Below are 270,286 nucleotides of genomic sequence, written 5' to 3' on the forward strand. Positions count from 1 at the left end.
ACATACACATTGTTTTCCTCTGTCTGTTCTGCCGTTGAGGACATTCTTGGATCATTCTTTGTCTGGTTCCTCTCCCTTGACCTTACCGCCGTAGGTGACCCTGCTGGGAGTACATGACTCCCAACAGCATCGCTCACAGGGTTCATTGGAACACACAAGCCCACTCACCACTACAAGGTAATGATCCAGGAGGGGTATCACTATTTACCCAATTACTGATTATAGCTAGATCACAGTGCCAAGTTGATTTACGTGAGCTATTGGGACACTATGAATTCTCTGCTGAACCACAATAACTGTTTAATACCGATGGGAGTATGCATCCATGTCAGCAAAAAAGCAAATTAATTGAAATTTTGAAGTAACTTCCACTACCAACACAAAGTACTAGCATAACTAGCAAAACACCTAAAATAGTTAGCATCACATCTGAAAGCATATTTTCTGTTGCAATTATTAATGGTTTGGCTGAGCTACAAGCTATAGAGGAATCAAACTATATTCAAACGTGAAGATCTGGCTGATGTAAAAAAATTCAGAGCAAGTATTGAGAGCATAATGAAATACACCTGGTGTTTGGCCCATAAAAACACAATTCTATTGAGAGTATGACATGGCAAAAGAGACTCCAGGGGATATCAGCCATCCAGTACAAAATCATGGACAGCACGAACATAGCAAATGTTACTATAAAGAAGCTACCAAAGTTGAGTTAACTTCGTACCTAACTCATAAGATGCTTCACCATACAAAAATGACTAGAAAGGACTTTGTAGCTGCATGGTGTACAGATGTGGCTGCCTCACATTGTTCTTAGGAGTTTCTTAGTAGTACCCAGAAAGAAGCAGATACCCAGATAATTCTACATGTCATCAATGCCGCAGAAAGGGGAGCTAAAAAATTTCCTATATTTGCACAGGCCACTGATGTTTTGGTTCTCCTCCTCCTGAGTCTTACTTTGTTCCTTCTTTAAAAAATGGTTATATCACTTGCAAATATATTTCAGTCACTAGGCCCTTTGAAGACTTCTCCATTGCCTGCACTTCACGCCTTGTCTGGATCTGATTGCACAGGTATTTTGTCAGGGAAAGGTACCCTTCTTGCTTTACACACTAGGAGCCCAAGCAGGGCTGGCTCTGAAGGGCAACCAGGTGGGGCCCTGGCTGAGAGCCTCTGGGGCTACAGGGCCCCTCTGCTCCCCTTCCACAATTTGCGGCAGGATTGCTGCTGCAGATCGCATGACGAGAGCTCCAGAGCCCCCGTCATTCCCTTGCTTCAACCTACCTTTCTTGGCTGTTGTGTGGTTGCGCGCGCAGCCCTGCCCTTAACCGACATGGTGGCCAAGTTTCCCTAAGGGGCTGAAGCCTCTGCTGCCATCTTGACTGATGGCACGCATGCGTGCTACGCATCTGCATCCCTGCCATGATCATTCTGCAATGGATCACCATTGGATCACCAGTAGTCTGCAGACCACAGTTTGAGAATCTTTGTCTTACACCGGCCTGGTTTATACATGATGCTAAGCCAAACCATTGCTAAGCTACACTCATTCCCCCACTCCTGTTGCTGCCGGGAGCTAAGACGTGATTTGGTTTAGCATGACATCTAAACCTGGGCTCACAGTTTGTCTCACTCCAAACAAACCACAAGCAGTAGCCAAGGTTTCTTCTTGGCTTACTACTCATGGTTTGTTTGAGGGAGACAAAGCATGAGACATAATGCTAACCCAAACCATGGCTTAGCTCTTGATAGTGTAACAGCAGAAGGAGCAAAGTGGGCATGACTTTCTAACTGTGCATCATGACACTTGTCCATTCATACTTAGCCATGGTTTGGCTTAGTTCTATGTAAAAACAAGGCCATCGTATATCTATGGGCAGGGCCTTTTAAGCTATTGAATAGCACAGGGGTGAGGAACAGGAGCCATCCAGTGGACCAGATCCTAAGATCCCCCACCCCCAGCAGACCATTTTGACAGGTGGACTGGATCCTGGCCATCTATTAATTGCCTGATGTCACTATGACATCAGGAACCCATTTTCCTTTGTAGCACAGCAACCAGCATGACAAAGGTCAATTTAAACCAAATGAGGATTGAATTTATCAGCCTATCAGCTGATAGGCAGTGGCTCCAAGCCCTGCTTTCTGCAGGGAATTCTTTATGGCAGTTGCTCCTTGTAGGCTTGCTCTTGATTGGCAGTAACAGTAAAGCTCTCTTGCCCATGAACAATTGGGAATGCATTTTAATGCTCCCAGTTGTGCATTGGCAGCTGCATACCTAGTATCACATATGATGGCAGGTGAGCGTAGTTTTGGTGAAATGGCCTCATGGGCCAAACTGGAATCTGTGCCAGGCCTAATTAGGGCCACAGGCCAGAGGTTCCCCACACCTGCTATAGTACTCTGTAACTAAGGCAGAAAATAGTAGTCGCAGTAATGTAAGTCAGTTTGATTTAATAACTTAAAACAAATTTTGGACCAGATTGTTAAGCTAGAATTGCTTATTATAGGTTGTATTCAATGTCCTAGTAGAGTTGACCCACTGAAATCCATGAACCAAAGTTAGTCATATGTATTCACTTCAGTGGGTCTACGCTGAGTAGGGCAAGCATGTACTATCACCCTATGTTTCTACATTTCCAGCCTTAGAGAGAAAAAGAGATCAGCCTTGCAGAGGAAGAGAGATTTTAAATGTCTGTGTTAATTCAGCCTAACATTATAAGCTATGCAAGCATGTTTTGTCCTAAAACTAACACCTAGACAAATAAACTGCACTACAGACGGGCAAAGCATTCTGCTACAGCTCTTAATATTAAATCTTTCAGGAAAAGGTGGGCTATTCTGGCAGCATTAGTTTTTTTCCAGGGGACAACCATCTAAAGAGGAAGTCAAAGATCCGGCCTCCAAATACAAACAAGGAAATCTTATAAACTGTTATGTACTCTCATTTGAACATGAGAGTATCTGGATTATGTTTTTTGTACAACCACAATTCATGAAAACCTTAATTTAAAACACACACACACATACATAACAGTTTTGGAACATTTTCTCAGTTAACAATAGGCAAAGACCTGGCCATCGGGGATTGGGGGAATGGAGTAATGTTCAGAATAAGCAAAATCTTCAGCACCATTTCATACAGAAGCAAACACAGGGTAGTCACCAAGGTACAATCCTCCATGAGATGAAGCCAATCACAGCTCTTTGATGAGTCTGCCAGGGGCGGCTGGTGGCCCCATGGCAGTGGAATCCACTGTGGTTTTAGTCCAAACTTTCAAGGAGCTAACAACAGACTAAAACCTGGCATGGATTCCACTGCCCCACTGACATGGAGCCACTACTGGAGTCTACCTGTATGTTACATGTGCTGCCCAATTTGTTTTTGTCACATTCACTCTTTGCATTAATAGATGTACACGTGAAAAAATCTAAGTGTACATCTATGCTATGTATGAACCAGCTCCATGGTTTCTGGGCTCCTCTGATAGTTTTTTCCTTAGAATAATTATATCCTACTCTCATCATATATGTAGGCTTGCCTGCTAATAATCTTTGGGCATGAAGATTGAAAGGGGCCTCCCTATGAACAGAATAACTGAATTCCAAGATATTTAATGTAATGTGTTGCTCTACTGTTTCAATATAGAGCAGCTGGTACTTAAAGCTGCCCACAACTGCTTTAAGCAGTTTGTTCAATTTCTAAGTTGTTCTAGCAGAAAATCTTTTTAAATCTTTAACCGAGATCAGCGTGTCTTGCTTTATATAACCATTGCTTCTTGACCTATTCTCAGAGGATAGGATGAACAATTGCTGCCAATCTTTTAAGGAATGCCTTATAGATGGACCCGTGGAGATGTAACCATACTAGGTGGATGAAATAAGTGAACCGTGCCATAGAGTGCAGGGAAGGTGCAGGCAATATTTATTCCTGAGACTAAAATTAGACTCAAAAAGAGGAAAGCAAAACCACTCCAGCTGAAAAGAGAAACAGATTTTGTGTCTCACTCATTTTCCAGTATACTAACATTTTCAAGTATACTAACAATCTCATTGAGCTCAATGCAATTACATCAAAGAACATAAGAGTCCTCCTGGTTCATACCAAAGGTCTATATAGTCCATCATTCTGTTTCCACAGAGGCAAACCAGAAGCCCATGGGATGCTCACAACATGAGCACTGTCCTGCCCATGATCCCCAGCAACTGGTGGTTGTTGTTATGTGCCTTCAAGTCGATTACGACTTATGGCGACCCTACAAATCAGTGACCTCCAATAGCATCTGTCATGAACCACCCTGTTAAGATCTTGTCAGTTCAGGTCTGTGGCTTCCTTTATGGAATCAATCCATCTCTTGTTTGGCCTTCCTCTTTTTCTACTCCCTTCTGTTTTTCCTAGCATGATAGTCTTTTCTAGTGAATCATGTCTTCTCATTATGTGTCCAAAGTATGATACCCTCAGTTTCATCACGTTAGCTTCTAGTGATAGTTCTGGTTTAATTTGTTCTAACACCCAATTATTGGTCTTTTTCGCAGTCCATGGTATGTGCAAAGCTGTCCTGCAACACCATGTTTCAAATGAGTTGATTTTTCTCTTATCCACTTTTTTCACTGTCCAACTTTCACATCCATACATAGAGATCGGGAATACCATGGTCTGAATGATCCTGACTTTAGTTCAATGATACATATTTGCATTTGAGGACCTTTCCTAGTTCTCTCACAGCTGCCCTCCCCAGTCCTAGCCTTATTCTGATTTCTTGACTATTGTCTCCATTTTGGTTAATGACTGTGCTGAGGTATTGATAATCCTTGACAAGTTCAATGTCCTCGTTGTCAACTTTAAAGTTACATAAATCTTCTGCTGTCATTACTTCAGTCTTGTTGATGTTCAGCTGTAGTCCTGCTTTTGTGCTTTCCTCTTTAACTTTCATCAGCATTTGTTTCAAATCATTGCTGGTTTCTGCTAGTAGTATGGTACCAGCAACTGGTACTCAGAGGCATATTTTCTCTGACAGTGGAGGTACAACAGTCAGCACAGCTAGTAGGTACTGATAGCCTTATTCTCCATGAATGTATCTAATCCCCCTTTAAAGCTGTCCAAGTTGGTGACCATCATTACATCTTGTAGTAGTGAATGTTGTGGTTAAACCATCTGCTTAATAAATTCATTATGAGGCAAGATGTTGGCACAAAAAGAGCCCAACCTGGTGATGCCTTCTATATTATATTTCAGCTGGTGCAAGTGAAAAGGGGAGGCCAGTTTCCAGCTTTCTTACATTACTTTGATATATTACTATACAAAACTTTACACATCCTTAGTACAAAAAAAAGAAGAAACCATGACTTCCTGGGAACTGTACCTTAGTAATTGTGGGCCCACCCATGTAGCTGGTCATGCTCTCGACCTTGTATTTGTCTCTGGAGGGGGTGGTAGTGCTCTGAAAATGGGGGCTATTTCTTCGAACCCCGTGTCATGGTCAGATCACTATCTGGTGAAAATGGACCTCTTATTGCCACACACCCTCTGCAGGGGACAGGGACCGATTTGGATGGTCCGACCCAGACGCCTGATGGAGCCAATTGGATTCCTGAATGCGCTGGGAGATTTGGAGCTGTCTGAAGGCCGCCCGGTCGAAACCTTGGTGACAGAGTGGAATAGGGAGCTCACCGGGGCAATAGACCAGGTGGCTCCAAAATGTCCTCTCGCCCTGAATAGAACTCAGACCGCACCATGGTATACACCACGGTTGCGGGGTTTGAGGCAGGAGGTGAGACGGCTAGAACGCCGGTGGCGGAAGTCTCGCTCCGAGGATGATCAGACACTGGTTAGAGCAGCAATAGCAGCCTACCAAGTGGCAACAAAGGCAGCAAAGAAGGGCTTCTTTGCTGCCTCTATTGCATCCGCAGAATGTTGTCCCAGGAGGTTGTTCCAAGTGGTCCGAAGCCTGGTCGGTCCAGCTGCCCAGGAACCCATGGAGCACTCTAAAGCCTCCTGTGACGCATTTGCAAAACATTTTGCTGATAAAATCGATCGCCTGAAGAGTCTAATTCCGCACGCCATGGACACAGGAAGCGGGCCAGAGGCGATCAGTTGCAATCCGGTCCGGTGGGATCGGTTTCAGCCTCTTCCCTCTGAGGAAGTGGACAAGGTGCTCTCTACTGTAAGACCGACCACTTGTTTGTTTGACCCTTGCCCCACGTGGCTCATTGTGGGCTGCAAAGAGAGACTGAGCGAAGGGATCATGGTGGTGGTAAATGCTTCCTTGGAAGAGGGTGCATTGCCATCCGCCCTCAAGGAGGCGGTGATAAAGCCCATCTTGAAAAAACCCCTCCTTGGATCCCCAAGATTTAAACAACTTTCGCCCAGTCTCCAATTTACCATTCTTGGGCAAGGTGATCAAACGTGTGGTGGCCAAACAGCTACAGACACACTTGGAGGAAACAGATTACTTAGATCCATTCCAATCGGGCTTCAGGACTGGATATGGAACTGAAACAGCCTTGGTCGCCCTGGTGGATGATTTAAGGAGGGCGTTGGATAGGGGAGAACACTCCTTCCTCATCCTCCTGGATCTCTCAGCGGCTTTTGATACCATTGACCACGGTATCCTCCTGGATCGCCTGGAGGGAATGGGAATTGGGGGCACTGTTTTACGGTGGTTCCGTTCCTATCTCTCTGACAGGTACCAGAGGGTTGCATTGGGAGAGGAGGTTTCAGAACCTTGGCCTCCCAATTGTGGTGTGCCACAGGGTTCTATCCTCTCTCCCATGCTGTTTAACATCTATGTAAAGCCGCTGGGAGCTATCATCAGGAGATTTGGGTTGCAGTGTCACCAATATGCGGATGACACTCAGCTCTATCTCTCATTTAAGTTCTCACCGGAGTTGGCTGTGGAGACTATTTCCAAGTGCCTGGAGTCTGTAAGTGAATGGATGGGAGGAAACAGGCTGAAACTGAACCCTGACAAGACCGAGGTACTGCTTGTGGGAGATAAGAGAAGGATAGGAGATACTGACCTGACACTGAACGGGGTTAGATTGCCCCTGAAGGACCAGGTTCTCAGCCTCGGGGTCATTCTTGACTCCCAGCTGTCCATGGAGGCTCAGGTGTCAGCGGTGAGCCGGGCAGCTTGGTATCAATTACGTCTGATACACAGGCTGCGACCCTACTTTCCGGTCCATCTGCTCCCACGGGTGGTGCATGCCCTGGTCTCCTCTCGCTTAGACTACTGTAATGCGCTCTACATGGGGCTACCCTTGAAGACAGTCTGGAAATTACAACTGGTACAGAATGTGGCGGCACGGTTGATTAAAAACAGCCACCGCCGGGATCATATCACCCCAGTGCTGGAAGATCTGCACTGGCTACCAGTTTTGTACCGAGCCCAATTCAAGGTGTTGGTGTTAACCTTTAAAGCCCTATACGGTGTCGGTCCAGTTTATCTAAAGGAATGCCTCCAGCATCACCAAATATGCCACCTGACGAGATCAGCCTCACAAGACCTTCTCTCGGTCCCACCAGTTAAGACAGCTAGGCTGGTGCGGACCAGACAGAGGGCATTCTCAGTTGTGGCCCCCACCCTCTGGAACTCTCTGCCATACGACCTTCGCCATGCCCCCTCCCTGGTAGGTTTCCGCCAAGGATTGAAAACTTGGTTGTTTCAGCGGGCATACAAGTCTCCTAGATAATTTTAGTTTACAGTGTATAGATGTAGGTTGGTGGATTATAATTGTTTTATATGTTAAAACTGTATTATATGTTGTATTTTTAATTATGTATGCCGCCTAGAGTGGCCGTTCATTCGGCCAGATAGGCGGCCTAAAAATAATTTTTTATTATTTTATTATTATTATTATTATTATATTTAAGAATAAGGCAAGGATTTCCTTCTCCCATAACATCCCTCTGAACTAAGCCACTTATCATACAAACAAACCACAGAAGAAGTAAAGACAAATGATTTCCAAGAATTATTTTTTTATGGCTCAGTTTAGACATCACACCAAACCGTGCTCAAAGAAGCTTAACCAAAATCAGAGATCATGACTATAAAGATGTTTGCAAACTATGGTTTTGTGTGATCACAATGCCTGAATTGAACTGACAAACCAGAGTGCAATGAATGTGACCCATATCTGCCTAACTTTTAGATTTGATTTGACCAACCTAACCTATAAGAACCCAATTTTTGTGAAGCCCCACAAAATCCACTTTCACTTAACTAGTCTATTTTGCTGGTATACCAGTATAATTTCCTTTGTGTGCTCCTGACTGACACAGCAGAGGAAGGGTATCACACTTTACCCCCGATCTCTTCTTGTCAGAGAGATATTTGTTGATTCTCCTTTCCTGTTGCTTAGAAGTTTCCCTGTCCTCTAGTGCATGACATACATACATGCTTTACCCTTGCAGAATGACTTCCTTCTCAGACAATTCCTTCCATGGACAGCTTCTCTGAGGATATGGTTCATGTTTCCGAAGTGCAGGGTAGTGCAGGGTCCATAATAAACACATCACGCCCCCTCACAGCCATGTCTCTTTCCTACTTTCCCTCGCCTCCCTTGATCTCCCTGTCGTCTCATAAGTCCACACTCTACTACAACAGATGTCCCAAGGAGCCAATCATCATGAAAGGGAGGGCTGTGTTAACTACCAAGAAGAGTCTTCTCATTGGCTGACTCACCTCCTTTCACTCTGATTGGCTCCAATCAGCATGAAAAGGCAAATACTCTTATTAGTGGTTAACTCACTCCCCTTTCATGCTGATTGGCTCATACATAGGGACCTGGCTGGGACCCTGCCCCCCCAAAAGTAAGGGATCTAGGACCCCCCCCTGCGACCTCAGACAACAACACCCCTGAGTTTGTGAATACCTTCTAATTGCCCATTAATATGACTTTTTCTCTTAAAGGAAATATCATGAAGTTTTCCAGTTTATGATAGTAGAATCTCCTAGCCATAGACCAGAGTGGGAAACCTGTGGGCCTCCCCCCAGATATTGCCGGATTACAACTCCCATCATGCCTGAACATTGACAGACTGGGCACATGTAAGCCAGGTGTTAGAATCCAACAATGTTGGGAAGGATACAGGTTCTCCACCTTTGCCATAAAGTAAGCATCTTTTAAATTCATGTTCTTTCTCACCATTTTCAAAAATCACCACTGGCTATTAGCATCCATCTATAGCTGGTACTGGCTAAAGGATCTCCAAGTGAGCAACTTGCTCCAACAAATTCTGGAGGATGAGCTGAGACCTTTATGAGTCCATCAACCCAGCCTATCCCTCCTAAGCTCCACCACCATGCCTGAAGACTGTGAATCCTTAAAGGATCAGCCTTCCTGCCTAAAGGTATTTGTTTCTCTTCCTTCCTTCTTCCATCTAGTCCTCTCCTGTGCCATTGGGCAGGTGCAGTGGAGTGGGAAGTACTTGACTTCTCAGATGAATCAGGCTCAGGAGAAGGCATCTGTGAGGGTCCTGCAGGCGGGAGCTTCTAGCTTCTGACCACTAGCTTCAAATTCAGTGTTAGGAACCTGGTCCAGTAGCCCTGGTCTTGGCCAGGTCATTTCCTTGGATTCTGAACCCAAGGCTGAAACAGTGACAATCACCAAAGGTGTTGGTTTAAAACTTCACAGCCCCATGCAGCTTCGAACCGAGGTACCTTAAGCCCAGTCTTCTTCCATACCCACCTGCTTGAGTGATAAGTGGGTGACAACAAGGGAGATGGCATTTTCATTAGTAGTGCCCTGATTGGGGAAGTCCCTCCCTTGCCTGGCGTCCACTTTGTTGTCATTTTGGCACCCAGCTAAGATGTTTTTTATTCCTGTAAATAGTTTGATTTAATTTTTAAGAAGATGTCACACACCTAGGAAGTTGGATTATACCAAGTCAGACCAACTGTCTGTCTAGCTCAGTATTGTCTACATTGACTGGCAGCAGCTCTCCAGGACTTCAGATAGGGGTCTCTCCCAGCTCTACCTGAAAATGCCAGGGAATTGAACCTGGGACCTTCTGCATGCCAAGCAGATGTGCTATGGCCCTTCTGCTCCACTCTTTAAGGCTGTAGTATCCAGTAGTGTAGTGGCAAATGCAGGGTCCCTTCAAGATAGTCACCCTTTTATTTATTTATTTATTTATTTATTTATTTATTTATTTGCGGCTGGACTGAGAATGAGAACCTTGTTAATGCCTTCTCCAACAACAACAGATGTTCCTAGGAGCCAGTTAGCATGAAAGGAGAGAGTATTAGCTACTGAAAAGAGTCTTCTCAGTGGCTGACTCACTTCCTTTCGCTCTGATTGGTTTAATCATCAGGAAAGGACAAGTAAGCATATTACAAGTCTCTTCTCAGTGGCTAACACACTCCCCGTTCATGCTAGTTGGTTCATAGGATGCTGAACACAACGGGACCTTGTTGGGACCCTGCTCCCAAAAACGTAAGGGGTCTAAGACCCCCTGAGACCCTAGATGACTACATGCCTGGTAGTATCAGTAGAAATGTGCACTCAGTCTCAATATACAGCTAATACTGCTAAACAAATCTTTCCAGGAGTTTGACCTATTGCTGAACTGATATTTCTCAGAAGACATTGTTCTGAAAATTCGTTCTTTTTCTGACTCCACTAGAATTGTTGTTGTTGTTATTGTTGTTGTTATTGTTATTGTTTTGTTTTTGCTATCTGCCTCTCACCTGGAATGCGGGTCCCAAGGTGGATTACATGCATTTAAAAATAAACAGCATGCATAAAACCATACAGAAATTTAAAAATACAAAACATTTTAAAAACCACACACAAATTCATAAAATCCTTAAAAACATCAATATAATGACATAAAGGGTAGAAATATAACCAAATGCTTGCATAAAAAAGTGTCTTCAGCAGCCAACTAAAAACAGGAAGAGAGGGTGCTGATTTTACCTCACAGAAAGGGCATTCCATAGTCTAGGGCAGCCTTTCCCAACCAGTGTGCCTCCAGATGTTGTTGGACCACAACTCCCATCAGCCTCAGCCAGCATTGTCAATGGTCAGGAAAGATGAGAATTGTGGTCCAACATCATCTGGAGGCACACTGGTTGAGAAAGGCTGGTCTAGGGGCCAAAATAGAGAAAGCTCTGTTGCAAGTATTCGCCAATTGGGCTTTGGATATAGTACGCACTTGCAACATGCCCTCTTCCCTGGCTCTTGTGCAATGAGCATGACTAATGAGGGGAAGGTGGGCAGACAGATACCTATGCCCCAACCAGATTAAGGATTGTTAGATTGTTGTCATGTTCTGAAATTCTGTCGAGGTTGTTCATCCCCAAACATCAACATTTTTAACCTAGTTTTGGCACCAGCTGACTACTGTTCTTAAAGGTGTATGACTCCTTGGTACTTCTTAGTGTGAAATGTCAGACACCCTTTCAAACTTACTTCATCTTTCATGTGTATACCAAGGATAACAGAGTTGCTGTGACTTCTCCACCATCAGCCAAACCCTGAACTCACTTGCAGCTCCTCCTGTCTTCTACTTCTGAAGCAAAGAACTTGGAACCTGGACTATGCCATCTTGTATGAACATATGAAGCTACTACCTTTCACACAAGGAATTGGTCTATCCAGCACAGTATTGTCTACTCTAACTGGCAGTGGATGTCCAGAGTCATAGGCAGAGCCTTCTGTGTACAAGAAGTGTATGCAACTACTGAGCTGTGGTCCTTTCCCCCATCAACTGTGAGGGTCCACAAAGGATTACCATACACAGACTTGCATATCTGTATTATTTATGTGTTGGATTTACTAACTTAAGAAGAGCCTTCTGGGTCAGGCCAAAGTCCCATCTCGTCCAGCATCATGTTCTCACAGTGGCCAACCAGATGCCCATGGGAAACAAGGTATAAATATAATTAATAAATGATTATGTGGAGGGTAAAATCCTGTAGGTGCCATTTTCTAAAAGCTGCATCGCTAAATGAGTCTGCTAAATATTTCCTCCTCCAATCCTGTCGAAGGTACATCACCCTGTGCCCAACCAAGAAATCTAACTGGATCATTCCTACCCATCTGCTAGCCTCTCCTTCTTCTGCTTCACTCCCTTGTTCCGTTCCTATATACACTCACTGAACTTTTCCTCCCCCCACTACTCTACTGTGACACATGCCTTAGTCCCATCCCTTTTGGATTACTGTAACATCCTCTACATGGGGCTGTCCTTGAAGAATATTCAGAAATGGTCTGAAGAGCCACAGGCAGATTGTTCACTGGGGCTAGTTACAGCAAGCACACGACTCCCTTGTTGCAACAGCTCAACTGGCTACCCATCTGTTTCCGAGCACAATTCAAAGTACTAGTTATTATCTACAAAGCCCTAAACGGCTCAGGTCCAGGCTATCTGAAGGACTGTATCTTCTCATATGAGCCTGTCCAAGCCCTGGGATCATCGGCGGGGTGTCTCTCAGTCCCGCCACCCTCACCGGCATGTCTGGTGGGAACACGGGAAAGAGCCTTCTCTGTGGCTGCAACTACTGAGCTCTGGAACTCCCTTCCCAGGGAGGTCAACCTGGTGTCTTTTCATCGGGAGGTGAAGACCTCTGACAGGCTTTTGGGAACTAACTGCAAGGGCTATTAAATAGGGTGCTGTTTTTACAGATTTGGATTTTGTGGGGAGTTTGTAATCACTATATTTTAATTGGTTTTAATTGTATAGTTAGTTTAATTACATTTTAATTAACTTCTATATGTTTTTTTATATGTTTTTAACTGTATTTTTTAAATTTTTGTAAGCTGCCTTGAGTCCCAGTTCTGGGGAAAATGGCAGGACAACAACAACAACATGTTCTTCCTCCAGTATTGGAATCAGTATGCCTCTGAATACCAGTAGCTGGGAACTGCAGAAGGAAAGAGTCCTGCTGTGCTCAGGTTCTGCTTGTGGGCTTCCCTTGGGCATCTGGTTGGCCACTGTGAGAACAGGATGCTGGACTAGATGGGCCACTGGCCTCTTCTTATGTTCTTATGCTTCTTCTGGGTGACGCTCTTGTTGTCCCATCAGTGTGTATGGCACTGCACAGACCACAATAGGAAAGGTCCTTATCAATGGGGGGGGGGGGGAAATGCAGTTCCCCTCTCCCATCGGCTGAGGCAGTTTACCTCAAGCCAACTACCTTTCTTCAGATTCCTCTTTTTCAGTCCATTTTCTACTCCTCATTATATCCCTTTAAGAGGATTATTACATTTTGGAGACAAACCCTCTGGGAAGATTTTATTTATTAACCAGTTTGAGCCACAACTAGCAGAAGAAGTAAGAGAGGGCAGCCGATAAGACAGTTAATGCAGTACGTCTAAAATAAAACAAATATTTAAGCTACTACATTGATACTAAATAAAAGAAGTCATGTTATACTGACTACTTCAGCATCTGTATTCACTGGTGCTTCTGAGAGAATATCACATTCTGCACCTTGCCAGGGGCTCTCTATTCCTTAGCTTCTCTACATCCAGAGATTTCTTCCAAGTTTTCACCCTATGCTTGTGCAAGGTTTTGTTACTAGCCAAACTATCAACTATCCTTTCCCTCACAGAAGCTGACTCCAAACTGTTTCATTCCCTGAAAAACTGAACATGCTCTGCCACCCTCATTTAGCCAATCAGTATCACACAGGTCTCAGTACCACTACCACAATACAATGTCTATCCTACAATACCATATCCATTACTGCCCTTTGCTGTGAAAAAACAATCAATTAGTTTAATGCCAAACTGATTCCTGACACATTTTGAACATGTAAGTTCTTTCAATGGGGAAAAATTAACAATTAATTAATCTTCTGAGAGCCAGTGTTGTGTAGTGGTTAGAGTGTTGGAGTACAACCAGGGAGACCAGGGTTCGAATCCCCATAAAGCCATGAAGCTCAGTAGGTGACCTAGGGCAAGTCACTGCCTCTCCGCCTCAGAGGAAGGCAATGGTAAACTCCCTCTGAATACCACTTACCATGAAAACCCTATTCATAGAGTTGTGATAGGTCGGGATTGACTTGAAAGCAGTCCATTTCCATTTTTTAAATCTTCTAGTCTGATTTGTTCCCTTCCAGATCACATTTGAGGTGAACGACACAGTGTTTTCTTCCAGTTTTAAGGAACACATGAGTGTGAAATGAAGCAGTTTGATCTTTCTTAAGGAATCTTAAGCCTTCTTGGTGGGTTTGTTTGCTTTATTTTCTTTAGCACTGGTGTATTCATGCTCTAATGTGTGAAGGTGAAAAAGGTTGAATGTAACTGCAGTTGCCAGGAGTTTAAGTGCAGCTATCTGCACAACCATAATGGTCATTTTCACAGATGGCATTGGCTGCTTGAGAGATGATTGGACTGCTGATTTGTGCCTTTCTTCTAGTTGTTTCAAGTTCTCAGCTGTTAGCGGCTGTAAAAGATAAAAACATTGATGACACCTGAATATTGGAATATATGTAATACTTAGGATCAGCAATGAAAAATCTATATTATTGTCTCAGCAAGCCTACCCAGGCATGTATTATGTATACTGTGGTTTCTCTTCAGATTGATTGTATTATGGATACTTGTTCCTAAATTCTATTAGTGTTATTTATATTTTTGATAGTTTTATCATGTCTCCTTATTTTTCAATTTGGTTGCTTTTATCAGGGTTTTTAATAAATATTTTACACTATTTTATGTAAACCACTTAGAATTGTGATTTTTTTTAAGTGGTCTATAAATTTTATTAAATAAATAGTAACAAAATGTCACAATGAAGCAAAACCGTGGAGAATGAAATCAAACAATTTTGTTTTATATAACAATACATTCTATATAGTGAAGTGTAGTTTTCTACCACTATGATTTATTGATCCTAATTCTTACATATATTACATTGTTTCTTACAGTACATTCTCCATTTTGAGGGGGGGTGCACCACATTCTAAATTTGGACCTGTACTTCACTTCCCTATTCAGAGAAATGATGCTGTTCCACATTTATATCAACCAATTTAACCAACCTCCTTTTTTTATAAGGGGGGGCAACTTGTCATGCACTTTTCCTTGGTGAGGTCTATATTTAATAATGATGGCAATAATGAACTTCTGGGAATTTCTATAGTACATTTTAGTATCATACTTCAATATCACTATTAAAAAAAGAAGTCCTGGTACAACTAAGATAATCATTTTTGCACGTGACTGTAGGCGTAAGGTTATACTATGAAAAAGGGAAAAGTTTAAATACTATCCATGACAAAGTGGGAATAAAAATGTATAAATATGAAGTAATGGCAAAACTTGTGAGTTATATGATGGTGAAAAAAGTGAGTCCAAAATTTAATAGATTTGTAGAGAATTGGAATATGTTTGTTGATTATTGCCATAAAGTGACACATATTTCAGGACTTATAAGGTTTTTATTTGAATACTAAAACAAGTGGTATGAATTATGAAAAAAATATTTATTAGGGCTATATGCAACTAAATAATTTTGCTAGCACAAGGATTAGTGCTAGCACAATTGGGTTTGCTTCTTCTCCTCCCCCCACACATGCCCTGTGCCATCCCCCAATCTGCTCCAGGAGTTCCCAGGATTCTTTGGGAAAAACCATGTGCCTTAAATGTATAATGTGAATGCGATTGCCTTATAGGAGATCATTAGTCCACCTGTCTCACTATTGTCTACACAGGCTGGCAGCAGCTCTCCTAGGTTTCAGACAGGAGTCTTTCCCAGGTCTACCTGGAATGCGAAGGATCGAGCCTGGAACCTTTTCCATGCAAGGCAACTGCACCACTACAGAGCTATTGCCCTTCCCTAGGATCCCCACAAAGGATTTTATTATACTGTAGCCCTTCACAATTATTAATGAAAATAGAAAGACGTAACTGACTACAAATTTCACTTAGCCTAAAACAGCATCTCCTTCGCCTACAGCAAGATTTGCCAAGTGGCATCAAAGCTTAAGCCCCATCTTCCTGGAGAAGTTGTCTTGTCAACACCTTCCCCTTCTTTTTCACAATGCTGCAGACAAGTTGCTTTGTCATTTAGCAAGCACTCAACATCTCTATGGCAACTGCTGTACAGCAACTGAGAAGGAATGCATTGGGAAAGAGTTTAATGTAATTTTAGCTCTTTCTAGTGATGAGCTGCATCAACTGGAAATGTAATTAATTTTAATCTATCATTAACATTTTTACATCCTGCCTCTCTTCTTAAAAACAACCTAAGGTGGGATGCATAATATTTAAAAAACATTACACAATTATAGGAAATATTTAGTATAACAAAGTAAATGAGCACACTTTTTCTGCAAGGAAGGGTAATGGGGTTTGTTTTTGACAGGCCCACCAGCAAGATCTCAAACATCACCGTGAGCTGAGCACTGTGAGCTCCTAATAAACACATTTTTGTAGGCAGTTTTGATGAATATACACATTTTTGCAAACAATTTATTGTCATATAATGCATTGTTGTATGTTATTTTCACTCATATAATCTTTTTTATTCGCACTTTCCCCTAACACAGGCATTTTGGTAAGCATTGCTTGGTCGGCGAACTGCATTGCAAAATTGTGTGAATTTCGAAGGATGGCTGTTTTTCAGTTCTCATATTGTTCCAGAAAGTGCAAATTTGATAGATTTCTCTTGAAATGCAAACTGAATAGAATTTTTCATCCATCGCTAGTCTAAGGTCACCTCCAGATGACCTGATCATTGAGCATTCATCCTAATTTGTTTGCAGGGAGTTAGATAACATGGCCTATCTATAGATCATTCATTCTGATTTGTTTATGGGGAGGTTTGATGACCTTGCATCAAGCAAATGTTATCCCACACTTTCCAGTGCATTTCCCCATCAATTTCCTTGGGACAGGAAGTCTGTTTTTTCTTTTTTTACTTACATTGTTTCTCACTGGACCTACTTTGAGTAGATCTAGCATTGAATACCACCCCATATGTTTTAAATGTTTGTTTAATGCACAGTGTGGATGTAGCCCTAGTTTCCTATATTCTTATGAATCAGAAAAGGATTCATATCAGTTTGGTAACAAGGAGATTAAAAAAGCAAAGGTGTTAGCTTGAGGAAGGGTCAGTTTCCAGTAACAGCCATACTTATAGAATGCAAACTGTATTGCTTTATTCAGGAATACACAGCCCCCCCCCACCAAAATGAATTAGCCATCAAACCAAGAGCTGGATATCTTGCTGTTGTAGAGGTTTATAAATCACTTCACTATTTCTTCAGCACCAAATTCCAAGGTCATCTATTTTCAGATTAGGATTCTGAACATAACTAAAGCTATTCTTTGCTACATCATGAACCTTATAAAATAACCTAACATAAAATGCATAATACCTAATATTTTGCCTTTCTTTATGCTGTCATTCAGATATGTTATACTTATCTAAAAAAATAACATCCCCATCCTTTCTAGAACCTTCAATTACAACCATTCAGTATTAGTCCCTGTATAAGATTTTTTTTTTAAATGAAAAATGGGTCACATGCCATTGCCCAGTATATTTATTTATTTAACATATTTCTATCCTGCCCTTCTACCCTACAGTAGGGCACTCGGGGCAGCTCACAATGGCATCATACCCAGGAAATAACACAAAAAACATTAAAACAGATTTTAAAAATACATAAAATATAGTTAACACTTCAAGGAGAGTGATATTATAAGGGAACTATAGAGGTAAAACTGAGAAAGGGAGAATAAATAAAATCAGTTTCAGGCTATACATGACATTAAAATTAGAAAATAAATAACACTGCAACAAAGAATGGCCTGAAGGAACAATTTTCTACTGCATTAGGATGCTAAAGTTAATTGTTCAGATTTTATAAGAAAGTAAACACATGCTGCCAACCTGGTGGACTCCTCTTCTCCCAGCTCAGTTTCCCCCAGGCAACCCATAAAAAGAATGCGTGAAACACATCTGAACAGCAGTGCGATTATTAGGGGTGTGCTGGCCAGAATTCTGTTTGCCCTTCCCTTGGTTGGAATAAACTCAAAAAGCAGCTTGATCTCCTCCGATTGCCAGAATTGCAAAAAAGTATATCACACAGCACACCTCCAGTCCAGATGAATTACTTTGTGTCAGTCCTAGCCTGAAAGGGTCATGCTATAATTGCAATGGAAGCACCAAAAATTGCTCTGACGAACTGAATTTTTTTAAAAAAAAATCTCTAGGGAAACATTCAGAAGACAGAAGTTTGGTGCAAAAATCGTCTGGACTTGTGGGGTGGACTGAATGAACAGCATACGTTGGCAAACCACGCTGCTGTTCTCAGTACACTATCTCTCAAGACATTGCGATCTGACCAGTGGAAAAACAGGATGTGGTTAACTTTATGGCTGTAAACGATACTGACATCTGTAGTGGTTAAATAACTGCCTGCATATTGCCACGTAGATAATGCTGTTGTACTATGTATGTACGTGATGTTATACAATAGTTAAAGGTCATAGGCTGTTTATGGAGAAAAAATAATCCACGCCTCCAGGCGGAGGTAAAATAAAAGCGGAGACCAGAATTACGAGGGGGGCTCCGAAATTGAACTCTGGTCTCACCGTGTCTCACTGTGTCGTGATATCTACATCTGGTGACCCCGACGTGATTCAGAAAAAACACCCTCGTACCCACTGGCAGGATCAGCCAACGGTGCACCTCAGCGTACAGCTCCCATTCGTGAGTATGGGGGGGGAATTGTCAGCTCAGCAGAAGGTTCATGCACAAGAGCTACAAAAAATTTTAAAACAGGATACCTCAGCTTTTGTAAGTCGTTCTCACATTGAATCATTGTTAAAAACAATTCAATGTCAATGTCCATGGTATCCAGAGCAAGGATCGCTACGTCAGTCAGATTGGATAAAGATAGGGAGAAAATTACATGAAGAACCAAGAGCACCTATTCACCATCTCTTATTATGGCAAAAGTGTGCTGAGGCCATTAGTCATTTAGGGATAAAAGAGACATCGCTGTTTGCCAATTCTGACCAGAAAACTCCTCTTTATCCCCAACTTTCTTTACCTACACCTGAAAAGGATATTGAGAAATTTGTAAATGCTCCTCCATATAGCCCTCCAGTCCAACAAGAACAGGTTACTGGGAAGGTTAAAGCAGCCATAGCTCAGGCTGCAGCCTCAGGATTATTATCTATGGAAGAAATGGGAGACTGGGAGGGTACAATTTCAGCTTTTCCCGTTACATATCAGCCAGATCCTAATAATGCTAATAATCGCATAGCAACTTGGACAGCTCTTCCGTTTTCTGTTATTAGAGAAATAAATAAGGCAGTAAGAGAATATGGGATTACGGCTAATTATGTACAAGGGATGTTGGAAGGAGTAGCTACTGGATATAACATGATCCCTCAAGATTGGAAGGATCTCTTTAGGATGATTTTGACTCCTTCGCAATATGTAGTTTGGGACCAAGAATTTAGACATGCTGCTATAGCAGCTGGGGATGCTAATATCATTCCCGAGCAAATTTATGGGTCAGGTAATTTTGCTACCATAGCACAACAAGGGGTATTGCCTGAAGCCGCATTTCATCGAACTGCTGAGTGTATACAGAAAGCATTTAAAAAGGTGCCTGCTGGGAAAGAACCCTTACGTTCTTTTACGAATGTACGGCAGCAAGCAACAGAGCCCTATTTTCAGTTTATTGACCGTTTGAAAGAGGCTCTGACACGGCAGGTTGATAACCCTCAGGCACAAGGGGAATTATTGTTAAAATTAGCTTACGAGAATTCTAACACAGACTGTAAAAAGATTTTGAAAAACATTATTCATAGACCGCAATATGAATTGGGAGACATGATTCAAGCTTGTGCAGAGGTAGGTACACATGTTCATGCCATGACATTGTTAGCTGGGGCATTAAGACAGGGTAACAAACCTACAGGCAATTGTTTTAATTGTCAAAAGCCTGGTCATTTCAGAAGGGAATGTCGGGCTCCTGGCGGAGGAGCATTTAAAGGTGGGGGCACTGTTACAAACCGGCCAAAGAAGATCTGTCCGAAATGTAAAAAGGGTTATCATTGGGCTAATCAGTGTCGTTCAGCTCCCACTACCAATACCAATGTGTCTTCCCGTCCTATTGAGGGAAACTGAACTTGGGGCAGGCTTCCAGCCCCGAATCTCAAGGAAGTGTACCCACCCCTGCTACTCAAGGAAGCGCTGGAATTGATTTAATACATGCAGAGTCAAAAGATGTTCCTTTGCCTGGAGCAGTTCTTTTAATGCCTACCACACTCACTGGCCCTTTACCAGAAGGCACCGTAGGCCTTGTACTACCGCGATCCTCTGCTTCCAAGAATAATATAATGGTGGTACCTGGTGTTATTGATTCTGATTATCAGGGAATTATTTATATTCAGTATTGGAGTCACCTTCCCCTTCAGTTGAAGAAGGGAGATTCTTTTGCGCAACTATTGTTATTGCCATATCGTCTTTTCACATCGAACACTTCCTCCCAAAAACGTACTGGTGGATTCGGATCTACAAGGACGAAATCGCCGAGTGTGAGTATTTCGGGTAATCCTTTCCATCCACAGGTAGCTGCAGTACTGGCAGAAGTGACCAGGGAGAAACCGGTTCGTAAGTATTGTTTAAACAATGTTATTTTTGAAGGTATTATAGATTCTGGGGCAGATGTCACAGTAATTGCTGAACATAACTGGCCATCCTCTTGGCCAGTAGAAGTGGCCCCTTCTGTGTGGGGAGTGGGCGGAGCTCAGGATTCAAAACGGAGTAAGGATTGGATACAAGTTGTTGCTCTTGATGGTGATCGTATAGCCCACATTCGCCCTTGTATTTTGGACATTTCAGTAAATCTGTGGGGAAGGGATTTACTGGAGCAATTCCAGACCACCATTGTTATTAATGATTAGCCAACAAAAGGCAGCTCTTCCTTTACAATGGAAGACAGACATACCCATTTGGGTAGAACAATGGCCCTTACCCAAAGAAAAATTAGAAGCTCTGCACCAACTGGTAAAGGAGCAACTGGAAGCTGATCATATAGCAGAAAGTAATAGCCCTTATAACACCCCAGTGTTTGTGATTAAAAAGAAATCTGGAAAGTGGAGGCTCTTCGTGCCCTCCTTTGCATACCCATAGAAAGTCATGCCCTTCATCATCAAAATGCTAAAGCACTCCAGAAGCAATTCCATCTTACTGCCCAGGAAGCCTCTGCCATTATTCAACAATGTCCCCAATGCACACAGTTAACTCTATCCCCAGAACCAGGAGTGAACCCACGAGGTCTCATAGTTAACCAGTTGTGGCAAATGGATGTTACACATTTTCCTACTTTCTCCCCATGGAAGTATTTGCATGTTACAGTAGATACATATTCCGGATACATATGGGTAACTCCTCAGAAAGGGGAAAAAACTAAGAATGTTATTAATCATGTCATTCGTTCTATTGCCATCATGGGCCAACCTCAGACGATAAAAACTGATAATGGCCCTGCATATGTTTCACAGCAATTTGCACAGTTTTGCACTAAGTGGTCCATTACACATTTGTTTGGTATTCCTTATAATTCTACAGGTCAAGCTGTCGTCGAACGTACCAATCGTACCCTTAAAGAGCATTTGCTTAAACAAAAACAAAAAGGAGGAGTACCACTGGGATTGGCCACCAAAGAGGAGTGGCTGGCACAAGTGTTGTTTACCATTAATCATTTAAATTTGTCTCAATCTCCCAATACTCATTTTTCCTTTTCTACTCGAGCGCAGCGGCATTTTCAGCAGTCGGAGTCTCTACCTGCCCCGCGGGTGCAGTTTCGGCAACTACCAAATCCAGAGTGGAAAGGCCCAGTTCCGCTTATAACGTGGGGTCGAGGTTACGCGGCTGTGTCTACGCCTGACGGTCCTGTGTGGGTACCTGCTAGGTGTATCCGGCCCTGGAAAGACGATGTCCTGGCACGATAATCTTAAGAATCCCATCCCTAATTTTTCTCTGCAACTTCAGGATACTGGGATGTCTTCCAGGAAGCGTGGTCGGAATGTTCCGCAACCTCCCGTGACTTGGGGCCAAATAAAGAACTTAGCAACACAAGCAGAAAAAGCAATGGAACAAGCCGGGGTGGACAAGACAACTGAGAATACCATTCTTGCTTTAATTGCGTCTTTAAATACAAATTCTATTTTTGTACTTTGCATTTGTTGGATTTTAGGAAGCGCCGGGGCTGACAGGTTGGGGCAGGAGTTGGGGATGCGGTTTCAACACAATATCTGGGTTCAGTTAGCAAGAATGACAAATGTGAGTGACTTTTGCATGACTGAACATGTACAGGAAATGGGTATGTTGGGAACATGTTTAATACCCGTATGCAAAGCACCTGGGGATATTGGGAACATTACAGGACTTGGGCGGTTCATGAATACTTCAGAGATTAAATATCATACTGTTTCGAATTGGGGAACTCCAACCTTCCAGCTGCCTGTTAATGCTTTTCAATTATTTACATCACATGTTGCAAATTCCATTAATAATACGTGTGCTCGGATGGCTAAGTCAGATTCTTAGATATGCTATTCTTTTACTCATTTTAAGTATAGGCTTATGCTGTTTTTTACAATACCTTTTCCAGACGTGTACACCTGTTGCTCCGCGACCATTACGTAGTAATTACTTTTTGCTAAAAAATAAAAAAGGGGGAGATGTGGGGTGGACTGAATGAACAGCATACGTTGGCAAACCACGCTGCTGTTCTCAGTACACTATCTCTCAAGACATTGCGATCTGACCAGTGGAAAAACAGGATGTGGTTAACTTTATGGCTGTAAACGATACTGACATCTGTAGTGGTTAAATAACTGCCTGCATATTGCCACGTAGATAATGCTGTTGTACTATGTATGTACGTGATGTTATACAATAGTTAAAGGTCATAGGCTGTTTATGGAGAAAAAATAATCCACGCCTCCAGGCGGAGGTAAAATAAAAGCGGAGACCAGAATTACGAGGGGGGCTCCGAAATTGAACTCTGGTCTCACCGTGTCTCACTGTGTCGTGATATCTACATGGACTCTCAGAAAGAAATGACTGAGTAAATGGTGTCAATGCAAAGTAAACTACTAGTGTATATCTTGGCCTACACCATGGGACTCAAACACCCTGGCCAGCAACGAGCAAATTTTAGTATCACACTTACTATTCCCTCTACCCATCTCTCTTGTTTCTGGGCTAGCCACAACCAGGCCAACCTGGTGATACTCAGGGAACAGGATTTGGCCTTGGGGCCTTCAGCTGTGAATCCCTCTTGTACACAGCTTCATACCAGTCTGATGTATTAGAATTTGTCTGTTTTTTTTCTCATATGCACAAGCTCCTCATACTTTTAAAATTCCCACAGGGATCAAATGATTGTCCATTGGTTTTTAAAGAAATCTGTCTCCTGCACTCCTCCCAGAACTGGCCTGTCATTAGGCAAAGTGAGGCTGCTCGGGTGGTAGATACTGGGGGTGCAAACGAGTTGCTTTATGATGGAGCTGCCTGCACCACTTGAATGAACCTGCTGCCCTCTAGTGTGGTGGAAGGTGCTGAACCATCACCAGGGTTGAAATAAGATTCAGCTGTCAGTCCAGTTGACTGTACATGGAATGTGGGGAGGCCCAGGAACATAGGACGCTGCCTTATACCAAGTCAGATCATTAGTTCATCTAGCTCAGTAGTGTCTACTCAGACTGGCAATGGCCCTCTGGGGTTTGAGACAGGGCATTTCCAGTCCTACCTGGAGATGCCAGGGAATGAACCTGGAACCTTCTGTATACAAAGCAGATGATCTATCACTGAGCTTCAGCCCTTCTTCCAAGGATCTTGATCTTCACTTCAGAAAGCAAAATGTCCAGGACTGGCCTTACCTCTCCCCCCCCCTTCATACCCACTCCTCAGGATTCCTACTCTTCCAGTATCATGTCCTGATTTCAGATCCACAAATATTCCATGCTTAGATCTAATATGTTTCCCTTTGTAAAGAGTTATCTACTATGTATTTTGTAAACTTGTCTTGTTTACTATACATTTGGACACCTCTTAAGATATCGTAACCAAATTTTGCATGATGGTTCCTGAATCAAGGAGCAGGTTTTTGTCTGTGTTTGGATACAACTGGACACTTTTTTGAATCAAGATAGTGGACTGAACCTTTCAAAACTGCACTGAATTTCTTCCTTTCTTAGAATTCCTAAGCAATGCCAAGCACAAGGCTCCTAGTTGTAATATAAAGAGAAAAGCATTTCACAGCAGAGCAACTAATCGATTATATTTGCACCATCTTATTATGTTTGTCTTTTCGGCTCCATCATCCCAACTGCATCTTTATTCTGAGCAGGCAAACAGGAGATTTAAAACCATTTTTTTTTTAAAAGCAAAACAAACTGTAGTGTGCTGTTGGTCTCCGGAATTCACCCGCTATAAAATTAGCCATGGCCCAGGGAGCAGCATCTCAGTGCTGGAATGTGTGTAGCTGCCTAGCAACAACAAAGAGCATCCAGTGTTAAACTCAAGCTGCTTATAAAGAGTCTGTCAAATATGGTAATCTCTTGTCAGGGAAGTGGAGGTGGTTTCAATTAATAAACAATCCCAGGCTTGTTGAAAACATAGCAGATCCAAGAATAGCATTCACAGAAAGGATCAAAAGTACTGTAAATAATTACCTCTAGAGTTCGTTGCACTGCAGGCCTCTTTCCAACAGCCTATGTCCTGACTGTATATAGTTCCTGTATTCCTCTGGGATACCTTTGCCATCATTAAGACAATTCTGACCTTAGCATCTAGCCTGTCTTAGCTCTGCAAGCAGCATTGGTAAGAAGCATCGACTGACAGTGTTCATCAGTTACTTTCAAAAGACTCAGCCACGGGGATCCTTTTGGTGCCAAGTGCTCATAACAGCATGACAAAGGGAGAATATAGACAACTGTTTACCAAATGATCCTGCTCTGGAATCTATCATCCAAAGAAAGTTCATTCTATTCATTGCAAATGTGGAATGTCCTCGCTGGACAGATCTGCCTTGTTGGTTTTGTCTGATTATTGTATAGTTCAATCTGTGAGGGCTACTGTAGCATAATGGCTGACTGAACCACAGGGGCCTTTGTTGTGCCAAGTGCACTAGAAATCCCCAGAGGATTTATTAATAATAAAAAAGCTACATGTTGTTATTGTTGTTCGAATTTATATCCTGCCCTTCCTCCCGAAGGAGCCCTGGACAGCAACCGCATCAACAAAACAAACACAAAAAGCATTCTAAAACATTAAAAACATTCTAAAAGCAGTTACAGCTAAAAATATTATTGTTCAAACAATAATATTTTGGTAGTATGAATATACTATTTTTGCCCAGATGCAAAATTATCTGTTGAAGCCTTTTTTATACTGACAGGCCTATGCAGTTGTCTAAAATTTTCTTGAGTAGCCAATCATTTTTATGATTGCTCTTTATTGCTTTAAAGGGTTTTTTAATGCTGCTATACACCACTCTGATGTTTTGCTAGAGGTAGTATATAAATACTTTTATCAGGAAATAAAAATTAAGTGTTTATGGAATGTTGTTTCATGGACCCCTTTTGGACAGTGTCTATGACATCAATGACGACAAATGGCACAACCTCTCCACCCCCACCCACTCTATGTTTACACCTTTTGGGGGACTTTTTAAAATGCTTCCAGTTTTTAATTTTTATTATTTAAAAGCCACGTTTTCTCTTATTTTCAGCAGGTTGCTTGCAACAATTATAGCATTTGTTCAACTGTATTTTATTAAAATAAATACACCCACTTGCTCAGGCAATAATTGTGTTGTTTTGCAAATCAAGTTACTGTGGAAATGAATGTCATTAATCCAAACTGCAAAACAGATGATCAATTTTCACTTGTTTGCTTTGGGACATTGAGGCAACCCGTAGCTATTGCTCCATACAGAGCAGACTCTTGCTACAATTTGGATGGTTTCAAATTGCTGCTGAGTAATTTTCATTCTCAAGAGAGAGGTGAGAATGCTACTTGAAGTGCGGCATGGAGATGAACATCAAGCCAAGCTACAGACTCTCTGTTTTGCTCTGTGATGTTGCTGTCTCATTTTTGTTCATCTGCTTCCCTGGTTAAGAGATCATATATTCTCCCCCTCCTAATGGAATCCCTATCAGTTGGTGTGTGATCGGCCTCACCCATTTGATTGTAATATTCATGCACACTACCCAGCGGAGCCAAGTAGTTAGAGTCAAGAGAGCCAGCCAGGAATCAAAAGATTTTCATTCATTCATTAGTTAATTTACACACCACGTTTATGGGGCCAAAAGGACCCAAAAGCAATGAACAAAAAAGTACAATAAATGCAAATTCAGTACAATAACGATCAAACAGGGAGACACAAAACAATGGATAAGTCAGCCCTAGAGGTGTTGCCTGTGTGGCCCCCTGTTAGCAAAGCAGACATATAAAGTCTTATTGGGAAGCTCACCCTGGGCAAACCTCCAGGTTGGGATATGCTACCAGCAGAAATTTTTCATATAGATCCAGGGTGGTGGCAGCAATTTCGGCAACACTATTTACAACAATTAATGCAACTGGAATATTGCCAGGGAGCTGGATGTCTAGTATTGTAGTCCCAATTTACAAGAAAGGCAATCAGGGGGATCCACAAAATTATCGCCCAATAAACTTATTGGATGTCCCTGCTAAAATATATGCACAACATCTTTTAGATAAATTAGAACTTTGGGGAGAAGAACAACATATTTTATCTCCAATGCAGGCTGGTTTTCATAAGGGTTATAGCACAATTGATCAGTGCTTTGTTTTGAACTATCTTATCCAAAAATATGTACATAATGCATCAAAGAAATTGTATGTCACATTGGTAGATTTATCATCTGCCTTTGACTTCATAGACAGACAGAGTTTATGGGCGAAATTAGATGCCAGCTCATTAGATAGACGCTTGTTATTCCTTATCCAACAGCTTTATTCTAATACTGACATTAAGATCCGAGTTGGTAGGGCAAGCTCTCTCTCGGATTCAACCCCCACATTAAGGGGTGTCAAACAAGGTTGTATTTTGGCACCACTTCTATTCAACCATTATATAAATGACATTACGCAGGAAACTCTTGATCCTTCTTTTTTCCTTCCTGCCACTGGGAAACAGAAGATCCCAGTACTGCTTTATGCAAATAATATGGCCATTATCTCTCTAACCCATGTAGGCCTGAGAAGATTGCTCACCAATTTTGGAACGTACTGTAAGCAAGAGGGACTACTTATTAATTATAATAAGACCAAAGCTGTGGTTTTTGCTAAGAGGCATGAGCAGCATAAATGGACTCTGGATGGACACTGTATAGAATAATGTCGCTCATTTAAATACCTAGGGCTCCAGTTCTCTGAAAACACCTTGTGGCGTACACACCTTGAGGCAATTATGACCTCAGCTGCTCGTTTACTGGGGCCTATAAAGAAGCTTTACTATACTGAGAGTTATCGTTCAGTAGAACCAACACTAAAAGTTTTTGTGGCCAAGATTGTGTCTCATCTTTTATATGGAGCAGCAATTTGGGGTGAATGGAATGGAAATTGTCATACAATAAAATACAATACAGTAATACCTCAGTTAACAAATCCTCCACAAAAGAAGCTCCTTTTAATCTTAGTCTTTTTTGGATAAGGGGGGCTGTGGGGGGAGGCGCACACTGTGACACAGCCAGAATGTGAATCCTTGTCTACTGGATTGGGGCTGCTGCAGGCAGCTCTCTCATGTATGGCTGGAATGGCACTCCTTGCCAGGTGGCTTAGGAGCCTCTGCAGTAAACAGTGCTTTGAGTGCCCGGAAGCACTGTTTACTGCAGACGTATCTGCTTGAGTGTAGGGGAGGGTGGCAGAGAGAGAGAGAGAGCACACAGGGTGGTGGTGGCTGCCCCTTGCTTGCCTGCTCAAGTGTACAGAGAGGAGAACTGTGCTCAAAGCTTTAGATTGCTATAGCAAGATGCTACATGATAAAAGAAAAAAGGCAAGGGAAGCATCCCTGGATGCATTTTGTAAGAAGCCTTCAAGTGGTCTGTATGCAAGGCTTATCTGACCTGGTTGTTTCATTTTAGACATGTTTATTGTTAGTTTTGAATGAAAAGTTTGTGGAATTGTGTTGAACTGCTCTTCTCTTTTGTGGTATAGGAAGCTATCCCTATTCTTTTCGTGTTGTTCTTACCTCTGGTACCAAAGTTTCTGTTAAAGAAGTAATGTCCAGGAATGCATGTACTTTGTTAACTGAGGTCTTACTGTATAAGAAGTAAAAGAAGCAATAAAAATACAATAAATAATCATACAGCATCTAGCACAGTGCATTCCAGTTGCTACAAGAGGCAGAAAAGTAATTAAGTGGTCCGTCAAGACCATCAGCAATTTTCAAGTGGTCTGTGAGGTAAACAAAAATTGGGAACCACAGAACTATGCCATAGCTCCCGGACATAGCTAGATATCACATTCCCACCTCTCCCAAAATAATGGTCATATGGTATTATAAGCAAAAACAAGATGACTACAATATGTTTTCATCAGAGGATCTATATACACCTATGATGAGACCAGGACTCGGCCACTGGGGGATTCACACATTCTCACGTGCCACATTTCTGTTCCCTTCCCTGTGTGTTAAAGGTAATGGACGGTATTCAACTAAAAAGTTGCACTAGCACAAGAGTTATCACTAGCACAACAGGATTCCCCGTTCCCAATTCTCATGCCATCCCCAAATCAGCTCTGAAGGGCATGGAGAACCCCTTAGAAAGATTTAGGGCAGTGGTTCCCAACCTTTATGAGTATGGGACCCCCTTTGTAAGCTCAAAAGATTTCATGACCCCACCGCCCCATGGTAATTGTAATTTTAGTCTCTATTAATTGAAATATTGGTGCGTGGCAAAATCATATCTCCAAATATTCATTTCCATTAAAAGTTTCCTGTGCACAGGGAGATGTTGCTTTCTTTTCTTAATGCAAAGCTCCAATCAAATTAAAATCCCCCTCCCCCCCACACACACAGTCTGAAGATGTGCAGTCCTGTCTCCCAATACCAGTGGGTTACAGTGCTGGACTAAGAACAAGGCTCAATCCCCACCCAGCCACGAAGCCCACTGGGTGACCTGGGACCAAACACAGTCTCTCAGCCTGACCTATCTCACAGGGTTGGTGTAAGGATAAAATGGAAAGGGGGAACCATGTGCACCACCTTGAGCAACTTGGAGGAAATGTGGGATATAAATGCAATAAGAATTAAATAAATACATTCCTGCTGCAGTACCAGGATCCCAGCCTCAGCCAACCTGCTGAGCTTTTTTTCCTTTTCTTTCTTTTTTACATAATAATCAAGAAGCAGCAATGTGTTGGGGATGAGGATGCTAGATTGTGCACTGCAGACAACAAGGTGCACAGATGGGGAAGGGGGATTAGTGCTTTTAGGCCTTGGGATAATAATCAGAACTGATGACTTGGTTAGCGTGCACTTGGGGAATGAGAGTGGAGCAGAAGACAGATCAGTGCATGCACACACACACAAATACACCTGCCCCTCCTGCAAGCATCTGCAGGCGTGCATGTATTCAGGCACGTGGGAGGGGGAAGCCCTCAACTGCTGCAGCGTCTGGGAGAGAGAGGTTGGGGGGGATGGAGTGTAGGTAGAAGAAAGGTGGGATGCTGGCACAAACACTTAGCCTCAGAAATGGAGGGTGAAGTCCTGTACTTCCTCACTGCTTCTTGGCTCTGTCTGGACTGAAGGCAGTTTCCCAGTAAGAATAATTTTTTAAAGGAGGCAGCAGCAAAGCAGGAGCCAAGAAAGGCAGGCAGGCCAGCTGCCAGGAAGGAAGGGGGAACCAGCCTTTCCTTGCAGTCTTGCTTCTTTTTGCTCCACAAAAAGTCCTCTCCTCTCATTCTGAGCAGGGGCATCGTCAGCAGTGGCAGTGTGAGGAGATAGGAGTTGGCGATAGTAAACCCCTCTTCTTCCTGATACCTCCACCCTCAGCCTCCTCCAGCATCTGCCACATGTTTTATAGGCAGACACCTGCCCTTGGCACACCTGAAAGATACTCTGCCACTCCCCTTTGGTATGGAGCAATGTGGAGGTGCCATCTGCAGCAGCAGTGGGGAGCAGACAGCATCCAGGGAGGGAATACTTTTTTAAAAAAATTCATTTCTTTACTGTTCGTGCCCCCCCCAGATTACTTCACAGACCCCAGGTTGGGAACCACTGATTTAGGGGAATGTGGGGGGAGGAGTGGGGGAGATTGTTCCATCAGTACAAGGATTTCTCCTTGCACAACAGAACAATCTGCTCAGCATAATGTTGAATACCACCCAGCACTTTGGTAGTGAAGGGAGAAGCACAGAGGCTTAAAACCCTCTCCTGACCTTGCCATATGTGTAGAGAGTGAAGTAGCCAAGTATCTTGCTAATATCCCCAAAGACTTGCATTTAACTAGAAAGCCTGCACACAGTTTTGTGACATTTTGGTTTGCCAAGTAAAGGTGTCCCAAAGTGGATTTCTGTAATTTAACTTTTAATTTTAGTTCCTGTATGGCCACAAAGGGAAAAAAACATATTGTAAACAGATCTCCTTGACAATATATAGCATTAAACTTTAACAAAGTCATACCTGATTTGTCAGCTGTTGCTGCAAACTGAGCCACTTTTGACATTATTGAGTTTCAGACATTCTGTTGAGAACTAAACCAGTAGGTAACTCTTATGATTTATGTTGCATGGAGGAGCAGTAAGTAATGCCAAAGATTTTCTACCTTACTTACTCTGCAATCCTGAGCTAAAAACTACTGAAAACTATCAGATACATGTGAAGAAATCACATATGAATTCCAAGAGTTGTAATGATTGATAAGAAATCTTTCCCAGTTCACTTAATCTCTATTATCATTTTTACAAATTATGCTTTTCGCACCATATCTCCCCTGCCCCACATGGTGGCCCTGATAATGTGTCACCCTATCATGATGTGGCTGGTGACTATGGCCCCATCTGCAGCAAACATTTTAAAGCAATATTATTCCACTTAAAACAGTCATGAACTGTAGTTTACTACGTATGCTGAGAGTTGTTAGGAGACCCCTCTTCCCAGGGAACTCTGGAAACTGTAGCTCTGTGAGGGGAATAGGGGTCTCTTAACAATTCTCAGCACCCTTAACAAATTACAGATACTGCTCTAAATGTATAGTGCAGTAAATGCATAGTGCAGAGAGGGCCTATCTGACAAACAGCATGAAACTCCCACATCTAAATTATTGTGCCTGCCCTCCCAATCGCCATGTTCTTCATTCCAACTGGGGAAAAGTTTTCTTGATTTCACCTACATGTCCCTCTGTGGCCCATGATGACTTTTTCAAGGTTGGGGGAAGGCCTTACCAATTTCTTAATTTATTACTGGCACTGGTCTCAAGTGAAACTGACTAGAAGGGTGTTCAAACAACATTTAGCACACACAGTGAACAGGAAGGGAAAAGTAAGATTGTAGCGGCTAGCCTGCCTACCAAATGCCCCCCTGTATGTATGTATGTATGTTATTTATTTATTTATATACCACCCCATAGCCGAAGCTCTCTGGGCAGTTTACAGCAATTAAAAACATTAAAAACAAATATATAAATTTTAAAACACAAAAAAAAATTTAAAAACACAATTTAAATTTTTTAAAAAACAATTTAAAAACAAATGCTAAAATGCCTGGGAGAAGAGTCTTGACCTGGCGCCGGAAAGATAACAGTGTTGGCGCCAGGCACACCTCAGTAGTCACATCAGTACGTATGAAGGGGTCTATACATACACATACATAGATATATGTATCTATGAATGCAGAAGGGCATTGTTGGCAGATGATGGCATATATCACATGGGAAGATGAGCCGGTAAATGGCCCCTGATGTTGTGAACAACATTATTAGGTCCTGGAACAGTGTTCCCAGGGTGCATTCTACACTCTGATGAATTGGACTGTAGTCCACAAATGTTTATGCCATAATAAATTTGTTAAAATTTAGGCTTCCACAAGAATGTTTCTTGGTTTGGCCACAAGAGAATAACACAGCCACGCCTCAGGAAATTCACCAAGCACAGCTTTCCTGTGACTCTTGATGTGAAAAAAGATGCACCTACTAAATTTTAGCCAGACATGTAAATTATGAAAGGCACAAAGCTTTTAAAAAAAGAAAGATGGCAACTCTATGTCCAAATTATCTCCATTGATACAAGGAAGCAACAGACCAACCAAGATGGTGGAAGCAAGCTCAGGACTGCTCAGGTTGGCTTTGTGCTGCCGGAAATTCAGGACCCTGGACAAGACCCAGAGTGCTGTGTCAATGTTCAAGAACAAGCATTGCAGGACCTAATAGCCAGCAGTTCTGCAACTAAGAGCAAAGCAGGGAAAGTCACTTCAGCAATGGCTTATTTCAGCAGCCTTTCTTTTGTATCTACCCCTTCATCCATGAGAAATAGATTCTAATGGTTCTTAAGATATTTCATAACACCCAGTCACATTTTCAGTATATTTTTCTCTGCCTATTTGATCGTCCTCCTCCCCTCCCCCAACTCCTGTATCCTGCTCAGGAGAAACTTCCTAAAACACAAACTTATAATTAACAGAATGCAACATAGAGCTTTGCCCTGGAGGATCCAGACTGAACCCACTTCCTTGTTGCTGTAGCCTGCTGGTTAAAGGCCCAGGGTTAATTGGCTCCTTCTACATCAGTGGTGGGGAAACTTGCCCTCCAGATGCTGCTGAACTACAACTCCCACCAGCCCCAACAAACACGTCCAATGACCAGGGATGATGGAATTCACTAACATTTTGAGGGCCAACGTTTCCCCACCCCTGTTCTGTGTGGTGGGGCTGTGGAGACTTGAACTGTAAACGTTCTGCAAGGCTTTCTTGATGCTCAGCGGAATCAGTAGGCCATTCCCCAGAATTCCTCAGCAAAGGTGCATCTTTGGAGTTTGGAGGGCTAAGTGCAGAATTTGGTGTTAATGGAAGTACTCAGGATAGGCCAGGGGGTGCATCAATTTCCTCCTTTGAGCTATTACTAATTGGAGACTCTCTGCTTTACATACACACACACACACTTTTTGCCAGTTCTTCATCTTTCTGCCTTTTGAAGATGTCACCCTGGAAGATTTTTTTAAAATAGGACATAGAATTTTAGAGTTGGAATGGATCGTGTAGGACATTTAGTGCAACCCCGTCAATGCATCTACAGCATTCCTGGCAGATGGCCATTCAACCTCTGCTTAAATATCTCCAGTAAACTGTTTTCATCCTTGAAAACCTTCTTTTACTCTAGGCCAGAGGTCAGGAACCCTCAGGCTTGGGGGCCTCTCTATCTGGTTCTTGGAACTCTCCTCAGGCTTCACCCATCTCCCCAGGATACACCCCTCACTGACCCTGCTTCACATTCTGTTTTTCCCTGGCTGGAATGTGTCTTTCAACTCTGAAAGTGCCTCTTGCTTGCATGGATGGAGGCTGGGCTAGGCAACCAAGAGGTCTTCGGTATCTTTAAAAGTTGTGCAGCGAGAAGGGAGAATTTCATCTTGTGTTTTTTCCCATTATAGTGTTGCAAGAAAACCTGCACTTGGCTGAATTCTCTCTTCTCTTAAAGATACAGAATCATTCTCAGGCCCTGAGCCTGGCAACCCTAGTATGTGTAGAAACTAGCCTGCCGTACAAAGGTAAAGTTTCCAGTTGTTGCTCTGCCCACCTCTGGCTTCACCCACTACTGGCACGTGGACCTCAGATGTGGACCTCAGGCTGAAAAAGGTTTATCATCCCAGTCTAGGCAGTGTTCACACAATTCTTTTAAAGCTAAAAAAAGGTGTTGTTGGGTGGGTGTGTTTTTTAAATAAAATTTCCAAAAAGAACCTCAAGCTTTTTTTTCCTCAGAGAGAAAATTTATCATAACAGATCTGCTGTGCAGACTCCTGCACTGATATTGCTTAAAGGCTTAACACATTATATAGAAAACATATACAATGCTATACTAAGGGCAGGGGGGAAAAAAACCTTAAAAGGATTTTAACATATGTTAAGGAAGATGTTAACAGCTGTGACTGGCAAAAGCAAAACTAATGAGTCAGGCAGCACAGCTTTCAGCATTAATTTCCTAATTAAATTAGCAGAAGAGTTGTTAATGAATTTGTTCCAGCTTCCCAGGAATTTACAGCTTAAGCTGTCAGCTCCATCAAGACTTACCACCCTTTCTTAGCCCTGCAAGACTTTCTTGCTCATGGAGTTCCAAGAGTCTTTCTGCACAAAGGGTATCCTAAGTGTACTTCATCTTTCCATATGCTTATAAATAGGGATGGGCAAATATGTCAATGTCAGTTTCTCTCAGTTTCTTATTTTTTTTCCAGTCTTAAATCCAGTTCTGATAATTTCAACATCAGTTGACAAATTTTCAAAAAAAAAGTCCACATAAAAATTCATCAGCATGTTAGTATGAATTCCTCCCAATATACACATTTTGTGTGCAATTTCCCCTAATATAATGAATTTTTGTATGTTATTTTCGGTAATATATGTATTTACATGCACACATTACCCTGGTATATGCAGTTTTATGTGCCTTACTTGGTGTTTTGCCAAAGTTTTTTTCCCTTTCCTGAGGCAAGGAAGTTCAAGATCTGAATGACCATGAAACACACTGGTGAGGAAGGAAAATTTAGTCTTCTATTGAAGCAAAAGCTATTGGTTGTGACAAACAGGCACTTACACTTAATGAGCACAGCTTTTATCTCATGTTCTCTGTTTTCCCTGCTGGAAGCCCCCAGACAACAGACAGGAGAGATCCCTTTGTGGCCCTGTTTGAATTTACATCGCACCACCCTTCCCTGAGCAGATTGAGGCCCTTTATTTATACCCAAAAAGACCCTCTGGTGGCACCTATACCTGGGAGATTTTTATCTTTCCCAGGGTTAGTGTCATTAGATCTCATACTTCTAAATTTTGTTTATCTTACAGTGGCCTAGAAGTGTGCTCGCAAGAGCTGAGAATGAAGCTGTGAAGACTTCCCCCACCCTCTCAGAGTGTGTGAAGGCTTCCTCTCTAATGAGCTCATTCCGGTTGTTTTGACTAATTAAACAGTCTTTCCCAGTCTCTGTTTTTAGGCAGAGCAAAAAGCTTCCATCCTAGCTTTTTATCCTAAACAGCTTCAGAAAGCCTGCAATATTTGAACAGCTTTCTGCTCTTAACAGAACTTTTCAGACTCCAGTACTATGCAAGCAGTTTGCAAAAGCAATAAGCACCCCATAAATCAGGGGTGTAAGACAAGAATTATGGGACAGGGGGAATGGGGCATGCCACACTAAGCCTCCTTGGTTACAACTAGATGTCTTGCAGATTTTATTTGCCCCTACACTTAGCTGCAGAACTACATTGCAAAATTCAGATGAGTGTGAATTTCAAAGGACAGCTGTGATTTAGTTCGAGTATTGTTTCAGACCCCCTCTAGGATGCACACCTTAACGTGGTGAGGGGGTTTGAGAGTGTTGAAGAAGCTGAGAGCAATGCCATCAAGAGTCTAGACCAAGAGGCTAGACTCCTAGCAGGGACACCCACGATGGAATGGTCAAAGCTGAAACACCAGACTAAGAGGCATCCAAACTCAGAGGAAGGCAATGGTAAACTATCTCTGAATATCTCTTACTACAAAAACCCTATGAACAGAGGATCCAAAATGCAACAGGAGATAGTGCTGGAAGATGAGACCCCCCAGGTCAGAAGGTACTCAATGAACTACTGGGGAAGAACAAAGGATAAGTACAAGTAGTGCTGTGACTAATGACGCAGCTGGGTCAAAGCCGAAAGGAAGCCCAGAGGCTGATGCACACAGATGCAAAAGGAGAGTCCAGAGTTGTACGACACACACAATAGGAACATGGAATGTGAGAAGCATGAACCAGGGAAAGTTAGAAATTGTCAAGCAAGAAATGGAATGCATCAACATTACAATACTTGGCGTGAGTGAATTAAAATGGACAGGAATGGGACATTTTCAATCAGGCAAATACAAAATATCTTATGCAGGAAATGAGAAATTAAGAAGAAATGGGGTTGCTTTAATCGTGAGAAGTGATGTAGCAAAAGCAATTAGGAGCTACGACACAAGGTCTGAGTGAGTTATACCAATGAGATTAAATGGGAAACCTATTAACATAACCATCATCCAAGTCTATGCTCCAACGGCAAATGCAGAAGAAGAGGAATTGGGGAGATTTTACGCAGACGTACAGGAAGAATTGATCACACACCAAAACAAGATGTTCTGATAATCATGGAGGACTGGAATGCAAAAGCAGGGAACAGAGAAGAACTAGGAATTGTGGGGAAATGGGGCTTAGGAGACAGAAATGAAGCAGGAGAAAGACTTATTGAATTCTGTGAAGCCAATGATTTGTGTCTCGCAAACACATTTTTTTAGCAACCGAAAAGATGACTGTACATGTGGACATCACCAAATGGTCAATATAGGAATCAAACTGATTACAGGCGGGCCCCGCTTATACAGCGGGTTCCTTTCCGGACCTCCACTGTAAAGCAGAAATCACCATAAAGAGGAACCCCATTCACTATAATGGGCCGTGTCACGCAAAAATGGTGCAAAATGTCGCAAAAGAGCAAAAAATACCTTTAAAATTGAAAATGAAAGCCGCCGCATCAGGGGAACGCCTTAAAGCAGAACACCGTAAAGCGGGGCCCTACTGTATATAATTGGTAGCAGAAGATGGAGAAGTTCCATACTTTCTGCAAAAACAAGACCAGGAGCAGACTACGGTACAGATCATCAGAGCTTGGAAAAGTTACTTTTTTGAACTACAACGCCCATCAGCCCAATCCAGTGGCCATGCTGGCTGGGGCTGATGGGAGTTGTAGTTCAAAAAAGTAACTTTTCCAAGCTCTGCAGATCATGAACTGGTCGTATCAAAAATCAGAGTAAAGCTAAAGAAGACCAACAAAGCAATCATCATGCCAAAATACAATTTAAATAACATCCCAGAAGCATATAAAGATCAAATAAGGAACAGGTTTGAGGCTTTAAACTTAGTTGACAGAGAACCAGACAAACTATGAAGTCAGAAACATTATCAGGGAAGAATGCAAAAAGACAATACCTCTAGTTAAAAAGAGAGAAAGACCTCAGTGGATGACTGAAGAAACTCTTAAATTTTAGAATGTGAGGTGAAAGTTGCTCTTAAAATACTTGGAAGAAACAAATCACCAGAAATAGATGGCATACCAATAGAGCAAAAGTGATTCTCTTAGTTGTACCAGGACTTCTTTTTTTAATAGTGATATTGATGGATGATACTAAAATGTGCTATAGAAATTCCCAGAAGTTCATTATTGCCATCATTATTAAATATAGACCTCACCAAGGAAAAGGCTGCCCCCCCTTATAAAAAAAGGAGGTTGGTTAAATTGGTTGATATAAATGTGGAACAGCATCATTTCTCTGAATAGGGAAGTGAGATGCAGGTCCAAATTTAGAATGTGGTGTGCGCCCCCCAAAATGGAGAATGTACTGTAACAAACAATGTAATATATGTAAGAATTAGGATCAATGAATCATAGTGGTATAAAACTACACTTCACTATATAGAATGTATTGTTATATAAAACAAAATTGTTTGACTTCATTCTCCACGGTTTTGCTTCATGGTGACATTTTGTTACTATTTATTTAGATGGCATACCAATAGAGTTGCTTCAAGCTACTGAGACTGAATTTGTCCAGATTTTGGCAAAAATCTGTCAAGAAATATGGAAAACTAAACAAGGGCCCACAGACTGGAAGCGTTCAGCGTTCAATATACATCCCAGTTCCAAAGAGAGGGGATCCCAGGGAATGCAGGAATTATCGAACTATTGCCTTAATATCTCATGCAAGTAAAGTAATGCTCAAGATTGTACAACAAAGGCTCTTACCATATATGGAGCAAGAAATGCCAGATGTCCAAGCTGGATTTAGAAAGGGAAGAGGCACCAGAGATCATATTGCAAACATACATTGGATAATGGAACGGAGCAAGGAATTTCAGAAGAAAATCACCCTGTGCTTTATAGATTACAGCAAAGCCTTTGACTGTGTAGATCATGAAAAACTATGGAACGCTTTAAAAGAAATGGGGGTGCCACAGCATCTGATTGTCCTGATGTGCTACCTATACTCTGGACAAGAGGCTACTGTAAGGACAGAATATGGAGAAACCAATTGGTTCCCAATCGGAAAGGGTGTGAGATGGGTGTATTTTATCACCCTATTTGTTTAATCTATACGCTGAACATATCATACGGAAAGCAGGATTGGACCAAGATGAAGGAGGTGTGAAAACTGGTGGGAGAAATATCAATAATTTAAGATATGCAGACGATACCATACTACTAGCAGAAACCAGTAATGATTTGAAACGAATGCTGTTGAAAGTTCAGGAGGAAAGCACAAAAGCAGGACTACAGCTGAACGTCAAAAAGACTTAAGTAATGACAACAGAAGATTTATGTAACTTTAAAGTTGACAATGAGGACATTGAACTTGTCAAGGATTATCAATACCTCGGCACAGTCATTAACCAAAGTGGAGACAATAGTCAAGAAAGCAGAAGGCGGCTAGGACTGGGGAGGGCTGCTATTAGAGAAGAAAAGGTCCTCACTTGCAAAGATGTATCACTGAACACTAAAGTCAGGATCATTCAGACCATGGTATTTCCTATTGCAATCCCTTATTGCCATATCTAGTTAGGTCCTCAGTTGTTCTGAATCATGGAGTTGTCTACAACTAGAGATAAGCAATGGCCCAAGCAACAGGCAGGTAAGTAGCCTTGCAGTTCCAGACAGACAGGAAAGCAAAGCAGGATCCACACTTTTAGGTGGATTTCAGGACAGCAGTTAGTGATCCTGCTGCTGAGGTAGAACATACAAGCTCTCTCAGCAGCCTCCTGGAGCAACTGACAGACCTTTACAACCTGGACTATTGACGAGAGGATCCACCACTTGAATGCTACGTGTGGACCCTTAAAGACCATTGCCTTCCTGTTTAGCTGCTGTCTAGAGGGGTTTTGAAGATATCTCCTCAGCACTTTCCCGATCCTCTGAGGACATCAGAGTCTTGTGGCATAGGTTTCTCTTTAGGGTTGGTGAGGTAGACATATGAGCTCCAGTGTCACAAATGGTACTTACTTCAACCACCACAATCACGTGCCATATTGCTGAGATCCAAAGGATCAGGGTGCCTGTCCTGTTGATTTCAATGGGATTTGGGTGCACTTGTGATGATGGTAGTGCTGGTGGTGGTGGTGGTGGTGGTGGTTTTAGAGATTTATAACCCACCTGTCAAAAAACATTTTTCCCCTGGCAGCATACAAAAAGTAATAATAGAAATCAATTAAAGTATTTGTCAACATTAAAATTAAAAAATAGATTACAATCAACAGAAAACAGAATAAACAAGTAGTAAAAAGAGCAATGAAAGCATTTCATCTGAACCAGCCAATTTATCATAAATTTTAAAAAGAGCCACAAGAGCAACATAATAAAACACTAACCTACCCCCTCAATTAAAAGCTGCTTGAAACAGAAACATTTTCAAGGCCAGCCTAAAAGTAGGTAAGAAAAGGGTAAACACATTGCCTGAAGGAGAGAATGAAATAACATTGGGGCCACCACTGAGAATTTCCCATCTCTTGTACCCACCAGCTAACCACCCTGCTGATGGACCATGAACAAAGGGCTTCTGCAGCTAATCTTAAAAGTCGGGCAAGTTCATATGGGTCTAGGGCAGGGATTGGCAACCTGTGGTCCTCCACAAGGATAGGCAAATACAACTTTCATCAGTCCCAGCCAGCATGGCCAATGATCAAGGATGATGGGAATTGTGGTCCAGCAACATCTGGAGGGCCTTGTGACTAACCCAAACAGTTTTAGGGCTTTCAAAGTTAAAACCAGCACTTTGAACTGGGTTGGAATTTCACTCTCCAGTCATATAGCCCTGTGGATTGTGCATTCATAGGTTTCCCCAGTTATCCGGGGGAGAAGACAACAGTGTTTCTGTCCCCACAAACACATGATATGCTGTATAATTGTCCTTTCACTGTTTTCAGATGTTATCAAAAGATTATTGTATTTATGCCTATATAAATGTTCTTCTGCCAGGAAAGATGACACTTTGAAGAGAAGTCACACTATTATATGAGTTAAAGGTGTTTCTTAGAATATCTGTCAAACCGGAAGTATAAAAATGAAGTGTCAGTATTTCTAGATCAGCCAACTAATACATGAAAGATTCGTTTAATGTTAGGTCTCTTCCCTCCCCCCTCCTTTTTTAAAGAGAGGGGAACCCTACATATAGTTGCTAGTACTGCCAGTTTGGTTTTAAATTATTCATAAGTTGGTGAAGTGAAAGAAAGGCTGAAGGTTGAAAAACAGAAGCTTCAAAGATGGAGGCCGGGGGAGGGGGAGCCCCATATTTAATTTATTTTAAATGACTTTCATCAATCTAGATTGAATATTCGGAGCCTTATAATGCAAAGAGCTGGTGAAATGGAAATCCTACAAGAGAAATTTCTCACATAGAATCCCAAACCTATCTGCACCTTGAAGCCTGACATGGACAGAGCATTAATTCAAAATTCAAACTCAGCAGCATCAAGGGGGATGAGAGGACAGGATTCATCATTAACTAGTTACACTATGTGCAGCTGGAAAACTCTCTTTTGGTATTATTTTTAGTAGTGCCTAATTAAGGCCATTTCCTCTGTGATATCACAAAGCATGGCCTCCTTATCTGTGTTCTCCAAGGAAGGTCTTCTTGGTGACCGCCAGCCACTTAGGGGACAGTTTGCTTAGGGGAGATCATGGATGGCTCATTAATATATGGAGAGTCAGTGCAATTTATGCAGCAAAAATGTAAAGGCACTCAGCAAAATATTAACTGGTTTCAAAATTCAGCTCATGTTCCTGACACTTTTCTAAGAACTGTGGCATGACACAGAGCAGTAGAGACTGGAAAAGCACCTTGGACAACTGCTTGAAAGTTCAGACTAAAACCCGGAGCAGATTCACTGCCCCACTGACATTGGAGCCACCAATCTCCACTGGCACAGAGATTGGTTTGAAAAGCATATGATGCAGTACCATCCCTCAAGCAAAGCCTGTTTAGAAATCTGAATGTCAGTAGCTCTCCAGAATCTCAGACAGAAGTTTTTCTCCCCATCACTTGCTACCTGATGCTTAACTGGAGATGTCAAGGAGGGGATTCCACCTGCACCTCTCTGCCACTGAACAGGCTAGAACCAGGGTGGACAGATGGCAGATCAGGATCTACTGGTATATCTCTGAGAGGGTTGCAGCAGATGTGCAGTGATTCTGGGTCCCAATTAGGGTTGCCAGGTTCCTGGCCTGATCCTGATCCTGTATCTTTAGGAGAAGAGAAAGTGCAGGTGTTCTTGCAACACTGTAATGAGAAAAACCACAGGGTAGAATTCTCCCTTCCCCATGCACAACTTTTAAAGATACAGAAGACCTCTTGGAGGCTGGGCCTGGCAGCTAAGAGGTCTTCTGTATCTTTAAAAGTTGTGCAGGGGGAAGGAAGAATTCCAAATTATGGTTTTTCTCATTACAGAGTTGCAAGAACACCTGCAGTTGGCTGACTTTCTCTTCTCCTAAAGATACAGGATCAGTCTCAGGCCAGGAACCTGGCAACCCTAGTCCCAATAGCAAAAACAAAAAGTATTTCACCCCTTCTAAACTATGCTGCTGAAATAAAGAAAACTGCCCTGGGGCAGGGAAGAGTGGATTATTGTGTGACATGATGGTGAGCTGGGCAATTGGTCAGAGGTACCTTGCTCCTTAATTCTAAGAGTATGTTGTCTCACAAACACACACACACACACAATTCTGCCTCTTGCTCCAGTTGGTGGATCTTGGGAATCTAGTAAAAAAAAAACATTGTAGATAAGAACATAAGATCCTGCTGGATCAGGCCAGTGGCCCATCTAGTCCAACATGTTCTCACAGTGGCCAGTCAGATGCCTATGGGAAGCCCAAAAGCAGGACCTGAGTGCAACAGCACTCTCCCTTCTCTCTCCTTCCATCAACTGGTATTCAGAAGCATACTGCCCCCAACAGTGGAGGCAGAATATAGCCATCCTGGCTAGTAGCCATTGATTAGCCATATCCTCCATGAATTTGTCTAATCCTCTTTGCTTAGATCCCATAAGCCTGGAGTTTGTCTGCGCCTGGTCTAAAACCTTTCCTCCTGACATCTATTTTCTGTGTGCAAGGAGGTTGGTTGGTTGGTTTTTGCATGGAGGAACATTCACTCATGTGCTTCCCCACCAGCAGCCTGCAGTGGTACAGCCCAAACACAGGCTTACAACCTCATCTGCTGTATTTGAAAACTAAGCCTTTGGCTCCCCAGCCCTGATATTTTTGCTCAGAAGTTTAAACCTCTTGGCTGTTGACCTATGGCAAATGCCTAATTCCTGCCCTTGGTGACTTCTGTGGTCCAAATCCTGTGACAAGTCACAGCTGTACAATCAAAGGCTGCCTGTGAACCAACATGGATGTGCAGGACACAAAAAAGGAGCCAATTAACTGCAAATCATTCAGAGTAAAATATAGCAGAGAATAAACCACACAGAGGGCATTTGTGTACATTGCTTTAAGCATGGAAGAGTTTTCCTTCACAAAGACATTTAACCATCCTATTGAAGGAGGACTGGAATGAAATGTTAACTGTCAAAACTGATTACTACATAGGGTTTTTGTTTTTTGGCAACAATCCTTCTAGCCATTTTTAGAGTTCTGGAGTTTTTCCTTCTTTCTGTTACTTTTTCCAGTGAAGTTGGCAGTAGTTTGTGCAAATTTGCTTTAATTTTATTTATTTAGCAAAATTTACAGGATATACCCCTTGATGGCAACAGAACCTCTAAGTACCTTCAAATGTGTGTTTGCACAAGATTACACAGGCCATTCCCATGTAAGTTACCATCAGCTGAAACTAGTGATGGATGAAATCTGTCAGTTGCAGCTCCACTTAGCTCAATGGTTCCCACCCTGAGGTCTGTGACTCCCAGAGGGGCTGGGAAGTCATCCTGGGGGGGCTGCAAAGAGCCAAGAGAGATTTTTTTTAAAAAAAAAGTCTTCCAGGTGGCTAAAGCAAACTGTGACAAGTGTGAGCAACTTCCACTTCTGGCTCCTCGCCCTGTCCCTCAAGGAGACCAGCTGCTGATTGCTCTTCCTGAGCTCCCAGCTCCTTAACCCCTTATGGAGAAGGGTGGCTCCAGCCTTTGCATGCTGAATGGACCGGTGGCTTCAGCACCAATAGGAGGAGAGCTTAGATGTGGCAGCGAACATGTACTGAGTGGGAGGGGTGTGGGGGAGGGGGGATCCTCTGGCCTTCTCATAACCCCTTCCCATAACCCACCAGACTCCTGCAATGTGAATGATGCAGTAAGAGGTATACAGCAGCAGCAGCACACTCGCCCATCCCCGTGCATTTTCCTGTAGCCCCATTACCAGGCTAAGGGGAAAGGGAGTGGTGATTGACAGGGGTGAGGGAGAGAAAAGAAGGGGAAGCCACTCTTCACCCCTTTGCCTCAGAAAGAGAGGGAGAGGGAGAGGCGGCGGTTGGGGAGGATTCCACCCTCGCACTCACCATCTACGTCCCTCTTCTGCCTCCCACAGGACACCCTCTCTTTGGTGTAAGGGGACAAGAGCGGGGAGTGAAGGAAAGAAGAGGAGTGGGACAATGTGCACTTGTTTTGAGGTCTCGCTGCCACCACAGGTCACTCCAAGAAGGGAAGCACCTAGAATGGACACACAGCCCACTTTACTCCAATGCTCCCTCCCCCTCCCTGCCCTCATGTCCCAAGTGTGTTCCCTCCCACATGCCTGCTCCTCTTCAATCTTCCAGCCACTACCGCCTCTTACTTGCTGCCCCCTTTTGACCCACCGAACCTCTCCCCCACGCACTTGACATGCCTTGCCTCCCTCTTACCCTGCCCCCTCCCTTCACATTACTTCTATCACTCTTATTTCTCCCTCTGCCCACTCACATTCACCCACCCCCACTCCTGCCACCCATGTTTGCTCCTATTTTGATTTTGCCTATAGATTTGAGTGAACCATCTGTTTAAATTTATTACAAATTTATTAGGCTTAAATTACCTGCCAGGCAGATTTCTCTCTCTCTCTCTCTCTTCTGCCTCTGTTTCTCTGCCTCCATGCAAATTGTGATGATGGCCACAGGAGCAACAGCAGGAGCAGCAACAATTAACCTGTGGGGATTATGAAATTTTTTGAGGTTACAGAGGGGGTCCCGTGTCCATAAAGGTTGGGAACCACTGACTGAGCTTCTTGTTTTTCCAATTTTAAATTTGGTTTGCCCTTTTTCTGCTTATGTTTGCAGATTTTTTTTAAAGCTCATATGAAAATTTGCATATATTTTGGGTGCATTTCTTCTAACATATTCATTTTTGCATGCAATTTTGCCTATACATTTTTTCAGTGAAATTTGCAATCCCCTAATAGAATGCATTTTTGTATATATATTCAATTATATACATATCTTTGCATGCTCTATTCACTAACATGTGCATTTTTGTATACATTCTTTAGTGGGAGAGCTACATCACAAAATTCAGAGAAGTGTGAACTTCAAGAGCTCTGTTTTGGTTTGCATATTGGTTCAGGATGCAAGAATGTTGAAGGTTCACCTTAAAATATGAACTAAAGAAATTTCTCCCCCATCCCTAGTTAAAACAGACACAATATTTTGTAATCACCCAGAACAATTAAAGCATTTTGCTGTATACTACAGGGGGAGGAACTTTCCAATCTATTTTGTCTATAGCTCTGCAAGATCCACAGCTCGTAAGAACACATGCTGGGAAAAGCTTTTTACCCTTTTATAGGGATGTTAGCCACAAATAGGAATCCTGACACATTTCACAATCCTAATAAGACTACGAAGATATGTATGACTACAGTCTCACACACACAAAAAGCAAAGTAAACTTTCACAAAATGAGGCTTTAATGTGAATTCATTCTCACTGATTTGGGTGTATTTTGTTGTTGTTTGCTTGATGGTGCAGGTCTATGTTTTTTGGTTGTAGTTGTGTGTGGCTCCCTCCCCATCTTGAGAATCTACAGTTCCTGAACGTCTCTAATGGGATTAACAAAAATTATGAGACAGCTTTCTTTCATATAAATCAGAGCCTCTGGCCATCTAGATGTTGCTGGACTACAACTCCCATCATCCCTGATTATTGGCCATGCTGGCTGAGGTTGATGGGCAGGGCTGGCCCCAGGCATGCCAGGGCCCTTGGGCACAAGCCTGCCCCGGGCCCCGGCACTCCCCTTCTGTTATTCATGGCAGGATTGCTGCCATGTATCACAGAGTGGCAGCTTCGGAGCCCCCGCCATTGCTTCGCTCAACCTGCCTTTCTCAGCTGTGTTGTGTGGCTGTGCGTGCAGGGCTGAAGACTCTGCTGCCATCTTGACTGATGGCATTTCAGCCCCTTAGGGAAACCTCAGCCGCCATCTTGGTTAAGGGCAGCGCTGCGCATGCTGCACATGCAGCTGCACAACACAGATGAGAAAGGTAGGTTGAGCAAGGCAATGGTGGGGGCTCTGAAGCTCCAGCCCTGCGATATGTGGCAGCGATTCTGCCACAAATTGCAGAAGGGGAATGGAGGGACCCCTCAGGGGCCTCTGCAGCCCCATGGGCCCTCAGCCAGGGCCCCACCTGGCCACCCTTTGGAGCCTGCCCTGTTAATGGGAGCTTGAGTCCAGCAACATCTAGCGGGCCACAGGTTCCCCATTCTTGATCTATTGTGTAGCCACCATTATGAGCTTCTCCTACTCAAGCAGTCCAAGCGTACTGGCCCACCAGTTATATCCCTATTCCACATGGCTAGGCTAAGCATCCAGGTTCTCTCTGAACCCTGTCATTTTTTCATTTGTCAGAATCCATGAGTCTGAAGTGAGGGTATGAATCTACTAGAGAGGACAAGCTATAGCCATTTGGAAGGAAACAGTATCCTGACACATATTTCATTTTGGGACACACACACACACATCCTTTATTTCATTCAGTGGAGGCTGCTTCATTAGGGCAAGTTGGGTACCACCCCATCAACCTCAGTTTGCCCTCAGCAAGCTCCCACCAACCTGCCTTCCTACTAACAAGCAGTCCAGGGGTGGAACTGGCTGCCAGCTTGCTCCTTCTTCTCAGTCTTAGTGTTGCCTTTGTAAAACTCAGCAGGGAGGAGGATGGTAACAAAACTAGAACTAGGCTCTGGCTCCACCTACTGTTGGCCTCCCTGCATTTCATTCCACCAGTCCCAGTGGGCAAGAGCCACCACTCCTTTTATCCCTACTCCCTGGACACATTCAAGTGTTTGGCAAATTGCAGATATATTGTTCATCCTTTATGTCAGCTATGGATTTCTGATTGGTGTCTTTTTTCTTTCTTTCTAAAAAGGGGTTATCAATGAGTAGAAAGTAAGAACTTGCAGCTGAAAAAATCTCTCTTGAAGACAAACATATGAGAACAATGTACTGACCACATTGTCACAGCTGCAAAGGGGATCTGATGATTTCCTGTAGCCATTGACCTACTGAACTTCCTTGACTGGCACAAGCCTGACACATCCTTCTTGGCAGCTGTCTAAAAATAACCCAAAACGCTTTTCCTCAACAGTTCCCCCTGTCACCTAACCACTTCCGTTCAATCTCTGGGAAAGCAGCTAAGAACCTCTGAGGTTGAATCAACCTGGATTGTTTTTTCCTTCCTCTTCCCACGAGAGAGAAAAAAGAGCAAGCCTTACTTAAGCACAGCATATCATTTACAAATTTGTCACAGCCAGCATGTTGCAGTAGTTAGAGTGTGGGTCTAGGTTCAAATACTCCCTCAGCCATGAAGCTTGCTGGGTTAATAAAGGTATTGCCCTAATAAGGGTTTTGGAATTTTTCCTATGGACTATCACAGAAACCTTTTACATTTTGTGAAAACAAAAAAGTGGCAGTGCTGTCTTTCTCTCAGAGCATCTTTAAACCACACTGACTTGCTTAAAGTTAACTGGCTTCCTCTGCTTTAAGAACATAAGAACATAAGAAGAGCCTGCTGGATCAGGCCAGTGGCCCATCTAGTCCAGCATCCTGTTCTCACAGTGGCCAACCAGGTGCCTGGGGGAAGCCCGCAAGCAGGACCCGAGTGCAAGAACACTCTCCCCTCCTGAGGCTTCCGGCAACTGGTTTTCAGAAGCATGCTGCCTCTGACTAGGGTGGCAGAGCACAGCCATCATGGCTAGTAGCCATTGATAGCCCTGTCCTCCATGAATTTGTCTAATCTTCTTTTAAAGCCATCCAAGCTGGTGGCCATTACTGCATCTTGTGGGAGCAAATTCCATAGTTTAACTATGCGCTGAGTAAAGAAGTACTTCCTTTTGTCTGTCCTGAATCTTCCAACATTCAGCTTCTTTGAATGTCCACGAGTTCTAGTATTATGAGAGAGAGAGAAGAACTTTTCTCTATCCACTTTCTCAATGCCATGCATAATTTTATACACTTCTATCATGTCTCCTCTGACCCGCCTTTTCTCTAAACTAAAAAGCCCCAAATGCTGCAACCTTTCCTCGTAAGGGAGTCGCTCCATCCCCTTGATCATTCTGGTTGCCCTCTTCTGAACCTTTTCCAACTCTATAATATCCTTTTTGAGATGAGGCGACCAGAACTGTACACAGTATTCCAAATGCGGCCGCACCATAGATTTATACAACGGCATTATGATATCGGCTGTTTTATTTTCAATACCTTTCCTAATTATCGCTAGCATGGAATTTGCCTTTTTCACAGCTGCTGCACACTGGGTCGACATTTTCATCGTGCTGTCCACTACAACCCCGAGGTCTCTCTCCTGGTCGGTCACCGCCAGTTCAGACCCCATGAGCGTTCTTTCTTTCTTTGAGAAACTTTAAAAACCGGGGGTGGATGAAACTACTCTATGAATCAGAAATTTCATTAACCTCCCTGTCCAGCTGCACCTTCTGTAGGCTCACTTCTACCACTTTAATTAAATGACTTTTTTCTTTTTTGCCTTTCCTAATGAAAAATTCTGCCATTCTGTGGCATTCCAATTAGGTCTGCCTCAATCATCAAATTGAATATACTAATAGGCAAAAAACTCCTGCGGTTTAAGAACATATCAAACTTTAAAAAGCAGGGAAATTGGGCAGCTATAGTGAATGCACCAGGGGAGCAGGAAACCTGACCTCCTCTCTGAGATATTGTACTGCCCTACAAATTTGGGAGGAAGGGTAGAGGTAGGGAGGAAGGGGGAGGGGAGGATATTGGGTAGGTGGGCACTGAGTGGAGGGAAAGCCCCTTTCCTTTCTGAAAGGAAAACATTGTTAACATTGTTAAAGTACCATTATTTTTCAGGGTTACCCACAACTTTTTATTCTACAGCAGACACATGTAGTCTCCCATCCAAATATAAACCAGCTGTCCTTGGCCACATGCACACCAGACATTTATTCCACTTTGAACAGTCATAGCTCCTCCCAAAGAATTCTGGGAAGTGTAGTTTGTGAAGGGTGCTGAGAGTTGTTAGGAGATGTCCTATTCCCCTCACAGAGCCACAATGGCCAGAATTCTCTGGGAAGAGGGGCTGACTGTTAAATCATTATGGCCACTGGAGCTCCATCGGGGAATAGTGGTCTCCTAACAACTCTCAGCACCTTTCACAAATTACACTTCCCAGGAATCTTTGGGGAAAGCCATGACTGTTTAAAGTGTAATAAAGTCTGTTGTGGGTGTGGCCCCCTGATTAGCCAAGCCAAACAGATGTTAGTCTGGCTTTTAGAACACCAACAGTTGGTTCTTACTGAGCCTGCCTGCACTATCATAGACTCCAATGTTAAATTTCTTAAATTAACTAAAACTCAGCCAGGCATTTTTTAAACTTTTTAACTGCAGAAGGTGAAGGTCGGAATGGGGCAAGGTCAGTAATAGGATTACAGGTACTCTGTGAACATGGCTGATTTTTAATTAATTTCAACAAATTATGAGACCACTGATCGAAAAAAGTCCAACAGGGGTTTGGATTTTTTCTCTCTCTTGTTTTATACTTTCAAATCTAGATTCTCTCTGAGTGTTTTGTGTGTCACCATGAAAATGTAGAAGGTTGTTAAGCAAACGTTTCTGAGTTCAGGACTATAAGTTTTGTAAGATTTTGTTTTGAAATGAGCTTATGGGAAGCAGCAGAATGGCATGAGGAGTAAGAGGAGAAAGAACTAAGAAAAGGGCAGACATAGGCTAAGGTTTTTGGTAAACTGGGAAACGTTTTGCCCCATATTTCATTTAATGTTTTTAAGCATATTTATTTAAACAGAGGCATAATTATTCAGTTTGTCTGTCCATCCATCTGTTCAACCAACATTTCTGAGATCAGATAAAATAGAGACAGGAAATTTTTCAGAATAGATTCGTACAAAACAGCTAGATGATATTTCAGTCTGATTTCAAATCAAAATGCATTAAAAGTGTTAATTATAATTTTTATAATTACAAATGCAAAATCATCCATTATGTTATCCTGCTTTAACTGCCATTACCACCAATACAGAAAGAACTAAGAAAACTCTTCAATGAACTTTTGTAATGACAAAATACTCCTACTCAAAAGCACTCTGTGCTCTTAAAACATGGCTTTACTTGCTTTAAGTTTTGAAAATTCAGTCCGTAGAATCATAGAACAATAGAATGGTAGAGTTGAAAAAGGCCTGAGAGCCAGCATGGAGTAGTGTTAGAGTTTTGGACTATGACCTGGGAGACGAGGGTTCAAATACCCACACAGCCATGAAGCTCACTGGGTGACCTTGAGCGAGTCACTGCCTCTCAGCTTCAGAGGAAGGCAATGGTAAACCACCTCTGAATACCGCTTACCATGAAAACCCTATTCATAAGGACGCCATAAGTCAGAATTGACTTCAGGCAGTCCATTTTCATATGGTCATCGAGTCCAACCTCCTGTTCAATGCTGGAATCCAACTTAAAGCGTATTTATTTAAACAGTACTTCCTTCAGATCCAGTCTTCCAGCTGTTTCATGTTCTATTGATATTGTGGCAAGTCCAACAAGTCTCTTTTGCACCATTGTTGAATGCAGATATGTTTTTGTCATTTTTAACTCTGAGAAGCCAAAGAAACTGGCAAACTTAAAAAAAAATCCATAGAACTATGAAAATGTTTGGAAAACTGTCTGTGAGTTTATTTTCACAAACTACATTACTTCTTCAGAATTAATCAAAGGCACACATTTACAGAGGAAATGACTTACAAGGTGGGTTAGTAGTTGAATTCTATATATGCCTTTAAAACAGTAAAAACAATAATTAATAACTATGTATGGAGTCTCCAACTTTTTGGGCCCATGGGCGCATTTGGAATGTTGAGAAAGCGCCATAGACACTGCCACAAAAAAGCTGCCATAGGCAAGGCAGGGCCAGTCACAAAATGGTTGCCATGGGGGTGTGAACAATCCTAATATTTACTACAGCAATCAAAACATTCATTTCACAGAAGGCCTAAAGACAAGTAACTTGCCCAAGAACTTTAGTAAAAGGCTGAGGTGGAGCATAAAGCCACTCCTTTGAATCCACAGTCTTCTGCTCCAACATAACACCCATTTCACAGAAGGAAAGTCATTTCCCCAAATCAAAAATACACCACCCATATCCACATGCACATTCTTTCCCTACCACACAGGCCTGGGTCCTCCATTTTTCTTCCTCCCACAATCCCTGGCCCAGATCCTCCATTTTCCCCTCCCCTACAGTAACGACCTTTCCTCCTTCTACAGAGGCACAGGCACAGCTGTTCACTTGCTATCTCCACTCCTCTTCTCTCCTTGGAATCCACATGCTCTCCTGCTGATAGTGTGCAGTTCAAACTGTTCTCTCTTCTCTCTGCTGCTCCAGCCCAATTAGAACTGATCTCTCAGTTTTAGTTAGTGTTCTCATTGGAGAAGAAAGAACAATTTTAACTAGTCTCTCTCGTCTCTGCTGTTGGAGTCCATTTCTGATTATGTGGTCAATTATAATGGTATCGGGCCTAAGAAAACTGTGTCAATGAGTTAAGAAAAGCTGGTGGCCATTATAATTTATAATGGTGAAGTGAGCAGAGACCCTGGAGAGCACTCTGGTAGGTCTCTGTGAGCATACTGGTGCCTTTAGGCTCTGCTTTGAGGACCCTGGGCCTGTAGTGTACGTTGGGGTCAGTGTGGTGTAGTGGATAAGAGTGCTGGATTGGGGAAATCCAGGTTCTAGTCCCTGCTCGGCCATGAAGATCACTGGGTGGCGCACTCCACACTGCAGCATTTTGTTTCAAGTTCCGCTCGTAGTTTTATAAATCACTGTCTATCATGTTGACTTAACCAGGGGGTCTGATCCACTCAAGGCCGATTCAAAGGTTACCAAGATAAAACAAGACCAAATTGTGTGAAAGAATAACATATAGTTTATTGATTATGCGGTTGGAATATAGGTGCAGATTATATACAATGAATGCAAATAACGCTTACAAACACCCTCAATTGGTACATCAGGATCTCCCCAGCTGGTGTTCCACCACTTCCCAGAATGCAACAGGGTGTCACTCCTAGGACCTGCAATCCCTTGGCAGGTGAGCACTCTTTTCCTCCTCTTAAGGTAAGAATAAAAGGAAGGTCACCTGCCTAGATTTTACAAAAATTGCTCTTCCTAATTGTAGAAGCCGTCATAAGAAACACAGGCTGGGAGACACTCCCCTCAGAAGAGGGAGGAAGCATTAACTTCAGTCTCTCATGGGAAAATAAAGAGCATCCTTATCTAAAGGATGAGGTAAGAGGAAGAAACTGTGCAGCTGTGAGCTTGTTTATATTTTGGATGCAGCTCACCTAGCACCAGCTCCATTAAGTGCAACATGCAGAAGCAATTGTGCAACATGCAGAAATCTAACTCTAACATGGCTACAAAGTAATACCCAATATATACATTTCTGTGCAGCTCAGACACTTTATAGGTCGCTAACATGTCCACACCTGACTCCTCATCGATCTTCCAGTGTCACACCTAATGCACTTGTCCACCCATAGCGGCCTTTTTTCTAAACTAAAAAGCCCCAAATATTTTGGCCTTCCTTCATAGGAGAAGTGTTCAGCTACGATTCCATCAGTTTACATCAGTATAAATCACTGTCTGACAAGGCCCATAGGATGAGATCAAAATAATCCATGAGTCTGCCTAAAATATCTCAGAAGACTTTGCTGTTGTTTGGTTTCAATGTCCAGCAACCTCATGCACTATGTTAGATGCACTGTGTTGGATTCCAGTGTGCAGGGAATCCCATAGCTCAGTTGAAGAACAGAAGCCCTTATATCAGCGATGGGAAATTTGTGACTCTCTAGTTTTTTTTAATTACAACATCCCACCATTAGTCATGCTGTCTGGGGCTGATAGGAGCTGAAATCCAGCAACATCCGGGGGGCCACAGGTTCCCCAGCTCTGCCTTATAAGTTGGGTGTTGTACCAGAGGTTCTCTGGACCTTGTGAGTAGCTTTTCAGGGGAGCCAACAAGAACTATGGTGGGAAGGAGGAGCTCCAAAACTCTTGGTGTGCATACAGAAACCATAAGATATCATGGGCTCAAGTTGTTCAGGGCTTTTTATGTCAACACAAGACCCTTGAGTGTAACCTGGTAGCATATGGGCAGCAAGGTCCCAGGCTATGGTCTGAAGGCACATGAGGTCACCACCATGCTGAAGCTAAGCAGGGGTGGATCTGGTCAGTGCCTGGATGGAAGAGCATCTGAGAACCACATGTATGCCTCCTTGAGTTCCTTGATGCAAGAAAGGCGGGATATAAACATAATAAATAAATAAATAAATAATAAGTGCAGATGTTTTAGCAGAGTTGTCACATTCTGTTGGCCATCTTCCCCCATCAGCAGTTTAACTGCTGCATTCTGCATCAGCCCACTGCAGGCTGGTGCTGGCCCTAATCCTGATACAGCCATAGCTGGCATATCAGACAAAGCTGTAGAAGGCATGCCTAGCCACAGAGGTCACTTGGGCTTCTAATGACAAATATGCATCCAGGGTTCAACCCTGTTCAGAAGAGGCAACTGGTCTATCTTCTAGACATAAGAACCACCTACCAATGGAGCCTCCACCTCCCCAAGGTTCAAACTCAGTTGATTGGTCCTCATCCAGTCCCACACTGTGTTGTTCTTTGTGTTCCAGCCTTAGAGGAAGATAAGAAGAAGCTATAACAATTACCATTGTTCATTTATTGTACTAAAAATTAACATGTATGAATGCAATTACAGGTTTTTAATTTTCATTAATTATTTTTAACTGGGGAAAAATAGAAGGATTAGTTTAACATTTTATATAGTCTTGGGTGATTGTTGGGGGTTTGGGCAACAGTTTTTAAAAAGTCTTTGCTTAGCAGTCAAGACTTCTGTTTGTCATCTTGAGTTATATAAGCACACTTTCCATGCTGGTGGGCTGTTAGCACTGAGCTACAGATAATCACTTTTACAGTGTCAAAAGAGTAAATCTGAACAGTGTGTAGGATGAAGTGCTATAGAAAGTACTGTACTGAATTTGATTGAACAGCTAACACAGCTGTGAGGGTACAAATCTATGTGAGCGTTAACAAAGCAAAAATGCTTCATGCATTTCTAAGATTGCCAATGAAATAGCCTGTAATTTCCTGCAGTGCATTAATGAAGAGAATTTGAAAATGGCATTTTTCCCCTTAATGTCTTGGGTCTGTATTAATAACAGCTATTGCCATTTGGTTACCATTAGACACTGAGGATGAAGGAAAAAACAACTTGTCAAGTTATCTTCCTCAATATAATGGAAGTATTGTGTAAGAGCTGAACATTTTGCCAAAACCACTCATCAACATTTAGTACCACATATTCAGAATAGCATAATTTGGCCATTCCTCAAGTTGAACATCTATTCTTTGCTTTGCTTTTCCCTGGCCTGGCAAATTATGGCGTTTAACTGCATTTTAAGGCCGTGTTTGCTTAATTAGTACTAATGAGACACTCAGCCTTTGCTCAAACAAGCAGTCCTTGCTTATTTTTGATGCTGATGTTTGTGGATGCACAAAGACTATCTACCTAGTACAGGAGTTCCCAAACTGTGGTCTGCCAGCTTCATTCAGGTGGTTCACAGCATGTCCGCATTAAATATTCACATTGATATTTAGTTGTAATTTTATTGCTTTATTTCTTATATTGTATTTTATTGTATTACAATTTGAATTCTGTGGAAAGCAAATTGAAATACAAGAAGCATTAAAAATACAATTAAAATTCATGCAGCATCTAGCACAGTGCATTACAATTGCTACAACAGGCAGAGATATCATTAAGTGATCCACTAAGGCCATCAAGGAAAAAAGTTTGGGAACCACTGACCTGGTATATTGTTGTCCCATGTACAGCAGCAGCCAGAAACACTGGTGGTCCCACCTTCCTTTGAACTGTAAGACTTCTCCCACTCCAATTATGATTAAAAGTAAGCATTCAGATTTTCTTTGTGAGGGGTAGGGAACCTCAAGCCTGTTGCGTGTGTGCGTGTGTAGATCATACAAGGATGGAATCCAAGAGCTGCATAGAACAGGAATAAGACAGGCCAGGCAAGTGTCTTGTAAGAGTCTTTACTAGGCAAAGACATTAGACACAGTTCTCTTCACAGACAGTTTCCCCCACACTGAGGTGTATGGGGTGTAGAAACCTCTAGCTTTTACTATACAGAGGTATTTAAAATTTATGGAGGAGAAGGCTATCATTAGGGCCAGCACCAGACTGTAGAAGGTCCTTGGGCACCAGACTGCAATGGGCCCTCGGCAGTGGCAGCACAGTGCACTGGCACTGTAATGCTGCAACATGGGAAGTGGTGCGACTGGGCACATTTTAAGCCCATGCTGGTGGGGGGAGGGGGTTTGCCTGGGAGGGGGGTTCCCACTCAACAATCCACACCATCATTGTGTTGTGGGGTGCATGGTCCATAACCCGATGCTAGCATGGATCATGGAATGGAATGGGAGCTACAACTACCCATCCCAGCAGCAGGGGCCCCTCTCAGGCACAGGGGCCCTTGGCCAGTGCCCAACCTGGCCGCCCTCTGGTGTCAGGCCTGCTAGCAATGATGGCTATACTCTGCCTCCATAATCAAAGGCAATATGTTTCTGAATACCAGTTGCTGGAAACTGCAGGAGGGGAAAGCACTCTTAGACTCAGGTCCAGCTTCCCATGGGCATCTGGTTGGCCACTGTGCGAACAGGATGCTGGAGTAGATGGGCCACTGTCCTGATCCAACAGGGCTCTTCTTATGCTGTTAAGGTAAGTCACACTTGTTGCTCCACCCACCTTTGCCTCTGGCTCCACCCACCACTGGCATGTAGATTGTCCATGAGGAAATGTGGCCCTTGGACTGAAAAAAATCCCCATTCCTGGTCTACGTCATGTAAGGTGCCTAAGATACCCCACCTGTCCTATTTGTTTGAAATTCCTATGCCACATTATTATACATTTTGTGGCATTTCATTTCATCTGCCATTTTACAAATCCTGATATTTTGGTTCCCAACATTATAGAAACATTCATTAAGACCACACACACTTATTGTTTTTAGGCTGCAATCCTAAATAAACTTACCCTTTGTGGGACTTACTTCTGAGTAGGAATGGAAGAATCCATGAATTTCAGTTATCTCAGTTTCTCATTTCAAATCACTCCCCTTTCATGCTGATTGGCTTGTAGGATGCTAGGGACATTGGGACCCTGCTCCCCAAAACGTAAAGAGTCTAAGACCCCCCCCGAGACCCTGCACAACTATACCCCTGTAGATAATATTAAGCTAGATGGACCAATGGTCTGGATTTGTATTAGACAGCTTCCTATTTTCCTAACTTTCTGGTGAGAAAATTGGCAATAGCATTTCAGAGGGGGAATGGGAGGGCTGGAATAATCCTCTCTCACTCCCCTCCCACAAACTGATTGGTGCAATTGCTGATGGCCTGATAGGGCTACACAAATACATCTTGTTGGATCAGGATAAAAGGATATAGGAAAAACTCTTAAGAAAAAAAGTCTCATCCTATGACAGAATCTATCTCATCCTATCTCTCATAATTGTCAAGAAGCACAACCTGTAGAAATACACCTCTTCAGCTTTGCTTAGAAATTACCTGGCAAATTCTTATTGGTAAAAAAGAAATGTATGGCTTGCAAAGCAAAGCACTTAATTAAGACACAGTGTTTCCACTTATGTATGCCAGGATGAGCTCATTACAATTAATGTCATTTTCAATTGTGTCCCTAAAAAAGGCAAAACAAAGCCAGCAGCAGCAGGCTTCTGCCACTGCTGCTCAGAGCAATGATAGCTGTTTCCATTAGAAACATCTGTGCAGCCTGCTAGCTGATGTAATATAAATCTCATGATAAGCTGCTGTTTCCCGTCATCTGAGTTAGAACCATAATGTGGCAGTGTTGATATACTGCTGCATGCAATAGAAGCTAGAGTGTTTGTGTGAAAAATACTCACTTTGGACTCATCCAGCTGCACAAAAACTTGCTTGAAAACATGCTGTAGAGAATTCTACCAAGCCCCTCAACAAGTTGTGTACAAAGGCGATGGCTCAGCGGTAGAGCACATGTTTTGCATGCAGAGGTTCCTATGTTCAATCCCTGACATCTCCAGTTAAGACTGGGAAAGACTCCAGTTTGAGACCTGCTCCCAATCAGGGTAGACAATACTGAGCTAGGTGGACCAATGATCTGACTTGGTATAAGGCAGCTTAAAGTACTGCCTCTATGCACTTATGGCTCATAGCTGGTAGACTGCTTATGTTTACCTATTCTCTATTTGTGTCTACTGTTCTTTTTGTCACGCATTTTGCATTCCCAGCCATATACAATATACCAGCAACCTATCAAATTAACATGCCTTTTTTAAAAAACTGGGCCACATTATGTAGGATGTTAGGTAAATATATTCAGAGGCACATGGACCTGGAAGAAAGAACACATTCCGCAGCAAATCAAGAGGATATTTGCTGGTGCTGATTTCCTTTATGTATTTCTAGTTTAGCTATTCAATGGTTCCTGGTTCTACAGCACATTTAGCTGATTCACAGTGCAGTCCTATAAATGCCAAACCCCATTGTTTGTTTGTTTGTTTACTATGCTTACAGGTAGGAATGGGTGAGAAATTCGATTCAGTTCGCATTTCAAGCTATATCTATCAAATTTGCACTTTCTGAAACAATATAAGAACTGAAGCACAGCCATCCTTCAAAATTTGCACTTATTCAAATTTTGAAATGTAGTTCACCAGCCAAACAATGTTTACAAAACTGCATATGTTAGGGGAAATTGTGCATAAAAATGAATATATAAGTGAAAATAACATGGAAAAATACATTAAGTAACAAGAAATAGCTTGCAGAAATGTGTACGTTAGTCAAAACTGCCTACAAAAATGTGTTTGTTAGGAGACATTTGCATCAAAGTATTGCAGAATTTTCTTGAGGATTTTTTAATTAAAAAATTGCAAATTGTTGCAGAAATGTGGAGAGATGAATTTCAGACTGGAAAAATGAGAAACTGAGAGACTGAAATTGACATATTCTTCCATCCCTACTTATAGGGCAGCTGGACATACTACAAAGAGCAGTGCAGGGGAGACCCTAGCCCAGTCTTTCCCAACCAGTGTGCCTCCAGATGTTGTTGGACCACAACTCCCATCAGCCTCAGCCAGCATTACCAATGGTCAGGAAAGATGGGAATTGTGGTCCAACAACATCTGGAGGCACACTGGTTGGGAAAGGCTGCCCTAGCTGCTCACCATCTTAATTTGCCCAGGGATATCCATATATTAAATTAGCACATGCATATTTTGTGTTCATTTGTTTCTGTGCCCTGAGTTCTTTAAGAACCTACCAACACCCCTGCATGCAAGCCCAGATGAGGGATAGTTGTGCTCAGGGCTTTTTTTTGTGACAGTATTCACTGGTACCAGCCCCTCTTTTTGTGCTGGTACCAATGGCACTTTTATCAAGATATGACTACTGGCACCTCATTTTTTACTAAAAAAGCACTAGTTGTGCTAATGGTGCATTTTTACTTCACAAAGGGAATCTTAGATAACAGAGAGAGAGAGAGAGAGAGAGAGAGGCTATGCAGTGTTCATAGTACATATGCAGTGGTTCCTGGGTCAACTGTTTAGTCTGAAAAAGGGACCCTGAAAATAGAAAGTTTGACAACTACTATGACACAATCTGCTGCCTTAATGTTGACGACAGAGCTAACTGAGCCTCAGTGTAAAATAAATACCTTGGACAGTTCCAATGAAGGAACAAATGGAAACTTCACACATGCTGAGGCTTCTAGACTGACACCTAGTTCTATCTCACTGATTTCAGTAGGGCTTGCTGAGTGTGCAAGGATCACAAACCAAATCAGTTAAAAATAAGTATATATATATATATATATATATATATATTTCTGGGACTTTTCTGCCAGCTGTAAAAGCTGCAATCTCATCAGGTCATTTCTTCATCCTATGTCCTCACATCAACCTTATGTTTTATAAATCCATACTGCGAATGAAACTGAAGAAGACATCTTAGAATAGCTTTGGTTGAAGTTCCAAGAGAGTCCTCTAGAAGAGACATCAGAGTTCTAATTCCACCTTATTCCAGCCAGTGATTCAATGACTGTGATTCAATGTTTGAGTTGATTGACAGTACTGTGGGTCAATAAGGGCTCCTCCAGATGACATTTGTCATGATTATTTGTGTGCAGGATGGTATTGGGGTGGTTATACTCAATCCCGCTTTCAGTACTGTTTGAAAGACTGCAAAGGGTTCAGGGAAGATCTACTCCTTTTTTCCAGTCAGTGCAGGTCCCATGGTTTCCTGCTGAATTCCTGCAACTTGTTATACCGCAAATGTTCTGAGTTTTGTTTTGTTGTCCTGCTTTTGTCAGGCTGTAATACAAGAGTGCCCCACCAGATGGCAATAATGCTGTAACATTGTGGAAATGTCTAATAAAGAGGAATTATGTGTGGATGGTCCAGCAAAAACTCACCACTAAAGAACAATTATTGCATCAACAACATGTTCTAGAATACATCTGGGGGGGGCATCAGTCTGAAGGGGCCCTGAGGCAATTCACTGTCAGTATTTTGTTCTCTTAGAGTGTTTGCCTTCAACGACCACTAAAAACACAACTGGATCATGTGGCAATGCTCTTTCCTCTCCCCCCCCCATATTCATGCCACCAACAGGAGTTCAACCAGTTAAACCATTTCTTATAGTCAGATCTGGGGATGCTTGAAGCCCCCACCCCAGTGACTGCCCACCATCTGATCCTCTAAATTAGAGCAGCCTGAAGACAGCCTAAAAAGCAAGACCCCAGGATGCCAGCCAGAATGGGTAAAGATTACAAAAATAATCACATATCTGTGTGAGAGAAGCAGGGAAAGCCTTTCTAAGGAGATGCAGGAATTAGGGGGAAATCTCAGTGACAGCTGGAACTGTCAATAGAAACAAGCAGCCATTTACATATAGACAAAATCCCCAAAGCCAGGCAAGTCAAAGAACTGAAGCTGCTGTAGCAGAACGTCATGAAATGTTGGTCTCAGTAGACTTCACAGAATTGTATGTTTAAAAATGGTGATGCGGATGCAAGTGGTTTATGCAGTGCTTACGCACTTGGGAGATGCTGCTGCCTCACAGCAACCTGACTACAGGGGACACTTCAAATATGAGCATCAGATAGAACAGCTATTGCACCCCAGACAACATGACTCAGATTTGTGATGTCACGCTGCACAGCTCCTGAGTTTTTGTTTTCTTTTTTTGGACAAAGCAAGCAACAGAACAGAATTTAATTCATTCTGCCCCTATATATCGCTTTGTACTTCAAAGTTCCCCTTTTTATGTAGAGTTCTGCTCCAAAAGGCAGGGGTGTCACTAGATTCTTAAAAGACCCGAGTTGCAGGTGCAGGACACACATTTACACACACACGCAAACCTGTTTAGGCCTCTGTGGTGTCAGAAGCAGTATGCCTCTGAATGCTAGTTTCTGACAGTGGCTCTCCAAGGTTTCAGGCAGGAGTCTCTCCCAGCCCTACTTGAAGATGTTGGGGATTGAACCTGGGGCCTTCTGCATACAAAGCAGATGCTCTGCCACTGAACTGTGGCCCTTTCCATAGGGCTATAACTATGGGAAGAATAACAGCCTTTCATTTCGTATTGATAAATAAAAAGCAGCCTTTCATTTTGTATTGATGAAACAAAGTATTACTGTTTTCTTTTACTATCTGTTTTGCCAAATGCCTAGCCCTGGGCTAGCAAGAGATAAGTTAGTTTGAAATTTCAAAAGACAATGAACACTTCTGGTGGTGAAGAAGTTAAATGGTTTATTAAGCAAGCTGTTCACGTGAAGCTGTTGTTTGCAAGCAATAAAACACTAAAACAAAACTAATGGCTAGCAGGTCTCTGCTTCCCCTCCTCCCCCCCCATGCTCTTACATTTCTCACTGGCTGGAAACCTCACAAACAGCCAGCTAGGATTCTTGCTGGAAATTCTGCTTGAAGCCTGGTCTTTCCTGATGTTGTCTTGAGGCTCTCGAAACCTGTTGCTGGATGTTGCTTTCAGGCTCTCGAGACCCCTGGAGGCTCTATTTTGATGGTACTTTTGAGGCTTAATCTCCCAAATCTAGAGGTCCTTTATTTATACCCAAAAGACCCTCTGGGAGGGTACATCTTATACCTATTAGATCATTATCTTCCCAGCACTTAGACTGCTGGCTTCTCACACAGGTGGCTTTTGCTTATCTTCCTCTGACCTTGTACTTACTACACCCTGAGCTGAGAATGCATCTGCATTCCCAACTTATCTCCATAACCATAGATGCTTTATTTTGACTATCAAGATTCTTGTTTACACAAACTGGGTGAGAACATTTGTAAACCAATTACGTTCACTGCCCCTTCTGAGCTTGGGAAAGCCATACACAAGCCCACCTGGAGAAGCAGGAGTGTGGGACAAGCTGGATTGTTTTGGTTCATTGAACAATATTTCTCAAGCTCTGCTTGTGAACATAGAGTGAAAACTTCTTCTCTCATCTTATTATCAACCATGTCAGAAAGCCTGTGCTTTAAGCTCTCCAGATTCCAATACTATGCAATTACAGTGTGCAAAGCAATAAGCACCCTAATAAATCAGAGGTATGAGGTATGAATTATGGGACAGGGCCATGCACCATCCTAAGTCTCCTTGATGTACATCTAGATTGTTCTGAAGATATATGGTGCTACACTATCTTTTACTGTTGTTTTTGACACTGCTTTTGGTATATGGATATAGTAGCATATGTTTACAACACTGTTTTGTAATAGTATTTGCAAATAATTTTTTTCAGACATTAGTTGGAAATTCAAATACTTAAATTAACCATGAATAACAAAAAAATGAGTATTAAACAATGTATACAGCAGTCTTACTTTCCGACAGCAGCATTAACTTTGCAATTTTTCAGACAGCAGTAGATATCTGGGAAAAAACATGAATGCTTTATCCAAACATACCTATGTTGATAAGAATATAGAACCAATTACTCAGCCTCCCTTTCGTCCCTTCTTGAACAGTATAACAGTGATCTTGCTTTGTCTTCAATTACAGTTATTCTCCCATTTTGTAATTTGACTGCAAGACAAGGGAAATGTTAGTATGAGTGATATCACATTGTTTAGAGACAGCATTTTTTTAAAAAAAATACATACAAGCAGCTCAAACAAATACATACAGGGTTTCCTCACACCCTTCTCTAGAAAGGATGCAGTTTGCAGTATTCCATCAATAGTACACGTCTGTGCCTTCTAGTGGTGCATCTCAGTTTGAGTGCCCACAGAGCAGGTTTGTTTCTTTTGGGCTGCTGCTCATACCTCCTGAATGCCCTGCAAGGTAATGTAGAAGTAAGATTACAGAGCCCATCATTTCTTAAATCATCATTGGTACATCAGACAATGCATGCATCACTTAACATGGGTGACAGAACACATGAAAATGGCATTATACAGCTTAAGTGAGCTTGTTCCTGGCATTTCCACCTCATGTTCCATGGCTTGAAGATGAACTGCTTCTTGAGCACCTGTGCCTGAACGTTCTGTTCCTGCCATTCCTCTTCCTCCTCTGCTTCTTCAGCAGAACTGTTTCTTCTGCTTATTTTTGCAACTGAATGTTTAAGAGATAGTACAGAGCTTGGACAAGTTACTTTTTTGAACTACAATTCCCATCAGCCCCAGCCAGCATGGCCACTGGATTGGGCTGATGGGAGTTGTAGTTCAAAAAAGTAACTTGTCCAAGCTCTGAGATAGTATTTTGTAGTTTAGTTATCTATCTGATCTATATTTGTTAAACTACATGTGTTAGACCAGCGTTCACCAACCTGCTGCCTTCCAGATGTTTTAGACTACAACTCCCATCAGCCCCAGCCAGCATGCTGGCTGGGGCTGATGGGAGTTGTAGTCCAAAACATCTGAGTTGAAATATTGATGGGAGTTATAGTCCAAAACACCTAGTTGCAATAGTGTAATTTTTTTAAGAAACAGTGTGCACGCTTCAAAGTTTCACAGAAATCTTCTATGACAGGACAGTTTTTAGAATGAGATTGCCAATGTGGTTTAGTGGTCTGAGTATTGGAGTAGGACCTAGGAGGCCAGGACTGAAATTCCCACTCAGCCAAATGAACCTCACTGTGTGATCTTGGGCCAGTTAGTATCTCTGTTCAAATTGCCATACAGGGTTCTGTTGTGGATGAAATGGGAAGGGAGAGAACCACGTAGGCCACTTTGAATATGTGGAGGAAACTTGGGATACAAATGATGTTAAAAAGTAAATAAGGATGATCAATTTATGCAGCAAAATTTTTGCAGTACTGCATTGCTGATCCTCATGGGCCCTTGCCAAGTTCTGGTTTTAATAGTTCAGGGTATTATTATTATTTTTTTTTTTGCAAGATGAAATGTGCATTTCTTGCTTCACAGCTGATACTGAGAAGGGATTTTTAATACATTTGTATGTGTAATTTTTTTAAAAAAAAACTATACAGAAACCTGTTGCTAACAGAATATCAGGCAGATTTAGACTGGCACTTTGTCAGTTCCTCTTGTACTACTTCTCATTAGGTTTACGCTTATGCACAGGGGCGTCACAACCGGGGTGCGGAGGGTGCGGATCGCACCCGGGTGACACCCTGAGGGGATGACACCCAGAGCTGCCCCACCCCACACCATTGGCTGGCAAAGGAGCCGAGAAGCACTCCGGGTCGGCGCAGCCAACTCCTCCTCGGAGGCGGGCGGGTGAGACCGACAGCAGGCACCCGCTTGCTGGTGGTGAAGCCAGGATGGGCCTTCCACCACCAGCCTGGAGCGAGTGGTGAGTGTGTGTGTGCGCACACACGCGCACGCAACAACAGCCACCCCCATCCATGCCCTGGGAGGGCGCGTGCCGGAGGTCCACACCCCCCCGCACTCCCACTAGTGACGCCGCTGCTTATGTATTCTTGACTGCTGAAGGAGATGGAGGGTGAGGTTTTTTATTTTTAATGACTAAGGCAAACAGTTTACTCTGGTTTATAAATTATCATGGGCATATTAAATTTGGGGTCATTGTGTCGCACTTACAAGCAGGTTTGCAGTCCTATCACCTTGGTTTTCCAGCACCGATCCATAGTTAGGGCAACCTTAGAAAGAGGTGCTGGCATGATTATGGTGGATTTCCAGAGAGGTTTTCTACTGCAGAAATGAAATCTGCCTTTATTCTTTTAAATATTGACTTTGTCTGAGCAACACTTCTATAGTATCCTACTGAAGACAACTTCCTAGCCCAACACAAAAATAGATCTATGTCAAAGCAGGGTGATGGATAGGGATGGATGACTTTGTCAATTTCAGTTCTCTATATTTCTTGTTTTTCCAATCATAAATTCAATTCTCAACATTTCAGCAGCACTTTGCAAAAAAAAAACCTCATGAAAATTCGCCTGCACTTTAGTGCAAATTTATCCTAATGAACATATTTTTGTGTGCAGTTTTAACTAATATACACATCTTTGCAAGCAATTTTCCATAATGTATTGCATTTTTGTATGTCATTTTCACTAATATATACATTTCATGCACATTTACCCCTTATGCAATATGTGCATTTTTTTGTACATATTGTGTGGGTGGAGAACTGCATTGCAAAATTCAAAGAAATGTGAATTTCAAAGTATAGCTGTGTTTCAGTTCACATACTGGTTTGAGAAGTGCAAATTTGGTAATTTCATGTTAAAATGCGAACAAAAAAATTTCTCCATCCCTAGCTGGTTATCAATCTTTGTATATCATACCAATAGTTCACAAGCCTCAGAAGGAGTTCTACTTATTCTGCTTGCCAATAGGTCCCATTTCAAGTAGCTATTTTATCTCAAGATGTGTTAAAGAAACTTTCTCAGGCTTCAGACAAAGTTGACTACTGCACGGGGCATAGAATTGGATATGCTGAGCCTATTGAGGCTTCCAGTCATCCCATCACACTGCTGCACTAGCACATAAGAGACAGGAAAATGAAATGCAGCTGGAAATGTATAGTTTGTGATGGCTACAAGTTGCCAAGCTAATGATTTGGTAACATGGCCTTCCAGGCCTCCCCATGTGGCCCACAAGGCTGTTTTGACATCAGGTGTGGGGTAGGTAAGGGTGAGGCTTCAAAGGAACAATTGGGAGCTTAAAGTGGGCTTCTAGGTGTTCCTTTGCTAGACCATGGGACCTTCCCTCATGCTCATCAGCTGATGGGTCATGGAAGCGTTTCTTGCTCAAAAAGGCGGAAGGGGATTCCTTTCAATAGAAACCGTTTCTCCATCCCAGCACTGCTTTTTGAAATAGCTTCACACTGCTTCTTTAAACCTCTGGAAATCAGAGGTTTAAAGGAGCAGTGCAAAGCTGCTTGCAGAGGATGTTCAAACAGCTCCATGCTGTGCTTTGAAGTCCCAACAAATGGGTGTCAAAGTGCAGCATCACCTGATGTCACTATGACATCAGGTGATTAACAGGTGTATGGCTAGGAGTGGGGAGATACTAATGTGACCTGCTGGCCGGAAAAAATTCCTCACTCCTGACCTAGAAGACCAGGGTTCAAATCTCCACTCAGCTATTAGCCATTCTTGCCAGCAAAATGAAACATGCAGCTCATACAGCAGCACTGGTAATGAGTACCTTCCCTCCCCTTTCCTCCCATTTTTATTAATATATTTTTCACACAAAACAAACTGTATAGAATCCTCTTGCTAATGGCAGAAAAGGAACATTTAAAGTGGCACATTATCACTGTTTTTGTTACTGCAGATCACAAGCTGGACATATTCTGAACTGCTGTAGTAGATGGAAGGAACAACTATTTGCAGCAGCCAACCTGGTATGCAATCTCGGCTCACTTATGAGGGCACAACCATTCCTTGGTGGCTTGGTGGAGTAAACAGCACTCCCTTTCAAGAATAAGCCATGTCAAAGTGTGCCATTGATAAAAATCGGATGCTCTTGCTGGTGCATTTGCACTTCACTGACCTCGTTGCCAATTCACCTCTCCCGCTCTACCTCCCAGTAAGCAGCAATGAAGCCACCAACTGGAGGTCAGATGAGTGCCATCGCCCCACCACACTGTCCACTACTGACAAAAAGAACACATGGTATGCTTTATTAACTGCTAACTAATACAGAAGAATATTAACGGAACACTTTTGTGTATGTTGAAAGTCAATTAATGGCATTTTCAGCAAGAAAATCAGTAACAGCAGTTCTAACTTCATCACCCTCTTCAGCATCTCTGTTTTCACAACAACAATACTCATTGGTGCAGCGTAGCATCACCAGAGATTCTGGAATAATATCTTGGTCCTCATGCAAAGCACATCCCTTGGCCCTGCAGATGTTGTGCAGAATAACAGACACTACCACAACCAAGACAAGTTTCTCCTCTGCAACAGGGAGCCTGGTAGTAAGACACTTCTACATCATCTTCTGTATACCATATGTTCTTTCAGCACCATTCCTGAATTTGTTAATAACATAGTTTTATATATAGTCTCTTTTTTTGTGTGGTCCAGGTTGCCTCATTAACTACTTGCACATGTATAAGCACTGTTTGCGAGTATCAGAAGAGGAATGTGAACAGCACCAATGGTAAATGCTCCATGACAGTGGAGAAATGAGGCCTCACTTACTGCGCTGCTGGTGGGTGAGGCCTAGTTGCAGCCGGGAGTGAAGCTGCTGCCTCCATATCTTGTGGGGGCAGAGTCGCGCGTCGCGGCTATTACGCACGCGTGACGCACAGAGTGAAGGGGTGGGGCTTGATGGGCCTATTTAAGCCCAGCCACCCCTTCCAACCTCCTTCTTGCTCAAGCGACGTCGAGAACGACGGGGGACCAGACGGAGCGAGGAGACGAGTGGCGGCGGCGGCGGCCATTTTGCGACTGCAGCGAGGGACAGGCAGTTTGGTGGAGGCTGCTACTTTACTGAGACAGCCATTTTGTATAGGCCGCATGGTCGACGCCATCTTAGGCGCGCGATTCACGGCGTCTTGCATTAATTTCAGGCCGATTTACATCCCCATACAATTAATTTTGGTTGCAGGCAAGGGTGTTTGCGCTCCATAGGAGCGCCTGCGGCCGAGGGGGCCTTAGTAACGCCCCCCCCGGCCTAATACAGTGTGCAACCACCCAACAATAACTCCCACCCTAGCGAATACGGGAGGGAGGCACGGGTGCTCTCTTTTAACGCCACCTGTGGGTTACCTGCCTCCCAGTTAAGCAGCACATTTATTGTTTTATATAATTAGTTAGCTGTTATAGCTTAGACTACGCGGTTTACAGTTTTATGTATTAATCCCCCCCAACCCCCCCCCAAAAAAGAGGGTTTTGTTTGGCGTTCAAATCATAGGCAGTGCCTTGCAATTAGCATTTTGATGCTGGTGCTATTAATTAGTGAAGGCCTGCGCCAAGGTTTTATCTTTTAATCCTTTTAGCCAAGAGCATTTTACTGCAGTTATCATCATCATCATCATCATTTTATTTGTATGCCGCCTTTCCACATAAAATTGTGCTCAAGGCGGCTTACAACAAGGTGAACAAAAATACATGTCAAAAACAATTGCAAAAACAATTTCCTAATAACAAAAAATAATAAAACAGTGACATAAATATAATAACCAAAAACAACTTTTCAACATTATGAACATAATAAAACAATTATTTAAAAACAAAAAAGTAACCATTAACACCCCAAACCCCTAAAGAAAACCATTTACTGTATCTCCTACAAAACTTCATTATTCAGAGGGGAGGCTTGTTTTGTATCAGCACATGTCTACTCAGAAGTACTTCTCACTGAGTTCACTGGGGCCCACTCCCAATAAATTGGTGATAGGATTGCAGTAATCCTATCCCCTTATTTGAGAGTAAGCCCCATTAAACTCAATGAGACTTATTGTTGAGTAGACAGCATATAGGTTTGCACTGTAACTCTTCTATTTGGCCAACAGTTACAGCATCTTCTTTGAAGGCGCACTTCATGTTGCAATCACATTTGAAATATACAATGCACAATATGTACTACTGAAGATTTGCTGCTTTCCATAAGAGATGGTCAGGATTTTCTCCCTTTTCCTTTCTCTTCATTACAATGTCTTAGGTTGGGTTTCTGATTTCTCTTCTGTTAGGTCTTTAAATCTTAGAAGTTATGCCTTCTAAGAAAGGCAAAGGGGGGGCAAAAGGTAAGGGTAAGGCTGCTACACAGCCACAAAAGCGCCCCCCCGCCACCTGGTTCATCAGACGAGGAGGAAGCGCCATGGGCTGCCATTCTGGCATGCCTGGATGCTCTTGAACATCGGGGGAGGGCAACACCAGCCCCGGGGCCTGGGTTATCACGGCCTGCTCCTGTACAGGAGGCCACTCCAGGGACTTCCACTGGAGGTGTCACTAGGCCAAAGCGGTCAAAAGCAAAGACTCCAGGTGGCCCAAATGTCGGGCAGCGTCAAGGGTCTAACAGTACTATGCTTGCTTTGATTTTAGCGAGGCTTGACGCTCTTGAGAACCATCCTGAGGCTACTCAGAGGGTGAGTGATGGGCCAGTGAATCCTCCTGTGCCAGCAACTGCGACAGGGACTGGAGGGGAGGTGGCAACACCCCAGACCGGAGTGACATCAGCAGCTGTGGTGGACCCCCCCAGGGCTGCACCGCTGGTGGTAACGGGTGAGTCTGCCACGCCTGCTCAGGCGATTGGGCCGCCAGGTTGGGGATGGACTTCTCCGGGTCCATGGGTTATCAGTCCGAGTGCAAGATCCACTCCTCCTAGCCTTGACGTAGGTGCTCCTTCTCAACCACCACTTCAAACTGCGTGTAGCCAAATTTGGCAACACGCAGGTGATGAACAGGTAACAACATCCTCTGTGCCACATGCCAGGCCGGTTCTCACAGCCACTCAGGCCGAGGAGCGGCAGCTGTCCATTACAGCGGCCAGTCAGGGAAATTTGTCTGACCCGTTGGGGGCCATTGCAGCTAACGCTATACCTTTCGGGGACACATCCATCACCCTGGGTTTCCACCTGCTCCCTTCGACGAAAGAGAAAATTTGGCGAGGGGAATATGTGGACTTTTTTCCCTACTATATAGAGAGCGACCTAAGAAAGATAAAGATAGAGAGGTGGATGGCGATGTAGAGAGGCCCAGACGTCAGAAGGTGGAACGCACATGGGCCAACTGGTTACCGGCGTATTTAATATACGCTGGAGTGCTGATGGAGAGACAGCCCCAAAGAGGTTTGTCTCTCCTGAAATACCTAGATATAATCTACAGGGCTTATGTGGAGTTCTCGGGGCTGGCCTGGTTATCCTATGACGAGGCATTTCGTATGCGTGTGGCATGCGATGGGTCTCTGCCATGGGACAAGAAGGAACCAGAGCTTTGGCTGCAGTTTATGACTGCGGCCCGGGCCATAATAGGAGACAGATGTGATAGTGGGCACTTAATGAGCAGGCAGTCGACGGCTCCTCTTCCCCGCGGTGATGCGGGGCAAGGGGTTCAAAAACGGCTGCTATGCTGGGACTTTAGTTCCCGGGGGGTCTGCACAAGAAACCCATGTCGCTTTCGACACGAATGCTCCATCTGTGGGGCAGCACACCCGTGTACCACCTGCCCCAGGGGCAGGTTTTATAAAGGAGGTAATAGGGAACAACCGGGAGGTAGAAAGCAGCCCCCATCTGGGGCGGCTCAAGGAAAGGGGCCCCTCCCCAATTAAATTGCAAGTTTTGCAGGCCTTATTAGAAGGATATCCGGCAATTGCGGATGCACGTTTTCTTTTCCAGGGTTTTTCGTTGGGCTTCCGTATTCCTTACACTGGGCCAAGGGCTGCCTTCATGTCCAGAAATTTGAAATCCGTAAAGGGCATGGAGGTCATTGTACAAATGAAAATTGACAAAGAAGTACAGGCAGGGCGGGTTCTTGGCCCATTCCAGTCGCCCCCGCTCCCCACCCTCAGGGTATCACCATTGGGTATAGTGCCCAAGAAAGCAACAGGTGAATTTCGGCTGATTCATCACTTGTCCTACCCGCATGGATCGTCAGTGAATGATTTCATTCTTGACAGTCTTTGCGCAGTTCATTACACCTCCTTTGACGCTGCAGTACGCATGGTGCGCGCTGGTGGCTGAGGTACACTCATGGGCAAGTGTGACATTAAATCGGCTTTCCGCCTTCTGCCCGTCCACCCTGCAGACTTTGAGCTGCTGGGCTTTGCATTTGATAATAAATTCTATATGGATCGTGCACTACCCATGGGATGCTCGATCTCGTGCGCAGTTTTGAGCACTTTAGCACTTTTTTGGAATGGGCTATTAAGCAAAGGACGGGTTTGAATTCGGTGGTACATTATTTGGATGATTTTTTATTTGCTGGGGGGGGCCGGCACTAATGAATGCCTATATCTCATGACATGTTTTCAGGACCTAGCAACGGAACTTGGGGTTCTGCTGGCCCTGGAAAAAACGGAAGGCCCAGCCCCCATTCTGACATTTTTAGGTATCGAAATTGACACTAGCAGGCAATGCTGCAGGCTGCCCCTAGAGAAACTTTCAATCCTCCAGAAGAAGATGGCGGAAGTCATAAGTGCAAGAAAGGTTCCCCTTTCCACCCTCCAGCAGTTGGCAGGATACTTGAATTTCGCCTGCAGGGTAGTAGCACCTGGCAGGGCATTTTTAAGACGGGTTTATGACGCCATGAGCGGGCTGTCACAACCCCACCATAGGTTCTGGGTTACAGCAGCGCTACGCGCTGACCTGGCGGTGTGGTCCTCCTTCTTAAGGGATTTCAATGGAATCTCTTTCTGGAGGCAGGACAGACTCTTGGAAGCCGAATTACAGGTTCAGTCCAATGCGTCTGGGACTTATGGCTTTGGGGTAGTCTTTGGGTCTTTCTGGTGTAAGGGTCAATGGCCACAGACATGGGTGCAAGACGGTTTGGACAAGGATCTAACCTTTTTAGAATTTTTCCCTATAGTGGTGGCCGTTTATTTATGGGCTGAGAGGCTGAGGGACTCTACAGTCCATTTTTGGTGTGATAACATGGCTACGGTCCATGTTATCAATTCTCTTACGTCTAGGAACGCCAGAGTTATGGGCCTGGTCCGGGCTTTTGTTCTCCAGTGCCTGTGTTTTAATGTTCTTTTTCGGGCACGGCATGTTCCTGGCATTGACAATAGTGTTGCTGATGCTCTGTCACAGAACCAGATGGACCGTTTCCGTCAGCTGGCGCCGATGGCCAGGGCTCAGCCAGAAGCCGTGCCCCCTACAATCTGGGAGATTGGAGAGCAGAGTCGGCGAGGGCCATAAGCCTATCCATTGCCCCCAGCACGCTTGCCAGCTACCAGAGAGCAGGTAGGGCGTTTCAGGAATTCTGCGCTGACAAAGGCTACGCGCCAGAATGGCCTATTCCAGTGAATCATCTGCTGGAATTTCTGGTGGACGGCAGGAGACGTGGCCTGTCAGTCTGGGCTCTGCAAGGTAAGCTGGCGGGGCTTTCCTTCTTAGCAAAAGCAGGTGGCTTTCAGGATAATGCGGGGGACTTTCGGGTCCGCCGCATATTGGCAGGGTGGGCTAGGGAGCATCCTGCCCCCCCTGACTCTTGTTGACCTATTTCTGTCGACATTTTGATAGCCTTACCCGGCCAGTGGGACAAACTTTGTTCCTCCAGCTACGAAGCCCTGTTATTTCAGGCAGTGGCACTCACATTGTTTTTTGGTGCCTTCCGAATAGGTGAAGTCCTAGCTGGCTCCAAGCGAGACTCCTCTCGTTGTGCCCTTCAATTGGCAGATGTTACCATAGCAGGAGGTTGCGTTTGCATAAAGTTGAGACGGTCTAAGACCGACCAAAATTGTAAGGGACAATATGTCCGGTTGGCCCCATCCACAGTGCCTGCCCTCTGCCCAGTGCGGGCTTTACACGCGTTTATGGCAGAAAGGGGGCAGAGGGATGGATATTTATTTGCCCACGCAAGTGAGGTTCCCCTCACAAAATACCAGTTTTGGGCTTTAACTAAGCTAGCTTTACATAAGCTGGGGTTTGACCCCTCACAGTTTGGAACCCATTCCTTCCGAATCGGAGCTGCTTCCATGGCAGCAGATATTGCTTTTCCCCAACCAAGAGTACAAGCAGTCGGACGTTGGTCCTCTGGTGCCTTTAAGGCCTACATTCGCCCCTTTAAGGGGCCGGGGAACGCGGAAGCCTGATACGTTTTACTTATTTTGGCAGCTGGCTGGACAGGGCAGGAGCGGACGCGCATCCTCATATGCAGCCACAGCATGATCTTCTGGGCAGCCCGGAGGGCAGCGAGGTCGAGCATGGGCTCGCAGCTGGGCCTCAGTCGTTGGGCTATGGTACAGTGGCTGGGCCGGCGAGGAATGCGTTGGGAGGGGCTCCTACCCACCCTATTCCAGCAGAATGTAGTGCGGACGGCCCCGCACGTGGTGGTCATTCACCTGGGTGGTAATGACCTTGGTTTGCTGCAGGGCAAGGCCCTCAGGGTACAGGCATGTGAGGACATGCAGGTTTTAAGGCAAAGGTGGCCTTCGGTACGTCTGCTATGGTCAGACATACTACCACGTAGGGTATGGCGTGGGGTTTGGAATCCTGGGGCGCTCGACAGGGCATGGAAGAGGGTCAACCGGCATATTCGGTTGGCTCTTCTTGGGCACGGGGACTTAGCCATTCCGCATCCCCGTATTCAGCATTCCAGGGTTGAACTATACAGGGCCGATGGCGTTCACCTGTATGATGCAGGTAATGACCTCTTCCTGCAAGACCTGCAGAGGTGTCTGTGAGAGTTTCTTCTCGGCAGTGGGGTAAAGGGGGACTAAATAGAGATTTGTCCCCCTTTTGTGGCGGGAAGGTGCGGAAGGGAGATAGGTAAGGACAGCTAGGTGGCCCCCTTAGGCACCTTTGGAGGTGATTGGCGGTTTCGGAGGCCTGCCTGTCAGAGCTTTCCAGCTTGAAGGCAGGATATGTGCTGCCTCTGGGGCCAACTTATCTCATCTACCCAGGGGTTATCCAGCCCCGGGTGGGGATGACGTAGGAAGCCCCCCTACTCACCTATAAGGTGTGGCCTGGGTAAGGGTAAGCACATGGGCTTGCCCTTCCTCCGGCAGGGGCTGGTCGCCCAAGAGCTGTATGGCAAGATACTTGCTTAGAGTCAGTTCCACACCTAGGTTTTCCTTCTGCAGGTCACTTTAAATTGGGTTTATTTTAATATAATTTAATAAAGTGGCCCTTGTTCAATCCAAGCTGATGTGTCTGTGTTTTATTTCACACCTCGACTGCAACTGGTGGTTCCAATGACAGTGGGGCAGTGAATCTGCTCCAGGTTTTAGTTCAAACTTTCAAGAAATGGAATGCCTTCAAGTCGATCCCGACTTATGGTGACCCTATGAATAGGGTTTTCATGGTAAACAGTATTCAGAGGTGGTTTTACCATCGCGTTCCTCTGAGGCTGAGAGGCAGTGACTGGCGCAAGGTAACCCAGTGAGCTTCATGGCTGTGTGGGGATTCGAACCCAGGTTTCCCAAGTCGTAGTCCGACACTCTAACCACAACATCACACTGGCTCTCAGCTCTGAAAGTTCAGGCTAAAACCCAGAGTGGATTCACTGTCCCACTGACATCAGAGCCACCAGTCTTCACTGCCCCATGATCCATTGTCTAGCAAAGGGCTGAGTTACAGGACACAAATACATCATGATTTTTACCATTCTACCTGACTTCAGTGTCAATAAACCTCCCTTTGTGGTCCACTGTTCCTTGCAAAAGAACAGAGTAGTAATTTTTTCTATTGTTGAAATCTTCAGCTTGGCCTATGAGTGCCATGATCAGGCTATGGGTTCCATCAGCACACTCCATGCAATGAAGGAAGTTCATCTTTTCAAAGTTGTCCATAATCTGCATATTATATTACAATTATAATTTAAATAAATAAAATATTTTCAGGCTTGCAATGGTGACCCAGCATCATTGCATGACTAAACCAAATTAAAAGAAAGCAGACCATTAATATGGAGCACAAATAGTTTCTCGGCAATCCACATGAAATATGGAGATCAGAATAGGGAATAATTCATGGAGATCAAGGAGATCAGCTCATGACATTTTTATCAAGTGGGCTGAGAAGAGGTTCCATTGCTTAATGGATAGAAAGGTCATTTGTTTCCTACCCAAGATAGCAGCACTGAGCTAAGTATATGTGCCAACTATATAATGCAATGCTGAAACTTTGCACAGTGGCACTGTACTGCATTTGTGTAACACATAGGAAAGGACAGAAGAGTGGAGGGAACAGAGAAACATCTATGGCACTTACAGCCTGTAATTACTGAAGTAGATTATTTTCTGCAATGTACGATACTCAATGGCCAGGCACACCTTAATGACTACGTCACACTGTGAATAAACAGTTGCTTTGCATCATAAAAAGATCTTCCAAAAGGCATGTTCCTAAGAAACATAGTGCAAATACTGGTTTTTGCATAGATATTGAAAAATAACCCAACCTTGAACTTGATGGAATTCTGCTTCAGGTAACTGACCTTTCTTTCTTTCCAACAGTTAAGCCCATTGTACTGAAAGCTCCAAAGCCATTTGAGAAAAGCTACTGAACTGTTGAAACGTTTCTTATCTGTTTATCTAATCCTCAGAGCAATTTATGAATGGTGGGAAAGCGTTTTCCACCTCCTCTTTTTGCAAAAGCAAATCCATTATGTCTATTAAGTGTATCTGACTATGAAAGCAATATTTCGCAAAAGGCATGACAATAGATGTCATTGGAATGAATTACAAAAAGCATTGCACTTACCAGCCTGTAATTACTGAAGTAGATCATTTTCTGCAATGAAAGATACTCAATGGCCAGGCACACCTTAATGACTAGCCCATTGCCAGCCTAGTCAGTGCTGAAAACTGGGTGTCAGCAAACTGGATGGCACATGAATATTCCATGCTTACTTCCGTGATGAAATGCTCATGAGCACAACTGTAATGTAAACATGACATTGAATGAAGGAGAAATGGGAATAATTAATAATAGTTTCTTCCTCTTTTGTGGGGAACAACAGTTATAGCAGGTTCATTAAAGGGCATGGTGAGAATAGTGTTTAGTGAATCAGACTGCTACTTACAATTTAAGTAACATTTATGAATTTGAGCATTTCTGTGGATGAAGTTCTTTTTGAGCTGGGGTCTGCTTTTTCATTAAGGGGATGTGGTTCTTCAGACTATTTAGTCTGAAGGAAAGGTTAAAGGAATTGAGTATGTTCAGCCCGAAGAAGAAAATGATAGCACTTTTCAGAAACTTAAAAGCTGTCACATAGAAGATGAGTTGTTGTCTGCTGCCCAAGAAGGCAAGACTATAGCATTATTATTATCTCATCCTGTCTCCTCTGTACCAGAGATCTAAATTATTTTGCTGAGATATGGAAAGGTGTAAAGATTCAAAGTTAACTATGCAAAGTCTGAGTCATTGTTTATGAACTTGGGCCCTGCAGTGCAAAAGGAAGTGACACTGAAAGTTGGTATTACAATATGTGTTAAATCTATAAAATATTTGGGGATATATTTGACTAAAAATACAAATGTTATTCTTAGCAAATTTTACTCCCGCAACACAGAAATTTGATCAATATCTTAAATCATGAAGCAATTAGAATTTGCCCCTTGCAGGCAGAGAGACCACATTACAGATTATGCTTTTGCCATGATTTCCATTTTTGTTTCAAACCCTTTCCATTGTCATTCCAGTTAAACTATTGAACTCATGGCAGGCAACAATTCATAAATTTATTTTTCAACAGAGAAAACCTAGATTGGCCCATTCTCTTTTGTTCCAAAAATCTAATCAGGAGGATGGGGTATTCCATGCTTAGCAAATTATTACAATGCATATTTAATTACAGAAGCGAATATATATCATTAAGAGGGAACAGGAGAAACACTGGGTGAAGAGACGGAGATTGCTATGGCAACAAGTGTGACATTAAGAGTGCTGCCATTTCAACACATCGCACCTAAACTATTAAATGGACTTCGGGGTCATTTTATAACATGCACATTGCAAGTATGGAAAAACTGGCAAAGTAAATTGGCTTCCATTATTTCCCTATTAATCCCTTTAGCCCATCATCCAAAGTTTTTTTTTTTACTATTCACAGAAAGTCACAGCTAAAACTTCAGGAAAAGAAGGGTCTATATTGACTACATAACGTTTATTCTTAATGGCCATCCAATATCAATAGAACAAATGCAAGTCGCCCTGAGTGGACTTAACATCATTTGGTTGTGTTTAGCACAAGTTAGAAGTTTTATCATCAAAGATTACACTAGATTATAAGCATCAAGACAATTAACCCTTATTCAGACATAGCTGACTTTGGGATATATTTGGACCCCAATAAGATTCCCAGTGGAAGGATGTGATCACTGTGTCCTCCAGAACCATGCTTTTTTCTTTTTGCTCACCACAAGTGTGCTTGACACCACCAAAGCACCCTGAGCCAAAAAACACTTATTCAGAGGAGGCAGAATTTTTCTGAGCAGTATATGTTGGCCCATTCTCCGTGTATATTGAGTAAACACAATTTCTGAGGAGGTTTTGGACTCGTGGGATTTTTTTGTTTCTAGGAGGAAAACGGTAAGTGGTCACTGACTAAAATTTGGGGACATTGTACAGGTGACAGTTTGTGACAATGATCTAGAAGGACAACCCTGTAGGTCTACTCTTGTGAAAAGTATGCAGTAAAAGGCAGACTTTTGCCCCCAGGGCTTCAAGGTTATTTTTGGGCCCCAGTGTATTTTTGTTTGTTTGTTTCCAGGAGGAAAATGGTAAGTGATAACTGGCTGAAATTTGGGGACATTGTACACATTAAAATATGTGACAATGCCCTAGGAGGACATCCCTGTAGTCTACGTGTGTGTACATTACACAATGAAAAGTGCACCTGGGACCAAAACGTGCCCCACAAGTCTATATGAGAGTTAACTTAGTTTGAATGTTTGCTGGACACCATGGAAAAAGTGGGGAAAGGTTTGGTGACCCAAATATATTCTACTGTTGGATGTGACCTTGAAGTCTACTACAATTCTCAGGACTGTGTGGGAATCAGATATGGGCAAAAGCATAGAGATTAAACACTGGAGTAAAATGTGGAGGGCTCGACAGCCAGCAATATGAGGGAGAACTCTTTGAAATTAGTTCATAAATGATATTGTATGCCAGTACAATCATCTTGCATGTTTAGTTCTATTTCTACCACATGCTGGGGAAGCTGTGGGAGTCTGGGGATTTATTTTCATTTATGTTGGGAATGTGATTTGGCTAAAAAATTCTGGAAACTGATTCATACAGAAATGTTTCTTATTGTATTCTGTGTATTCTGTTCTCCCCACAGCTATTCTTCCTTAATATTTTTGAAGATGAAAATGAGACCATTATCTCAAAATAATTGATAATGTATGTAGCATTAGCCTCCAGGCTAGTCATAGCTAACAAGTGAAAAACAATTCAAGACTTGTCCCTGGAACATTGGTATAATTCTCTGTGGAATATAGTAATAATGGAGAAAATCACTCATCAGTTGAAACTATGGATGGGATCGTTGGCCGATTTCGTTGTTTGAAAGCATTCCATCGACCTAACAGGCTGGCATCAATACAAGTTCATTATCCACTAGCCGCTGTTTTTATCCATCCGTGTTTTTTTTAACTTGAAAAAAAATACTGATATTAATATGGATATTTTAAAAGGAAATATCAATATTTTGAAGGAAATATCTCCTTTAAAATATTGATATTTTGAAGAAAATATCAATATTTTAAAAGGAAATATTGATAACATCATTCTTACAACTGATGTTTTAGAAGCAGATTTTTTTTTAAAGGCCATGTTGCAAAATAGCTGCGCAAATTCCCTACATTAAAATCCAATCCTCAGTGACTGAAAATAAGCGAATTAATGGAAAATTCGGAACCAAATCTGAATTGGGAAGAATTTTAGCACATCGGTAGTTGAAACTGATTCAAGGACAAGAAACACCAAACTCTTCTTATGCAATTTGGCACTCCTCCATTGGCTTCACTTCAAATCCAGTTTTCACACCATGACCTGCAGTTCAAGCTTGGCATATCTGGCAGCACAGCTGACTGCAATTTTCCCTTTGGATTGGTTTTGCCCTTTGAGGGACCTGAGCTGCCTGAAAACTTTGTGTAGTGCATACACTCTCTCAGATGATTGCACATGGTCATGTTGTTTGTTTATTTGGTTGGTTGGTTTTTGATATTGTTATTATTCTGCACGGTACATCTGTGTAAAAACAAAAGGTGATATGAGAAAATGTTATAAAAAAAAGGGCGAGGCTAGAGGAGCTTAGATTACAGGGAAGTAGATTTCAGCTGAACATTAAGAGAGACTTCTTGATGGTAAGAGCAGGTCAACAATGGAACCAATTACCTATAGCAGTGATATGGCCCTTCAGTTCCCTCTGTCTGGCCCTTGGAACTCTCCACAGGCCACACACCCTCTTGAGCCACACTCCTCACCAGCTCTGCTTTGCACCCTCCTTGAGTTTGTGTTCCCTGTTTGAAATGTGTCCTTGAACTTTATTCCTCTTGCTTACCTGGATGGAGGATAGAGAGGGGTGTGTATGTAGAAACTAACTACTGTAGAAAGGTAAAATGTACATTAATTACTCCACCCACTTTTGCATCTAACCCCATTCACCAATAGCATGTGGTCCCAGGAAGGCTGCCCAGAAGTGAATGTGACCCTCTAACTGAAAAAGGTTCCTCACTTGTGACCTAGTGGGATGGTAGGCCCTCTCTGCTGATCTTTAAGGAGAAGCCAGACAGCCATTTCTTGGGGCTGCTCTGCCTCTGGATTTCCCGTATAGAGCAGGGGCTTGAACCAATGGCCTAAGGCCCCCTCCGATTCTATGATTCTATTAGCCTTTGAACCAGGAGATGGAACCTTCAGCTAACCTCGATCTATTGCCAATGCAGCCTTCAAGATAGCCAATGGGCATGACTTTTCCACATCACCCTTCTCTGCAAAATGCATCGACTTGTGAAAGAGCAGGATATGAATACACAGTGAAATGGAATATAAGAATAGTATGTGTGAGTGGAATTTGTTATTTTAGCATGTGTTTTTTTTAACTGTTTTTTAAAAAATTTAAATTGTGTTTTTAAATTGTTTTTTGCGTTTAAAATTTGTATATTTGTTCTTAATGTTTTTAATTGCTGTAAACCGCCCAGAGAGCTTCGGCTATGGGGCGGTATATAAATGTAATAAATAAGTAAATAAATAAATTCCAGTGAAAGACCATTAGTATAATACCCATCTTAGAAATGTCACGGTGATATATTTTATTGAATTTCATCTGTTTACTGTTTATCTCTGTAAAGAAGTTAGTAAGAGATAAACCAGACTAGTATTTAAAAGTCAGAAGAATCCCTTCCAGCACTGACACATTGGTATCAATGTCTGAGTTGTAACTGGTCCAGTTTCTATTTAATAGAAGTGCCAAGCAAACAAATCAAGGAATGTGTGGATTATGATAAGTAGTGAAATCTCAAGCCCAACATAACCAAGGAGTTAGTCACTGAGCTGCACTTTAATAGTGCATTTGCATCCTAAAACAGGATCTCCAGAGATGTACAAAATAGTATGTATTGCATTCTTCAGTGCTACCAGGTTTCACCCATCACAAAATGTCTCCTCGATAAATATTCATGTGGCAGCCACCACTGTAATGTGCCTTAGACTATTCTTGCTGATGAGCCTGCTTTCTCCTCAGGCAATGTTTCCCTTTTGGTTTATTAGTGTAAAATCCAGATATGTGCCAGAATAAATGAAGCCAGCTGGCTAATACCCCTGGTACACTTCGTATGATGGCTCAACACAAATAATTGCACACACTCAGTAGCAGTGTTATTGAATATTAGGGGTTGAAATGTTTAATGAAATTATTGGTTAGATTTATCAGTTTTTAAAATGCTGATCTACTAAGGTGCCTTGATGGACCAGGCAGCAATTTTTTAAAAATGTTATTTCTACTACTTATAAAAACTGCAAGTGGCAAATAGGGATGTTGGAAAAATGCACTGAAAATGGACTAAAGCAGATTTCCCTCCATTTGCCCATTCAACTCCCATCACATCATTGACTGCTATGAATGCTTTTTCCTTTAGTTCTCGATGACAAAATGTTTTTTTTAAAAAGTACACACATTATATACATAAATAGATACATAAATTACTTTGCAATGTACATTATTTACATATTCAACAGGTGACTCATTGCTTTTCTTTTTTCTGAAGTGTTTTTGTTGACTTCGTGTAAGTTGTTCATTGCTAGAGGCAGCTATTATGCAATCAGGCTGCAATCCTAACCGTATCAACTCAGAAGTTAGCCCCACTGAATTCAATGGGGTTTATGCGCAAGTAAGTGTGGCTGGGATTGCAGCCTTAATCTGCTTCTTAGTGTGAGCTTTTAAAATTCCAGGCTATGGTCTGAAGGCACATAAGGCTAGCACCCTACTGAAGCTAAGCAGGGCCTGTTGTGGTCAGTGCCTGGATGGGAGACTGGCTGGGAACCATATGTAAGCCACTTTGAGTTTCAATCATGAAAAGAAAGGCGGGGTAGAAATGTAATAAATAATAAATAAATAAAAACCAATGGCATCATTGTTCTTTTCACACAGAAAGAAACAGTCTCTTTTGTTACCTGTATGCTTTATCTGTGCTCCTCAGTGAAAGCCTGAGCCTCTCTGAGCACAATCCAACTCATATTTCTGCTGGACTGGGGGGAGTTGGATGCAGCAGACCCCCAGCTGAGCTGGTAGGCTCCCGGCGCTGCTGGGCTCCACCAGCAGAAGCCCCCCACCATGGATGAGCCATGGTGCTGCCAGAACCCTGTGGGTGCAGCCAGGGGTCCACTGGGGACACCTAACCCAGCAGATGGAAGCCTTGAAAATGGGGTGTTCTGGAGGCATGGTGAGGGAGAAGCAACTTCCAAGTCCCCCTCGGAATGCTCCCCCGGGATATGATCCCCACAATAATTCCACCAGCTAATAGGCCAGCTCAGTAAATATATATATATAATGGTGGCCTATAGGGATCAATTACTCCCTGGTGGACCTGTTCGTGGGAGCCGGCTCCTCCCATCCAGTTCCAGTGCGCAGCTCCCAATGGAGCTGGTGCTCAGCTGGGCTGGTGGTTCCCACATGGCAAGTGGATGCTGCAGAGCTTTCTGCCAGATCCTCCTCCGGCAGCCCCACCCCATCATTTGGATTGCTCTGCCCGTCATACTTTCATATACCCCTAGTGACAAGCATCATCTTAAAAGTAATAACGTCTTGCATACAGGAGATACTGCCTCTTTTAAATTGTTGTAGGCCTGCTACAACAATGTTACATATGCTTCAGAAAATATTAAAAATATGTATGGCCACACATGAATAGTTATTCCCTATGTATTTGATGGCAGTACGAAATGTGGTCGTTAGAGCAAGGGGCTGACTTAAGCACCTAGTATCAGCAAGTCTGGCAGATTGTCCTAGAAATCGAGGAAAAAAATAACTGGTGAGCAAACCGAAAAGGATGCACATGTTTGCTTGGGTGTGGTATAGTTTTATTCATTATATATTGTAGGCATTGTAGGCAAAGACATCACTGATGGACTATGTGCACCTGTGTTTGGTGTGAACATTAAGAAGTAATGGTATTCTCTTTTCACTGTTCCAGCTGTCATAATCCTAGTTTGAGCGTCTGAGAACAAAGAAATAAAGAACAATAAGGAATAATTCTATAGAGGTTTATATTTATCAACAAAGAACAGTTGCTTATCCATTAGATCGTTCTTGCTTAAACCTTTGCACCTGTTATTGTTATTCGTATAACTGTTATTTTATTTGGTTTGGTAATGTTGTGTTTTGTTTTAATTACATGTATTTAATTTATAGTTTTATCAACGCAAACGCGTTATCTTGTCCTATTTGAGAAAGGAAGAAGGGTGACATTCCGATACAAGCAGGTTTTTGTGCAACAAGTTTGTCCAAGGCCTACAGTAAGAGTCTCCAGGTAAGAGCTGTTCCCATTTTAAAGATCTTAAGCCAGTTTTTTTAAGGCTGCCAGCCAAGCTCTTGCCTCAAGTGAGCACTGTCCCGTTTTCAATAATACACTTGCACTGGGAACACTTGCATGCAGTAATGAAAATGAACTTTGGTTGCTTTCCCTCTATGTGTAAATATCTGACACTGGTGTAGAAAGACATCCCTCTCATCATTACCTAATGTTACATACAGGGCAGGTATTCACAAGCCCTGATTCATATGGGATTCAGTGGGAAAGGGAACTAACTGCTCTACCCTGTCCTTCTATTGTTAAGAATTTAACAATCATCTACATGTGTTATTTTATTGGTATGTGCATAGAGATTACGAACAGACGTATGAAATCTATTGGGACTCCCATAAAGCCAGCTGAAATTACTTTACAAGGGCCTAGCTAGGGCCAGCCTATGCAATAAGACATTGATTGAAATCAAGAACAAACTATCACCAACTCAGTTTGCACATCATATTAAACCATAGCCTGGCATGTGTCATCCAAACCCAGGTCCATGACTCATTTCTCCCAAACAAACCACAAGTCTGGGTTCAGACATAACGAAAAGCCAGACTCTGAAAAGTTTTGGCTGTGGCGTGGCAGCAGCATGAGCTGGGGAGAACTGCCCCTGGAACTTTTGAGCAGCTTGCATCGGTGTGCTGGTTCACATTAAACCATCGGTTGTTTTAAACTATAGTTTAATGAGACGAGTGAACCAGGCCACGATGTACACTTATAGAGAGGTAAACTGACCACAGTGCAGATGGAACCACCTGTGATGATGGCTCTGAAAATGCTACTAAGCAGCCAGCAATAGTGTCTCCAACTTCAATTCTTTCAGGCAACATTAGCAACCCTCATTAGATTACAGTTTTCCTCTATGCACCTCTGAATTTTATTTATTTATTTATAAACACATTTGTTTACCACTATTAAAAAAAATCAAAGCAGTTTGCGACAAATAAAATCCATATAATAAAACCTATTTTTGTTATGTGCCTTCAAGTTGATTACGATTTATGGTGACCCAATAAATCAGTGACCTCCAATACCATCTGTCGTGAACCACCCTGTTTAGATCTGGTAAGTTCAGGTCTGTGGCCTCCTTTATGGAATCAATCCATCTCTTGTTTGGTCTTCCTTTTTTTCTACTCCCTTCTGTTTTTCCCAGCATTGTTGTCTTTTCTACTGAATCATGTCTTCTCATGACATGTCCAAAGTATGATAACCTCAGTTTCATCATTTCAGCTTCTAGTGATAGTTCTGGTTTAGTTTGTTCTAACTCCCATTTTTTTGGTCTTCTTTGTGGTCGCTGGTATCCTCAAAGCTCTCCCCCAACACCACATTTCAAATGAGTTTATTTTTCTCTTATCCACTTTTTTCACTGTCCAACTTTCGCATCCATACATAGAGATTGGAAATACCATGGTCTAAATGATCCTGACTTTGGGGTTCAGTGATACATCTTTGCATTTGAGGACCTTTTCTAATTCTCTCATAGCTGCCCTCCCCAGTCCTAGCCTTCTTCTGATTTCTTGACTATTCATTTTGGTTAATGACTGTGCCAATTGACAAGTTCAGTGTCCTCATTGTCAGCTTTAAAGTTACATAAATATTCTGTTGTCATTACTTTATTTTTATTTTATTTTATTTATTTTATTTATTTATTTCATTTCATTTATAAACCGCCCATAGCTAGTAGCTCTCTGGGCGGTGTACAAAACAGGATTAAAATAAAATATTACAATAAAATCAGTAACAAATAGCAGCAAGTTAAACTAAAAACGTTAAACATGAAACATTGAACATTAAAATGCCTGGGAGTATAGCCAGGTCTTAACCTGGCACCTAAAAGAAAGTACCATAGGCGCCAGGTGTATCTCCTCAGGTAGGCTGTTCCACAGTTCGGGGGCCACCACAGAAAAGGCCCTAGATCTAATAACAATCCTCCGGGCATCTTGATAAATTGGTACCCGGAGGAGGGCCTTAGATACTGAACGAAGTGAATGGGTAGGTTCATAGCGGGAGAGGCGTTCCACAAGGTATTGCGGTCCCACACCGTGTAAGGCTTTATAGGTCAAAACCAGCACCTTGAATCTGGCTTGGAAACAGATAGGTAGCCAGTGCAAACGGGCCAGGACAGGTGTTATATGTGCAGACCGATGGGTCCTCAACAACCTGGCTGCCGCGTTTTGCACTAGCTGAAGTTTCCGAACAGTCTTCAAGGGCAGCCCTACGTAGAGTGCATTACAGTAATCCAATCTAGAAGTTACCAGAGCATGAACAACTGAGGCGAGATCGTCACTGTCCAGATAGGGGCGTAGTTGGGCTACTAGGCGAAGATGGTAAAACGCATTCCATGCCACCGAGGCCACTTGAGCCTCAAGCGACAAGGAAGGGTCAAAAAGGACCCCCAAACTACAAACCTGTTCCTTCAAGGGGAGTGTAACCCCATCTAGAACAGGATGAACATCCACCATCTGGGCAGGTAAAGAGCTCACCAACAGTGTCTCAGTCTTGTCTGGATTGAGTTTCAGTTTATTAGCTCTCATCCAGTCCATTATCGCGGTCAGGCAACGGTTCAGCACATCAACAGCCTCACCTGAAGAAGGTGAAAAGGAGAAGTAGAGCTGCGTGTCATCAGCGTACTGATGGCAATGCACTCCAAAACTCCTGATGACCGCACCCAGAGGCTGCATGTAGATGTTAAAGAGCATGGGGGACAGAACCAACCCCTGAGGGACTCCACAATGGAGAGTCCAGGGTGTCGAGCTATGTTCCCCAAGCACTACCTTCTGGCGACGATCCGCTAAGTAGGAGCAGAGCCACTGCCAAGCAGTGCCCCCAACTCCCAACTCCGCGAGCCTCCCCAGAAGGATACCATGGTCGATGGTATCAAACACCGCTGAGAGATCAAGGAGAATCAACAGAGTCACACTCCCCCTGTCCCTCTCCCGACAAAGGTCATCATATAGGGCGACCAAGGCTGTTTCAGTGCCAAAACCGGACCTAAAACCGGATTGAAACGGATCCAGATAATCGGTTTCATCCAAAAGCGCCTGGAGCTGGCCAGCGACCACCCGCTCCAAGACCTTGCCCAAAAAAGGGACATTCGCCACCGGTCTATAGTTGTTCAAAACATCTGGGTCCAAAGAAGGTTTCTTTAAAAGAGGTCTCACTACTGCCTCCTTGAGACTACCAGGGACTACTCCCTCTCTCAAGGAGGCATTTATCACCTTCTTGGCCCAGCCTTCTTGACGTTCAGCTGTAGTCCTGCTTTTGTGCTTTCCTCTTTAACTTTTATCAGCATTTGTTTCAAGTCATTACTAGTTTCTGCTAGTAGTATGGTGCCGTCGTTGACATCTTTTTGGTGCCAGGTAAAGATGTACCTTTCCCCCCAGGCATTTGATAGATTGAGATGATGTTTTGTTTTAATATGCTGCCAAAGATTCCCGTGGCTGTGTGGGGGTGGTATTGCTATTGTTTTGTTGTTGTTCATTGTTACGTTTTTATAGTGTGTTTTATTTGTTTTATTTTAAGATTGTGTAAGTCACTTGGGGACCTTTGGGTATCAAGCGCCTAATAATAATAATAGTAGTAGTAGTAGTAATAGTAGTAGTAGTAGTAAGCTACACTGGGCTCCTTTTTGGAGGAAGTGGATATAAGTAGTAGTAGTAGTAGTAGTAGTAGTAGTTATTATTATTATTATTATTATAGGGGACAATACTCTGCAAAAATGTGTCTATTAGGAAAAATTGCATATAGCATGAGAAATTTGCCTTAAAATGCTGATGAATTTTCAAGAGGACTTCAAACATGTAGAATGGGGATAACAGCTTCAGCAGGCTGGGAGACTAAATCACAACCAATGATGCCCAAGCATAAATTAGAGCAACTTGACATTGAAATAGTTTCATGGACTAAGCTCTGTTTAAATGATGCTATGCAGTTATTGGATTCAGCAGCACACTTTATCAATGGACAAAGATTTACCACCTGAAGAGAGATGTAAAACAGATGCCAAGAAACAGTGGAGTGCCATTAAACAGTCATGTGCTTCTCTGACTTTCAGAATGGACTACAAAAAGTTTTAAAATGAAAAAGCTGGATGCAGAAATTGGGTACAATAACCTGTATGGCCTTGTCTGGCTTTTTAGATCCAGTAATAAAAGGACTAGCAAACTGAAGCAATCAGTCCATTAGAGTTAAATGCAAGAGTTAAACGAGGGAAGGAACCTAATGGGGGGGGGAAGGAAGGCTAGAGCGACCAAAAGTGGCTGGTTAAGCTGTTGGAAACGAAATGGAATTCATGGAGAGTTTAGTGGGCGGAGAAAGGGGAGTATCTAAAAGTGAGGATCCACCCGCCCAGCAAAAAACATCAGAGCAAAGCACCTACATGCAGGAACAAAGCGAAGCGGAGACGGTTTTTCCTTCACTTTTTGCATTTTCAGCAGATTGGTTTAATATGGATTTAAAGGGGAAAGCAATGTCATACATTCGCCTTGCCTGCAACGTCATGTGAACCCTGCAAATTAAACGGGGATGCAAGTAGCACCAATCTCATAGTGAGTTGCTGTGTGAACAAGCCCTTAGAATGTCCTCTGCTCAATTGTCTTGTGCTCTCTTGTGATTCATTGGTTTCTAACAGGCTTGTGCAACCAAAGGTTCCTATGCTTTTCCGTGCAACACAGCACACTTTGCATAGCATCAGACATGCTGTCTCTTTCAGCCCTGCTTTTTTGTATGTGAGGGGAGGGGAAGGGCTGGTCAGCAAATGGCTGGCAGGCTGATGGGGAGGGGGACAAGCAGCAACTCTATCCAGTCACCCTCCCATACAACAAATACGGAACACTTCACAAATTTGCGTGTCAACAACATCTGGAGGGCCACAGGTCCCCCATTCCTGACCTAAAGTCTCAAAACATTTGCAAGCTTTCATAGAAACAGCTGGAAGACATGCAAAACACTTTCTTATTGGAGAAGTAAAAAAGAATTAAGAGCAAAGGTACAGGAAAAGGAAATGGCAGCTCCTCCTCTGCGTAGTGTGAAAAGGGTCAGCTGCCTGCAAAAATGGCTTCCAACTCCTCTCACGCTCTGAGGATTTTTAAGATAATTTTTTAAAAATGATGCTGCAACTCTAAAGGAAGCACACTGGCTTCTCATAGAGGAATAGAACCTGTCAGAAACCAGTTGCTACTTAAACTCTGCAAGTCATGTTTTCAAAGTGAGAGGGGTCAGTTGATCGAAACCTTGTCTCAGCCCCAAGTGGAGAAAGGAAGATGGCATTTAATGGCATTTCTTCCTGCACCTGCTGCCCATTTAGAGAGAATGGGGCTGATTGCCAGTGTCCTATAACTGGAAGAGGCAGAAGTGTTCAGTTTTGATTTATTAAATCTCTGGATAAAAGGCAAGATAATAAGAGATGATCTGGAGATTAAAACTGCCTAAAATAACAAAACCAAAAAATAACCACTGCAGACATGATATTTGACAGGGTGCCATAAGGCTCCTTACTGTTGCAAAACCAAATGTACTGTATGGTATGTTTTACTGCCACCTAGTGGACAGAGCTGGGATATCAGAGCTGCATATAAATATCACATAGAGCTTTTGCCTTGATGCTTTAGTTTTGGTTTAGTTTGCTTCCTGACAGAGACTTTGGGAGTGTCATGCATGCTGTCCCCAACCCAACCCACCATGCAGGAATTGTGATTCCTGTGCTTATCCTGCTTGTCCAAAAACCAGGCTTAGGACAAGCAGGGTTAGTGCAAGTTTCAAAGTCCAGTGCCAGACACAGCAGTGGGAAAACTACAGTCCTTGTCGGTACCTCCTGCATGCCTTTCCCTTTTGCTTCTAGTCTAGCACTCCTACCTCAACCAAGATGTGGGTGAAACTGCCAAGGCCTTGGTGTAGTCCAGGGGCTGCCAACATGATGCTCTCCACTGTTGTTGGCCTACAACTATCATCAGCCCCAGCCAGCATGGCCAATGGCCAGGTATGATTGGAGTTGTAGTCCAACATCTGGAATTGGAATGATGCACACTAGTTGCCAGCGTTATTCTTGTTCTTGGCTTGTGGACATGTATATGCAAGTATTTAAAGTAACACTTGCTCAATAATTTGCTTTTAATAATGTTATTTGTTATTTAATTTTGAGAATTGTTATTTAATGTTGAGAATTGTATTATTTTATTGATGTATTATGTTCTATTGATGTATTGTTATGTTCGTGTTTTTTGTAAGCCGCCTTGAGGGCCTTTTGGCCATAAGGCGAGGTATAAATTTAATAAAAAAATAAATAAAATTGTCTAAAATGTGGTGACATTGTTTTGTCTGGCTGTGGTTTGACATGTGTTTGCCCACGACTGGACACATCTCCCTTCCCCACTACTGATGACAGACCTTTTAGGACTGCCCACAGCAAAGCATTGGACCAATCACTGTCTGTGTCTGAGCCTACAGCAAAGCATTTCCATTGGACACATCTCAGAGTGGCAACAGGGATGATGGCCAATCAGTTTTGAAGTCAGGGTAAAATACACCCAATCTCCAATTTCCTAGGTTTTGGAGTAGAGTTTGACTAATGCTGTGTGCCCCTGGTTTCAGAAAACAGAGGTAGAGACATGCTGAAACCTGTACAATTGCAAGTATGTCTCCAGCCATCACCCTTGTATATTCAGTGCATTTCACAATTTAATTTTACATGAGCTATCAGTAAAAGTAACAGTGGTGGAGTTCTCTGTGGATCAAGCAGTAAAGGCCTGGTCCACTATAGTGGAGAAGTAGTAAAATATGTATCTTGGATTTTAGGAAAGCTAATTTTTAAAAACTCAGAGAATTGCTAGATAGGATTCCATTACTTGATAACTTATCAGGAAAGGAGCCCGAGATGTGTGGGAGTTTCTGAAGAAGGTTACTAAAAGCACAGTCACAAACAATCCAGTGAGAAACAAATATTAAGCAAATCACAATCCTGTTTTGCAGGGCTCACTTAAACCACAGCTTGCCAGCGTGTATGTCACAGCAAACTGTGGTTTGACAAAATAGGAAGTATCCTCTTAAGGTAGACACATCAAAGAGAGAGCACCTGCACATTATAATAATAATAATAAATTTAATTTTTGTGTCGCCTATCTGGCCGAAGCCACTCTAGGCGACGTACAAACTAAAATTCAGTAAATTACAATACAATACAGATAAAATACAATAAAATCAGAACAATCATTAATCACAGCAGCATGAAATCAGTTAGGGCGATCAATAGATAATAAAATATCCCAAAAAAGTTAGCCCTCCCCGGAATTCCTGAAGGCCTGTCCAAAAAGCCAAGTTTTTAATGCCCGGTGAAATATATCCAGGGAAGGGGCATGGCGAAGATCGAATGGGAGGGAGTTCCAGAGAGTGGGGGCCGCCACTGAAAATGCCCTCTCTCTAGTCCCTACCAACCTAGCTGTTTTCGTTGGTGGGACTGAGAGAAGGCCCTGTGTGGCTGATCTGGTTGGGCGGCTTAATTTGTGGTACTGGAGGTGCTCCTTCAGATAAACTGGGCCAAGACCGTATAGGGATTTAAAGGTTAATACCAACACCTTGAATTGGGCCCGGAAAACAACTGGCAGCCAATGTAGGTGAAATAATACTGGCGTGATGTGATCACGGCGGCGGCTGTAAGCAACCGAGCCGCCGCATTCTGCACCAGTTGTAGTTTCCAGACCGTTTTCAAGGGTAACCCCACGTAGAGCGCATTGCAGTAGTCTAATCGAGAGGTGACCAGGGCGTGTACCACCAGTGGGAGCTGATGAATAGGGAGGTAGGGTTGCAGCCTCCGTATGAGATGTAATTGGTACCAAGCTGCCCGGCTCACTGCCGAAATCTGAGCCTCCATGGACAGCTTGGAATCAAGAATTATGGCTATTCCCTGATCCTCCAAGCTATGGTTTGGATGGATTAGAAAATATGACTGTTTAAAAACAGCCAATTATTTTATAGGCAGCTTCATTAAAAAAAAAGCAAATGAAAGAATGCAACAGCTGCTCAGGGTGGGCTGGGGAAAGAGTCAGCCAGAGAGCACTATAACTGTCTGTCTGTGCTTCCGATTGCAGGTATTAACACAATTAACACTGTCACAATTCAACCCAGACATTGAAATAATTCATGTGCAAGTTTGCCTATCTGAATAGTCTAAAAGTATAGATTTAATCTTGGGATTCAAGTGTTTGTTTTCCTTCAGCAATGGGTGTCAAATCAACTTATGAGGACCCCGTGTTCACACAGATGTTTACTCGCCTTTTGTTGTGTCTGTTAATGTAATTCCTACTGTAGTATCTGGGTAGCTGTAAGCCTACCCTGGCTACTCAATAGAATTAGTTTGTGGACCCAAGTGAGGCATCACATTTACTTTAAGACAACCTGAGCCCTTATATCCTTCCTGATCACTGAAATAATCCAGAGGAGTGCTGTTAATTGTCCACTGTGTTACAGAGGCCCAACTGGCCTCAACCAGAAGTCAAGTGTTTAGTATTGCCATCCCATGCTATGGAAGTTTTTCTCATGAGAGATTCAGTAGGCACCCTTGCTTTTGACTTTCAAGTGTCTCATGAAGACTCTTTTGTGCCAACAGGACTTTGCAGCTGTAGCCAGTCATGTTAATGGTTGCTATGTATTGTTTTTAAATATTTTTATGTTGCTGTACACAACCCTGATTTTTGGCAAGAGGTCAGTATATACATATTTTTATAAATAATAAATAAAATTTTTGGTGAGGGGCACTTCTTTAAACGACAGGAGTACCCCAAGTGTGCTCATGCCTACTTCTTAAGCATGCTGTTGGTATTTTGGCTACATAAGCAACAGCACTTGGAGAAATGAATCAGAATTAGCATATAGTAGGGATGGAGCACCTGTGGCCCTCCAGGACTACAATTCCCATCATTCCTGACCACTGACAATGCTGTCTGGGGCTGGTGGGAGTTGGAGTCTGTCATCATCTGGAGGGTCACAGGTTCCCCATCCTTGGACTGAAGGACAAACAAGATGCTTCTGGAAGTTCCTTTTCAGCCTGCTTCTAGCCTAATGGTAGGACAGATGCAACCACCACAAGATTCTCACCTGCTTTCCTTAAAGTTTTATCTGGTCAGGGGAGGTAGATAGCACTTGTCCCTTGATATACAGTTTAAGCTCAACACGAATGTGTTTATAACATAAGGCACTAGAATATTGTGGTAATGAATTTCTGTTCTCTGAAAATAATGTTACTTGCAGCACACTGTTACTAAGAATGTAAGTGGCTCAAGTACTCCATCACATGGACAACCTGAAGATAGGTTTTGCAATTAACATACATCACAACAACTGGCTAGAAATTCCCATCAGCATCAACTTGGCATTAAAGGCTAAAGAGTGGGAAGATTTGAACCAAATATCTTAAGAATCCATTTTACACTTTCAGAACAAAACACAAGTGCTGGGAATTTCTAGAAAGAGCACACTACAGAGCTGGTAAGATATTGTAATGAACCTGGTTGCCAAGGACTATAGAGCCCAACAGAACTGTGGGAAGCTAACCCCAAACGTAGCATGCCTCTGGTGGCAGAGAGTTCACCTACTCTTCCCTGGCTTTATCTTGATTGGTGGGTTTGGCTACACAAACAAGTCCTGGGGACAGTTACTCAAGGGAAACTGTTGGTGTGGCAGACTGAGAGGAAGTCCAGTAGCAGTTCTGTGGAAAGCTTTGTAAATACTGTTTATATAAAGCAGTCTCACACAATAATGTTATCTGTGAGAGCAGCATAGAGAGGTTGTGGGACAATAAGTCACAAATGGGACCTGCAACAAAACATTGCAATGTAGACTGCTCTTCTCAGCACCTGGAGCTGAACATCCACAGCCCTCTTGAGCACCTTCCCTAAGAAGGGAACATTGCTTTCACAAACCTTTGGGTCGAGAGGATTTTCCAAGGCAGCAGACACCATCCCTTCACTCCAAGACATGCTCATCACACTCTGGACCTACCTGTTTCTCCCTCCCCCCAGCTGAGTGGGACAAATCAGCCAAAAGGCAAGAGTCAAGAGGGTATGTGGTCAGCTGGATTTGTGCTTTGTCTGCATCCTCAGGCCTCAATAACAAACTGCTCCCATAATACCATACCAGATAGTGTTGGACACTTCACTGCGAACTGTGACAACCATGGCAAATTTGACATGATGAGTGATTTTATGTTATTCATCTCGCTCTCCACTGTGCCCAAATTTTACATTATTCCTCACCATTTATTTTAATGCCGAGGAAACACAATGCAAATAGGAGGTCTGTCATCAATTGTGTATCTTTAAAGACTGAAAACAAACAACAGTGAATACTGATAATATTTGCTGCATTGATTTCTGTTTCAGACATGGAATGAATAAGCAAACATCAGCAATTTCTGCTTGTTTCTCCAACATTTCTACTTCCAACTCAGTATTTTCGCTGTCTGTTGGGTAGGAGCATTCAATATTCTGAACAGGAAAGTCAAACTGCTTTTCATATGGCAAGCATGATGTGTAGGAATAGGAAGCCCTCGTATAGAGGAGAAACAATTTGTCTGAATAGCTTTCCTTCTGCAGTTACTTTAGGATGGTTCAGAGGGATTCCCTTGTAGGAGAGCTAGTGTCAGATTGGACAGCCAATTCTCAAACACATAGAGCTGCAGTGCAGTTTATATAGTTGTCCAAGACAGAAATTCATAACGAAGTGGTTGAGGAGCAACAGGGATTGGGCAGAATTGGACATATTGGCCTTCCTACTTGCTGACAAGCCAGACCCATAGGACCATATTTGATCTAGCCAGCTTCCTACTGCAGTTCTGCCTATTTAAAAAGGAATGGGCAGAATCCCATATGGTTGACTGCCAGCATAATTCAGAACAATGAAAATGGGGCGGAAGGGGGGGGGGAGAAGACCAGCTAACAGGTGGTTTCTAACTTTGGGTTGGAAAAAAATATGAAATGCACTGCCTTCAAGTTGATCCCAACTTATGGCAACCCTGTGAATAGGGTTTTCATGGTAAGCGGTATTCAGAGGGGGTTTACCATTGCCTTCCTCTGAGGCTGAGAGGCAGTGACTGGCCCAAGGTCACCCAGTGAGCTTCATGCCTGTGTGGGGATTTGAACCCTGGATGTGGGGATTTGAATCCTGGTCTCCCAGGTCATAGTCCAAGACTCTAACCACTATACCACACTGGCTACTTTGGGTTAAAGCACCGAGTTAAATTATAAATTTATGTAGCATTTCACTTATTTTACAATATGCTGTCATTTATTACTACTGCTATAGTGTGGAAGGTCAGATGAGCTGTTTTAATTTCATCCTGCACTGAATGATTTATTTGTTGTACAGTCAATGGCCCTTGGCTAACTAATAAAGACAACTGACTATTTGTCCATCTAGGCAAGTATTGTCTGCTCTGATTGGCAGCAGCTCTGCAGGATCTCAGGTCAAGGTTTTTCCCATCACCTGCTATTTTTAACTGGAGCTACCAGGGATGCAACCTTGGACTGTCTGCATGCAAAGCATGTGCCTTACCATTGTGCTATGCTACCTTCAAATAGTACAGCAGAGCTTAGACAAAGGTAACATCCAATATGATTTGTGAAATAAAGAGAAAAGCCACAAAATGAAAACCATAGGTAGGAGTTTGTTCTACCAAATTTTATTTGTATCGCTTCATATTTTTTTTAAAAAAGGAACAGCAAACCAGGAAACATTTCCCTCTGCCCTTCTTCAGTATGCCTGTCCTCACAGACTGAGTGCTCATATTAATTTTTGTGGCCACAGGAGATGTACTCCCACACGTGCATGCATGCAAACATGGTGAGAGAATACATCTGGCTCAAAGGAATGAGCAGGTGAAGCTGCTTCCAGACATTTCAAAATGACTCAAGTCTGTCACGAAGTATCCATCTTTATGATATGTAGGTCCAGGGCCAGCAAGAGTTAAGATTAACCATCTCTCTCACAGGTCTATTGTGAGGAGCATCGTCAACACCTTGATCTAGCAAAGGAGATTTGTGTACTTTGAAAGACCTCTTCATGCACAGCCATCGCACCGCAGCTCTCAGCCAGGGACTACTGAACGAGCTGGAAGCATCTTCTGATGGAGTTAGGAATACATATCCTATATAGGGCCACTAGTTTGATTACAGCTGAATTAAGGACAACAACTGCAACACAAAAGGGCTATATAATTAATAAACAATAATAAAAACATGCAGGCACATGAATGCCTATCCCCTGCCTGCAAAAAATGGACTCAGAATATTCTTCAAGCAGGGCTGGCTTTGTGCAAGAACCTCTACAGCCTTTATCTTTTTTCCATTCACTACTGTGGCCAGCCAGTTTCTGGCTTTGATGTTTACCTCCTGGTATATGGTATATGGAAGAAAAGCTTCAAAGAACCAACCCTGATATTGTGAAGTCCAACTTAGAGATGCTGTAAGCTAAATGGTCAACTATACTGCCCTCACTGATGGCTGCTGTGAACAGATGTCCACATTCGCAGCCAAAAAGTCTTCAGGCCCTTTTATGAGTCCTTCTGAAGCAAGCCATGGCAGAGATTGCACCTGTTTTGAGTAGCCAGAATGATGGTTTCTAAAGAAAATAAAGTGCTGAAGTGGACCAGTCAAACAACCAGTTGTCCTTTTCCTATTCCAAAGTACACACTGCATTTGTCTTCAGTGGCTATATAAATTCAAACCATGTTTCATTGCAAAAAATAGTTGAATTACATACACCTCTATTGTGAAAATTAAAATGAAATCATCTAAAAACCACTGGTTTAGCCTGTGAATCCATCCTTCTCTTTGTTCCCAAACTGCAGGATTATTTATTTCACTTATTTTCTACCTTCTTGCCCTCCCTTCAAGGAGCATAAGGCTACAAATTTTATCCTCCCCCAATTTTATCCTCACAAGAAAGAACGCTGTGAGGTAGGTTGAGAGTGAGGGAGCGTGTGACTGGCCCGAGCTATAGCTGAAAGCCAATTTGAGCCCATATCTCCAGAGTCTCTATCTAAAGTTCTATCCACTACAGCAGTCTAGCTCTCCAACCCCACAATCCAAACCGAAGATCTGTCAGGATAAGGGAGTTTGGATTTGGCACATCTTGGGCTACACCATTGTAAGTCCCTCACTCCAGCTAAGCCAGAGATGTCCCTCACCCTGGCTCAGTCGGGATTGTTGTAGTTGTTGGAATAACTGTTGTTATTATCATTGTTAGATTTATTACCAGCCTTTCACCAGAACAGCCTTTCCCAACCAGTGTGCCTCCAGATGTTGTTGGACCACAACTCCCATCAGCCTCAGCCAGCATTGCCAATGGCTGAGGCTGATGGGAGTTGTGGTCCAACATCTGGAGGCACACCGGTTGGGAAAGGGTGCACCGGAAGGTCCTAGGGTGTTTCTCAACAATATAAAATACCGTATTAAAAACAGCTTAAACAATGCCGGCTTAAATCCCAAGAAAGGGGTGTTCCAAGGGAGTGACAGAGGTGGAGCAGTACAAGACAAGGAAGGACATGTACACCCATTCCAAGCCCTGTTCAGCTTGGTTATGTGACCTAGGGTCCAATTCTCGGGGCCACTATCGCTCAGCCAGCGATAGCCACTCCCAGAGACTCCTGAATGGAATTGCTTCGTAAGGGTAATTTAGTGTAACTGGTATAGCTCCACTATTTGAAAGAACAGTTAAAGCAATCAGTTAGTGCTATAGCTACAGCAATGCCTAGCACTGCAAATCTTTAAATATTTACATAGTGTGAATTCACCTCCAGCTGAAGTGAACAGTCTTATGTATTGAATCCACCGTCTCAGGAGTTGCCAATCTTTTTGGACCAGTGGGCCCACTTTGAATTTTAGGAACACAGGAAGCTGCCTAATGCTGAGTCAGACCGTTGGTCCATCTAGCCCAGTACTGTCTACACTAACTGGCAGTGGCTGTCCAGGGTTTCAAGAAGGAGTCTCTCCCAGCCCTACCTGGAGATGCAGGGGATCAAACTTGGGACCTTCTGCATGCAAGGCAGATGCTCTACCTCTCAGCTATGGCCCTTCCCCAGAGGGGAAGGTGCTGAGAGCACCAGTTACAACATGGCTGCCATGAGGGGGCAGGGATGGCATAACATAGCATGGCTGCCATGGGGAGATGGCATAGCACAAAATTAGGGAGAGTACAGTCACTGAAGCTTATGTGGTTAGCTATGTCCTGCTGGTCCTGACTGTGGAGATATAGCTGTTCCTGTTAAAAGGCACAAGAACCCTGCTTTCCCCAATGCCAATCCTCACCCAAAGCCTAGGCTGCCATTCTCTACCCACTGCATTCCTTCCTTGGCTAAAAACAGCAAGCTGGAGCAGCCAGGCTGGTTCATTTCAAAGAAATCACTATGACTAGAGACTTACTTAAAAAAAAATTAAAGCTCAGAGTCTGATGCCTCTGCCTTGTGTGCCAATGAAGGCCTTTGTCAGGTTGGCAACCCCTTCACCATCTGCATCGTTCACTAAAATGGGTTTTTCTCCAAGCAATCGAGAAAGTATACTATACCCTGTGGAGCGCGAATTTTGGCTGTGCTATATATATAACATTTGAAAACATTTGAAGAGTAGTTGTGCAAACTGTTTTTCAGAAAATTCTCACCAAGGTGATTCCTCCTCTTGTTATTGACTTCCAAAATTTCTAGATCACCTTTCATCACACACTGCTATTTCAGTGTGGCTCCCAACATAAGGTATTACACTCAACATAAAACAATAAAATGCAATACTTAGATCAATCAATAAGTATGCCAGCACAAAAAACTGCCTGAACAACCCTCCACTGCTTTTCCATTACTACTGCATTCTTTTTCATCTATTACTACTGTGATAGCTGCAGTTCTTCCTAGTGACAGCAGAAGCTGTGCATATGTCAGCGCCTCTTCAAGGCACATGTGCTATGGCTGTAGTGCTGCATCTTATTTAATGGCAAAACAAAATGCCAAGGATAAGTGCACCCTGTTTTCAACTGAGCACTGAGAACAACTGTTGCCTTTGGCTATTAATGTTATTTAGTCAGCCAATTAAGATCTGATTTTTTCTTCCAAGAACAAAAAGTTGGTATACATGGGGCATTCCAGTAGTCTCTTATCCATGCCCTCACAGGACTCAGATCTGCTTAGGTTCAACAAAGGAACTGCATCATGTGCCTTCCATCTATGTCCTGGCCAACTGCTAGAAGGAAAGTCATAAGATTTTGACTCTGCAATGCAAAATACCTACTAACTTTAGATAGAGACTGGAATGAAAGACCATCTTTTTTGGTACAAGGAGGAATTACCCTGGAGCATCTCTGGGGAGCCCTCTGAAAGAGTGGCCTGATTCAGATGATCACATCTATAAGCCTCTTGTTTGTACATAAACCCCGAAGCTTGAGCCATGATTAAACCAGGAAGGTTCTAATTAACCATTGTCCTGTTTCACTGAAGCCAGGAAACTATAGTTACTTGTTTTAGAACAAGCCAACATAGTAAAACAACTTCAGTATACGGTTTAATATCCTGGCACATTCAGGAAGTTTCATAGTTTCCTTTTCAAACACAACAAAACCATGGTTAATTAGAGCCTTTCTGGTTTAATCATAGTTCAGGGAGGAGTGAAGAAGCTGCTTGTAGATGTAAAAGGCTTGTGCATACCTTGGCTTAAGAAGTCAAGAATTGAAATGCAGCCAGCACATACATCTTAGCACAATGAATCAAGAGCATAAAGGGACAGTACATTTTACTGTGCAATTAAGGCTTTTGTTATTACCATTATTCAACTCACAGCTGGCCAAGCAATTCTAAACTGGGGCACTGGAGACCCTGTGGCAAAGAAACTGCCATTTCCCATGCCTTGTGGGGGGAACCTTTGGCTCTCCAGATGTTGCTAAACTACAACTCCGATCATCCCTGGCCTTGCCCATGCCTACTGGGGCAGATGGGAGTGGTTGTTCAGGACCATCTGGAGGGCCAAAGGTTCTGCACACCTGTCCTACACCTTGCTGTTCACCCAAGCCAGAACTGGGGGGGGGGAGGCTCTTTGACATCAATGCAAAGGGAAATTGCTACACCTGTTCCAGGACTGACATAGTTTTTGCCCTTTTCAAGAGGCTTTGGATCCTGCAGATTCAAGGCCTCCCACAATCCTCCTCCTTTCAAGCCCTAGCACTGGCAATTCGCCATTAATGGTGCATCCACTCTAATTGAGCTTTTTGCAGGCATGCTAGGGACGTAGGTGCTGCCCTGCCAGTGGAACTCCTCTCCGCCAACACAGCATCACTTACGCAGTATCCTAGGGTCCCTTAGCCAGCCCTTGGGCCAGGTTGAGGACTGTGATCTTTCTGGTCTATATAAAATATTTAGCAAACTGAGGCTTACACAAATACCACAATTATATTAGTTTAAAACTGTATGTATAAAAGTTGCATGATTTATAGAAGGAACTTTTCATAGAGAGTACACACACACAAAAAATGTTTATAGAACAACCTGCAATAAATATGTTGTATAAAAAACTTCATATGTGGGAAGCTGGAAAAATATTCCCAGGACCCCCTACATCCAGTAGAAGAAACAGCAGCTTTTGCATCAGCCAGCAATGAATGAACATTTTTGGCAGCATTCATTTTCCAAATAAGGCAGTATTAAAAGTCAGCATCCAAAGTAAAAACATTATCATTTGTTTCAGTCATAACTGCAAAACGCTGATACTCCGAAACCCTCTTCTCAAAGAAATTGGTTTTTCCTTCCAGTGAAATGTTCTCCATGAAGTCAAAAGGGTTTTCTGCTTGAAAGGCCTGAGAAAAATCAAACTTCTTATTAAATGATAGTTACTGGCTGAAGCACTGCAACATTCCTACAGGTCTGATGACTAACTGCTAGAGGGGTTTCCCACTAAAAGAGAAAAAAAGATAGCACTCCTCACTCTTCTCATAGGTAAGGTCTAGAATAATTCTGTCTACAGCCCTGTCTGGGCTCAAGCAAAGACTGCAAAGCTTTCCCAAGTTTTCTGTACAGTTACTTATTTGCCTGCTACATGGTTGCTCCTGAATCAACATCACTCCCAAGGACATCTATTACCCCTTCCACTTTCCCAGTCTCTACTCAAGTCATTAACTAAAAATAAATTTCATAACTTACAATTCCCATTCTGGAGGTCATTCAGACAGAATGACAAGACACAGTTTATGTTATATGAACAAGTGAGCCTTTGGCTCATGTACTCCCATTTTCCCCTCCCACACTGTGATACTTGTCTTTACTTCCTGGTTCTTGCCAAAACATAGTTTGCCAGGTCACCTGAACTGGGTAAACTAGATTTACACAAAACCTAGACTGCCCACAACCAGAACTGCCACCCACATTCAATCCACGGTCGGCAATTCTGGTATGTACAAACCACAGCATGCTTCGTTCAGATGAATCAGGAAACTATGGTTTGCCAAAAATCAAGAAGCAGAACCATGATACACTAGAGAAGAGAACAAATGGGCTTAAAAAGCTCTTCAAGGCTAGTTCATGCTAATACTAACATTAGAATGACCCTTCTGCATCCAGCCATATACAACTGTTCAACTTTGCATATTCTGAGGGAAGAACTTATGCACATAACCAGTTGAAACAACTCACTTCTTCAGGCAATCCATTTGGCCCTCTCTCTACCTAAGACATATTTTCTTAGGCAAGATTTCAATTTGCGTTACTAGATCTTAATGGCCAACACTGAAATTTCAGCTGGTTTTCTATTGTCTCTTTTATTGTTGTTTTTAACTTGTTTTTTTAACAATATGTTATTTGTAATGTTATGTTAGCCACCCTGAGCGCTATATGTATAACCAATCTTTTGCCATAGAAAGGTAGGTTATACATTTTCTAAACTAAATAAATGAAATAAAACAAGCTAAGTAACACATTTAGTAAATAAAAAGTCTGTATATAAACTAAGATATATTAATTTGCAAAGCAACCAGACCAAAGAAAGAATAGCCAAAACATTACTTGTTTTGTTTTAAACTAATATACAACTATATCTATGTATCTATCTAGGCAGGTATTTGCAAATGCTTATGGAACCGTGAAATAGATTACCAAGGCAAAACTCACTAACCAGTAATCCTAACCCTTACCCAGGAGTAAGCCCCACTGAATTCAATAGGACTTACTTCTGATTAGACACGGTTACGCTTGTGCTGTAAGGTAATTAATGTTAAATGAATATACTTTTCAGAATTACCTTACCTTGGAGAAGCCCAGTTCCAGAAGTAACCGATCTGCTACAAACTCAATATATTGTTTCATTAGAGTGCAATTCATCCCAATCAAGCCAACTGGCAAGGCCTCTGTCAAAAACTCCTGAAACAATTAGAAAAAGGTGAAGGATTCTAGAAGGAACCCAATGCTAATTTCTTAGGAATAACCTCCCAGTCAGATTTAACATGTTACAGAGGTCACTTTAAGTGGTGCCACATGGAGGCTGTTCTAACATGGGAAACGTGGAAATGGGTGCCAATGTGGTAGTGATTACAGTGTTGGACCAGGACCAGGGAGATCCTAATTAAAATTCCCACTCAGCCACAAAGCTCACTGGGCAACCTTCAGCTAGTCACTATCTCTTAGTTTAACTTATCCTATGAGATTGTTATGAACTAAGTGAAGGAAGGGTGGAGGGGAGTAAATAAATGAAAATGTTAACCAGGCCATGGTAAGTGTCCATTACTGTCATTTATTTATGAGTTGCCTAATATGTACTAGGTGGTATATGGGAGTTAAAAGGAGTTGCAAGGCCTTGCTCCCAGCTTATCATCTGAACCGGACAAGAAACACAAGGAAAGGGGGAAAGGGTGTCATAGGAAGTTACCTTCCTACGAGCTGGTTCATATGCAACACTGTCAGTCACTATAGACAATCTTGAGCTAAATAGACCAATGATTTGACTCAGTAAACTATGGCTTAGTGTGAACAGGCAAGCGGAAGGGTTCTCAGAGATGAGATTGTGCCCACTGTGCTCTTCCCCTGGTCCTCCTTCTGTTGCACAGCTGGCTTGAATTTACATATTGTAAGTACTTTTATTCTGCCCTTCAATCAAATGCCCAGGGCAGTTTACAAAAAGAATAAAACAATTACAATGAAAATAAATTTTTTAAAAAGGTAGAAGCCACACTAGCAGCCATGCCACATCTGTAACGTGTAAATGAGGCTTAATTTCTAACTTGAGCTTGGCCAATTCTTTCAAATCTTTTGCACAGTTTGAGAACTTTGGACCTTCTGAATTTTCTTTGTTCCTTTTTAATACAGGAGCGTAGGAAGCTGCCTTATACCAGAACAATCTGTTTGCCTCTCTTGCCCAGTGCTGTCCGCTCAGGCCAGCGGCAGCTTTCCAGGGACTCGGGTAGATATTTTTCATAACACCTGCTACTTTACCCTTTCTGGAGATGTCACGATTTCCACATTTGAAAAATTCAGCATGAAATCCACATTTAAACCACGACAAAATTGACAAATGCTATTGGCTATCCCAGTAGAAAATATTATTCAGATTACATATATTTTCAGTTTTAATCCCAACCTATCCTGAACGAGTGTCATATGTTTCAAACAACAACAAACTCTAAAATGTGTTTTTAAATTTGTACATTTGTTTTTAATGTTTTAAATTGTTGTAAACCACCCAGAAAGCTTCGGCTATGGGGTGGTATACAAATGCAATAAATAAATAAAATTATAAAAGCAGTATAAAACAGTAGAAGTAAAACTGGAATCCTAAAGCCTCAGGAACATAAAATTTGTAATACAAATTGTACACTACCATATGATTAAATCCAATTCAATGTTTCAAAACAAGTGATTGGACAATCCCAGATGGAAGGCTATAGCTCAGCAGTAGAGCCTCTGCTCTCTATGCAGAAGGTTCCTGGAGAGCTGCTGGCAGTCCACAATGACAGTACTGAGACAGTTGGACCAATGGCCTGACTCAGTATAAGGCTGCCTTCTATGGAGCAGCTACCATGCGGAAAGTAAGCCAACTCTCATTTTTATATTGACAGAGTGTTTAAAATTTAAACAACATAAAGGAGATAAAGGAGAAATACTCTATTATTCTATGATTCTATGTCAGGAATGAGCAGGGGGTTGGACTTGATGGCCTTACAGGCCCAACTCTACTATTCTATGATTCTATGTCAAGAGAATAAGTTAAAAAGCAACTACTAACTTTCATGACTAGCTTTCTTCCACAGACAGCACAGCCTGTTACAGCTCTCAGGTGCTAAGTCTGGTTCTTTTGCTCAAATGTGGACAAGCAGTGATCGACACAGCCCACAGGGCTTGTGAATGTCAGGCCCACCAGTTCAGCACGCCTGGCCTTCTTCGCAAGGCCTATCTTGAAGCAACCTCAGCAACAAACCACGATTGATGTGAAACTGAGTGGATCATGCATTTGACTTTTCCAGTTTTGGCATGGAAAAAGAAGCCGGCAGACTCATCTGCTCACCTGTTCAATTTCAACTGCATTGACAACAATCTCTTTGACTCTTTCTTCCGAAGGTTTATTCACTAAATGCTGAAACATTAGGCAAGCAAAGTCACAATGAAGACCCTGAAAAATAAGCATGGAACAGAACATAAGAGCCTGCTGGATCAGGCCAATGGCCCATCTAGTCCAGCATCCTGTTCTCCCAGTGGCCAACCAGATGCCTAAGGGAACCCTGTAAGCAGGACCTGAGCGCAAGAGCACTCTCCCCTCCTGTGGTTCCCAGCATCTGGTATTCAGAAGTATACTGCCTCCAATAGTAGAGGTACATAAGAAGAGCCTGCTGGATCCAGCCAATGGTCCATCCAATCCATCTTCCTGTTCTCACAGTGGCCAACTGGTTGCCCATGGGAAGCCCACAATCTCCCCTCCTGTGGTGCAGATGCCTACGGGAAGCCTGCAAGCAGGACTTGAGCACTCTCCCCTCCCGAGGTTTCCAGCATCTGGTATTTGGAAGCATACCGCCTCCGACTATGGAGGCAGAACACAGCCATCATGGCTAGTAGCCATTGCTAGTCTTATCCTCCATGAATTTGTCTAAATCTCTTTCAGAGCCATCCAAGATGCCGGCCATCACTGCCTCTTGTGGGAGTGAATTCCACAGTTTAATTATGTGCTGTGTAAAAAAGTACTTTCTTTTGTCTGTCCTGAATCTTCCAACATTCAGCTTCATTGGATGTCCCCAAGTTCTAGTGTTATGAGTCAGAGAAAAAAACTTCTATTCACTTTCTATACACCATGCATAATTTAGGGATTACCTCACCTTACTTCTCTAAACAAGCAGGCAAAATATCCGTATCGGAACTAATTGTTCTCTCCCACTTTTATTTATTTAAGGCATTTCTATCCTGCCTAAATTAAAGGCTAAAATGTCCCAGCATCTCACATTCACAATTTAAAAAATATTTTTTTTTAAACCTTAACAGATCCATAAGGTAAGACAGCAAGATAAAATAACAAAAAAAGAGAAGCCCAACATATTTAAAGCTAAAATCCAATATTCATTTTAGGATCCTATATGCAGATTGGCAAAACAGTGTGGGGTGAGAAAGATTAACATCTCCCCACTCTAGTGCCATGGTCCAAATCTGAATTGGGTTTGTGTGCCCTTTGTGAAGAGCATGGAAGATCTAATAACTGATCACAGTTTTCATGTGCTTCAATGAGAGCTCCCCTCCCCTCTATAAATTCCAGACAGGGGAACCCTGCTCCAGATTGGGACAGCAGTTGAGAGCAAAGGTTAAAGCCCTCCTACTAAATCCACATCAGGAGACCCACACTGCATTTAAAACAAAAAACCCACAAAGGCACAGATACATAAGCTAACATATCTAGTTTGGTCCTGAGCTGATTTGTATGAATCCTAGGAATCCTTCACCCAAACATGATACCTTCATACATGCAGGAATTGATGACATGTGAGAGCACTCACACATGCAACCCTGCACCTGCATTTTGAAGTTATACAACTAGAAGATGGCCATCATACGCACTTTCCCTCAGCGTTCAGTCTTTTGTTCTCTAGTGCACATTTCCAAATGCTCGAAATGGTTCAAGGAAGGGAAATAGTGGCAACAGATACTCCATGCTCAGTTCACAAATAAACTTTTCTCCCATGGTGAAGAGTCACCTTCTGCTATCCCACCACAACCACAGGAATTTCTTCCTTATAACTACATGAAATGTTGATTTCTAACTCATCCACCCTGATTTTTCATATTTTGAAACCATCAAGACACTAATAGATATTATTAGGTGGGGGGGGGAACACATTTCCTATTAAAGTGAGTTATGCTAGCCTTCTTACTATAAATTGTATTTTTATTTACTTCAACCATCTGTATGCCACTCTTTTAGGATGCATTATGTGTGGGTAGGTGAGTGGGGTCTCCTAGTATCTTCTACTGTTTTATTTTACTTTAGTTTTACTTTTAGACCACAAGGCTTAACCCCATTTTAATCATCCCCTCCTCCACACACACGCAAACATTACTTCATCTCTGCTAATGAGTTCATTGGAGAATGTGAGACCCGGCATCAGTCCTCTTTTCTTGAGCCAAAATATAGCTGCAAAAGCTCCCGAAAAGAAAATCCCTTCGACTGCAGCAAAAGCAACCACTCTCTCCCCTGTTTTAAAGGAGACAAAAAAACAACTGTGGCTAGTTAAGAGTCACACAATTCACAAACCCCCCTATGTTGCTAAAGGTGTACATTATAGCTTACATTACGACACAAGGATAGAGAACAGCATGCATCGGAGATGCGCACCTGGCACACTGCTAGGTCACATCCAGCATCTGAAGGTGTAACTTTGTCTAACTTTGTTTATTTGATTTCTAGCCTGTCCTTTAGGGTGTACAGTTTCCCATAGCATTTCCAAATTTTAATGGAGGTGCGGCAATCTACTTTGCTCACAGTTTTGCTTTTAAGGAAAAGCAATAGAATGGATCCAATCTGTATATCCTATGAACATTACTGTATTGCTGTCTCGTGGACATTTTCAAATGGCAAAGGACCACTATACATAAAGGACCACCTTTCCCCATATGAACCTCATCCGAGGCCCTTCTTTGCATGCCACCTCTACAGGCCTTCTCTGTACAAACAAACATTTTGCTTACTTATTTATAAAAATATTTATATACTGCTAATCACAAAAAAAATCAAAGCGGTTTACAACAAATATACAGTACCTTGCAAAAGTAATCAGATCCCTCACCAATGCTCTCATATTACGGAATTACAAATGGTACATTGTAATTTCGTTCTCTATGATATTTTATTTTGAAACACTGAAACTCAAAATCAATGCTTGTAAGGTGTCATTGGTTTTAGGTTGGGAAATGTTTGTAAGAAACATAAAAAACTGAAACATGTTGCTTGCATAAGTATTCATTTTCATGTAACACATGAAACAGAAAGAGGTCACATCCTGATCTTTGGACTAATCATATGTCCATCCTCCAGTTACAGAATCAAAATCCCCCTAAACTAAATGTTCAAGGCCACAAGCCATAGAAAAACATTCTCCATAGAGCGGCATTATTTATTTATTTAAATCATTTTTATGCCACTTCACACTTCCAAAGGAATCTTTGTTTACAACCTGTCTTTAAATAATCATGTAGAACATTACAAAATGTGAAAATAAAACATTGCAAATGAAAATCAGATACAAATACTGTAACAGTCCACACTGAAAGCAGCATAAAAAAGAAAACAAAATGTTCTCTTAAGCATTAAAAAAATACAAATAAACATCAAATACAAAACTACAATAAATTCTGTATCCATGATTGAACAAAATCAATGAAACAAAAATTGCACCCGCATTTCCCCTCACAAAAAAAATTATGGCAGCATTAAGCATAATTTGTAACCAGCTCATTCACCCACCTCCATCTAGGCCAATACTGTATCATATAAACAGCAATATAACCACCCCTCTTTGCCCAGGTAGGCCTTGCTCTACACTGGTTCATTCTCTCACACGGAGTGGTATTAAGCAACTTTAGAACACTCATAAACAGCACTTCATCTAAAGCACATCTAGTGGAAGTACATTAAACTACCTACCAAAAGTGGCTTCCCTGTCTCTTATCCACCTCAGCGCCCAGTCAGCTTTCTTCTTGACACACGGCATTGTTTCAATAGCGTTAAATAAGAAGTCCCTGGAAAACCAAAGTGGAAGACAGCAAATACATGGCAGTGAGACGGACCCTATGTACACTGCCTGCCCTGAAGAGATTGCAGGCCAACTTAGGAAGGCGGGGCACTTCACATAACCACATCTGAAGTGGGGAGACACCCATAGGTGGGCTCCATCCTCTCACAACTGATACACAACAATAAAATGGTCTTCTGAAAGTATGCATACATGGTACAACAGGAATGTTTTTCAAGATGCAGAAATGTAAGACAAAAATGTTTTTCAGAATTTGCCATCAAACTACAAGGAAATATTAATGTACCTCAACACAATTTAAAATCTCAGTTTTTATTTTAAAAATCATGCTTTTAGTCCATATGACTGGTAAAAATGAGCCTTGAAGATGTTTGGTTGAAAGATATAGCTGGGGCTGAGCACATTTCTGAAGGTCAAAGAGCAGGACTTCAGTACTGTGCAGAGCTCCTTGCCCTTCCCCATAATTAGTTGAAGCTGTATTGTTCAAATTAAGCAATTCTATGCATATATTTTAATCTGTATAATTTATAGATTAAATATTTTTATTTTGTTCGGATTTTGAATTAACCTGCTGAATTTTGTTTCTTGTTTTTATGCACAAAAGTACATACTGATCCAAACTTAATGCAAGTGTAATAAAGATACGATTCAGACATAACAGAAAACCATGGTTTCCTGCTTGATTATGAGTTGCAATGAGCCTTGGCCATAAGCCACTCTTCCTTCGTACCTATGAGGAGGAGATTGAAAGCATCTGCTTCTACTTTTTAACTAACCACATCCCAACTTAAGAAACTGTGACTTGTTTAAACTATGGTTAATAAAAACAAACCAGCATCTGACACCATGATTTCATTCTGTTTTGTTCTCATTAACCAGAGTTTAACTTTCAACAAACCACAATTCCCCAGGTTTGGAGGCCACAGAGAACTGTTGTTTGTTTAAAGGCAAAAGTGGAAGCTTTTTACCTCTTTCATGTGGAAGATAAGTGGACAAGAGGAAAGGGAGGCATGCTCAAGTCCAAGGCTCACTGTGGTTTGTTGTTGTAGTGGTAAATCATGGTCTCCTGTTACATCTGAACCAGGCCAGTGTTATTCAATGTGGAAAGAACACAATACACAAATCCTCCAGATAGGGGCAATACTTACGGTGATTACCTTTTCTCAGGATCCTTGATGTAAGTGTCTATTAATAAACTGTACATCTCTGAGTGAACATTTTCTATTAGTATCTGAAAGCCATAGAAACAGCGAGCTTCTGGGATCTGCACTTCTTGACTAAAACGTTCCACCTGTCAACCAAAGGAGGTTAGAGGCAATTCACACATATACATCCATCAATGATTCACAGTTGAATGTGTGGTTCGCCATCACTGAAAAGCATCACGTTTGAGTCATTATCAGACAACAGGAAAGTTTGGCCAGGGAATTTTTTGGCAATGGTTCTTTCACACATGCAAGTCACCACTCAGTGTTGCAATCATTAAGTGCAGAAAACGCTTGTGTGAACCCATCTAAGTACCCCGAATATTTGTACTGATTTCCCAAAACACTACTGACAAATACAACTTTCCTACCAAATTTCTAAGCATTTCATAAACAACTGCTTGCAGATCAGGAACACAGATATTTATTTATTTATCAAATTTATATCCCACCTTTCCTCCCGAAGGAGCCCTATTTGTATCACCTATAAATGACATGATAAATGATATCCCTCCATAAAAGTATACACAGAGTGTCAAAAGAAGCTCAACTGTATGTGTTGGAACAGCAAATAAGTCATGCAGCACAGGGTTAGAAAAGACAGCCCATAATGTATCTTACCAAGTTTTCATTCACAATTCCATCACTGGCTGCAAAAAAAGCCAGGATATGTGAAATAAAATATTTTTCTTCTGATTTTAGCTTGTTCCAGTGAGGAAGATCCTTTGATAAGTCAACCTTTGTGAGGAAGAAGAAAAATACATTGCAATTTTATACTGTAATGGTTCATGAATAATCCTGCAAGGCAAAAGAACCTGTTGAGCAAAATGAAATGACAATCCATATAGCTCACACGAAGCTTTCTCTGCAGTTCCATAAGCTTCATCTAAAGAAGGTTTCAAGAACTGGATAGTTTGTGAGTGGATAGGGAAAGACAAACAGCTTATTCAAAGACTTATGTGTATATACACACACACACATATAAATAATTTTGTCAACGTGTTGCTTCCCATGCAAAAATCCCAAAATGACTACCCACAATAATAAATACAAAACCAACATAAAACAAAAAATGTTTTTTTTAAAAAAATACACTAAATTTGTCATATTTGTGCTATCTATGACCATATCTTGCTCATTGTTCTGTCCCACTACTTGTGTGAATACAGTCATCTCAGCAATTATCACCAATCTGCTACTATAAAAGTGTAAATGTGTATCTATTCAACATATATTTAAGCTGTACTTATCACTGACTGCATTTTTTACATCTCATTGCCATTCAACCCCCACCTTATGATTTTCTCTTTTATATCTGCCAACTAAGATTTCACTATGTGCATCTGACAAAGTGGGTTTGAGTCCACAAGCGTTTATGCCACAATAAATTTGTTCATCTTTTAAGGTGCCACAGAACTCTTTTACTGTTACTACGCCAAAAGGTTATCCACACACACAAAAATCAATCACAACATCCTTCCATCCAACAAGAAGAGGAAACAGCTGCAGTTGAAGAGGTCACCAATAAACAACACAATATTGGTGGTCCGTATCAATACAATACAATACAATATCTTTATTGCGGTCAAAGACCAGCCAGTGTATACAAAATGTAAAAAATACAGAAGGGAGGAAGAAACAGTTTTTCCTTAATAACTTTAGAGTGTAAGTGTTAGGTTTGTAATTACATTTTATATTAAAGAGAGTAGCACTTATAGAAACTAAATAACTAAAAATTTAGTTTTCAGTGATTTCTCTACGATTAAAACTATTGTAGAGAATTTGATGATATTAAAAGTTTTCTGGTGCGAATTGCTGCTGCACAAAAGCTATCTACCTTTAGTGTGACCTGTTGAGACTTGTCTGCTAGAAGGTAGTCAGTTATCATTTTTTCATCTTTAGTAGGGATATGGTTCAGGATTGGAACTAGGAGCCTAGTACGCAATTCATGATAAAAGGAACAGTAAAGTAATACATGGGTGACCGTTTCTACTACATTGGCACCACACGGGCATACTCTATCAGAGTAGGTAATTTTCTTATACCTACCCTGTAAGAGGGCTGATGGCAATACGTTAAATTTTGCTAAAGTAAAAGCCCTCCTGTATCTAGGGACAGTTAAATTAAATAGATAGCGGGGGATGGAGAATGGAATTAAATTGTAGCCAGAATTAGGGGCAGGTGTCATCCTCATTAGGTGATTTTGGAGTTCTATATCATGTATTCTTTGTTGGATCTGTGATTTTGCTTTTATAAAGCCCCATGATAATATTATAGATATAGAGAACCCTAGAGAGGCTATTTTATCTGTTACAGATGTTAGCCATCTTGAACAAAAAACATCAGTTAAGATGAGAGGGGTGAGGCCCACAGGCATAAACAAAATTTTCAGCCATAGATTAATCTTAGCTATCCAAATGCGGGCTTCCAAGGTTATGAGGCCAGCTTCCTGTCGTACGATGGAATTTGAAACACAGGTAGGGGTACCAAAAATTGCCCTTAGAAATTTTGATTGTACTTTTTCAAATGGTTCCAAGTTAGTAAAGAATCCAATTTGAGCTCCGTATAGAAGTTGAGGGATTACTTTAGTTTCAAAAATTTGTATTGCTGAGGGGACATGTTGACCACCCTTATTATAGTAGAAAGAGAGAAGTGCCTTGGTGGTTTTATGGGCATTTGAAACAGCATAGTTTATTTGATGTTGCCAGGAACCTGAAGTGTGGAATACCATTCCCAGATATTTGAAAAATGGGACCTGTTCTATGGGGTAACCATCCATCTGCCAAAGATGCTTTAGCCTTCTTCTAGAGAAGACAACAACTTTTGATTTAGTATAATTAATTTCCAATAGCTCTTTTTTAGAGTAATTGGCTAGCGCTCTTAGCAAACGCCTCAAGCCAATCTGAGAGTATGAAAGGAGGGCCACATCGTCAGCATATAGAAGTGCTGGAATTGGTCTCCCAGTCAGACTGGGATAATGTGAACCAAGAGGTGATAAATAGCTGACCAGGGAATTTATATATATGTTAAATAGTGAAGGTGCCAGGATACATCCCTGTTTAACGCCTTTAAGCGTAGGGATGGCTTTTGTTAAGTGACCAGCTCTATCACATCTAACACGCAGGTAAGTAGATTTATATAAACACTGTATCAAGGCTAGTAGTCGCCTGTCAATGTTGGTGTTCTCCAGCTTGTCCCAGAGCTTGCATCGCGATATAGAATCAAAGGCTGCTTTAAAATCGATAAAAGCAGCATACAAAGCATCATTAGAAGATTTAGTATATTTTTCTATTAGATGATTTAGAAGTAGTCCATGATCAGTTGTAGAACGTCCAGCTCTGAATCCTGCCTGTTCAGCTACAAGGATGTTTTCTTGTTCTATCCAAGATGTAAGTTTGTCATTTAGGTACGTGGCATAAATTTTACTGATGATGTTCAGAAGGCTAATTGGCCTGTAATTAGCTGGATCAACTCTGGAGCCTTTTTTAAAAATCAGAATTACTATTGCCAAACCCCAGTCACTTGGAATAGTGATGTTCGCATTGATATAGGAAAATAGGGCGGCTAATACCGGGGCCCACCAGTCCACGTTGACTTTAAAGAGTTCAGCAGGAATGCAGTCCGAACCAGGTGCTTTTCCTGCTTTTAATCTCGCTATTAAACAGCCGATTTCCTTTGGAGTGACCGGTGGCCACTCTGGGAGACCTTGTTGATGTAATTCGATGTATTTGGTGCAGGGATGTGCTCCGGAAAAGAGCGTTGTATAGTGGTCTTCATCCAGGGAAATTGATGAGTGGGGCCATCCTTTAGCCACCATTTTCCAGAAAGAACATACATCTTTTTCTCTGGATGCTTTCAGTAAACGTTGCCAATCTTCTGCTTGAGCTAAGGACTTTTTGGTTTTTATTAGTTGTTTATATCGTCTCTTTTCTTCCAGCATCTGGAGGAATAGGGCAGGAGAATTTGTATCTCTGTACGCTCGATATTTTTCAGTTAGAAGTTTTTTCTGAGCAACGCAGTCATGGTCAAACCATGATTTAGACTGGTAAGTGGGTCGACGAGAGGTAGGTTTTGGGGTGCTAGATAGACTTTTTTGCAAAGCTTGTATCAGTTGTTGAAGCGTGTCGAGGGGCGAGTCAGTAGGCTGAGTGGCTATAAGTTTGTTTCGAAGTATGAGACAGTACTCAGAATTTAGTAATCTCTTTATATCTGCATCCAATTTGGAGGACCAACTAGTCCGAGTGGCTTGTCTTTCACATTCTGCAGCAAAAGTTGGAGCTTGCTCTACGAAAGTGGACTTATTACCACAAGACAATAGTATAGCTAGTGGTAAATGATCACTTTCAGGACGCACTTCGACAAAACAGGCAGAGATAGCCGGCAGAAGTTCTTGTGAGACACTGAAGTAATCAATGGTAGAAGTTTTAGGTCCGACTAGAAAAGTAAATTCACCGGGAATGTCTCCATCAACCCACCCATTAGATATGGTCATATTTAGATTATTTAGCATCTTTATCAAATAAAAACCAGAAGGATTGGTGCCATTATCCTTTGACTGTCGGCCTGGAATAAGATTTTGACATGAAGTTATTGGTACCGGTTCATTATAACGGGCGTAAAGAAATTCATCAGAGGGTCCTATCCTCGCGTTAAAATCACCTGCTAAGATGACCATAGCATCTGGAAAAAGAGCCGTTTGGTTTTCAATATATTCTTCAAGCTTTTTTATGGTTGACTTTGCTGATTTCTTTTGACTACATACTGGAAGGTACACATTTATGATCAGGAGCCGAGTCCAAGAGAGGTTTATTATTATTGCAATTGCCATCTCATCTAAGGAATCCAAATTTATATAGGAGGCCAGTATCTTAGTCGAAATGAAGAGACATAGACCTCCTTTAGGGCGGCCACCTTTCATACTAGGGGATGCATGTAAAGTATAGGATGTGTATCCATTTAGAAATATGTCCTCACAGATCCATGTCTCCAGCAGTAAAATGATATCGTATCTTTTTAAATAGGTAAAGAAGCTCGGGTCAGCAAATTTATTCCGCCATCCAGAGATATTCCAAGATATAAAAGCCAGATTATTCTCAGTAGAGTTAAATGGCAGTCAGGCATTGCTGAGTTGATTGGTTTTCTGCGCTGGTCTGTTTCTTTTGTTAGCAGATGGATTAGGGGAGGAATTATAATCAAAGTGAGACTGTGTGATGGTTGAAATGGTTGGAATTGACTCCGCTATATCCAGATTCTGTTGGTCTGTATTCTTCACCCCGGTAGGGCCTATATAATCATCTTTTTGTATAGGTTCAATTGGTGTAATTACAGACTTATTGGAGGAAGGTGGTAATGATATAGTTGTATCATGTATAGTTTTCGGGGGGGTTTTCAACTCTCCTGAAGATTTAAGAGTGCCTCTGTCCTTGGAAGGACTTAACGTTAAATCGATCTCTCCAGCTTTGGGGTCCAGGGGGACTTTTACTTCTTTGAAAATGTCCAGTAAGTGAGACTTTAGACGTTCAAATCTTATGAGGATATCAATTTGACTGTGAGGAGGTAGCGTGGCAAAGGAATTTATTGTCATTTTCTCATCCTCATCAAAAGAGTTCTCAAATTCATTAAGAGATTGGCTGTCTTCTTGATGCACTGTATCTATGTTCTTCTCATAATTGTCTGGAACGATGTCTCTAAGTTTGGTAGGTGATGAATCTTCTAGAGTCAGCTCATTATTGGCCTCTTGTTTTCCTTTTTCCTTTTCATTCATATGGTCTTCACATGGTCTACAGCAGTGTATTAGAGCTATTGGGACTGCCTTATTTTCAAAGAATCTTGATATGGCAATTCCAAGCTTTTCAAATAGAGCCTTGGCCTTGAGAACTCGATTCGCCACACTCCGAGTAGCAAAGGAGATCAGTGCACGAGCTCTTCTCCCATCATGGTATATTCTATCCATTCAATTCTATTAAGGGTATATGAATCAGGAGGTGATTTCTTAGTAGCTCCTGCAGATGTAGTTTACGATTCAATTGGGATAGAAAACCATTAGGTTTGGGGAAGTTTATCAGTACCAGTTTGTAGGGGTTCAGAACAAGGTTCCAATTATAATCTTTTATAGCTTCCACTTTCAGATGTTTACTAGACTCCCTTAGTTGCATATCTGGTAACCTATTTTGAGGAGTAATATGATGCATGGACGTTGGTAAATAGGCCTTCAGAGGAGGCAGAGTAGATGGGAATACGGGGGTGTCCTGAGATTGGAGCTTCGCTCCAGAAATTAAGGAAGATGTTATGCCTACACTCTTTTGAGGCGATCTTGAGATCGTTTGGGTGGCGGGTTTATCCAATATGTCAAAAAGCTTTTTGAAGTTCATCTTTTTTCCCCGTGTTGTCTTTAAATTCGTTAAGTTTTTTGGTTTTTTTGTGTTAGGCTTCCTAGTCTTGAATTTTTTACATTTCTGAGGGTTTGTTCTTGCCTTCTTGTATTTGAATTTTTGTAACTTTCTTTTGGGAGAGGGTGGTTTCTCTTCGCTTTGTTCATGATTTTGGTACAATTTTACAAGAATTATTAAAAGATGATTACATTCCCTCAGGGATGACTTCATAAGGTCAATATCCTTTAGTAGCATAGACATCCAGCCCAAGATCAGTGGGTTATTCTCTACTGAATCCAGGTGTAAGTATTGAGAATGTTCTTCGTTTAGCAAGTCTAAACATTTCTCCACAGTTGGGTTTGGCTTGGTGTTAGACATGTTGGTCGAATCATTATTTAGCTGGTATTTTGGTGGGTCTGCTTGATGTAACTTTTCCATCACCGTCTTTTTACCATTATTTTTAAATTGAGTTGGCAGTTGTTTTTGTACATTCTCATCCAATGCAATTTCATCGGCCAAATTTACTGATGGATATTCATCTGGGACAGCTTGGATATTATCCTTAAGGGATAGAGACCAATCAAGGGGGAAATGCGAAACTTGAATGTCTTGTAAAGAAGCCCCTTCATTTTCTCTCTTTGAGGTTATAGTAAAAAAGTTTGTAATCTTTAATTGGTCACTTTGAGGCTCCACTGGACAGCTTGGACTAGATGTTAGGAGTTGGGTTGAATCCTTTCTTTCAAGACCTCCAGTCACAGGTAGGCTCTCAAAGTTGGGGGTATTTCCCAAAGCTTTTCGAGCTTTTCTTGTTAGAACCATTACTAGCTTTATTAGCTTCACCACTTCAGATTACGAGCTGGAATAAGTCTTAGAAAGTGTGGTAATGTTCCAGCTCTCCCATAAGTAGAAATAAGCAAGTCTTTGAGTAATTTTTCTTAAATCAGATACGCTAAAAAGCTAAAAATTAAAAAGAATAGACAGATTTTGTCGTTCACAACGCCATCTTATCCTCTCATTGGATATTATAGCAGTTTTAAGTCTGTCAGGATTATTCTTTAATTTAAAAACAGCTTAAAAATTAGTAGAACAAAAAGTCAAGGTCTAAAAATTAGTGAAATATGTTATCTTGGGAAGTCCATCATAACCCGAGAGAGGGAAGAAGATTTATGCTGATGGCTTGACTTTAGGAATGTCTCCGAAATTCTTAGCCGCCAGAAAATTCTTCAGTTAAAAGTAGTTCATCAGAGCACTAAAACTATCTTTTGAGTCAGTTGATACATTTCATACCAAAGATTTGGTGCCGAGAATTATGAGATATCAGCAGTAAATTAAGTAGGGAGGATAAATTCTTAGTCAGATTATACTGTGTTTTAGCATCAACTCCGATAAATGCGTCTTGTTAAATCGCCATCTTTCCCTTTACTCTCCTGAAGATGACTGTAGGGACAGGAGCAGGCAAACAGTTGTTATCTTATTTTGTCTACTAGGAGTCCTTTAGTGAGAGGTAGAGCACCACAGGAACGTACTTCCTTCTTTTAACTTCAAAACAGACTTTTTATCAAGTTGTTTGGAAAAAGTTAAAGGTAGCTCTAGAAGTTTTTAAATTGTGAACAGAGGGAGCCGAGATAGCAAGCGTCTTACCGGAAGTCGTTCCAGCTCCTAGCCCATTACTGTCTATATGGTGGTCCGTATCAGTGCACACATGTGTGGGAGAAGACACACTGCTTTGCCTGATGCCAGAAAGATGACAGTGACAGCACCAAGTGAGCCTCTCTGGGGCCTGGGGAATGTGTTCCACAGCCAGGGGTCAGGGGGACTATTAGTAAAAAAAAAGCCTGTACTCTTGCCACAGCCCTCCAAACTTCTCTTGAAGGTGGCACCCAGAGAAGGGCCTCAGATTATGACCATGGGATCTTAGGAAGCTCAGTTGCTCATATGAGGAAAGGTGGCTCCCAAGCCATGGAAGGCTTGATAGGTCAAAACCAGCACTTTAAATTGGGGTTGGAAACAACCTTACAGTACGAGGTTGTGACAAAGTTAGCAGTACCAAGTGAGAAATATTTTATGAATGTATTTATTTAGGAATTTATACCCCACTTTTCAAACCAAAAAGCCTTCCCAAAGCTTGATACATGCTGCGGAGAAAGTGGACTGAGAGACGTTGACCATTGAACTGCAGTCACTGAGTTTGTTTTCCATCAAGTCTGAAAAACTGTAGCTAGGGGGAGTTATGTCTTTGCCCAGTCTGGGAACGGACAGCCAAGGCCGTTGCTATGGTAACCATCGCGATAGACTGGGAAAAGTTCTAGCAGCTATCTGTGTTGAGCTGAGTTTTCTGTGTATTGCCTCTGAACTGAGAGGTTGTCTTCTGTGTTTACCTTTGGAGAGAGATGTACCAGAAGGGGGGTGACTGAAGAAACTCTACATGTATTTACTCTTAAGCCTTTGGCCGTAATGTCTTAATAAAGACTCTTAACATGATCTAATGCTCTGAAGAAGTTTCTTGCTCAACTTAACTCCAACGTAATGTATGCTGTTTCACGCAACAACGCACACACGTCAACAGTTCCCCCCCCCCTCTCTCATAACACTAGGACCTAGGGTCATCCAATGGAGCCAACCGGAAGGAGTTTCACGGCAGACACAAGGACCTACCTCTTCACATGATACATCGTTAGACTACGGAATTTGATACCACAAGTGATGGCTCCCAACTCAGATGGCTTTAACAGGGAATTAGGCAAGTTCTTGGAGAATAAGGCTACTAGCCATGATGGCTGTGCTCTGCTTCCAGTATCAAAAAGCATGCTTCTGAATAACAGGAAACATGAATGTGAAAGTGCTATTGCCTTCCTTGTGGATTTTCCAAAGGCCCTTTACCCTATCCAGCAGGGCTCTTCTGAAATGTACTGAAATGTTTCAGAAACATCTTGAAAGTGGTGTTGAGCTACACAAGGCAAGTATATATGGAAGCATAACATTTGCATAGGAATACTACTGTCACATTGGAATCTGTGCCACCGCTATATAAAATATGGTACTTCAGGGCACAGAGTACACACGTGCCTGTTACTCACTTCTTCCGCTGTCCAGAAGGAAGCTTGAGCCTGCTTGTACATTTTCCATATGTCCGGATACTGGATTGGGAAGATGACAAATCGACGAGGGTTTTTCCTTAAAAGAGGCTCTTCGTTTGATTTTAAGCTGTTTTCAATACCATCTGAAGACAACAACCTCTAAAGCAAGAGCATAAAGTCATACAGAGTGTTGATTTTCTATGTCAACTCATTCTTTCTTTTACCTTCACCTATGAAATACTTGGCCTACTGCCATACTACCCTGAACACGCCCAATCTCATCTGATCTCAGAAGCTAAGCAGGGTCAGGACTGGTTAGTACTTCGATGGAAATACCGGGTGCCGTAGGCTTAGAGGAAGGCAATGGTAAACCGCCTCTGAATACTTCTTACCATGAAAACCCTATGAATATATCCAAAAAAGATTCATAGGGTCGCCATAAGTCGTAGTTGCCTCTAAGGCATATAACAACAACAATGAAATACTTGAATGGAAGAAAAGATATATGAATCTAAACAGCATAATCGTATTAACCATTCCTTCCTTGATTCAGAAATAAAACTGTATCTGCACTGCACTGAAGTTTTTATAGTGGTCACCGCAGGTCTGTTCAGTGGTCCCCTGAGTGTGTGTACTACCATTGGGGGGTAACTGCAATGGCAACAGCACCTGCAGTCTGCTGAATCTGATGTACCATTTTAGCATGAGGTCTTCTGCGCTACACTGAACCTGGGTTTTCAGTGATCAACCACGTGTGCAACAACACAGGAAAGAGATGCCAGTAAGCACAAAGATCTTGACCATAGTCAGCATTGTGTACTACTGTGCTAATCACTGATCCTACTAGTTCCTGGTACACTGAATGCACAGTAGCTGGTGGGGGAAGGCAAAGTGATTGATCAATTTGATTTAGTTTAATTCTATGCCGCCTTTCCACAGTGAGCTGTGCTCAAAATGGTTTACCAAAAACCATCCACTTATTACTGAAATACAAAGGGGGGGGAAGAGGAGCAGTTTACAAAACACATCAATAAATTCAATTAAGACAAAAGTCAACAATTTAGCAAACTTAGCATAAATTCAATATTACAAAAGAAGTAATCTAGACAATGTATTTTACATACTTTTACATAAGTGTACTGAACTAGCACATCTGATACCTAACTCTGCTGGGAAGCAGCCTTATAGTTTGTTCACACAGTATTCCCTTGGAAACATCTATATTCCTACAATTTCCTCATCTGCAGAGACCCCACTCCAGCCCAAGAGATCAAACCCATAGAACAGGGATTGCATCAGGTCTGAGGATCAACTCAGGAGGTCCTTCCAAGATCAGCCACTGTTTGACTTGGCAAAGTGGTGACACCAGCCACAACTATCACAACCAGCGGTACTAGAAGGAACAAAACAAAACAAAACAGATGCAGGTATCTTTTTCTGCCAGGGCATCCCTTTCCAACAGGTGAAAACCATCTATGGCAGGATTAGGAATCTTTTCAGCCAGAGGGCTGCATTCCGTTGAAGAGAACATTCCAAGGGCCACATGACAGTGGTGGGTGGGGCCCAAGGCAAATGTGGATGGCACAATGCATGCGACTCTTACCTTTGAACAGTATAAATCAGAGGTGTATACACAAATTCTCTCTCCACCAAGGCAAGCAAGAGGCATCATTATAGTTCAAGGACACACTTCAGCCAGTCAAAAGTACTCAAGTGTGGTGTGGAAGAGGATTGGGAAGAGGAGTAGCCTGAAGAGAGTCCTGAGGGCCAGACAGGGAGATCTATGCAGATACACAGGCTACAGCTGTCAATCAGTCAGGTGATGGGAGGGGGGGCAATGGCCCTGCCTACTCCTACCCTGGTGTGTTGTGTGTATCCTTTAAATAAGCTTCATGCAGAAAAGCCTTTAATCTCATGTGACCTTTCCTGCTCTCCAGGAGCACACTGTGTACAGACAGCAACCAACATCAATAAATAATGAAGAATGCAAGCTTTTAAGCAACATAGCATACTTGATTAAGCATCTAACAACTTCAAAACAAGTCTACAGTAGGGCCGTCATAACTGCAAACACAAATGGGTTTTACTTTTAATGGCCATATCTCAAAACCTGCATGAGCTCAACAAACCACCTGTTGTTGCTGCTTAGCCTGACCTTGCCAAAAAAGGTTTGTCAAGCACCTGACAGGCCTCAGACACAGACCTAAGTGGGCTGTGTTCCAGTTGATGACCCACACGTTATGAAGCTGTTGCAGAATCAAATTCTCTTTATTCTGTTTTTAATTTAATATAGGAGAAATGTACAGTTCACCTTTGACAGCAGTGGCGCTCCAAGGTCTCAGGAGGAGGTCTTCCCTAACCTGGCTCCCTGAGACCCCTTTTAATGGAAGCTGCCAGAGACTGCAATGTTTGCTCTGCTACTGAGCTATGTTCCCTCCACATAGCATTTTCTAAGAGTCAACCCCTGGGTCTAATTGCTTTGGATGTGGTGGTCTAAGCCACTCTTTATGAGGCTTTCAGAGTGGGAACTACAACCTATGACCCTCTGGTTACTAGTCAATCCAGAAAGCCACAGCATCAGAGCCAAGTTCGAGTTTCAGTACCTCTCTCTCCAGTGGCCAACCCTTTATCCTTGTGATGAAAAAGGTCTTAACCACACAAGAAGTCATGCAACTGTATTTGGGGAACAAAAAATCCCTGAGCATCCTACTTCCCAGTTAGTATTAGAACCTTTGATCTCGTCTGAGCATTCCCAGCTCTCCCATTATTTTTATAATTCAGATCAAGCACCCACCCAGAACCATCCGCAAGTCCACAAATGCTTCTCCCACACATTGGAAATTCCAGCCAGGTTCTGCCTACACTGAGAACATCAGGAAAAACTTCCTAACTGCTGGAGCAGTACCACAATGGAACCAATTACCTAGGGAGGTGGCTGGGCTCTCCAAGACTGGAGACATTCAAGAGGCACCTGGACAGCCACCTTTCAGGGATGCTTTAACTTGGATTCCTGCATTGAGCAGGGAGTTGGACTCGATGCCCCCTTCCAACTCTACTATTCTATGATTCTACAGTGATTAAAAACCCCGTTGCGCTTATAGCTTGATCCTGGGTGAGTGTTTACTCAGAAGCAAGCGCCAGAGAATTCAACGGGACTCACTCCCAAGTAAGTGTGCATATAGGATCGCGGCATTGAGGCCCGATCCTGTGCGTGTTAAGTTGGAAGCAAGTGGGTCCGGGTTCAACCGAGTACTCCTAAGTAAATATGCACACAGGATCGCGGCCTCGTGACCCGATCCTATCCCATGCGTGCTTATTCGGAATAGAGCGCGACTGAATTCAAAAGCGTTCACTTAAGAACGCAACCTTCTATTAGTGCCGCCCACCGCTGCGCGTAAACCCAAGCATCCGTCCCACGCCCACCCCCTTGGCCCGACGGCGCTGCCCCATTCACCTTGTCGCCCTCCGGCCTAGCAGCGCCACACGACGCAAGACAGCCCCGGCGCTCGCCCATGCCACAGGGCAGCCCCGGCCCAAGAGCTGCGCCACCGAGCGAGCGACAACCTAAGCTCGGCAATAGCCGGGCCTGCAAGAGCGGCCTCTACGGAGAAGGCCTTTGGCTTAGAGGCTCCTCCTCCAGAGGGGCGGGATTGTAGATGGCTGAACGGAAAGTGAGGCCGAGACACTCAGATTCCCACAGCAAAATCGAGCCTCCCCTTATTGGGACGGTCGGACGAACGGGCGTCATTTGAGTCAAGGGCCAGGGCCAGGCACAGGATAAGAATAACAAGGGCTGCCTTGTTGCTTGGATCCTGTCTGAATTCAGCTCTTTGCCTCAGAAGCAAGGAAGATGTCCCTGCTCGGCATGATGTAGATAGACGTACCACATTGTTTCCTCACATTTCGTGATGAGAAATACACTGCAGTCAGTTCGTGGAAGTGAAGTGGCCGCCCACTTATGCATCCCAAAAACCAGGATACAGATTTGTATAAAATTTGCAATTGTGCTTGTACAGATGCAAATTTGAAATCATTACTATGATTTAAATTAAAATCACAGTAGGTCTCACCATAACGGGGAAGACGGAGACCAAGTGACCTGTGTGGGCCTACACTGTGTGCACCTGTGTGCCTACACTTCTCCCTCCCTTTTATGGTTCTTTATCAACAAGCCTTTGAAGTAGAAATCTTAACCCAGTCTGCATCTGGGTTGGAATTGTTTTTAAAGATTTTTTAAAAAGTTTTTTTAAAAGATATTTTGTTTTAAAGATGTTTTATAGATGTTTTGTCATTTGTTTGCTGCCCTGGGCTCCTTTTGGGAGTAAGGGTGGGATATAAATCTCATAAATAAATAAAATCTTTAAACCAGACTTTAAGCCAGCCGTTAAAATAGAGGACTGTTCTCTGCAGCTTCAAGATGCATGCCCACCTCCATGGATGTTCTATTCAGGATTTTTACCTAGGAACATAGGAAGTTGCTTTATCAAACTGATTCAGACTATTGGCCCATCTAGCTGAGTGTTGTCTACATTGATTAGTTAGCAACAGTTGTTTATTAGTGCTTCACACAGGGCAAGTTCCTAGTTCTATCTGGGCCTGCAGAGATTGAACCAAGCGTGTGGAGGACACCAAATTATTCGGAGTGGAAAAAACCAAAACTAATTACAAAACGTTCCAACAGAATCTCTTCAAATTGGGTGAATGGGCAACAAAATGGCAAATGTGGTTTAATATACGTAAAGTGATGAAAACGAACAAAAAAATCTTGACTTCACATATATGAAAATGAACTGCCTTCAAGTCAATCCTGAATTAAGGTGAACCAATGAATAGGGATTTCATGGTAAGCGGTATTCAGAGGAGGTTTACGATTGCCTCCCTCTGAGGCTAGTCCTCCCCAGCTGGCTAGGGCCTGCTCAGCTTGCCACAGCTGCACAAGCCAGCCCCTTCCTTGTCCGCAACTGCCAGCTGGAGGGCAACTGGGCTCCTTGGGACTATGCAGCTTGCAGCTGCTTGCGGCTGCACAGGTGGCAGGGCATGTAACCCCTGAGCCACTCACTGTGGGGGTGATCTTTAGCTGGCCCTTGACACCTAGGAGACATGAGCGGGGATTTGAACTCAGACTCTGGACTCCCAGCCAGGCTCTCCTCCCCACTGTGCTTAGCTATTTCAGAGAAAGGCTGGGAATTTACAGGAATCTTGAAATTGGCTCCTCTCATTGAGAGATGGTCATTATGTCAATGGCCAGACTTTACTGGGAAGCATCAGATGCCTTGGACTTGGTGCTTCCTGCCAAGCGGCAAATAATGTGCACAACATGACATCTGAAGATATCAGAACATAGAATGAATGTATAGAAAGATTATGGGATTAAATGTTAAAAGTAGTGCTTGGAATTGGGCCTGGAAATTGAGGATTAGTATGATGTGCTCTCTTTGCCATGGAAAGGGTTTGTAAGCAGGAAGGCCCCAGGTTCAATCCCCATTATCTCTAGGTAGGGCTGGTAAAGTCCCGTCTGAAATCTCAGCTGCTGCTAGTCAATGCAGCAAGTACTGAGCCAGATGAACCAACTGTCTGACTTCCTACGTTCCATGCCTGTTAGTAATCTTGCTGCTGCAATCTGGATCAGCTGCCATTTGTGAACATTCGGAGACAGGCTTGTATAAAAACCTATCGCCAATAGAGCAGTCTTGAGATTAGTGCACCCTGCATCAGTGTTCTGGTACTTGTTTCTCAGGAGAGGGCACAGATAGAGCACCCTGTGGTTGGAAAAGACGACACTCCTGGCCACCGGTATCACTTGAGCTTCAAGTAGCAGAACTGGGTATAAGAATACACCCAAGGAGAGGCATTGTAATGACCCTTCTTTCATCTGGTCACCAAAACCTTAAATGTGAAAAACAGGCTATTTTTGCTTGGGGTCATTTTTATACAAGTGTTATAGGTCTCAGAAAACGTATGAAATGCAACGATCAGCTCTTCATTCCCCCCCCCCCCCATCTTGCTGTTGCCTCTGGTCAAACAGGTTTTTGAAGCACTACAAAACCTGCAAAACCTGTTTGAGCACTGACCATAATGAAATAAACAAAAATGAATACCTTTACATCAGCAGCCAAAAAGTTTGCACAAGCTGGATGGCTACATATCAGTGACGCTGTGTAGTAGTACATTTCTTGCATCTGGAGGGGAATTTGACTAGATTACCTTGCAACTCTGCAGTTCTATGATTCTATTACCATCTTCATATCTGTAGCATATACATGAAATTGTAAACCAAAAAATAATTGGCCATCCCTTTTGTAAGTTAATGACCACACTTCAAGCTGGAGCAATGTCTTGAGAAAGGTTTGTCTGGACACTTTATCATCCTTAATCAATTGCTTCTCTAGAAATATTTACTTAAGTATACTATCATGAGAGGCTTAGGCATTAACTCATTAGGCAAGGGTAACTGCCTGTTGTTCACCTCTTTTTGGTACCAAAGTTGACCTTTGCTCTGTGTCTGGCCAGCCAAGCTTCTGAAGGATTGTCTGAACTCTTTCAACATAAAGAGCATCAAGATTTCATCCAGTGGTATCCAAATATGTTATCCAGCACGCATACAGGAGACTGTATGCACACTAAGCGCTGCGACACCAAGAACAGCTCAAAAGATCAGGCTGTTGCTCCCACTGTAAAGAGATTCAACCCGCTTAAGTTCATGCAGTCCAGTTTCACCAACTTGAATCAAGAAATTAAACGTAAGGGGCCAAAATATTGCATTACTGATATGGAGTACAAAGATGTTTTAAGAAATGAAGATGTGTTAAGAAGTTTCTATTGTACTGTAAAACGTTTCAAGATGCCTCATAGGAAGCAATTTATAAGTGCAACAAAATATAAAATCCAATACAGCTTAGAAGCCAGGAATCTAAATGCCTTTCTACTTAGGTTTCTGGTATCATCTTCAGAGGGTGTTAAGTGCCCTCTTCTAAGATAAAGCAGGTAGTGATCATCTGTGGTTAGTGCCGCAACTCTGGTATTCTCTCCCTCGAATGGCTTGCCTGGGATCAACTTATCTTTTTAATGCATTTTTTAGATTAAAACGTTGCCCAGGCCTTTAAATCTTGGTTGTAATTCTTAGTTGTAACTAACTTGCTTGTTTCCCGATTCTTGCACTGCTTTAAATTATTTTTATGTTATTGCAATTATACTTTTATTTATTGCATTAAGTTACACTGAGAATTTCTTTGCAAACTGGGACAGGATATAAATGAATCCTGTGAGTTGCAGGGGAAGCATTTCCATAATCCTGATTGCACTTTCATCACTACTTTTGCTCAGACTGCTTCCCTCTTGAGGGTATGATATGCCTCGTATTGGCAACAGGAATGTTAAATAATATTCCAGTCCACCTCTTTCCCAGCAGAGTACAAGTATACAGGTCTGAATAAGAGCATCTAGGTAATCTTTGATAGACAGTGAGGTGGATTTCGATCAATACTGAACAAGTCTGACTGCCATTTTCATCAGACAGGGGGTCACGTAGACAACAGAGAATAGTGCTGTTGTAGTGAAAATGTGCCAAGGACACTGATATTGCAGGAATGAAGGGAGGACGGATGGAACAGGGGGCAGAGCATCATTGTAGCATTGTAACATAGAATATATGCAATGTAACTGTTGCTATGATTGTGACGGAGGTAAAGGTATATAACTGTCTGTAACTAACCACCATTTTGAGGAAGAGAGTTGTGTCCTGTACTCTACTCTGGCTAAGTGCTTAGCTAAATAAACAACCTTAAAACAGGCTTTGGCTTCATTATTAAATCTCCTCAAAAAGTACTCAGTCGTAAATTCCACGACAACAGCAAAAAAATATGCAAGACCACCTTACCCAATGTGCCCACTCAAACAGTCTGCGGAACAGGCACTGTTACAGATGCCATATAATACTCATTCCGCACTTATATGAAAATGTTCTTTTAGTGTGGCAGCACCTACTCTTTGGAACTCTCTGCCTATTGACATCAAGCAGGTACCTTTGCTGAATTCATTTTGATGCCTGCTTAAAACTTTTTTGTTTAGGCAGGCCTTTCCAGATGCATAGGTGTTGATCTGTTTTAATCTTTTAAAATATTTTAATTACTTGTATTTAACGGTTTTATTAATTTTAATGGTTTTTGTAAACCGCTTAGAGGTCTTTACATTCAAGCAATATATAAATTGCTTTTAAATAAATAAAAAATATAAGATGGTGGTTGTTAATATATATGCATGTAGATTTTTTCAAACAAGTCAGAATATGCCCCTTTAATTGTTAACAAATTTGCATGTGTTCATATTAAGTTTAAAATTGCTGTTTGCAAAACCAGACAAATTACATTGTATGTCTACTTGAAAGACTGAGGTCCTATTTAACATTTCCTGCACGTTCCATCTCAAGGTTAGATTCAATTAATGGAAAAATAAAAAGCAAGCAATATGCAGTGTATAATTGTGAATGCACAGTAATAAACTGTGACACAAATAAGCTCTGGTGCTTCACTATCTCTTGCAGAGGCCTCACAGTGGATGGTCGTCTACTACCCTCAACCCCCAGATACTATCTTAAGCTACTAAGACAATCCATAGGTCAACAGAGACTTGCTATGTTATTAAATCCTCATGTTTGGTGAACCAAAGTGGCTCGTGCATCTTAGCTTCACCAACCCAACAGGCTTAGTAACTATTAAAGGAACAGGAACAGGCTTTAACAAGAAACTCTGGGAACATTAGTATCAGCTTTAAAACCAGCAAATAAGATCAAAGAAGCCACTTCTAGTTTCAAAGAGTTAGGTGAAGTTCAATACTACTAAAGCTTTCCTATTTTTTTTTAAAAAAATCTACCACATATTGAAAAGAAACTAACTTAAGTCAGACAATAATGTGGTGTACAATTTTAATAAACATTTCTTATTAAAAGCTTGATACTGTTCAAATATACAGAGAAAAGCTATTTATATAGCTACATATACATCTTGAGTCAATGACTACAGCATAAATCATTCTAGCTTTCCCCTTCGGTTAGAGTATCAGCAAAGTGTTGTCTACATGTATATATGTTATTTTTAAGCTACTACATAGGGCTCGTTGACTGTGTAGTTTATCCTGCTGTGATTGTTGTAAAACAGCTATGTTATATACAGAACTATACATATAACATATGGATATGCTATATATACACAGGTTATATATAACAATACTTTACAATATACACAGCCTTTCATAGGAGGGCTCTGGAAGAGATTAATCTTGTTAAGCCTCAACACCTCAGTGAGGTAGGTAACTATCATTATTTTACAGAATGTGAGTAAGAGGCCCAGAGACATTAAATAACTTGTCCTAAACCAGTTGCAGATTCAGGAACGGAATCCAAAATTTTATATCCATTGAATACATCACCGGAAACTCCATCTTTATCCCTAAAAGGGCTGTCACTGGGGAAACGAATTATTTCATCAATACATGCAGGGTTTTTTTAAAAAAAAGCACCTGCAGTTTTTTTTAAACTATACAAGCCTGGCACTGTCAGCTTTAAGAGAACAAACAGTCTTGCTCTAGAGAGCTTCCCCAAAGCCTGCCAGAGATTTTCTATAGAAAGCAGCCACTCTATTTTTAAGCTAAGGCAGAAATGGGCTTGAATGCTTTTGACATTCTCTTTTTTTGGGGGGGGGTAGAAGAGAAATGGTCCGCTTTGGCAGAAATTTAGGCAAGTTCTTAGTGATGTGTTACTTCTCCCATGCCAAGAACCCCAGGGATAGGAGAAAGACTGAAGATAACAATTCCTGACTGATAGTGAGCAAGCAACAACAAAAAGACTTCCCCTTTTATACAATGTAGTACTAAACAAAATGGGATCCTAGCATACTGAGGTATGACTCCCCCCCCCCAAAAAAAAATATCAAAAAGCAAGCACTCTGCACGTCACAGTGCATTTGGCAAACGTTTTTGTGCTGACCAAACAAAACATTTAAGCCTCCATCTATACAGTTTGGTGAAAACAAGAGCTTGCCAGGGCAGGGCAATTCAGGGTTCTCTGCTAACTGTAAAATGTGGGCTGAACTTCTGTTTTGATTGAAGATGAGGATGAGTTTTATTCACTTAGGAAATTTAGTGACTTAGTGAATGACTGTGGTGTGTAGTGTTAACTAAGATTATACAGGCTATATAAATAAAAACTATTGTTTCTTCAGTATGACTTTGTACTTTGTCTGTAATTTATTAAAAACTGTAACAAGATACTTAAAAAAGGCTAGATACAAAAGTAGTTAAGCTGCTCACGAACATTAAATTTCTTCAAAATGTACCTTCAAATAATCATGATCTTATAAACATTTTACAGTTACCAGGTAGTGCCTAGGCTGAAATTTTAAACAGCTTGAGACACAGCAGAACAAGTGTGCAGGGTGGAGTTGGAAGTGGAACAACCTCCTGACTGACTGCTCAAGGCAAGAGGGTTACAAAAATGTTGATTGTGAACGATTAAATACTGTGCATTGGCTTCCTTGTTATGTACAAAAAGATCCTCACTAAAGTATACAGATTACATGCAAAACATTAGTGGTGGTATTTAGTGTGCCAGACTCCAATGCAAAAAGACAAAACTTGCAATGGCAGTGGTTTCTGTAAGCAAACGTGAATGATTTCAACTCTTAGCTCTAACTGGCAAGAACTTTTTACAAGTTCAGTATACATGATGCACAACTGCAGCCAACCACAAAATTAAACACCATTTTTTTTAAAAGTTAAAATAAAACACAGAACATACTTCATCTTTTATTTTGAAATTCCCTACTCCCTCTATACAAGAACCTTTGTTGAAGCATTTTCCACAAAGGCAGCAGTGAATTTTCTTAGAACATTTTACATATTCCTTCTCCCACCCTCCCACCCACCCCCGGCAAAAAGCTAAATCACAGTGTAATTTATATTGTTCTGCTGTCATCTTTGGCTGGGGTTGGCCAGGAAGCTGCCAACTAGCAAATGGTTAGAAGTCTTACATTGCTAGTGCTTCTTCGGCCCTTGAATTGCAAATTTAATACAGGAATGTTGCATTTAGTCATTGCACCAGCAGGGACAGTATGACAGCATTAACTTTCATAAACTTTTATAGACATATGGAAAATCTACAAAAAAACTAGCAAGTAATATTACACAGCAATACACACTTTTTTTACTCTACACAAAACCAAAATTTTTGGTCTTAATGGCGAGTAGCAACTTCTGTTTGAGAATCTGTTTAGAAGAATAAAGAGGGACATAAAGGCGAGAAATACAAGTGTTCGCTGTAGGAAGGTGTTGGTCATCTGGCGGCCTTATTGTAATTGATGGCATAGGCTGAAATCCTTCTTCGCTAGCAGGCAAGGATGGACTTGATGTCCAGAAGTAAACCTAAGGGATAAACAGTAGCCTGTTAATGCTTTGGGGAACACACACACAACACACTAATTTTTACATTCCTAATGTTACATTCAAACAATATGTTAAGATGATATCTGTGAGCATCACTTTGATTATTAACTTAGTATTTCTGCAAATAAGGAATTCTATAGTAAATTATTAACACAAAACTGAATTGGGTAATAATGAATGGCAGAAACCGACAATGCTCATATAATGAATGTGATATTCTAGAAAATGATCATCTTATTAGAGTCACGAGAGTATACTATACATACTATATATATACACTATAGCCAGCATGTATTTTTTGCATCCCGCAATGTTAAATTGAAAATACCCCCATGCCATTCTGATGCTTCCCATAAGTTCATTTCAAAACAAAACCTTACAAAACATAGTCCTGAACTCAGAACCACTGGTTTAACAACCCTCTAAATTTTCATGGCAATACACAAAACAGAGAGAATCAAGAGTTCAAAGTGCAAAAAGAGATAGAGAAAAAGCAGAGTCCTTTTGCACCTTTTTCTGTCAGTTCTCATAATTGATTGAAATTAATTAAAAATCAACCATGTTCACAGAGTACCTGTAATCCTATTACTGACCTTGCCCCATACTCTGACCTTCATCTTCTGCAGTTTAAAATGTTTTTAAAAATGCCTGACTGATTTTCAATTAATTTAAGAAATTTGGCATTGAACTCAATGATAAGGCCGGTCATGCTCAGTAAGAGCCAACTGTCAGTGTTCTAAAAGCCAGACCACAACTGCTAGGCTTGGCTAATCGGGGCCACACCCATGCCAGACCTTTATTTCACTTTAGATAGTCATGGCTTCCCTCAAAGAAACCTGGGAAGTATAGTTTGTGAAGGGTGCTGAGAGGAGACTCCTAGTCCCCTGACATAGCTTCAGTGGCCAAAGTGGTTTAACAGTCAGCCACTCTGACTGAAGCTCTGTAAGGGAAACAGGGCATCTCCTAGCAACTCCCACCACCCTTCACTAACTACACTTCCCAGGATTTGATAGAAATATCTCTTGGCTATAGGTATGTTCTTAAACCACAAGGTTTTTTGCCTATTAGTGAATTGTACTATTAGTTTTATGAGAGTAACTACAAGTAACCTCTCTAGATTTTCTCTTTGTTCAGCCTTTTTTAAAACCAAAAAGCTGAAATTAGTACAGCTACTTTAGACATCCCCAGGGGCATGGGGGGTGCCCAGTAGGGTTTGTGGCTGTTTACTGATTTCCTTTGCCTATCACAGTCTGTTTTTGAAAGTCCCCTCAAACAGAATTTTGAAATGCACCAGGATGAACCAGAAGAAACCCAAATTCTTGAGTGGCTGAACTTTTTGAAAAAATGATAGCATACAGGGGTAGTTAAAATATGAATTTTTCTCCTTTCCGCTGTAGAAGAATCTAGTACCAATAGGGATGAACTAACCCTATACATTGACCCAAACAAAGAATACTTACTAGATCTTGCCTTTCAGTCATGCTCATCTTCTCAACTATGGACCAAAACCAACGTTTGAACTGCAAAAGCTTTTCAGCATTTTCTCCTGTTCAAAAATGAAATCAATTAATACAAGAGCAGGTAGATCATAACTTTTATATTACCAAGTGGACTTAATGGAAATACTCTGGTTGTGTGAAAGGTAAAACAAACTGAGTTAAAATGCCAATAGAAGCAGCAGACAGAGAGGTGATATCACTAAAGCTTTAGTACATCAGTAACACAATGTTTTGACCACCAAATGACAGTTTCTATTAAACAGGTGATAAGGTCTCATTTCATAGAATCAAGACAATACTAATGTGAAGGAGTTACACGGATGCCATCTGAACTAGAACTTTTATAATTTCGCAATAGGCAAGGGACAAATACAACAAAAAATATGGGCTATATGTTTCCTGAAACATTACATTTGTCTAACCAATATGAAAAAAGCAGTCTGGAACAATGTTACTCCTACACAACTGAAAAATTAAACAAATAATTTTATACCTGATTCATCATTGAAAGAAGTAAAGCTGATAAGCATTTGCACATTTACTTCACCACAGCCATTTACTAGAAGTCGGAAATCTTCTGCTGTCAAGTCTTCTAATGAATTCTTTGGAAGTACATCCAGCAGACCTTTCCTCATTGCCTGAAAAAGCCACAATAATTTTCATGTCAACACTAACATGAACTGAATGCAGGCTAGTTACTATACAACTAGAGGTTTAGAACCAATGTCTGACTGATAATTTGTAGCCACAGCCCACAGTTCTGCTTGTCATGGCAAATGTGCCATCACCATCTGGCAAGTGAGCCCCTGTTGCATCCCTGCAGTTGTTCTGCACCAGGAAGGAGGGAGCTTGGAGCCTGACGGCAGAGCAGGGCTTGTCCTTGTAGTTATGCTAGGCCTTCTGAGCTGAGGAGGGGAACTGGGAATTTTCCATGACCTCATATAGAGGTATGGAGCAAGATCAGGGACAAGCGGCGAGACCAAGGTCTTGGGGTTGTAGCCAAGCAAGTTCTATTCGGAGTACTGAAACTAATGGACACAAGTTAGTCATGTCCATTAATTTCCATGGGTCTACTCTGAGTATCACTAACACTGGATACAACCCTTGGTGACATGTTTTTGGCTTGGCTATTAAAGTCGGCCAACATTTGTGGACACCTGATTTCTAGGATGTTGGAGGGGGGGGGAGTTCAACAGCAACAAGCTAGAAAACAAAAAATCCTCCAACATCCCCAAAATGAGCAATGTAATAGTGCTGCCCTTAGGACTCATTTTGGTGCTCCCAGAAAATTATAGTACCCATTACGAGCACAATTTCTGTGACCCACCCTGGGACCTACTGGTGAAGAGCAAGCAATAAATATACTACTACTACTACTATTACTAAGAGTAATAATCCATTCCACCAGATGATCTCTGATCTGTGGCAAGAGAGACAACCAGCTGATCTGAGCCCTGAATGGCCCCTCTTTTCCTGACCAATAGATATATTGCAGCAGCATTATCACAGCAGTGGTTAAATGGGAGCAGGGATTCTTCCTAGTGATTCTGCACATCCACTCTCCCTGTATATACTGTATTGTCAACATAGGGGTCTTCTTGTAGAAGCCCCCTGTACGTGTGCAGTTTCTTTTTTCACTTTTAGAGAAATTAAACTGACACACACCCAAAATACCCCTTCACACACACACCTACTTATATTATTCTTCTGCAAGCATTTTCTTTTTTTTTAAAGGGGTCCTAACTGTACCTCAGGATATGGCTTATGTTTACATCTGCATAGGGATTACAGACCAATCAGGCAGCATCTTCACTACCCAGAATTTTTTTCATAATCACAAATGTCAAGTGAGATATTTCTTTCATCGCAAAGTATTATTATGAATTTTCTATTTCTCCCTGACTGAATGACTAAACTAACTCAGAACCAACTCTCACCAGCTATCAGAAACAGTAGCCAGAAAGAACACTGAAACTTCTCCCTCCTCCAGAAGGGAAGAACCTAAAAGAGCAAGACTCCAAAGAATAATATGATCACACTTATATCATGAGGACAAGTAGCACTTCCTGTACCAATTGTAAATTTAACTGAACCCTAATGATCCTGCAGCTGAGCAGTAGAAAACCAGGCAACCACTCTTTGCCCAATTTCATGGACTGCACAGAAATTGTGGTCTACTTATTCCAAGATACAGTCCTATACAAACTATGTAGCATGAGGAAGAAAACACCAGAATAAAATCAATGCCTTTCAATTGTACCACATTCAGAGAAGAATTTCACATCACTTACATGTAGAGGCTGTTCTGCAACTACTAACATTCTGTGCTCTGCATATTTTCGGACATATTCATAAACATTTTGAGGAGTGACAGGTATATTTACACCATTGGAAATAAGTTCAACCTAGGAAAATATTGCAAAACAGAAGTTTTTCAAATAAACTATTAAACTATTTATAAAAATCTTACAAAATGGAAACACATTCAAAGGGAAATTTTCCTCAGCCATATGTTTTGTTAAGCTTGCTACTTAAATTACTGAAGCAACCATTCATTTTCAATTAATAGTAGAAAAAGTTGATCAATTCTGAATAACACTGTAACTTCTGTTTACCTGTCCTCCGCCTTCCTCTTTACACAGGTCTATTGCAAATGCTAAGTCCATTGCTGCAAAAACAGCATCAGCATCTGTACTTTGGGAAGCGAGGATAAGTTGCCGCAAACTTTCATACATTACCGGATCAAAAAAAGCAAAATCATGCCAGTTAACCTGAAAATAAAATGCACATGTAAAACATCACTTTTAGTTACATCATCAGCTCACAAGACAGCTAATCTACCGAGCAGTTTGCTGTTAAGAACTTCAAGATGCTTTACAAATAGTGTCCATACCAAGCAATTAATCAAGCAATGGAGCAAGCCCATGGACTGCTTTATTACTTCAACAAAATCATCTTCCTCTAAGTATATTTATCAGAGACTAGCATGACTAGATGAATGCAATCGTAAACATGTTCCAGTGTACACTTCAGTATGTACACAGGATTAAGGAGGGGGGATGGGTTAGCACAAAATCAAAAATTTTAAAAATCAGATTTTAGCTGATTCATCTACTGATTAACTCTTCATATTCTTAGAACATTTTTGCAGACACTGCTCTCTTCTCATTGAATATGAAGTGCCTTTCCCTGCGTTCCAGTTTAACCCCCCCCCGAGTTCTAATACATCATTCAACAGGTTTCTCAGGTGATCCAGATGGGATGGGTGCTGAGCAGAAGCAAGCTCTCTCATACTCCTTTTAGGCCTACTTTAGCCCCCTTCAGCAGGGACTAAAGGAGCACAAAAGTGTTATGACCCATTCCTTCCTCAAGTCAACGCTCCCACTGAGAATTGAGAGGGGTCCTGGAGGAGACTACAGAGTGTGATTTCCTCATGCTCAAAGGAGACCAAAAGAGCTGCCACCGCCACCACCTCCTCCTCCTCCAGATACCCCTCCCAGTAGAAATGACTCATATGAGGAAACCCTGGAGTGAGCTTCCATTTTCTGGTTGAAGCTGTACCCAGTAGAGGGAAGAAGAGCCATTGCTTTAAATGGACTGTTGAATGACACAGAGGCAATACCCAATTAAGCAAGCCCTACTTTTTAAATTGAGCATTACAATATTCATCAAATAATGCTGCAGCCCTGTAATGAGCTATTAATATAATTTATATACACATTTACCTTTCTTCCAAGAAGAACTTTTATTACATGTCGATTTAATGTAATGGGACAAAGTTCATTCTGTAGCAAGCACAAACCTAGAATTCTGAAAAATCAGAAAAAGTTCATATTTTAAAAAGTGCAGAAAACAAGTCAAAATAGGTCTATCAAAGCAAATGAGGTCAATAATATTTTCAAAATTTAGTTGTAGCCATTATAAACCTGGTGTTTAATTCCCAAATCTTACTCTTCTCTTTACATTTATTTTTATACACATTCTAATATTTTTCACACAAACTGATACACAAACCTAAAGAATATTTACCTGCCAATATTTCTGAAACAATTTAGCCTAGCTTCTGTATTTTTGCCAGGCCTTGGTGTATAAAAACCACGCTTTCCAGGTTGATAGAACAGTGGTGCATTATCATCGCCATCATCCGTATCATCTAATTCCATGTCCACCACACTGCGACTGGAACCATGCCGTTTTCTATTTTCCTTTTAAAAAGAGAGAGAAGTAAAAGGAGTTTTTGCTGCAGCACTAATAAGGACTGAAATCTTACAAGTTGTTTATCAAAACTACAACAACTAACAAAGTGAATTAAACAAATGCTAAAATTATTTTAACAATAGATGTATGTCGTTAAGGCAACTAAATGTGGACCTGCACATTTAGTTTGTTTTGTTTGTAATCCCTTTAAAACAAATAATTTAAATGAAATTTAGCCACAAGACAAGGAATGGACTCTAGACTCATGCGCTCCTCATCTTTTCCATCACAACCCCCGGCCCCACCCATAGTGAGAAGTAAACTAAGAGGATCTTGTAGGAAGGTGACATATGAGGCTCACTCACACTCTCTGCCTGGGTATAATCCACGGGCAAAGTATTGCCTGAACAGCCTCCACTGTATGAGAAAAAACCAAGCAAGTTACATTCTCATCAAATCATAGCATAAGAGCATAGCTCACCTATCTACTAGACTGCGATAACTAAACCTTTCAGCCTAAAGGCCACATCTAGGTATATAAATTGTGTGGCAGGTCATATATTCTAAAAAGAGGAGGTATTGGCTTCAAAGATAAAGTACCACAAGCTTTAAGTAGGTGCTACAACAAAATGATGCAACATGGAATGTTCCATGTCAGGGTTCCAGCTCTATTCAATTTCTCCTCCTATCACTCCCCCCACCCAGCCCACCAACAGAACATTCAATGTTCTGTGGCCACTGAGCATACTTGGTCCTCTTGGGGTCCATTTTTGTCTTTCTGTAAACCTTGGGGCTCTCCCCAAGCTTACAGATGCCTTCCTCTGTGTGCATGGATGCTATCATTTTGCCTATATAAGAAATGACACTTGGAAAACAAGTTCTTTATTAATATATATAATGAGGCAAGGAGGAGGATAAGAAGGGAATAGGAGTTTTCAAAAAACTGAATTAGAATTTTGGGGGGAAAGGGCCCCGTAGGAGCTAGGACAGGCTTCCCTGCCCTTCTCTGGGTCGAAAGCAGGAAGCAAAAGAGAGAGTCCGGCTGAAGCTGAGTGAGCTTCCCTGAAGCTGGTTGACTAAAAGGTTAACTAAAGGGGGGGGGAGTCTGGCTGGAACTCTAACTTGCTGCCCCTGCTCCACGATCCCGATGGGGGAGAGAAAGGGAAACCCAGGTCCCAACCCCACCACCAGGGAAAAAGAAAAAAGTTAAGAGGGAACAGGAAAGGAAGAAACAAAAGGATGAAAAAGGAAGGGTTAAAAAACCTTACAGAGCAGGACTAAGAAACATCTGCCTTGGACCAGGACAGGAAATGGACTGGGGTCTGCAAGCCAGCGACCCCCAACTACTTCCCTCAAGCTTCAGCGCATTTCCTGTCCTTGAACTCCAGATGACAGACTACTACCCACGTGATGGACTGGCATCAAGGGAAAATCCTAAGCATTCTTAAAAGTAGCTTTTAAAATATTTTAGGCAACAAGTCTTTTCATTCCCATTTCAGATTATGGTGGTGTATACATTGGACAGAGCTGGTATAGCACAGTGGGGAGGAAAGCCTGACTGGGAGTCCAGAGTCTGAGTTCAAATCCCCGCTCGTGTCTCCTGGGTGTCAAGAGCCAGCTAAAGATCACCCCTACAGGGAGTGGCTCAAGGGTTACATGCCCTGCCACCTGTGCAGCTGTGGGCAAGCTGCATAGTCCCAAGGAGCCCAGTTGCCCCCCAGCTGGCAGCTGTGGACAAGGAAAGGGCTGGCTTGTGCAGCTGTGGCAAGCTGAGCAGGCCCTAGCCAGCTGGGGAAGACTAGCCTCAGAGGGAGGCAATGGTAAACCGCCTCTGAATACTGCTTACCATGAAAATCCTATTCATAGGGTAGCCATAAATCGGGATCGACTTGAAGGCAGTCCATTTCATACACCGAACAAAACCATAATGCTTTGCAACCCCAAAAAGCATTTTTATTTAATTAAGCATGTCAGTTGCAATCTGCAGTTCATATTACATCCCCAGCCCTGAGTGGCATATCGGTGCTGTTGGCACTGAGACTTGCCCTGCTTGTTCTCATCTGGATGCCTCTTGTACACATGAGCCATTGCAAGGTCTCTTTTCTCCTTGGCCTCCCATCCTCAGCAGGCAACACATTCTCAGGGGAGGCAGCAAGCCTCTCTTGAAACATGCGAGTCTCCTATGGCGCAGTGCCATGTCCACACTGCCCTGGCAGCACAGCTGCTTCCTGGGCCTTACAGCCAGGAGATCACATCCAGAAGGGAGTATCTGGAAAGGAAGACGTGCTACCCAGACAGCCTGAGAGCTGGATTAAAAGCTCCTTTGGGACTGATGTGACCAACAGATTATAGCTGGAACTGTTTGCAAAAGTGGTGGTCAAACATATTCCACACACATAACGGTAAGCTGATAAAGGCGTTAAAACAGAAGTCTTACTTGTACTTTATCTGAAGAATCCAACAAACCAAGGTCTAGGATACTGTCAGCTCCATTTTCCCTTTTGAGGAGAATATAAGGGGGGAAATATTTAACCACAGTCAATGCAATGATTAAAAACTCAATTTAAATTTTATTATACAACGGTAATACACTCAGTATTTTAAAAAATACTCTTCAAGAAATATGAAGAAAAAAGCAAGCATAGATGGAATTGCTGGCTGCTAAGCAATTGGGGAAGAGGGTCGTATTGACTTCCTTTCTCAGTATTCTGAATACCCAAACAAATAGTTTAGTGGGAAAACTAAAAGATAAAGAAACTTCCCCTAAAAGTCACAGGAGTTCTATGGAGGAACTAAAATGTAAAGACTTATTGCCTCTTTTCCCTATGAGAGTCCAAAGCCGGGTGCTTTCTGAAAAGGGTTCCCTCAAGGATTCAGCAGCAATGTTAAATTACCTTCCATGTGCAATAATGAGTTCCATGGCTTCATCCACTCTTGCTCGGAGGGAATCTTCACTGGCTAGTAACAGTAGCAGCTGAGCAGGGGACAATTCCAACAGCATCCCAGTGATCTTGCTTGCAAATGCCTGAAAATGAGAGATAAATATCTTATTTTCCAATTTTTTCCAGCCTTCCCCATGTGTTAGGAAACCTCAACTGTCCTGGATCCAGAACCCTGCTATGCAATCAGACATTGTGGTGCTTGTGGACTGTCATTATTTATTTAAATGGAGGTGGCAGCTCCATATATGGATCCTGTAACATGCACAGGAGCTGCAACTTCACTGATATTAATTTGGAAACCCTAGGCACAGGGGAGTATAGCATCCTTAGTGGAGCCCTACCCCTACAAAGAACTGCAGATCTAAGGCAAAAGTATTCATATCACAGCTTACGAACAAGTCAAGCATGTGTAAACACACCCAAATAATCAGTGGAATACTATATATTAGTGCATTTTAAGAAACAAGAACAATTTTCACCATGGTAGATGGAAGAGTAAATTAGCCTTACAGGTTGCATTGCTTGTACACGGGGATAAAGTCTTTCACCCAAGGCCTGTCGATGTGCTGGAAGAGGATCAGGGTCATCACTAGGATTCCCTTCTGAGGCAGGTCGAAAAGGCCTGGTATCAATGGAGAGTTGCCTTCTAAAGTCCCTGAAAAACAACGACATGTAATCAGACATTGTCTTTGTTCTGCAGAAGGCCCAAGTAAAGGGCACTATGAGATGCACTTTCACTGTGTTAAAATGACAGGCAGGCCATCCTGCCCCACCTCCTGTTTGTATCAGTACAGGAGCAGCTGCTTCCCAGTTAATTTATTTTATTTTACAGATTTATTTTCTGTCTTTCAACAAAATGCCGAATGAGAACTAGCAGTTTACTATTCCAAATATTCCCTGATTAAAAGCTAATTTCAAGGAAAACTCCTTACCTATCCCTGTCTCTCCGAGAGCCAGTTCGCAAGCCACTGCTATTTCTTCTCATTTCTCTCTCACGCTCCCTTTCTCGATCTCTTTCTCCTCTGTTCCGTAACCTCTGCATGAGACCTGAAGGGGACAGGCACACTTATGACTTGTAAACATTCATTTTTATATCAATGCTTATTCATAAATACTATAAGGGATCATGAAGCTGTGGGACCTCAGACGGAGGTAGAATGCAAAATTTAGCTTGGAACCACAATTCCAAGTAAGAAGATTTAAAGACCAATATGAATCAGACATTTTCATTCAGTTTTATTCCTCCAACGCCACCCAGCCACCCACACACATATATAATTTTGGAAGTCTACTTCAAAATATTTGAGGGGGGAAAATGTTAAAATGCCATAATGAATCCTATTGAACTCTTCTTTGGTTCACCCCCATAGAATAGACCCTTAACACACTGTAACCAACCCCAAGTACGTGTAACTGAAATAAAATGCATTTTCTTTCCTTGTTAATCCTGCCTTCATTTCCCTCCCCTTCCTCTGTTGGACTCCCCTGTGTTGAATTTTAGGATAGAGACTGTCCTCTTGTATTCTATAGCAATATTAAATCAAGGAAGAATTATGGCAGTCTAGCAATTTCTTCTTTCTTTCCCCCCCCTTTCAATGGCCTTTTACTGCATATGCATGTGCAGACATCCTTACTCCATTCTAGGATGTTCTACACTCTATGTTCAAATAAAGAATTGATGGAGAATACTGATAATAAGAAACATAAGAACCTAAGAAAAGCCTGCTAGATCAGGCCAGTGGTCCATATTGTCCAGCATCCTGTTCTCACAGTGGCCAACCAGAAGCCCATGAGAAGCCTGGAAGCAGGACCTGAGTGCTGGTATTCAGAAGTTTATTGCCTCCAACTGTGGAAGTAGAGCACAGCCCCTACAATCAGAATTATGTGCGTTCTGTGACCACATTAAGAGTGAAACTCAACTTCTTGAGATTCTCAGTTTTACTGTAAAATAAGCATATGTGCCCCTATATGGATTTGAGAGCATGAGAGCAATACAAAACCCTGCATAATTGCTCCTCCCCCTTACTGTTCAAGTCATTAATTTTATGCCAAACACATTTATTACAATACTTACTTGTATGTGTCCCCTTGTTGGCATTCTGAATGCAGTCCAGATTTGGCAACTTCTCATTAGACAAAAAAGCTTGTGCAATAGCAGTATAAAAGCTTCTTGCTACACCACTGCCTTCTCCTGGCTCATCCTTAAATGTAACCTTTACCCTGTGGACAGCCATTGGAGTTGTAGCACATCGGCGACCAAAATGATTGTTGAGCTGTCTCATCGTTTGTTGAATAAGAAGATCTCTATCCCGATCAACCTAGCACACATATTAGAAGTAGATCTTAAGGTCTGAAGAAACAGGTGGGCTAATAAACAAAACATCATTTTTATAGGGCCACACAGGACTCAAATTCCACCCAACAATATCCTTCAGTTGCAGCCAAGGGCCAGTCATACTGAACGCAATATAAGGTCCACCATAAGTAAAATCTCCAACTGTCTGAGTTATATCATCAGAAGATCATTCATCACCCAACAAATTCCAATTTTACCCTATAGGAAGCATGGACTGGAGCCCAGATAATGCCGAAGCTGCATCATCACTGCGTTTTTACCCCCCACCCTACCTTTTACCCCCTTCCCCCCGCTTAAATGGAAGGTTTGTGACAGGGAGGTAACTTACAAGCACTGCCATCATGGAATAGCATTCTAAGGACAATGGGAATCAGTATTTTTAAGGATGATTAGTACTTTTACTTGGATAGTATCTGTCATGCATACCATGATGCCAAACTCAACTAAGGGAATACAATCTCTCAGGGCCCCAAGCATCTTCATTTCAGAATGTCCAAAGTCCTAAGAGAGTCCACCTAGCTCAAACTTGACTAAGACCACCACAAACTGATTGAGAGAGTCTGGAGTCACCTAGATGTAGCTTTAACTCCTCTGCTGACCCATTCCTTGCAGTGTCTATGGCCAAGGGCAAAATACAATGGCTTGACCTCCACTGCTTTCTTTCCGTATGCCCAAAAGTATTTGCTATATGGTTTAAGACTGTTTTCCAGGAATCTTCCTCAGGATCTACCTTCTAATCCATGACCCCGCCCCTTTAAAGTCTGCCAGATCACCTTACAAACAAGGCACTCTGTAGACCAAAGAGATACAAAGTCCAGAAAGGACAGAATCTCAGTAGCAAAACAATAATAAGCAGCCTACCAGCCCACTGAGTTAGATTACCTTCAAAACCATGTTTCTGATTATTGGATTGTCTTTCATCTATTCGAAATATACAAGGTGATGGCTGGGCCTGCATTTTACATCCTAACATTATTGAGAAAAGTAATTGTAAGAGTAACAGGATATCCACAACCATTCATCTTTTAAAATCAAACTAAAATCAGAAATATAAAACCTTTTTACCTCTAGCGTTAAGTCTCTAGATTGTTGGTTTCTCAGTTTTTCCATTTCTCGACGGAATTTAGATTCTTTCACTTCAAAACCACCTAATTCAGTCAAGATCTACAAACAGAAGCTATGCATTAGTTAAAGAAAAGGTCCACGAAACAACCTAGCAATCTTCAATTAGAAGAATTGTAGGGTTGGAAGGGGCCTATAAGGCCATCAAGTCTAACTGGCTGCTCAATGCATGAATCCAAATTAAAGCATACCCTACAGGTAGCTGCCCAGCTGCCTCTTGAATGCCTCCAGTGTTGGGAGAGCTCACCACATCCCTAGGTCACTGGTTCCATTGTCGGACCGCTCAAACAGTCAGGTTTTCCTGATGTTCAGTCGAAATCTGGCTTCCTGCAACTTGAGCTCACTATTCTGCTGCATTTAAATATAAAAAAGAGATACATACCGATCCAGGTTCTGCTCCTACATCTTCCATGAACACTCTGCCAAATAACTCTAGAGAAAGGCGCCAACGTCCAAGCAGCATATCATGAGAAATAACCATTCCCATAAAACTACACTGTGGCCTGGAAGACAAAAAACAAACAACCAGTAGGGACAGATAAGATTACTTTTGCATTTCAGGATTACGTTTTGTTCAACCGCTGCCAAAGAGTCAGCAGTCTCCTGCAGTTTCCATCAAAGATAACTTTAACCGAAACACATGAATTAAATGGCGCAGGGAGCAACGTACAAACCGAATGCCTGTCACCCCAATTCAGATTCCAAATAGGAATAGGAATAGCTAAGAATCAAACCAATTGCCAAAATTAGATCAGAACCAAGATGAAAGCCTCATGTTCCCAATGTGGTCTTTGCTTTCTACTCTTTTGCCTGCTGCTGTTGCCTATCTCAGTCACTTGTGGCAATCTGCACTCCGTATGTTGAGGGCAAAGGAGGAATAATAACTGCCCATGGAATAATAAGCGATGGTACCTGAAGGATGTTAGAGGTGGACCTTCACTTTCGGTTAACCCAATCTCTGCTAGTAAACTGCTTTTCAGCTGTGCTGCAAGATCATGAGCTGATGGGCCTGGCTTTGAACTCTCAGATTCTTCAGATGGCACATTTTGTTCTTCTTCTTTCTTCTGCCGATTCTGCATGCTCATAACATTTTTTAAATTTGACGCATAAGACATTTTGGTTGGAAGAACCTAAATAAAGAGGCAATGAAATTGTAAAAGATCGTTGGGTATTTTCAGGTTCTAGACATATCTGCAGTAAGATTTTGGTCCAGTTCTGTTTATCATGATAAACTATAGCTAATGGTTTATCATGAAAGCTCTGATCTCGGCCACTGGTGTGCAGGGCAAACAAGCCTAGCTTGCTGTTGTGTCCTAACCACAGACTATGGTTGCTTCACTCAAACCATGATCAAACCTTGGCTACAGATCATGGTTCGTTGGGAGCAAAAAAACCCTATAATCTCTGGTTCAGACATAGCACTATACTAGGAATCATGGTTTATTTCCTCTTTGCATTATGGGAGAAGCAAAGTGGCCCAGATCAGCACATTCATAGTAAACCGTTACCTATGGTTACCATGATATGTAAACAAGGTGATTGTAATGCAAGAACCCATATTCTAAAACTATCTGAGCCAGAGTACTTGGATTAAGTTGACTAGTTCCATAGAACTCTGTGGGGTCAAATATTACTTCTTCCTATAGATATTTTTACTTAAAAGAAACATATATATATTACACAAAGTACTACAGAATGAGATGAGAATACTCCAAAATGGCAATTTCGAATCTTGCAGACCTAATATTCTGTGAGGGCAAGTTTTATCACTTTCAGTATGAACCTATTAACACACAAATTTAATTTTGCACACATATAACCATGAATGCATTGAAATAGCAAAAAAATTCAGAACATTTTTAAAACTCTTAACAAACTTTTTGGAATCACTTCTATGCATTCCCCACTTGGAGAAAGAATCAGCAGAATAACTAGCTATGCGACTGCTCATTAGAGGAGCAGACAGCAATTGTATTTGGGTAAGGGCTGTCTTCCGGTCACTGCAATGGCCTTTCCAGAGTCTGCAATGAATGTCATGGTGATCTCTTTGTCTTTTAAGCTACGGCAAAGTCCTTAAAAGGTCAAGAAAGGTATTGAGAGTGATGGATAAAAAGATAGGCAATACAGACTTGTACTCCTTTTTGGCAAAAAAAAGAGTGGCAAGACAAAGTGGAGGAAGGGAGAGAGAAGGAACCAATGTTATGAATTTGTAACATATCACAATAAATCCATACCTCAAGACAGTTTCTATCCACAGTCACTTCCATTAAACACTTTCCACTATTGGCAGATGATGAATACAGACCTTGACTTGGCCGACCAAACAAATCTTCTTTTCTAGCATTTGGCTGAAAACAACAAAAATAATCATCTGGGGTAATTACACTGGAGTTAACACTGATGCAGGTGTAACATTCCCAATTACAACATTGTAAGCTGCTGATATATGCATCTTCTCTTCCCTACAACGAGAATCTCCCTTGCATTCTCCCATTCCCCATCATGGTTTAAGGCCCAAATCAGCACTAATTTTAAAAGCAGAAGCAACAATAACCAGGATTTGAAACCAAGTTTGAAGCCAGCTTTCAAGTCTTGGTTAATAACCAACCCTATGCATTGACTATGGGAAGCAAGAGATCCTGCAGTTGATGTGATGCCTGGATTCCTATCATTTATGAATTTTTTTTGGGGGGGGGATGAAAAATAAAGCAGCAGGTGAAACACTGACCATCAGGATCCATTTTGTTCTTCTTGTTAGCCATAAGCCAGATGCAAGAGCAACACATATGCCAAGAAACAATCTAGGACAGGAATTTGCTCCAAGCTAAAATAACCCAGATCTTCCACCAAGTATTACCACACAATGAGTTGCAAGAGGAGACCATTTTCAGAACCCCTTCATACAAGTGGAGGATCTCTTACACTGGATGACAGACGAAATTCATCATCTTTGTATCTTGGCTTTGTGTGGGGAGTAGTATAACAAGCACATTTAATTAAAAAGCTTTTTGAAATAGTATTATGCCAAAAAAAAAACCCAAGGAACAGCTACTGGCTGTATCAATTCCTCCTTTGCACGTGAACGAATTAGTTACCCAGCCCAGGAACTTCAGTCCTGTAAGACTGTCGCACGGCTTAATCTTATAGAATATCTTGCTTCACTCATAAGAAGTGAATAAGAAGACTGATTAATACACTTGGGCAGGTGTAAACTAAACAATCAATAAATGCTGCTTGGAAACTGGAAGAAGAATATTGAAATATTGGATAATAAAGGATTGAAATTTCTACTAATCCTATACAGATTTGTCTGCTTTATACAAACAGAATCTGTTCCTGATTTCTTAAGCATGGTTAAGTTGTCAAGAGTATTAAGTTACGTGTACAACTTTATTTATTTATTATTTGATTTATATCCCACCCTTCCTCCCAGCAGGAGCCTAGGACAGCAGTAGAAGTCAAACAATTTAAGCTTACTTAGTTAATATTACCTGTAACAGATGTGGCTGGTCTGCTAGCGGAATGGCCTCTGCGAGAGGAACTTCAAAAGGATTGGGCGGAATACATCCCAGAAATGTCATAGAATCTGATCGTCTGAAAAACGGATGATTTTGGCCTGTTTCAGCTGGGAGAGAGTCATCATCTTTGTCATTAAGTGTAGCACCTGGAATACAGAAATGTCCAGGGGCGGGGGGGGGGATCACAGAAGAGTTTAATGTGGAAAAATATTAATTAAAAAAACAGAAGAATGTGGAATAACTACCGATACTTTGTCCAAGAAAACTGGAGAAGTGTTATCAGTGTTATACAGAGTAAATATGTAACAAATCATTAATGTTGCTTTGTAACAATTTGTCTTTATGTAAGATTTCAGTTTTTCTTCTCCACATGTAGGATTTGCCTTGCTATCAAATACTTTCAGGCAGGGGTGCAAAAGGTTTCCTAAACCTGCACAGAGTTCAGTACACTTTAGATCCACTAAAGTGAAAAACTTTCACTTTTTTAGTTAAAATGTTGGCAAGCGTAGGTTGATTTAGGCATCATTGCCATTTTGGCAGGGAGAAAGACAGACAGAGAGACCTTGAAATCTAGTTCTGCCTTTGCCATTATGTCCTGCCTTCCAAAAAAAAAGCTATGTAAACTAGCAAAAATACTACGATTTGAAAACACAAGATATAGTATTTTGCAAGCTTAAAATGCTATATAAAAACTAGCAGCAGTATTCGCATACTCTTTAAACATCTCCTTTAACTGTTGCTATAACTCCTTCTCTGTCCCTGTTCTGTGGGGTTTTGTTTTATCATCTCTCCTTACTTTTTTCTTTTGCCTATTTCCTTTTCGTTCTTCTTTTCACCTGACTTTACACATCTTTGTTTCTTCCTCCAATTTTTTTGCTCCTCCCTCTTTCACTTCCATTTGCCCCAAAGGAAACTTTAGCAATGTAGCAGCCATAGAGTGACTGTAGCCTGCTTCTTCCCTCTTTCAAACACTGAGAAAGATAACCTACAGGAGCTTTGAATATACAAAGCTCATATCAACACATCAGTCATTTGATTTCTATTTACACTCCAGTCTGGAAGATATGTCATGTTCTTCTCTCAGTCTCTCACTCCTTCTCAGGTTTTACTCCCTGCATTCAGGTGAGAAGCGAAGCTAAACAAAGAGTGGAGAGACAGTATACATATACAGCCTCCTGGAATCCACATAAAGCTGTGCTGGGTAGTCTGAAAAACTGAGTTTCTAAAGCCTTTGAAGCAAAATCCATTTCCCAGCCTCTTTGGAGAAAGGATACTCTGCATGAGTGCCCAAGTCTTAAAATGATGTTGCTACTGCACAGATCCTCCTTCCCAAACTTTGCAGTTAAATCTGGGAAAGAAGGATGGGGGGCAAGTAGAGGGCAACAATGAAAATATCATCCAGGTATACCAACATTATGAATTCTGGAGAGAACACTTTAGAAAAACCAAACTGAATACAAATGAACTAAAGGGGGGGTGAGCTCATATATCACTACCATAAACCTTGGAAGCTGACTATACAGTTATTCAGCAGTGAAAGAGACTGCTCAATTTGCTCAAACGCATTCCAGGATTGAACCCTGGCACTGAAAAGAGGTGCTAAAGCTGACTCCTGGAAAAAATACATACAACAATCATTTTATCAACTGTATTGTCCCTGAATAAACATCCAAGAATTCTGAGTCTTAAACACAAGATAACCACGTATAATCAAGTCTCCAGCCAGCTCCCCACCTCCCCAACCAATAAATACTAACTTTGATTTGTGTCATCATCATTTTCATGTTCTGAATCTTCATTGTCAAGACCAAGTTCCAAGAGTTCCCGAGTCCTTAAAAAAGTGAATGCCAGATCATTTTAGATACATAGCAGTAAAACTCATCATAGTGCTACACAAGAAAAATCATTTAAAATATCACATTGGCTCATTCCACCCTCTCACATTAAATAATCAAATGCCTGGCTATACAATCCTACAACTATACCATATACAGTGTGCTCTTATTTATTATACTATAATGATATAACTATATATGCAAGTAATGGTTTAGTATCAAATATATTTATTTACATTTTCATCTGTATACCTTTCAATGAAGGTTCAAGAAGTGGTTTACATGCAAAAAGTTCAAAAAAAATTTTTTTTAAATCCTTCAACAATTTAAAACACAAAATAAATCCAAGCAGGCGAAGTAAAATTTAGCTCCTAAGAAGAATAGGATAATTGGTATCTATGATGATGAATGTTTACTTGCCTTTCAGAAAATACTCTGAAAGACAAAAGAGAAATCATAGGATTGACTTCTAGGTGTATGTAAATTGACTTCCATGAAATAATGATGTTTCTCAGGATGCAGTCTGCTGTTAAGTTGCTATGTTCCTATTAAAAAAGGTTGAGCAGTTGAACATTGATTTCATCAAAGTACTATGGTTGCCCAGGTACATCTAAGCTGTGAGAGGAATGGAGAAGTGAGACCTCTAATACTACTGGCTTGATCACTATATAATTTTGGGCCACCTTTCTAGTTCAGTATTCAGAGTCCATAATGCCCATTCTTTCATTTTGCAGAAGCAACTGAAAATATGCATACTCTAATTAATTCTCATATCCAGGCCAATATTTCAACAGTAATAGCTAAATTACAGGCTTCACAATTCTTTATTACCAGAATTGCATCATCTTCAGCTACACACACATACTGATTTAGTGAATGCTCCATGTATAACCACGAGACACATGGCTTAATGTTATAAATGCTAGGAGACACAAACACCTCTCACTGCTCATCATCTAGCAGGTTCCCCATTGTGTAAGTGACTTCTATACCTTTTCCGTTCCAACTGAGGTGTATCCAAGGTAGTCTGCTGATTCATTGCTTTAATCCAATAAATGAGAGCTTGAAAAACATATGCTACATGTTTCAGTGAGCAGACATCCAAAACAGGTAGAACATCAGAATGTTCATCATTGTGAGAACGCATCAAGGAGAGGGCGTAGTTTAAGAAATCCCCCCTTGCTGACATCATCCCCTGTCGAGCACTGAGCAGTGTAGCACGTCTGTAATTATAAAAAAGCACACACACACAATGTATGCACAGTTTAAACAAGGATAACCCCCCACCCGACCTGCATAACATGGCAGTACTGAGTGAAAGAGTTATACATTTTAGACAGGGGTGGCTAACACTGATGGTCCTCCAAGGGCCACATGCTAGTGTGCATGACTGCACTGAATTTTTAGTTGTGCATGATTACTGAAGGGGAAACTAACATACAGCTATTAAGGTACATTTGCATACCTTCTACCCTCCAACGTCCTCAGGCTAGCTTCCTCCCGTGCTGTCATCCTCTCTCTCCTGGTTGAGTTCTGTGATGCATGAAGTGGGTGGTTTGGGTGCCCTGGGTCTCCAGCAGAGGCCAGGGCAGACCCATAACGCAGTTGAGCTTCAGTGGAGTCCATAATGCTCACCATCCAATTCCAAGTGGGTATCAGTTTTTCCTCAACATAGTTCTAAATAAAATATGATTAACAATAGTCCATTATCTTGTGTATGCACCCAGATAATCAATTTAGTGCCATAATAATACTAACAAGTTCTAGCCCCTGCAATTTCCCCCCATTTCTGGAAGCACTTCACAGTCACACTCCTTTGAACCAATAATACAAAATACTCATTGATTTATATTCACAGATCCCCCTATATTACAATTCTGCTTCATGGGTTACTATTTTTTCCATTTCCTGTCCATCAGTTTCAGCCTATGGAAGAAGGTAGACATTTCCTTTCCTAGTGGCCAATACAGGTGGCAGTAGCAAGAACGTACTTCAACAAGCACATTCATGCTTGTCTTGTCTAGAACTTCTGGCAGGCAGATCTTCTCAATGGCTACACAAGGGGGAATTCCACCCATTAGATGAGAGGAAAGCATTGGCTTACAGAACAATGTCAGGGGAGAATGAGCAAGTAGTTATCTACTGTGACAAAAACACCAAAAAGTCTGAAGGTGGAAGGCAGATTTTATTTTAAAAATGGTCCAATTTAAACATGGAAATCAGCATATTTTTGTGGAATTGTACCTGCAAATTGACTGCATCTTGATATGTCAGCTTCACTGCAGCTGGGATCTGGGAGTATACCAAGTGATTGTATTTGGGAATCAGGCCCATCAGATCAGATATTTGTCGGATCACAATGCTGTACGCCCTCGCCAAACTGCTTGCCGATGTTAAATAGCTGCTAGCATTGCTAGCCTCAAGAGCTGCAGCTGCTGCTGCTGCACTTGTACTGATGGTACCACTCCGACGCAAGTTTGATGGATCAATGTAAATTAAGCCAGCTGAACTTGCTAAAAGGTAGAAAGACGGACATTCAGAGGGTCAACAACTAAACAAAAGTGAGTTCTAGTATTATCACAAAGCAGATATCAATATCTGATCCTACTCAGTCCAAAAATAGCTTTTAAAACAAAAAAGCACTTCACAACAATTTATGGGTAACACTGTCAGGTTTACATAAATTACTTGTACCCCTTGTAATCAGTTCATTAGGCAATAAATAAGAGAAAGACAGGGATGGTGGGGTAAAAATTCATTTTTAGAATACCTGCTGGAGCAGATGTACTAGATGGTGCAGTGCTAGTAGTCCTCTGATTCTGGGTGTTACGTACAGCCCACTGCATTGAGCGGGGCGCTTGGGCAGCACCATTGGCATGGGAGCTGTTTGCTGTTCGCTCCAGAGGTTCATCTAGCATAAAGGTCTCCTGCTCTATATCATCACTCTGACTACTGCTGCTATCTGAATCACTCGTGTCATTTGACTGAGAATCATCCTCAGAAAAAAATGCTGGAACGCTGCTAGCACCTGTGGGAAAACATATACTATAAGGGTCATTGTTTTAAGTTCTCTTTCAGAAACAGGTATGTTGCAAGCAATTCAGCGACTGTTTCAACTGATGTATCACTGACTTCAGCAGGACGACCCATGTTTAAGCAGACCAGAAATCCATACTGCTAGAGTATACTGTGGCACTCAGTTCTTACAAAGTATGAAAAGTTATAAAAAATCAGGAATCTTTCCCAGTCAAGCATATTTTCTACATATTTTTAAAAGAAATGCAGATGAAACCCCATCGTTACACGTCCTTTAGGTTACATGCATGGTAAAATTAACCTGATGGTTGTTGTGAATGGTTGATTGTTTTTATTTTGTTTTAAACTGTACTGTTTTTGTTGTCATAACCCACCCTGTGACTTTATGGTGAAGGGTGAGTAAGGAATCTAATAAAAGTAACAACTTTTCTTGTTTTCTTCCATAAAAAAATCAAGGTGACTTAAAAACTAGGCAGCTTGTAGACTTCAAGATCTATCCATCAAATTCTTTTGGATCACAGGACCCATATTCAGATTTCTCAATATTGTACTGCAACATATTGGCATGGAAATTTAGATAACATACAATGAAAGCTGATAAAAATGATATTACCTGCTTCTGATCCTGCTGTAGCTGCAGTGACAACGCTTCTGCGTCCACTAGCATTGTCCTGGTTGCTATGGTTACTCTCACTATCACTCTCAGTTTCTGCTGCTGCTAGCAGATCCAATTCCATATCACTTCCTAATGTAAAGTTTATTAAATGTATGGAAGTATGTTAACATAGCATACTGCATTATACAATATTTCAGAATCTCCACATCTTCCATTTTATCTCTCCCATTGCTTTAAGTGTTGAGAAGATTAAAGTACTCCAGAAGTACCATTAACCATTGATTAACACCACTACAGAAAGCCATATATTTTTTTTCACAAGTTTCCTGGCTTTTACTACTAAGTGTTCATGCACTAATATTACTAATACACAATTACCCACTTGCATAATAATACAGAGAAACAAACTGTTCTGATCAGAGATTTTTGTTTCTGTTTTTTAATTATCCCAAAGGATGTACATTCTACAGTCACTTGTGTGTGGTAAAATCTATGGATTGGATCGAGACTAAGGTAGCCACACAGAACATTGTCCATGACTACCTTATTTTAATGGGACCAAACTGAGAGGGAATAAGACTCTTGAACTACAGAGAACTTATTTCTGACGAAAACCTGTAGATTGCCCTGCACATCTGGATCCAACCCAACATTGTCTTGAAATGACTAATAAACATGCCCAAGTCCTATACCATCTTCGTCATGCTCATCATGCTGCCCTTCCACTTCAGCATTTTCCTCGCCATGTTCTTCTTGCTCATCGTGGTGGTCCTCTTCTCCAGCTACCCCCTCAACCACTTCAACCTGGAACAAGAGGTTTTTTACACTATGCAACAGCTTATGATTCTCAAGGACATTTTGTAATCTGTGGATGTTTGTAATCTATTTTGCTCAAGAAAGTTGTTTGCAAGTTAAAATTCTGATCCCACAAAAGCAAGGAAAATTTACAACTCTGAGAAGCTGAAGCCTCTGAAAGCGCAGAGAAAGCCAACATGGTACATTCCAGATGCTGCTGGAATGGGATGTTGGGACTGTAGTCCCAACACCATCAAACTGGTTATTTTTGGCTCAGACAATAAATCAAATTGTTCTCACTTTCTGCTACTATAGGCTAACATGGCTTCACTTTTGGTATGTTTAACACCAAGGTTGTACATTAACATTCATTTACATCCCAAATTTTGGAATACATTTACTACAGTATTAACTGAAACTTCACAGGCCAATCCATTATTATGCATTCTTGTATCAAATGCATTTAACTTCTATACTGATATTTACTTTAAAATAAATACTGTTGAAAACAATTAAGACAATAACCTCTTCGACATCTGCTGACACAATGTCATCTTGTTCTTCATCTCTGCCACGAACTGGTTGAGACTGACTGATCCGCCTTTGCTGTGGGTTCCTAATAATATAGGAGGACTGAGATTGACTGGAACTACAGGACGGAAAAAAATAGTTACACAGTTTTATCACAATATGATTTTCTTCTCTTTAAGCAAGAGAATCAGCTTACAATATAGCAGATGGTGTAACAAACCATGGTTACAAGCCACACTTTGGCTGAACAAACCATGGCTTAGCATTATGTGCAAACTATTACAACTATATTCCATCATATAGAGATCTTCAGATTGGTCTGATGTGGTGGCAGATTTTAAACAATATGTTATTCTTCTAAAATATATATGAAAACTACCTATTAATATGAACTCATCTCACTGGTGTGATGTATGTTTGTATGTATATAGCACCACAATTATTTGGCTATTTATTAATCTGAAGTATATTTATTTGCAACAAAGACAATACACTATCCTGCAAAGACCATGTAAAACAGTATTTAGAAGAATGCATTTATAACAATAAACCACACAATGATCATTACCTGCTGGACTGATCAGATGACGGCCGTGGAGGTAGTGGTTCCACTGAGAACAGTTCTTCACTGCCCTGCATAGCATCTATACTAGTGCTTGCCAATGTAAAAGGTGCTGTAGGACGTGCAATACCCATTCTGACTGGGATAATGAGGGATTCTGCTACATTGCACAATTCCTCCACAGCATAAGGTAGCAAAGCTTGGAATACACGCTTACATTTTCCAATTGGCTGTGGAATGAAGTTGCTAGAAATGAGAAAGAGAAGGGAAAATACTGGCATCAATAGTCACATTTAAAAAGGTTCAGAAAATACAAAAATTGAGACAGCTAGTTTAATGGTTTTGCATGCAGAAAACTATTTCTCTGTTCACTATATTAAGTCAATAGCCAAATTATGTTGCTTTTCCAATCTTCTTTCCATCCTCTTGATGAAAACTCTGGTCCACAGCTCTCAACTAGACCACTGCATTCTCATCCTTTGGTTTTCTATGGTCTCACCTTGGTATTCCTACATCTTTGCTGCCAAAATCTGTCGTCATTGTGGTCACATGATACCTCTCCTTAAATCCTTATAATGGGTTCCTAACCACTCCCAGATCAAGCACAAGCTCCTTCTCCTCACATTCAAGCCCTCCATGGCGTTACCCATCTTCTCTTATTCTCTCCCTCCACTCTTATATTCCAATACCTGTGATCTTCACTCTTTAGCTCCACCACTCTCAACTGTCCAAACATTTCCTACTGCTTCCAAAGACTCCGCCCGTCGGGACTATCTCCCACAATACTTATGTAATGCTACTTCTCTTGCTTTCTTCAAATCCCACCTCAAAACCCACCTTTTCCATTAAGCCTTTGGCACAGCCCTCTAGTTCCCATGCCCTACTCTAACTCAGTCTGTAGCTAAGCCTAAACAGCATGTGCGTAACTGAAACAATCACATGTTGCACCTGTCTATCTCAGACTCCACTTTCCTCCCCTTACTCCAGGTCCCCTGTAGTGAATTTTAAATCGTAAGCTCCTTGTGGCAGGGACTGTGAAGTGTCATGCACACTGATGACACTAGATAAATATAGGCAAAACATAACATAAGAAAAAGCCCATCTGGTCTAGCATCTGTTCTCAAGATGCCTACAAGAGGCCTGAAAGCAGGACCTGAGTCCAACAGAACTCTCCCCACTGGTGATTCCCAGCAAGTGGTATATCAGAATGCATCATTCATACAATTTGTTCGTCAATCCTTGTCTAGTTCTTATATTCAGATGAATATTTCCTTCTATGCACTTAGCCACATAATTCAGCCTTCCCTCAACTTTGTACCCTCCAGGCTGGGATTGATAGAAGCTATAGTCCAACCGTTGCAGGTTACTGCTTAAAGATGGTGGGGGATAGTAACACCCTCTGTGTCGCTGTGTTCAGAAATGTTCCTATCTTTCAAGATAGCATAGCATGAGATAATCCCAACGTTTCTGTGTAGTAACAACATGTATCTGAGAAACATGTATGTGCATATTTGTTGTTTTACATTGAACTGAAACATGATCTTAATTCAGTTTCTAGTTGATTTGTACATCATTTACAAAATACAATGACATCTGAAGATGGTCCAGAAACTGCAACTGGTGTAGAATGTGGCTGCACATATTGAGAGTGGAGCAGCAAGGTGGAATCATACAATACCAATCCTGAATTAACTACCCTTGCTGCCCATCTGGTACTGGGCCCAACTGAAGGTACTTATATGTTAACTCCCTAAACAACTTGGGACACAAGTACTTAATGGGTCTCTCCTTATCTGACACTTCAAGCCTTGTAAGGAGGAGGCTCCTTTGCAGTCCCATCAGTGAGCACAGATTACTATGGGGGCAAGACAGCATAGGGCCTTCTCTGTGGTAGCCCTGTCTGTGGACCTTCCTCCCTATGGAGTTCAAGCTGTCCCCATCACTGATGGTTTTTAAAGAACAGCTTTGCATGTGTCTGTTGACACAGGTATTTGGGAGAAGTCTGTAAGTGGGTACCGGTATTTTTGATGCTGCTGCACTGTTTTATTTGTTTAATGCAATTTTTAATGTTTACATCAATTGTTTTATGGTTATAGACTGTGGTGTGTGTTCACCATCTTGGGATCCTGTATGATCCCAAATGTAAATAATAAATCTGAGTGCTCTTTCCTATTCTCCCAGCAATAATTTAGGTAGAAAAAAAATAAGCTTACTTTTTCTTTTTTGAGGAAGCCATTTCCACACTAAGGATAACAAAAACTCTTGCTACAGAACGCAAAAACCTCATTGTAACAGAAATTGCTTCTTCTCTGCGACCTGGAGTGTATTTATTCTGCAATTCCTTCACAAGAGTCCCCAGCAAAGTATCTAAAAGCTGTAAAGAAAAGTTTACTGGAGCAAGTATCTAACTGATACAAAACCATACAAATTATTATGCAAATTAATTTACATAAACATATGGCAAACATGCCATAACTTAGATTTGCAAATCACTATAAAAAAGACCTTCTAGGCAAAAAAGCACTGATGAACAATTTCTTTGATGCTGTATACTATAGTCAGCATGGATTTTTCACATTCCCCAATGTTAAATTGAAAATACCCCCCATGCCATTCTGATCCCTCCCATAAGCTCATTTCAAAACAAAACTTTACAAAACGTACTAGTCTTGAACTCAAGAACGCTTGCTTAACAACCCTCTACATTTTCATGGTGATACACAAAACAGTTAAAGAGAATCGAGAATTCAAAGTGCAGACGAGCGAGGGAGCAGGCGGAGGGCGAGCAAGCGAGCGAGCAGGCGGAGGGCGAGCAAGCGAGCGAGCAGGCAGGGCGAGGGAGCCGGTGGAAGGCGAGCAAGCAGGCAGGGGGGAGGGCGAGCAAGGGAGCCAGTGGAGGGCAGGCGAGCAAGCAGGCAGGGGGAGACGAGCGAGGGAGCTGATGGAGGACAAGCGAGCAAGCGAGCAGGCAGGGGGGAAGGCAAGTGGGCAGTGATGAGCGAGGGAGCCGGCGGAGGGTGAGCGAGCAGGCGCAGGCAGCTCCCTCCCTGCGATCTGCGGCAGGAATTGGAGGGAGAAATATCAATAATTTAAGATATGCAGACGATACCATACTCTTAGCAGAAACCAGTAATGATTTGAAACAAATGCTGATGAAAGTTAAAGAGGAAAGCACACAAGCAAGACTACAGCTGAACGTCAAATAGACTAAAGTAATGACAACAGAAGATTTATGTAACTTTAAAGTTGACAATGAGGACATTGAATTTGTCAAGGATTATCAATACCTCGGCACAGTTATTAACCAAAATGGAAACAATAGTTAAGAAATCAGAAGAAGGCTAGGACTGGGGAGGGCAGCTATGAGAGAACTAGAAAAGGTCCTCAAATACAAAGATGTATCACTGAACACCAAAGTCAGGATCATTCAGACCACGGTATTTCCGATCTCTATGTATGGATGTGAAAGTTGGACAGTGAATGAGAGTTGGACAGTGAAAAAAGCAGATAAGAGAAAAATCAACTCATTTGAAATGTGTTGGAAGAGAGCTTTGCACGTATCACTGACTGCAAATAAGACAAATAATTGGGTGTTTGAACAAATTAAACCAGAACTGTCACTAGAAGCTAAAATGGGGCTATCATACTTTGGACACATAATGAGAAAACATGATTCACTAGAAAAGACGATAATGCTGGGAGAAACAGAAGGGAGTAGAAAAAGAGGAAGGCCAAACAAGAGATGGATTGTTTCCATATTGGAAGCCACAGACCTGAACTTACAAGATGTGAACAGGGTGGTTCATGACAGATGCTCTTGGAGGTCACTGATTCATAGTGTTGCCATAAGTCGTAATCAACTTGAAGGCACATAACAACAACACAAAAATCCCACTGAACTCAGTAAGTATGCAAATGTTCAGGCCTGCCTTTCCCCTCCTTCCCCTCGCCTCTCCCTTCCTCCTCCCCTTCTTCCTCTCCTCCCCTCTTCCTTCTCCCCTGCCCACTCCAGGCCTCCCTCACCATGGTCAGTTTTACCTATCCTAAGCATGAGTGCATGGGAGTAAATCCCACTGAACTCAATAAACATGCAAAGGATCAAACCTGCCCTCCCCCTCCTGCCTGCTCCCCTCCTTGTCCTCCCCTCCCCATCCCCTGTGGTCAGTTTCACCTATCGTAAGCATGACTGCAGGGGATTAAATCCCACTGAACTCAATAAGCATGCAAATGATCAATCCACTCTCAGCAAACCTTCACAAGATCCCATTTCTTACCTCCCGGATTAAAAAGTAGAGAAATTCACTAATAGGCAAAAAACCTTGCAGTTTAAGAGTGTACCTATAGCCAACAGATACTTCTATCAAACTTTTAAAAGCAGGGAAATTGGGCAGCTATAGTGAAGGCACCAGGGAGACAGGAGACCTGAACTCCTCTCTGAGATATTGTACTACCCTACAAATTTGTCAAAATGCAAACACAATTTGGGTTGGTCTTTCACAGTCCAATCTACTTCCTGTGTAGCTTGGAAGAATTGGGTAAACTGCCTCTGAGCATATAGTGAGTAGGGGCAACACCCGCAATCAGCCCAAATAACAGAAACAAGACATCTGCTGTGCTGATCTTGTTTTAGCAGGGAGGAAGCAACAATATTAAAACTGTTAATATAGTCATTTTAAATATGTTTCATTTACTTTGCAATTTTAGTCGTTTCCTTTAGTAAATCGTTTTCTTTTGCTTCTGTTTCTGTGAATATGTGAAGTACAGCAACACTTTGTAACACTAAAAAAAAGCTCCAAAAATAATTGTGGAATAATGGCACTGACTATTCTGCAGAATAGTTTCCAATGGACATGAGGAGTGTCTCATTTGGCACAAGATAAAACAGTGGGTGAAATATATTCAAGCAAAATTCTAGGTGTGCTCTATGTTTTTAATTGATCATGCCCACCTTTCCTTAAGTGGAGTAGTTTAAGCATAGCAGACTGAAAACATGCATCTTGGGCAGGCTAAGTTCCCCCCCCCAACAGCTAGAGTAATTGCTTAAGTAGCAACATATTGTTATCAGTCTGATTTTACATCAAAGTGCAGTTTCAGATTCAACTGTTAATGCACCCAAAACAGAAATAGAACATAACCTCCACTTTGAAATAAAAAAGGCTGTCTTCACCATCATATGACATTGACCAATAAAAAGGCTTTGAAATTAATAAAAATAAATTTGACACACATTTCTAGGATGAATAGAGAGAAATATAATTTTCTAGATTAGATTCTCTGCAGAAACAGTAGTAACACAGAAAAGAAGCAAAGTAAGAAGAACACCAACAAATATACAAAAATGTAATAGATCGCAGATGTTGCCACCACTCCCCATATGCTCAGAGGCACATGTTACTAAATTATTCCAAGCTACACAGGAAGTGGATTGGACTGTGAAAGACCAGCCCAAATTGCATTTGCATTTTGACAAATTTGTAGGGCAGTACAATATCTCAAGAGAGGAGATCAGGTCTCCTGCTCCGCTAGTGCATTTACTATAGCTGCCCAATTTCCCTGCTTTTTAAAGTTTGATAGAAATATCTGTTGGCTATAGGTACATTCTTAAACTGCAAAAGTTTTTTTGCCTACTAGTGAATTAATTAAATTTTGCTTACCAAAATATCTGCTGTACACTTCACAATAAGGCAGTGTGTAAAACAGTCCAGCCGAATAGTTCCACTTTGCTGATTAAGATACACTTGTTCTTCAGGCAAAAGATGGCCAATCCTACTGCTTGCACTAAGACTTGGAAAAAAGCAAAAGAAAGCAGAGAAAGAGGAAATATAATGTTAGTTGCTAAGTTTATGACACACAGTCAGTTTTCAAAAGTGTAATCAAAGCTAGTTCGTTAATACACACGGGTCTTTGTTCTCCTGTGAGCCAAACATGATCATAGATTTCAGTGCATTCCAATCTTGTAAAACACGCTCCAAGGCAAGCTGTGCAAATCGTGGAGGTTCTAAATCATGATCTGGCATATCTGAATCTAAAGCCCAGTAAAAGAAAGAAAAATATGTGAGTGGTTACTGTAGTACTGCATACTTTAAGAGAAAATCTGAAAATGAGAAAAGGGCTCTACCTTCAGAATTTGCAGTTTTACGATTACGGTCCTCCCTAATTCTTGGTGGCCTATACTGGCAGTGTTCTACTGTTTGTCTTGCAACTGTCTGTACTAAGAACAGCAGAAGATGCTCTCCCCTGTAAACACAGAAGCATACACAGAGATGACAGGGGAACCACACTGGGCTTCTCTGGAGTGGGGAAATCATTTGTACTAAATGGACACTTGCCTGCTGTTTGGCATGGTAACAAGATTTGTGGTGGTAAGCAGCCGGAACAGCAGGTCAAGACGAGCAGATTTCTGTCCTGCAATTAATGTTTTGCACTTGCATTTCTCCCAGCAGTCACAGTATGCTGTTGGGGACGTGCGTTTAAGCCTGAAAACAGAGGAAATGTATAATGGTATTTAAACATTTTTAAATATCAGTTGCCATATCAATTTACACTACAACCAGTTTCAGAAATATGACACTCTGCCCACAATAATTTTAACTTTAAAAAATTCAACCGAAGTGCTTTTACCTAATCAACATTTTCCAGGTCTTGTTTATGAAATGCTGTACTAGTTTGACGAAACAATGACCTCGAGAATGTGGCAGCAGCTTCTCTCCCTATCATCAGACCTAAGCAAATAGGCTAATTATCTCAGCTCTCTTACACTGCTGGTGAGAAGGCTGCCTAGTCAGTTAAAATCTTCCCCTCCCCATTCTTACACTGGGGACCAGGCCCAACTTTCAATTGCAACTTTATTGAATCATTTATTCAACCATTCACTAACAAACCATTTAGGTATACTACAGCACTAAGAGAAATGAAACTTTATTGTATTTTCAAGCAAAATGAAATTGAGTCATCCCTGATAATGCACAACTGCCTACTGAATCCTCAATGTCAGGGATAAACACACATACTTGCAATCATGACCTTTATGGCACACCCTTGCACACTCTGTACAACAGCACAGAGATTCCAGTAAACCGCATGTTCGACATTCAAATATATCCTAAAAAGAGTAAAATTCAGCATTTTAGAAAAAATGAAATATTATGCATAATTTTAAGAATCTGCTTATAAGTGGTAACTAACAATTCTATACATGTCTACCTGGAAGTAAAATAAAGAACCATCGAGTTCAATGGGACTTTGTCCCAGGTAAGTGTGCATAGAATTGCAGCCTACATTATTTATTTAAAAGTCTTACATGCTACCTTTCAAAAAGAGTTTGCAAAGCAGCTAACAAGAAACTTGAACATACTATTCACATTAAAAAAATTCAAAACGCCAAAAGGTTACATCCAACCAACTGCATCAGCCTGCTTGCAGAACAGACTTCTGCTTCCTCTTCTTATACATACATACCTAAAATCTGCTCTGGGGGGTTGAGGGACCATCTGTAGCAGACTTGGCAGTTGTGGGGGAGCCCTACTGCATGAGCTGAAGTCCACTTCCACATTGATAGATATCATCCCAAAAAAGTAGTAAACCCCCCACAAACACCCCCCCAGCAATAAGACAAAGTCAGATTTTTTTTTAATTATCCTTAAAAGCTCAGGAGAATAAATTAGGCTTATCCTGGCACCACAAAACCAACTAAGTTCCCTAAATATACCTGATTAATGTGCTCTGCACCAGTCCATGTAAAGCTGCAGGTATCATTACAACATAAAACATATAAAGGAGAGTCATCTGGGTTTGTGCCAGTTGGACAAACCATTCCCATAAACACATCCTCTTCTTTTTCACTTGAAGTTGACTCCGCTTTTGAGAGAGAGAGAGAGAGAGAGAGAGAGAGAGAGAGAGAGAACTTAAAATGAAGTTTTAAAGACTGTTTGAAGAGCTGGGAATTTAAGTTAAGAAATTACAGAAAAAAATAATTCACAGAAGCCATTTAACAAAACACAACATCACTACACTTCAGCATTATCAGGCAAGCATACAGCGCAACAGCTAACTTAATTCACTCAGGCTTAATTCCAAAATCAGTTCGCATTGTATTGGTTATACTACATTAACAGGTTAAGTATTTATCTCTGTTTTATTGAAAGCAACTGCTTTCCCATCTTTCTCCCAATAACTGCCTGAATTATTTTCAGAGAACAGATCCCCAGCTGATATCAAGACATAACCTCCTGCATGAACACATGGTGGGGAAATTATTACAGGAAACTATGTCTAATGAATCACCTCATTAGAACAAGAAGATAATTAATTGGCAGCAGAAAAACATTTAAGTCAACATTTTAAAATATTTTATTCTACTGCCTAACCCAAGGATTTTTTGGGGGGGAGCCCTTAATTATTAGCATATATAGCAAGAATCACTATCTTTACATACATCTATATCTTAACATACCTTTGGCAACTTTTTGTGCGGTTTCTAAAATGGTAATTGCAGCAGGATACGCTCTGCCACTAACAGCAGACATAAATGGTGTCATGCCTCTTGCATCCCTAAAAAGAATAATTTGCCCATATCATTTTCAATTATTAAAAAGAAAATCTTATAGGTTTAGCAGAAAGAGCCTGATTTACAGTTGCCCCAACTTTTAACCTTGAAATGAAGATAACAGATCTGATGCATAAACAAAAAAAAAGTAAATCAATATAAAGCTATTAACAAGTTATCGTTCTATAGTAAAAATCCACTTTTAAAAATACAGGAAATACTTAACTGTTCCCCTATATACTGAAAAATCAACTCATTTGAAATGTAATGTTGGAGGAGAACTTTGCGGGTACCACGGACCGCAAAAAAGACAAATAATTAGGTGTTAAACCAGAACTATCACTAGAAGCTAAAATGATGAAACTGACATTATACTTTGGACACATGAGAAGACATGATTCACTAGAAAAAACAATAACGCTGGGAAAAACAGGAAAAGAGGAAGGCCAAAGAAGAGATGGATTGATTCCATAAAGGAAGCCACAGACCTGAACTTACAAGATCTGAACAGGGTGGTTTAAAACAGATGATATTGGAGGTCACTGATTCATAGGGTCGCCGTAAGTTGAAATAGACTTGAAGGCACATAACAACATATACTGAAACGCACACAAATCATTTCTGAGAACAAATTGCAATGGATTTACTTACTAGGGGATATTTAAATATTGAGTGACTTACAATATGCGGAGTTTTATTTGGCTTCTAGGAATAACGTGTTTTTCCACTAACACCATCCATCCATCCATTTATTGATTGATTTATTAAATTTATATCCTGCCATTCCTCCTAATAGGAGCTTTTGTGCCACAAAGTTTGGGGATAGCCAGACAGCATCTATTTGCCTTCTCAAAAGACGCAGGGACAGAGCTTACGTTGCCCTTCACGCCCATCTCAACGAGAAAGGGCACAGCACATGCACCTATCTGCTTCCCAAGAGGTGGAAAACAGTATAAAATTGCACATAAAGACCCTTACTTGGCCGACAGAAGTTCCCGAAGGTAAGGTTGTAAAACAACACTGTCACATAACAGTTTCAGTATGAAGTGAGCATTTGCTTTCCGATCCTTTGATTCCACTACAGAGGGTTCTGTAGAAGGACCTACAAATTAGAAAAGTATTGGTAAAAAACAGCTGCTTGCAAAAGTAGCTCACTTAGTAAACACATTCTAGAGAAGAGGGACATCTGAATTAAGCATTTACAACTAGACAATACTTTCACTGTCAGAAATATGTTGTAATGCTAAATTATGAATTTCAGCATATATAAAGGATTAGAAATTTCACATCCTGAAACTAAAACTAGCCAACATGTTTTAATTCATTAAACTGTGCTTGTTGCATACTTTTAACAGGAAAAACAGACTGATATGTTAAGCACTCTTTATTAACAAATGAGAGTGATGGGACAATGCACCTTCAAGTTAGGGTAGCTAGTATAAAAGGGAACATTTAAGATACCCTAAAGTCTGCATATGAAGTAAGCAACTGCAGTTTCTTTTTGTTAATGCATCTGCAACCATACAAAATAGCAATCTCACCTGGTATTGTGGAGGTGCTGGGTCCTTGGCCAGTGCCAGTCGTTGCTGTGGTAAGAGATCCCACAGCAGGGGCCAGGATAAAATCAATGTCACCATCTTTTAGTAAACAGAACAGTAGGATGCATATCAATACATAAAACACACCCCTGGCAGCATGCGCACTCTGCAGTAACTAACCACACTACATGTTTAAACTTTCCATCTAGCCATTCAATGAGATTATGGGTAAGTAAAGCTAACGCTACGGCAGACATCAAGTGACATTCTTGAAATAAGCAGTATCTGCTTATAAGCTGTAATCAGTAAATTAACTCCCAGTTTCCTCCAGTAAGTACACAAGTGACTAACTAGCTAAACTGGCAGTTGTACATTCAAACATGTACTCTCTTGACCACTGTCCCTTTTGCTTATTAAATCTAGCAGAGGGGGCCTGACTGGTTGGGTTCAGAGTGAGAACATTTCACTGCATGAGGAGGTGGTCCCCGCTGCCTTGAAAGGGGCAGTGGTGCAGCTACTCTTAAAGAAACTGGCCCAGGGCCCCTTGGATTGGAGTAACTATCATCCAATTGCAAACACCCCATTCTTGGGGAAGGTGGTGGAGAGAGTAGGAGTGGGACAGTTGAAGACATTCTAGGATGACACAGATTAGTTAGATCCATTCCAATCCAGATTCAGGTCTGGCTACGGGACCAGGTTGGTCTTGGTCATCCTGATAGATGACCTTTACAGAGAGTGGGACAGGGGGAGTGCAACTTTGTTCCTGCTTCTCAATCTCTCTGTAGCTTTCAATACCATTGACCATAGTCCGGCTTCACTATTTTATCCTCAATGCTATTTCATATCTATAGGAAGCCACTGGGAGTAGTCATTAAGAGTTTGGGGTCAAAATGCCATCAGTACGCTGATGATACTCAGCTCTATTTCTCCATAACATCTGAATCAGGAGAAGCCATGTGGACCCTAGACCGGTACCTGGATGTAGTGGTGGGGTGGATGAGGGAAAATAAGCTGACAGAGGCACTGTGGATGGGTGGTTTCCATATTCAAGAAATTGGTCAATTGCCTTCCCTGGGTAGGGATTGCACTCCCCTTGAAAAAGAAAGTTCACAGTCTGGGGGTGCTTCTAGACACAACTTTATCATTGGAGGCTCAGGTAGCCTCAGCGTTTGACCCAGAAAGGGCAGTTAGCATCCTTGCTGTGGCATTCTGCACTAACATGAGTGACACCCTGTCAGTGTGTAACACCTCTGCTCAGAGATCTGCATTGGTTGCAGATTTGTTGCTGGGTCAAGTTCAAGGTATAATAAAGCCCTTAACAGCTTGGGAACAGTTTACCTGTGGGACAGCCTTACCCCATGTGTGTCCACTCGACCTCTTCAATCTATGGAACTGGCACTGTTACAGGTGCCACATAATACTGTTCCACACTTGTAAGAAATCATTCTTTTAGTGTAGTAGCACCTGTGCTTTGGAACTCCCTGCCTATTAACACTAGGCAGCTGCCTTTGCTGTATTCTTTTCAGCACTTGGTTAAAACATTTCTCTTTAGGCAAGCCTATCCAGACACATATATGCTGACGTGCTTGATCTCTTTTTAGTCTACTGCTGCTTTTAATTTTTAAAAAATGTTTTAATTACTTGTTTTTAACTGTTTTATTGATAATTTTAATATTCCTTGTAAACTGCTTAGAGGCTTTTCACAATCAAGCAGTATATAAATGTTAATAAATAAAAATGCTTCACACCACTGAAGTTCTAATTCTATACAATGAATTTCTTATTCATACTGCGCTTTCACAAGCTCGCACGAAGAGCTGTTTGTATATACTTTTACATGTACACATGACTGCATCTGAAAGCTTACCAGGGTCCATTGAAGGAGGATCAGGAACCCAACTAGGAGGAGCAATGGGGGGAGAAACTGGATCCTGATGATCACTAGATGAAGCTCCAGCTTCGTGTCTGCCTAAACCTGCTGCTCTCAGTGATCTTCTCATCATTTCTCTAAGTCGCAAACTAAGAACAAACAGAAAATCATAAAATTAATATTGCCCATTCCTGAACAGGGAGCATATTTATGACAGCTCAATTTGCTTGAATGCCAAACAAAACTTTAATCTGCATTTATAGCAAATATGTAAAACAAAATACCAACATTTATGTCACTCTATTTTGAAATATCAATAATTTAAGATATGCAGACGACACCATACTACTAGCAAAACCAGTAATGATATGAAATAAATGCTGATGAAAATTAAAGAGGAAAGCACAAAAGCAGGACTGCAGATAAATGTCAAGAAGACTAAAGAAATGACAACAGAAGATTTATGTAACTTGAAAGTTGGTAATGAGGACACTGACCTTGTCAAGGATTATCAATACCTTGGCACAGCTATTAACCAAAATGGAGGCAAGAGTCAAGAAATCAGAAGAAGGCTAGGACTGGGGAGGGCAGCTATGAGAGAACTAGAAAAATCCTCAAATGCAAAGATGTAACACTGAACATTGAAGTCAGGATCATTCTGACCATGGTATTCCCAATCTCTATGTATGGATGTGAAAGTTGGACAGTGAAAAAAGGGGGTTAGAGAAAAATCAACTCATTTGAAATGTGGTGTTGCAGGAGAGCTTTGCAGATACCATGGACTGCGAAAAAGACAAATAACTGGGTGTTAGAACAAATTGGACCATTGGTCTCACCTGAAGGGTGATTTTCATAGGAGGACTGCCATCAAGCGGGTTATAGCTCCACCTATCGTCCAAAGGCAAGAATGTTTTTGAAGTCAAGACTAGGGGCGTCAGGCCCCTCCCACTCTCCAGTTCATTCGCAGCGAGTCCAAAGAGAGATATCTAAAAATGCAGGAGAAAAGGCCAACGGGCCTACCAGCAAAGACATAACACAATAGCAATAATCATAATAATATGACTCTAACGTAGCGATATAACATTAATAGCAGTCTTGACTTCACTAGTAAATCTAATATAATAGCATAACAGGAATATATGAAAAAACCCCAAAAAATATCTGGGTATCCTCCAACTGGGAGGGTCGTGATGGCAGTCCTCCTATGAAAATCACCCTTCAGGTGAGACCAATGGTCCATTTTCCATAGGAGGACTGCCATCAAGCCGGATGTACCAAAGCAGCCCATAAAAGGGAGGGACCACCCACATCCTAATCATCATTAAGAACCTGTTGCAATACTCGTCTGCCAAAAGAGGCATTGGCAGAGGCATAACGATCTATTTTGTAATGCCTTATAAACGAGTGTGGGGTAGACCAAACAGCAGCTCTGCAAATATCAGCAACAGGAGCGTTGGTAGCAAAAGCAGCCGTAGTGGCCGCTGACCTAGTGGAATGAGCTGTTATACTAGCTGGAACTGGAAGCTTAAGGGACTCATAGGCTAAGGTAATACATGCACGCAACCAGCGGGATAAGGTGGAATAGCTACTTTATGCCCAACAGAACGTGGATGAAAGGATACAAACAAAGACTCAGTTCGTCGTATATCCTGGGTCCTAGACAGGTAGGTCTTGAGAGCCCTCCGAACATCCAATGAATGCCAAGCCTTCTCGAGAGGATGGGTAGGATTCGGACAAAATGAAGGAAGAACAATGTCCTGGTTGCAATGGAAAACTGAATTGACCTTGGGACGGAAGGAAGGATCAGTCTTCAGCACAACAGAGTCCTTGTGAAAGACACAGAGATGGCGGGCAGAAGACAATGCGCCCAGTTCTGAAACTCGTCTCGCAGAGGTGATCGCGATCAGGAACAGGACCGTGAATGACAACAGACGTAAAGGCACTGTCCTAAGGGGCTCGAACGGAGGGCATTGTAAAGCCTGTAGGACCTTCGACAAACTCCATGAGGGAAAACGGTGGAATACAGCCGGTGAGTGTAGCGCGGTTCCCCTCAGAAAATGTTTGATGAACGGGTGCGAGGCAATAGGAGCACCAGCGGAGGACACTGAGAGAATGGACGACAGAGTGGACGCATGTCTACGTAAGGTGTTGGGTCTAAGTCCCATCAGGAGGCCCCTATGAAGGGCAGCACCTGTTGTATTGTGGCCTGGGAAGGATCGAGGTGCTGGGACTGACACCACCTGGAGAATGCCACCCAAGTATGTTGATATATACGGGTGGTGGATGGTCTTCTCGAGGCCAAGATAATGTCAATAACAGCGTCAGACAGGCCAGCAGACCTTAAATGTCCCCGTTCAAAAGCCACGCTGTTCGCTTGAGCCAATTGGGATCCTGATGCAATATTGGGCCCTGGGATAAGACGTCTGGCCTGACCGGGAGCGTCCAAGGGTCCGTCACCGACATGGCAAGGAGATCCGAGAACCACGGTCGACGGGGCCAATATGGAGCTATCAGAACCAGTTTGGCCCTCTCGCGTCACGCCTTTCTCAAGGTTCTGGCTAACAGTGGTATTGGAGGGAAGGCGTACAATAGGCCATCCGCCACGGTAGCGACAGGGCATCCACCGCTTCCGCTGTCGTGTCCAGGCATCGAGCGAAGTACCTGGGTAGCTGGCAATTGCGACTGGAGGCAAATAGATCGACTGAGAAGACGCCGAACTGACACTGGAGAAGATGGAAAATGGTCGGATGAAGTTTCCATTCTCCCGGAAAGACCTGTTGTCTGCTGAGCCAGTCTGCTGTCACATTCCAAATTCCTCTAAGATGTTCTGCTTTTAAGGATTGCAGATGTTGCTCTGCCCAGTCGAATATGAGGGAAGCTAGGTTCTGCAGAGGACGGGACCTGATCCTCCCTTGTCTGTTTAAATGAGATTTGGCACACGTGTTGTCCGTTTGAATGAGAACATGGTCCAAGTGGAACAGAGACTGAAAATGGAGCAGAGCTAAGTGGACAGCCTTCAGTTCCAGCCAATTGATGCTCTGAGTCTGCTCTGCTGTGGTCCAAACCCCCTGAACGAACTGGGAGTTGCAGTGGGCTCCCCAGCCGAGGAGACTGGCATCTGTGGTGATAACAGTCCTGCGGGGTTCTCTGGAGTGCCCTGGGTGAGATGTTGGACCCTCGTCCACCAGCGGAATGAAAGACGCAGTGCGGGGCTCAAGGGAATTGCTCGATGATTTGACCTGGCAATGTCCTGCTGAAACAGCAACAAAGCCCACTGGAGTTGGCGAGTATGAGCTCGAGCCCATGGCACAATATGGATGGTGGACACCAACATTCCGAGAGCCCTGGCTAGAAGCATGACGTCTGCGGTTGTGTGGTGCATCAGAGACCGTGCGATGTCTGTGATAGCAGTTATGCAGTCTGGAGACAGGAACACCATCGCCTGCAGGGTGTCCAACATCGCCCCTAGATGTTGTAGGCGTTGGGTTGGTTGGAGATGGCTTTTGTCGAAATTGACTAGCCAGCCGTAGGCCTGCAAGACATGGAGCGTGAGCGTTAGATGGCGATGAGCCAGCTCCCTGGAACTCGCCCGTATTAAAAGATCGTCCAAGTAGGGGTAGATATGGACCCCTTGAAGCCGGAGGTAAGCCACTAGTATGAGTAGCACCTTGGTAAATACTCTCGGGGAAGATGAGAGGCCGAACGGCATCGCTTGATATTGAAAATGCTGGGGGCCGAAAGCAAACCGAAGGAATTTTCTGTGGGCTATGCAAATAGGCACATGGAGATACACTTCCTTTAGGTCGATAGAAGCCAGGAAGTCTCCTTCATGAAGGCTTTCTGTAATGGAGTGGAGGGATTCCATTTTGAAACTGCAATACTTTACAAAACGGTTGATGAACTTGAGGTCCAACACCGCCCTCCATGACAGATCTCGTTTGGGCACAGCAAATAGGAGGGAGTACACCCCTTCCGACCTCTCTGTTGTAGGGACTGGCTCTATCGCCGCTGTGTCCAAGAGGTGATGTATGGCTGTCTGCATGATGCAGTGCCTGGCTGGTGCCCTGGGACAAGGGGAGGGATGAAATATGTCCAGAGGGATTGCCGAAAACTCTAGTGCATAGCCATAACAAAAAAGATCTCTGATCCAGGCGACCTGAGTCAGACGCAGCCAATGGTCTCCAAACAGAAGCAGTCTGCCCCCAACCGGTATCGCGTCAGTACTGTCTGTGCTGGCGAGACCCTCCCCTATATAAGGACGTTGAGGTACCTCTGCGCCCCTGGTACTGACCTCTGCCTGGGAAACGTCTGTTCCAGACTCCCCTGGAGGGACGGAAATCATAGGTTCGGAAATCGCGGCCTCGTCCCCCGGGCCGCGTTCCTCGAAAGGGCTGGGTCGTGCGGTATGAGGTAAAACCTCTGAAAGGCCTGCGATCAACATTCCTGATAGTGGCCAAGACAGGCTTTTGAGCATCCTTGGGGTCAACAAGCACTGCCTTTAGGGCTTCATCGCCGAAGAGTAATGAGCCGGAACAAGGTGCCCTTGATAAATTAACTCTGGCTGTAGAGTCCGCTTGCCAGTGACGAAGCCAGAGGGTCCGTCGAGCGACTACCTGAGCTGCCATAGCTTGTGCTCCCAGCTGATTTGTGTCCAAGGTGGCATCAGCCACAAATGCCACTGTCTTGTGCAATTTCATCAGTGACCTCCTCAGAGAGACAGGATCAGGATTAGGATCATCTAAGAGGTCATCCAACCACATCATTGCTGCCCTGGAAAAGATGGAAGCTGATGCAGAGGCTCGCATGGACAAAGCGGTGGCCTCATGGTTCTTGCGTAAGGCAAAGTCCAGCCTCCGCTCAGTGGCGTCCTTTAAATGTGAATCTCCTTCCCTCAGCAAAAGGGATCTAGAGACTAGACTGGAGATTGGCTCGTCTATGCCAGGGACGGCCAGTCTGCTTGTAAAGTCCGGAGCCAAAGAGTAAAGTCTGTTCGCAAGGGCGTTAAAACGGCGTGTTTGTAATGGATGAGACCATTCGTCCTTGGCCAGCTTAGCAATAGGATCTGGCACAGGAAGGTAGTGCTCTGCTGGTGTGGGGGATTTCAAGACCCTGGCCCCTTTAATAGCGGAAGTGGCAGCTGCAGGTTGTGTAGATTGGAGACCAAGGGTGGTCAATACTCTGCGAGCAAGGGGCTGATCATCTAAGGCATCAAACAGGCGATAAGATGTATCCTCCTCCTGTTCCGACTGATCACTCCATTCGTCTCCTTCGGCTTGAGTAGCAAATGGTGGATCCTCCCCACAAGAAGCGTCATCAACAAACCTGCCCCTGGCAATGTCAAAAGGATTCGGAGAGCAGGAGGGATCTGTCTCATTGCGCACATGGTGGTCCACACTCCGCTGAGGAATGGCGGGGGCTGGTGACTGTGGCTGTGTTTGAGTGAAGAACGCCAGCATGTCTTGTAGTTGTGATATCAACTCATGAGACAGCTGCGGTCCTGATGTGTTAGATGGTAGAGCTTGGAGAGGCAACGGTATGGGCAGTTCAGCAGGCTGGGAAGATGAATGAGCCCTAGGTGGTAATACGGGAGGATGGTGGCTGGCTGCTGGCTGGTCAGGAAACCCTGCAAAGTCCTCCTCGGAGGATGCAGTCGGAGAATGAAAGAGATTTGTTAACTGTTCCTGGCCTGCCTCCTCGGAAACCAGAACAGAGACGTAGCATGCCCGCTTGGTTGTGCTGTGGCTGGACAGATGTTTAGTTTAGTTTTGGCAACCGCTTTGGCATGCTTGTGCTTGGCTGCCTTAGATTGTTTAGGCTTGGCTGCCTGAGATGTCGCTGGCTATTCCGCCATCATATATTTTCAAGGGGGTTCAGTACACGGCCACGGATGGGGCAGAATGTACAGACCCAAATATGCTCAGTACACGGCCACGGATGGGGCAGAATGCACCGGCTCAGATGGCTAAGTATACGCCCACGGATGGGGGAGAATATACAGTTCCAGATAGCCTTAGTACACGGCCACGGATGGGGCAGAATGTACAATTTCAAACAGCCTTGGTACACGGCCACGGATGGGGCAGAATGTACAGTTCCAGACAGCCTTGGTACACGGCCACGGATGGGGCAGAATGTACAATGTCAAACAGCTTTGGTCAGAGCTTGGAAAAGTTACTTTTTTGAATGACAACTCCCATCAGCCCAGTCCAGTGGCTATGCTGGCTGGGGCTGATGGGAATTGTAGTTTAAAAAAAAAACTTTTCCAAGCTCTGGCTTTGGTACACGGCCACAGATGGGGCAGAATGTACGGTTCCAAATAGGCTGAATACACAAAACAGCTACAATATTCAGCCTCAGTCAGCAGCTTGTGGTGAAGAACCTGTAGCAAGATTATAGATTGCACCCTGCAGCACACACACAGAAAAACTGATAGAAAAGGCCTTGAACAAAATCCCTTACTATAGAAAGGGCTAAACAGAAAGGGCGGGGGAAAAGGGGGAGGAACAAAATGGCGCCCGTAAAAAGAGCGGGAATTTTAGCCAATCAGAAAGACGCAGGGCAATGAAGAAGCAATGGTGGTCACAAAAGAGCACCAGTGAGCTCAAAAAAGGGGACCGCCAAAAGAACGGTAGCAGGGGAGCGGCCTGAAATACGCCCTATAGCCGTGGGGCTGAGAGATGTAATCACGGCTTGAAGGGCCAGCCAGTTAAATCACTGCCGAAAGCAGAACTACAAGAGAATTCCCTGCAGCCGCTGGAACAGTTGCAGCAAGAGGGGGGGGGGAGCCAACGGCAAAGTGAACTGTGAAAGGAAGGAGCCGCAGCCGCAGGCTCCGAAGGCAGTCGCGGCGAGATTTAAAATGCCGCGGAATGAGCCGGGGGAGGCTGGACAGACCAACGTATAAAGGGACTCTAAAGGTAAAAAGAGCCGCAGCCGCAGGCTCTGTAGAGCTGCCGCAAAATTAACAGGCGGCGAGTTGGAACAGAACGGGAAAAAACGGCGGCACAGAGCAGGGAGCTGCAGCCGCAAGCTCCTGGATTAAGGCTGCGTCCGCCGCCTGAGGGAGAACCGCAGCCACGGTCTCCCAGTAATCACCGTTCAGCTAGAAAAACAGTACGGAAAAAAGCGGCAGCACAAAACAGGGAGCTGCAGCCATAAGCTCCTGGATTAAGGCTGCGTCCACCGCCTGATGAAGGGAGAACCGCAGCCGCGGTCTCCCAGTAAATAGGTAGGGACTGATGGAAGAAATAGGCAAAAAGACAAACAAAGAACAGTCAGTCCCACAGACTCTAAAGTAAAAGACAGAGGGAAGGGAAATAACGGGAATACACGCACAAAACCTCCACACCCTGTCACACAAATACACAGAAACTTATCTAAGCTATATACTCCAACTTGCATGGACGAAGGCAAGAATGAACTGGAGAGTGGGATGGGCCTGACGCCCCTAGTCTTGACTTCAAAAACATTCTTGCCTTCGGACGATAGGTGGAGCTATAACCCGCTTGATGGCAGTCCTCCTATGGAAAATAAACCAGAACTAATTTTAGAAACTAAAATGGTAAAACTGAGGTTATCATCCTTGGACACATCATAAGAAGACAGGATTCACTAGAAAAGACAATAATGCTGGGAAAAACAGAAGGGAGTAGAAAAAGAGGAAGACCAAACCAGAGATGGATCGGTTCTGTAAAAAAAGCCACATACCTGAACTTACAAGATCTGAACAGGGTGGTTTACAACAGACGCTATTGGAAGTCGCTGATTCATAGGGTCGCCATAAGTCATAATCGACTTGAAGGAACAGAGCGCGCGCACACACACACACACTTTTTAAAATGTGAAAAAGGAGTATGGCATCCATTTTAGGCATAATACTGTCAGAGTATCATTTCAACTCTACATCCTCCTAAGAGCTGCAGTTAGCCTAAAGTCGCCCCCATATTTAATTTGTAAATGAGTCTTGAGGATTATAAAGTTTGTGAGACAGGGAGGAGAAAAGGAAATAAATATAAACCTGTATCTCACACAGATAGGTTTGGAAGTGGGCAGGCTCCAGCACAGGAAGCTGCCTTATAGAGTAAAACCACAGGATCTATCTGTCTCAGTGCTGTCTACAGCGACAGACAGAGACTCTTTGGGTTTCAGACAAGAGACACTCCCAGTCCTACCTGCAGATGCTGGGGATAGAATACAACATAACATTGCTTCCTTTACTTGAGTGAAGAGTGATGTTAACTGCTTACTACCCCAAACTCTGCTCCATTCTGACGTCTCAATCTACTGTTGGAGGTCTTCCCAAATTCTTCAGGGCTCAAGATGAAGCTCATTCCCATCACCTGCTACTTGATCTTTTAAATGGAGATACCAGCAATTCAGCCCGGGACATTCTGCATGTAGAGTATGCGCTCTATCACTGAGCTGTGGGGACTCCCTAATAGCTCTATGGATCCTGGCCTGTGTTAAGTTTATGATGTCTTGTTGGTAATTAACACTGCAATTCCAATTTCAAGATTGCAAAAGGACTTTTCCACTAGCTTACCTTCTGCTGCTTGAGGATCCTGCGCGATTTCCTGGTCCATTACTTGACACCACTGAAATAGCATTTGCAATAGCCTCAACAGCAGATAGCCTTTCAGCAAATGTATTCCTTTCTGAGCGCTCTGCTTCTGAAGCATAAAGAAGAAACTTGGTATCTGTTTATTTTATTACCAAGACACTATATACTAAACTATCAGCATCTGTTTTGTAAGTCAGTTTTATATACATTTCATACAAGAAATTAAATTTCTCAACTGAGTCTTTACATGCAAATAAATTAGAATGGCGGTGTTGGTGATGATGATGATTTGATCAATGAATAGCAAAAGCTGCAAACAGAGAAGATAAGGTATAGCAATATAAATCACAATAGCTGTAACACAAAAATGCAGAACTGAGCAACCCCTGGTGCGCAAGACAGCTTAGGTTCTTTATTACATTTGCTAAATTAGAAAGCCAATTGTGACGGACAGAGCTAAGTTCCGTCCTTTTCCATCATTGGCCAATCCTGAAATTGGAATGTTGAGGAGAGTGTAAAAAGACTGTTTTGTCAGTTAGCATGGGAGTTGAGATTGGAGGTATAATTAAGTTAGTTAGATGAGAGTTAAAGTAAGATAGGTTGGGGGTTTTCGGAGAGGGAGACAGTTGGATGCTGAATGAGAATACAGAAACACTGAAAAGCAGAGTTCAGGGAAAGGTGAAGAATTACACCATCATGCTTATACGCCATCTATACATGCTTGTCTTAAATAAGTCCTTGGTTTAAAACAAATGATTTCCTCTTTGTTTTATGTTACTCCCTGGATCTCTTGAATGCTGTTGGAATATAAGGTACATTATTCTTAGAGCCCTTCTATTAGCGGTCACGCATTTAGAAACATTGGGACACACTTCTCTCATTTATGCTACTGCTCCTATTTTATGGCAGTCGCCTCATGGGCTGTCAGTAACTGTAAAAAGGGTTACAAAAGGCATGTGAGGTGGGACAACCAGTTCCAGTAAGGAGAGAATGTAACTAGGGGAGTGGACCTGGTTGTACTCACTTGGGGTTGGAAAAGGGCTGTCACACCAAGCTCAAGGTAGCCCCATTCATCTATGGGACATTATACGTTCAGAAATACATAGGTACCTTAGAGAATTGACACCTTCATTTTATTTCTCTAACCTCTACCTCCCCATCCCTTTTTCCTTGTCAGAGTGTGTAGTAAATTTATATGTTATTTTTTAACTTGCACATAACCATGAGCACATCGTCAGAAGGATGTAATACAGTAAAATTATCTTGTATATTTTATTCTGCTTTTTGCTCCTCAGATCTTCAGTGCATTTCTTGTTCAATAGTTCTGTAGACCTCAACTCCTTTTATCAGTTCATGCTGTAACACACAGTTTTAAAGTACCATACTGGTTGTTTTGGGGCAGAAATTGCTCCATTTTGCTTTTCTTTGTTTTTTGCTTCATTTCAACAGTCTTTAACCTTATGCTTCAACTTCACACTTGAATGGACTGTTTTGCTTTGAAATTCCTGTTTTTTCAAGTGTCAGCTGCCAGTTTACCCCAATGTACATTACAGGCAACAACTGTGGCTGGGACCCCAACAGTCTCGTGCATAAACAGAAATCACTTCCACACATGCAGGGAATGGGGAAGTTGCCAGTTTTCCTTTCCAGCAACAGCCCCCTGTGTTGCATTGAATGCTGCTCCGGATGGTCCTATAACCTTCAAGAGCAGCTTTTCAAGAGGGAGTAAAAGACTGCAAAGGGAAGGGAGCCCTGAAATGGCCTAGTATATGCATGAAACGTTGTGCACAGCCTTTCAGATCACAGTCTTATTTCCAAGGGACTTGTTTTACTAAATGCAAAGTTTGATGCCGAACTAAAACCTGTTGCCAGTTGAGACATTTGTTTCCCTTCCTACAGTGCTCTCTTTCTCCTTTTCCTAACCAATGAATCTTGCTGGTCTGGGATATAATTTATTCATAACTTATGACAAGTCTCATTACCTGCAGCAAGTTACCCTATATATATATATATTTGAAAAAGGCTTTGAACAATTTTGACCTATTTTTCTAGCTTTCTTTTAATAGCTCTCAAGAGAATTGGCATGAGATTACTGAACTCACCCTCTTCCTCTTTCGTTTCTTTGTTACTAGTTGGAAAGCACACAGATACACAAGCATGCAGAATATTACGATTTCCATCACATCTGTGGCTGAGGAAAGTTTGCAGCATTTGTGGATTCTGATCCAAGACAACAGCTTGCTCGAAGTTCATCAGATACTGTCTGCAGGCCTCATAGTCACATCGGAGAATATGCTGCATTAAAGTTTGCTTCTGCACTCAGAAAAATTGAAAGATGTTAATAAAACAAAAGCAAGTAACATTACTTTGTCCTATGATACTGTATGCATCCTGTTTTAGCACAAATATGCTGCCCTGAACTAAATGGAGGCCAGGATGCATATACAATAAATGAATAAAAATGTGGTCCTTTTTTAAAGTGCTTTATATAAAAATGACAAATTATACCAGGAGGATTTTAGCTGTCAAGTGCAGGATCAAGAAACTAATTTGAAAACAGGCAGATTTTGCTATACACCAGCTGTGGTGCTTTCAAATTTGCTTGTATGGCATACTAATTCTATAAGATCCTATAAGTTTAGGATCTCAATGTCTGTTGATATAAAATCAACAGCCAAGGAATAATTAAGTCAGCTCTAACCTGTACAGAATTTAAGATGAAACCAAAGCTGTCTGTGATGATAGTGGCGCTCCTTACTTTCCTTAGTACCTAGTCACAAAAGTACATCCTTCTAAAGAGGATTCCCAAGTAATGCAATGAAATACAGTTTTACTTAGTCATGTAGTTAAATTTTTAAAAATCTTTATAGCCCATTTTTCCTATCCAAAGAGTAGTCACCTAAAGTTGCTTACAAATAAAAAGCAAATGTAAAAGCAACAATAATATTTTAAAACACAAATTAACAAAACTAGAAACAGCAGCAAAAAAGCAAACATACAAAGAACAGCACTAGCAATCAATATTTAAGTAGCAACAGAATCAATATCTTTAAAAAGCTGTTTTCAAATGCTAGCAGAATATAAAAAAGAAAACGTATTTTAGCATTATGAAAAAAGCATTTTGAATACCAAGATATTCTGTCATTTTAACTGTTATTTAAAGTTGCACAGTTAATTTCTGAGGGGTTGAACAATTTAAAACCAAACATGATACCAGAAAAATGATGTCCACAAACCACTGTCCCAGTAAAGCAAAGAGAGGATGAATTGCACATGCCTGCTTACTCAGAAGGCTACGCACCTGTGAGAGATTATGCAGAGGTGCTCTTTTAGGCTGGGCCCCTACTGACCCACTTAGAAGTGGAAATGTGGAGCCAACCTACTTTTTAAAATGTCATATTTTATCCCTGCAATAAGGATAATATAGGTGTAGTGCATTTATAAACAATAATAGCAAGCATTCAGCCAGGGCAGAAAACATGAGCATTTGTAGCAGAAAAGGAGACTTCACACTAGACGTAAGCCTCATTTTAGGCAACCACATTTTATAACTAGCAGCAAGCCCTTATAAGCTCTTTTCTAAGTCACGTAACTGTGACATTTAAAATTACTCTGTTTAGATGTATCTGTAAAAAAACAGGTACAATTTATATGAATGAGTTATCCAAAATTTGCAAGATATTATCTCTAAGAGTTATATATATGCATTACCTCAACCGCCATGATAATGATAGCAGCTTTCTTTTTGATGGTTGAATTTGCAGGAAGGTTTGTTAAGGAATGAACCCCCATTCCCAGACTGCTAATAGGAGGAAGATCAAGCCAGTCAGGATCTCTTATTCCACCCATACAATCTTTCGCCATTGGATATATAGTGCCATTTCCATCTCTAAGAATGATTGGAGATTCCTACATAAAAAGCAGATTTTTATGCAGTTCAGATTTTAGTTATTTTTCTTGTTAATTTGTAATTGTTTTGTAGTTATATCTCCTGACACATTTACACCCTTTTGCACTATATCAGGGATCACCAACCTTTTTAGGCCTGTGGAAAGATTTGGATCTTTGAGTGAGTATCATGGGTACCATCCTCTCGGGCCACTTCTCCCCCCTTCCCCTGGATCAGCCCCCCTCCACAGATAGAAAGATGGACAGAAAGTGTGTGTGTGAGTGTTTGTGTGCGAGCGTGCTTGAGAGAGAGTATGAGAGAGAGAGAAAGTATTTCACTTTTTCATGTGATCTGTAAAAGTTGGATTTCAGTAGAATTCATCTCAGCCTTGAAAAGCATATAGAGCTGGAAAAAAAAGAAAGTAGGAATGAGAGTCACTCTCTTCACTTTCTCTGTCAGCTCTGTGTACTTTTCAAGGGAGAACAAGGTAGCCACCCTCGCCACCAGTGGCAGAAAGGGTCAGAGAAAGGCCTCAAGGTCACCTGTGCACTCACAGGCACAATGTTGGCAATGCCTGCACTATCGAAGAACATTTCTTATTTCAATTTATTCTCCCTTGTCTGCTTCAGAAGGCACCTGAATGTCGTTCTTTGGGTTACCCTTTCCCATTTCAAGGTTAGAAGGATACAGAATGATTAGTACCATCTCCTAGGGTAGCCCATCACCCCTTTTAAGGAAAGCCCAACCCAGCCACAGCAGCTTTTTCCACAAAGCAGACATACATGAAGCTTCTCTGAGTGGGAAGGGCACGTTGGCCCATCTGACTGCCAACAATACTATCACTGAAGAAACCATAGTAAAGCTTTCACCATCTCATTTTTGTTCTGCTGATAATATCAGGGGGGGTTATCAGATGGCTTCCCCAAAGACAACTGTTAACTGGAACATCATTTCCTTCCTGACTCCAGTCTTTCTCCTCGACTGCACAAATATCCAGGAGAAATCAGTGACAAGGGCTGACAAGGGCTGGCTAGGGCACCTGGCCTCCCAGCAGCAGAGTCACTGCACTTACCAGGAGGGAGAGTGGGGTAAGATAGGCATGAGGCAACAGGGAGGTCAGTACTATGCAGGTGCATAGCCTGATCCCTCCCTATACCATTAATTTACCCACCCTTTATCTCTTCCTTCATCAGATATAAATCAAAAGCACTGACAGCCAAGTTAACTCTGCCGTAAATAAACTTTTTACAAAACTTATTTAATGGAATATTTTATCAACATTAGAGAAGGCAATGGTAAACCCCCTCTGAATACCGCTTACCATGAAAGGCCTATTCATAGGTTCACCATAAGCCGGAATCGACTTGAAGGCAGTCTATTTCCATTTTTTATCAACATTAAACAAACACATTAAAGAGGTAATGGGGGGGGGGTTAAAATGCATGAAGCTAAGAAGAAACAAACCTGTCCAGCTGTGAAAATAGCGACACTTCTCTCATTCTGCCCAAGGAATGCAATACTGCTTGTGGGGAAATTGTTTTCTTGTTCTGCTTTTCCAGTTGCAAGATCAAAGATGCAATATCTAACCCAACTCCCAGTCTTCAAAACAGCATGTACTCCTAAAAGCATGTAAAAAAAGAAGAAGTAAAAGACACTGAGCAACAGACTATTTCTTCAGAATATTATTTCTAACAATTAGACTAGTAAATACTGATTGATGACATATAGGTTACTTGGTTTAGGACAAGCATCTTTCTTTTTTTCTTACAAAACCAGCAGAGAAATTGAGAAGGAAAAAAAGTCACCTTTACCTTTTGAATCTACATTCACTGCTAGGATTTCTGTTTTTTCTGGAATACAGAGCTTTTTAGGAGTCCTCTGAAAACAGTCTGGAACTTTTGGTGTCCCACCAGTTTTTACCACCTGTAACACAGGTAGATTTCTGTAAATCCAATAACAATCTAATAAAGTGGCCTAATCCTCCCCTCATTAAGAACATAAGATGTGCTTGAAAAGACGAGGATTCTTCTGCTACAACTGCCAACCAAATGCCTCTGGCAAGCTCACAAGCAGCATACAATGCTGAAAGCCATTCCCTCTTTTTTTGCCCGCAGCATAAAGTAAGGAGAAACATGCCGTCACTGACTATGGAGATTCCACTTAGCGGTCATGGCTAACAGACGATGACTGATTATCCATGAATTTGTGTATCCTTTTTAATGCTATAAACAAATGTCCAGCACTACATCCTACAGTTATGGATTGAAAGTAATTTGTGTGTTGCATGAAGTACTTCCTTTTGCCTGTTGTGAACCTACTGCCAATCAAATTCATAAATGACCCCATACATAATTTTTATATCTTAGTTATTTCTCCCCTTACGATTCTTTCTTTCTAAACTAAAAAAAACTTGTAACATCTTAAAGACTTTCCTCTTAAATGCTACAATTCCTTATATTAGTTCCTCATTGTTGCATCTCCTCCAAGTCTGACATCCTTTTAGAGATGGGGTGACAGAAGTGAACATAAATTCTAAAAATGGTGGCCACAGCAGAAATTAGCTAACAATTTAAATGCCTGTAGTCTTGTCAGCCCATATACCTGGAGTTCATCTATCCTGAGCAACCGACAATCTTGGAGAAGAGAAGATGGATCAGGATCCGAACCAGAGCTGTTTGTACAATTTGCATTAGTAGATGTTCCTGGAAATTTTACAGCAACGTAAGCACCATCCACTTTTAGTACCTATAAAGGAGAACATATTGCATCTAGTGCTGAAATAAAAGTAAACTTTCAGAGGTAAAACTGGAAAGGGGAAAAAAAATTTTTTTAAACCGTACTTTAAATGCCCAGGAACATCAGAGGAACTATCCTGATTGGTAGGGCAATTTGACACATTATTGTTCCATGACATATTTCAGATTCCAGAAACCCAGTTCTGCCAATGGAATGTACCAAAATCCAGCAATTTATAGCTACATTTGGCCAAGGAGTAAGCCTCAACAGAATTTTTCCCATGAAAAGAAACTGCCCCAATGAAGAAGGAAAACGTCTTCTAAAATGTACTGGACAAAAACTATAATAAACGGGGGGGGGGACACTTTGAGAACCCTTCTTTTTTGTTTGTTTACAACTCCCATCAGCCCCAGCAAGCATGCCCAATGGCCAGGGATGATGAGAGTTCTGGTTCAGCAACATCTGGAGGGCCAAAGGTTCCCCACACCTGCACTAGGAAAACTATTTTAACATGAGCTAATCAAATTACTATGACTAGGTTTACTGTAAAATGACTTTCTTCTTGTCTTTTTTAAAGGACTAGTACACAGCAGATAAGAGGAGATTAAAACAGTTTATTTTATACAAACCTTGCCAACAGGAACATTCTTAACATCTTCCACAAACACAACTTCCCTAAGAGACCACTGTTCTTCGTTAACTTTCTCCTCTTCTTTTGGAGCAGGAGTAGATCGTCTCCTTTCTTAAATATGAAAATAGTAACAGGGATTAAAACTCTTTTGGTACAATTTCTGTAAAATGCACATTCTCTGTAAAAAAATGAACATATGGCTACTAATGTAACTTTTCACAAGTGCCTTTCATGAAAAATAGTACAATCTATTGAAGTTTTATGTTGTTAGCTGTTACCCTATAACTATTCCTGTTTTATGGAACATTATTTCTTACATTATTCATTGGAGGTGTTCAGTAATTAAATGTGGATACACTAATATAATTGGCAGAATTAGCACCACAGCCATTTTCAACAGAACACACAAAAATGACATTTTCTCCCCATATAACTTACTATATGGCATTGATGCACTGCTTGCTATTGAAGAGGCATCGCTACAGGTAGAAGCTGGAGACGGTGGTGGACCCATTTCAGTTTTCACAGGTTCCTGTTTGCTTTCAGGCCTAGGATTTCAAAAATATAAATTGTTAAATTTATTTTCTATTAATGCAATGTGAAGACTAGCCAACATTTTGGACAAAGCTGCCAACTTTGTGTCTTTTTTTTTAAGTGAACACAACGTTTTGCTAAGTGACACTTGATGTTACAATATTCAGAAGAACTGTTTCAAGTCATTTTCAGACCAGAAATACCACCACCATTAGCATGTATCAGAAAAGTCAATACACTTAGAATGTGCTTTCCCAATATTTGAAGGTAATGCATTTCTCACACAAAGACTGGCCTGTGTAACTGCTTCACTCAAGTAGTTAGTTGCTTGACAGCCTTCAGAGAAATATTTACAGCTCACTATTGCACTCAAGGGTAATTTTGTTTAGTTTAGAAAACTAGTGAGGAGCTTAAGTACAGATATCCACAATTTACTGCCAGTTCAGATCCTTTTCAGCCACAATCTAATATGTTCCTCACAAAAGTTTAGAACACTTACTTTGCTTCTGTAGTTTTACTAGCTTTGTCCATGTTCTTTAAGCTCTCTGGTGACCGAAGCTGAAACCTACAGCTGTCATTCATATTCCAAACAGATTCCATTAAGACACCGACTTTAGGAATTCCAGCACTAATTGAAAAAGCAACTGCTCCAGCATGATAGAGAGGATTATTTCTCAAACACACCTGCAATCAAGAAGGGAAAATCAGCTATTTATTCCAAATGAAGCATCAAAATGTAGAAACAAAAATTTTGAAGCGGTAATAATATATAATTATGAGATTCTTCAGTAGTAGCAGTCTGAATCAGGATATACATTAAACATCTTAGCTATAAAAGCTGTACGTGATGCCCTTAATATCTTGTTAAACTACAACCTCCATTACCCCTAACCATTGGCTATCATGGCTGGGGCTGATAAGAGTTGTAGTCAAATAACATCTAGAGGGAACTACAATGGCTATCCTTGCCTTAGGACATGACTGCCTGATCAGGGCACATGGCTGGAAGCAAGGCAACAAGTTTAGGCAAAACAGCAACTACAGGTATACCAACATGTCTGAAACTTCTTAGGTGTAACAGTGACAATACAGAGAGGAAAAGCAGGGAGCCCAATATGGCTCTACTGCAGAGTGTGGGTAGATAGTTTAAGGTTTATCAGTTTAGGATATGGGAACATCTACCTTACAGTACACCTGGAGATCACTGGCACGTGTCACTGTATCATAAAAGAATCTTACAGCACATTAGTTGTCCAATTTGTTGAACAGATGATTTATTTCTTCTCAAAGCTTTACAACATCTCACAGTAAGCCTCTACATACCTCTACATTCTGGTTGTTTTTAATTTTTAACACTGTGTTTTAAGGTTCTTGTAACCTGCCCTGGGACCTCTGGGTGAAGGTGGGCAATTTAACAACAACAACAATAATAATAATACCTGAGTACCAACAGTAATATTTGGCATTGAGGAGATACCAGCACTGGACTTAGGCTTTTTATTTTTGGCTCTGGCCTTTTCCAGCATTTTCTTCCTTTGGCTAAAAGGAATTACACCCCTAGGAGGAAAAAATACTATTTTAACATACAAGAGACACTCATTGTGTCTTTATATTCTACACACATGACTTTCAAGGTGATATGGTATTAATTAAAAGCAAAAGCAGCAAGTTTTCAAATGTTCCTAGGAGAAATTACCACTAATAAAAGAACATAAAATCTGAGAAGCTAACCTTTTATTACCAAGCTCCTGAAAATATTATTCCTGCTTACCGGTAACTATTCTTCAGTGAGTATTCTGTGCAGTCATATGTATGGAACATGCACCTGTATGGACAAAGCATGTCTTTCTAGAAAGCTTGAAAAGGTTGAAACCTCAGGGATAATGGCCACCCTCAATTATACACAGTAGCATTCCACATATGGGGCAAGGAGGCAGAGGTCAGCTTAGTTCTGCCTACCTACCATTGTATACAGCAAGCCCAAGGAACCCCTTTTGAAAGTGTATTATTATTTATGCCCACTGCCTTCAAAAAGGCAGTGGTGTGACCCTGCTTGAAGAGGTTGTCTGAATCCAGAAATTTTAGAAAACTACCATATAGTATCTAATATTCCCTTCCTGGGCATGGTGATCAAGAAGGAAGGGGTAGCCAGCTGCAGCCATGCCTGGAGGAAGCCGATTATCTAGATCCATTCTGGTTTCAGAACAGAAACAGCCTTGATGGCCCTAACCAATGACATGTTGGTTCTCCATCTGTCATTGGTTTTTGTCACCATTGACCATAGTGTCTTTCTGGAGCAACTGAAGAAGGTAGGAACTGTATTACAGTGGTTCCACTCCTACCTGGAGGGCTGCTACCAGAAAGAAGTACTAGGAGATTGTTGCTCGGCTCCATGGCTTTTACATTGTGAGGTCCCTGAAGGATCCATTCTGTCTCCTATGCTATTTAACATCTATATGAAACTGTTGGGAGTTGTCATATGGGGATTTGGAGCACAGTGTCATCAGTGTGCTGATGACATGCAGCTCTATCACTCCATTTCAACTGAATAAGAAGAGACTGTGAAGGTGTTGGGCAGGTGTCTGGAGGCAATGAAGGGTTGCATGGGGGCCAACAAACCGAGGCTGAATCCTGTTAAGACAGAAGTGCTCTGGGTGGGTGATTCCCGTGTCTGTGAAATAGGTTTATGACCTGTTTTGGGAGGGATTGTTCTTCCCCTGAAGGAAAGATTTCATAGTCTGAGAGTACTCCAGGATTCCAGCTTGTCACAAGAGTCCCAAGTGGCTTCTGTGGCTAAGAGTACTTATATCCAATTGAGGCTGATTTGCCAGGTTGGGCCATGCCTGGACCAGGAAAGCCTGGCCTCAGTTGTCCATGCTCTGGTGACTTCCTGTCTGGGCCCCTGTAATACACTGTATGTGGGGCGGCCCTTGTGAATGGTCCAGAGGCTGCAGCTAGTTCAGGATGTGGCTGCTAGACTGGTAAGTGGGGCAACCTGATGGGACCATGCATCACCAGTCCTGAAAGTGCTTCACTGGCTGCCAGTCAGCCACTAGGCCCAATTCAAGGCATCAGTGATAACTGGGACCAGGTGGTCCGAACATATAACACCGATTCTGGCCCGCTTGCACTGGTTGCCTATGTTTCCGGGCCCGATTCAAGGTGCTGGTTTTAACCTATAAAGCCTTGCATGGCACGGGGCCACAATACCTGATGGAACGTCTCTCCTGATACGAACCTACCCATACACTCCGCTCAACATCAAAGGCCCTCCTCCGGGTGCCTACTCAGAGAGAAGCCCGGAAGGTGACAACAAGAAAAAGGGCCTTCTCAGTGGTGGCCTCCAAACTATGGAATATTCTTCCTGATGAGGTACGCCTGGCGCCAACATTACTATCTTTTCGGCGCCAGGTAAAAACCTTCCTCTTCTCCCAGGCATTTTCGTTTTAGTTTTTTAGCTTTTAGTATTTTAGTATTTCAGCTTTTTAATATTTAATATGCATTTGTATGTGTATACATATGCTTTAATTTTTGATATCATTAATGTATGTTTAAATTGCTTGATATGTGGTTTTAATTGTATATTCAGATGTTTTACTTGTTGTGAACCGCCCAGAGAGCTTCGGCTATGGGGCGGTATATAAATTGAATTAATAAATAATAAATAAATAAACATAAAGCCCTCAACTATTTGGGGCCCAAGTCTCTAAAAGAGCAACTTCCCCACTATCAACCATCTCAGACTCTATAATCAGCAGGTGAGAGAGACCTTGATGATGGTGCCACCACCAAGTGCCGTCTGGTTGGTACTGACCCATTATAAGGCCTTTTCAGTGATGGTTCCCCATTTGTAGAATGCCCTCCCCAGCGAGGTGCATCTATCTCCATCACTACTGACTTCCAGGAGGAATCTGAAAACCTTCCTGTTTACCCAGTCATCTGATGGCTGAAGGGGACTGTTCTTGCAATCTGAAGACCTGATGAAAGAAGACGGTTCAGAAACTGCAGCTTGTGCAAAATGCAGTGGCCAGATTGGTAACAGGGACCAGACGGTCCGAACATATAAAACCGATTCTGGCCCGTTTGCATTGGCTGTCTGTATGTTTCCAAGCTCTATTCAAGGTGCTGGTTTTAACCTATAAAGCCTTACACAGCTTGGGACCACAATACCTGATGGAACGCCTCTCCCGATATGAACCCACCCGTACACTACGCTCAACATCAAAGGCCCTCCTCCGGGTGCCTACTCCAAGGGAAGCTCGGAGGGTGGCAACAAGTGGTGCCCCCCAAATTATGCAATGATATTTCTGACGAAGTACGCCTGGAGCCAACATTGTTATCTTTTCGGCGCCAGGTCAAGACTTTCCTCTTCTCCCAGGCATTTTAGCATGTGTTTTTAAATTGTTTTAAATTGTTTTTAAAAGATGTGTTTTAAATTTGTATATTTGTTTTTAATGTTTTTAGTTACTGTAAACTGCCCAGAGAGCTTCGGCTATGGGGCGGTATATAAATACAATAGATAAATAATAAATGTTTTTAACTTTTTTGTAGTACGCTTTTCTTTGTCTTATTAAATTGTTTTGTTTATGTTTGCCACCCTGGGCTCCTTCATCATCGTAACTGATACCATGGCGGTATACAATAGGCATGAATAAAAGAAATCATGCCAAAAATACAACATCATGCATAAAGCATTTAGAGGAAGAAGAAAGAAATGATAGACCCACTACTCAATAAGGATGGTGAAATGTTAAAAAGGTGATAAAGAGAAGATGGATATGCTCTGTTTTGCCTCCATCTTCTCTGAAAAGATGAACTATATACAACCTCACAAATGGTGAGGGGTCACAATTACAGTTCAAGATTTTTTTAAAAAAGTAATGTTTATTAAGTTTGGAAGAACAAATTACAATAAAGCTAAATAAACTCCCCCCTCTCCCAGATGAGGTGTTCAATGTAAAAATTAACAAGGAACAGAAACCATCAACCATCCATCAAACAAAGGTATCCTTCTGTCCCGTCCAGAGCTGGAACCACGAGATGGAGACGCGGGTGCAATTAAATCTTGCTTTATTAGAGTAATGGATACATCTAGGACATTGCGCTTCATATAGAAACCTGCCTTACTCACTAGAAACCCCTAACTACACTCTAGACATGCTCTGCGGTGTGTGAAGGAAGTTGACTCAGCGACTCCCCTCTTTGAGAGGCCAGCTTATGTAGGGAAGGTTTTTGATCGTAATCTCTGACTCCTTCATAAGTCCTGTCTCTGCCCTGTCCGTTTCTCATGGCGGCGGGCACGGGGCATGGGGGGGCGTTTTTCCAACGGCTCATCAGAAGACACCTGCTCTTGGGCTGCAGGCTCGAGGTCAGGAGGTGGTGTCGAGGTGGTGTCATGCTGGAAGCATCCTGGGAACTGCTTGGCAAGGGAGGAGTTGGTACAACCTCTGGGGCGTACCCTGATGGGCCCTCGGGAACGACTGGGGGCAGCGCACTCTCCTGTACGGAGCTCACGCCACCCGTGGGAATTGGCTGGAGTTCAAGTTCACCGCCCCCCCAAAGGTCCCGAGCACACTCAACAACTCCTTGGTCTTCCGCACCTTCTGGCAGCTGAGGCGCCTGAAACTCATGCCTCTCCCCTCCCTGCTCCTTCAGGGAGAGCCAAGGCTCAACATCTTCCACAATTTGTTGTGGGCTGTTGGTGGCCTATATCCATGCTCTTTCGTTGTAGTGTATGTAATAAAAATTCTATACTGAACAAAATTTATCCGACTTTTTGTGTGTCTTTCGTTTCCACATAGCCTAGATTTGTTTCTACATAACAGCAATATCCTAAAGTTCCTGGAACCAAATTTACAGTTCAAGATTGATAAGGAGTTGGTCAGGAAATACCTAACTACCTTAAAGGAGTGCAAGTCATCATGGCCTGATGAATTTCATCCCCCTGTTATAAAGGAACTTGCTGATACACTCATACTCACAGAACTTCATCTCATCTTTGAGAAATCCTGGAAGCGAGGAGCCACAGGACTGGACACAGGCAAATATTGCTTCCAAGCCATGAGAAGTAATATTTCCATTTTATTCTGCACTAAGTAGAACTCATCTGGAGTACTGTGTCCAGTTCTGGGTGTTGCGCTTTTAAGAAGGCTGTAGGCAAATTGCAACAGGTTGTCCTATGAAGGAACTGCGTATGTTTAGCCTGGAGAAGAGAAACCTTCAGGGGAATATTCAAATACCTGAACCATCACATAGGTCAAAGATTTGTTCCAAACCTGTCTGGGGTAGCAGATATTTCATGAGCTTACAGGATGGTAAATTACAATTGATTATCAAGATAAAATTCTTGACAGTGAAAGCAATTTGGCAATGGACTCCATTTCATCGATGGTGGACTATGCATCACTGGAGGTCTTCAACCAGTCTGGGCTGCCATCTGCTGGGGGTGCGCTAGCTCTGTATCTCCTGTTTCAAGAAGGACTAGATGGTCTTTGAAGTCCCCTGCAATTCTACGATTCAATGTGCAATTGTCAAAGGCGGGGCCAATGGGCCACACAATCTTGATGGCAGACCCAGCAGCATGGTTCTCCTCCCCATTCACTGTAAGCATGAAAAAGGTTTGAAAGGAGCTGTGGTGTTGTAGACATCAGAACTCTTCTTCACTTTGTATTGTGATCACAGAACAAGAAGTTAGATTGATTGATTGACTGACTGATTGATTATTTGATTTATATCCCGCCCTTCCTCCCAGCAGGAGCCTAGATGAAGGTATCCAAGGATGGTCAAATGCTTCCTGGTACCAGAGGGCTTTGACATGTTCAATTTAAGAACATAAAAAGAGCCTGCTGAATCAGGCCAGTGGCCCATTCAGTATCCTGTTCTCACAGTGGCCATCCAGATGCCTAGGGGAATTTCTTATCCCTCTTTGACAACCTGCTGCATGCAAACTGAAAGATAGCTGCTACCATAGCTTCATGGCTCGCTGCTGGATCAACAAGGGCTTAGAGAGCTGGCTGCTAATGGATAAACCATGACAGGAGGATCTTAAGATAGTCTTAGAAGCTGGGACGAGTTTAGCTGATGTGGAAGCTTGATACCTCCAACATATTATACCAAAAGCTTGGACAACAAGGCTTTGAAACTGTTAGAGAATTTAACAGAAGCCACTGCCTAGACTAGATGGAACATAAGGAATCTCACACTGGATGAAGAGTAGCTCACACTGGATGAAGAGTAGCTCACACTGGCCTCATAGAATTTAGGGAATCTGAACAGAATCCCTGAGGAAAGTGCTAAAGGAGCAAAAGGAAAGAGGCATTGAAGACAGAAGCCTACAAAAATGGTGAATACCAAGATGAAGTCTTATGGGCAGGGTAATAACTTTCCATCCACATGACAGCCTGAACCATGGAGCTCGTGAATGTCGCCTAAGCAAACAAAGCAAGAGATCTGAAAATCTCACTCTGGGATCTTGAGACCACATTCATAGCTCTTATTAAGCAGAGGTTTACTTACCAGAGAGTAAGGTAGCAAAAACATTTCATAGAAATCATAAGGCAAAATTAAAAAAACCCTGAATGCATTCTGTGCCCAAAAAGGAAGAGAGGAAAAGCACTGGTTACACCTCTTTCCCCAATGTGTGGAATGTGACAGTTCATGAGGCAGAAGGGAGGGCAGCACTCCTAATCTTCTAAAGCTTTCTAGACGGCTCCAGCTACAATTTGAGCAACCACACACAGGACTGCACAAAAAGAACTTATCTTGCTGAACAGTATCACTTAAATGGTTAAACCAATTAAAGATAACTTGTTCTCCTGCATTGTTTATTATGACTACAACTTTTAATTTAACTTAATTATTAAAAGGTTTTAGGCTGCCTTTTTGGACAAAGTCCTCTCAAGGTGACATACACAACATGTACCACAAAACAAAGTAATATTATTGAAACTTTGATACACACTTGGTACAAAATAAATTTACTATCAATTTCAATTCACCTTTTCAATCATAGTGTCTGGAAGAATTAGGAAACACTTATACTTATGGGAAGAGCCATAAATCAGTGGTAGAACATCTGCTTTGCATGCAGAAACTCCCATGTTCAATCTCTGCTATCTCCAGGCAGGGCTGGGAATGTCCCCTGCCTAAAACCTGGAGAGCTGCTGCCAGTCAGTGTAGACAAATACTGAGCTAGATGGACCAATGGTCTGCTTCAGTATAAGATAGCTTCCTATGTTCTTCTCTATAAATAAATGCTTTAAGCCATTACAAAGCTGTCTAGCCTTGCAGGAGGCACAGAAGAGTTAAGACAGTTTCAGATTAACTTCCTCCCTGCACAGGCGCTCAAACTGGCACTCATATGGCACATAAAATCTTATTTCATGATGAAAATCAACCAAACGCTATTAATGAGCAACTTGGCTTTTATGCTAGTCCAGTCACAAATCCCCAATGAGGGAATGGAAGTAAATTTTAGCAGTTAGAACTTTTATATTACATCCCTGCTTTGAAGCATATTTTCACAAGTTAAAACCCTAGAATAACTCAGTATATAAAGATATTATTTGACCGCCCCCCAATTGCCAACACAAACTGATTCAGAGTAAGATGCTTAACCATCTGCGATGACATGACTCAACTATAATCATCATAGCTGTGACTTTGACAACTCTTATAGTAAAATCAGCCTTGCAATAACCATTTATTTATAGGTCCTCCATTATATGCACAGAAATATTTAAAACACTATAGTAAAGCCGTGAAGGTTTGTTACAGTAATAAAGTATTAACTCTATATGTAAAAGCAACTTCTTCATCATTAAATACAAAATTCATTCAAAGAATTCAACTTCAAGTAAATTCAATGCTTTGACAAGAACATGCTCTCACATAAAGAAATACAGTCCTTCCCTTCAAAGCAATACGGCCTGTGTGAATAAGCCTAATTAATTTTAACTAGAAGGTAAAATCCAGTTCCATTATAACAACAGAAAGGAGTCTATTAACATGAACAGGTAAATTCACTATACCTTAGTGACCCAGTTCATATGTCATGATAAACCAGAGTTATTGGTTAGTATGAACATTCCAATCTTGCCCACTTTGCTCCAACGGGCTAGAACATCGGACAAACAAACCATGGTCACTGGCTAGTCTTATGCATGAACTGGAGAAAATGGTTCATTTCGCTCAAATAAACTATAGTCAGTGAACTAAGAACAAACCTTGACTACAGATTGTGGCTCAGAGTGAAATAAACCATAATCTCTAATATGGACAAAAGGCTAAGTCAGGAATCATAGTTTGTTTCTCCCATGCATTTTCCTCTACTGATTTTCAAAGAGCAAAAACCATATTTGGACCCTGAACTGAAATATACACTTACCACCAGTACAAATTATTCTCCAACTGAGCACAGGTATAAAGGGCACAACAATGCAGTGAAACTATCCGTTCTCCTTGAAGTTCTGAGTAAGTCTGCGCAGTATGTTCTAGTTTAGAAGCTACAGAACTCAAGGTTTCATCTACCCAGGTAGCTACCTAAAGGAAAAGAGCACAGATCTGCAGTGGATCTTAACACACATACACCTTTGTATTCATGCAGGACATAAAATAAAATGTAATGTAACACAGTGCTTATTCATGTGAAACCACTTCTAGTATTATGCTTTGAAGTTCTGTTCAGGTACTGGTTCTACACATCTTGCCCCTGCTCCAACAGAAATAGCTCAAATGATCACAGAACTCCCCCCTCTGTAATAATTTCCCACTGTACCCACACGTGCAGTTCTCTGCAGTTATCTTCTTCCTTCTTTGAAATGAAAGGGAAGCTTTTGGCGGTACGGCCAAGTTGTGCATCTGGTGGACAGCATAGAGCGCTGTTGAGAGGGGTTCTTATCTTTATTTAGAAATCAGGTTGCTTCATCTCAGAAATTATTCTAGACAATTTGGACTAGCAACTTTTTATACAAAGAATGAGCAACTTGTTAACCACTTGAGACCACAGGCAAAGTTTGTCATTATATGTAAAACAAGCCTATTTCTAAAAGCTTATGGGCTAGAAATATTTAAGCTTTCTAAGACACAAGGCCAATAAAGCCTCAAGGGTCATACACAACCCAGAAACAGCCCATTTTCCTCAGGTAGCCTGACATCATGTGGGTTATAACTCCACCTAGTGTTCAAAGGCAAGAATGGATTGAAGTCAAGACCTGCGGCATCAAGCCCCTCCCACTCGTTTCATTCTTGCCTTCGTCCGAGGCTGTTGGATATTATTAGCGTCGCATAGAGTTTCTAGCTAAGTTACTGTTTTGTGTGTATTGTGTGTGAGGATTTTTTTCCCTCTCGTTTCCTTCCCTCTTCTCTGTTGGATAGAGTGTGTGGGACTGATTGCGTTCCCCTTCCTTGCATTGTTTTCCCTGACTGGGAGTTGTTTGGGGGGTTTTTTTGCTTATTAGGTTTCCTCTCCCCACCTTTTTACCTTTGCTGAGGGTTGTGGCAGCTGCCATTCCCTTGGCTGGGAGCCCACGGCTGTGGCTCCCCCTTCCAATTTGAACAGGGATTTTCAGGCGGCGGAGGCTTGTACGTTCGCACAAGGAGTCTCGGCTTCAGCTCCCGCTGTGACGATCGTAACGCTGCCTCGCTTGTTCTTGCTGCCTGCTTCTGCGGCGGTTTGGCTATTTAGCGGCCAGGAATCTACGGCTGCGGTCCCCTCCTGCTTCAAATAGGCTATGACAACCTTGTTTTGAGCCATTGGGCTGTCCCCCCGCCCATTCAGGTTTGCTACTGCGACCATTTTTATAATCCTCTGCGGCTTTTCCTAGCTCTATAGCAGCCATACCAATTAAGCAGAGGCAGTTTTTTGGCTCCAGAAGGCAGCGGTTCTGTAAGGTTGCACATACTTCTCCCCGGCCACCATTGCCTTTCTCCCTGACCAACTGTCACTTTGCTGTTTAGTTTTCCCCGCTCTTTTTAGCAGGGGCCATTTTGTTTGTGTTTTCCCCACTCTTTCTGTCTAGCTCTGCTGGTTCCTCAAAGCATAGAGTTATTAAGACCTGAGTCTCTCGCCTTAATTTTTAATTGAAAGCACAGATAATCCTGCACAAGACCATACATAGCAACTGGACTGCACTTCACCTCCTGTAGTTTATTCGTGTAATAAGACATTTGGAGCTGTACATTCTCCCCCATCTGTGGGCGTGTACTGAGGCTGTTTGGAACTGTGCATTATATATTAAGGCTATTTGGGACTGTACATTCTCCCCCACCTGTGGGCCTGCACAGAAGTCTATTTGGCCACACCTCCACTGCACTGTGCATTTGGGACTGTACAGATTGACTACACCTCTGCTGCACTGTGCACTTAGGACTGTACTGTGAGCGTGTATGACCTCTCGCCTCACACGACTGTTCTGCACAACTTATCTGCACAGCAGCTGCACTGCACCTCTCCTGCTACGTATTTACTACCGTGGATTTGGAACTGTACATCCTCCCCCACCTGTGGGCGCGTACTGACGTCTCTCTTCTTATGGCTTATCTGCACAGTAACTGCACTGCACCTCTCCTGTTACGTATTGTGTTGGTGATATATATACTGTGCATTCTCCCCCACCTGTGGGCGTGTCCAGAAGTGTGTGTTGGCAATATATATATACTGTACATTCTCCCCCACCTGTGAGCATGTACAGCAGCGTATGTTGGCGATATATACCGTACATTCTCCCCCATCTGCGTGGCGTGTACGAAGAGGGTGTTGGTGTTGCATACCGCACCATACCTTGTGCGTGTATATGGTGGCAGATCAACAGACAGAGACAGCTCATGCTACAGGGGCACAGCAACCGTGTAAGGCCCCAGGGCATCACACGGCTACTAAGCACAAGCAACCCGGACTTCATTCCAAGGCTGTCGCTAAAACCACACACTTATCTTGCCACACCGCTGCCAAGAAAGCACAATACGTGTCTGTCCCAACTTCAGAGGCTCTGGCCAAGACAGATTAACAGCCCTCTTTCATTAACTCACCGGCTCATCTGAGGACGTATTTGAAGGGCTCCCTAGCCAACCAGCTGGGAACTGTCCTTCTCAACCCATGTCATCAACTGGGGCTCATACATCTCACCAGTCAGATGAGACCACTGCTAATTTGCCTCAACAAGGGCACCAGCCTCTGCTCCGCCAAGTACAGTCAGTGACCTTGGATCCTCAGATGGCCGCTCCTGCCCCACATCTGGGATTGCAGATGTCCCCTGAGTTTCTCCCACAGTTGCAGGACTTACTGAGCTTCTTCTCACAAGTGCAGTCAGGGTCACAGGCCAGTCCATTCCCCAGCAAAATGCGCAAAGACATTCTGGCGCTATGAGACATTGTGGCTGCAGTGAGGTACATCCACAACCCTCACCAAATCCCTTTGAGGTTGCTAGAGGCAAGATTGGCGATGGGACTACCGGTTCAGAGGATCCCTCGTTTTTCTTCAAGCTGAGGGAGGTGAGCGGAGCGATGATTCAGTACTGGAGGAGGATGTGTCCTATCGCCTGTTTTCATATGGCCGACTATCTGCCCCTCGCTTGCAGAGTTTTCGATACCTTAGGTCTCCAAACTTTCCAGACTGAATCTGCTATTCCCCGTGTAGGGGACCAAGATTTTGGAATTTACAAGATCGACAGATCACTCTTGTGCCAGATCCCATCGACAAATCTGGCCAAGGAAGAATGGGTTCGCCCGCTGCAGGCACATCGTTTTTTCTGTCCTTGCCATAATCACGGGACTACTGCCTCAGCTATTCAGGCTCTGCTGCAGTTCTCATCTCCTCTAGAGCTTCTATGATGAGGCTGGATGATCTCTTAGATGACCCTATCCAGATCCGATTAGACTACAAAAGGGCCTGCTAATAACTGTCTGACTCTATAGTGCTCTGTAGCGATACCACACCTTCACCATTGTGTGCGTGTATCTAGCTCTCCTGGTGTCATATTGAATCAAGACTATTTCTCTTGGAACCTAGCCTCCATATCACAAATCCTCCCCAATGCCCTGGCATGACACAAAGCCACAAACCACAAGCATTCCTGGCTTCACTCCAAGGCTTTCGACAAAACCAAACATTTAAAAACAGGAGCAGTACTGCATCTTCTCCTTTGTGTGCATGTACTGGCCTCTCTCCATACCGCTCCTCCTATCTTTGTGTGTTTGCTGGTGACATATACCGCAACTCTTGCCTTGTGCATGTATATAATGGGAGATCAGTGGCCAGACGCTTATTCCAGTGCATATTTTCTAATGAGGCCAGATGACAGGTGAGTGTGGACCAGCCCAGGCAACAGGTGAGTCTATATCATGTGAATCACCTCTCGCCCTTTTTGGCTGGTAGCTAGCCAGACTTGGCAGAGGTCTCTTCTACTATTTCGGTGGGGCAGATTGACTCGTTGTCCTCTTATTTGCCTACACCTCCAATGAGTCCATGTCAGAGGTTTCTACTCAGTCATGAAAGCCATATCCAGACGAGTGCGCCGCTGCTTCTGTAGAGTTGTAAGGAGCTCCTCGCTGTTCCTATCAGATCACAGGCACCACTGTGAGGAGGGACTCTCTCACCGCACCTCCCCACGGTGTCCCAGATTCAAGACTACTGCGGAAGGATGGCCTCACTGCTCCTTCCCACTGTGTGCAATTGCTTTGGTTTTTAGAGGCGCTTCTTGGCTACAAGTACCTACCTTGGACCGTAGTTGATGGTACTTCCATGTTCTCGCCCTGGGATACATCTCTGGGCTATGTTCAAAGGTTAACCGATCCCATCTTCTATGTGCACTTGTTGTCTACATGGAGCATCTTGGCGAAGTTTCCACTCTGCCAACATATCCAGACAAGCGGGCTGCTGCTGCTGCAGAACCAGGATAAGTTATCTACGGTCCTGTTAGGCCAGGTCTAAGACCAGTGCGGAACAACACTCTCACTGCCTCTTTCTGCTGTGTATTTATTTGCCCTTTAGTAATGGTTCCACTCGTCTCTCGAACCATGATAAGTATCCACAGTGCCTGTCAGGCCAGGAACTACACCAGTGCGGAAGGACGCTCTCAATGCCCCTCCCTACTGAGTGCAATTATTTGGCTCTCAGAGGACGCCACATCCCCTTCAGTGGTGGGTGGTTGGGCTGATTTAGTGCCTCTGTTGGACTGCTTGAGCTCACTATTATCACCCTTGGGCAGCTCTCTTTGTCTAGGCTGCATTCAGAGTCACTTGGTTGGGCCCTTTCTGGCCTCGCGAATCCAGCCTTTGCCTGCATGTTTAGGTCAGACCTCCACTCTCTCATGCTGGGGTCATTTTGGGCGTCGCCATTCCACTTCTCTTCCTCTACGGAGGTTGCTATTTGGTCTGGGCCGGCTTCCTTCTTCTGTATGGGCATATTTGTGGCCAGATAACCCTGTGTTGGGTGTCTAAATGTCGTTATTTAGGAACAGCACAGCTATAGCCATTTCTTCAGATAGCACTGCTACGTAGCAGCACCTTCAGCAGCAGTCAGTGATTTTCAGCGCTAGCCTTTTCAGCAGCTGTTGCTTCCATGTTTCGCTTAGCCTGCATCAGCGGGAATTTTGCCGGGATGAACGTGACTTGCAGTCTGGACCTTAAGGTAGGTGAGGGGGTCCCACGGTGAGTATAGTAGCCAACCTTGGAACCTCTAGTTTTCCTCCTCACCATTGCATCTGGGCAGCAAGGTTGGGGTTGAGGCTCCTTGTGGAACATGATGGACATTTCTCAGTCTATCCACTACTCTGGAAACGCTTACCCTTTCCCTTAGATCCTGAGGACGTGGCCCAGTTTGCTACTCAGTCTCCTGGCGCAGACAAAGGTGTAGCATTCTCCTGATGAATTCATACCATTCTGTCTATTACTGCAAGGGGTCCAGCTATTTCTCCAGCTTGGCCAGATAGAGAGCATACTCCTCGGCTGGGATTATGTCCGATTTTTTGCATTAACCGCAATATCGGTTTTTCCCACCTTTACCTTGAGCCTGAACTAGCAGGCCTCTTCCAGGAGCAACAGTGGTTCAACCCGGTGCCTCCTCCACAGGCCTAATTTAGTCGAATTGCATTAACCTTAGTTCTCAGTTTAGCCCTCCTTATCTCTGTATATCCTTTGAGGAACCTCAGACTTTCTGTGTTGCATTTATCATTGGTAAATGATGTCTAGCAGAATAAAGTCATGAACTAGGGAGCTGGGGAACTTGTTTCCTGCAGTTTCCTGGGCAGTATCAGCTCCTACAACTTCCATGCAGCCTTGTCAGGCTCATTTCGATGTTCAGCAGCAGGACCCCTGCATCTTCCATAAGGACTTAGTGATATTATGTCTAGACCCATCTTCTCGCCCCAGGGCTTATTCAGATTTACACTGCAACCGGGATATTGTTCTTCCCTCTGTCTGTCCAAATCCTGTCCATCCACTGGAGAAGACCTGGAACTCGTTAGATATCCGGAGGGCCCTCAAGACCTACCTGTCATGAACTCAGGACATACGATCAACGGATTCACTGTTTGTATCCTTTCACCCTCGTAATCTGGGGACATGGCTGTCCAGTTCTACGTTATCTTGTTGATTGTGTGCCTGCATTGCATTGGCCTATGAGTCACTTCAGCTGCCAGTGACCCGTAACATAACAGCACACTCAACTAGGTCAGCAGCCACTTCGGCTGCCTTCGCTACCAATGCACCTCTTGCAGAGCGGCTGTACGGTCTACTCCAAATTCCTTCATAGGACAAGATAGACCATTATGCTTCTGCCGATGTCTCCTTGGGAGCCGTGTGCTGCAACAGGTTCTGTACGACAAGTAATCAAGGTGCGGTCCCTCCCTATTTGGGGCTGCTTTGGTACATCCCACATGATGTCAGGCTACCTGAGGAAAATGTGCCATTGGTATCACCTGAAGGGTGATTTTCTCAGGTAGACTGACATCATGGCCCTCCCTGTTGGAGTTTATCTGGGTACTTTGTATATTTCAAATTCTCACTCTTCAGAGTTATACTATTTAAACTAGTTAGTCAAGTCAAGACCCTTTTCGAACTGTTGAAGTGTCTTTAGTCTCTAGGCTATTATTTGGAACACTGTTTTCCTTGCTGGTAGGCCCGTTGGCCGTTTTTGTCTTCACAGATATATCTCACTTCGGTCTCATCACAAATGAAACTGGAGTGGGAGGGGCTTGATGCCCCAGGTCTTGACTTCAATCCATTCTTGCCTTCAGACGCTAGGTGGAGCTATAACCCACATGATGTCAGTCTATCTGAGAAAATCACCCTTCAGGTGATACCAATGGTACATTCTTGCTTTATACTAGGGGTGGCTGACCTATAGCCCAGCCCAGCAGGTATTGTTCACCTACAACTCCCATTAACCACAACCAGCATGGCCAACAGTCAGAGATGATGAGAGATATAGTTCAGCAACATCTGGCATGTCACAGATTAGCCAGCACTGCTTTATATAGTCTCTACTTTTGAGGCTGCTTCTTTTTTCAGGATTCTTTGCTCTATCTTTTTTTTTAAAATAAGCTTCTTTAATTTTGTTAATAGCCCAAATTCTTTTCACTTTGAAGAGTAAACAGAAACTAGTATATTCTCTTATATTCCTACTAGCACACCCTAATCCATTTTTCTGATGAAATGTTCTTGCTACAAGGTTATTAACAAAATCAATCTCTGCAAATAATTTCTTGAAACCCGGCTGTAACCTTTTTCCATAGCATGACAATACAGGAAGGAGATTAAAAGCAGAGTGTTTATTCTCAGTGTTTCATACCTTACTGTTTTCTGTGGCAACAGTTGCCCTGATGCTATTTGCAGAAAGGAGGACTATCTTCTCATTGGTCAGTCCAAGGGACACTGCACGTGGATGATGTATTGAAGGATTCTTTGAAACAAAATAAAGTGGATAATATTTTATAAAGTCACTGGTGAGATATCAGTTGGGAATATCAAATGACTGGCCAAGAGGGAAACCTAGTATCTGTCTCCCCCTGCCCCAAGTCATAACAAGGGAACAGGCACTACCCTGTACCAATGGTGCCAAGAGCAATAGTATACCTTTTGCAACAGAAGTGAATTGCCTCTATTCATATATAGGCAATGTTACAAGCTGGGTCATAGAAGCCAAGCAACAAAGCAAAGAGCCCCACTGATTTGCTATGGCTCCTCCTCTCCAGCAGTCAGGTTGTGGCTGCTGCTGAGGGGAGGGAGGAAAGATAGATAATTTCAAGCAAAGCCTGAGGCAAACCTTTCTTGACTGACCTCTCCCAGCCACTGCAGCTATCTTCAATTAAAATAGTGAGGCTGCCGAGAAAGAGAAATTGGCAATGGTTGTCCAGAGCCAGCACTAGGCCTGGAGCGCTCACTAGTCACACTAAATCAAAAGTTACATTTTTATATACAATAGATTTCAAAATTTTACAGACCGTAATTATACAAACCTGTGCATTTCTGTAAGGTTCAGATTCACTCCACTTCCACTGATACAGCTCCCCTTTACTGCTCACTGCCACAAGCTCAGAATACAGAGCACCAATAGAAATAAATTTCATCCCATCCTGTAAAAGTAAACAAGTCAAGCTTAAAACTTCATATATGGTAAATCCTCACAAGTATTATAAATTAATCACAAGGAGAAGTACTGCTCAGAATTTCTAAACCAGATCATTTTGTGTCCATTCAGTGTCTGTGAGGAGTTGATATGTTATTAGAAATAGTAATTTTATCTTGTGTAAGAATTACTGTTTTGGATGGGTTTGTTTTTTTTACATTGACTGAGGGGCTATATTCTAAGTGTAGTCTATTAATGATGCGATTTCCTTTAAAATGCAAAAATCTAAACATGTAAGCAGTCCTGAGAACTGCGATCTTTTACTTACTCCTAAACAAAGTAAGATTTGTCAGGGTTTTTTCCCCATCTTTGGCCCCAAAGTAGACTCATGGAGTAAACACCCCACAAGCAATTACTTTGCTATTTTGTGTGCTGATGCTCCAGCCTTGTCTGTAGTAAACAAAAGGCAGCCTGAAGAGTGTAAATCCCTCTGCTGTGCTGGGGAAAATGAAATAGACAGGAGAGTGCTCCTCTGACTTTTGCCATCCTTCTTCAGGACAAGTCTCCTACTCAGGTTCAAGGAGGCTGGCAACTTAACAACTAAGCTACATCCCTGAGATAACAGTGAAATAGGTCTTTCTGAAATAAAGAGTTTGCAAATATAACATTGGTAAAGAAATACTATTTAACACTTAACACATTGAACAGGTGTTATACAAATATGTGCAATTCCATCTTTATTTATTGATAATGTGAAGAAACCTTAGTTGAATGTTAAGAAATGCACTTCATTAGGTGCCTGTTCTAAGAAAGCCAGAGTTTGTTTATACATGGAGAGAGTGGTTCCTTAGGATAGGAACCTAAGGAATGTTAGGATATTCCAGCTGTAAATCCATTGATGCTGTCCTTCAAAATCCATTGTTGGTTCTGTTTCAAAGCAAGATAAGACCAAAAAGCATTCAGTTCCAGTATGGAGCTTTTGGAAAAAATAGCTCTTGACTTCTTATGCGACCCACTTGATGAGCAGAAAGATATCTTGGAGGATTATCAGTATTAAACAGTAAGCTTCTACCTTTGGGAGTAAATTAAGAGCTGACCTTTACTGGAGTCAGCTTGACAATGTTCAGAAACAAGAGGTAGCTCACTCTCCAAGAAACTTAGTTGATTTAGAGTTCCTGCTGATGCTGTATCTAGGGAATCTTCATCTATTTTGTTAGAACAGAAATAGCCACACTCTGAGTAAGATCAGGGATTTAGATACTTGGATTTAAATAATTCCTTGGATCAACAGCTACTTCTCTGTCAGCAGCAGAAGTGGAAAGGGCTTGAATGCATACACCTATACAGGTTCAGGTACAGAGCCCCTTACTGACAGGGACTGAGGTCAAGCAGAAATTAATTTACTGGCCTCTAAAGAAAGAGTATATCCAAAATGGAAGAACTGTAAGAAGTTCAGTGGAGCCATTGGCTGTGATACTGACTGGCAGTACCTTTGTGGGTGAATTTCCATTCTGACACTGAAGGATAAGGGAGTGTCAAATCAAGATATTATCATGGAATATAGCGGGATGGGGAGCAAAGGAGAGCAGTGTGGTGCAGCAGCTAGAGTGTTAGACTGGGACCTGGAGACCAGGGGTCAAATCCCCACTCAGCCATGGAACATACTGGGTGACCTTGGGCTAGTCACTATCTCTCTATCCAGCAGAACTGGTGTGAAGGAGATGGTAATCAATTCAAGCCTAAACTAGAGAATTGCATCTTCAATGGAACATAGAAACCCCATTTTCATAAAATACTTAATCAATGTGAACTAGAAATACCAGTGAATTCAGTGACAGCCCCCATAGATCACTTTCAAAGTTGGGTGCCTGCTTCTTTTGGATATACTTAAAGAAAGAGAAAGCTCTGTAAAATTATTTTATTGCACCAGAACTTCCAATGTTCTATGCTAGGATGTAGTCTCATTGTTAGCCCCCTTATTCACAGGGATGAACAAGACAGGCAATTACCCAAAAGGAAAAATAAAGGAACTGTGGTCCCAATATATAAGAAATGTGTTAAGATTAAATTATAGAACAATTATAGAACAATCTCTTTGTTGTCAGTTGTGAGTAAATTCTGCATACATTATCTGCTGTACTGCTTAAAGCTTGGGTTGAGGAGACCAACATAGAGGTCCAGGAACAAGCAGTTTCGAGAGGGTTTTTCAGCAGCTGCCACTATTTTGTAGTTTTTGAACTGATTCATAGGTATGTTATGGTAAAGAAGTTCTCCTTACATTTTTCATTTACTGATCTGAAGGCTGCCTTTCCTTTGGTTAGTAGGAAACATTTGTGGGAGAAATTGTCCCAAACAGATGTAGACAGCAGATTGCTTTATTTAATTATAAGATTCCACTCTCAAACTTCAGCAAATACCATCCCATCTTCTAGCAGGGTATGACAAAGGCTATTTCCTGGATCCCTTATTGTTTAATTTATACATATACAATATTATTACTATCTTGTGCTTCTTATAGTCCAGTGTATTTAGAGATAGGCTCAGTTCACTCCTGCCATTTGCTGATGTCCTTACAAATGGGTTTGGGGAGGATAAGATATTTTTGCAGCTACTGTTCTTCCAAATTAACTATTAATTATGATGAAAAGATTATGGTTGTTTGCAAAGATCAGAGACAACAAACATGGACTAGGAATGCAAATTAAATTGCCCAAGTTAAGCAATTTAAATAACTATGTATCATCTTCACCAGTTCAGGATCCTTTAAAGTGCACGTGGAATCAACTAGAGAAAATGTTGGTTAAACCATTAAAGGTGTGATCAAATTTTATTTTGGTAAATAAACTCAATTAATTCCACCTGCACTTAAAGTTTTTTAGGCAAAAGTAGTGGGACAGTTGCTCTATGGAGCACAGCTTTGGGGCACACTCTAAATGTGCTCCCAATTCTTCCTTTGCAAACAAAATGCAGTACTTTTAAAATCTGACACCTTTTTCTGTCATTCTGCACAGCAATTCTTTCTTTGTATCCCCAGCTTGAGCTTTCAATGACCTGGTGTCATACAACTGACAGGTAGGTGGCTCCACACACCTATCAGAGTGGCCCACAGAAGGTTGGATCCGATACCCCAGCTCTTATTTAAAATAAATGTTAGAGGACAGTATTACAGTTAAGTCTAGCTTCACACCCTCAGCATGGGGTGTTGTTGTGGGGCAGCATGCAGCCCCTGGCAGCAATGGGGGGGGGGAGATTCTTCCTCCTGCCCACGCCCCAGCTCTGGAGGGACTGCCCATAATCCCAGGTGATCCCACAAGAGCTCCAAGGAGGCGGGGATAGGGCCCAAGCTTATAAGAGGCCTGCCGGCCGCTGACCTCTTTTTCATGAGCCAGCTTTTGAGGAGGATACAACTTGGACTGTCTGTTGGAGCGCCATATGCTTAGGAGCAAAGAAGCTGATATTGGGTACAGGCTGGTATCTGGCAGCCACTCCACAGCCTTGTCCCTAAAGAGCTGGATGGATCAATGGGAAAATATGTGGAAAAAAGGCTTGAGATTTACACTATGCTATAATCTTAAAGAAAATTTCTATAAAATGATGTACCGTTGGTACATGACTCCAGAAAAGTTGTCAAAAATGTATAGTAATGTTTCTAATGTTTGTTGGAAATGTAAACAACAAGAAGGATCATTTTATCATATGTGGTGGCTGTGTAAAAAGGCAAAATCATTTTGGGCACAGATAGGTAGGAAGATGCAAAAAATTCTAAAGATAAATATTCAGTCAAAACCAGAATTTTTTTTATTGGGTTTTATGGATAAACAAATAGAAAAGAAATATGGAAGAATAATATTATATATGATTACGGCAGCAAGATTATTATATGCACAAAAGTGGAAAATGGAATCAACACCAACAACGGAAGAATGGCTATTGAAATTAATGGACTTAGTAGAAATGGATAAATTGACATGTCTACTTAGAGAAAAATCGACAGATACATTTCTTAAGGAATGGAAGCCTCTCTTAGACTTTTTGTTGAAAGATCAAAATAAAATGATGATATTGGGATTTGACGATTAACTAAGACAGCCTATGGAGAAAAGTGATCCTGTATGTATACATTAAGGGACAGGTTTGATGTATATTATATACTTATAGCTGATCTGCGACAAATCGGAAGTCAACTATTCTATTTTTATTTTTTTTGTTGTATTGTTATGTTTTTTGACTTTGTTTTGTTTGTCTTTTGAAAAATTTGAATAAAAATTATTTAAAAAAAAAATAAAGAGCTGGTGCCCTTTGGAGTTTTCCAGGGCGGGGTTGGATGGCCTGACAGTCAATCCTCCCTCATTCTGGGTTGCTATCCCTCTCCTGGAGGTTGGGGCCAGGAAGCCCAGCAGGGCCTAATTCCTTAATTTTGTTCTGGGCAGGAGGTGGCAGGATAAACCGGACTGCCAATCAGCAGCCTCCCAGCCTCTCCCCCCCAACCTGTGGTGCAGGGAGGCCCCACAGCAGCAGCCAAAGCCAGACACAATCACCCCTTGCGCCCTGGCAGGAGGCCTGTGAAGGCCACAGCTCAGGCCAGTGGTGGACTGTCAGTTGGTTCAATTTAAAATCATTATTAGAGCACATCATTACAGGTAACATATGGTATGCCATCCTCTCTGTTACAAGCCAAAGCTAATCTACCAAAGATTGCATCCTTCGTGAATAGCAGGATGATAGCTTATTGGGTTAAACTATCCTATGAAAATAGAAGACAACATACTGGTCTTTTTGCTGACAATCCAGACCCATAGGATCACATTCATCAGCTGACTTTCGAGTTTAAGTTTTGTCCATTAAAAAGGAATGGGCAGAATTGCTTATGGTTGATATTTAGCACAATTTAGAATAATGAAAATGGATGAAGAATGTGAGAGAATTGTTGGCTATTAAACCGAGAAAGCAGAGGTTAAATTTCCACAAGTGAGCTACGTGACTTAGAAGCGAAATTTGGCAGAGCTTGAGCCATCTTCAAGGACATGTTGCTAAGCAACCTAGGCTCGGGCAGCTGGCCTTATCTATATAGAGGGCCAGCAGACACTTGTGAGCGTGGGGGTCGAGGAGTTTGTACAGAGAGAGAGCTTGTGATATATTCTATTGTCAGTAAAGTGACTCTTAAAACTTATTACTTGTCTGGCTCATTGCTTCAACTGGCATCTAGCCTGTCACTATACTGTTCTGCATCCTGGGCATCTGCTTGCGCCAGATACAACATCCAACAAGTGGTAGCAGAGGAGGGTTACCTGGTGCTGAGGGTTACCTGGTGCTGAGGGTTACCTGGTGCTGAGGGTTACCTGGTGCTGAGGGTTACCTGGTGCTGAGGGTTACCTGGTGCTGAGGGTTACCTGGTGCTGAGGGTTACCTGGTGCTGAGGGTTACCTGGTGCTGAGGGTTACCTGGTGCTGAGGGTTACCTGGTGCTGAGGATTGCAGAAAAGCGGCAGAGAAAAGCCAGAACTGCAGACCAGCGAGTAAAACAGCAGAGAGACGGAGAAACCGAAAGCTGAGCTGAAAGCTGTGAGAGAGCCGTGGGAATAACTGACTGAAGGACAGAGGTGAGAAGCTCTAATTACAAAGGCGGTGAACTGTGTAAAGTGAAAGTATGTCTATTACGTTATCGGCCGGGATTCCCTTGGAAAGGCTGACAGGGAAAAATTATGGCACTTGGAAACAGAGAATGCAGGCTTTTCTAGTGAAAGAAGACCTGTGGAAAGCTATCGCAGAAGACCCACCCGCCGGGGTGCCTATTCCAGCAGATTGGAGAAGGCTGGATGAGAGGGCAAAGGCGTTAATTGTTCTTGCTATTGATGATTCTCAATTACTGCACGTGCGTGATGCAACAACAGCTAAGGAAACCTGGGAAACTTTAAGAAATATTCATGTGAAAAAGACTGCCAGTTCTAAAATATATCTTGCCAGAAGATTGTACCAGATGTGCTTATCTGGAGATACAACCATGTCAGAGCATTTGTTGGAAATAAACAGACTGTTTACTGAGTTGTCAGAACGTGAAATTGAACATTCTCAAACGCAAAAAGTGTGTATCACATTAGCTTCACTAGATTCAAGTTATGATAGTCTGGTGAGCTCTATGGAAGCAATGGACGATGCAAATCTCAATATGGATTATATAGAGGGAAAACTTTTACAAGAGTATCAAAGAAGGCAAGAAATGGCAAAGCAGGAAAGGACTGAGTCTAAACACAACGTGGAAAAGCAGAACAACAAAGCTGCACAAGAGAGACTGTATGGACAAAAGGCATGTTATTTTTGTGGTTCCAAGCAACATCTTCAAAGGAATTGTGAAGCAAGAAGAAGAGAAAGAGGAAGAAAACCATGTGTACAGGTGATCTATGCTAGTAAGAATAAGCAATGTATTAACAATGAGCAGGGAAATAACTGTAAAGAATTATGGGCAATTGACAGTGGGGCAACAAATTGTATAATCAAAGATAAATCTATGTTTCATACATTTTGTGACGTAGAGGATCATGTAATAATGGCTGATGGATCTAAGAAACAGATCAAAAGTAGGGGTACAGTGAAATTAGCAGGTTTCAATACCATTATGACAGATGTGCTGTTTGTTCCTGATATCGAATGTAACATTATGGCTGTGTCGAAACTCAATGAAATGGGGTTCACAGTAATGTTCAAAAGGGGTTCAGTGCATGTGATGAGAGGAGGAAAAATATTCATGAAAGGGATAGTAAAGAAGTCACTGTTCTATATGCAGCTGAGAGTCCTCAGTAAAGACACAGACAGGACACATAGAGGTTCAATAGGGATTAACCTGACGCAGTCAGTGAAAGCACAGACGCCAGTGATTGATGCTGATGTCGTGGCTTATAAAACAGAGCAGGAAAAAGAACCCTCAAGCCTCAGGGATATAAAACAATTACCCATAGCCGAACAGAATGAATGGCATGCAGCGATGAAAGAGGAGCTGGAAGCAATGCGAAAAAATGGCACATGGACGCTAGTACCTCTGCCCCCAGGGAAGAAAGCTATAGGGTGTAAGTGGATATTTAAATGTAAGCGGTCGAGTACAGGACAGATACAAAAGTATAGGGCACGCCTAGTAGCTAAGGGCTTTACACAGCAATTCGGGACGGACTACGATGCAGTTTTCGCTCCCGTGGTGAAACATGAGTCAATCAGGGTTTTGCTAAAAATAGCTGCCATAGAAAACATGCATGTAAGCCACTATGACATTGGCACGGCGTTTTTACATGGGGAGTTGAAAGAAGAAATCTATATGGAACAGCTTCCCGGATGTGAAACACAGCCAGGTCTAGTTTGCAAGTTACAGAAATCCCTGTATGGTCTGCGCCAGAGTGCGTGCTGTTGGAACGAAAAACTAGATGATGTTCTGCAGTCAATGAATTTCAAGCGTTGTGTGGCAGACCCCTGTGTGTATGTGAAAGAAATAAAGGGGGGGCTCACATACTGCCTAGTTTATGTGGATGACATCCTGTACTTGTCCCATGAGGAGGAAGACGAAAGAGAGTTCCATAATAGTCTGAAACAACATGTGGTAACGAAAAGTTTGGGACCTGTAAGTCATTATTTAGGTACAGAGGTCATACGGGGTTCAGACGGGAGTTTCGTGTTAAAACAGGAAGGAAAGATAAAACAAATACTAGCAGATTGTGGGATGTCTGAATGTAAGGCAGTAGGGACTCCCATGACAACATCATTTCAACAAGAAAACACAGAGACAGCTTGTGAAAACACTGCTAGGTACAGACACATCATAGGACAGTTGCAATATCTTGTTAAGGTAACAAGACCTGACATTTGTAATGCTGTTAGCATCTTAAGTCGAAAAGTAGAACAGCCTACTGAGACAGATTGGCAAGGAGTAAAACGAGTCCTGAGGTATTTGCAAGGTACTAGCAGTAAAGGTCTAGTGTTGTCCAGCAGTAAACACGGGAGTATGTGCTTCTATGTAGATGCGGATCATGCTGGCGATCCCAGTAGCCGCAAGTCTACTACTGGTGTTGTCATTCTATTATATGATTCAGTGATTGATTGGTGCAGCAAGAGGCAAACTATAGTGGCAACATCAAGTTCAGAAGCTGAATATATAGCGTTGTCTCTGGTTTGTAACGAACTTACCTGGTTCGACCATCTACTGTTTGAAATTGGAAAAGGCATAGACAAACCAATCAAAATATATGAGGACAATCAGACCTGCATTAAGCTAGCTCAGTCAGAAGCACACACCAAGAGAACCAAGCATATCAGCATCAAATATCACCATGTCAGAGAAATGATTAAACAAGGGTTTGTGGAATTAACTTATTGTAACACTGCTGATATGCTGGCTGACATTATGACAAAACCACTAAGTGAAGACAAGTTCTCAAAACTGATAAATCAAGTAGGTATGACTGGAAAAAGTGGGATGATGGAAATCATGAAGAGTAATGAAATATAATGACAATAATGCTGAGATTGCAATGGAGTAACTGTCTTACAAATGAAAGTGATGTAAACTGAAATAAAAGGAAATGTATCAGAAGTATAAAACCAAATGATGTAAATGTAATGACATGTAAAATGTAACACATGTAAATGGAAGAGAAATGTAACTGACTGAATGTGGAAATTTAAGGTGGGGGATTGTTGGCTATTAAACCGAGAAAGCAGAGGTTAAATTTCCACAAGTGAGCTACGTGACTTAGAAGCGAAATTTGGCAGAGCTCGAGCCATCTTCAAGGACACGTTGCTAAGCAACCTAGGCTCGGGCAGCTGGCCTTATCTATATAGAGGGCCAGCAGACACTTGTGAGCGTAGGGGTCGAGGAGTTTGTACAGAGAGCGAGCTTGTGATATATTCTATTGTCAGTAAAGTGACTCTTAAAACTTATTACTTGTCTGGCTCATTGCTTCAACTGGCATCTAGCCTGTCACTATACTGTTCTGCATCGTGGGCATCTGCTTGCGCCAGATACAACATCCAACAAGAATAGTGTTGAGCTGATTGTAAATTAGCAGGATGCTAGTGAGTGTTATAGCTATATTATTATAGTTTTTTATTATTATAAAAGATACTGGATATTGCAGTGGATTGTACTATTAGATTGTTTTAATTATATTTTCAGTGGTGTACAATTTTTATTATACTGTTTTATGATTTGGTGGCAGCCATTGGCTAAGCAATAAAGATTTGTAATTTGTTATTGTAGCTCACAATCCATTTGCAATCTAAAGAAACAGGCTTTAAACTGGGAATGAAAGAAGTCAAAGAACAGACAGCAAAGGGTAGCTAACAAGAACAGACAGCAAAAGGTAGCTAATCTGAACTGAGTGCCTATTTTGGAATCATTTTTACATCAACCTCATAGCTTTCTGATAGCCACTTGTACTGATGTAGTTAAACGCTGTGACCTTTCAGCAGAGCATAAGACAGTTTGATCCCTATTTTACATGATTATCCAGGATGAGTGAGGTGTTCTGTTAATCCAAAAGAATCAGTTGCACCTCAGATACCCATTTTCTATCTCCTCCTTCCTGATAAGGCCATTTAACTGCAAGTATTCAGAAATGTCCTTTTACGCAGGTACTACAGAAAATGTCTGAAGCACAGAGACTCTATGCAGTCAGTTCTCTCATCCCACTTCTCATGCCTTGTTCTAGTGAGGGGGATCATATATTATGTCACAATGAGCCTCCTCAAGTCTCATTCTTCAATTCTCCAAGGAAGAAGCAAGCAACACATTGACAACACATACCTTTCTGAACCCAGGAATCTACCTCTTCCTGAAAGCACTCCAAAATATCTGAAGCACAGAATGGAGGTGTACAAATTTCATACCGACGTTTGCTTACGCTAATTAAGAGAACATAGACTGGCTTTCAGTCTCCTGGAAAATCAAGGCACAAATACAGGAACTAGGGCATGCCCATTCAAATGGACTACCCTCATCTTCTGAAAGCAGTAAAAGCAGTTCTGTGGGCCAACAACATAGGGGATGTAAACATGGCTACCCTCCTTTTGCTACATTTGTTCTCAAGGAGGTAGGGAGGAGAACAGAAAGAAGTTCAATGTCATTTTTTATCATGAAGGCAAAAGGAATCAGTTTCGGTTGACACTAACAAATAATCACACTATTCTACTTAAGAAGGAAAACACCAGCATGGGTCTGAGGACAAGCACTTTCACTCACAAGGCAGCAGAAAGCAAGTCAACCAACTGGTGAAAGGGAAAAGAGTAGACAAAAGATATGTATAGGACCAGGTTAAAAAAAAAATCATCCCATACTTCACAAGATGGCAAAGAAAAGTTGAAACATGTTGATAAACCAAGATGAGTATTTCAGGCTCCCAGATATCAGATGTCAAAATCAATTTCCTAACCAAGCCAAAAGGATGTTAACTATAACCTACATGACACAGCAAGCCTGAGCACTCTTCCATTAAAGCAATTCCCTTCTATTAAAGTCAACAATACTTATATTCCATGTGAATGACTTTATGACAGGTTTAGCAACATGTCAGAACTGAAGTGACATCAACCCTAATCTACACTGAACGTAAACAAGTTCATAATGTAGGAATATTTGCTGGGGCAGGGAGAGAAAGAGGTGCACATTTACACATAATACACTTCATATATTAGAATTTTGTTTTTGTTTTTTAAAAAAACACCAATACCTTATCCGGCCACCACTGCAAGTCCTCTCCTAATGAGACCGGGCTTTGGACAGGTGTATTCTTCTTGTCGAGGTTTGGCTCCCCTTCTTTGCTTGTAGAGCCTCTTTCATTATCAAATGAGGCTCCATCAAGCCACCTTCTTTCACGCAAACGTAAAACGGACTCACGTTCACGCAACAGCTCAGAGTCTCTCTCTAAGGGAAGAAGGAGAACTGGTATGCAATTGGGTCACACCAGTGGGATAAAAGTAAGCCACTCTCTAGTAAAGACCCTTCAGGATGCAACTAACAGCAATTAAAATCTACTTACAGATTTTACTTAAGTGTAAACATAAAAAGACATGCAACACTCAAAATATTAACCCTTTCAAGCATATGTACTTTAATATTGCCAAAATAATCTGAAATGCAAGAATGAGACTAGAAATAAAGTTCAAAGTCTGGAAGCTTCAAGCTACCCAAAACTGAATTTTAAAAATAGCTCATTGTTTAATTAGCATGAGATAAAAGATGATTTAAGATTTTTATAGTATCATATGCAAAGAGTATATTGTGGGTGATTTTATCAAAGAACAGAAACAAAAATAAATGAGAGTCACCAAACAAGGCAACGTCTCTTAAAGAGACTTTTAAGCTAGCCAGAAAGGAGTGTTTATTAGAGAGTCTCAGAATTTCCCCAACCACCACCACCACCACTTGAAAAGGTTAAAAAACAAACTTTTGCAAAATTTGCTAATCCAACCCCTTATTTTAAATAAACATGTAGGATTTGATTTTTTAAAAGCTTCTGGCAAAGTTGGTTAATTTAAAAATTTGAAGTCAGACAACTTCTAAAAAAAAAATTTTTTTTAAGGAGAATGTTCCTTACCAAAATGCTTTCCCTCCAATTGGCCTAAAATTGTCTAAAGCCAGTACTCTCCACTTCTCTGATACAATTAAAATTTTAAGTCAGGTGATCAAACTAAATATCCAAGAGTCAAATATATATGGAAAATAAGGATTTTTCATCTTAACATAGAAATAACCTTAGAAAGGAAAAAGGGAATGATTTATAAGAAAAGTCAGAGTTTGAAGATTTGTACATGTGCATAATGCATTTAAACTATACGATTCCTCGTTTGTATCAATAATGTTCTTAAAAATGAGTCTCTTCTCTCATCTTCCCCTCCTTGCTCTCTCTTTTTCCTTCTGGTATCTGCCATTTCATTCTTTTCCTTTATTTAAAAACTAATCTCCACATAGTTTATTTCTCCATTTTTCCTCTTGGTTCTTAATGGGTTTTCCTTTTTCTGCCATTTTTTGGGAGGGGGAGGCAAATTCAATAAATTGGGAGGGACTTGCTTTTATTATATGAGGTGGTTGAGGGGTTTTTTATGTTTAAAGGGGGGGGAAGCAAACAAAAGGTTTGCTTCAGCTTGAAGCAGCAGCAGAGTTCCAATCGGCAGCCTGTTGGCAGGTCCTATAGAATGCCCAAATAGGGATGCTGCTGCATCATGATTAGTAACTGTAGCTCTGCCACTACTTCAAGTAGCCGCAAGACCTCATCCTTTTAAACAAAACTGTTAATGAAATCCTCAGTCACCTTGTATCATATAGGTACATCCCCTTGCCTCCAAAATGCACCGAATTTGCCTCTCTTGCCTCCCACCAGCAATTTTGGCTGTACTTCAAAGTTCACCACTCATCACCCACAAGATCACTTTAAAAAGCTGGGCCAAATGCTTCAGCCCAGCTTCAATTCAAATTGACCAAGGTCAGACTTAAATGTTTTTAAAGCAACTTTTAGGGATGAAGCACAGGCCATAGGATCATAACCCTCCTCCCCCTCACCGTTTGCATAAATTCCTTTTTCCTCCTCCCTCCAGTTTTACCATTACATGTGGCATTGTCAATCCAGGTTAAAGTGAAACCTGGCATGTAATATACTCATTCCAGAAACCTTAGAGGTTTGATGTCACTTATAATGCAGAGACTGAGAAGCTATGAGCATGTGCACTGGCAGGGGTGGAGGGAGAGTGCATGTGATTCTGCAGCCTGCACCCAATACCTAAACCCTAGCTTCAACATTATGTCTGAACCAGGGCACAAGAATGGTGACAAGGCCTTTGTTCTAATCCTCTACAGTATCTACAGAACTTTCAATAATAGTTTGATGAAGCTAGATTTAATAAACCTGACATGTAGACAAAATTCAAGTTATGCTTAATATGTATAGCAATCATTATACAGATCAGTGACTAACTTGTAATACACTTAGATATTCAGATACTTGAATATCTAACAGAAAAATTAAATGGGCTTAGCAATACTCAATAAAGATTTATGATAGAGGTTGGATTAACAATTGGTAGATATCCAGAACATTTTATCAGGTATTATAGTCATTTTTGAGAAACTATGAAGGAATAGCCAAGCATCAGATCCAGTATTACACTTTGTACACTTTCCAAATCATGCTTAATATTTGACACTATGCAAAGTATGGGTTATTTACAAACCTAAATATGACTAAGAATGACTGGGTTTGGATTTGAACACTGCAAACCTGTTCAGAATGCAGTTCAATTCCAACCCTCCCCATCTGTATTGAAATATGTCATTATTTCTACACGTTGCAAAGAAAATGTTTAGCCTTAGAGCGGTGCATAATGAGCAGTGGAGGAGCTTTCAATGGTACCTACCAGAACAGATATAGGACTTCTAACTATACAGTTAAGTTACACCTCCACTCTCAGGAAGGCAGAAAATTCCCTGTATACCACTACCAATACACCAGCTCTGACATGGATACTGATCAAGCTATCTTTCCGAATGTTGCACGAGAAAAACACTGAGTTTTTCAAGTAGATATAGTTTATAAAAATTGTTTTAGGCAGATTAATATTTAAAAGCCTCATGCACATTTCACCTGTCAGATATTTCAAACATACCGCTAGCAATTTATTTCACAAACTCACTAGGGTATCATTAAAATTTTACAGCTTAATGTAAGAGATTTAAAATATCTATATTTAAAACAGAAAAAGACTGTACACACAAAACTGACAAAAATCACCAGCATGTGCTAGAACTAGTGTACTGCACAGCAATGCTACTTATTTACAAAGAAAAAAGGTGCAAAATTACCTCGGGACGAGCTTAGCCTGGAAAGTGATGAGCGCCGAAAGGATGGATAACCAAAGTAACTAATATCTTCTGAAAACATAGCATCAGCATCAATAATGACACTTGGGTGAGCAGAATGTATGTCAGCATCCAGAAGAGACATAAGATCCTCTATAAGAGGAGACAAGGATCTGAGGTGAATTATCAGCTACTTGAAATATCATCTTGAAAGACCATCACCAAACAAGACAAGCCACCAACAAAAACTGTTGTTCTGTTCTTCAGATTCCCTAGTGTATGAATGTATTGCTTACTGCTCACATATGCAATCAAGCAAAATGTCCTAATATAAGAAACCAATGTTATCTATTTCAACTGCTTCAAGCCATTGAATCTAATCTAATCTAATCCAGACATTACACAAAGCTCAGAGAAGTTACACAATATAAAAAGAATGAGACTCGATACATTTAGGTTCCAGAAGACAGCAGATAAAAAGAACTTCCTCCAAAGAGAATAAAACTCTTATTTGCCTATTACTAAACTAAGAGTTTCCTAAACTGGAAAGTGCCATTTTAAATAGAATCTGCTGGTGATTTTGCAAAAAAAAAACCATAAACATGCCCCCCAAAAGAAACTTTTTATAAAATGACATTTTCCATAATAAAGTAACTGATTTTTGTGATGGGACAGCACCCCATTTTTAATGCTCTATCTTGAGATGAAGATCCTATCTTAGCTGCTGGAATAAACACACATGCCTTCCCAATAGTTTCTTGCAGCTACAATCTACTAAATTTATTTTCCAGCAGAGTAGGAAAGGCTGGCCACACTGACAGCAGATAACATTTTATGACAGTGTTTCTCAAGCTCTATAAAATCACATCCCCTTTCTGAACTTTACTAGACTTTCCATACACATTCCCAACCACAAACCTTGCTACAGGTACTCATCCAGCTCCAAAACACAGTTCCTCCTCGCTCATCCGGCTCCTAATCCCAACTACTGCCTTCCCCTGCATGGCTTGACTCCTACACACTTCTCTTCATTTCATTTCTACCCTCAGATAACTAGTTCCTCAGCCTTCAAGGGCTCTCAATCAGAAATCTCTTTTTCAAGTAATCCCACTGAGATTGCCACTCTCACTTTGAGCGACTGTGACACTGACTTTTCAATAAATCTTCTACCAATAAAAAACGCAAATTGTTTTCTTCCTCTGTCATCCGCCACCCAAAATGCCTTTTACTGGTACCTTACACCATCCCAGGAACCCCTCTCCTACTTTGCGAAAACATTGGTTTATGCAATCCTTTCAGCGTCCATCCTAAGAAATATGTTTCAATGGATCATAACCTCAACACTAATTACTTTCAGCTTCTCTACCTATGGCACCCTCTAGAACAGGGATGGGGAGCCTGTGACCCTCTAGATGTTGTTGGAGTACAATTCCCATCAGCCTCAGTCCACATGGCCAATGGAAGCTGTACTCCAACAACATCTCGACGGCCACAGCTTCCCCACCCCTGCTCTAGAAGAACTGTCAAATATCTAAATACAAGCAACAATTAAATGGAGGAAGAATTGCTTTTTAGAGCAATAATTTCCTGAACCTTAAATGCAAGCAGACATCATATGTTAATTATCTGGCATTGAAAGAACTGCTAGAGAAGAGATTAGAGGTATATGAAATTTCACAAGAGGTATGTGTCAGCCCATTCCTCTCATTTGTTTCACCTCCTCTCCAGTATCTGTCACCACCCCATTCAATCAGTCTCCACTGCATTGCCTTCCTCCAGCTTAAAGCCAGCTCCTGGGCTGGGAGAAGTGAAACACTGGAAAACACATGGCCCCCTTTCTACTCTCCCCTCCAAAAGCTAGTTCCTAGACAGATTCCCCTCTCCCTCCCCTATCTTTGATGCATTGGCCTCCCCCTCCCCCAAAAAAGTTGTTCCCAAAAATATAATCTTTTTCATGTGCTCTGAATGTGACATCTCGGAGCATCTCTGAAAGCTATAGGTTCTGTACATAGATGGCTGAGACTCGTTATCCAAGATGTCCATTAACTCACAAGAATATTCCACTGCTACTAACTTTCACACACATTTTGTGCTCACTGGGGGCTAATCTTTCCACTTCACAACTGCAGAAAAAACAATGCAGTAACAATGTCAGTGGCCTCTGTCAGATCATCCCAGTGGGATGATATATAAAGTTACAGCTTATTGCTCCAATTCCTTTAGTCCTACACAAAGGTAATTTAACTAAAATGTATTGTAGCAGGCATGGCTGGCAATGAGTAGCCAGATGGCAGCAATACAAGTAACAAAAACTTATCACAGCAAGTCTATCAAATATTGATCCATATTCAAGGACTATTTCATGAATCACTCTTAGCTGCTTCCCTTTGCATCCTTAAGACAACCAAACCAAACATCTACTCTTTCCTTACACAGGTAACACTGATTACCTACATAGGTCTACTGACCTAAGCCAAGAATCTAAACAGGCTTAAAAATGAACTATATTACCACATGTCAGAGAGTTACTACTTCTAGATTCTGCCTAGGCAAAACTAAAGAAAAGACACCAGGACACATCACCACTTGACGTATTCCTACAGCATCGTTCAAAGCGTCGAACAGATGCTTCTTTGGTATGAAATTACTCTGATATACTATGGTATGATTTGGAAAGTCCCATTAAAAATAAACAGTAGAGCTGAACCTATAAGAGCAAGCAACCCTAGATAGTGCAATAACAGCAACAGTATGTTAGTATTTTTGTAAGAAGTACTTGCTAAGTCTTAAATTGTCCATGTACTGGCTGTGTTCAGATAGCACGCTAAACTACAGCTTAGCAGTACAAGCTTTGGTGAGCCTTGCACAATCCCCCTCTAGTGCTGCTTAACTACAGCTTGCTGTCCAAACCAAACCAACTAGCTAATTTTAACTGTGGGTTGTTTGAAACAAACCAACTTAAAACAAAACCAAAGGAGAAGTGGGGAGGGGCAAATAAAACCTTGTTATCAACCTGGCCATGTTCATAAAACCTTGTTATCAACCTGGCCATGTTCTTTGTTCCCCAATGTCACTCAGGGTTGCTGGTGCTACCTGAGTGGGGTTGCATCTTTTCATCCGCTATCCAGGCTATACTCTCCGGGGATATGTGGAACCATGAAGCTATTTTGCTGTTTACCTCTTTATAAGTATGGATTAGGCTAGACAGTTTTGTTATTTTTTGACTGTGACGGTAACTCTCTGTATTTTACCTGGCCCTCAGGGGTGTGGTTTTTAAGGAACCAATTTGCTGCTATATTTGTGCACTTATATATTATTTAAGAAAGCTGCTTCTTATTTACCAGTGTGTGTTCATTGCAGGGGTACTGTGGCCCTAAATTCAGTACCTTGGACATTTGACCACGGACTACAGTATAACTGGATATTTTGCCTAAGGCTCCAAGACATACACCTTTGGCTCTGGCCTGTTGGTATCCTTGGCAGGTCTATTTCTAGCATTTTGGGTTTCCCCTTGGCCCAGAGTGGGTGACCAGGTTATGGGGTGGTGGCAATCTACCTACCTTACAGGGTTGTTGTTGGTTTACTCAACTCTAGTAAGGGGAGGCAGAGTTGTGCCTTGCCAGGGACAATTGTCCTGGGTTTGAGAACTGAGTTCTGGGACTGAACCAGGTGGTTCACAACAATATACTTGCAGATCCAACAGCCAATAAAGCTGTTCCAACAGAGTAACTTGGATAATTGTCTTTAGGTAGTGCAACAAATATTCCAATAGCCCCACCAAACATCAAAACAACTCTTTTGCTCAGAAGTCAAATGTTTGCCAGTGACAATGGCTATCAGAACACAAAGTTAAGATAAATGACCAAAGTAACCAGAATGCTGAACTCTGGGAAAAAAATCTGTGTATATAAAAAAAAATATGGGAAGAGGTGGAAGAGGGCAAACACCAACAAGCCTTAAACAGCAAGGCTTTGCTCTCCAAAGTGCACCCTTTTTCATGCAGCCTGACGGCCAATTCATATGAATAATTTCTCACCATAAACTAACAATGGTCATTACATTTTGTTACACTTAGCTCAATATGCATTTCAAATACCATCACCATGTTTCTTAAACTTGGTCTTGCTAGGCATCTATTGAACCTTACAAGGGATGTAATGCACCTCCCTCACACGTAAGAGCTGTCAAATCTAGTTATGGCAAAAGTATCACTGTGTAAATTATGTTATTTCCTTTATTTTATTTTAATAAATTGTATCTAATTCATTTTTAATGTTTCAAAGCAAAAGTAACACTACAATCATAACCATGCTTGCTAGAGAGTAAGGGTTTTTTAAATACGCAATTCTTCAAACAGTCATGCTTTAATGACATATTTCAAAGAGTAAAAACAGATATGCCTTGTCTTTTATTTATTTATTTATCTATTTGTTTATTTATTATTTGATTTATATCCCACCTTTCCTCCCACCAGGAGCCCAGGGCAGCAATTATAATAATTCTCTTTCTGTTAATTATCACCTACTCCTAAGCTTGCTCAGTCCTTTCCAACATCAAGCAATTATACACATTAATCTCCAGCTACCCCACAAGCCAGTTGCCAAAGACAGCCTAAGAGAACACTAGACTTTGAAGGGGGGTGGGATGTAGAAGATGCTCTTATCTCCCCCTCTTCTTGCTCATCACAGAAGAATGAGATATGGAGACATGAGCCAACTGAGAGCACATAAGCTGAAAGAAAGGAGTAGATCGGGGGAACAGATTTGCTTGGGTATTGTATTAATATTGCAGACAGCCATCTATGGAAGACATATAGCAGCTAGGTTTAGAGACTGCTATAGCTCCTTATTATAAAGGCAGAGCGTAAGCCAAGAGGAAAGACATTTTGACAGAACAAGAAACATGAGAGCTGAATGCATTAACAGTGCACTCCTATAACTGTTTACTCAGAAGTAAGTTCCCACAATGTTCAATGGGACTTACTCCCTAGCTTACAGTTGCAGCCCAGGATATTTATATCCTGTCCGTTAAACACACACAAAAGGCCCAGAGTGGCAAACATTAACACACCAATCAACAATAATGTTTACAACTTTTTTTTTTTAAAAAAAAGATCTTTCCAGAATCACCAGGGAACAGTTCACACACTTGGATCCACATTTTTTAGTGTGTGTATCCTGCCACTGGAAGTATCAAGGGGATCCTCGCATGGCTCAAAGTTACACTGTACAAATAGGCACTTCACCTAACAAGAACCCAGGTTGCTTTCCATGGCATATTACGCATTTATGAATTACTGCTGTAGTCTCTCACAATCAACTGTAATGTTAACAGCTATCCATTTGTTCATAATATCAACACAAAACTGCTAAATTCTTTGCTTGCCAAAACAAATATGCAAATTGCTTGCAGGCTTCCCACTTCATAAGCTTCCCAAGGTGCCTCGTGATATCAGGCAATCTGACTATCTCTGGTCTCTAATATTTAAGGAATAACACAGCATAGAGGTCCAACTGTACAGGTTTGTGTGCATTGTGTACTTTTAGTATTTTGTTTCTAAGTGGCATGGGAAATCATGTCCCAAATTGGAACACTTAACAATTAAAGTCCTAACTTACTTAAGACTGAAACATTTTAAGTGTGAAACTATTCTACCATGACTGTCTCCTGAGCTTTACACAACAGAAATTCCTTGCAATAAAAACCTTACCCTTAGGGGAAAAAAATCTCAACTAGATAAATAATGATGGCCAACATATGTACAAGCTTTTGTCATACTAATCCACTGAACTGTTACTTAAATCCAGTAACTTGACTATGAAAGTTTACTCCCATACAAGTTAACCTTGGTTTTGTCTTGCCTACTACTTTCTTATTTACTGGTACCCAAACAGCAATTTTTAAATATCTCAATAGCGTACATAGCAGAGAACATAAGATTAACCCTTTACCAGTATTGCAAACTGAAAGCATGTTGCAGTTGGAGAGAAGAACTCAAAATTATTTTTAAAAGAGGAAAAAGGAAACATTGTCTAATACAAACCTCCAGGAAGGTAAGATTCACTAGCTGTGTCATCACCATCATCTCCATCTTCATCATCACGGCTCAGCAAGTTGTTGACCGCAAGATTTACATCAAGATTTGTCCGCTGGAGCTCTCTTATAATTACACTTCTAGATTTTCCTTGCAAAACAACTTGTGCCTATGCAAAATAGAACACTTTTTTTTTTACAATATAATTTTATTTTTTTAAAGAAAATAAAATACAAATAATATACAAAAGAAAAATGCAAAAACAGATGACTTCCGATCTATCTTCGATCAGCTGTAACAGATACATATAGAGATACCTTGTTCACTGATAAATTACATAATCTCCTTTTTTTTCTCAATTAAATAATCTAATTAATTGTCAAATCCCAATATCACCAATTCATTTTCTGTGTCTTGCAAAAAACTCAAAAAGGAATCCCAATGCTTGAGAAATGTGTCTATTGTTTTTTCTCTCAATAGGCACGTCAGCTTATCCATTTCTGCCAGGTCCATTAGTTTTAGTAGCCATTCTTCAATTGTTGGTAATGTTGTATCCTTCTATCTTTGCGCATATAGTAATCTCACTGCAGTAACCATATACTGAATCACTCTTCCATGATTCCTTTCCAATTGTACGTCCATCAAGCCCAACAAGAAGAGTTCTGGTTTAAATTGAATATTAATCTTTAAAATTCTCTGCATTAATTTATATATTTGACTCCAAAACGTTTTTGCTTGTTTACATGTCCACCACATATGGTAGAAAGTCCCATTTTCTCAGTAACTTGTTTTACTTCCCCCACCAGTTGTTCTATTGTTTCTTTGATCTCATTAACTTCTTTTTTCATAATTATAGTCATATCCTGTTTCATTTGTTACCTCCCAGGTGATTTTCATCAAAAGGAACAAACATTTGTAGAGGAATAAAAGTCAATACTATACTCAATATAAGCAGACATAATTTTATACTGGAAAAGGCAAGTGGGCTGTGGCCAATGGTTTTGGATAATGCTCCTAAGTAATATAAAGGGTCTATTTAGTTACAAACTAATACATATTAATTGTTACAGAAACTTGTTGGGATATGGAGTGACTCAAGTTACTTCTTTTCACCAATATTTCTTACTATCTTTCTACCACAGATGAAATCCAACCATGCTCGCCCCTTCCCCTTTTTTCTAGTTCCATCTGCTTTCAAAGCTGAAGATATTACATCTCCTGACATGTTTTTAACCAGGCACATTCTGTTGTTCTGATATTTTAGTTTTTTTAAAAAAAAAAACTGTAGTAGCTTGTTTTTCATGATTGAAAAACAAAGTTCCACATTGGGAGCTTTATAGATAGGAAAGGGCATAAATATCCATATAAATAAAAATGACATTCAGCTGACTGTTATGCCCCTCTGTTCTCTGGCTATATCGAGTACGCCAGCATGAATCATTTAGTACAAAGCCTGCCTCATAGAAATAAACTAAAATTAAGGAGTGAGGAAAGGGATTATCAATTTACAAGAAAGATGTATTACAGGCAGCATATTAATTTATCATTAGAAAATATTAGTTAACAACAGAATGTACAAAGAAAATTGAAGCATTCTAGCGCCTATTTGGGGAGGTTGTAGTAGGGGGAAGAAAGAGAGAGAAATAAAGAATGACAGACAGACATGTAGGGAAAGCATAAAAAGAATACAAATAACTGCAGAGTCTGAACAAATTTACCTAATGGGGTTATAGGATCCAGTGTGTATTCTCAGAACAATTATCAATTAACTCTGGGAGTCCAGGGACAATTAAACAAGTCTCAAAGGCCTGAATAACAAGCTCTGTAGTCTTCAAGAAAAACTAAAAGAGAGTGGCTGCAGATATACTGACCAACTAACCTACTTCGAAAAATTGTTCCATTAGCTATATATTCTGCCTGCTAATCTTCAGAGCATTATGGAGAACCTTTGGCCCTCCAGAAATTGAACTACAACTCTTATTAGCCAATAGCCAGAAATGACGGGAGTTAAAATTCAGCAACATATGGAGAGCCAAAAGTTCCCCATACCTGCTTTAGAGAATGGTAAAAAAAATACATTTTCAAATGTTTGAACATTAAGGGACAGCTTACATTATGGGTGGTGTTCATTTATTTAGTCCCTAAAAATTGTGCCAAGTGTTTTTAAAAGGTTGACTCAGAATATTTCAGTCCACAATCAAAATGTGCTCAGTTATCATTAGTAGTAGTAGTAGTGGACTGCCTTCAAGTTGATTCCGACTTATATCGACCCTATGAATAGGGTTTTCATGGTAAGCCATATCCAGAGGGGGTTTACCATTGCCTTCCTCTGAGGCTGAGAGGCAGTGACTGGGCCAAGGTCACCCAGTGAGCTTCCTGGTTGTGTGAGGATTCAAACCCTGGTCTCCCAGGCCATAGTCCAACACTCTAACCACTACGCCACACTGGCTCTCCACAGTCATCATTAGCTTGACATTATTCTGATGCAAATACTCTTCCTTTTGTCATGTTTCCAATAACTGCAAATATCTAAGACAACAGAAGTGTTCAATCTTCCTCTTATATGCATGTATGTAAGAAATGAACTAAAAGAAATTAAGAATCATTTTGCAATGATGTTCAGTTACTCCTTTTCCACAGCTTTGAAATATTCATCACAAAAAGTATACCTGTGAAATGAGTTCTTCTGGAATAACAGATGCTGGAATCACTGGCTGGGGCTGACTACCCAGGAGTCCAGATCCTCTATCGCGTCCTGTTCGAATAACTCGTGTTTGCCTCCTAGAATCTCTAGCTCCTGCTGATGATCTACCTGAGGATCCTCCTCCACTTCCTCCAACACCTGAGCTCCAGCGGCTTCTAAGGATTTTTTTAAAAGACAACAGATTAATGTGTTTCAGCTATTATAAGAGATATCACATCTTTGAATTTAATTGTTGACTACAGCATACTAGCCCCATCATATGATTTGTTCAATTGAAGCTCGAATGCTTGATACAATTAACGTCTTTTCTTACAGCAGTTTTGTAAATATTATTTCTTTAAAACACTTCACCAAAGACGACCATAAATTCACAAACCAATTTGTATGAACTAAGGTGGACACATCTTTATTTTCAGCTTTTACTCTTATTCTTGTTCCAGCCAACTTCTAAAATTGTTAGCAATAAAGTCATGCAGACATGTGCAAAAGGACAATAGGCTTAAGTTCTCATATCCAGGAGCCATACATTTCACAGAGTTACAGAATCTGACTGCCACCCTACAAATAATCAAAACAGGACTTCCCTTTTACATATGGCATCATTTTCTGCCCCCAAAAAATTAAATACTACCCATCTTTTTGGACCTATATAGTGGTAAAAATTATGAATTGCTCAGAAATATTCATCCTTCCAGTAAAGAGTTCCTTTGGGAGGAAGGGAAGGATATAATTGTAAATACTGCTAATAATGGTAATTTATTTTAAAATATTTTGATTAGTGGAAGTGGAAGATATTCTGTATGTTGGAATCTTTTTTCTAGGATGAAGGAAGGGCTTGCCTAAATTTAATGTTTTATTAACTGAATGCACTTGACACAATCCAAAAATGAGGCTGTTTAGATATCTTGAAAGTGAGGTACTGAAGCAATCTAGAGAAGATAGTAATAGCTGTTGCAGATGTGATGTACGTAGATCAGTTTTAACTAGAAATCCTATCACAGCTCACTTTCAAATCACGCTAGCTGCATTCAATTAGACAGACCGACATGTCAGAATACAGGCCATGGCACACTTTCAGAATTATTTCCTATGACTCTTTTCATTTGTATTTTTAATATTAGTGCCATACTACAAAGCCTAGTACTTAAAATGTCAACTACATTCCCCTAAAATAAAGTTATCGCTATTCAGAAAAAATCTGAAAGGACTGCTCATAGTCGCAAGAGTTTTTGTATGACGGTTAAAGTAAATCAGATTGCTTCAAATTCTACACCGCATTTTTTTCAAAAACTAGCTAATCGTCTAGCATTTCAATGGCCTTATACATATGGGAGACAATGTTATGTGTAGCCACACATAACCAAGTACAAACAGGTAGCAGCCTCAACCCTATCAAAACTTACCCAAGGGTGTTGCCTGCCAGTCTGCCCAGAGTTTCAGAACCAGACAGAAACCATGGGGAATCACTAGCTCTGCCTGGCCTGGATGTCCTTCCTGCCCCTGAGCCACTGCTCAACTTTGAACTGAAAGCAAAAGACGGTAGATCAGTCACAATACAATCCCAATGGGTTAAGAACAAAGCCTGGAATCCCAGGTTTAAATTCTCAGGGACTTAGTCTGGTAACACACCAGCTTAAGCAACACCCTTGGGGAAACTTTAAACCTTAGCTGCAGTATATGATGATCTAACATGAAAAAAGAAAAAGCATGCAAAGCATGCCTAACACATTTGGTTGATGACAGAATGATTTATTTTAAAAAAATGTCAGTGTCAGCAATTACTGAAGCGGGTGTATAATTTAATGAATATGCATTAGATTATAAATTAATGTATTTGTGACTTAATGTCAAGCCAAAAATCCTGTTTAAACCCAGCAATGAACTAATCTGATAGCAGTCCCGTAAGAAATAATTGAGCCAAATAATAAAATGGATCCAGAAAACATATCCTGGCAGGTGGTAAACATGTAAAGGAAAATGTAATCTCAAGCTTTATTACTGCAGATAATTTCAGAAATCAATTTGTTATAACATCTAAATTACTTATAGTATTTTAAGAGTAACTTCTCATTATCTAATCTTTAAACATGTCATTAGATTGGCCCTCATTTTGGCTAAGATCCATAGAGCCATTATCAGCTTGCTATCCAAAAGACGGTTCTTCCGCCTCCTGTGTTCATTTTCAATTCTGGTAACAGTTCAAAATCAATAATTATTTTTAAAATACCAGATGAAGGTTGCTGGATACCTGCTAAACATAAAACAAAAGTAATCCTTACCCATCATTATTATCAGGTTTACCCAATTCCAATCTGTCTGGCTGAACTAAAAAGCCAATCCTGCAGACTCTACCATCCTAGATTTAAAAGAGAGAGTGTCCAATATTGAAACAATACTAAACTTTAATTACAAATAAATAAAATTTTCAGCAGTGGGTCAAGTCGGTCTAATTGAGATTGGGAAAATTGGGTTTAGCTATATGAATTAAGTTTAGTTGTATGAGCACAATATTGCTTTCAAACATGTTTTGAACAAATTACCTCAAGGAGAAATGCAGCATGATTTGGTCCCACTACACACTGTTTAATAGTAGCCTGTTCCAATACATTCAAAGGTGGGTGGCTGAAAACAAAAAGCAAACATGTACAACATTTTTAAAGACTCTTTCATCCAAGAAATAAAACAAGTGGCATATGGAATGCACAGTGAATATAGATATAACATCAGAAAATTATCAAAATGTACATTAGTTGAAACAACCAACTTATTTTCAGTCATTAAATACAGACAAAAAAAGAACATCTAAAAAGCAATCAAGGAATATTATACTATATTTCAGTAGCATATTTTCAGATAAAAATCTTTATAAAGTAAATGTTTACTTTAAAGTGTTCCTCAACAGTTGTTTTCTGACAATTTATTAATAATCACTTCCCCAGGCATAGCGACTATGGGGCGGTAGCCCATTTTTTAGCTTGCCCAGTCAAACGACACAATTCAATTCAAGGTGTAGGGTTTTTTTTTAATACTTCAGATAGGAAACAGCTGTTAAACTCCAATTATAATTAATTGGGACAACAATGAAATACAAAACCTATGACTATCACAAATACATCATCAGCGATTCCTTTCCACAGTGAAAGGTAGCTAGACTTAAGTAGCTAGCAGAGTAGTGAGACAAATGTTGAGACCTTCAAGTTACCAATTCTAAAAGTACAGAATATGATCACTGAACACTTTCCTAAGCAGCTTTATTCAGGTCTCCAGACCTTGTTGGACTACAATTCCCATCATTCCTTACCACTGATCATGCTAGTTAAAAATGATGAGAATCACAGTCCAACAATAAAGAGGGAGACGGCTGCCCTAAATTAACTTTTCCCTTTAAGTTACAACCTTTAATGCTATCTTACCTGTTTACGTTGTATTTGTTGAGCTTCTCTGAAACTTCCCTTAGCCTGCAATAGAAAACAAGTTATATTTTAGCATTAACAAGCTTCAGGCAAGCAGCACATTTTACTTTGAAAACAGATTTGTTTGTAATGATATAACACATTTTCAGATCGAGTGAAACAGAATCAGAGAAGTAGCTGTGTAGGATTTCCAGTGGTCAAGAGACAAGGTAACATATAAATATTGGTATTTTAATTTTATTTTCTTACATTTATATCCTGCCTATCTTCTGTCATGCAAGCCAAGATGGTATACATATGATTCCAAGGCATTCAGCCATCCAAGCACTGACCAGACCCAGACACGCTTAGCTTAAGCAAGGTGGTAGACTCATATGCTTTCAGACCACATCCATGCCAAATGCATAAAAAGCATCTGATTAGCAACTTTAAAAATAGATTACTCAGAGGAAAATAATTCAAGCATACAGAACCACATGCAGCTTGAAGTGAAAAGGGAACAACTGTCTACCCTCTCTTAACAGAACAGAGGTCCAACATACTTTGAAATTAATAAGTAAAAAATTAAGTGTTGCTTTTCTTTGTTAAGACATTTGCAGATCTAGCAGAAACTCATCCTTATCTTAAAATCCCTGCATGTCCTAGCACCCCTTTATCTAACCACTTTCTGTAGTTCTCCTGCTCCTTCAAATAGTCCTCCTGCTGTCCCTTGTATACATACCTGTGTGTTGCTAATTTGAATTCCTTCAAATTTCTCCTCAAAACCCACCTTTTCCATGAAGTCTTCATCAAAATGCCACAGGTGTCATACTATTATGTAACAAGCCATTCAGCAACTAAACCAACTATATACATAATTGAAATAAGTGCATGTACTTCCCCTGTTTATTCTATTCCTTCCCGCTTCTGTTGCCTCTTTTACAATGGAATTTAAATTATATATGCCTTAAGGGCCCTGTCCTATAGTTCTTTATAAAGCACAAAATACATTAACGACACTATATAAATAAGACAACAAAAAGGCCTGATCCATGGGGATCTTGAGTCTTATTCAGTATGCACATCTCTTCTAGCTTGAGTAACACCAAACACACCTTTTTGCCCTACATGATTTGCAAGGACCTAGAATGTGTAAAGTATACCCACATTTATTTTGTTTTGATCACATGATAAACCAGCCTTTGCCAGCCTGACGCCCGCCAGATGTTTTGGTCTACAGTGCCCATGAGCCCTACCCAGCTCAAACATGTTAATCAGCACTGCTCTCAGGAGGCAGCACTACCAGTACAAGTATGTCACTTGATTATAAAGAGGCTCCTATGGCAACGTCAAGACCGCTTTCAAGGTTATTCGGCTTGAGAAGACAAACTCTTCCAAGTCCAAGCTACCTGTGAAGGGATATTATTATGCAATGGCTGAGCCCCAAGCAGCGTGGATAGACTTATTCCAGTCTCCAAGCTAATAACATCAGCCATTGCTGCAAAGGCAGTGACTGCCATGTTTTAGTACTAGTGTGTATTTCCAAAGCATAGACTAAATTTGTGCTTTATGTTACAGCATTAGTGGAACACTTGATTATACAGGCACAAGAGTGACTGTATACTATAGTAAGCATGGATTTTTCACATTCCGCAATGTTAAATTGAAAATACCCCACAAGCCATTCTGATGCTTCCCATAAGCTCATTTCAAAACAAAACCTTACAAAAAGTAAGCAGTTTAAAAAAAAATGCCTGACTGATTTTTAATTAATTTAATAAATTTAGCATTGAAGTCAATGATAAGGCTGGGCATGATCAGTAACAATCAACTGTCAGTGTTCTAAAAGCCAGACTCACAGCTGCTGGGCCTGCCTAATCAGGGGGCCACACCACACCAGATCTTTATTGTACTTTAGACAGTCATGGCTTCCCCCAAATAATCCTGGTAAGTGTAGTTTGTGAAGGGTGCTGAGAGAAGACTCCTATTCCCAACAGAGCTCCAGTGGCCAGAGCAGTTTAATAGTCAGCTGCTCTGACTGAAGCTCTGTGAGGAGAACAGGGAATCTGCTAGCAACTCTCAGCACCCTTCACCAACTACACTTTCCAGGATTCTTTGGGAGAAGCCATGACTGTCTAAAGTGAAATAAAGGCCTGGTGTAGATGTGGCCAGGAACAGCTTCAGTTTAAATCTGGGTGGGAGGCTACATGTGCCTGCTGTAGAATAAAAAGATGGGGGAAACCTTGAAAAAGAATGATAATGTTCACCTCTGCCCAGTGCCCACCCATCCAATCTCCTCCCCTCCCCCAGGTCAGTTTCACCAATCCTAAGCGTGATTGCACAGGAGTAAATCTCACTGAACTCAAGTAGCAAGCAAATGATCAAACCTGCCCTTCCCTCCTCCCCCTATCTCCTCCCTCTTCCCCCTTTCCTCACTCCTCCCTTCCTCTCCCCCATCCCCTTCCAATCCCCTCCTCCCCCTCCCCAGTTTTACCTATCCTAAGCATGATTTCACAGGAGTAAATCCCATTGAACTCAATAAGCATGTAAATGACCAAACCTGCTCTCCCCTCCCTCCCATCATCTCCCTTTTGCCCCTTCCCTCCCACTTCCTTTACCCCTCTCCCTCCCCTTCCAATCCCCTCTTCCCCTCCCCCTCCCCTTCCCCATGGTCAGTTTTGCCTATCCTAACCATGATTCCACGTGAGTAACTCCCACTGAACTCAATAAGCATGGAAATAATCATACCTGCCTTTCCCTTCCTCCCCTTCTCCTCTCCCTTCCTCCTCTCCTCCCCTCTCCTCTCCCTTCCTCCTCTCCTCCCCTCTTCTTTCTTCCTCCTCTCCTCCCCACTTCTTTCTTCCTCCTCTCCTGCCCACTCCAGGCCTCCCTCCCCATGGCCAGTTTTACCTATCCTAAGCATGACTGCACGGGAGTAAAACCCACTGAACTCAATAAACATGCAAAGGATCAAACCTGCCCTCCTCCTCCCCCTCCTGCCTGCTCCCCTCCTCCCCTCCCCATCCCCTGTGGTCAGTTTCACCTATCCTAAGCATGATTGCAGGGAATTAAATCCCACTGAACTCGATAAGCATGCAAATGATCAATCCATTCTCAGCAAACCTTCACAAGATCCCATTTCTTACCTCCCGGATTAAAAAGCAGAGAAATTCACTAATAGGCAAAAAACCTTGCGGTTTAAGAATGTACCTATAGCCAACAGATATTTCTATCAAACTTTTAAATGCAAGGAAATTGGGCAGCTATAGTGAATGCACAAGTGGAGCAGGAGACCTGACGTCCTCTCTGGGATATTGTACTGTCCTACAAATTTGTCAAAATGCAAACACAATTTGGGTTGGTCTTTCACAGTCCAATCTACTTCCTGTGTAGCTTGGAAGAATTGGGTAAAGTGCCTCTCAGCATTTGGTGAGTGGAGACAACATCAGCAATCAGCCCAAATAACAGAAACAAGACATCTGCTGTGCTGATCTTGTTTTAGCAGGGAGGAAGCAACAATATTAAAACTGTTAATATAGTTCAGATAGTTCTGCAGAATAGTTTCCAATGGACATGAGAAGTGTCTCAGTTTGCACAAAACAGTGGGAGGTGAAATATATTCTAGCAAAATTCTAAGTATGCTCTATGTTTTTAATTGATCATGCCCACCTTTCCTTAAGTGCAGTAGTTTATTTGTTGTTGTTATATGCCTTCAAGTCAATTATGACTTATGCGACCCTATGAATAGCAGGCTGAAAACATGCATCTTGGGCAGGCTAAGTTTTTCCCACCAACAGCTAGAGTCATCATATTGTTATCAGTCTGATTTTACATCAAACTGCAGTTTCAGATTCAACTGTTAATGTGCCCCAAATAGAAATTGAACTTAACCTCCAGTTTGAAACACAAAAGGCTGTCTTCATCATATGACATTGACCAATAAAAAGGCTTTGAAATTAATAAAAATAAATTTGACACACATTTCTAGGATGAATAATGAAATATAATTTTATAGGTTAGATTCTCTGTAGAAAGAGAAGTAACACAGAAAAGAAGCAAAGTAAGAAGAACACCAACAAACATACAAAAATGTAATTCTCCATCTTTGGATGGCAGGTGTTGCCACCGCTCACCATATGCTCAGAGGCACATTACCAAATTCTTCCAAACTACACAGGAAGTGGATTGGACTGTGAAAGACCAACCCAGATTGTGTTTGCATTTTAACAAATTTGCAGAGCAGTACAGTATGTCAGAGAAGTCAGGTCTCCTGCTCCCCTGGTGCATTCACCATAGCTGCCCAATTTCCCTGCTTTTTAAAGTTTGATAGAAATATCTGTTGGCTATAGGTACGTTCTTAAACCACAAGGTTTTTTGCCTATTAGTGAATTGTTCGTTAAGAGGAACAACTTTTACTGCAAACACAGGAAACATTCTCTTCATAGGAATTTAAGCTTCCATTGCAGATGGGGTGCTGGGAGGGGGGCCCATCACAGCCTTGTCATGAGCCACGATGGATTGAGAAGAATCCAGGAAAACAAGGCTAAGGTTACAAAATGAAACACATTTAACAGGCAGCAAGTACCACTGGTAACAGGAAGACTAAATGAGTAAATGTGATTAGGATTTAGCTAAACATGTTTTGTGGCAAAGATCTTCAGTATGTTGAAAAAGGTAGATGCAATGCCAATCTTCATTTAAAAGGTTACTTAAGTGACAATTGGGCTTTGCATAGTAAAGCCATAACCAGGCTATAGATCAGGAATGTGCAACCTGTGGCCCTCCAGATACTGTTAGACTTCATGGGTTGTATTCAACCAAGTTCTACCCAGAGCAGACCCAATGAAATTAATGTACCTAAGTTAGTCATGTATTAACTTCAGTGGGTCTACTCTGAGTACAACTAGCATTGGATATATACCCAAGTCCCATCATCCTAAACATTATGGCCAATGGTCAGGAATGATGGGAGTTATAGCCCAACAATATCTGGCTACAGATTTCCCACCTGGTCAAGCTTAGGGGTGGGGGCAGAGACATCCTAACTCTTTTTACAATACACTTATGTTAATAAAGTTTATTTTATATGATTGCATGGAAAACAGTGCCCCACAATGGGAAAGCAATAGGAAAATCTGACTAATTTTACTATGCCTGAAGAGTTCTGTGTATAAATATATATACACAGCCATCTGAAAAACATTAATTACAACTATAATTTTAGATCTGACTGGTATTGTGTTCATTGCAATTGCCCAATTGAACTGGTACTGTTTTGATTCATTATGTTACTAATCACTTATGTTGTTGTTATGTGCCTTCAAGTCGATTTCAACTTATGGAGACCCTATAAATCAGCAACCTCCAACAGCATCTGTTATAAACCACCCTGCTCAGATCTGTGGTTTTCTTTATGGAATCAGTCCATCTCTTCTTTGGCATTCCTCTTTTTCTATTCCTTTCTGTTTTCCCCACATTACTGCCTTTTCTGGTGAATCATATCTTCTTATTATGTGTCCAAAGTATGATAAATTCAGTTTCATCATTTCAGCTTCTAGTGAGAGTTCTGGTTTAGTTTGTTCTAACACCCAATTATTTATCTTTTTTGTAGTCCATGGTATGCGAAAGCACATTTCAAATGAGTTGATTTTTCTCTTATTCCCGTTTTTCACTGTCCAACTTCCACATCCATATATAGAGATCAGGAATACCATGGTCTGAAAGATCCTGACTTTAGTGTTTAGTGATACATCTTTGTATTTGAGGACCTTTTCTAGTTCTCTCATAGCTGCCCTCCCCAGTCCTAGCCTTCTTATTTCTTGACTGTTGTCCCCATTTTGCTTAATGACTGTGCCAAGTTATTGATAATCCTTGACAAGTTCAATGTCCTCATTGTCAACTTTAAAGCTACATAGATCTTCTGTTGTCATTACTTTAGTCTTCTTGACATTCAGCTGTAGTCCTGCTTTTGTGCTTTCCTCTTTAACTTTCATCAGTATTCATTTTCAAAACATTACTGGTTTCTGCTAATAGTATGCATATCTTAAATTATTGATATTTCTCCCTCCAATTTTCACACCTCCTTCATCTTGGTCCAATCCTGCTTTCCATATATGTTCTGCGTATAGATTAAATAAATAGGGTGATAAAATACACCCCTGCCTCACACCTTTTCCAATGGGGGGCCAATTGGTTTCTTCATATTCTGTCCTTACAGTAGCCTCTTGTCCTGAGTATAGGTTGCACATCAGGTCAATCAGATGCTGTGGCATCCCCATTTCTTTTAAAGCATTCCATAGTTTTCTATGATCTACACAAAGGCTTTGCTGTAATCTATAAAGCACAGGGTGATTTTCTTCTGAAATTTCTTGCTCCATTCCATTATCCAACCTATATCTGCCATATGATCTCTGGTGCCTCTTCCCTTTCTAAATCCAGCTTGGACATCTGGCATTTCTCGCCCCATATATGGTAAGAGCCTTTGTTGTAGAATCTTGAGCATTACTTTACTTGCATGGGGTATTAAGGCAATAGTTCAATAATTACTGCATTCCCTGGGATCCCCTTTCTTTGGAATTGGGATGTATATTGAATGCTTCCAGTCTGTGGGCCATAGTTTAGTTTTCCATATTTGTTGACAAATTTTTGTCAAAATTTGGACAGATTCAGTCTCGGTAGCTTGTAGCAACTCTATTGGTATGCCATCTGTTCCTGGTGATTTGTTTCCTCCAAGTATTTTAAGAGCAACTTTCACTTCACATTCTAAAATTTCTGGTTCTTCATCATACGGTTCCTCCATGAATGAATTTGTCATCCTGGCATCTCTATTATAGAGTTCTTCATTATATTGCTTCTATCTTCCTTTCATTTCATCTTGGTCAGTCAGTGTGTTCTCCTGTGGATTATTCAGTATCCCTACTCTTCGTTTAAATTTCACTTTAATTTCTCTAATCTTTTGGAATAGGGCTCTTGTTCTTCTCTTTTTGTTGTCCTCTTCTATTTCTATACAATAACTATTGTAATAGTTCTATTTGTCCCTACGTACTAGTCGCTTTTAGGGTTCTGACTGTGTTTCTGTCTCCTTTTGCTTTCCTTCTTTCTTCAACCATTTGAAGAGTTTCTTCAGTCATCCACTGAGGTCTTTCTCTCTTTTTAACTAGAGGCATTGTCTTTTTGCATTCTTCCCTGATAATGTCGATGACTTGAATCCACAGTTCTTCTGGGTTTCTATCAACTAAGTTTAAAGCCTCAAATATGTCCCTTATTTGATCTTTATATTCTTCTGGGGTGTTGTTTAAATTTTTATTTTGGCATTATGATTGCTTTGTTGGTCTTCTTTAGCTTTACTCTTGATTTCGATATTCATGATCTGTACCGCAGTCTGCTCCTGGTCTTGTTTTTGCAGAAAATATGGAACTTCTCCATCTTCTGCTTCCAATTATATAATCAATTTGATTCCTATATTGACCATTTGGTGATGTCCATGCATTTTCGGTTGCTCAAAAAATGTGTTTGCAAGAAGCAAATTACTGGCTTCACAGAATTCAGTAAGTCTTTCTCCTGCTTCATTTCTATCTCCATTTTCCCACAGTTTCTAGTTCTTCTCTGTTCCCTACTTTTGCATTCCAGTCCCACATGATTATCAGCACATCTTGTTTTGGTGTGTGATCAATTTCTTCCTGTACTTCTGTGTAAAATCTCTCCAATTCCTCTTCTTCTGCGTTTGCCATTGGAGTGTAGACTTGGATGATGGTTATGTTAATAGGTTTCCCGTTTAATCTCATTGATACCACTCGCTCAGACCTTGCGTTGTAGCTCCTAATTGCTCTTGCTACATCACTTCTCACGATTAAAGCAACCCCCTTTCTTCTTAATTTCTCATTTCCTGCATAAAATATTATGTAGTTGCCTGACTGAACATGTCCCATTCCCGTCCATTTTAATCCATTCACCCAAGTATTATGTTGATGCGTTCCATTTCTTGCTTGACAATTTCTAACTTTCCCTGGTTCATGCTTCTCACATTCCATGTTCCCATTGTGTATGTCGTACAACTCCGGAATCTCCTTTTGCATCTGTGCGCGTCAGCCTCTGGGCTTCCTTTCGGCTCTGACCTAGTGGCGCTATTAGTCACAGCACTACTCATACTTGTTCGTTGTTCTTCCCCAGTAGCTCACTGAGTGCCATCTGACCTCCGGGTCTCATGTTCCAGCACTATCTCATGTTGCATTTTGGATACTCTGTTTATGCATAGGGTTTTCATGGTAAGAGGTAGTCAGAGGTGATTTACCATTGCCTTCCTCTGAGTTTGGATGCATCTTAGTCTGGTGTCTCAGCTTTGACCATTCCGCCTTGGGTGACCCTACCAGGAATCTACCCTCTTGGTCTAGACTCCTGGCGGCATTGCTCTCAGCTTCTTCAACACTCTCAAACCCCTCACCACGTTAAGGTATGCATCCTAGAGGAGGATTTTTCTGCAGAAAAAAATCCATTTTTTAAAAGTGTTTTAGTAATTAGTAACATTACTTATGTTACTAATTACTAAAATACTTTTAAAAATGCACTTTTTCTGCAGAAAAATATAGCAGCAGAAAATGTTCTTTTTTGAAAGATTTCTGCAGAAACTTTTCAACATCACATCACTACTTCTAAGAGATTATCAGTTATAGTTCTTCCAGGAAATTACAGAACTTCAAAACATCTTGAGCTATTAGGCAAAGTATTTTGGAATAGTCAAGTTGTACTTCATATAAATGCTTCAATTAAAAAGGTAAAGGACAATTGATTTTATCCATTTTTAAGACATAAAAAGTTCCTAGGCAATCATGCATCTGGAAAAGTACCACAATGGAAAGCAACTGCAATGAAAATATTATATTACAGGCATACCCCGCTTTAACATACGCAATGGGACCGGAGCGTGTATGTAAAGTGAAAATGTACTTAAAGTGAAGCAATTATCTATGCATGTACTGCAATGCAATCGCCACTAGATGGCAGCAGCGTCATGCCATTAAGTGTCCATTACTGCAAAGCGCGTACGTTAAAGTGGGGTATGGTGGAGTATGGAGCATGTACGTTATAGCGAGGCGACTTTAAGTGAAGCGACTTTAAGCAGGGTATGCCTGTATTTTTCTGTTTGAAATTGATCAACAACATCTAAACTTTAGCCTGGGAACTGGCAACAATAACAGATTGTTACAGATGACAAACAGAGTTTGCTTGCTGTGCACCTCAAGATAACCAATAGCTACCATCAGGGCTGTGGAGTCGGTATGTTAAACTTTCGACTCCAACTCCAACTCCTCTATTTTTCTACTGTGCGACTCCGACTCCTTCATAAATGGCAAATGTATATTAATATTAATATATTAATTTTATTTGAAGTCGGAGTCAGTACATTTCTACTGACTCCAACTACACCCAGAATTGCTTTCAACTCCACCCAAAATTGCTTCCGACGACTCCACAGCTCTGGCTACCATATAGCTTACTACACAAAATTAGCTGTTGTGGACAAAGAACTGTGGCTCAAATCAACTCAGTGTTGGATGAGAGACATATTGAAGTTTTGTGCACCTCACATAGATTAGAAAGACCAAGACAGAGGGAAAGAATATAGTCACTGTCAAACATTCAACTCACAGCATGAGGTGATTAACAAGCAATGACTGTATCATAAGAGAACTGATAAGAATTTTTGTTCCTGTAAAATAATACTTTTAGGAGGTTGGAACAAACGGAAATATCCACATCAAAAAGATTTCTAAAACTTTAAAAAATAATAGTTTTCTGGTAAATTTCTGTTCCTATTTGGAGTAACTATGCATTCTCAGTGGCGGCCCCCACTCTCTGGAACTCCCTCCCGTTTGATCTTCGCCATGCCCCTTCCCTGGATACATTTCGTCGAGCCTTAAAAACATGGCTCTTTGGACAGGCCTTTGGGATCCCCGGGGTGGGCTAATTTCTTTATATTGTTTTAAAATTGTCTAGTGATGGCCCTAAACTGTTCTGTACTGCTGCTTTTTAAAATGATTCTTGTTGACTGCACTGTATTTTATTATGTATTTACATTGTACTGTTGTATTTTAATGTGTACGTTGCCTAGAGTGGCTTCGGCCAGATAGGCGACACAAAAATTAAATTTATTATTATTATTATAAGCAATTGTATTTTACATTTGAGAAACTATAAAGGACCCTGCGTTAAAGACAGCCTCAAAAATGGCAACATACAGACAGGGATGACAAAGATATTAGCCTTCAAAATGTTACACTGAGCAGATATGTGGGGTATGGTTCATCATACTCAGCCTTTTTAAAAAATAAACCAATTTATAAGAAAAGGCAGGATCACTGGCTTGAAGACAGCAAAGATTTAGTATCTGTCCCTATCTATCTCTGCTGAAGATTCACAATATATGTTCCTTTTTGTGTTATTTTCTTCTCACTTTCTATTCTGTGCATATCTAGAATAAGGCCATTTACAAAACAGAATAATGTTCTTATGCTCTGAAAACACCTGCCATACACTTCCCTTAAACAAGACATGGGGAAAAAAATATTAGTGGAGCAGTTAGTATGTATTAAGATCAAAATATGTTTCTCTGATTATAGAATTCATCTCTCAATTTCAATAAATAAAATTGCAAACCTTTCAATGAGGCTGACTTGTGAGGGGAAAGAGGATGAGTGTAATACACTAAACATTAGGAAATAAAACCACCAAGAAAAATATAAAGTAGCCTTGTGCGTAAGTCCAAATTTACTGTTCTACCTTTCCACACTAGCCAACCATGATGTGCTAATGGCCTGGGAAAAAAGGGAAGAGGAGAACTAGTATTTTTGCAATGTAAAAAACTCTCTCTGCCCGGTCAAAAGTCTTAGTCACTCTGTGCAACTGGCTGTTTGCTAACAGATTTTACACAAAATGACCAGTGCCATTTTAAGATGCCAAATAGAAACATTTTCACAATTTTACATGCAACAGCAAATGCTTCTTAATTAAAGTGTTTATATGCTGCCCTCTTACAAAACTTCAGGACAGTGTACAGCAACACAAGAACAATTAAAAGCAATACAAAACAATCATTAAAAGATTCTGCTGCACTCTGGCAAGCCCCATGCTTCCTCCCAATGCGGAGGAGGGGGCAGGAATCAATGCAGGGGCAATCCCTGCTTCCACCCTGTTCAGAGCCCACATAATTGGAAGAAAACTTGGGACTGTACTTCCAAGGTACTTCACGCACCTCGGAAGGGCATCACCCAAACAAGCTACAGCTTTCCTCTCCAAGCTGCCACTGGAGAAGGACTGAGACTTATTTTGGGGGCACACTTATACACAGCATGATTCCAAGAACAATTGCCCACCTGAGGACTGCCCCCGACTTTCTCCTGCATTTCAGAGGGGGCAGCACAAGGTCAGAGACCAAATCTGAGCCTTCGGTATGAGCAAGGTCTGGCAACCAACATTTATGGTTGGCCACAAAGGCCAGACAAACTTTGTGGGCCACTATTATATCAAAGCCCTTGAAAACAGTAAAATTGCTTAACACTGCAAATACTTTATTTTAAAGTATCCTGTTCCCCTTTAAGTTACTGCAGTTAAAAAAAGTTGACAAACTAGAAAACGCTCAGAAGAGAACTATGTGAATAGTAAAGTCTGAAGATCAATAATGAGATAAACCCAAAGAAAAGGATTTTTTAAATTGGAGATTCATAGGGGGACCCTGGGAAATTAAGTTTACACGAATGTGTGCACAAATCTACATAAATCCTGGTATGGGTCACACTTACTTATCCAGGTGTCACATGCATGCTCCAAGACACATTGTACATTGTCATGTAGAGTGATAATGTGGACACATTGTACACTGTCTTGTAGAGTGATAATGTGGAGTGAGAAATTTTCCATTAATTTTTTCTGCAAAAATAGGTTTTCATTTTTTTTAAATGCATTGTTTCATTAAATAAATCAGCAATGTAATAAATACATACACAGTAGCCAAACCAGACAGTTTCAAAGCTGCAATGATTTTTTTTTCAGATGACAACCTCTAGGAAGTGTGTATGTTCATGCAGTCTATTTGTAAACAAATTGGGGGATGGAGTTTAATCAGGGAGTAAATTAAAATCAAGTGTGCCCATAGTATACATCTCCCCAAAACCCTTGGGGGAAGGGAACTATACAGCAATATACCAGTTGTTGATAATATCCAATGTCCATTCATCTCAATGGGATTGGAGCAGAAATCAAATAAAAGTACCACTGAAATTAATGAAGAACATGGATTACATCATCCTCTGTTATAGGTTCATGAAATCCCAGAAAGTAGAGATTCCATACAGCTTGAACTGGGAATGTTTTGCCCTTAATGTGTTGGGTCTCTAGGAGCCACAGACTAACACAATTTTCAAATGTTTAGCCCTCTAACTATGTAAGATTTCAACAAAATAGACGGGGTTGGCTACCAACTAAGATAGCAAAATTTAGGTCTCACTAAAATCAGTGGGACAAATAATTAAGTCTCATTAATTTCAATGGGACTTAGGTTTAACTAACTCAGTCTAGATCCAATGAGTCTCTAAATATCTGCAGAATACTCTGCACAAGTGAAGCATGAAGTTATTTGAAAGAGAATTTTGGAAGATGTGGACATTAAGGGAAATACAGAGCTGTTGCCAAAACCAGCTTCCCAGATCATGCTGGACATCTAGTTACCCCATGTTGTATCATCATGACATTCTGCATTCCCTTGCCTCTTCCACACATCATTGTTGGCTGGTAAGTGCAGGAAAACATGACAATGGCAGATAAGTAACAGTGCATGTCACAGGGGAGAGTAGAACTATTTGACCAGGAGATGCAGTTTTGATCAGTTTAACACATCATTTGGGGGGCAGGGTGGGGGAGCAGAAGTATGCTTTACAAGCAAATTGTCACACATCAACAAATCTTAGTTAATCATATTTAGATTCTAATTTCATCTTCTACTTTTTCAACTGGTACAGAACAGCCTAATTTAACTCTCAGAACCCAACACTTGCTGAATCAGCATATCAGCAAATAAACTGCTGCACCAGCCGGTGTCAAAACCATGATATTATACACCAGTGTTACAGGAAGGCTATTCAAGTGCTGAAGGCAGGCTGTGCCAAAAAGAAAAAAAAACCTTTTGGACTGAGGTACTATTTTTTTTTCTCTTTAAGATGTTGCACACCATACAGGGTCAAAAGCAGTGAGGTCGCAGACAGGAAGATGCAGGGTTATCAATCCTAAATTACACTGCGTTTCATTTCCCCCAGCTCTAAATCAAAACTGAAATCCTGCCTATCCCACCAAGAGAGACCCCTGAATCCTAAATTCCTATTTAAAAGGGCTCAAGAGTTGATGAATAGAGAAGTTTTTCAACACCGTTTAAATATAGCAGAGATACTTCTCTCTCTATTCATCACGATTAAGTCACAAGTGCGATGTGAGCCAAGCATTTTGACTAAAAAGGGTATGTGATATTAAACATCTTATGCTTTAAATAACAAAATATACCTAAAAGGTAAAATCAGCATTTATTAGTTACCTGTTTCTGGTTTTATGTGATCAAGATTAAAAAAAAATCACAGAGTACTGAAATAGGTACCCCAAAATAACCTTATTTTGCAACAGTCAGATTTTGATGAATGGGATTTTAATAGTACAGACAGACACATGATGTAGTAGTTAGAGTGGCAGACTAGAGCTGGGGAGACCCTAGGTCAAATCCCCAACTGGTCATGAAGCTCAATGTATGAGCTTCAGCCAATCGCTACTTCACAGGGTTGTTGCAAAAATAAAATGGAGAGGAGGGAGAATCATGTATGCTTCTCTGTGAACGAAATGGAAATGGACTGCCTTAGTCGATTCCGACTTATGGAGACCCTATGAACAGGTTTGTCATGGTAAGTGGTATTCAGAAGAAATTAGAAGAAGGCTAGGACTGGGGAGCGCAGCTATGAGAGAACTAAAAAAGGTCCTCAAATGCAAATATGTATCACTGAACATTAAAGTCAGGATCATTCAGACCATGGTATTCTTGATCTCTATGTATGAATGTGAAAGTTGCACAGTGAAAAAAGGGGATAAGAGAAAAATCAACTCATTTGAAATGTGGTGTTGGAGGAGAGCTTTGAGGATACCAACAACCACGAAAAAGACAAATAATTGGGTGTTAGAACAAATTAAACCAGGACTGTCACTAGAAGCTAAAATGATGAAACTGACATTATCATACTTTGGACACATAAAAGACATGATTCACTAGAAAAGGCAGTATTTGGGGGGGGGGGGCAAACAGAAAGGAGCAGAAAAAAAGTAAGACCAAACAAGAGATGCACTGATTCCATGAAGGGAGCCACAGACCTGAACTTACAAGATCTGAACAGGGTGGTTTATAACAGATGCTATTGGAGGTCGCTGATTCATAGGGTCGCCATAAGTTGTAATCAACTTGCAGGCACATAACAACAACAACAACAAGAGAGAGTGTTTCAAATAAGAAGAGCAGAATACATTTGGGAAAATGTTTCACATTTCTTAAATCCACACATAAAAAACACCATCCAGTGACCACCCCAGCAAATTCTAAAGCTACAACTATAAAAACATTAACTAAGAAGAAACCAGTGGAATATATTTCTGAGTTAACATATTTAGAATACGGCTGTAGAAGTTACATGAAGATGCTAATGTACTTGCCTCACGCTCTATCGGTGTCTTATCTCCACCCTTCTACTACAGAAACATGTCACATTCACAGGCATTATGGAGGCCGCAGCCAGTCTCTGAAGTAGTATTCCTCTGAGTACATGACACTCACTACAGTGGAAAATGTGTCACCAGGTCATTCAAGAGAAAGAAGCCACACCTAAACACTACATGTTGCCATACAGCACCAGGGTCAAGCCAGTAGTAGTTTTGATGAGATGTAACCCTCTCACTGCTGTACATTGCTTACTACATATTTAGTACATACTTAGCTTTTCACTTGTTATTGAAATCTTTTTCAGACATTTTTCTGAAATAAGCATGCAATCCTATACACACATCTGCAAATATGTCCCACTGAACACAGAAATATTTACTTCTGAGTAAATATGCATAGGATTGTGCTGCACAATAACGGAATGGACTTGGACCACAATGACGTTTAATAAAGGCCTGGGGAATCCAATTACAGAAAGAGGGTCATAACCATCTCTGTAACTATTTATTTAACAAAAAAGAAAGATAGATCTCTCCATGTTAACTGTAAAATAATTATTTGTGTTGTACTACAGAAAGTTAACCAGAAATCTCAAATAGCTTGCAATTTAAGCTTTCCACTATACTCCAAATCAATGCATTTAGCCATGCCAAGACTGCCTACCTCAATGCACTCAAACCTATTTCTACAATAGCTTTTTCCCTGCATGAACACAATAAAAAAAAATTTACTTTATCCTTTCCCATCACTAATTTGCATTTGCAAAGTCCTCCTTAAAATCACATCTAATACAAAACCTATTCTTGCTCCTTTGCTTTCTAGGCCTATCACGATTAGAAGCCTCTTCAACATAAGATCGAAGGAATCCTTTCTCGACTGTGCAAATTTTGTTAACCCCTTGCGGCGTTCGAAGAAGTGAAATTTTCATTGAGGTCAAGATTCCCCAAATGCCCAATTTAAAACATATAAAATCAGAAAAGGGCAAGTAACAAGATGTTTAGAGTATGGTCCAAGCCACGATCAGCTGAAGTTTTATTTAATGTCGGCGAGAAGAATTGGAGGATCTATTCACCCATCCCAAATCCAGAGACAAAAAGAAATTAACACGTTTCCAGCCGGATCTCATATCCATATTTATTCTGAAGCGCTGGATTCCACAGCATTTTTGCACCAAAGTAATCCTGTACAGGACTGAACCTCTCATTTGCCACCCACTATTTTTATATATTATACATCACATATAAATGCACGACGAAGCATCTCCGGCCTATACACCCACGCGGAGACCCCTATTTAAACTCACAGCATGGAAGAAAAAGAGGGGGGGAAGCCACAGATTTCACAGGGGCTTCCTCCAAGGCCCCCTTCCCTGCATTCCAACCCTTCACTCTCGTCACCCAAACACGCGGGGCTCCTCCCCTCACGCACGGAGGGGGGCTCCTCCCCCTCTTGTTTCCTCTGCCCCCCCGGAGGGGACATGAGCGGCCTCCCCTCTCTCACACACACACACTCCTCACCGGTCATTGAGCTGGTCCTCGGTGCCCGGGAGCGGGTGCACCACGAAGTGGATCGATGTCATGTTTCGCTCCCCCTCCCTAGAGGGAGGCGGGCAGGGGCCGGGCGCGCAAGGAGGAAATGGAGGGTGGGGGGAGGAGGAGAAAGGACGGGCGAGAAGGAACTTGGGTGTCTCCTTCAGAGTGCCGCTGGGTGTCTCGGTCACACTCGGGAGCCTCCGCTCTGCGCGAGGGAAGAAATAGAGACAGGGCAGCACGGGGCGCGGGAACGGGGAGCTCGCGGCGGCGGGAAAGGGTTCGGTCAGCGCCCCACTCTCACACGCGCCGCCATCTTAACTTCCAGCGGCCCCTCTCCTCCCTCCCTCTCTCTCCTGCGCCGCGCCGGGGGAGAGAAGAGAGGGGCGGGGTGGCTCTCACCCAATAGCGAATAGCAGGCCGCTGCTCACAAGCGGGACTGCATCCTCGATATAAAGCTGGCGACGATTGGCTACCGGGGCGAAGGCCGGCCCTTCTGCGTCAGACGTGAACTTTGATGAGGGAGGCTGCGTGGTTGCGCGCGCCGCTTCACGTCTACCGCGGGGAGGCAGAGAGCGCAGGATGCGCGTCACCGCCACCTACTCCCGCTGGGCTGCCCGGCTCCTTCGATCGCTCGGCTTCTGAGCCTGCGGGGAGAATGGAGAGGTGAAGATTCGCTGTCTTCTTTTTCTTTCTCCCCACCGTCCCGGAAAAGGCCGCATCAAGGCCTATCTAAGCAATCTGTAGAATCAAAGGGGGGGGGATCCTCCTGGACTGTACCACTAGAGAGGGAGGGAGGGTGTATTTCCAACGAAAAAGACCGTGTGGGTGAGAGACTAGCTTGTCGGGGAGAATGGCTCAACATAGGTTTCTACATGAACGGGGTTTTAAAATTTATGGGGGGAGGGATTTAGCATTTACACTTTGAAGTGATACAGTGCAGATAAAATTTTATCTCTGGATGCTGCTGATTGTAGAATGGCCCTCCACGTGTGACCTTTCGGATAGAGAACCGCCCCATACATACCCCTTTGTACAGGTCTAGGCCTGGATGGGGCTAAGAGAGCACAACCTTCGTTGTCTCCAAGGAGCTGGTGATGGTATACTTGGTTTCTTCCCTCCATTTTATCCTCACAACAACCCTATGTGGTAAGTTAGGCTGAGCAATAGTTTTCACCCAGTGGGCTCCATGGCTGAGTTGGGATTTGAACTCTGAGCCTCCCCAATCCTAGCAAATACTTAATCACTATGCTACTTGATAGGTGGTGCAGAGAAAAAGAAGTATCATGAGCTAAGCGAAAAAGAGGGAACCATTGCATTCCCTTCTGGGTAACCTTCTGGGGTCCACATGCCAGTGGTGGGTGAGGCCAGAGGAAAAAGGGAGCAAAGCAAGTAACGTGAATGTTATCTTTGTACAGTAGGTTTTTACGTACAGATGCTCCATCCAGGCAAGCAAGTAACATTTGGATTTCAAAGGCACATTCCAGTCAGACAAAACCACATGATGAGAGTGCAAAGAAAAACAAGTACTGTAAGGGTGTGGCCTGGGAAGAATCCCAGGGGCTGCACAGAGAGGCCTGGAGGGCCACATTTGGCCATCCCTGGGCTAGGTAGATGGCAGGGTATAAGAGCTTCTCCTATGGCTGGGTGCTCAGGGTGTTGCTCTCTGCGGTGGGAAGCCTAAGGGTTTTTTCCCAGTTTTTTTATTTTTGCTATATAAAATCAGTACACAAAATATAAGCATAAAATGGTTCAATATTAACAAAAAATTTAAATATTCAGAATATAAATCGCATATAGCTTGCCAATTTCCCCATTGTTCATTTAGCAAATCTTTAAAGTTACACTATTTTCCCCACATTCAAATAAACATATTGGTGTGTGTAGACAGATCTGCATGTATATTAACACATTATCCTATATGTACATATATTACTATATATTTTTGTTGAGATATATTTTCTCCCAAGTTGTGTGTGAATGTATGTTACATAGTTAAATGTACACTCAAGTATATATATTACTTGCTTTTCTGTTTATATTTTAGCATTATATTATTGTAAAATGCACCTGGAAGCATATAAGTTTATTTGTTCTTACTATCTTTTGCCCAGAAGCATATAAGGATTTACTATGGTATTCATTTTTTCAGTCCAATAAGCTATAAAGAGCTTTCCACTTTTCAATAAAGTAACTGTCACACTGTCTAGTCTGTTTTACCCTGATGATATCAAATCAATTTGACGATTTGTGCAATGTCCCAAATATTTATTAGCCAGTCTTCAAACTTTGGTATTTCTCACTTGTATTGTTATAATATCTGCTGCAGTTAGTAAATGAATAATCTTTTTTTTGCTTTTCACATTTTTTCATTTTTATAGCAAGAATGCTTTATTAAGACTTTCATACATACGTTGCCACTAAGCCTCAAAAAACAACTCAGAACAACCATTCTAACACGAAAGACAATAATACATGCAGCACAAAGTAAAATAAAAATAATAACAGATGACAAAAAGAAACAAAGCAAATACCAAATATACATTTGGTTACAGCAAACATAAGACCAGAGCAATAGTAAATCTATCACAGATACACAATCACACATGAAAAACCAACATTAATTGAAATAATCGGAATCATTAACAATTCGAATATATTTTAAAAAATCAGCCTATAACATCCCTCCATAAAGCCCACCCTGGACCCATTGGTTTGTGACAACTGCCAACCAGTCACAAATACCCCCTTTTTAGAGAAGGTGATTGAGAGGGTTCTGGCGCAGCAATTGCAGATACTCTTAGATGAAACAGATTATCTTGACCCATCCCAGTCTGGGTTCAAGCCTGGTTATGGGACTGAATCAGCTATGGTCGCCCTGATGGATGACCTTTATCGGGAAAAGGACGGGGAGTATGACCCTGTTATTCTTGCTTGATCTCTCAGCGGCATTAACCATGGTATCCTTCCAGGCCGACATGGTGAGATGGGTACTGGGGGCACTGTTTTACAGTGGTTCCGATCCTGTCTCCAAGGTCATTCTCAGAGAATAGCATTGGGTGATTGTCTTTCGGCCCCCTGGCTCTTGTGCTGTGGAGTGCTGCAGGGTACCATCTTGTCCCCCATGCTGTTTAACATATATATGAAGCCCTTAGGAGCAGTCATCAGGAGATTTGGGGTGAGGTGTCAGCAGTATGCTGACGATACCCAGCTCAATTTCTCTGTAACATCTGAATCTGGAGAGGCCGTGAAAGCCCTTGACCGCAGCCTGGACTCGGTGGTGGGCTGGATGAGAGCCAATAGGCACTATGAGTTGGTGGTTCCCAAGTTTGGTTAATTGGTCCGTTGCCTGCTTTGGATGGGGTCATACTCCCTCTGAAAGAGCAGGTTCGTAGTCTGGAGGTGCTCCTGGATCCATCTTTGTCGCTAGACGCCCAGGTGACCTCCGTGGCTAGAACTGCCTTTTACCAGCTTCAGCTGGTAAGACAGCTGCAGCCATTTCTGGACCGGGGTAGCCTAACCACTGTTGTCCATGCACTGGTAACCTCCAGGCTGGACTACTGTAATGCACCCTATGTGAGGCTGCCCTTGAGGTTGCTCCGGAAGCTGCAGCTGGTGCAAAATGTGGCAGCAAGACTCCTCGCTGGGGCAGGGTATGCCAACATGTCACCCCACTGCTGAAAGAATTGCACTGGCTGCCCATTTGCTACTGGGCCAAGTTCAAGGTTCTAGTTTTGGTCTATAAAGCCCTATACAGCTTGGGACCAGGATACCTGAAAGACCGTCTTATCCCCTACATACCCAGTCAATCACTGAGCTCTGCAGGTGAGGGCCTCCTGCAGATACCATTTTATCAGGAGGTCCATTCCGCACAACATAGGAAATGGACCTTTAGTGTGGTGGCACCTACCCTGTGGAATTTCCTCCCCTTAAATATTAGACAGGCGCCATCTCTGTTATCTTTTCGGCGCCTATTGAAGACTTTCCTCTTTCAACAAGCCTTTTAAGTTGAGACCTATCCCAGTCTGCATCTGTGTGGGAATTGATTTTTAATATGTTATTAAACTTTCTTTTTTAAAAAATGTTTTTAATCTTGGAAGATATTTTCATAGCTTTTTTAAAGTAACCATTTGTGAAGATGTTTTGTTTTAATGTGTTTTAAAGTTTGTTTTTATGATGTTGTAATGTTTTTAGTGCTTTTGTTTGCCGGCCCTGGGCTCTTGCTGGGAGGTAGGGTGGGATATAAATCAAATATTAATAATAATAATAATGTGTTGATGGAAGAAACCAATCATGTTATTTGTCTGAAATATATTTAATAAAACGATTTCACATAGAACATTTTTCCCCTTCAGCTTCTTTTTCCCCCTCAGTTCATATGTATGTTTTTCCATAAGGGCCATCAACCAAATCTTAGAGTACCACTCCTCCATCAGATTAGCTGTTATTAATTTCCAATTTTGGGCCACCACCATACGGGTTGTGATAGAAAAAGAAACCAACAGATACTTATAAAGTAACCTTTTTTCTCCATCATCAAAAATAGACAACAGTTCATAAGTGGATCTGGCATCAATAGCTGTCCTGTTATCAATTGCAGTTCATGAAGTACCTTTTTCCAAAACTACTCAAGCACCAGACAAGTCCACCACATAGGGTAAAATGTCCCTAGCCCTCCACACCACCTCCCAACAATTTGGATTATTACTATCATTTCTTGGTCTTCTTGAGCAACTTCTTAATATAAATAAAATCAATGGATCATTTAAGAATTCATATTCCATAATTTTAATATACATTCCCAATATCTGTTTGTTTATTATTGCATTTATATCCCACCTTTCCTCCGAGGAATTCAGGGTGGCAACCATGGTTCTCCCCCTCCTCATTTTATCTTCACAACAACCCTGAGGAAGGTTAAGCTGAGAGACAGTGACTGGTCCAAAGTCACCCATGGAATCATAGAATAGTAGAGTTGGAAGGGGCCTATACTGCCATCGAGTGTAACCCCTTGGTCAATAAAGGAATCCCAACTTAAAAGCATACCTGACAGATGCCTGTCCAGTTGCCTCTTGGATGCCTCCAGTGCCGGAGAGCCCACCATCTCCCTACATAATTGGTTCCATTGTTGTACCACTCTTAACAGGAAGTTTTTCCTGCACAACAATAAAAACAAGTCCCTGCCCCAAAAGTCGTACGAATAGAAGACAAGCAAGGACTTCAAATACATATACTCCAAATTATAGAAAATAAACCTAAGCTGAAATTGCAAAAACTTTGGAATAAAGCTTTTTGAGGCTTTTAAGTGAGAAGGTTTTTAAATGAGACTTAAAAAATGAAATTGAGGGAGCAGTCCACAAGTGATCCAGGAGACAATTTCAGGAATATGGAGCAGCAAGAGAAAATGGATGAAGTCGAACTAAAGAGCAAACAACCTTGGGACAGGTAAGAAGCATAGAGTTTGAAGAACAGAAATCCCCAGCAGGGCAATAATGAGAAATAAGAACTGAGAGGTAAGGAGCAGCTGGGTTGCATAAAGCTTTAAAAGTTAAAACAAGAAGCTTGTACTTAATTAATCCTGAAATAAATAGGGAGCCAGTGAAGGGACTTCAAAAGTGGAGTAACACGGTCAAAACAATGGCCCAAATAAATGACCTTGGTAGCAGAGTGTTGAGTTGAAATATGATTGTCAAAATAAGATTGCAATAGTTAAAGCAAGAAATAAAGCACGAACTAAGACAGTCAAAAAAGGTCTGATTCTAGAAATATTGTAGAGGAAACAATGATAGGACTTTGCTTCAGTCTTAATGTGGGGAACAAAAGAAAGACGAGTCAAAAGTAAAACCAAGATCACGTGCTTCCTCCATAGGATAGAGAGGGACGTTGTTAACAGTGATTATATATATATATATATTGTGAAGAGGGTTTGCCATATTAAGTTTCATGTGCCAATGGAGCATCCAGGCTGCAATGTCCACAAGATAATACTGTAATACAATGTTGGACATCAGAAGAGAGTTCTGGGGTTGAAAAATATAAATGTGTGTCATCAGCATACAAATGTTACTGAAGGCCATGAGAACAAATAAGGTTGCCCAGGGGTAGCACATAAAGGAAAAACAACAAGGGTCCTAAAGCCCTGCGGTACCCAAACCAAGAGGGGAAAAGAGGATGATGCACAACTTCCAGCCAACACATTAAATGAACAGCCTGACAAAAAGAATCCAACTAAGAACAGAATCACAAAACCCCAGATCACAATGACAGTCCAACAAGAGAACATGATCAACCATGTCGAAGGCCACAGAAAGGTCATAGACTAGGTATGTTGTAGAACCTTTGCCCACAAAAGGAGGCCTGAGTTCTAAACTTATCATAGAATAGTAGAGTTGGAAGGGGCCTATAAGGCCATCAAGTCCAACCCCCTGCGCAATGCAGGAATCCAAATCAAAGTATTTCCCACAGATGGCTGTCCAGCTACCTCTTGAATGCCTCTAGTGTTGGAGAGCCCACTACCTCTCTAGGTAATTGGTTCCATTGTCATATGGCTCTAACAATTAGGAAGTTTTTCTTGATGTCCCGTCGAAATCTGGCTTCCTGCAACTTGAGCCCATTATTCTGTGTCCTGCACTCTGGGACGATCGAGAAGAGATCCTGGCCCTCCTCTATGTGACAACCTTTCATGTACTTGAAGAGTGCTATCATATCTCCCCTCAGTCTTCTCCAGGCTTGCTGCATCTAAACTATATAGCTGTCAGCACTCCCATAAATTTTTGTTTGTGACAGCACCTGTGACTCAGGTAGGAACTCCTGTTTCCAGTTTCATTACACTTTCCTACTGTGCTACCAGGAAGTTTGTGGTATTTCTTCCTGTGAGCTTGCTGCTACAGTCAAAGTGGCTTCCTTTGCTCACCCTGGCTCCCTTTACCAATACACTTCTGTTGTAAGCATTGTTCTGAACATTGTCTGGGTAGAATCAGTTAGATTAAATGTGTATTACTGGCAAGCCTGTAACCTATGGCTTCTCCACACAGGCCTCCTATTCAGTAGGCTATGGGGTTTTATTTATTATATTTATATGCTCCTTTTCTTCCCATGATGGAACTGAAAGAAGAATGCATAGGATTCCCATGCAGTTCCCCATCCGCACACTGACCAAGCCCAGACCTGTTTAGCTTCAGCAAGGATACTGCATCATGTGCCTTCAGACCATGTTGTTGGCTGTCGCAGTTGGCACTTCCTTCCTCCTCTGGCTGGCCTTGGCTAGTTCCCTGTTAATTGATTGTAGAGTTGTACCAGCTCTGTTTAGGCTTTGAACCTTTGACCAAAGGGAGCCCTGAAGTTTGTGGCTGCAGGTGTTGCTGCCCTCCTGACTGATGAGTCATGGAGGTCTCACACAAAGGAAGGCATGATGGGTAGGGTCCCCAGTATGGTGCCTCTGGTGTCCTCAGACACCCCCCCTTAGTGTTTGCCAAGGTCCCCTGACCCACCCTATTTTATTTTATTATTTTAAGAAAATTGGGGGGGTGAGTTGCCTGCTTTTTTTGGCTGTGTTTTACTTGTTTTGTACGTGTTGGGGTATTTTGCCTCTGATGGGGAGAGTTCCGCACACCACCAGTTTTTCTTCTGTGGAGTGGATATTTTGTCGTGCAGTTCTTGGATTTCCAAATGTATCCCCAGCCCCCAAAGGCTAGAGACCCCTGTATGATGGACTCTTTGGGAACACGCTTATGCATTGTGTGTGGGAGGAGTTGTAGTACGGACTCCTTTGACATGCTAACCTGATATTGCTATATGTTGACCAGTGCCTTCCTTGCATGGATTCCATGGGGGAATTAATGAGTAGGAGTGCATTTGTAATGCTGTGGAAATGTCTATCAATATTCCTACATTTTCTGTTGCTATTGTTTTACTTTATCCGTTGCTGTTGGGAAAGCACAAGATTGTACGTTATTAAGATCAGTTTACCCATGTCTACCAGGCAGATGCCAATCTAACACAACCATGGGATCAGCCTGTCTATATCTTAGCTTTCTATATACATATGCATTTAGTTGCTCAGAAGTAAATCTGACTTAATTCTACAGGTCTTATTCCCAAAGAAGTTTTTAGGATTGTAGTGTTAGGGTGACTTCCGGGAAGGGTGACTTCGCTTGTGCCTGCTTTTTGAGATGAGCTCTCGTCTCAGAAGAAGCTTTTTCAGATTAAATCAGTCAGAACGTTCTTTTTGACTGGTGAAGATTCTCTCCCGGGCAGGGAGAAACGTAGAGATTAACCATAAAAGCCTGTTTTGTTTGGGAGGACTGGATCTCATTAATTTATGAGAGAAGGTTCAGCCAGCAATGCCGGAGGACGTCCATCAAGCTCTAACTGATTAAGCAACACGTTTATCTTTTCTTTAAAGAGGAACGGACTTAAACAAGCAAGCATCCTTCTTTCTATCTTTCATTTGGTTTAAATCGTTGCTGCAAAAAGAGATTTGTCAATGAATCAGCTATAAAGATCTTCTGGGTGAGTTAAAACTCTTCTCCTTTATTCACGAAACTAAGGAGGAAAGAAATTGAAAAAACCTATCTTAGTTTTTATTGCAAAAAGCTGGCCTGGAAGTGCATTCTAAAGATACAAACGGAAGAGGGATTTCTATTTCGAGGAGGGGGAAAAAAATAAATAAATTTGATTTATGAACTTTGGAGCATTATATGTTTGGGACTATTCTCTTTTTGGTCTATTTCATTTTGACGAATCTACTTGTTCACGATGCCACTAACTCTTTTGAAGCTGGGAACTAAATTTGTTTTGTATTCCTGAACATAAGAGATAAGGCAGGCTGTACTGTCTACACTGTGACTTCATCGAGCCTGGAATATTAACCCAATTGTGACTGAAATAATTTTTGTTTTTGTGGTTTTAAGAATGGCAATCAGGAAAGTGGCTGAGACCATGGAAGAAATTATGTTCCAGAAAATAATGGATGAGATTGAGATAACGAAACAAACCCTGAGACAGGGTAGACAGGAGATGAAAAATGAATTTAGCAAAATGACGCAGGAGTTTAAAGAAATAGTGGATTCTGTGAGAGAGGAGATTGTTGAGATTAGAGATGAGAAAAGAAAAATTAAAGGGAAGATACAAGCTCTGGAGATTGGAACAAATGTAGAATTGGAAAAAGATCTGGAGTTTATGGATACTAGAAATAAAGCTTACTGTTTGGAACTTAACGTTGTCTCTGAAGAAATTAATGAAGATAATAGAGATAAAATTGTCAATGTCTTGGATAATTTTTTGGACTGGAATGATGTGATGGAGCTTGATATAGAAAAAATCTATGGAATTGACTACAGATATGTGACAATGGAAAAATTCTTAAGAGATGAGCCAGTGCATTTTGTAAAAAAGAAGAATAGAGATATGACTTTACAACAATATTTCAGCAACATATTCAGAATTGATGGCAAGAAAAGATTTGTGATAAGGGAAATTCCCATCAGACTCTTATTATATGACTATGGCTATGACAGCAAGATTAATATAGGATACTGATAATGGAAGAATGGATACTGAAAATACTGGACTGAACAGGACTATTGAAGATGGAAGATGGAATCAATATTGATATTGGAAGAATGGCTATTGAAATTATTGGATCAAACTGGTTTGACGAGATGGATTAATCTATATGTTTATTTGGACTATAGCTATGATAACAAGATTATTATGGGATACTGATAATGGAAGAATGGCTACTGAAATTATTGGACTTAACAGGATTATTGAAGATGGAAGATGGAATTAATATTGATAATGGAAAAATGGCTATTGAAATTATTGGACCTAACAGATTTGAATGAGATGGATTAATCGACATGTTTATTTGGAGAAAAACTGGAAGATATATCTCTCAAGGAACTGAAACCTCTCTTTGACTTTTTGTGGGAAGAATAAAGTAATGTTTATGAGATTTGATGATTAATTAAGATAACTACTGGAGGAAAGTGATTTTATAATATAATTTAGGAGACAGGATTGTTATATATTGTAGACTTATAACTGATCGGCGATAAATCGGAAGTCAACATTTTATTTTATTGTTTAATTATTTTTGTTTTGTTTTGTTTTGTTTTTTGTCTTTAAAAATTTGAATAAAAATTAATGGAAAAAAAAGGATTGTAGTGTTAGGATGCAATCTAACAAATACAAATATTGAAATACCTCCTTTTATTTATACATATTCAATATGAGTCATGCCATTTTTACACTCAGAAAGATAGTAACATCTTGATCAGGGGGAAGAGTTTGAGGCAGCAATACACAGGTTAAATTGGGAGTAAATCCCACTGATCCTAAATGGGTCTTAATTGCTTAAGTAGATGTGTGTAGAAATGACTTCCAAATCTTCCTCTTTGGGTTATTTGAATATTGGCAGAAGAACCTTTTCATTTTGATTAAAAAAAAAAAAGCTAATTTTTAAAAAAAAAATGAATTTTTTTAGAGGACAGTTTTATTTATTAACATTATTTGTATTTGACGTTAATATAAGATTAGGTAACTAAAGCTACCAACTGAGTTAGAGAGCAATCCTAATCCCCTGATCCAGCGGATAGAGGTGGTCAGGATGGGACAAAGGCTTTCCACTGTCAGGGCAGAACTTCCACCTCAGAGACCATAGTTACACCCATGGAGGAGGATCCATGGGCATAAACCTACCATCAGTTGTAGACCCCAAAACAGTGTGTCCTGATGATGGGACACATGCACTACTGGATCCACACAATCCAAAGCCTCTTCATTCCTTTCCCCACTAGAGATCCCAAGATTGAGCTCCTCAACTATGCCAACATAGGTGGGAACCAGTGAATGGGTAATTTAAAAAATAAAGACCAGAAAGGGGGGGAGAGAAGAAAACACAAGGGGATGCCTTCTGTCCTGTCTGGCACAAGCCAGCAGGGCTCTGCAAGCGAAGATCATCTGTCACTTTACTCCCCCCTAACTTAGCAAATGCTAATATCAGCACCGTGCTTGACATTTCACTCCCCCCCTTCCCATTAGCAAATGCTAATGCTGTTACCATCCTTCCCAGCTCAGGGAACAAACAAACAAACAAACAAACCCTAAATTGCTGTTTCAATAATGTAAGAATTCTATTTTGTGATCATTAATTTTTCAAAACAGTTCTGGGTGTTGAGAACTGTGAAGCTAAGTTGCTAGGAAACATATGATAATGCCTTTCACTAAGTTTGAAATGTAAGAGTCTTACAAGGAAACAAAATGTTTTTAAAAGTATGTAGTAAGTCAGGTATTTGAAATGCAAGATTTCAACCACTTTTGTTTCTATTACAAGAAATACCTAAGGGGAAAAAACTGTATGATTTGTATACCACATGTATTCTCAGAACTGTGAAGTGTAGTTTAGGAAATCAAATACTATGATTAGCCTGAGATATACTAAAGCTGCATACTATGAAACCATTATTACTCCACTGCAAATCAGCTAGAAGTATTGCACACTTTCCTCTTAATCTCAAAGATACTTTTTTTTACAATAATTTTTATTCAAATTTTCATAAAACATACAAAACAAAATCATAAAACATTCAAAGACAAAAAACAAAACAAAACAAAAATGATTAAACAAAAAAATAAAATGTTGACTTCCCATTTGTCGCAGATCAAATCAGTTGTAGGTCTACAATATATAACAATCCTGTCTCTTAAATTATATTATAAAATCACTTTCCTCCAGTAGTTATCTTAATTAATCATCAAATCTCATAAACATTACTTTATTCTTTCCACAAAAAGTCAGAGAGGTTTCAATTCTTTAAGAAATATATCTATCAATTTTTCTCCAAATAAACATGTCGATTAATCCATCTCGTTAATAATAATAATCTTATTGTCATAACCATAGTCCAAATAAGCATATCGATTAATCCATCTCATCAAAATCTGTTAGGTCCAATAATTTCAATACCCATTATTCCATTATCCATATTAATTCCATCTTCCATCTTCAATAGTCCTGTTAAGTCCAGTAATTTCAGTGTCCAATCTTCCATTATCAGTATTCCATAATAATCTTGCTGTCGTAGCCATAGTCATATAATAAGAGTCTGATGGGAATTTCCTCTATCCCAAATATTTTCTTGCCATCAATTCTGAATAAGTTGCTGAAATATTGTTGTAAAGTCATATCTGTGTTCTTCTTTTTTACAAAATGCACTGGCTCATCTCTTGAGAGTTTTTCCATTGTCACATGGCTGCAGTTAATTCCATAGATTTTCTCTATATCAAGCTCCATCACGTCATTCCAGTCCAGAAGATTAATCTCAAAGATACTTAATGGAACAGTGAAAGATCAGATTGCCTGATGGTCTGAACTTCTGCAATCTGCAGGGGGGTCTGCTTGGCTCTTTCTCCCAGAATATTCTCACCCTGCAGAGAAGCTCTCAAGCCTCTATCGGACAATTGCAGCCCAGCCAAATTATTTACTTTAATTTCAACAATAAGAATAAATTATCAAAAAATTATAAATGTTTCATGAATGTATTTCTTTTGCCTAGTCATATATCAGGTCCCAGAATTCAAAATTAAAAGTCATTTGAAATGTGATGGCAATGGCAGCGAATGGTATGGAGGTGGGGGATAAATGGGAAAGGGCCATAGCTCAGAGGTAGAGCATCTGCCTTGCTCTACGAGAAGATCCCAAGTTCAATTCCCAACATCTCTAGGTAGACTCCTGGTAACCCTGGAGAGCCACTGTAGAAAGTACTGAGCTAGATGGATCAATGGTCTCTGACTCAATGTAAGGCATCTTCCCATGTTCCCAGATTTTAGTGGTAGACCAGAAAAAACAGCTACATGAGAGTTGTGCACAGGGAGTTCACACTTCTTGATACTTGGCATTCAGTGAGGAGACTGAACATGGCTGATAGAATCCTGACTCAGAAAGCATGCGGAGAGCGCTGGGAATGAGTTTGCACCCTGCCTAGGGGAAGGATCTGGTGTTATGTGTGCTACGTGCCTTCTAGTCAATTATAATTTATGGCAACCCTATGAATCGGTGACCTCCAAAAGCATCTGTTATAAACCACCCTGTTCAGATCTTGTAAGTTCAGGTCTGTAGCTGCCTTTATAGAATCAATCCATCTCTTGTTTGGTCTTCCTCTTTTTCTACTCCCTTCTGTTTTCCCCAGCATTATTGACTTTTCTAGTGAATCACATCTTCTCATTATGTGTCCAAAGTATGATAACCCCAGTTTCATCATTTTAGCTTCTAGTGATAGTTCTGGTTTAGTTTGTTCTAACACCCAATTATTTGTCTTTTTCACGGTCGCTGGTATCCTCAAAGCTCTCCCCCAACACCACATTTCAAATGAGTTGATTTTTCTCTTATTCACTTTTTTCACTGTCCAACTTTCACATCCATACACAGAGCTTGGAAAAGTTACTTTTTTATACTACAACTCCCATCAGCCACAGCCAGCACAGCCACTGGATTGGGCTGATGGGAGTTGTAGTTCAAAAAAGTAACTTTTCCAAGCTCTGTCCATACATAGACATCGGGAATACTATGGTCACTCTAATGATCCTGACTTTGGGGTTCAGTGATACATCTTTGCATCTGAGGACCTTTTGTAGTTCTCTCATAGCTGTCCTCCCCAGTCCTAGCCTTCTTCTGATTTCTTGACTATTGTCTCCATTTTGGTTAATGACTGTGCTGAGGTACTGATAATCCTTGACAAGTTCAATGTCCTCATTGTAGACTTTAAAGTTACATAAATCTTCTGTTGTCATTATTTTAGTCTTTTTAATGTTCAGCTGGAGTCCTGCTTTTGTGCTTTCCTCTTTAACTTTCATCAGCATTTGTTTCAAATCATTACTGGTTTCTGCTAGTAGTATGGTATCGTCTGCATATCTTAAATTATTGATATTTCTCTCTCCATTTTCACACCTTCATCTTGGTCCAGTCCCACTTTCCGTATATGTTCTGCATATAGATTAAACAAATAGGGTGATAAAATACACCCCTGTCTCACATCCTTTCTGATTGGGAACCAATCGGTTTTTCCAAATTCTGTCCTTACAGTAGCCTCTTGTCCTGAGTACAGGTTGCACATCAGAACAATCAGTTGCTGTGGCACCCCCATTTCTTTTAAAGCATTCCATAGTTTTTTGTGATCTACACAATCAAAGGCTTTGCTGTAATTTATAAAGCACAGGGTGATTTTCTTCTGAAATTCCTTGGTCTGTTCTATTATCCAATGTATGTTTGCAGTATGATCTCTGGTACCTCTTTCCTTTCTAAATCCAGCTTGGACATCTGGCATTTCTTTCTCCATATATGGTAAGAGCCTTTGTTGTAGAATCTTCAGCATTACTTTACTTGCATGGGATATTAAGGCAATAGTTCGATCATTCCCTGGGATCCCCTTTCTTTGGAATTTGGATGTATATTGAACACTTACCTCCCATTGAGACACATTATTGGAATGTCACCGACTATCCAAAGTAATTGTTGGGACTTAAGAGATATTGCCTTAGGGTAACCCACAATGATAGCTTTACTCACAGAAATCTTGGGAATCAAGAATTACAGAGTTGGAAGGGATCCCATAGAACCATCCAGATCAACCTGTCAAGCTTTCAACAATACATTAAAAAGCAACAAGGGGAATATTCCAGAGCAGCAGCAGTAGGGGAACAGGGGCTGGATGGAATGTTAAATTCCAAAATATTTATCTCTGCTAGTTGCTGTTCAAATTGCCTCTTGCTCCCCTCTGCTGCCACCTACTGGCTGGTTAAGGAATAATAAGCCAGTTCTGATAGCAATCACTATTGCCCACTTAAAGGCAGGTATGAGAACACACATCCATCTTCCTATTCCCCCCTTCTTTTTGGACAAAAGGATTGCCAAATAGGCCATAAGGGGTATGTAGCACCACTCTTAAATGCCTTCATTGGTTACCATTTTCCAGGCACTATTTTAAGGTACTGAGTTTAACTTTAAAAAATCCTGTATATCTGAGCAAGTATAACTGAGCCTCATTTAAGGTTATCCTCAGGCATATCCCCTTTCCTGCATTAAGTTACTCTGAGGAGGCTTCCCCACCACCACCACCCAAGGGTCCCCTCCAACAAGAGCATGGCTTGCAATGGCTTGATTCTAGAGCAGTTTCAGTGGTTGCATAGGGAAGTGTACCTGATCTCCTTTACCAAGGGGGAAAAATATTTCAAAGAGATTTCAGCTGACTGAATTGTTGGTTTTCTGCTGGATGATTGCTGTTTTTTTAGTTTGTCTTGTTATGATGGCCTAACAGCACAATTCAGTGCCATTTCCATTGAGAAAGACATGGAACAAAAGACTCCTCAGCCACATTTACTCTATACATTTATTCCGCTTTTAATAGTAATCGGTTCCCCCAAAGAATCCTGGAAAGGGTAGTATGTGCAGAATACTGAGAGTTGTTAGAACACCCCTGTTCCCCTCAGAGACCTACAATTCTTTTTTTTTTTTTTCAATAATTTTTATTCAGATTTTCATAAAACATACAAGACAAAATCATAAAACATTCAAAGACAAAAAACAAAATCAAAAATAGTTAAACAAAAAGAAAAAAAGAAAAAAAAAACAAAAATAAAAAATAAAGAGTAAAATATTGACTTCCCATTTGTCAAAGATCAAATCAGTTATAAGTCTATAATATATAACAATCCTGTCTCTTAAGTCATATTATAAAATCACTTTCCTCCAGTAGTTATCTTACTTAATCATCAAATCTCATAAACATTACTTTATTCTTTCCACAAAAAGTCAAAGAGAGGTTTCAATTCTTTAAGAAATATATCTATCAATTTTTTTTTCCAGATAAGCATATCGATTAATCCATCTCATTACTAATTATGATAATCTTATTGTCATAACCATAGTCAAAATAAACATTTCAATTAATCCATCACATCAGAATCTGTTAGGTTCAGTAATTTCAGTAGCCATTGTTCTATTATCCCTATTAGTTCCATTTTCCATCTTCCATCTTCAGTAGTCTTGTTAAGTCCAGTAATTTCAGTATCCAATCTTCCATTATCAGTATTCCATAATAATCTTGCTGTCAAAGCCATAGTCATATAGTAAGAGTCTGATGGGAATTACCTCTATCCCAAATATTTTCTTGCCATCCATTCTGAATAGGTTGCTGAAATACTGCTGTAAAATCATATCTCTGTTCTTTTTTTCAAAATACACTGGGTCATCTCTTGAAAGTTTTTCCATTGTCACATGGCTGCAGTTAATTCCATAGATTTTCTCTATATTGGGCTCCATCACATCATTCCAGTCCAGAAGATTATCCATGCCATTGATAACTTTATCTCTAGAATCTTCATTAATTTCTTCAGAGATAACATTGAGTTCCAAACAATAGATTTTATTTCTAAAGTCCATAGACTCCAAATCTTGTTCCTGTTCCACGTTTGTTCCAATCTCCGGGATCTCCTCTCTCACAGGGACCCCTGTTCCAGTCTCCAGGGTCTCCTCTCTCACAGGGACCCCTGTTCCAGTCTCCAGGGTCTCCTCTCTCACAAGGACCCCTATGTCTTTAATCTCCTGTGTCTCCAAACAATAGATTTTGTTTCTAAAGTCCATAGACTCCAAATCTTTTTCCTGTTCCACGTTTGTTCCAATCTCCGGGGTCTCCTCTCTCACAGGGACCCCTTCCAGGGTCACCTCTCTCACAGGGACCCCTATATCTTTAATCTCCTGCTTCATTTTACTCAATTCAATTTTCAGCTCCTTACAACCCTGTCGCAGGTTTTGTTTCGTTATCTCAATCTCATCCATTATTTTCTGAAACATAGTTATTTCCAGCTTCTCAGCCACTTTCTTAATTGCCATTTTAAAAGAAAAATATAGGAAAACCACTTCTTATTTCAGCAACAATTGGGTTAATACTCCAAACTTGGTGACATCACAGTATAAACAGAGCAGACAGCCTTATCTCTCCATGCTTAAGTAAACAAAATGCAGTTCCCAGGATCGAAACAATTAATGGCGGTCGTCAGGAAACAGATTCGTCAAAATAAAATAGACCAAAAAGAGAGTAGTCTCAGACAATATAATATTCTTCAAAAAAAAAATCTGGAATAGAAATCCCTCTTCTGTGTATATCTTTAGAATGCAAATCCAGGACAGCTTTTTGCAACAAAAACAGAGATAAGCTATTAATTAGTGAGTAGCAGAGAGAAGTTATGGCTCCCCAGTGAGATGTCAAAAACCGATCAATCTGGCAAATCTCTTTTAAACAGCAACAATTTAAGTCAAGTAAAAGAAAAATATAGAAAGAAGGGTGCTTGCCTGTTAGTGCGTTCTCTCTTAGAAGATAAGATGAACGTTCGCTTTATCAGATAGAGCTTGTTGTTGAAAATCCGTCCCACCTTCGTCGGCTGGACCTCGTCCCATAAATTAATGAGATCTGGTCGTCCCAACAAAAATAGGCTTTGAGGTTAATCTCTTCGTTTCTCCCTACCCGGGAGAAGTTTAATCAGTCAAAAAAAAAAAATCTGACTGATATATCTGAATAAGCTTCTTTTGAGGCAGGAGCCCGTCTCAAAAGCAGGCACAGGCTAAGTCACCCTTCCCGGAAGTCCAGAGACCTACAATTCTCATAGTCTACAAATTACACTTCCCAGGATTCTTTGAGGAAAGCCATGACTGTTTAAAGTGGAATAATAGTGGAATAAATGTATGGTGTGAATGTGGCCAAGTTCATAATACCGGTACAGTTCAGAAGCATCCCAAACCCTGAGATTTCAGGGGCGGGCCCGAGTGATGTCATTAAGCATGATATATTAAGCATTAACCATAGCTGCTTGGAGCATACAATTCAAACAAAAACATTTCTCTGATTGGAAATTGAGAAATCTTAGCTAAAAGATGAAGTCTGGGTAGAAAACATTTAATCTAGCCTACTTGCTTCCGGCAAGAAAGGTTTAAGTACCCTCAGGCCAGGCTAGTCACCAGAAGGCCATTGTAGGAAGAAAAGAGCCTAGTGTAGTAGAGGTGTTAGATGGGAGCACTCAGGAGTAAAGATGGATGCCCCTGAAGGCTGCAATTCTAAACACACTTACTAAGCCCCATAGAACTCAATAGGACTTACTTCTGAGTAGATACGATTTGGATTGTGCTATTGGTAAAGCTTGACTAGGGATTCTCTACAGAGATATCCATATCCAAGCAGGGTTGGCAACCCCCTGCCCAGAGCTCGGAAGTAACTCGTTAAAAATAACGAGTTACTTGTAATTCACTACATTTTTGCGTAACGAGAGAGTAATTTCGTTACATTTGCTTGTAACAGAACGAGTGGTAACTTAATTACTTTTCAGCCGTAACTGTAACGTTTCCAACGTTCCATTTACCGTTACCTGGGGGGAGGGGAAGTCTGCTCCTGTGATTGGTGGCCAAAAGAATGTGCCTCACACATGGCGAGCCAGACTACAGAAGCAGAATGGAGGTGAAGAACTGAGATGAGAGGCGATGGTGTGTGCGCGTGCGCATGCGTGCGCCTCCACCGCTTGTCCTGCCGCCCCTTCCTGCCTGCCTCCTCCTCTCCTCTCATGCCTATCGCTGGCTGCCTCTCCCCTCCCTGCTTGTCGCTGCCTCTCCCCCGCGCCTGTCGTTGCCTCTCCCCTCCCTGGGTGTCGTTGCCTCTCCCCACGTGCATGTCGTTGCTTCTTCCCTGCATGTCGTTGCTTCTTCCTTCCCTGCATGTCGTTGCCTCTTCCCCGCGCCTGTTGTTGCCTCTCTCCCTGGGTGTGGTTGCCTCTTCCCCGTGCGTGTCGTTGCCTCTCTCCTCCCTGGGTGTCGTTGCCTCTCCCCACGTGCGTGTCGTTGCCTCTTCCTTCCCTGGGTGTCGTTGCCTCTCTCCTCCCTGTGTGTCGTTGCCTCTTCCCCATGCCTGTTGTTGCCTCTCTCCTCCCTGGGTGTCGTCTCTCCCCACGTGCGAGTCGTTGCCTCTTCCTTCCCTGCGTGTCGTTGCCTCTCTCCTCCCTGCGTGTCGTTGCCTCTTCCCCGTGCCTGTTGTTGCTTCTCTCCTTCCTGGGTGTCGTTGCCTCTTCCTTCCCTGCGTGTCATTGCCTCTCTCCTCCCTGGGTGTCATTGCCTCTCCCCACGTGCGTGTCGTTGCCTCATCCTTCCCTGCGTGTCGTTGCCTCTCTCCTCCCTGGGTGTCGTTGCCTCTTCCCCGTGCCTGTCGTTGCCTCTCTCCTCCCTGGGTGTCGTTGCCTCTTCCCCGTGCCTGTTGCCTCTCTCCTCCCTGGGTGTCGTTGTTGCCTCTCCCTACCCTGCTTCTCATTGCCTCTCCCCTCCCTGCGCTCGTTGCCTCTCCCCTCAGCACAGAGGAAAGGGTCCCCAAATTATGCAAGAACAGACAAAGTCAATACTACAAGAGTAAGTAATTGTATTGGTAGAAATTATGATAGTACATAAGAAACAAAAGGTATACATATATATATATATATGAAATAGAGCAATATTAACAAAATATGTGCAAAAAAGACTCAGGGAACTTCCAGAAGATTTGTTTATTGAACATTTAACCTGATTTGTTTGCAGGGAGATTTGATGACATTGCATCAAAACAAGCCTTGTCCCTTTCCAGTGTATTTTCCTGTTACTTCTCTCATTGCAAAAAAATCTGATATTCAGTGGAAGGTTTGTGGCGCAAGACCCCCTCATCAACTACAATTGTATAACCTGAGTTTGCTGGTATGTGACTGAGTCCCACCCAAAACTAGTGGCAGTCTGAAAGTGCCTTCATATAGTAGCCAAAAAATATATTGGAAATGCAAATATTCTTTTCAAGCTGAAGCTAAGAAGAATGTATTACAGAGTTGTTGGACGAGATCTCCAGATTACATTCTGTTCCTTTGCTTCATCAAAACCAATTCAGAAATGAGTGTGTAAATGTAACTCACATATAATAAATGAGTTCTTCTACATATCTTAGAGCACTATCACTTCTGCAAATATATCTCAATGTCTACTATGCAGGAAGTGAGGGGAAGGCAGAAGTGAAGAAGCCTAGGCCAGGGAGCTTGTGCCATCAGCTCCTGGGGTTGGCCTGGAAAATATTCTGTACTTGTTGCTTATTCAAAATATTTTAAATGCCTCCCCCCCCATCTGTATATTGATTTTTAAATAGTAGCAAAAGACAATTGGGTTGCATGATGAGGATCAAAAGTTCACAACACTCCATAACCCCAAGAAATTGGTACTAAATTTAAACTATAAAAAAGGACAAATATGACACATTGGCTGTACATATGCATGCATGCATGTCCTCACACACAGAGTTAATTTTCATTTAGGCTGCCTATCTAATGCAGAAACATCAAACATTTTGACTGTTATGTCCTTGAATATAAGAATCAAAACTGGTTATAGAAACAGCTAGCAGCCCTTGTTTGTGATCAGGGTGGTGGTGGGGAAAAGTCAGTGCAGTTATGAAGCCAAAATTCCACAGTGCAGTCCATAAAGGTGGCAACAACAGTGGGTCTAGACATCAAGCAACTTTCTTCTGATGACAAGTACAGATAGGCAGAAACAAGAGCCGTCCAAGAATTATGATCTGCACTGGCTGAGCTACATTCCAGTATTACCATGTACAACTGAATGTTTACTCCTGTTGCAAACCATTGTTGTTATGTGCCTTCAATTTGATTACGACTTATGGCGACCCTATGAATCAGTGACCTCCAATGGCATCTGTCATGAACCACCCAGTTCAGATCTTGTAAGTTCAGGTATGTGGCTTCCTTTGGAATCAATCCATCTCTTGTTTGGCCTTCCTCTTTTTCTACTCCCTTCTGTTTTTCCCAGCATTATTGTCTTTTCTAGTGAATCATGTCTTCTCTGTTGCGCTGTGTGTGTTTGTGTGCTTAATTAAGTTTAAAACAACACAGCAGCAGCAGCAGAGTAACAGCAGATGTTGAAATGCAAGTGTGCCAGCGTGTGTGTGCGTTTACCTAAGAAAACAGGCTTTTACCCTGCATCAGCATCACTGAGACTTGAGACTTAGTAAAATAAGAAAAGCTAGTTTATTTATAGAAATACATAGTAGATAGAAAGGCATACCTAGTTCTAACTAACTAGTTAAGTTGGAGGCGTAACACCCAGGTGCGGGAGTTAGCCCCATGCTAGGAGAGAGAGCAGAGACAGAGAAGGAAGGAAGTGGAAAGGGCAGAAGGAGGAGGGGCAGGTAAGCTTCCCTAAAGACTTAACAGTCTAGTGACAGAAGGAAGTCAGTCAGAGCATCACAGGTAAAGATAAACAAGCCTATCCATCTGGAGGACCCTTGCTCTATCTCCCTTCTGGAACACAAACAAAAGAACAAAACAGGAGTTGCTCTTGCCCCGCTTCCAACATTCTCATAATGTGTCCAAAGTATGATAGCCTCAGTTTCATCATTTTAGCTTCTAGTGACAGTTCTCGTTTAATTTGTTCTGACACCCAATTATTTATCTTTTTCACAGTCCATGGTATGCACAAAGTTCTCCTCCAACACCACATTTCAAATGAGTTGATTTTTCTCTTATCCACTTTTTTCACTGTCCAACTTTTACATCCATACATAGAGATTGGGAATATCATGGTCTGAATGATCCTGACTTTAGTGTTCAGTGATACATCTTTGCATTTGAGGACCTTTTCTAGTTCTCTCATAGCTGCGCTCCCCAGTCCTAGCCTTCTAATTTCTTGACTATTGTCTCCATTTTGGTTAATGGCTGTGCCGAGGTATTGATAATCCTTGACAAGTTCAAAGTCCTCATTGTCAACTTTAAAGTTACATAAATCTTTTGTTGTCATTATTTTAGTCTTCTTGACGTTCAGCTGTCGTCCTGCTTTTGTGCTTTCCTCTTTAACTTTCATTATTGTCATGATCTGTGGGTGGGTAGGAGGCGAAAAGGGAGGAGGTGGAGAGTGAGACAGGGTGGAGTGGAGAAAACAATTTTAAAAAATGGAGTGGAGGGGAAAAGGAGCCAGAGGGCAAGAACATGGATAAAGGAGGAGAAGGAGGCAGAAGCAGAATGGAGATAAAGAACTGTGGAGGTGAAAGATGACAACGTGTCTGTGTGTGTGTTTGCACTTGGCACATAAAGTGGCCTCCACCACCCTCTCTGGCTACTGTGCTGCATTTGCAGTATTTTAAATTTTTTGCATCTCAGGGGAAAATGTTTGCTTGGGTGAGTGTCCCTTAGTTGGTGGCAGGGCAGGGTCCGGGAGGTGGTTGAGTGAGAGAGATTATGCTGGCTGGCTGAGTGGGGGGGAGGGGGGTTGCACTTGGATTGACGTGCAAAGATCTGAGTAGTGGCCTCTGCCTCCCTCGCCACCTCCCTTACCAGTGGAGAGACCACCATTGCTATCTTATGGATAAAAAGTATTATTCTACTACCTCTGTATGTGTGTGTTTATTTTTAATGTTGTTTTAGGCTACTTAGATGTGCAGCAGCCAAGGCCAGCACCTTGTAGATGTTTTTTTTAAAAAGTAACTGAAATGCAACTGTAGTGATTACTTTTGAGAAAAAGTAAAGTAATCAGTTACTTTCAGAGCCATTGTAATTGTAACTGTAATTACTACTTTTTGCCATGTAACTGTAACTGTAATTTATTACTTTTTAAAAGTAATCTTCCAAGCTCTGCCCCTGCCTAGAATGCCCTGCCCCTACCTTTAAACATGACTGCTACAAACATCTTTACAGATTTGACCCTTCACTTCAGAAAGAAGTTTGAGAAATGAGTAAGAGTAAGAAGATTCTCTACCCTTTTCTTTCAACCCTGTGGGCTGCTATAAACACACTTTGACAGCGAACACAATTCCATTGAGTAATAACTGACAGAGAGAAAACACACATGGTTTGGTATACCTTCACAGGCAGCAGCTTGCGAACAACAACAATTGCAGCCACAAGTCCCAGTATGTGAATTCTCTTTTACCACTATTGGGCAAGAAACAAACTATCATGCAGCCAACAAGGTGCATCATCAGTGGATTTAAGGGGGTTGAGCTGAGCACATGGACCCACTGTTGTTGCTTCTATGGATGTAAGGGAGTGAGGTTAAAGGTAAATGAAATGCAAACAGAAAAATAAAAATAAAAGACAGTGATGATTTCCTAAATGCAATACCATACCAACCACAACAAAATTCTTGAGCGTAAGGCAGAACACTCAGCATCCCACAACCAGTCAGAATTCCCAACCAAAAACCAAAACTAAAAGAATCCTGGCAGCCAGTCAGCCGAGGTCACAGAAATCCCTATGCAGCACAACCTGACCCGGGGGCTGCAGTTAGTGCAGAATGCTGTGGCATGATTGCTGACATTAGTGAGACCCTGTCAGCACATAATGAAATCAGCACTGGTTGCCAATTTGCTACCAGGCCAAGTTACAGATGCCACACAGTACTTGTTCTGCTCTTGTAAGAAATCAGTCCTTTAGTGTGGCAGCACCTACACTTTGGAACTTCCTGCCTATTGACGTTAGGCAGACACCTTCATTGTACCCTTTTCAGCACCTGCTAAATACATTTTGTTTAGGCAAGTCTACCCAGGCATGTAGAAGCTATTGTGTTTTTTATCTGTTTTTAACTCATTGTTGGTTTTATTATTTTGAATGTTTTTAAATACCTGTCTAACTGTTCAGTCCTAACAGCACAGTCCTAATCATGTCTACTCAAAAGTAAGTCCTATTGAATTCAATGAGCTTTACTGCAGGTATGTGGGATTAGCACTGCAGCTTTACTCCCAGAAAAGAGAGTATTGGATTAAAGCTTCATGTTGGGAAGGTTTCCAAAACCCTGCCCTTTCAACAGCCCAGGAAAATTTAAACTTGTTTGTCTTCTGCACACAAGAGAGAAAAAGAGTGAAAACTATGTACTTGCTCAATTTATGAAACAACAGTTTTCAGTCCTTGCTGTGTGGTCTTGGTACTGCCTGGAGGTCAACACTTATTGGCTACAAACCTGAAATGGTGTGGTTAGAGCAGCCAGCTACGAGCTTGTTTAACAGATGTTGGGGAGGCGCTGACGTTTTGATGTATATCTCGAGAACCAGACCACCAAGAAACTTTTGTTTAAATGAAAGCTGAGAGTATGGAGATTAAGGTGACTTACCCGGAGAGGACCCCAAAAATCCAGAGTCTCCAGGCAAAAACCGGAAACCTGGCAACCCTAGTAAGGATCGGAGAACAAATATTAGAATCAATATTGGAATTAAAATGTTCAAACAGAAGAACCTAAAGTAATTTGATGGTCGTTTAGATGGAATAATTAGTTCATGGTACGATGATACAATAGGCCCCTGTCTATGGAATATTCTACCCAGGGAGGCCTGCCTGGTGCTAATATTGACTTTAGCTCCCTCTGCGCTATGTATTTAAAGCCGTATTATACCACTTAACAGTCATGGCTTCCCCCAAAGAATCCTGGGAACTGTGATTTGCTAAGAGTGCTGAGAGTTGTTAGGAGACCCTTATTCTAATCACAGAGGTCCAATTCCCAGAGTTCCCTGGGAAGAGGGATTGACTGTTAAATCATTCTAGCAATTGTAGCTTTGTCCAAATGGAGTCTCTGCCTCTGGGGTGCTACCATTGCAAGAAGGTTTAAAGGTAGAAACACACTCACTATTCTGCCGGTTCCAGTGCATCTCCACCTCTCTCTTTTGAAAACAGGGACACCCAATGCTAATCAACCCCCGCCCCTTTTTGCTGTAAAACCTGGTGGGAGCAGCCTGAGTGTATTTTTTTAAAAAGAAAGGCTTCAAAGCGATTTCACACCTGATCAGCAGATCAACCTGTTTCCCCTCCCATTGCGGCTAATGGAAACACTTTGCTGTAGGCCACTAGTGTGCTCACAGCCTCAGAGTTCAGGCAACAGGAAGAAGGACTATTTGCTAAAACCTTCCTGCAACAGCAGCACCCCAAAATGAGAAGAGGCCCGTTTTAAAGGTAACAAGAGGGTTTTCCCTCTCTAGTGTGGCACTGCAATGGCAAAGAAAGCCCCCTGCTCCTCTGCTGATTGGCAGAAGGGGGAGCTGTCTGAGAGAGAGTTCCTCGCCTGCCTGCCTGTCTGTGTGTATGTATGGTATGTGGTCTTCAAAGGATTGGCCATCTTCTAATACGGCCCTTGGACTGAAAACGGTTAGCCATTTCTGACTTAGAGAATATGGGGTTGCTGTATCTAATGCTCAAAGTAGATCCGCTGAAATTAAAGAACCTATGCTAGCCATGTTCATTAACTATGGCTGCATAAACGAAACAATAGTTCAGTGCAATTTAATGTTAATGTTAACAGTGTTTTTGTTTAGGCTTTGTAACACCTTTGTGCCAAGTTTTTGCCAGAACTTCCTGCAAGAATAGCATGGAAAAAGTAGTCAATAAGCAACTGACATTGCATTCTTACAGAGCAATCCAAGGCTGTGTACTACACATAACTTTTTGTTCTAGAATCAATGGAGACTGAGTATTTGTTTTTTCTTTGTGGTCCACACACAATCTTGATCTACTGCATAGCGCTTCTTGAGAAACTGGTTTCATTCTGACAATAAAAGCTCATCACAGAAATATTCTGCATTACCCCACATCTACACCTGTTTTCAGTTTGTCGAGAAGTGCTTCTCAGGGGCAAAAAATATGCAATAGATCTAGATTGTATGTGGAGAACTACGTAGAAAAGACAAGTACTCAGTCTCTATTGTTTCTAACACAAAATGTGACCTGCGTGCAACCGGGAATGTAGTCATGCAGGGTCTCGGGGGTGTGTGTGTCTTAGACCTCTTACTTTTTTGGGAGCCAGGTTCCAGCAGGGTCCCTATGTCTCCAGTGTCCTTTGAGCCAATCAGCATGAAAAGGGAATGTGTTGGACACTGAGAAGAGTCTTCTAAAGCAGTATTCAAACCAAGTGACCCTGCACTTCCGAATTTGCCACTACACTACTACATGCAACCAAAAAAAGGGAGGGGAAGGAGGATCGAATTGGATGACCAAATCCAAAGCCCTGGTGAGGCAGAAGTGAGGGAGAGGCTACATGTTTTTCTTTTCTTTTTTAGTCTTTGTTTACTTAGTGATAGAAATTGAGACCAACTGTAGATTACAACACAAAAATGTTGGCACTTCCCAGGAAATTATTAAAGGAAAAGGTGTTGTTTCCGGGAAGGGTGGGGGTTTGAAAATGACACAGCATCTTTATTCCCCTTTGGATATGCACACATGCTTCCACAGGAGCAAATTAGATGAATCAACTCCATCTGGTGTGAAATAGTAAGCACTAGGCATTGTTTGTGGACATTATTCATTTACAGCACTTGATATCACACTTGATGTAGCACTGGCATTATTTGACAACATATAGGGCTCTATCAGTAAATGCTGGTAGTATATCAGATTCCCATTGTAGGTATAACTGTTGTCTTTTTAGTTGAATGTGCACTCACAATTACCAGTGTCATTATTAATATTAGAACATAGTTATGCATTAGGTAGAGGCAAGAAAGGGATAGCAAGGGAATTTATTTATTTATTTTTATTTATTTTATTTCATTTTTAAACCGCCCATAGCAAATAGTTCTCTGGGCGGTGTACAAAAGATTAAAAGTACAGAAATACAAAATATCTCAGGCTGTGGTGATTGGTGCTCTCAATCAGAGCTCTAGTCACATGCAATCTACTTGTTCAGCATTCCTGCTTTGTGCCGATTGCTGCTGGTCCACAGAAACTAGCAGGATAAGAATAGGTGTTACTTCTGCTGTCACACCAGAAACACAGCAGTGCTACTTCTAAATGAGGGGTGATTGAAAAGTCAGTTGGGGACTGTAGCAGATGGCAGGTGGAGACAAGACCAAACGTGGGTGGAGTTTGCAGCATTGCATAGCTGTTTCTCTGTTTGTGCCACCCCGTTCCTTTTCTACCTTTCTCTCTTACACACACACGCACAGCAGACACCCGGAGCAGAAGAGGGTATAATTCTCAGAGAGCAATCCAGAGAGCAAAAAGTAGGCCCACAGTATCCAGGGAACCAGGTGACACTGAGGGTCCACATGAAATTCAGCCAAGGCATGCAGTCCTTGTGCTCTAAATCCTGCAATAGGAAGTACCTTTTCTTGCCTGTTTAGGGATGTAAGAAGATATCACTTTCCATTCTGCCCTGCATTCATCACACGCAGCACTGTTTCCATTCCTCTGCAGTTTGTCTTCCAGCAAAAACTTTTTGTCTCACTGTCTGCTGTGGCAAAATTATGTAACTTTCATAATTTACATAATTAATTATGTAAATTACATTGTCATTGCATTATTCCACCCCATTCATTTCAGTGCAAAGGAAATACAATGCAAATGGGGGAAAGGGGAAACATTCTCAATTACGTATTGTTTGTAGACTGAAAGCAACAACAATAGTGAATACCGATTGTTTTCACTGGATTGATTTCCATTTCAGATATGGGACAAATAAGCAAACATTGGCAATTTTCACTCCCGTACCTGCTTTTGACGGAATTCTTTGACATATGACGTCCCTACCTGTGCAACTGTTACTGGACAGAGAGATGCCTGAAGTAATTGTCAAATAAAGGCTTTAAGATACTTTCTCAATACGTATAATTTGGTAAATCCATTGTTCAAGGCATCCTGATCTGAAAATTGAGCCTTTTTAAATCTCTCACCTGAAACTTCTGCCACAAAGTCTGTCTCGTAAATGCCAGGAAAATTACAGGCAGCTGAAATCAGAGGATGCACAAGCAATTCTAATGAGCCAAGTTGAGCTGAATCCCAGTGTGTTTGAACTAAAACATTCATCTACTGGGAAAGCTTGATGTTTGTGAAGGAGGTGAAGATGTCTTCAGTCTTATCAGCCAAGAAATAGATCTTCAAAAAGTTTGAGGGATATGACTTGGGAACCCAACTTCTTAACGTAAAATGGATCCTCAGCTAAATGTTGAGTTTAGGTTTAATTACTGGCCTTAAATAATAATGCTATGACATTATTTGTCATTTGATTTGGCTTCTCAGGACAATATGGGCCCAATCTGCTTTCAGTCTTATATCTATGTTTTGTGGTTTTGTGTTTAGAAGGTATCTTTGTGGACAACTGTAAAACTTTGAAGTATTTCACCCAAACCAATATTTAGTTCCCATCACAGCACGTTTAAAACACCCATGTTATACTCAATTTCCTACTAAGAGGACACAGTACAAAATACACACTGAGAAATGTGAGGTCTGTAATGTGGACTGCTAATGGCTTTTAACAGATATCACAAACTCAGAGCTTTTGGACTTCTTTGTACATTAAAGAATGTTCTCGATGATTCGTCAGTGTAGTATTTTGCATTTAGCAGCTCTCTGAGATATAACCAGTTTACAGTTCCCATGGCAATTGCTAGATTATGACATATTTGCAGAGTAATGATGTCATAAACACCATGCTAGAATATAGCTAAACACCAGTAGCTTGCTCCTTAATGCAAACTTCTGGCCAGGGCTTGCAAGACCAATTTTTTTTCCTGACGAGTGCCCTTTATCAAAGGCTGTACTCGTACACTAATATGGTTTAATGCCTCCTCATGGCAACTCTCTGTCACGCTCTGGAAGCTGTGAGGCGAGACTTAAGACGAACTGACAGAGAAATAAAGAGACGCTTAAGGCTTACGGATATGCATTGCTGCCCTAGATGCTGCGATCTCCACACACATTGCCTCTGTGACATAAGTTGCCATCCCCACTGTTGCTGTCTTCTCCACCCGTACCCACACTGCCTGTGTGACATACTATGCTGTCGACCCTGTCCACCACCCTGCCTCACATCTTTGGAGCGGAAAGCTATCAGAGCTAAAATAGAAGCTGAGCAAGAACTGGCCAGGTAAATGTGTTTTTCCAGTTTGAAGCTTCCATAATTAATATTCTTAAGGTGTTACAAGAAGGGAGATGGAAACAAAGGGAAATGCATTTGTTCTTTTGTACAAACAGATGTATAGTTTTTATTATGCGCCCAAAGACCGCTAAGCAAAAAATGTTCTTCATTCCTATAAGAAGCCCTACAGAAGCGGAGAGGAACCATTTGCAGCCTCCAGGTCCATTTTAAACTGGTTGTTGTGCCACTCCAGAAATGGTATATGGGGGCCCTTCTCTATGTACTTTTCTTAGGAGTAGTACATGATGCATGTGCTAAAGAGACTTCCTTCCCTGTGGTGGCACCACAAGTGTGGAATGCTCTTCAAAAGGAGGTATACCTGGAACTGACACTTTTTTTTACAGCAAGAGGTTAAAATATTTTTATTTGCCCCAGGCATTTTAGATTATATATTTTTAAATCCTCACAAGTTATAATGTTTCTATACTGTTAAATTCTTTGTGAATTGTCTTGGAATCCATTTTTGGATGAAAGTGTTTTATACATTTTAAATATATAACGTTGCTTTTTTTTAGTAAATTATGAAGTGCTGGTACTCATATCTTCTTGAAGATGCTGTGGGTGCCAGCACAAAATGGCTGACACGAGCAGGAAAAAAAGAAGTGGTGATTACTGTCACAAAAAAAGGCAATAATGCTTTTTTGGTACGCAATGAGGTGCCAGTACCCCAGAGTTTGGAAAAGTTACTTTTTTGAACTACAACTCCCGTCAGCCAAATCCAGTGCCCATGCTGGCTGGGGCTGATGGGAGTTGTAGTTCAAAAAAGTAACTTTTCCAAGCTCTGCAGTACCCGTATATATATATTCTTCCCTACCTGTACATCTGAGCACCACCAGAAATGTTGGGCTGGGGCCAGACCAAGAAAGAGGTGGGCTGGTGGGTGGGGATTATTTCCAAGGAGTCACGTGGAAATGGAGGATGAGTTTGATTTGGCCTGCAAGCACTGTGCTGTTCAGCTCAATCTATAGCAAGAATGGGTAATCTGTCGCCTTTCAAATGTTATTAGACTCCAACTCCCATCAGCCCCAGTCAACCTGGCCACAAGAATGATGGAAGTTGTAGTCCAACAACATGTGGAGGGTCCCATATACTCCATCCTTGATCTGCAACCTGTTCTGGTGTAATAAATTGCAGCGACAATGTAGGGGGTGTCTTGGACCTGGCTCACTGTACTTCAAACTTCCCACCTTCAGGGAACTACTTATGTACCAAGGAATCCCTGCACATCAGCCACCAACTTCCTGGTCATTACAGAGGATTCTGGGTTACGGCATTAGTTTGTGTGGGTGGTCTGTTTTCACCTCACGCAGTTTCACACACTGAGGAATACACTACATGTGATATGAAATACATTGTTTGGTGTTGCATGTATCTTTTAAAGTTGTAAGTAGAAGCCATGGGGGAGGGGCTGATCAGAATGAGGACTGGGGGGCACAAGGAGGGGGTTTAACCCTTTCTTCCTAAGCTGTCTACAAAAATCTCCCCTAAAACTAATACTTGGTTCAAAAAGGTATCTCTCATTGGTGCCAGTTGGAGTTTTCCCTCTATGAAAAATGCAGCTTTAGGTGGGGGATATATTTCATCTGCACTATGGTACAGGAGGAAAATGTTAACCTCCTCATGCTGCAGTTGCCATCCTGATTGGGGATGTCAACAGACCCCTGACAATACAGAAAAGCTCCACTCAACGGCTGCTTGAGGATGCAATGGAGACAGAGAAGTGGGCCTTCTTCGCTGCCCGCACCACCACAGAGTAGGCACAGTTATGATGTTTTACTCGTGCCCAATCAGCCTCACAGCACTGTGATGTTCCTATATTAATGTATATATGGTAAGTGTTGGTTGTTTAGAAGATACATGGTAAGTGGAGTGAAAGAGGAGGGGGAGTGAATGGGCAGTAGAATGCTAGATGATTGGCTGAGTGTTTAAAATGGCTGAACGTATAAAAGGAAGAGTGAGAGTGGAATCTGGGGGGAGAAGAGAAAGAGTGGGTTGTTTGGTGGGTTTGAGAGAGTTGTTTGCCAGGAGAGAGTGAAGAAGGAGGGGGGT

The 270,286-nt window shown here is 41.6% G+C and overlaps 3 protein-coding genes across 8 annotated transcripts in view; 1 reads left to right on the top strand and 2 right to left on the bottom strand.

Moving 5' to 3' along the window:
- Positions 1-93,525: 93,525 nt before the first annotated feature.
- Positions 93,526-120,415, bottom strand: RRM2B (ribonucleotide reductase regulatory TP53 inducible subunit M2B). 3 transcript variants are annotated; one of them, XM_061604578.1, is made up of 10 exons: positions 120,207-120,415; positions 118,356-118,512; positions 116,753-116,911; positions 107,926-108,042; positions 107,257-107,390; positions 105,991-106,085; positions 104,408-104,541; positions 102,376-102,480; positions 100,125-100,238; positions 93,526-98,683 (listed from the first exon to the last, which is right to left on the bottom strand). In XM_061604578.1, the coding sequence occupies exons 2-10, from the start codon at positions 118,422-118,424 to the stop codon at positions 98,531-98,533; spliced, it is 1,080 nt and encodes a 359-aa protein (XP_061460562.1). In that variant the 5' UTR covers positions 118,425-118,512; positions 120,207-120,415; the 3' UTR covers positions 93,526-98,530. The 3 variants fall into 3 exon arrangements, with proteins under 3 accessions (XP_061460562.1, XP_061460561.1, XP_061460563.1); XM_061604577.1 differs by having other exon boundaries at positions 118,356-118,533; XM_061604579.1 differs by lacking the exon at positions 118,356-118,512 and having other exon boundaries at positions 120,207-120,414.
- A 5,243-nt stretch (positions 120,416-125,658) lies between these two features.
- Positions 125,659-239,701, bottom strand: UBR5 (ubiquitin protein ligase E3 component n-recognin 5). 4 transcript variants are annotated; one of them, XM_061604601.1, is made up of 59 exons: positions 239,272-239,701; positions 223,039-223,083; positions 222,166-222,247; positions 221,905-221,981; positions 221,029-221,148; positions 219,591-219,780; positions 216,931-217,090; positions 210,891-211,040; positions 207,766-207,959; positions 196,951-197,067; positions 196,284-196,394; positions 188,883-189,037; positions 180,937-181,054; positions 179,997-180,181; positions 179,402-179,511; positions 178,962-179,074; positions 178,198-178,341; positions 177,408-177,519; positions 177,061-177,215; positions 175,419-175,616; positions 173,810-174,020; positions 171,690-171,816; positions 163,145-163,296; positions 161,281-161,376; positions 160,718-160,841; positions 159,647-159,744; positions 158,903-159,051; positions 158,205-158,296; positions 157,524-157,670; positions 157,313-157,431; positions 157,093-157,219; positions 156,849-156,978; positions 153,408-153,568; positions 151,201-151,440; positions 150,627-150,750; positions 149,999-150,110; positions 149,304-149,435; positions 148,425-148,682; positions 147,899-148,167; positions 147,120-147,331; positions 146,647-146,877; positions 145,577-145,650; positions 143,793-143,965; positions 142,536-142,649; positions 141,214-141,431; positions 140,684-140,804; positions 140,245-140,343; positions 138,898-139,141; positions 137,756-137,870; positions 137,334-137,478; positions 136,776-136,906; positions 136,319-136,379; positions 133,714-133,889; positions 133,410-133,494; positions 132,300-132,455; positions 131,976-132,089; positions 130,178-130,322; positions 129,646-129,731; positions 125,659-128,164 (listed from the first exon to the last, which is right to left on the bottom strand). In XM_061604601.1, the coding sequence occupies exons 1-59, from the start codon at positions 239,331-239,333 to the stop codon at positions 127,952-127,954; spliced, it is 8,379 nt and encodes a 2,792-aa protein (XP_061460585.1). In that variant the 5' UTR covers positions 239,334-239,701; the 3' UTR covers positions 125,659-127,951. The 4 variants fall into 4 exon arrangements, with proteins under 4 accessions (XP_061460585.1, XP_061460577.1, XP_061460570.1 ...); XM_061604593.1 differs by having other exon boundaries at positions 156,849-156,972; positions 207,766-207,977; XM_061604586.1 differs by having other exon boundaries at positions 207,766-207,977.
- Positions 239,702-267,890: 28,189 nt separating this feature from the next.
- ODF1 (outer dense fiber of sperm tails 1) overlaps positions 267,891-270,286 on the top strand; it is a 20,573-nt gene continuing 18,177 nt past the window's right edge. The window contains exon 1 of the mRNA XM_061607374.1: positions 267,891-268,186. Within this exon, the coding sequence (XP_061463358.1) occupies positions 267,891-268,186 (296 nt within the window). The remainder of the gene's footprint in view (positions 268,187-270,286) is intronic.

Source organism: Rhineura floridana, chromosome 1, assembly GCF_030035675.1.
Source record: "Rhineura floridana isolate rRhiFlo1 chromosome 1, rRhiFlo1.hap2, whole genome shotgun sequence".
Lineage (NCBI taxonomy): Eukaryota > Metazoa > Chordata > Lepidosauria > Squamata > Rhineuridae > Rhineura > Rhineura floridana.

Coding starts and splice junctions, on each gene's coding strand:
- RRM2B (XM_061604578.1), bottom strand. CDS start 118,424: ATGATGCCTCTTGCTTGCCTTGGTGGAGAGAGAATTTGTGTATACACC. Junction 106,086..107,256: donor ATCAAGGATCCTGAGAAAAG/GTAATCACCGTA, acceptor TTGGTTTTCCAG/GGACTTCTTATTTAACGCTA. Junction 100,239..102,375: donor ATGCAGTTGAAATTGAACAG/GTGAGCAGATGA, acceptor TAATTGTTTCAG/GAGTTTTTGACAGAGGCCTT.
- UBR5 (XM_061604586.1), bottom strand. CDS start 239,333: ATGACATCGATCCACTTCGTGGTGCACCCGCTCCCGGGCACCGAGGAC. Junction 161,377..163,144: donor TCCTCCTTCAATGGACCCTG/GTAAGCTTTCAG, acceptor GTTTACTAAAAG/ATGGTGACATTGATTTTATC. Junction 139,142..140,244: donor CTAGAGACTTAACGCTAGAG/GTAAAAAGGTTT, acceptor TATGTGTGCTAG/GTTGATCGGGATAGAGATCT.